The 288,358-nt window shown below is 33.9% G+C and overlaps 4 protein-coding genes and 1 pseudogene across 12 annotated transcripts; 2 read left to right on the top strand and 3 right to left on the bottom strand.

Annotated features, from left to right (window-relative positions):
* The first annotated feature begins 78,758 nt into the window (after positions 1-78,758).
* On the top strand, positions 78,759-116,120 carry CALB1 (calbindin 1). The gene is made up of 11 exons (XM_051970829.1): positions 78,759-79,161; positions 79,747-79,823; positions 84,421-84,495; positions 101,921-102,004; positions 102,354-102,410; positions 107,379-107,456; positions 112,510-112,565; positions 112,673-112,712; positions 112,826-112,879; positions 113,266-113,337; positions 113,855-116,120. The coding sequence occupies exons 1-11, from the start codon at positions 79,083-79,085 to the stop codon at positions 113,966-113,968; spliced, it is 786 nt and encodes a 261-aa protein (XP_051826789.1). The 5' UTR covers positions 78,759-79,082; the 3' UTR covers positions 113,969-116,120.
* An 8,062-nt stretch (positions 116,121-124,182) lies between these two features.
* Positions 124,183-185,750, bottom strand: DECR1 (2,4-dienoyl-CoA reductase 1). 2 transcript variants are annotated; one of them, XM_051970823.1, is made up of 11 exons: positions 185,594-185,750; positions 170,635-170,837; positions 169,981-170,040; positions 169,404-169,461; positions 168,939-169,025; positions 156,916-157,063; positions 136,085-136,184; positions 134,680-134,752; positions 125,285-125,431; positions 124,411-124,473; positions 124,183-124,311 (listed from the first exon to the last, which is right to left on the bottom strand). In XM_051970823.1, the coding sequence occupies exons 1-11, from the start codon at positions 185,660-185,662 to the stop codon at positions 124,252-124,254; spliced, it is 1,068 nt and encodes a 355-aa protein (XP_051826783.1). In that variant the 5' UTR covers positions 185,663-185,750; the 3' UTR covers positions 124,183-124,251. The 2 variants fall into 2 exon arrangements, with proteins under 2 accessions (XP_051826783.1, XP_051826784.1); XM_051970824.1 differs by lacking the exon at positions 169,981-170,040 and having other exon boundaries at positions 185,594-185,746.
* On the bottom strand, positions 166,913-168,093 carry LOC127545959 (bis(5'-adenosyl)-triphosphatase ENPP4-like; annotated as a pseudogene).
* Positions 185,751-192,232: 6,482 nt separating the features above from the next.
* Positions 192,233-231,590, top strand: NBN (nibrin). 5 transcript variants are annotated; one of them, XM_051970811.1, is made up of 17 exons: positions 192,319-192,411; positions 194,278-194,416; positions 198,516-198,649; positions 199,805-199,953; positions 201,003-201,162; positions 202,708-202,811; positions 206,075-206,192; positions 207,659-207,852; positions 208,621-208,706; positions 209,698-209,812; positions 211,184-211,456; positions 213,874-214,315; positions 219,021-219,086; positions 223,374-223,527; positions 224,708-224,817; positions 227,356-227,405; positions 228,985-231,590. In XM_051970811.1, exons 4-17 carry the CDS (start codon positions 199,880-199,882, stop codon positions 229,013-229,015), a joined length of 1,977 nt encoding a protein of 658 aa, XP_051826771.1. In that variant the 5' UTR covers positions 192,319-192,411; positions 194,278-194,416; positions 198,516-198,649; positions 199,805-199,879; the 3' UTR covers positions 229,016-231,590. The 5 variants fall into 5 exon arrangements, with proteins under 5 accessions (XP_051826770.1, XP_051826769.1, XP_051826772.1 ...); XM_051970809.1 differs by lacking the exon at positions 194,278-194,416 and having other exon boundaries at positions 192,291-192,411; XM_051970812.1 differs by lacking the exons at positions 194,278-194,416; positions 198,516-198,649 and having other exon boundaries at positions 192,315-192,411.
* A 4,751-nt stretch (positions 231,591-236,341) lies between these two features.
* Positions 236,342-268,846, bottom strand: OSGIN2 (oxidative stress induced growth inhibitor family member 2). Of its 4 annotated transcripts, none has more exons than XM_051970815.1 (6): positions 268,646-268,846; positions 260,626-260,780; positions 257,335-257,471; positions 256,865-257,056; positions 252,585-252,676; positions 236,342-238,452 (listed from the first exon to the last, which is right to left on the bottom strand). In XM_051970815.1, exons 1-6 carry the CDS (start codon positions 268,687-268,689, stop codon positions 237,423-237,425), a joined length of 1,650 nt encoding a protein of 549 aa, XP_051826775.1. In that variant the 5' UTR covers positions 268,690-268,846; the 3' UTR covers positions 236,342-237,422. The 4 variants fall into 4 exon arrangements, with proteins under 4 accessions (XP_051826775.1, XP_051826776.1, XP_051826777.1 ...); XM_051970816.1 differs by lacking the exon at positions 268,646-268,846 and adding an exon at positions 266,275-266,348; XM_051970817.1 differs by lacking the exon at positions 268,646-268,846 and having other exon boundaries at positions 257,335-259,852; positions 260,626-260,952.
* Positions 268,847-288,358: the final 19,512 nt, after the last annotated feature.

The raw sequence follows: 288,358 nt of genomic DNA, 5'->3' as shown, positions 1-288,358 counted from the left end.
CCATTGTTAATATTCTTTTTAATGTACTGAACATTTTCCTTTTCTTCTATGTGCCTGTGAAAACAGATACCAAAAGATTATTTCAGTAACGTGTGAAAGTCTTAAAGAACTTAGCACAGAGACCATCAGACTCAGGGACACTTTCCTTCCGAAATGAGGTGATCATACTTTCCACTTAGTAAGCTGCAATTTTTATCTTTATGTCATTAGTTCTCTAATCCTCTGATTAGATAACATCCTTTTCCCACTTTCTGTACCTTTCCTCATTCCTGAAATAGTTCTTTAAATAATTCCTGAACCCAAAATTATTTACAAAAATTTATTGATTTTCTTTCAGTGTCATTTTAATTGTATATGTTTCTCTCTTAAATATGCATCATTAACAGCTCTCCTTTTTTTCTTGCACACAGAATAGCTAAAGGGAATGACAATTTCTACCTGCCATTTTATTTTTTACCATCACCTTGCTGCCTTGTAAAGACTAATCTTATTCTTTCTGTAATTTTTCATTGTTTCCAGCTTTTCAATATTTTCTAAAAATTGTTTTTTCAAATAGTTATATAGTTTCCTATGTAAGGCTTCACCTTTTTACTTTTTCCTTGGGAGTTTTTCTTATGTATGTATGCATATATATATATATATATACATAGAAATGTATACTACAAATATACATGTAGATGTGTATGTTTATATACGTAAATATGTGTGTGTATGTGTGCTGTGTGTGTTACACACACACATATACATGTGTATGGAGAGAGAAAAAGGGAGACATATATGTACAGAGTAATCTAAAAGTCTTAGTGTAGATTGCACAGTGGATACAGAACCAGGCCTGAGTCAGGAGGACTCATCTTCATGATTAAATCTGGCCTCAGACACTTACTCCTGTGTGATAATGGGCAAAATCATTTAATCCTGTTTGCCTCCATTTCTTTATCTGTAAAATAAGCTGGAGAAGGAAATGGACAATTTTGTTATGAAAACCCAAAATAAGGTTTCTGATAGAACTGAAGTAAGTCAACAACAATAACATAACAGAAATGTAGGTAAATACAGATTTTTTTTCAAGATTCTATCAGTTAAAAAAAATACTGAGAGCCTACTATTACCTATTACTATTACAACCAGACACTGTGCAAAGCATGGGAAATACAAAAAAAGGCAAAAGATAGTGTTTGTTCTCCAGTAATTCACAATCCACATGGAGAGAGAGAGAGAGAGAGAGAGAGAGAGAGAGAGAGAGAGAGAGAGAGAGAGAGAGAGAGAGAGACTCCTTTTTTCATCATCATCCCTCACAAGAAGAGATTCCAGGTACTAGTGTCTGGATTCTGGAAACCACAAAAGCAGCAGGGAACAGGAAAAGGAAGATATTGGAAAGGTTGGGAAGTACTACATTATGATAAACTTTGAAAGTCAACAGAGAAAAGGTAAATATCCTAAACAGTCCCATCTCAGAAAAAGAAATAGAACAAACTATCAATCAACTCCCTAAGAAAAAATCCCCAGGACCAGATGGATTTACATGTGAATTCTACCAAACATTTAAAGAACAATTAACTCCAATGCTAAATAAACTATTTGAAAAAATAGGGATTGAAGGAGTCCTACCAAACTCCTTTTATGACACAGACATGGTACTGATACCTAAACCAGGTAGGCTGAAAACAGAGAAAGAAAATTATAGACCAATCTCCCTAATGAATATTGATGTTAAAATCTTAAATAAAATATTAGCAAAAAGATTACAGAAAATCATCCCCAGGATAATACACTATGACCAAATAGGATTTATACCAGGAATGCAGGGCTGGTTCAATATTAGGAAAACTATTAGCATAATTGACTATATCAATAACCAAACAAACAAAAACCATATGATCATCTCAATAGATGCAGAAAAAGCATTTGATAAAATCCAACATCCATTCCTAATAAAAACACTTGAGAGCATAGGAATAAATGGACTTTTCCTTAAAATAGTCAGGAGCATATATTTAAAACCATCAGTAAGCATCATATGCAATGGGGAAAAACTGGAACCTTTCCCAGTAAGATCTGGAGTGAAGCAAGGTTGCCCTCTATCACCATTATTATTTAATATCGTATTAGAAACACTAGCCTCGGCAATAAGAGTTGAGAAAGATATTAAAGGAATTAGAGTAGGCAATGAAGAAACCAAACTATCACTCTTTGCAGATGATATGATGGTATTACCTAGAGAACCCCAGAGATTCTACTAAAAAGCTATTAGAAATAATTCATAATTTTAGCAAAGTAGCTGGCTACAAAATAAATCCCCATAAATCATCAGCATTTTTATACATCACCAACAAAACCCAACAGCAAGAGATACAAAGAGAAATGCCATTCAGAATAACTGTTGATACCATAAAATATTTGGGAATCTATCTACCAAAGGAAAGTCAAGAATTATATGAGCAAAATTATAAAAAAAGTCTCCACACAAATAAAGTCAGACTTAAATAATTGGAAAAATATTAAGTGCTCTTGGATCGGCCGAGCGAACATAATAAAGATGACAATACTCCCTAAACTAATCTATTTATTTAGTGCTATACCAATCAGACTTCCAAGAAAATATTTTAATGATCTAGAAAAAATAACAACAAAATTCATATGGAACAATAAAAAGTCGAGAATCTCAAGGGAATTAATGAAAAAAAAAAATCAAATGAAGGTGGCCTAGCTGTACCTGATCTAAAATTATATTATAAAGCAGCAGTCACCAAAACCATTTGGTATTGGCTAAGAAATAGATTAGTGAATCAGTGGAAAAGGTTAGGTTCACAAGACAGAATAGTCAACTATAGCAATCTAGTGTTTAACAAACCCAAAGCCCCTAACTTCTGGGAAAAGAATTCATTATTTGATAAAAACTGCTGGGATAATTGGAAATTAGTATGGCAGAAATTAGGCATGGACCCACACTTAACACCATATACCAAGATAAGATCAAAATGGGTCCATGACCTAGGCATAAAGAACGAGATTATAAATAAATTAGAGGAACATAGAATAGTTTATCTCTCAGACTTGCGGAGGAGAAAGAAATTTGTGACCAAAGATGAACTAGAGACCATTACTGATCACAAAATAGAAAATTTTGATTACATCAAATTAAAAAGCCTCTGTACAAACAAAACTAATGCAAACAAGATTAGAAAGGAAGCAACAAACTGGGAAAACATCTTCACAGTTAAAGGTTCTGATAAAGGCCTCATTTCCAAAATATATAGAGAACTGACTCAAATTTATAAGAAATCAAGCCATTCTCCAATTGATAAATGGTCAAAGGATATGAACAGACAATTTTCAGAGGATGAAATTGAAACTATTACCACTCATATGAAAGAGTGTTCCAAATCATTATTGATCAGAGAAATGCAAATTAAGACAACTCTGAGATACCACTACACACCTGTCAGATTGGCTAAGATGACAGGAAAAAATAATGATGAATGTTGGAGGAGATGCGGGAAAATTGGGACACTAATGCATTGTTGGTGGAGTTGTGAACGAATCCAACCATTCTGGAGAGCAATCTGGAATTATGCCCAAAAAATTATCAAATTGTGCATACCCTTTGATCCAGCAGTGTTTCTATTGGGCTTATATCCCAAAGAAATACTAAAGAAGGGAAAGGGACCTGTATGTGCCAAAATGTTTGTGGCAGCCCTATTTGTAGTGGCTAGAAACTGGAAAATGAATGGATGCCCATCAATTGGAGAATGGCTGGGTAAATTGTGGTATATGAATGTTATGGAATATTATTGTTCTCTAAGAAATGACCAGCAGGATGAATACAGAGAGGACTGGCGAGACTTACATGAACAGATGCTAAGTGAAATGAGCAGAACCAGGAGATCATTATACACTTTGACAACGATATTGTATGATGACATATTTTGATGGAAGTGGATTTCTTTGACAAAGAGACCTAACTGAGTTTCAATTGATAAATGATGAACAGAAGCAGCTACACCCAAAGAAAGAACACTGGGAAACGAATGTGAACTATCTGCATTTTTGTTTTTCTTCCCGGGTTATTTATACCTTCTGAATCCAATTCTCCCTATGCAACAAGAGAACTGTTCGGTTCTGCAAACATATATTGTATCTAGGATATACTGCAACATATCCAACATATAAAGGACTGCTTGCCATCTAGGGGAGGGGGTGGAGGGAGGAAGGGGAAAAAAAATCGGAACAGAAACTAGTGCAAGGGATAATGTTGTAAAAAAAAAATTACCCTGGCATGGATTCTGTCAATATAAAGTAATTATTAAATAAAAATTAAAAAAAAAAAAAAAAGAAAGTCAACAGAGGATTTTGACCCCAGAGGTAATATGAAGCCCTGGCATTTATTAAGTAGGAAAATAACAGGATGAGATGGGTTCTTTAGGAAGATCACTTTGACAACTGAAAGGATGATGGTCTGGATGAGTAGGGAAATAAAGTAGCAACCTTTTGCAAAAAATCAGGAATGAGCCATGAGAACCTTCACCGAGGTGGTAACCTGTCAAAGGAGAAAAAATCATATCGGGTCTTAGCAACAGATTGGATATGTTGAGTGAGACAGATTGAGGAGACAAGAATGACACATAAGTTGTTAGTCTGATAACTGTTAAGGTAGTGGTACAATCAACAGTAATGATGAAATTAGCAGAAGGCAGGGCTTAGAAGAAGGGAAGATAATGAGTTCAGTGATAGACAAATTAAGTTTAACATGCCTAATGGAACTTTCATTTTGAAATATACAATAAGCTGAGGTGTGAGAATGGAGATGAGCAGAGAGTAAAGTTGGGATTTAAGAATAATTAGTATAAGTAGACTATAAATACATCAGTATAGATAATAAGCAAAACCATAGGGGCTGATGAGATCATTAATTAAAATAGTATAAAAAGAAAGGAGAAAAGAGCCCAGGATAGAGCACATGAAAGAAAAGCCAACAAAGGGCATCGAAGAAGAGTAATCAGATAGGGAGAAGGTGAGTCTGGAAATAACTAATGACCTGAAAACCTAAAGGGAAGAGATGATCAATATGGCCAGCAGTGCTCAAAGATATAGAGAGATCAAAATGGGTAAGGAATTGGGGGTGGAGGGAAAGGCCATTCATTAGATTTTACAGCTAAGAGATCATTAGTAACTTTGGAGAGGTAGTTTCAATTGAGTGAAGAGATTAGAGGTCAGACTAGAGAGAGTTGGGAAGTCTGTGAGAAGAAAGGAAGTGGAAATATCTATTGTAGATTCCTTTTTTGAGTAATTTAGCTTAAAAAGGGAAGGAAAGGAAATGATGGATAGGTCAAATGTTTTTGTTTTTGTATTTGTTTTTCTGAGGTTGGGGGGGGGGATACATAAGCACATTTATAGTGAGAAGGGAAACAGTTGAAAGCCTGGGATAGATTGAAAATATATGAGAAAATGGGAGACAATGCTAAGGGCAATTTGTTAGGAAGGTAGAATAGAATGGGATCATTTGGTTTGGAGTTTTCCTTGAGGATTTTCTTATTAAATGAGAAAGGGGTATAGGAGATAATATGACATAAAACATCTGGGTCATGTTAGGAGAAAAGAAGAGAATTTTCAGTGAATGGCCTCTTTTTTTTTTTTCCAGTAAAATATGAGGCGAGGTTCTCAACTGAGAAGATGAAGGAAGGATAGCCATGGGAGAATTAATGTGAGAGAGGGATGAGAAAAGAATTGGAAGAGTCACTATAGTGAAGGGAATACTATGAGTTCATGAACTTCTGTTTCTTTAACTGTAAAAAAAAAAGACCCCTGTTTCTCTAGCCCACCTTACAGTGTAGTGGATGAATTCAAATCTGACTTCATACAGTTACTACCTGTGTGACACTTAAGTCTCAGCCTCAATTTCCTCATTTGTTTTATATACACACACACATACACACACACACACACACATATAATGTGTGTGTATGTATAAAACATTTTGTAAACCTTAAGTGTTTTAAATGCTAATTATTAAGTGGATATAGCATCTATAGTTTCTACTTCACAGGGTTATTAGGAGGCTTACATTAGGTAATGCATGTGTAATTTGACACATGCCTGTGAGGCATATTTACAAAATAGGGTGTTCATTAATTGTAATTCTGCATTTAGAAGGATGGTCATTGAATGACTTCTGCTTGTGCCCCTAGTTAGACACTACAACTTTAAGAACTGGGACTCTCATCCCTTCTTTAGGAAAGATCCCTCTCTCCCAGCTGGCTCCCATTGTGCCCAAGTGCAGAAAAAAAAGGAACATCTTGCAATATAAGCAAAGGGTCCCCCATATGTCTTTATTAGAAATAATATTAAGAAGCAGCCAGGTGGTGCAATAAGTAGAGCACCAGCCCACAAATTAGGAGGACCTGAGTTTGGATCTGGTCTTAGATGCTTAACATTTCCTAGCTATGTGACCCTGGGCGAGTCACTTAACCCCAACTGCCTCAGCAAAACAAACAAAAAAGAAATAATATTAAATTCAGGGACCACTTGTTCCTCTCAGCTAGCTGTTTCTCTGATGTACTCCTGCCATCCCCCAATAAAATACACATCATCATATGCACCTCCTAGCTTGTGTATTTAGATAAAGGTCATCTGCCCTGGCCTTAAGGAAGGGAACAATGAAGGTATGTCAAACATTGGTTGATGCCCTGCTCTTGGTGCTGCCAGGATACAACTATCACTTCTCCATTCTCTCCTTGTTTTTATTGAGAGTCTCAAACCTCTTATAGTGGAAAAACCTTGTCCCATGCTATCCAAAGGTGAATTTTCAGTGAGTTTCCTCTTTTCCCTAATTGGAAAGAACTACAATTCCTAGTGAAGTTTGTAGCCATCTGACACCATGCTATGCATTATTATATATACAAAGAATGCTGCACACTTTTGAAAGTTTGGGGTTTTCTTAGCAAAGATCCTGGAGTGGTTTGCCACTTCCTTCTTCTGCTCATTTTATAGATGAAGAAATTGAAACAAACAGAGTTAAATGACTTGCCCAGGATCACACTGTAATGTTCCAGCTATTTTTCTGGAGGTCTCGATACCAGCCTTGGTCTCAGCAGAATAATAATCATGAGAATGGTCAGGAATAAAGTCCAAAGTCTTTATTGTCTCCCAGTCTGAACCAGTGTCCCTCAATGTGCAGGAGGTAGGAGAGCTACCACGAGGCTGATCAGATGCAATGTCTGGAGTTTAAATATCTTATTACAATTACATCAATTGTAGAACTATTACATCATCATGCTAAGTACATGTAAACTAAACAACCATTGTCTCATCAACAATTCCACTGAGTTAACACCTTGTTGTAGGATTAAATCAATCATACTGAGCCTTAAGTATACCCTTTCAGTGTTCCTGCCCTCTACATCACACAGCTTATGTTTGAGGTTACATTTCAAACTCATGAAGATGAGGCTTTCTGACTCTAGCCAACAGCCTACCACTAAATTACTTAGCAGCTCTTTTAAAGGGCTATCTACAGATATGATAATCCTTACTATATTTCTATGGCCAAAAAACATTCATTCCTAGTACGCAGTCAGTTTCTGAAAAATGGTTCCCCTCAATTTTATTGGCCATTCCTTGGATAACCAACATACTTCTTTACCAGAATGATATTCAGACTTCCCAGCTCAGTAAGATCTGCCACTTGGCAGACTTTTAGAATCCGTTTCTCTAGGACAATGAGGTAAAAGTACAGGATTTGAAAAGAGATCATAGAAATTTGTATAAAGTAGGTAAGCCCTTCTATTAAAAATGCACATTTTAAGGGTAAAAAAAGCAACCATGTCACTATATGTCTTTATTTAGTTTTTTTCACAATATTTGTTTACTCTTAAGAAGGCATCATTTTAAAGTAGACAAAGTTGAAACTGATTGATGCTTCGTCCTGATAAAATGTAGCCTTCTTGTATTTAAAACTTATTCAAATATATTGTAATATATAATAGTTAGCTTTAAGCTTTACAAAGTCCTTTACATACATCATCTCATTTGGTCTTCATAACAATCCTGTGAGGTAACTGTTATTGTTATCTTCATTTTACATATAAGGAAACTGAAGCACAAGAGAGCTTAACTGACTTACTTAGAATCTCAAAGCTAATAAGTGGCTAGTAAGTTAAGTATTTGAATTCAGATCTTCCTGAGTTCTAATTCAACACTCTATATATTGAACCCCTAAGCTGTCTCAAATATATTTATCAATAGAAAATGTTTATTCTGCTTATAACAGTTGCAAGGTTTTTATTTTTATTGAGTGTAAATGGCACCTAATTTTGTCTAGCCCACTGTTTTCATTCAAATGATTTGTTATTGTTGTTTTTAATAAACATTTGAGTTAATTATCTAGTAAATGGTTCAGTACTTCAAAGATCTATGATTTCACTGGTGTGAACTCAGCACAGGTCACAACCTGTCTACAACTTAGTAGATGATCTTTAGAGAGTATTTGTGACTAAAAAAAATTCATCACACCCTGTAGCCAAGCTGATGATGAGATTCTCTGAACTTAGCTAGACTAGTACTCAGATGACAAGCCTATGTCCATTGCCAGCCCATACTTGAAGCCCTTCCAGCCTGCTAGAAACTATCAGAGCTTGCCCTCCACTGGCACAGTCTTTAAGAATCCATGGTCATCTCACTACCACAAGAAGGCATTGGAGTAGGCTGCCTAAAAATATTTCAGAACTAAAATAAGTCCCAAGAAAGATTTTTACCCTAGCCCTATCTGCTGATCTATTTCTCTTCCAATAAGAATAAACTTAAAATAAAGCCTCTTTTATTATTCAAACTCATTTTAATTAAAAAACTAACTTTGACTTTGAGTTTAATTGTTGTCCTCCGTTCTTATTAACATTACACAGATAGGCAGTTTGTCTTTCAGTTCATGTTTTAAAAAACTTTGGATAATTTTCTTCCTTTTTTCTGAAATTTCATTTCTGAGTAGGAGAAAACAATTTTTAGCCACTTAATAATGAATAAACTAATTAACCTGGCTTTCTTTCTCATTTATCAAGAGATAATCAATATAAGAGCACATTTATCCAACCTGGGACTCAACTTTAACCAGAATCTTGTGATATCAAGCAAAATTGAAGAATAATTTTCTCTTTTTGGTTATATTTTCTAGGCAGAGTGGGATTTGGAGGCACATTTACACTGGGTATAATACTAAAGGGTGGGGGGTAAAGAGAAAAATGGAAACAGCTGCAAGCTTAACATCTGTTGACTAGACTGTTGCCTGAGAATATGGCTTGAGAAGCATGCCCTTTTTGCCAAAAGCATCTCCTCCATTGATTCTGCCATAATGCCTGCAATTTCCACCACTGCTCAATCCTCTAGATTAAGTAAGAAAAGGGCAGCTAGGTGGCATAGTGGATAGAGCCTGAAGTCAGGATGATCTGAGTTCCAATGTGATCTCATACTTAACGCTTCCTAGCTGTATGACTCTGGGCAAGTCACTTAACCCCAATTGCCTCAGCAAAAGAAAAAAAAAGTGTAGATTAAGTTAGTTAAAGCAATCATAGCATAATAACAAACCATTCTAGGGTTTTTTTTTTAGTAATTAAATTAGGGGAAAAAACCCTATCTCAATTTTCAGAAATCTTTCTTTTTCACTTTTTTCCTTTGTTTTTCTTGTTTTTCTGCTTTTGTTCAAGGGCATTAATTATTTAACTTGGCCAGTCATTTTAGGTAAATTAGACAGATTTTAAAAGCCTCAACTAAGAATGATTAGGAGTTAATATGCCAAAAATTTAAGATCCCAGACATGAGCCATAAAGGAAGGATTTAATTTTTTTTTCTTCCTTGGTAAATTTTTTTGTCTGTGCCACAAACAAACTCAGAACCTTAACTTGAGACACTTCATTTTTCAAGGTAAATAAAAATGTTACACAGAATCCCTCAAATAAACATTCCTTCTGCCCATCATCTCAAATTGTCAAACAGTAAATAATTGCAGCTTGAGGAATTTCAAGTCATTTTGATGTAAGTGTCATCAAGATTTGGAAATGCCATTTTCCTCCTTTGGCTTACCTATAATGATCCCTGCTTATATAAAACCTAATAGAATGGAATTACATCATCCTTAGCTTCAGTTAGATATTTCTTGACTTATATAATAAAAATACTGATGCCTTGCCCCCAGTTTAGGCAAGAAGGGTTCATTAAGTCTTTTTTTAAAACACTGAATTTTTTAATGACCACCCTTTGCCAAAATTATCAAGAAAAATTACTGTTTGTCACTTTTTTGAAACCCTGAATTTGTGTACCAGCATTCAGTGATGTCTAATGTGCAGAAGAAAAACAAAATCTATCATATAAGAATCTCAAGTTTATTCTGCCCTCCCCCTTAGATGTTTTAATTCATTATCCAAGCACTTTGGTCAATGAGATAAAGCTTCAGGAAAATTAAACCCAAGGTGAATTCTGAAACAGCTGTGTCACATTGAAACTGATGCTTCATTGATTGTTATCAGCCAAACTGCAGGATATTTGTTCCACTGAGAGTCTCAAGGATAGAATCTGTCTTATGTCTCATGTTACCTGTTGGCAGCAATGTAAGAGCATTGCACCTGAGAATGTTTTACTTTACTGGAAATCTGAGTAAACACCAAAAGATTAAAAAAAACCCTAAAAATCCTATCCTTTGGCACAAATGATGCCTAATAACCAGAATGGGAGGCCTTGGGGCCTACCAGTTCTACCAAACAAATATCCCAAGGAGAAAGAGGACTCCATGACTTTAAGACGCATGACTTTAAAGCACTGGGAACATCTGTATGAAATGAGAAGTAGCAGTAGTGTAGAATGTGGAAGATAGAAAAGAGTGATGATAGTGGACATAGGGCCTAGAAAGGGAGTCCAGTACTGAGAAGAAAGAGCGGGAGAGAGAGGTGAAAAAAGAAAGCAAAGCAAAAAAAAAAAAAAAAAAAAAAGAAGAAGAAGAAGAAGAAAGAAAAAGAAGAGAAGGTAAATGAGAAAAAAAAAGAGGAACAAACTGGAAGTTGTACAATTCATACATATGTAAAATGCCAAAAGTGAAATGAATCATAAGACAAAGAAGTATACATTGAGGAGCTTTTGTCTTTTGGGTATGCTTAATATACTCATATTTCTTTTTTTAATTAAATCTATTTAGTATTTTATTTTTCCCAGTTATATATAAAAACAATTTTAATATTAGTCTTTAAAAAAAGTTTTTTTGTTCCTCCCACCCTACCCCACCTCACTGAGAAAGCAAGCAATTCAATATAGATTATACCTTTGTAGTAATGCAAAATATTCCCATAATAGTCATGTTATGAAAGAAAATATAGACCAAAAAAAGACTCTCAAGAAAAATAAGAAAGTTTTAAAGTATCCTTCAATCTGTTTTAGACACCATCTTTCTCTTGGGATAGATAGCATTTTTTAATCATAAGTCCTTCAGCTGAAAATAGTTAAATCATTCACAGCTGATCCTTCTTACAATATTACTCTTACTTTGTACACAATACATTTAATTTTGCATCAGGACATGGAAGTCTTTCCAGATTGTTCTGATATCATCTTATGGCTCAACAGTATTCCTTCATAATCAATTTGTCCAATCATTCCCCAATTGATGGGCAATTTCCAATTCTTTTCCCTAAGAAAAGAACTGCTATGATTATTTTTGTACAAACAGGTCTTTTTATTTTTTTGTTTTTGTTTGGGTTTTGATTTTTTTAAGAATATAGACCTAGGAGTGGTATTGCTAGGTTAATGGATATTCGTGGTTTTATAGTCCTTTGGACATAGTTGCAAATAGCTCTACACAATGGTTAAATTAGTGTACAACTCTACCAAGTCCCATTCCCTCCATCATATGCCAGTTTCCCTTTCTGTTCTATTAGCCAATCTAATGAGCATTGGATAGTACCTAAAACAATTCTTTTAATTTGCATTTCTCCAGTAATAGTGAATTAGAGCATTTTTTCCTATGACTATGGGTAGTTTTTATTACTTCATCTGAAAATTTCGTACCTTTTGATTATTTATTTATTGGGAAATAGCTCTTATTTTTATAAATGTAACTCAGTTCTCTATGTTTAAGAAATGAGGTCTTTATCTGAAAAACTTGCTCCAAATTTTTTTCACTTACTTCTGCTAATTGTATTTCCTTCTATTCCAACCCCCTGTTTATTCCATTCTCTCTCCCTTTTCATCCTTAGCCTCCTCAATAGGAGGCTTCTATCCCATCTCCCAACTTTTCTTCCCTTCTATCACATCCCCCATTTCTTATCCCCTTTCCCTCCTATTTTGCTGTAGGATAAAATAGGTTCCTATATCCAAATGAGTATATATATTCTATCTACTATTTGATCCAATTCTGGTAAGATTCACTCACTTCTCTTTACCTCCCTTTTCTTCCCCTCCACTATAAAACTTTTTTTCTTGCTTCTTTTATGTGAGAAAATTTACTCCATTATGTTTTTTCCTTTCTCTCAAAATATTTTCCTCACACACTTTACTTTTATTTTTTTAGCTATTATCCCCTGTATTCAATTCACATCCATGCCCTGATTGTATATACTCCTAACTACTCTAATTATGAGAACGTTCTTATGAGTTACATGTATTATTTTCCCCTGTAGGAATATAAAATTTAATTTTGTTAAGTTCCTTATGATTTCCTTTTCCTTTTTATCCTTTTATGCTTCTCTTGAATCTTGTTTTTGAAAACTCAAATTTTCTATTCAGCTAGGGTCAGGAATCCCTAAAAGTCTTTTATTTCATTAAATATTCTTTTTTTTCACTGAAGGATTATATTCAGTATTATTAAATAAATGATTCTTGATTGTAACCCTAATTCCTTTGCTCCCCCCCTCAGAATATCATATTCTAAACCCTCTGATCTTTTAATATAGAAGCTACTAAATCTTGTGCTATCTTGACTGTGGTTCCATGATATTTGAAATACTTTTCTGACTGATTGCAATATTTTCTCCTTGACCCCCTGGGAGCTCTAGAATTTGATTATAATGTTCTTGAAATTTTTCATTTTGGGATCTCTTTCAGGATCAGTGAATCAGTGGATTCTTTCGATTTCTATTTTACCCTCTAGTTCTAGAATATTAGAACATTTTCCTTGATAATTTCTCAAAAGATGAAATATTGACTCTTCTTTAATCATTACTTTAATCTAGGCAGTCCAATAATTTTTTCTTTAAATTATCTCTCCGGGATCTATTTCCCAAGTCAGTTGTTTTTTCGGTGAGATAGTTTACATTGCCTTCTATTTTTTTCATTCTTTTGCTTTTGTTTCATTGGGTTTTAAATTTTTCTCATAAAGTCATTAGTTTCTACTTCCTCGATTCTAATTTTTAAGGAGTAATTCTCTTCAGTGAACTTTCATAGCTCCTTTTCCATTTGTCCAATTCTACTTTTAAAGAAGTTGTTTTCTGCAGTGGATTATTTTTTTCAAGTTGGCTAGTTCTGCTTTTTAAGGAATTCTTCTTTTTATTGCTTTTTTGTACTTTCATCATTTAACTTAATCCATTTTAAGATGTTATTTCCTTTAGTATTTTTTGTGTTTCTTTTACCAAGTTGTTGACTTGTTTTGCATGATTTTCTGGCATAACTCTCACTTCTCTTCCCAATTTTTCTTCTATGTTTCTAACTTGATTTTCAAAATTCTTTTTGAACTTTTTCATGGTCAGATATCAATTCATATTTTTCTTGGAGACTTTGGATGAAAGAGTTTTGACTGTTAGTTTCTTCTAAGTGTATCTTTTGATCTTCCTTGTCATCACAATAATTTGCTACGGTCAGAATTTTTTCTATTGTTTGCTTTTTTCCCAGCTATTTGGCTTTTAACTCTTTTTAAAAATAGAACTCTACTTCCAGGTCCCAAATTTCGGGAAAATTTTACATGTTACATGTGACAAATGTTTCTTGCTGACCTTCTAAGTTGTCTTTGGCATCCATGGTCTGTAAGCTCTGGAAGCAGCTACAACCACTACTAATTCTGTGACTCCTGGTTTGCTGGGTCCCTCTGCACTGGGATAGCCTGTGCTTGACTGCACTCCCCTCATTCCATCCCTCCCTCCCTCCCTCCCTTCCCCCCTCCCTCCCTCCCTCCTCCCTCCCTTTCTCCCTCCCTCCTCCCTCCCTTCCTTCCTTCCTCCCTCCCTTCCTTCCTTCCTTCCTCCCTCCCTTCCTTCCTTCCTCCCTCCCTTCCTTCCTTCCTTCCTCCCTCCCTTCCTTCCTTCCTCCCTCCCTTCCTTCCTTCCTCCCTCCCTTCCTTCCTTCCTTCCTCCCTCCCTCCCTCCCTTCCTTCCTTCCTCCCTCCCTTTCTTCCTTCCTTCCTCCCTTCCTTCTTCCCTTCCTCCCTCCCTCCCTTTTTTCTTCCCTTCCTCTCTCCCTTCTTTCTTCCCTTCCTCTCTCCCTTCCTTCCTTCCTCCCTCCCTTCCTTCTTCCCTTCCTCCCTTCCTTCCTTCCTCTCTCCCTCTTTCCCTCCCTCCCTTCCTTTTCTCCTTCCTGTAGTTTGCTTTAGGTTTGTATAGTATATACATAGTATATAGAAAATAACTAAAGCATTTATTATCAAATTGTTTACAGAGAGACTTCTACAAACCTGTAAATATTCAACATGGTGTTATCCAAGAAAAATTATTTATTGATCTCCTGGCCTGTGCTCTGTCTGGTCTATGAGTATCCACAGGTACTTTTTTATGTTCTGGAACAATGAGGAGGCTCCCTGCTCCAAAGTGGCTATAAGGTCTGCTGTGTTAATGCTCCTTCTCACTCTGCCACTATCACTCAAGATTGTGACCTAAATCTAAATATGGGAAAAGCAACAGTCCTGCCTCACTGCTAGCAAAAAGACCCCTATAATCTCCTTCTGACTAGTTGTTTGACTCCTTTACTATTTATGAACTGAGAGCTGCTGACATTCAGTGGCTCACAAGGTCTTCTCCTGGTTTCCTGGGACTGGACCTGTGCTAGTGTACTCTGTGTGCCTTTCTCACCCTAATGTGACAAATGTTTCCTGCTGACCTTCTAAGTTGTCTTTGGCATCCATGGTCTGTAAGCTCTGGAAGCAGCCACACCCACTACTAATTCAGTGACTCCTGGTTTGCTGGGTCCCTCTGCACTGGGATAGCCTGTGCTTGACTGCACTCCCCTCATTCCAATGCAATATACTTTTCTACCAACTTTCTAAGCTGTCTTGGACTGGAATTTTTTTTTCATTCTGCCTTTTGTGGGTTCTGCCTCTCTAGAATTTATTTAGAATTATTATTTAAAGGTATCTGAAAGATTTTTGTGGGAGAGCTCAGGTGAGTTCCTGCCTTTACTCTATCACCTTAGCTCTGCTCCTTACACTCATGTTTCTGAATCAGTATCCTGGTGTCATTTGTTGTTTAGAGCTGGAATAAGCAGAACTGACTCTACTGCTCAGTTGCAGTATGACTATGACTAGCAATTTTCTTTATCATGTTTTAATATCAAACTAGCAATAGTGGACAAATTGATCAATTAATCAATGAGTAAATATTTGAGTACCTTCCATGTGCTATGTATTATGGTAGCTACTAGACCAATAGAAATTCCTCCTCATCACTTCATTAAGTGCTGAATCATTATAAAACCTCTGTAAATACATATGCATGTATGTGTATGTGTATTTACTGTATCTGTACATATATACATATATTATATATACACATATATAATTTACTTATAATAAATACATAAATATATTTTGTATGCATTTTATATATTCATATACTGTCAACAAGAACTTAGTATGTGCTGACCACTGTGGTAAGCTTTAGGAGTATAAAGAAAAGCAAAATATGGTCCTTACTCCCAAGGAGCTCAGATTCTAAAGATGACATGCAATGATTAAATATGCACTATATATATATATGGTAAATGGATGATCATCTCAAAGAGGAAGCTCTAGCAGTAGGGAAGATTAGGAAAAATCTCCTTAAAAGGGGTAGGATTTAAGTTGTGTCATAGGAAGCTGCAGAAACAAAGAGGCCTGGGTGAGGAGGGAGATCAATGGAGGGATAGGGGACAGTCAGCTGAAAAGGCAAGGGGCCAGGAAACAGAATATATCATGTGTTGAAATGCAAGTAGGACAGTATGGCTGGATTATAGAACATGTGGAGGGAAGAAAAGTGCCAAAATACTAAAAAGATAGGAATCAGCCAGGCTGTAAAGGAAGGATTTTAAATGCCAGAATATTTTATATATGATCTTACATCTTAGAAGCCTATTTTTTTTGAGTAGAGAGATGATATGATCAGAGTATTGCTTTAGGATAATCAGTCAAGCAGCTGAGTGAAATTTGGATAGATTGGAGTGGGAAGAGACTAGAAGCAGGAAGATCAATAAGAAGTGTCTTATAGTAATCCATGTGAGAAATAATGAGGGCCTACACCAGCACTGGCAACTGTGTAGATAGAAAAAAGATAACATTCATTGGAGCTATTGTGAAGGTAAAAAACAAGATTAGCATCAAATTGTATATATGAAAGGAGGGAATATAAGACGTAAGAGATGATAGCAAGGTTATAAGTCCAGGTAATAGAAGATGATGGTGCCGTCTCAATAGTAATAGGAAAGTTATGAAGAAAGGAAGTTTTTGGGAAAGGTACATATACAAAAACATACTTAATCAAATAGATTTTTAAAGTGTTCTGGTGATTATCATCTTTTTTCCATTTTCTACGATTTATCTTTTTTCCAGTCAAATGAGTGACTTCCTAGCTACAAAGTTGATAAAAGCTTTGCCAAATGTCTTCTTTGTCTCCTTAATTTTTTAAAAGAGACGAGGTAGATAAATCACTGTACTTGGAGTCATGAAAATCTGACCTTGAATCCTGACTCAAACATTTATTAGCTCTGTTGGCCATCAATTAATATTTCTCAACCTCAGTTTCTTAATTTGTCAAATAAGGGAGGATAAATTAATGATATCTGCAATGCTTTTTTAAGCTCTAAATATAAGACCTTATGACCCTGTAATCACCAGTATTTTTATTTCTTTGAATATTGAACACTTGCTACCACAACTTTTTATTTTTAAGTAAATGTGAGTTTTTCATATTTTCATTCACATAGAGATCCAAATTAAATTCATCAAAGGAATTTATGCAATTCTAAAGGTGGAAACCTGCCCAGTGGCAGTATTATTGTGCATGTATTATCTGGATGCAATCTTTAGTTGGTTTATACTTTTTGGCATAATATGGATTTAGGAAGGCAAAAAGTTCAAAACTGCTGACTCATTCATCAGAAGTTCACTCACTTCGATATGCTATTGTATTTTAATTTTGTTATGTTTGTTCAGTTGTGACTGATTCTTTATGGCCTCATTTGAGGTTTTCCTGGCAAAAATATTGGAGTGGTTTGCCATTTTCTTCTTCAACTCATTTTACAGAGGAAAAAACTAAGGTAAGCCCGGCTCACTCAACTTGTATCTGAGCATGTATTTAAGCTCAGGTCTTCCTGGCTCTAGACCCGGTAATCTATCCACTGTGCCATTTACCTTCCCCTATTAATATTATACATCTATTAAATAAAGGCTCAAAAATGTACTAAAGTGCTTATACTACTTCTATGAAACTTCTCTTATGGAACTAAATTATTAGAGATATAAATGGAAAAATCATTTCTGTCCTTAATGTTAAATGCTGATGTAGGATAATCAATCAGACAGGTGAATGAAGGATGTCTGGGTTGATGTGGGGAGATTCTGAAAACAGGAAGGTGAACAAGACTGTATAATGCAAGCCTTTGTATCTATATGAAAGCCATCCAACTGGGTATGATAAAGAGTAAATCTGCTGTATGATAAGCTGAAAAAGAGAGACAGTGAGGAGACAACCCAGAAGAAAGGTTTTAAGGAATCACTGATGCAAGTCTGCATAGAATGTGTTTGAATTCTGAAATGCTATGCAATAATATTAGCTGAGTGGAAAAAAGCATACTGATGACCAGAAATCAGAGTAAAAAGATTCTCTGTGAGCAAGAATCATTTAATCTATAGGGAAATAGGAGTAATCCATGGGAATGACAAAAAAAAGTCCTAAAAGAGTAGCTTGTATTGATAAATCAAAAAAAGAGTCTTCATTTATTCAGAGAGAAAAGATAGCTAGATTTTCATTTATCTCTTCAGAGGTAACCAGCACAAAGATTATAATTTAACTGATGATGAAATGAATATAAGTAAAATACAAAGAAAACTATCTTTTATTACTTAACTTTAGCTAATACTGCTTAAATTTTATTTCTAGCCATTAAAATCAAGCTTCTCAATTCTGTCATAATCATTTATTGTGATGTCATACATGCCTCAACCATTCATTGAAATAGGCAGGCAATTCAGTATTCAAATCAATCATCATGACTTTTTTTGTTTGTGGTTGAACTAGGAGGGTAGGACATTATGAGCATTTGCACAAAGTAAATGGAAAAACTGAATGTTATTCCTTCTTGATATTTTTATCCTATAAAAAATAGCAAGAGAAGGAAATTGTAGTTAAATGAAAGGATGATTCATGGAGGAAGAAGAGGAGGAGAAGGAGGAGGAGGAGGAGGGCTTCACAAATAAGAAATGAAAGAGGCAAAGATTTTTATGCTTAACATCCCCCCCCAAATATGCTTATATGTTGTGAGTATTTTCTTCTAGAAATAATTTGGGAGGCAATGAACATATTAAACCTTAAATAATATCACAAGAGAAATTGACTATATTTTAAGAGATAGAAAATTATTCATTATTGATATGTAAGTTATTCCTGATCATTGATGATCAAAATTGATATAAAGATAGAAGAAAGAATAAAAATGAGAAAAAAGACACTCAAATATTCAAATGGATCAGTGATCTAATTGATTTGAGACCTTCCTCCAATGATAGAGACCAAAAAAAGTCACTTATCTCTGTCATATGCAGCTTTTCTCAAAGTTCTTCTAAAAGATCATTCTTCCCACAGGGAAATACTTCCATAATTGTTTCTAAACTGTCTTCACTGTCTCTAAACATCGTGAGGATAAAAGTAGAGCACTCTGGCTGTTGATCTTTTCTTCATTTAATTGACCCCAAGTGTTCCATGAAATCAAAAGTTTGTCTTTTCAGTATTAACATTTTATCAGTGCTGCTTTACAACAGTAAGAAATGGAATATCATTATCCCCAAAGAACCAAAGATGAATATCATCTAGAAAGTGATGGTGGATATAAGTAAGCTACATTTCACCAACAAAAAACATTGAAGAAGAACAAGAGTAAAGGACAATAGCAAGGAATTATATGACAAAAAAGATGGGGTGGTCATAAGATATGCTATACAATTAAAATAACTACAACTTGGCCCATTTAAACAAATTATTGATGCTAGAAGATGGAAACCTTAAAAATAATGATATTAGTTTTCCATGGGAGTTAATAATAATAGCTAGCATTTGTGGTTCCTACTACCTGCCAGGCACAGCAAAGTACTTTATAAGTATATTTTGTCTGATCCATAAAACCTTGGGAGATGGGTGTCATTATCTCCATTTTAGAGAGTAAGAATTTGAGAAAAACAGAAAAATGAGTGGATTATCCATGATCACTCAACTAGTGAGTGTTTGAAGCAGTCTTTATCCACTGTTCTACCTAAATCAAGTATCATAGTGAGGAAGCCAAATGAACTTAAAGACACTGAAGTTTAAAAAAAAAAAAAAGAAAAAACTCAAAACCTATTTGCCAAGGGAAGAGAAATAGCAGCCAAAAACAACAATAGTTTAAAATATAAAGTCACTTATAAAATCTTAGGAAGAATTATGTTGGGACATTATTAGCAGTGTCATTTCATGAAACAGAGGTGGTGCAAGGAAAAATCAGTTTAAAAAAAGTTTGATAGGATTCATCTAAGCGAAGTCAGCATCAAAGATATATATAAGATGGAACTAGAAGGAAAAAGACAAAAAATGAAAGTGAAAAAATCTTTAAGATCTACTTTTGCAACTCTTTTGATCAAAATAATACTAGAGCCATTGCATTTAGCCTAGCACCAAAATCCCAGATAGCTTATACAGGTAAAAATGGAATTAGAGCAGACAAAGATGGAAAAAGTAACTATACTAAATGAGATTCATCATGGAGGAAACACAATTTTGACAATGTGTCAATTCTCAAAAAAATTGGGAGAAGAAGATACCAAAGATGTGAAAGAAAAAAAAGCTTGCACTTCAGTATTACTTACCTATGTAGAACATTATCATTTATTTAAATTTTTGGAATAATGTATATAGGTACAATGGGCATCCCTGAGGATATCAGAAGGAAAGAGATAATCCTTTATCCTTTATGTTAGGAAAAAAATAAAACAGGGAGCTATATGGTCTTCAAAACTTTTGTTATGGAGGAAAATCAGCAAAAAAGATGATATGTAAGAATTCCTTAAAGATGGTGAAATTCTCTAGACACTCCTCTCTGAAAATGGCATCATACTAATTGAATCAAATCTAAGAAAATTGCAGAACTTCCCAAATGAGAGTTATAATCATTCTGAATATAAAACTGTGCCTATATCTATAGATAGACAGACAGACACATGTGAAGTGAAAAAGAGACAGAAAAGCAGATAGATCTTCAGTATTTAAGATGGGCAATAAACTGAGCCCAGAATTGAACAGAAATTGAAATATTTTTCTAAGAACTATAAATATATTCCTGAAACAAAAACCCATCTTTTGAATACCAATATGGTTCCAGTATTTTATGACTATGAATCATGAAAACTTAGTATCTCCAAGAAATTAAATCTAAGAATCACTAAAAGGGAAATTGTATGTTAGCCATGAACTAAGAAGCAATCAAAAAAATGTAGATGCAAAGCAATATAAAGGACATTATCAAGTATGTTACCAGAAAAAAGTAGCTGGTCATGTAGTCAGAGAAAACTCAGCAGACAGGATATGTACTCTATTGATATTCTTTTGATTTGAAAATAATTCACAGAAAGTCCTCAGTTCATTGTATATACCTCTGTACCAAATTTACAGAATGACATGGCAATAATTGTATCAGATGAACAGATGTAGATGAACTGTCACTTGCACCATAGATCTGGTAGAGGAATACAAATTGGGTCCTTATCTGCAATTTACAATTTCAGAGAGGTACTTAAGGCACTGACTTGTCCCAGCTTATCCCAAAGTCATGTTAGAGATGAGGCTTGAACCAAGACCTTAGGATCTAAGCTAAGTAAAGTTACATTGTCAATAATAGTAAGTACACTACAAGATTGTAAATAAGATACTACATAGTGCCAAATGATATTTTAAATGATAATAGTTTTTATTTTTCTAAAAACTCAGTTTTATAGGAAATGCTAATTTATTAATGAAAGATTCATTTCTTACATTACTAGGAATCACTGAAGGGAGAGAGAAATTCTGAAAGGTAGTTGTTAATCCTTACCTTATGATTACTTTCTAATGTGGTCTTAGCAACATTTTACTGTGATTTAATGTTTGCCTCTAGAATATGTTCCTAGTTATATTATATGAAGAATGGTTGATAGTAATTATTTCTAAAATGATGACATTAACAGATTAGATCTTTTGCATAGTTTTTCCACTTAAGAATATTTAGTTTAGATCATTCATTTGATAAAAGACATAAACTGGATAAGAACAAAACCTTCATTAGTTTGGCAGGAGAAAAGTACTATGATCATTGGATAAAACAGAAGGTACCACACGGGAAATTTATTGGGAATATTTAAAAGAATCAGATACACCTCTGGGTCCATACACATAATACAGAAAATCATTCCCAGAAGATGTTTCCAGACATAAATTAGTCTCTTGATGTTTAATAGATTTGCCCTTGAGGTAGGAAGATTTATATCTTTTCTATCTTCACTCTTAACCAATGTGAACATTTATGAATTTCTTATGGCTTCCTATCAATGCTGGTAGCAATATCCCCGGAAATAACAAGGGGCAAGGGATGAAGGGGAATGAGAAAGAAAGGAAGATACCTGAGCAGGTACATAGTAGCAAATTACAGAAAAGGGACTGGCATGGAAGAGGCATGTATCAGAGGGAGAAGGCAGCTGAGTTACAGTGGAATAAGTCTAGGAGGGTTTTAAACATAGGAGAGATAGGAACCATTCTAGATGAGGTCTCTTGAGCAACAGTAATAAAACTCCCAGGCCCTAAAGCTTATTCCTAGAATCCTGAGAGGGAGTCAACTGCCCTCTGGGAACCTAATCTATGGAAGTGAGTTGAGAGAAGGAGTCCAAAGATATTGTTACATTAGCTATATAACAAAGGATGAGCCACTCGACTGCTCTGAGAATAAATTCCCTTACTTTTAAAATGTTCTATCTCAGTGTTATAATGAGGAAAATACTTTATAAACCTTAGGGGACTAAGAACTAAAAGGGTGAGAGCTTCAAATGTTGAAGAAATTTGTTTAAAATTGTGTTTACTACATTAACATTCAACTGATTTAAAACTATTCAGAGTTTTTTTTTAAAGTCAAAATAATTGTTGTAATAGGGGTTTATTGAGTTCAATGACCTACCAGAAGGGATCTTGATTAATGCCCCTTCCACTACTTCTTAGATCTCACTGAATTTGCCTTTAGAATATCTCAAGCATAAAAAGGAAAGCTAAGAAAAGAAAAGAAAACTCAGTGTGTCTTGCCCTTTTCTCAGCCAACAAAACTATTGATTACTTCCATTCCCTGTAATAATCCCTATCATTGTTTTCTGTGACAACTCTTTCTTCTGCTTCTACTTTTCATATTGCCACTTCCCAGTTTCTGATGCATCTAAATTCACCATGTCTAAAATGGAAATCATTATCTTCTCTTAAACCTACCTCTGTTCTAACTTCCCTGTTTGTGTAGAGGATACCACCATTTTTCTAATAATTCAGATTTATAACTTCAGAATCATCTTTGAAATATTCATTCTTTCATAGCTTTTCTTTTGTTATCATCCATCAGGGTTCAACTAATATTAATTTCTCCATGAAACCTTCTCTGGCCCTTAGAGTTGTTGGAATTCTCTCCTTCTCTAAATTGGTCTCCTTTTTATGATCTTCATTCTTTTTTTTTTTCTTTTCATCAATGTATTCTGTTTTTACATCATATGAATTTGCCTTTTATTTTTGTTTTTCTCTTTCCATTTGTTTTCTTAGAAGAATGCAAGCTCCTTGAAGGTAGAGTCTGTTTTATTTTTGTCTTTGTATTCCTACTATCCAGCATAAAACTTAATACATAATAGGTGCTAAGAACTTGTTGAACTGAATCACAGAAGCCTACTGAGACAATGTGTCTGAAACGAAATCTGATTCCACAATAAAATTGCTTATCACTTCGGAAGGAATTAAATACAAATTTATAGAGAGGCTTTCAACTCTAGAGTAGCTTTAGATCCTCTCACAAATCATGCTCCTATTACTTTGCACAAACATGGATTATTGTTGGTTTTAAGAGACTAAGCAGGCTGACCCATAAAAGATAGGGCTCCCTGAATTTATTTTTCATGAGTCACCAAAGATGGGGGAGGGGAGAGACATGGTTCAGGGAGAGTTTTTGGTCCACAGAGAAGCACCGGGGAAATATGATAAACAGTTATGGATTCAAGCACAATGATTCAAATATTCAGGGGTCTTGGAATCAAGTTTGGGGATATCATTAAGACTGCTCTTTAAAATTAAGCCTTTAAAATACATCAATCTGATTGAAAACATAGTTTGAAATTAATTTATCCAATCAAATAAATTTGAGAACTAAGTGAATGTCAAGTGGTTTGGCCTGTGCATTAATGTAAGTTGTTTAAATAAAACCACTAGTGATTTACAGAACACCTTTCGTGCTGTTTTTTGTACTCACTGCTATTCCCAAGAAAGAGTATGTCTTTAATTCCTGGTAGCTACTTCCCAGGGATACTAATAGTGGCTTTCAGGACTGGTTTCTGCCTTAATTCAACTTGCTGTCTGCTTCATAGACTCTGTTGCTCAACTTGCATCTTAGCATAGTTTCACAGCATACAGACACAGCAAGAACATTGCCAAAGGGGCTTTATTTCGCTATCACCTAACAGATCATGCCAGATGATAGCAGGGGAGAACAAACTCCTGATAAGGCTGTCCTGCATCTTACAAAGACAGGGGATTTTATGTGTTCCTGAGTTACCACATACATCAGCTAAAGCTTGAGTTACAGGATCTATCTGGCCTTGGTGATATTAGTATAAGAAGATGGTAATATAAGATATCCCAAGCTGACTATCTGGGGGTTTTCTCTTATTAATATAAAGGGTAGGCTGCTGCCTGAATGGGTATTAGATCTGCTGCTGTTTTAAGTAATTTTTTCCTTCTTTGACATTGGGGGTCCTTTGAGAGCTGAGGTTTATTTGGCCTCTGGCCTATACTGTGACATTAGCCCACGGTATGATTCAGAAGAATATTGTGTGCTGTCTCCATGGACTAGGTGATTAGAGAGAGAAAATAAATCTGCAGCATTGCTCTACGGGGTGGCTCAATTTCTTATGACTTGAGCACAGCCACAAGATACAAAGACTCACAATCACAGTGAAATACTATATATTACTTTGTTCTGAAATGTTTTGAATAAACACTCTTCTATTTATGATTTACATTAAGATTATACAATAAGGAGGCTGATAGATCTTGAAAAACCTGGGCTTCTCCTGAAGCTTGCTTTTCTACTTTTAAAATCTTGACTTCTATCCCTTTATTTGTATCATCTACTCTTTATGTTTTTAATCATCAATCATTTCTTTTCTAAGAAAGAAGTACCTGGAAAATACTATATACAATGACTGACTACAAGAATTCAATAAACAAAACACAGACACACACACACACACACACACACACACACACACACACACCAATAAAAGGAAGTCCTACTCAAAGGGACTATTATAATGATCATTCTTGGCCTAGAGAAAAGATATTGAAACATATATAGAGAAAAAGGGGTAGGGAGAAAGAGTTTATAAGTGCAGAAGGCTGAATACTCTGCCAAATGCCATCAGTATATCAGCTAATTTTGCTCACCTGTTTTTCTTTGTTAGAAGGGAGAACATATTGAGGATGAGAAGAAGACATGGACCATTGTACATACAATCAAAGGCAGTTCCATTTATTTCAACCATTGACTTCCTATAAGACAATAGTTACCTCAGTGATGGTATCTAAAAAATAGAAATATTATTTACTTCTTAAGACTGTAAAGATAACAACAGTATAATAACAATTATACAATCATATTTTCATCAGTAGAAGGCTTCACTGGAATATCCATTGTTACATTTTTTTCTCAGTGTAATCGTCTAAGACAAAGGGCAAAAAAAAAAAAAAAGAATTTTTAGCCTCATTTTTGAAGTAGAATAAAGATCAGAGGTTCAGGTACTTAACTAGATTCATAAATCTCTCATTTCTGGGGCTTTTCATACTTTTCCTTTGTATATATTTTATATATTCTTAACTAGGTACACTTTTTCTTTGTAGTAATATACAAATTTCTTAAGGGCAAAAATTATTTTGTTTTGTTCCCGCAGCACCTAACTTGGCAAAGTGCCTGATACTTAGTAGATGATTAATATATGTTTATTGAATGAATAATAAGGTTTTATGCTTTATAGAATATTGCATAGCTAACAAATGGCAGTGTCAGTCTTCAAATCCACAAAATCCCTGAGTTTTTAAAGTCTTCTAATATTAAGGTCCTTGCTCTTTCTAATTCAGTAATTCTCTTTTCACTCCTCAGAAAAAATCATAAGCATAGGTTGTTGAAGAAAATGAATTTTATCTAATAATATATTAAATTTAAACTATTAATCTTTAACAAATATTTTTTACTATGTGTGCTGATTTGTAATATAAATGCACATGCTTCTTGTAATCTTCCCTTTTATATGACTTCCAAGAAGCAGCAAAGTATCAATCATGCATATCTTGTTTTATTACCAGTTTAAGTCTCAACATACAGGTTATTCTCATCAAACTAGTCCTAAAATAGTATGCAAAGTACTTAATGGGCTGCTGCTAAAAATCACTCATTTATCTTTTGTCTTCTTAGAGCTGTAATTCCCTGATTTGAGATTACTTTGCCTGTCAGAGTAAGAATAGCGCTCCCTGAAGAGATATCTGGGAAATATCTAGCTGTATCACCCTGGGCAAATAACTAGACCTCTGGACCTCAGCTAACTCATCTGTAACATGAAGGCTTAGACTACATGATGACTAAGCAGTCTTCCAGTCTATGGTCCTCTACAGAAGGAATATGTCATAGAAGATGATACAACTGGACTTAGAGTTAGGAATTATTGTTCAGTCATTTCAATCATGTTCAATTCTTTATGATTCCATTTGAGGTTTTCTTGACAAAGACATGAAGTGATTTTACCTTTTGTTCTCCAGCTCATTTTGCAAATGAGGAAACTGAGACAAATAGGGTTAAATAACTTGCCTAGGGTCACACAGCTAAGTGTTTGATGCCAGATTTAAGTAAGGAATTAGGAATACATGAGTTCAAATCCCATCTCAAACACTACAAGTTATAAGAATCTTGATGACTCATTCATAGAATGAATGAAAAAACATGTTTAGTACTAGGTACTATCCTAAAAACTGGGCCTACAAATATAAACAAGTGAAATAGCCTCTGTTTTCAAGGAGTTTACATTCTAACAGAAGACAACACATATAGGAGAGTTGGAAAGAGAAGTATTATATCATTATGGCATGGTAAATGGTATGGTTGGCCTAAGACCAAGGAAGATAAGATAAAAGTTCATTAATTAGAGCTCAGGGCCACAGAGGTAGAAACTTCAGCTGGAATACAGACAGAATAGCTTGGAGATGGCTAAGAAGAGAATCTCTTCTACTTTTAATTTTCTCATTTGTATACCATCTGTTAAAATCAGATAATAATAGTATTTACCACACAGGATTTTTGTGAAGTTCAGATTAAATAATATATGGAAAGCACCTTTCAATCATACAAGGTTGCATAAATGTAAATCATCATAAGGAGGCATTAGATTAGTCCTCAAAGTCCATATTTCCAAAGATGATTGTGGCAAGATTCAAGATAACAAGAATAAATAGAAGTTTGCATAGAGAATTCTACAAGTCAGTAAAGATTTACACAAAGAGAAATATTAGAGAGCTGAACTTTCTCACAGAAAATCATTGCCCAATGTTAAGCTTTTGAGTAAAGAAGTATAAAACTAAGGCAGGTATTAAAAATGGGGAGACTCCTCAAATCATCCCCCTAATTGTCAAATGTTCACTTGTACTTGTGCAGTATCTGATTCATCCATTCTTTCTTTTAATCAAGGAGTGCTTTCAGTGCTTCTTGCCAAATCATTCTTTCTTTCATTGGTGAGTTCTTTCTAAAGCCTTCATTTTCTGAAGAGGACCAGGTAAGTCTTTGTTCCTCTCACAATCCTGTTTCTGGCTTCCTAACTTCCAAAAACATACTATTTAATCCTAGAATTTTCCTCAATTTCTGGATTCTCTTGACTAAAATATCTAGCTATGCTTGTGAACTTCTCAACCTGGAACATACCTCTATAAGGTCTACCCCCTTTTCCTACTGACAGATTTTTCCTGGAGACTTCCTTCCTTCCTTTCTTATTTCCTTCTTTCCTGTCATCACAGATAGATCTCTTTACCTTCTATCTCTCTCTTTTTAATTCATCTTTGTTTTACCCAGCTACTAAATAAATTTAGTACTGAGTACTAAATAGTTAGGTCAAAAACCTACACTAATCAAAACCCTATAAAATAAAATATAAACTACTCAACCTAGTAGTATAACATAGGCAATAGTGGACTAGTATTAGTATCAAACATGTATGTGACCATGTATAAATCATTTAACTTCTCAGTGCCTTCAGGTGATTATTAAAACTATAAGTTACAGTTAGGTGCTGACCTGAATCTGTGGAAAGAGTTATCTCACTGGGATTTCCTCCATGGATAAAATAAAAAGTACACACACATACACACACACACACACACACACACACACACACACACACACACACACTGCAAAAACAAAAACAAAACAAAACACTCCAAAACAATTGGCATTTAAGGCCCCCTAAATCTCTATTTCTTATTTCACTCTTCTCTTTTCACAAACTCTTTGTTCCAAACCAAATTACCACTTCCTTGAGTACTCCCAGAATTCTTTGCTTCCTCCAAGGCCCACTTCATTTTCTACTGCCTCCATAAAATTTTCCAGTCAAAAATTATTTTTCCTTGTTCAAGTTACTTATAGCCCTTGTCTAAATATCTTCTTTACCCTTATCACATTTTCTTTATATTGTACTGATTTGAGTAAATATGTGCTCCTTCCGTCCTTCTTCTCCCTTCCTTCTCCGAGAATCCATTTGATTGCAAGATATCTAAAGACAGGGACCATGTGGGTTTTACCTCTGTAATCCTAAAACCCAGGACAGTGCCTCTTCTAGAACTGCTTAGTAGATACTTGTTGACTTGAATTATCAGATGTCTGGAGCAGGAGTTGGCAAATGACTTTTTTTTTAAATGTAAAAACTATTCTTAGCTCACTCTATTCATATAAAAAAAAATTACAGTGAGTTATATTTGGCCCATGGGCTAAACTATGTAGGTTGTGAAGCTATGCTCTAAACAAATGATTGAACTTATGGCTTCAAACTCGGAAAGCAAGTGTGTAATGAGTGTGGGTAGTCTACAATAGATTTCCATTTTATTCCCTGTTCCAGATTATGTATAGAAAGAATGGATGGCAACAGAATATTGGAGACTGCTGAAGGGGAAATAGAATTTATCTGAGATTAATCAGATTCAAGGATCCTGGATTCTAATCCTACTTCTATGAAATCTTGTCCACTTTGAAAAAAGTCACTTAGCCTCTTGATCTGTTTCTTTATAAATTGAGGCAGTGATCCTGGGTATGTCAATTAAGCCTGTTTGCCTCAGTTTTCTCATTTGTAAAATAAGCTGGAGAAGAAAATGACAAACCATCCCAGTATGTTGGAACCTGACTGAAATTACCAAGAGTTGGAAACAATTAAAGTCACTAAGCAACAAAAACTGAGGTAGTATAATAGACAGAGGAAAGTTGAATTTGAATTCAGGAAAATGGGAGTTCTATTCCTGCCACAAATATTAAATCTTTTTCAGCTTTAGTTTTTCATCTATAAAATATGGATAATAATATCACCTACCCACAGGGTTGTTGTGAGGATCAAATGAGATAACAGATGTAAAGCACTTTGCAATTCTTATGCACTATATAAATGCTTATTATTAATGTTTTTATCATTGTTCCAAAATTAGATCTATGATCCTATCGTCATATTCTGAAAATCCCTGAATGATGACAGGAAATCTCACTGACCATTCCTATATCATACCATTTTCTGATCCTAATTTCTCATCTGAAAATATTTATAATAGACTGACAGAAAGATAGATAAAAATAAGAAAGGAAGAAAAGAGAAAGGAAGGAAGGGAGGGAGAGAGGGAGAGAAAGAGGAAAAGAAAAGAAAAAAAGAAAAAATGAAATGAAATCAATGCTAAAAAATTACCCATGCATATATCTTGTAAATAAAAAGCTATAATAAAAAAAAAGAAAGTTCCACAATCAAAAAAAAATGGAGTTGATAATATGGAAACAATCTGATGTACAAGACAGGAAAGTACATGCAGAGGGGTTGCCCTTGGCAAGAAGAGTAATTACAAGGGTAAAGGTAGAGATAGTAATATGGAAACAATCTGATGTACAAGACAGGAAAGTACATGCAGAAGGGTTGGTCTTGGCAAGAAGAGTAATTATAAGGGTAAAGGAAGAGATAGTAAGTGTAAAGTCTTACAGATGAGAGAAGAGGAGAAAAGAGAAGAATTTTCAGAATGGTCTCAAATTTTTCAGTGAGTTATGAAGAAAGTTGAAATGGTAGATCAGCCATTTCTGAATTTATACTGAATTTATATACTGAAACACAAACTAAAACCACTTTGGGATGGGAGAGTGTTATGAGAAACTTTAAGATGAAAAGATTTGGAATAGCTTCACTGTGAATTGATCAGAAAGTAGATAAGTATATAAAATAAGGTCTTAGTTGTGGTTATGTAGCAAAAATTCATAGTTGATCCAATACACTTTTCTGTATTATTTCCCCATTTCTAAGAAATGGATGATGGCAATAAACAAAATATGAGATTTGCAAAGGCATGATCAGAGATAGGACAAGTGGAAAAGAGATTGCATGGGAAAAAAAGTGCAAAGTTATTCAACTTTCACCAAAAGGTCTGATTCACCAAAAGGTTAAGGTAAAGAAAGGCAAGTATATAGAGTGCTATACAGTGCAAGGGTAAAGCTCTGAAGAACTAAGGATTGGCAAAATTGGAGATCATAGTGAGGTCTACAAACAGGTTATATAAGATTATTATCACATCAGAATATACATGGAAGTGGAACACTTATGGTTGCTGGCAAGATTAAGGGTATGACCATCTTTGTATGTAGCTGAAGTGGAGTGGATGAATGTGTCATGGGAAAGGAATATATTAAAGAATTGGATAGGGAAGATATCTGAGGGATCATCAATATGTGTGAGAGAGAGAACTCTGTAATATGAAACAAATTAAATGATTTGCTCAGGATCCTACAGGCAGTGTGTAACAGAAGTAAACTCTAAACTCAGATCTTCCTAACTCAAAAAAGTCATCTGTCCATTATATTATATTGCCTCTTGGCATAAAACATGTTCAATAAGGAAGAGACTAGTACTCAGTTATATAACAAAAGCAAGGGATGATAGCACAGAAAAACTAAGTACAAGTTAAATATAACTATATATACATACATTTATGTTTATATGTATAATACATATGTGAATATCTAATGTGATAATTTCTAACATGAATATTTCATATGGTGTTTACATGTTATCTCATATGATCTTAGTAACTATGAGAAGTTAGCAATGCAACATTTAATCCTCATTTGACAGATGAGGAAATTGGACCTTATCAACATTAAATGTTAGGGCAAAACCTAACTTAACTAATAAATGACAAAGTCAAGATTCAAACTAAGATTCATACTCATCAGAACCAAAAGAGCCATCTTTTTCTGTTGAATTAAAAATGCTCTATTATGATAGATTAATAGTTTAATAATATTATCTGTTGCTTTGAAAATGTTTTTAATATATGAACTTATATCTTGCTTAAACTATGGATATAATTAATTCAATTCTATTTGATTCAGATATTCCTATAATTGATTTTTAAAATGTAAAACCTTTTAAACATATTTTTCAGTAAAGAATACTAAATGGTTAAGCAATTGGAAAAATGGATGACATGAAGTGGTGTAAGATCTACTCCTTAACTAAGGATTATATAGATACCAAGTCAATTATCACTATGTCACCAGCCTAATAAAGCTATTTATGTTCAGTGTATATCTCTCCTACTTTTTATTAGCTTGAAGACTTGTAGAATGAAGACTTTTATCTCAATTTCTCCATACAGTTGCTAAGAATGAACACTAAGTCAGATTCACAGATCTAATTGATTCATAGTTCCCTATACATTGCCAGCCTCAGAGTTGCTGTTTAAAGCCAGAACTCATAAAATATTAAGCAAATCAATTTTTCACATTAGTTATCCATCAAAGTTTATAAACTACTGTTCAGCACTCAATGGAAGAGTGAAACAATGGATCCATCCTAATACTTATCTACTTCACAATTAATGCATGCTTATGAAAACTGAAACATTTAATTATATTAAAAGAATTACAAGGTCAAATGTGTCACGGCAAATAGAAAGCCAATTTAAATTCAGGAAGACCTATGTTCAACCCTATACACACACACACACACACACACACACACACACACACACACACACCTACTGACAAGTAGTTTAAATTCTGTGCTTCATGTAATTCTCGAAAACTCAAAGTTACAAATGAATTGATTATCTCCATCAGTGGAGGTATTTTCCTTACTGAGAATTTTCCTATACTCTATTTATATACTATAAATGTTGAATCCTAAAGAAAAAGGTGAGGTGAAATATATATAAATATATTTATATGTATATATTGTTTTAGTTTATGTTTCTGTCAGCCATAATCTGTAATGAAACATAAACTAAAACTAGCAACTTGCATCCCTACCCTTCTACCACAACAAAAGAATGGATAGATAGCCTTTTCCCATCACATACAACAGCAAATAGTTTTAAAACTGTACCATATTTCCTTGTTCCATTTCCTTAGAGTTTCTGCCTTTAATTTGTCACATATCCAATACTGTTTGATACCAGTTCTAAAGAGTTTTATTTTCTCGTAGCTCTGCAAGGAGGATAAAACAAACATCCCTATATTATGAGTAAGAAAACTAAGAGAAGTGGTTTCCCATTCAAAATAAGTAGCAGAGCCAGAAATTAAAGCAGCCAAGTCTTCAAACCCTAAGTCCAATTCTCTTTCCAGTATGTCCTCTGCCTTTTTATGACATATCATGTAGTTATGCTTCAGGACACATCAAGCTACCGAATCCCATTAAAAGGCAGGACACATCAAGCTACCAAAACCCATTCAACAGCTAAATATTCTCCTTTGAGTACATAAAAATTTGGACACACAAATATCTTTTTCGAAAAACTCAAAGCCAGACCACTCCAAAAATTATTTGATTCAATAGGACAGGAATCACTTGGCTATGAAATCATGACAAAACCACAAGTTGTGGTATAAATATCTAGAGTGGTTTAAGAATTAAGATTATGAAGAAAGGTCAAGTTATTCAGCCTGTAGAATAAAAGGAAGAGAAATGAACTGAATTTATGTTTGTAAGCATTAAGATAAGAATTATTATTTATTATTATTATATAGTCAATAAAAAAGTACAATAGTAGGATTCATGAAATTTAGGTTCTAGTTTACAATAAGTAAATGAACAAACATTAATTAAGCAGGGCTAGTGTCACAAAGATAAAAATGTATTCCTGACCTAAAAGAGCTCACTTTCTTTCAAAGGGGGACAACAATTATACACAAAATTAATACAAGATAAATTTTTAGGGAATCAGATTCTTGTCTACTGAGTACTACAAGAGAGGACAAAAATTTGGCCATCAATATATTAAAATGTATCTCAAGTCACTATATCCAGTTAAATAACTTAATCATACACTAATGTCCATCCACAGCTATTCTATCATATGACTTTCTATTGGTCTTTGGGTTATTTGTATTTTTTTTTCTTCTTCTGAGATAATAATGTTCTATGATCCAGTGTGATCTGATAGCTCATTACTTGTCTATAACATCTAATCAAATCAATTGAATGCCAACATACATGTCATTGGGGGGGGGGGTTATTATTTTTGAGTCATTTTTTTCACTTTTGTCTGACTTCATGACCCTACCACCTTCTCCAGCTCATCTTACAGATGAAGAAACTGCGGCAAGCAGAATTAATTGACTTTTCCAGGAACCCACAACTAATAAATGTTTGAAACTGGATTTGAATTCACAAAGATGAGTCTTTCTGACTTTACTCTGGCATTCTATATACTTTACAATCTAGTTGTCCTGACATTAAGTATAATCTTTATATTTTATCCACTTTATTTTTTTCCAGGATGCATTAAACTGGTCTCTTAAATATTTATATTTCATTGGTGTCCCACGGCTTAATTCAATTGTTATATTCTGATTTCAAATACAAATCTTTTTGAAAAATATAACAATAAATTAGAAATCTTTCTTTATACTTTATTTGGGAGAAACATTGTGGGCATATCTTTTTGTTTTATATTTTACCCAATTTATTTATTTAACAAAATATGTAGCAAATTGTTGAGCAAGAGTACTACCTTTGTACTCATATTTTAAAATTAATGGCAGAATTTACTACAGAGTCAACTTTGTTCAACAATCAGGAGAGATTCTACAAATCAACAAGGTGCCATAAGGATAAGGAAATTAGGTTAAATCATGGAGCAAGAAAATCTCAGAAAAAAAAAAAAAACACAAAAGTCAATGGAAGAGCACTATGTTACCAATGGTGATTGTACATATATGAATAGGTGTAAAAGTCACTCTTAAGAACATATGATGGAGTAAAGCAAGAATTTGTCCAACTTCTCCCCCAAACTATAACAAATTTCTTTAATGATTCTAAACTATTTTTAGAGAATCAGAATACCCAAAAGATGGAGTGGAACATTTTCCAGTAAAATGCAACTTGGAAGGTGAACAGAAAAGGGCTGGGACACTAGGGTTAGAGTCCAGAATTTAGTTCTGGTGTACGCTCCGCCAATGCAGCCATGGCCCTGACCCCAACACTAGCAAAGAACTCTGTTGCCTTATTACAGTAGAACTTTCAGCTACAGTGGGGTAAAGATACTCCTAACAATTCCAGGGCATAAAAAAGTGCTTTTGGTCAGGTCCCTAGAAGGACCTCTGAAAACAGCTGCACAAAATCCCTGAAGCTTGGGACAGTGCACCCTCCATCTGGGAAACAGAGCCTTACTTTAACAAAAAGTTTTAAAAGCTGAGTAACGGGTTAAGAAAATGAGCAGACAACAGAAAAAGTTTCTCATAGTGTTCTTGGTTGGTTTTCTGGAGGTCTTGGAGCAGCCTTCGTTTCAGTTCAGTAACTACCACAAGAATATCCAGGTGTTAAAGTTCAAATCCTTTATTATCTCCTTCACAATCTAGTTTCCTTGCCTGGGGCCTGAGCTAGCTTTCTTAGAGGCCTTCCTGAGTTTTGGTTTCAGTGGTGAGAGTAGGAGGACGGCTAGCCACCACAAGGCTGATAAAGATGGAATGAATCTCTCTGAGTCAAAGGCCTCATGCTTCAGCCTCCAGCCACTACAAAGGTGAACAATGGAATGAATGTGTCTCTGAGTCCCTTCTGAGTCTGTGTCTGGCCCTTTTGAGTCTGTCTCTGGCTCTGACTCTGGCTGAGTTTGTTGCAGCTTTATATGCTCTGTTTTGAATATAAACCAATGATTATGTCACTAGGAAACCATTATTTGTTGTAAGATTAAATCAATCATACTGAACTAAAGAACTATTAAGCACCATGCTAAACTAGATAACCATTCTCTTATCAAATCCACTGACTTAACACCTTGTAAGAGTCCTTGTTACAAGTTCAGAGTTCTGGCCCATTACAGTTTCTGACTATAGAATGTTGTTATGGGGACAGAGGAGATCAAAACACATAGTCAGAAGAAGATAACAAAGTCAAAGCTTGTACATTTAAAACCTAAAAAAAAGAATTTGGTTCAGGCTCTGGAAGATTTCAAAAAATATTTTGAAAATGAAGTAAGAGGGACAGAGAAAAATTAGAAAAAGAATTGAGAGTGGTGCAAAAAAAATATAAAAAGCTATACATATATATATAGCTAATGAGGACAAGAATGCCTTAAAAGCCAAAATTGGCTAAATGGAAAAGGAAGTACAGAGCCTCACTGAGGAAAATTATTCCTTAAAAATTAGAGTTGAGCAAATGGAAACTAATGGTTTTATGAAAAGTCAAGATACAATAAAGTAAAACAAAAAAATGAAAAAATAGACAAAAATAAAATGCCTCATTGTAAAAACAACTGACCTGGAAAATAGATTCCAGAGAGATAATTTTAAAATTATTGGTCTATTGAAAGTCATGATCAAAAAAATATCCAGGACATCATCTTTCAAGAACTTATCAAAGAAAACTTCCCTGATATTCTAGAGCCAGAGGGTAAAATAGAAATTGAAAGAATCCACTGATCACCTCCTGAAAGAGAATCCAAAATGAAAACTCCCAGAATTATAGCCAAATTCTAGCACTCCTATGTCAAGGAGAAAGTATTTCAAGTATCCAGAAAGAAACAATTAAATTATCATGGAGCCACAGTTAGGATAACACAAGATTTAGCAGCTTCTACATTAAAGGAGTATGGGGGGTTGGAATATGATATTCCAGAAAACAATGGAGCTAGGATTACAAGCAAGATTCAGCTACCCAGAAAAACAGAGTATATTTCTTTAGGGGAAAAGGTGGAAAATGAATAGAGTATTTTCAAGCATTCATGATAAAAAGACCAGAGCTGAATGGAAAATTTGATTTTCAAATACAGGACTCAGGGGGAAGCATAGGAGCTAATCAGGAAAGTGATATCATAAGAGAGTGAATAAAATTTAACTCATTAACTCATTTTCATTATTATGGTAGTTTGAAGGAATATATATAGACAGAGAACACAGGCATGAGTTGAATATGAAAGGATAAAAAGTTTAAAAAGGAGAGGGAGAGGGGAGTAGAGAGGAGTGAATATTACTTTCATCAGAATTTGCTCAAAGAGAAAATAATACACATTGAATAAGGATATAGAAATCTATCTTACCTTGCAGAAAAATAGGAAAGGAATGGGATACTGGAAGGGGCAGGGTAATAAAAGAGAGAGCATATTGGCTGAGGTAGTGATCAGTACTAAAATACTTTTGAGAACAGGGTGAAAGGAGAGAGAGAATAGAATAAACAGGGGTAAAGGTAGATACAGTTAACAATAGTAATTGTAAAAAGAATTTTGAAGCAAATTTCTCTGATAGGGCCTCATTTCTCAAACATAAAGAGAACTGAGCAAAATGTATAAAAAATAAGAGCCTAATTTAAAATGTATGTTCTATGCCAAAAGGGCTATAAATTCATGTATATTCTTTAACGTAATGCCACTACTAGGTATGACTACAAAAAGAGATTTTTAAAAAAGGAAAAGGTGAACAACCAAACTAACAAAAATCATGTGATCATCTCAATAAATAATATTAGATAATAATAGATAATAATGCAGAAAAGGCATTTCACAAAATCTAACATCCATGCATATTAAAAACACTAGAGAGTATAAGAATAAATGGAGTTTTCCTTAAAATGATCAATAGCATCTATTTAAAACCATCAGCAAGTATCATGTGTAATGGGGACAAACTAGAACCATTCCCAAAAAGATCAGGAATGAAACAAGGTTGCCCAATATCACCATTACTATTCAACATTGGATTAGAAATATAAGCTTTGGCAATAAGAGAAGAAAAAGAGATTAAAGAAATTGGAGTAGGTAATGAGGAAACTAAATTATCACTCTTTGCAGATGATAGGATGGTATACTTAGAGAATCCTAGAGAATCAATTAAAAAACTACTAAAAACAATTTACAACTTCAGCAAAGTTGCAGGATACAAAATAAATCCACAGAAATCATCAGCATTTTTATATATTACCAACAAAGTCCAGCAGCAAGAGATATAAGAAAAATTTCATTTAAAATAATTGTAGATAATATAAAATAGGCAAAGTCAAGAACTATATGAACACAATTACAAAACACTTTCCACACAAATAAAGTCAAATTTAATCAATTGGAAAAATATTAAGTGCTCATGAATAGGCTGATTATACTATTTAAATTAATCTACTTATTCAGTACCATGCCAATCAAACTTCCAAGAAATTATCTTACAGATCTAGAAAAAATAATAATAAAGTTCACCTGGAAGAACAAAAAATTAAGAATTTTAAGGGAATTAATGAAAAAAATGCAAATGAAGGTGGCCCAGTTATATAGCTGAACTAAACAGAACTAAAACTATATTATAAAGCAATGGTCATCAAAACCATCTGGTACTGGCTAAGAAATAGAGTAATCAATCAGTGGAATAAGTTAGGTTCATAGGACAAAATAATCAATGACTATAATAATCTATTGTTTGATAAATCCAAAGACCTCAGTTTTTGGAATAAGAACTCATTACTTGACAAAAACTGCTGGGAAAATTGGAAACTAGTATGGCAAAAACTAGACATTGACCCACACCTAACCCATACCAACATAAGGTCATGATTTAGACATAAAGAATCACATTATACCAAATTAGAAGAGCAAAGGATAGTTTACCTCTCTGATCTTCAGAGAAGGAAGGAATTTGTGGCCAAAGAAGAGTATATTATTGGACACAAAATAGACAATTTTGATTACATTAGTTAAATTTTTTTTGTACAAATAAAGTCAATGCAGACAAGATTAGAATGTTAACAATAAACTGGGAAAAATTTTACATTCAATGGTTCTGATAAAGGCCTCATTCTAAAGTTTATAGAGAATTGACTCACATTTATAAGAATTCAAACCATTCTCCAATTGATAAATGGTCAAAGGATATGAACAGACAATTTTCAGATGAAGAAACTAAAACCATTTCTAGTCAAATGAAAAAGTGCTCTAAATCACTATTGATCAGAGAAATGCAAACTAAGACAACTCTGAGGTACCATTATACACAGCTCAAATTGACGAAGATGACAGGAAAAAATAATGACAAATGTTGGAGGGAATGTGGAAAAACTGGTACACATATATTGTTAGTGGAGTTGTGAACTGATTCAACCATTCTGGAGAGCAATTTGGAACTATGCCCAAAGAGCTTTAAAACTGTACATATCCTATGATCCAGAAGTATCTTCACTGGGTTTGTATCTTAAAGAGATCATAAAGGAGGGAAAAGGACCCACATGGCAGCCCTTTTTGTAGTGTCAAGATACTAAAAACTGAGTGGATGCCCATCAGTTGGAGAATGACTGTAAGTTATGGTATATGAATGTTATGGAATACTATTGTTCTATAAGAAATGGTCAGCAAGATGATTACAGAGAGGCCTGGAGAGACATGAACTGATGTTATGTGAAATGAGCAGAAGCAGATCACGGTACATGGCCACAACAAAAGTATACAATGATCAATTCTGATGGACGTGGCTCTTTTCAACAGTGAGATGATTGAGGCCTGTTCCAATGATCTTGTGATGAAGAGAATCATCTGCACCCAGAGAGAGGACTGTGAGAACTGAGTGTGGATCACAACATAGCATTTTCATTCTTTTTGTTATTGTTTGTTTGCATTTTTTTCTTTTTGATCTGATTTTTCTTGTCCAGCACAATAATTATATAAATATGTGTATATATGTTGGATTTAACATATTTTTAATGTATTTTATATATATTGGATTACTTGCTATCTAGGGGAGGGGGTTGGGGAAAGGGAAGAAAATTTGGAACACAAGGTTTTCCAAGGGTTAATGTTGAAAAATTCACCCATGCATGTTTTGAAAATAAAAAGTTTTAATAAAAAAAAGGAAAAGGACCTATATATACAAAAATATTAGTAGCAGCTCTCTTTTCAGGGAAAAAAATTGGAAATTGAGGAAATGACCGTGTGATTGTCATGAAACATTATTCTTCTATGGGAAATGATAAGCAGGATTCTCTCAGAAAAAAAAAATCTAAAGTCCTCCATAAATTCAAGCAAAGTGAAATGTACTGTATACAAAGTAATAGCCATGTTCTGGGATGACTAGCAAAAAATGATTTTGCTATTCTCAGCAATACAATGATCCACAACTACTCTGAAGGACTTAAGATGAAAAATCCTATCCATACCCAGAGAAGAAACTGGTTGTGTAATATACTAGATGTAATATACTAAACCTGTGAATTTTGCACCTCTGTAAGATAAAAGGCAAAATATTAAAAGAACAAGAGCAAGACCTTGGATGTATTGGATAAATCCTCGATGAGGGATTAATGAAAATAAATGGACAAAGGATGATAAGGTCAGATAGAAAGCATCAAAAATGTATGATCTATATGATTGGAAATAGCACCTAAATAAAAAATTATGAAATCTCAAAGTATATAATCAATAATTAAATGAGTAAGTCTTTATTCCATGTGAAGCAAATTTATAAGCACTCAATAAGTACACTTTAAGTGGGTAGTGAATGATCCTAATAAATTTGGAAAGAAATTCTAACTCATTGGTCTAGAAACAGAGAGAAGAATGACAACCCTACATAAACTATCAAGTTAATTGTTTCAGCTTTTTTACTTCCTATTGACTGTGAAACCTGGCCTGTTAGATCTTAGTTTCATGGAGACTTGATCAAAAAGAAACCAAAGGTTTAAAATTTCCAGAGAAACCATTCTGGATACTATTACTGCTTCTGGCTGACCTCTCGTTGGTACAATAAGTCAAAGATAAACATCCACATCACCAAATTAAAATAGATGGGTTTTAGTTTTTGCATTTAATCAACATCAGAAGAGTTTTCATATGGAACCCAACTCACTTCACAAGAAAATATATCAACCATCTACTATGTATTATTATACACTCTTGAGAATACAAAGATTGAAAAAAACAGTGCTTGGTGTAGTACACAGGACACTGGATTACAAGTCAGTTTTTTGACAGGAATTAATATTTCACCATTAAAACTTACTTATTATTTGTCTCTGAGAATGTCACTTCCATGCTTTTAGCCTCAGTTGCCTTTTCTATAAAACTATAAAAAGTTGCCTTGAATAATAATAGCAAGGACCTTATAGGGTTATTGTAAGGATAAAACTAAATAATATATGTGTATTTATGTGTATGCATGTGTTTAATGTAATTTGCAAGCATTGAAAAGCTATATAAATTTTACAAAGAAGGCAGTTCTTTTTTATTATTTTGCTTTTTGTCAAATGAACAAAAATATAATTTAGTGAAAAAAATAAAACTAGTAATCTGGTATCATCTGGATAAGAGAATTGAGTAAAGTTGTGAACTCATTCTATAGAGAAATTTGCAACTATGCCCAAAGAGCTATACCTTTTGACCTAACAATATCAGTACTAGGTCTGTATCTCAAAATATATTTAAAAACAAAAAAATAAAAATGAAAAGGATTTATATGTAAGAAAATATTTATAGCAACCCTTTTCTGAGGGGACAAGTAATTAGAAATTGAGGGGATGCCTATCAATTGGGAAAGGTCTAGAGTATATGATTATTATGGAATATTATAGTGACATAAGAAATGGTGAGCAGTATTCTCTCAGAAAAATCTGGAAACTTTTCCATGATCTGATGCAAAGTGAAATGTATAATGTACAAAGTAACAGTAATATTGTAAGATGATCACTATAAATGACTTAATTATTTCCAGTAAGTAGATGATCCAAGAGAACTCTGAAAGACTGATGACAAAAAAAAATGCTATCTATACCAGAGAAAGAATTGATGGTGTCTAAATACAGATTAAAGCATATTTTTTGCTATCTTTATTTTTCTGGAGGGTCTTTTTTGTTCCATGTTTTCTTTTACAATATGACTATCATGGAAATATTTTGCTTGACTACACAGGTATAACTTATAATTGTTTGTTTTCTCAATGAGAGAAGCTGGTGAGAGAGAAAAAGAGAAAATTTGTAACTCAAGGTTTTAAAGAAACTTTTTGTTTGTACATGTAACTGAGGAAAAAAGTTAAATAAAATTTTAAAATAGAATTAATTAAAAACCTCTGAGTTCTGTATCTCCACCTTCAAGTTCCCCCATTACAGAGATTACAAGCACATGCCACTAAATTCTATGCAAAAAAACAAAATTAGGATAATATCAGAAGATTTTTTTCCTAATTTTAGGGGACAGCTAGATGATGTAATGATTAGAGCACTGGACTTGGAAGTCATGAAGATCTCAATTCATATCTTATCTCAGATACTCTGTAACGCTATAAAATTCATTGAATTTTTTTAGGCTCAGTTTCCTCATGTGTAAAATAAGCAAAATAATAGGACCCACCTCCCAAATTTGTTGTAAGGATAAAATGAAAAAATATGTGTAAAGCATTTTGCAAACTTTAAGCTACATATCATATATATATATATACACATTTATGTATGTGTATATAACTATAGTATATATACATAGTGTATATCTATAGTGGTATGCATATATATGTATATGTGCGTGTGTGTATATATATGCTATATATACACTGCATACACTGCACATAGTACTACATGCATATAATATTTTATTTGTCTTTCATTTTTAAAAAGGACCGATAGCATCATGGGTAATGTCCTGATTTTATGTACATTGAATTTAAATGAGAGAGAGTTACACCAACTTGTCAGTCTCACTTTTTCTGAGTCATCAAAGTTCAATGGCAGGAGAAAAGTAAAGGCAACTGGCAAAGAATCTGCGTGCAGTGGATGCCCATGGCTCTTTGAATCAGAAGGACACTAAGAATAGATGAGCAGTGTTGAAAAAGAGATCAGCAAGCTTTCATCCTGGAAGGGGTAGTTCTGAATACCACATATATTGCACATGTAGTATATGGATATACTACATATTATATAGCCTTGCTATGTATACTATATTAAAAGCTATATATACTTTGCTACATATATTATGTATAGTACATATATAAAAGCATAAAGTAAATATTATATAATATACTTTATTCTATATGGTATACTTTATATTTAGTACACATATATATGCCTATTAAAGCCATATATCTTTATTATATATATAATATATATAAATTTAAATAATAGCATGTATATGTATATATATATCTATATCTTTAAAATTTACTGTATTTTACACATATTATCTCACTTGATCCTTAAAATAAACCTGTGGTGCTATTTTCCCCCATTTTACAGATAATAAGATATATTAAAATCTATATTTACATATTAATATAGATATGTTTGTATGATATATATTATATTTTATATATAATATATATCTTTAGATGATGGCAATAATGTAGTATATGTATATATGTATATAAATATATATGTAGCTTTTAAATTTGCTAAATGCTTTACACATACTATGTATATACTGTTATTGTTTGTAACTGCATGGTCTCCATCCCCTTCTAGACAAACTTCACTTCAATACTTCTGTTTTTATAGAACTTTCTTAGGCCATGCTTAAAACAAATAGTAATATATATATATATATATTTCCTCATGTGTAAAATAAGCAAAATAATAGGACCCACCTCCCAAATTTGTTGTAAGGATATATATATATATATACATATATATAAAACCTATTACCTATCAACACATGTATAATTTATATGTACTAAATATTATATATATTATTATTTAAAGCTATATGAATAAACAATATAATTGCTAGTTATTATTATTACCAATTAGAACTATCCTAAAGTAGAATGGGTTGTTCTAGAAATAGAATTTTCCTTTTCTGAAGGCTTCAACAAAAGACTAAATAAATACTTGTCAAATGTGCTGTAAATAATTTACTTTTTAGGTATCAGATAGATGGCACGGTCCCTGATTCCAACTTTATTACTCTGTGATCAACAAAATTCCTTCTTATTCTCTATATTGCCATTATTTTCTTCACTCTAATTCCCTCCATTATCTTCTCTTCTCTTCAAGTTAATGATAGTACTAGGTGCTGAATGATCTTTTAACATAAGGAATATAAATAAAGATTTTGCTGCTTTTTTAAGCATAGGTCTGCACATATTGGCATGGAGTTGCCAAATACTCGTAGTTCTCTTCTTTACTGTATTTCTATGAAGTACCAACTAGTGAGTATTTGTGAGCAAATATTATGTGCCTGATGTTATGAAAAAAAAATTTTTATTATGTTCCAAACACATGTTTATACCCCCAAACCCAACGGCCCAAAAAGACTTATTATAGTCTGCTGGATAACTAATGTGTTGAAAAGTGTGTAGTTATATAATTACCTCTTAAACCAATCTCACAGTAAATATGGTTAAGTTAATAACATAGGTCTCCACAAGAAGTATAAGCAATATATTACTATTTGTTTTAAGCATGGCCTAAGAAAGTTCTATAAAAACAGAAGTATTGAAGTGAAGTTTGTCTAGAAGGGGATGGAGACCATGCAGTTACAAACAATAAACTATGCTTTGTATAGTAAATCAAAGAGCAACTAAAGAAAAGTCATTTAATCAATTCTTTTCATTTTGTAAATGGCAATGATAATTGGTTCCTTGTTCTGGTAGGTCCATACACATATTAATCATGGAATTGTGATCTTATTTTCATAACCAGTACTTAAAACCTATAGGTTGCATTCACTCAAAGCTAAAACAATATGCCATTTCCATCAATGCAGTACAAAAATAGTAATTGATTCTGTGAAAATTAAATCCCAAAGTTTATTTGGCACTATACAGAAAAAACAAGATGAAGAAATGAATTTATAACTTTCAAGTTGTTACAACATTTGGTTAAAAATATCTTAAGTCTTTTGGATCTCAATTATGCCTTAAGTAGCACCCACTCAAAATCACTAAAATTCTCAAACGTAATGAATGAAGTCAATGGTAGCTAAGTAAGCTTCCATATCCAGCCAGCATATTGATACTTCGATTTAGCATTTTCCTTTCTTGACATAGATTCTTTATTGAGACTTTTCTTGCTAAAGGCCTATATTTTTCTCTTTAAGTCTCTTCCTCTCCTTGCAAAGACCCATTCCTTATCACAAAGAATTTTTCCTAAAGAAATTAACACATCAAAAAATCTTATGTATATGCAAAATTCCATATTTGAACATTCCCAGATTTTATAAAGAAGAAAGGGAAGGAGACTTCTCATATTTCATCTTTTGGGCTAGCTTGCTTTTTGTCCTTTCTAAAAATTCATTTACTTTTAAAAAATAAAATGATATTGATAGCTTTAGCTTTTATCCCCAAATCCCCCCCCCCCCAACTCTTCTTTCCTCTCCCGGAAAGCTGGCCTGTATAACAGAATTGTTTAAAGAAATAAAAGAAAAAATAAACAAAAACAGCCAATATGATTTAAAAAACTATAAATATGCAATGTTCCACATCTCTGCAAAGAATTGGGATAGAAGAATCTTCTAAAACCTCTTAAAGCTTGTTCTTTATAATTTTGCAACATTCACTTTAAATTGTTTTGTGGGGATGAATCTTTTTATTTAGATTGTTGTAGCTATAATTTTATTTGTTTTGAGATCTGAAAGAGCTTTCCCCCTTCATTCATTACGTTTTTTATTGTATCAATATTGGTAGGCCTTTTTTGACAACACAAGGTCCAAGATTTGTTTTTAAGTTTTTCTTGTATTGCCTTTCTCCATGTGTTATGAGAAATGATTTTTTAGTCCCACAAATTTTTATCTTCAGCAAAAATTAGCCTAGTTCAGCTGTATTTCTCCTATTTTTTTTCTTTAAAGCAGTATAACTTCCTCAGTGAAGAAAGAAACATATCATGGATTGTGATATGAGTATCCAAATGTATTAGTTCTACATAAGTAATAGAGAAACAGTAATTAAAATGTTAGCAGCCCTTTTCCATTTCTCTCTTATTTTTTTGATTCTCTGTACTTTTGGGATAGTCTTCTTAATTATATCTCTCACCAAGTTTTCTTTCAATTATTTTTTCTTACTATTGCTTCTCATTTTCATTATTGATCACAATCCTCCATCCTCCTCCCTCCATAAGATTTTATAAATAAGTTTATAGTTTAAATAAATATTGGCTTTGGCTGTAATATATCTCTGATTGATATAAAAAAAAAGTTCAATGGCTTGGTGACTGAGATCATTTCTAGGCTATTTTGGTCTTCTTGAAATAGCAGTTGATTTATTAGGAAATTATAGTGTTCTATAATAAGGTATTTTTATCAATCAAATATTTATACTATCACACATTGTCTTAAACACTGGGAATATAAAAAGAGGCAAAAGTCAATCCTCAAGAAGCTTGCAAGCTAATAGGGGAGACAATGTGCAAACAAATACACACACACACACACACACACACACACACACACACACACATACACACAGTAAGATATATAAAGGATAAATAGGAAGAAGGGATTTTTAGTTGGGACTTAAAGAAAGCCGGAAGAATCAGTAATTGGAGTAAAGGAGGTGAATAATTCCAGGCATGGGGGATAGGTAGAGAAAATTTCCAGAGTCAAGATATGGAAAGTATTGTCCGTGGAATAGTCGTCTAATTGACAAGTATATATTGGGGAATAAGGTATGGAAAGACTGGAAAAACAAGATGAGCCTAGATTATGAAGGACTCTGAATAACAAACAGAATAATTTGTGTTTGCATCTAGAGGCAATAGAATTAGAGTTTATGGAGAGTGAGGAGGAATATGTGTGTGTAACATGATCAGACCTGCATTTTAAGAAAATAACTTTAGTGGCTGAATGGAAAATGAATTGGAGTGGAGATTTGAAGCAGGCAAAATCATCATCAGATTATTGCAATAATCAAAGTGTGAGGTGATGAGAGCCTATACCAAAGTAGTAGGAGTGTCAGAGGAAAGAAGGGACATATTGGAAGACTTTATGATGTCAAAGAGGCAGTTGGAGATAAATAAAAAATGAAGATTATCAGAGATTGTGGTGAAAAAAGTGAATTCAAGAATCACGAACTCAAGGATAATAATTAAATCTGTAGGAGCTGCTGAAATCATCAAATGAAGTTATTATAAAGAGAGAAGAGAACAGAACAGAACCCTAAGCAATATCTGAAGTTAGAGAGTGTAAGGTGATCTGTAAAGTGATCCAGCAAAGGAGACAGAGAAGGAGCAGTTAGATAGGAAGCGCAGGAGAAAAATGATATCCTGAAAACCTGGAGAAAAGAAGAGTATGAAAGAAGAGAGAAGGACCAACAATGTCAAAACTACGGAAAGACTGAGGAGAATGAGGGTTGAGAAAAGATCATTGAATTTAGCAGCTAAAAGATCATTAGTAACTTTGGAGAGAACAATATTGGTGGAATAAGGTTAGAAGTTAGGTTAAGAAAATATTTTAAGAGGAAAGAAAGTGAAGGTACCTATTATAGATCATTTTTTTTTAGGATTTTACCTACAAAGGGCAGAAGAAGATATAGGGCAATAGTTAGCAGGCATGAAAGGATGAAGTGGATTTTTTTTCAGGATAGAGAAAGCAAGGACCTGTTTGTAGGCAGCAAGAAATGAATTGGGAGGAAGAGGGGAAGGAGCAGCAGGAGAGAGAGAGAAAGCCAGAGAGAGACAGAGAGACAGAGACAGAGACAGAAAGAAAGAGAGACAGAAAGAGACAAAGACACAGAGAAAGAGAGACAGAGACTGAAAATAGAGTGAAAGAATGGGTATGAGAGAGAGACTAATCTGTTGAAGGAGATGAGATTGAAGGGGATCTACTTACTGAACAAGTACAAGGGAAAGGAGTAAGGCCACTTCATTATAAGAAGTGGTATAGAAGGTACCTGAGTGATAGAAAATGAGGCAGAAGGGAGAAGAGAAAGTTCTTTGCTATTGGTCTCAATTCTTTCTGTAAATATCAGGCAAGGTTCTTATCTGAGAGAAGTGGATGAAGGGAAGGCATGGATGGTTAGAGGAGGGGTGAGAGGGTTTAGAAGAGCTATTATAGAAATTAGTATAGTGAGTTGATAAGGAAAGTAGAATAAAAATTCTCAACAGCAGAAAGGACCCAGCTGGGATCATGTAGCATAAATCCAGTCAAAGTGATTGTGTGATTTTTCTCCATTTCTGTTCAGCAGCACATATACTGGCAGGAAGACTATGAATGGTAAGAGTGATCCAAAGTTGACACTTGGGAACAGCTAGTTGGTGTAGTGGATAGAGCACCAGCTCCGAAGTCAGGAGGACCTGAGTTCAAAACTGGCCTCAGATACTTGATACTTTTTAGCTGTGTGATCTTAGGCAAGTCACTTAACCCCAATTGTCTCAGGAAAAAAAAAAAAGTTGAAACTTGGCTGTATATAATAGGCCATATGATAAAAGGACTAGGAATACAAGGCAAAAAGACAGTGTGGACTTGAAATGGCTTATTAAGAAGTCAAGATAGAAAGAAGAGGAGAGAGTGGTTATTACAGGACAGATGACTTGAGAATTTAGTGGTCACAGGATTGGAGGTCATAACACAAATTAAGAAGAGGGTTTTATAAAGGAAGACAAAGGAAGAAGTAAAAATCCACTAGATTGTGTTTGGATAAGCAGATTTAAGAATTCTTGAACATGGAGGAGGTATATGTGGGTACATGACAAGATCAAGTATATCACCATCTTTATGTATGGCTGAGATGGGACAAGAGTAACTCATAGGAGAAAAATAAATTGAAGAACTGAGTGGTTCAAGTAATTTGAGAGAAAATCCCCCAATATGAGAGCAGGAGTTGGGGAAGTGAAAAATTCTAAGCCTAATTCATTGAGAAAGGAAGGGGAATGACCTGAGAGTCTTTGGATAATAGTTATGAAGATTTTAATTGGGTGGTAGATATGAATAGCATTAACAATAATTTGTTTAAATGGGTCAGCTTGAAATTTTCTTAAACACATAATATGTCTTTTCTTTTACATTGTTTCTCATCATTTGGCATTGATTTTGACCTTTACCATACTTTTTACTATCTGCTTTTGGTGTATATGAACAACTAGTTTAAAAATGATTTCCACATCATTAACTAGACATTTTTTTTTCCATAGCAACATAGTGTCCCAATATTTTGTCAGCACTCTGACAGTTATATAAAACGTCACTGCCCTTTTTCTTCTCAGGATATAGCATTGGTAGAGCTAAAGTAAATGGGAGATACTAACAGAAAAAGAAGAAAGAAGAAAGAAGGAAGAAGAACAAGAAAAATAAGAAGAACAAGAAGAAAAACAGACTCAAAGCAGTTGCTATTCTTTATTTGTAGGCAAAGTGTTAATAGATAAGAGATTCAGGAGTACCCAGCACCAGAATTAATTTGGATAGAGAAGATTAAGGAAGGAATCAAGGTGAAAAAACTATACATTATTAGGACACTCTTACTAACTGAGCTCCTCTGGTGTCAACTTACCAATATTGAAGATCCTCCTCCTCTTTCTATCCTGCATGATGGTAGATTAAGAAGTAGGAACCAGAGATTTCCAAGGTCCCTCCTTGCCCCTTAGTGGAAGATGAATAATCTATCTAGGGAGTTCTAGAGATCATCTTGAATCTTAGTTCTGAGTCAAATACAATACACTCTAATCAGCAATTATGAAGTTTCTAGAAAGCACAGCAAGAAAGTAGAGGAGAGATTGGATTTCATCTTTTGCCCCTGGGGAATTGGGAGGAGATGAGTTGGCTTTCATAGACCACAAATATGAGGATAGCTCTGATAGTTCTGCTGACATATTTCCTTAATCTTGTAATGCATTGCTATTTTAAGTTAATTGTCTTTGCTCTTTACTAGTGAATGAAGTTTAAATGATTTTTAGCAATGGATGATTTTTTTTTAAATAAGATAAGCACTTCTGCCAGAGAGTGGGGGTGAAATCGAGCCAATGAGAGTATCTGAAGCTTGTAATAAATAAGGACAATAAATATTCATTGCATTTATTTTCCCTCTTTACTACAATATCAATTCCATTTTTTGGTGCTATTATTTGGTGCTTGCCATTTCAAGTACCTTTTGACTCTTGTCTTAAAGAAAATATTCATGATATATATGAGTAAGGCTTCTATATAGTCTGTAAGGCTTCTCTCATTTATGACTACTAAACCATGTTTTTTAGCATATTTTTCCATCATCTTTCCCTGCCTTTGCCTTAAAGTGATCAAATATTAACATATAAGTTGATTTAATAATGTGGACAGCCTTACTGAGTCTTTCATGAAATTTCTCTACCTCCTCATTATTTGCTACAAATGTTGGTTTATTGGCTACAACTATCTTAATTGATATATTTTAGGGGAAAAAAACTAACATGATCACCAGAGTATCAAGATGACTAAATGTCCCATGAAATAATGTCTTGTGTTGCCTTTGGAATTATTGTAAAACCAATACTAAGAATTGTTTTATTTGCCTCTCCAAGGAAAAACTACAACCATTTAACTTACATTTAGCTGAAACTTTCTTTTTTTTATTCTAGGGTCTTTTAATGAGAACATAATTGGACCTCACATTCAGAACATAATAGTTATGTTATGGTGTTTATGGTTTTAAAAGTACATGATTTAAAATGATTAAAAGTATATGATTTAAATGATGATATGACTTAAAAGTATATGGAGAAGAAAGGAAAACAAAAAAATGAGAGCTATTTTATAATTCTTTGTTTCATGGGGCTCCATGGGCAAAGAAATAATGTCTGAGTAATCAATCTACTGATGATTAGTTTCTCCATACAAAAAACAGATATGGTATCTACCATGTGTGAATTTGAAAAGCCAGACAATAATAATAGTTAGCATTTATACAATTTTAAGGTTCATAGAAGGTATCTCATTTTATCCTCCTAACAATCCAAGGAAACAAATTACTACTTTATGCTCATTTTACAGAAGAAGAAACAGAAACAGATTAAGTTATTTGTCCAGAGTTACACAGCTAGTAAGTATCTGAGATAAGATATGAAATGACTTCTTTCTAATTCCTGATCTAGCCCTCTATTCACTGTTCCATCTAGCTGACACCAAGATTACCTACAATCCGCCAGAAGGCCTAAGTATGATTATAAAAGTCACCTTATCAGTGAGATTCTTAAAATTTGATTCTTTCTATTTAATTTTATGCTCCCAAAGTGGTCTGGACCATTTTTTTTTCTTCTAAGGACAAAATGAAAGGGTTATAGAATCAGATGGATTTCAGTGAGACAGTGGCAAAGACAGAAAAGACAGAGAGAGTATTTTTAATTTTCCGTAGTGGTAATCTTAAAGAATAAGTGCAATTGTATTTTAGAATGGTTTCAATACCATCCTGTCCCAATGAAGATGAAATGTGGAAGGAAATAAGAGAAGTGAAGGGTAAACTAAATAAGCAAATTATCCTATCTTTGAGTTAGTACAAGGACTCATGCCCTAATCCCAAGTTTCTAGTGAAATACCTTGCCTAAGGAATTAATGAGTCTCCTAAAGTCTAAAGGAATGCTATATTCTCTTCAGAAACCATTATATAGTCATACAATTCTTATAGCATGAGCCCTATAGGTAAAAATGCTTTGATTTCCTTAAAGAAAGTCACTCCTACAATGTTCTAACTTCCCATCAGCTGTGGCAAGCTGCTTGGCTCCTTCCTATTAGAAACAGATTGAAATTTTCACTAATACCATACACCCAAAATCAAAGGTAGTAAAAATTCACTTTTTTGGTGAATTTTGTGAAATCTACTGCAAATTACTTTAGTTTGTAGTTTAGAGGATCTGTAAGCAAACATGATTAAAATCAAATATTGTATTTAACTCAATTTATTTCATTTATCCTGATAAGTAGTTTTTAGGTTGAACTATTTAAGAGAACTGAAGAAAGCATCTGACTGTTTTCATTTATTCATTTGTTCACTTATTCAAGAAATACTCACTAGGTGCCTACTCTGTTTAAGACACTATTCTTTTTGCTTTGAAGACTATAAAGGTCCCCTTCAAAGAACTACTAATCAAAAACAGGACCCAAAATGGAACACATGAATCCCATGTTTTCAATTCAACATTTTTTTTTATTTTTGAAACTTTTCCCCCTCATTGCTGTTCCTCATTAAAAAATAATTAAACAGTATTTTGGATTTTAAAAACATGGATGAGAGAACCCATTTTCAAAAGTCATTGATACACAATAAGAACGCCAGGGAAGCAAGCAGAAACTTCAGTCAATAATCCTGAGAACTATAATAACCCCACTTTTACATCAAACTGCCAGCAGGCAATAGATAAAAGCAGGGAGAAGCAAAATTTCTGAGCAGGAATTTATAATGCAGGTCCATTATACAATTGTTTTAAAGCTGATATCATTTTAAAAAAGAAGAAATAGACAGGAAGATGAGGTCTTAGTGTGACATAACAATCCCATTTCAGAAGTATGTTTTTCCTGAATGTCTTTCCCTATGTTTTTCTGGGCTCCCTTGCACTGTTTATTATCCTTAGGAATTCTTGTGTGTTGGGCTCTCCTTTGATCTATTCTAGGTTTTAAGCAGTAAAAATTAGGAAGGCTTTGGCTTTAATAAATCAATTGTGAAAGATCAGAGATAGACCACCCTTGACAATACCTTCTTAGCCCTCTCATATTCTCTCATTATAACTACATCATAAGGCCCTTGCAGTCAGAAGTTAGGGGATCTTGATAAATATAATATGCCCATGTTAAATCTTGAGGTTTCAACTCTATTTTGAACTTCATTATTTCTCATTCTTTATATTATCCCTATGTTTTGAATGCTACTTTTAGAATAACAATTTTCAAGTTGGATGGAATTTTATAGGTCGTACTTTCCTCAGCAGATGAGGACACTGCTATATCTGCCAAGAGGCACTGTGGTTATATATTAGTATTTTTATTCCTATAAAGATCCTGTAATTGTGTATATTCTTTCCAATAATACCATGAAAGCTGCCCTGATCATTACTCATCAGAGATTTGATTATACTTTAGATATACATAGTTGCTACATACCCTGCACAAATTTTAGTGTTTGCTTGGGGAAAAAAAAAGAATTGTGAACTCTGAGTTCCAGATATGCAGATAAATGGGGGAGGCACAAGTTTTCAAAACTGCACAGAATTCCTTATTGAAGAAAAAATGATGATAATTAGTAGAGCACAGATTGCAAACAGGGGGAGAGGGTGGAGGTGGAAGGAGGGTTGGTGGCTGCTTTTGGAATTAGCCTTAGTTGCCATCTGAAAGAAATAAATTTCTTCATAGACATTCAGATTTTGTGGAGGGGTTCCCTAAATGAATTAACAATTAGATTTATCTCATCCAAACTGGTGTCCATGCTGTTAATTGAAGTAAAAATAAATTGTAGAATCTCTGAGTTGGAAGGAATCTCAGACATCTTCTAATTCAATTCATAGCTGACCAAGTTGTTACCCAGCCTCTTTGAAAGAACCAGCAAAAATAAAAAAGTCCTCTTTCAGGTTGATAGACTATTATTCTGGGCTAGGGCTAACTCAGACCAATTCTCTCATAATTGTGTTCAATAGTGGAATGAAATGAGACACTCATAGATCCTTTAATAGTTAATAAAAGGAGATTCACTTGGGCATTGCAGAAGGGTATTCAAAAAGAATCTACACTGAGGACAACACAAGCTGATTCAGCTGAATGAAGCTCCCTTGCTGCTGAGTTACCCATCATGGTCAGCCAGCCAAGTATTACAGAGTGTCCAAAACTCCTGATGGTTGTTTGTACTCAGGTGACCAGGAATCAATAGCCTGAATCTTTAGTCTCCTGAGTCAAACACATTCAAAGGATGGTTTTTAAGGATAAAAACTAACCTAGCTTGGATGTGACAATAGAGAGTGGCAATGTTGTATTATTGCTCCCACTACAGCTATCTACTAAGAAATTTTTTAATTATGTAATTTACACACAAGAAAGCAACTTTGGCACCTAGACAAAAAACTATATTATCAGATGAAACTTGAGTGTTTTCCTTATGACAGTAGGGGATAAGCAAGGTGGGACAGAAAAAGTGCTGGCCCTAGAGTTAGAAGATTCGGATGCTAAAATCTTGTCATTGTTGCTTATTTCCATGTGTCACCTTGAGAAAGTAATTAGCTTCTCTGCAACTCATTTTCCTAATCTGTAAAATGAGAGGGATTAAATGACCTCTAAGGCCCTTTCTAACATTAAATCTATGATCTTGTGAACTACCTTCATTTCACCAAGAAACTGATTAGAGTTGAGATTATATCTAAGGATGGAAAAGACAGCTAAAACCAGTTCACTCCAGGTCCCAGAAAACCCTATTTCTTTTCCTTCCTCCAACTAGATCTCAAGTGTCTGCTTCATATGATCAAGTTATGATTGGCTAACTGGTCTTTTAAAGCAGACTGTACTTAATCTTTTCCTGAGTGATACATACCTCATACAAGTGAGTGAAGGTCAGCCACGTCAAAAAAGAAAAGTAGACTTGAATAACTACCTTTCTCTCAAACAAAAATTTTGAGGGGTCATTTCTCAAAAAAAGATAAGAAAAAAACAAAGAAAACAGTATAAAACACAATTATTTTCCTCATTTTGGAGAATGTGATAAATGCAAAAGGAAGTTTCTGTTCACTTGACACTTCACAGTCCCTGAAATTAATGAAATTGACACATAGAAAACAAATGCTGAGTTAGTTCTTGGTACTGGAGCCCTCTCTATGGATAAAAGAGAAGGAGAAAGGAGGGAGGTCAGAGATAATCACTGAGTGCAGAAATCTCTGATGGGTGTTTCCAAAGCTAAGCATCAAGTTTGCAGTGATGGATTCTAACCAAACAGGTCTGGTTTCATTATCATTTTGCTAAGCCCATGTCTGACACTAGTCCATGTTCATTGGTGTTGAAAGATGAAACTAGTTCACCCTTTCAGATCATGTACTTTAGTCACTATTTCCCCCCCACACCAGTATTACACTCCATTTCAACACCAGTCATATAATTTTGCTGCTTCTTAAGTCATGTGCATCTGACCTCTCTCTATAATAAAAGCATTTAAAATGATCTAACCCAACTTTTTCCCAGAGTTCATTTCAGGGCTGATACTACCTATTAAGAATCCTTCTTGCTCCACAAAACTGCTATAATGAATATTTTCTAAAGGACTAATTATGGACTGTTGGATACCTATAACTCATGGACTCTGCCTAGCAGAATTATATTAAACTATGTAAACAAGAAAATTTAAGAGTTTAGCAACTGAGATGTCAGTGTTCTTAAAGACTGAGTTTCTTAGTTGAAAATTAACACTAATATTTTACTGTACATTTTCTTTCAGGCCATGACCACTTTCAAGCAATCCGGATACAATCCAGTCTGCAGAAAAAAAAACTATTTGTACTAAATATTAATAACATTTCTTGTTATCTTTCAGCATGCTGAGCACAGTACAAAATATGCCCAAAGCACAGCAGTAGTCTGCAAGATTCTTGGGTGTTACCTAAATAGTAATTCACACTTAGTACTTAAAAGTTTGAAAAGATCTTTCCTCAGAGCAATACTGTGAGGTTCAGAGAGCAAATGCTATGATCCTTATTTTACAGAAGAGGAAACTGGGGTTCCGAATGGCTTGTCTATAGTCTCACATATAATAAATATCTGAAAAAGGATTTGAAACTAGTCTCTTGACTTTTAATATAAGCATTACATTTTTCAAATAAAACAAATATCTATATCTTATTTTTCTTTATTTCTTCTCCCCCTACCCTTTATTCTTAGAAGTATAGAGCAAGAGAGCATGATATCAAGCAAGTTCTTGGTTGTAGTCATGATTAAGGGTAGATATAAAGGTCTCACTTTATTTCATCAAAGAAAGTTTTTTTTAAAAGATTTTGAAATATTTTAAAGTCAATAAGTAATCAGATGAGAAATGTGAGGCTGGGCATAAAGAACATAAAAGTCACATAGCTAATACAAAAAGACCAAGGACTGCAATAGCATGTGAATTATATGACATAAACAATAATTTTCATATGATTCATTTTGTGACATCAATAATCATGTGTAGGTGCTTCTACTACCATTAGGCTATTTCAGAATGTCTAATCATAGCTAAATGGAACCAAAATGAAATATTTTCCTCACTTCCTTTTAGTTGTCTATTTCTTGAGTGCTGGATTTTGTACCATAACACATATATTTCATTACCATCCATTGCTATATTTCAAATTCCATAGTTTTTAAGAATAGTTGGGACTTCAAGAAAAAAAAAAAAGCAAAAGTGTAAGCTCTTAAAGAGTATACTTCAATACCTTTTAGAAATACTTTAATAGCTATTGGTGGATAAAAATCAAGCATTATCATTCAAGCTCACAATGAAATTCAGACTATCACTTGAAACTGCAAAATAAAGTATGGTAAACAATGAAAAATAAAGCTCCAAATTGACAAGCCATTACTGTCAGCTGGAAAGGTTTATGTATGGATTGACATAAATTTCTCAGAAGTTGGAAGAACAATAAAAAGACCATAAAAAAAATCAGTTAACTCTTGTTATGAAAGAATAATTCTGATGGGTGAGACAATATGAAGTAGAATATTGATGATTAGTAAAAGACCATTTGAAATAATTTAGTTTCTCATTTAAGGCATTCTAAAACCATTGTCAGAAATCCAGCTAAGCATCTTTATCAGATTATAAAATACCCATCTAAATATTTTGGAATTTTTTTTTAACTTCCAGTGAGTCTAGGAGTCTTGAACTCATTGAGAGACTGATGAACATTGATAAACATACAAAAATTCCCAAATAGAAATGAAATAATGAAAAACGGCTTTGAATCATTCTGTGTGTCACCAAAAATGTTAAAAATGTATTCAAGAGTTCAAAACAAATATGCTTCAATATCCTGGGAACTCATTTTACTGAAACCCCATTGATAATCTATGGGCCACAATCAAGACTAAATTTTGAGGAAAGGAACTGTTTATCAAAGGAACATTTAAAATTTGATATGAAAATAAAATTTCATAATGTAGAATTAAAGAACATGTCAAAATTTTATTAATTCAATGACAAATTATGTTAAAACAAGTGATTGCTGCAAAAGGAAAACATAATGCATACTGTTATGCAAAAAAAATTATAAGCTTTATTGGATGTCAATAAATTTAATTATTTTATTTTGTTCAAAGTAATTCCATTGTATCATTGAAGACTAAGAGTTTAGTTCAGGTGTTTGGTTTTTAGTACAATGTTTTATGTCTAGTTACTCAAAAAATGACTTGTTTAATGATTGAAAATTTTAAAAGGAAGCTAAGAGCAGTTTTATGATATTGGTACTAGAATGCTAGTTGGATAAACTCTGAACAAAAAAGTAACCTTATACTGTAGACCAAGAATATATCTATATAAAGAGTTCTACAAGTCTACATAAAGTTGATAAACACAACAAACTTAGAGAATTGATAAAGCAGGGATAGCTACGTGGTGCAGTTGATAGAGCTCTGGCCCTAAAGTCAAGACGACTTGAGATCAAATCTGATCTCAGACATCAACTGTGTGATCCTGGACAAACCACTAACTCAGATTACCAGAGAGAGAGACAAAGAGACAGAGATAGAAAGAGAATTGGTAGAGTTGAACAAATATGGTTTAAAGTATTTGAAGCACATAACTAAAGGAATTAAACATAATAGTGCAACTGAGTTATAATGTTATAGTTATAATGAACTAAGACAATTTTTATTCTATATTACTAATGACTGAAATTGTTATTGAGCAAGAAGTACATTTATGTGCCTAGGGGAAATATAGAGAAGCTCTAGAAAGGAAAGAGAACAGAATAAAATATCAGGAGACCCTAATACTAGCTTAGATTGTTAACTGTGCAACCTTGAGCAAATCACTTATGCTTTCTGGGCCCATATATATCATCAACAAAATAAGAAGATTATACTAGATAGTCTCCAGCACTAAGACTCTTAATCTCACAACTAAACATGTTTTTCAAAAGGATTAATAAATTCTACCAATGAAATACAGTACATATTATGGCACACATATAATCTCTTAACCAAAACTACACTATTCATTCTATACTCATTTCCTCTACTACCATGATGGAAATGCATTGCTGATTTTTAAATGAAAGTTGGTGGGAAAGCAGGGTTTATTTTGTAGATATTTTCTTTACAAACACAATTATAAGGTTCATTTCCAGTTCTAAATTTATGATTTATTATCCTTTTCTATCATTAGAATACATTAATTCCACAAAATGGCAGGCATCTGTTATATATTTGGTGTGTGTATATATATAGACAGATAGATAGATAGTTAGATACACATACGTATGTGTGTATATTTATATATACACACATACGTATGTGTATCTATCTATCTATCTATAGATATAGATATATACACATACACACACACATGCAGTATATATCTATAGCTATGGCTCTCTTTTTGTTATTTTCTCACAGATCAATTGCTAAACAAAGTTTGTCACCATTAACATGATTATCAGTGTCCTAGTTTATTTTCATATCCATGATACCATTCAATATAGGATCTGGTTCAATATTTCTTTTCTTTTTCTTTTTTGTTGAAGCAATTGGAATTAAGTGACTTGTCCAGGATCACACAGCTAGTAAGTGTTAAAGTGTCTGAGGTCAAGTTTGAACTCAGGTCCTCCTGACTTCAGGACTGGTGCTCTATCCACTGCACCAACTAGCTGCCCCTGGTTCAATATTTTTAAGCATATTTTAATTTCTTTCATCCAGGTAGTAAAACATTTATCTATCTTTCCTGGGAATGAGTATAGATGTTCAGGGTTTGGGTTTTTTTTTTTTTTAGCAATAATTATATCTTTTGATCTTTATAAGCAAACCAAAAACAGTTTTCCTAAAGGAAACAAAGGCATAATGAAAAATCTCTCAACTAATGCCAACATTAAGGGTATCAAGTTTCCATTAACTTCAATGGACAAAAAATAGGAAGTTCAGCTTTCAAGTTTTCTCCCAAAAATGTCAAAATTTTATTAATTCAATGACAAATTATGTTAAAACAAATGGGGTGTTCTTTTTCTTCTTTAAAATGATAATATATGATGAATGATTCTTCCTGGGGGAGAACAGGTTTCTCGGGGAGGTTTTCTGGAGGCAGCCTTAGTATCAGTTCAGATCAGTAATTACCCCAAATGCAGGCAGCTGGTAAAAATACAAATGTTTATTTCTCCTTCCAAGTCTTGTCTCTTTCCTTGGGCCCAGATAGCTAGATTCTTAGAGGCCTATCTCTCTGCTCGGTTCCAAGAAAACTTGTGCAGAAGCCCAGCCTCCACAGAGAGCCTTCTCAATCTTCCGCTCAACTCTCGACTGGTAGCTTCTTCCTCTCAAAACCCTCTTCTCCATGTAATTTGGCTGAATTCTCTCCCAGAGCTTCTGTCTGTATCTTATATATGAGAGAGAGGAATTGTGGGATACGAGAGAGAGGGATTATGGGTTTTCTCCCATAGTGCTCTCTGGCCCTAAGAGCTTCAAGGGAGGTGTGAATTCACAAAGTTACACAGTTAACTTTGTGAATCTCCCATACTTGTGAACTCCGATGAGTAAAGGTGTGAACACAAGCATTGTATCAATTAGTTCTACTTAGTATCTTGTTTCAGGTTCTGGCCCAAAACATCTTCTTGTAAGATCAGATCAATAATCTATCAACTCTAATGAGTTAGCAGTTTATAAAGATTCCAACATCAAAACACTGTTTAATGATTTAGTTCAAAATAAAATAGTAAAAAAAAAAAGTTATTGTGAAAACTTATTTAAAATCAGACACAGCATTTCTTTACTCTTCCTTCTTCCTTTTTTTCCCCCATTCTCAATGTGAAGACTGCCTTCCTTTATTATGGGGAAAAGGACTGGATCTGTGATTTCCTTGGTAGAAGAAACTCCTAAATCAGGCAATATCTTTACTTAAATTATTTTTTTAGAGAATTGCCTAGAGCACTAAATTTCCCAGAATTATATAGCAATATGCATTTAGTATTTGAGGCTAGATATTCCCAGCATCTAGTAGGGCTCTATTTACCATGCCAAGTTGCCTCACTTCATAGGAGGAGCCTCAACTCTTTCTCTCTTTACTCCTCTGTTTAGGGGCCCTCATGATTCTGTTACATGGCTTAACAGAAAAAGATATCCCAGGGTCACTTAAGTTAACACTTTCAATCTAACTAAAAAGCAGAAAAGATTTAACAAATGGAGAGGGAGAGGGAGAGACAGAGAGACAGAGAGAAAGAGAATGAGAGAAACAGAGAGAACCAAAGAGACAGAGACAGGGAGAGACAGAGAAACAGAGACACACAGAGAGACAGACACAGAGACAAGAGATACACCGACACAGAGACAGAAATAGACAGAGACAGAGAGTCAGAGACAAAGACAAAGACACAGAGAAAGACAGAGACACAGAGAGACAGAAACAGAGACACAGAGAGACAGAGACAGAGAAATTGAGAGAGAACAGATTCTAACCAAAAGAATAGAAAGAAAAAGCATATCTTTTGCTAAATGCCTTTTAGTCCTACTGTCTGACTTCCCTCTAGGTCCGGGTAGGAGGGAGGTGTTAGTTGGCATGGCAGCCTGCTCTGTTGCCTGATATTTCACCCTTACGAAGTCTGTGATCTTCATGTAAAAAATGACTGATGAGCTCTGATTGTTTTTCTGTTCCAATAAAAGACAACAAAAGAAAGGCTGGTTGTTCTGTCTCTGTTTCTTTTATTTACTCGAACAAACTCTCCCCCTTGCAAACAGGACTCTGTAGAGTAAGATAGAGGAAGCCAGTGTTCTACATTCAGTCGCTGTGCTGCCCAAAGGCATGATATTAAATACAGGATCAAAGTAATGGAATCGTTCAGGGGAGGATGGGGACATTGCCTTTGGCTGTACTTAGAGCCGCAGCTGTAGATTGGAAGTTGCAAAGTGCCTGCTCTAGAAACTTTGTATTCCCTGATATGTGAAATGCCCATCCACTTCCTTTAAATCCATAATTGAGATTCAACTCCCTTTGAAACTTCCACTGACCCATTCCCTTCAAATCCAGTCGTTTCTGTAAGCTAACAACCTCTGCTTTCTCCTTTATACAGCTTATGCTGTATAATAATTTGTACTATCTTAGTCTGCATTTGTTAGGTTTTTTCTTTTATTTTCTTTGTTCTCAGACTCATATGCTTTTTCCATGTAATTTTGTCCACTCTTTCCCAACTGATATTTAGTTCCTGGAGAGGAGGAAGTTTAATGAGTTGAATGTGAGGCAGGATGCTTAGATTCAAGATTCTTAACTCTGGTGCATACGCTTTCTTTCTCTCTCTCTCTCTCTCTCTCTCTCTCTCTCTCTCTCTCTCTCTCTCTCTCTCCTGGACTGGCAGTCAAGATTCATAGATTTAAATTTCATATGTGATATTTACTTACTATTTGTTTGAACCTAAGAGAGACATTTCACCCCCTGGGCCTCAGTTTCTTATTCATAAAGTGAGACAACTGGACTTCATGGCTTTTAAGCTCCTTCCAACTCCAAATTTCTCCTGTAATCTGTTTATAATACGGATGCAGGAATCTCTTTGACTTACTGGTTAAGCCAATCATTTTCCTTCTCTATCAAAATTCAAATTCAAGCTATCAGTATGATACAGTGAATGGTAATATTGAATTTGGAGTGAGGAAGAGCCAGGTTCAAATCCTGTCTGTGAGTTTTACTAGCTCTCCAGTCATTTAGCCTTTGTGAGTTTGGGGCAATTTTCTAGGACTTACTGATTTAATCATAGATTGATCAAATGATCATAGATTTGGAGCTCAAAACAATCCTAGAGGTCATCCAGTCCAACCCTCTAATTTAACACAAGAAGAAACTAAGGCACAAAGAAGTTAGCTGACAATTATGGGAATGCTTCTCAAACCTCTGCCATCTGAGGATTAGAGATACTCATCATGGATCAAATAATTTTCTTGCATTTTTAGAGGGAACAAAAGTTCCAATGAGAAAAATAGACATAATTCATAGATATGAGTGCTTAACACCTAAGCTTTCTTCTAGACCTATTATAATAATCTACATCTTATTAATATTTTGTCTTAAAAACACCTTACAAGCAACTTATATTTCCCTGATGGAAACAGAAAACAAGGTCCAGAAAGCTATTCAAGGTTATCTTGCAGACAGAGAAGGAACTAAGGGCTCCCTTTCAAGTCCAGGCCAGCTTTTCCCCTACCAGATAATAATACAATGAAGGTAAGAAAAGCACATGCTTTCACTTGCTAATATAAATAGTAAAGCCTTTGGCTATCGCCATCTGTCTTCTCAAACTCCCCAGGGCATCATCTCTGAAGAAGATCTATGGCACTTTGATGAACTACTAAGGGCACACCATAGGTATGAATGAAATAGTTCCATTATGAGACCTGAAGTCTCACAAGATTAGCTCTGAAATACCTTTGGATGATGTCAGTTCATTCTTAAATTCCCACATGTATATGACATAATTGAGTGCTATATGAGAAAATCAAAACAAACACAAGTCCTCACTTCTAGGCGTTTTCAGGGATTGCCATTAAATAAGATGCCAAAAGCAATCTGAGAAGATGGGTGACATAATCATCAGAGATGTGGGCCCAAAGAAAACAGTAGAGGAGAGGAAATATTGACACCTCAAACCTAGCATTGTATGTAATCATACCCATATCTGAGAGCTACACAGGATATTATCAGTCCACATAGGATTTAATTTGATCAATGCTTAATTTTTAAAATTGAGTTTATTGTGTTTCGTTGAGATCTCACCTCTTCCTGCCTTCAATTCCTAAATTTCCTTGGTTCATTTAAAAGACCACTGCCTCTGGAAGCAAAAGACCTGAGTTCAAATCTCTAATTTGCTTATTCCCTGTGCAAATTAAAGGCAAATTATTTAATATTCCTGGATCTCCATATCTTCATCAAAAAAAAAAAAAAAATCAGAGGAAATTGACCAAAGCTTTTTCATCTTGACCATTTTTTGTCCTTTTGCCTTAAGTACATGTACTTCTCTTCCATCATCTACATTACCTCCCTTCACACACACAGTTTCCACTTCTTACTCTAGGAAATTTAATCAAATTTATACTGGAAAAAGCATGTCAATTAACTGGCTTATTGTTTTATTTTCAGTGATTTCCTAGACCAAAAACCCTTCTCTGGTCATCACTTTCCTATATGCATCTTCTTCTTTTAGGACAGGGATTCCTTTGGTAATTGATGAAGCATTTGGAGCTCTTCTCATGATGTGGGAAAGATTCCTTTCTAGATTCCCACCCTCTCCTAGTTAATAATGTAAATTGCCTTTTAACTCACAAATCCTGGTTCCTTTGAATTCCAATAGAAGATCTGACCTGTTCCCAGCCCCACCCGGATATGAGCCAACTTTGGGGCTACACCCGAAAGCCCCTCGAGCTAAGTCTCCTATTATAAAAAGGCCATGCTGGGAACTCCTCTTTGCAGAGATTCAGACATGGCTACCATGTGAGGACCCTCTGTCCACTGGACCCTCTGTCCAGTGCCCTCCTTATCTCTACCTTCGCCTATACTTTAACTTTGCTTACCCAATAATAAACCTCTTTTATCAATCTAGCTCTCCGGGCCAATAAATGCTTTTATTGGGAACTCGCGCCGCTACTAGACCCCCTTGCACCGAATCTGTACTCCAAACCTGCCACTAGACCTTAACCCTAATTTCATTTAGGTATCCCAAAGCTAGACCTCAACACTCAGAATGACATTTTTAACATAAAATAAAATATATAAGATTACAAAGGAATCCAACTATATTAATAAATAATTATCAAAATATTTTCTTTAAAAAATCAACTTCATGGACCCCAAATTAAGAAACATTATTACTTAAAGGCTGGGACTATCTTATTTTTTCATTTGTTTCAGTGATATTTAGCATATTATCTGGAGTATATCAACAATACTTTTTCATTCCATTACTGATTCACTCATTTATTTAGAATATTATAAATAATTATCAAAATATTTTCTTTAAAAAACCAACTTCATGGACCCCAAGTTAAAAAACATTCTTACTTAAAGGCTGAGACTATCTTATTTTTTTTTCATTTGTTTTAGTGGTATTTAGCATTGTTATCTAGAAGTATTATCACCAATGCTTTTTCATTCCATCATTGATTGATTCACTCATTTATTCAGAATACAGCATAAGAAATGTATTAAAAATGTTCCTACTTTAAAAATGAGATAGGTGACATAGCAAAGAGATGTGTGACCCTTCAATCAGGTAAGACCCAGGGTTCAAATTCATTTTGTTACTCACTAAACATGGATAAGTCTCAATCTCTTCAACTTGGTTTTCTCCTCTGTAAAAAATAAAGATAATAATAGTACTTTTAATTCTTATCTTACAGAATCATCTTAAGATTTAAATAAGAATGTATTTAAGATGATTTGGGGGGGAAAGTAATACACAAATGTGAACTATTATGATTCCAATACCTTTGTTTAATTTTCAAAGGATATTGCCATGAGGGAAATATGAGTAAGATTTACAGCTGAAAAGAACATAGATATTAAAAAAAGGTTAATAAAGACAAAGGCAAGAGAATGCTTCCCAAATCAGCCACTTAATGTTGCCAAGAGAAAAAGCCTGTGCAAGGCATAAACCATAACCTAACCTCCATAAGTAAGACCCAATTCAGATATGATATTCCCCAATCAGTCAAAAAAATTTATTAAATACTTATTATGTGTCAGGTGCTGTACTAGCTCTCAGGCCACACACACACCCAATACACATAATCTCTGTCCTCAAGCTGTTCATAGTCTATAGAGGAGACAATAAACAAATAAGTACAAACAAGTTAAATACAGGATAACTAGGAAATAATTAAAAGAAAGAAAGGGACTGGAATTAAGAGGGGTTAGAAAAAGTTTCCTGGAAAAGATGAGATTTTTAGTTCAGATTTAAAAGAAGTCAGAGAAAACAGTCGTCCAAATAGAGTCGCCCAAGAGTCATGCAGAAAATATCCAGATACTGAGGAGGCCAGTATCACTGATTCAAAGAGTAAAGGAATAAAATATTAGAAGACCGGAAAGGCAGGAAGGAATTAGATTATAAAGAGTCTTGAATATCAAATAGAGCATTTGGGATGTGATCCTAGAGGTGATAGGAAACAGCTAAAGTTTATTGAATGGGGTGAGGAATAGTGGTTAAAGGGCAAGATATAATTAGGTTAATTCTGATCTTTAGGAAGATTAGTTTGGCAGTTGATTGCACAATGAATGGGGAGACACCTGAGGCAGGTAACCCCTCCAACAGGCTATTGCAATAATTTAGGCATGAAGTTATAAGGCCTGCCCCAAACTGGTGACAGTGTTACAGGAGAGGATGGGCGTGTACTGGAAAAATGTTGCAAAAGTAAAAATGTCAGTCTTTGATAATAGATTAGATAATAATGAATGAGAAATAGTGAGTAGAGTCCATAAAGTCTTCCTTGATTTCTTCATCTAGACAAAGTCTGTCCTCCAGTCTTATAACCTTCCCTATGTAACCTGCTCTATAAACTTAATATATATTCTTGTCTGTTAAAGTTATTTATGTGCATGTCTTAGATTCCCTCTTTACTTTATTGTAAATCCCTTGAAGATAAGGATTGTATTTTCCAAAATTATCACCATGGTCCAGCAGGGTTCACTGAACATACCTCAAAATATCAAAATTTCCATGTATTTATGACTGCATTATGTGTGCCCCCTCCACCAGTGCAAACCATTGCCTCTCTCTCTATTTCATTCTCTATAATTCTTTTCCCTGTCCTCAAATAAATTCTTTACTAAGGAAAAACATCCAAAGTGCTGAGAATCTTCCTCTATATTTTTTGATGTCATGTGAGTATCAATGGATTAGGCTATCTATTTCTGAGCCTTCACTCTCATTACAATCTTTCCCCCTTACTCACAGACTTTGAAAATTGTCAGGAGTCTCTATGGCCATGTGGCACAACCCATATATGAAAGGAATTCCCACTAGGTGGGAACAGGAGACTGTCCATCTTTTACTTGAAGATCTCCAGGGAGGAATCCACAACTTATCTTGGCAATAACTTTGATATAGCTCAAATTATGAAAGAATTTTTCCTGGCATTACGCTTAAATTTACCACTTTGCAACTTCAACCTATTGGTTCCAGTTCCCAAAATGATATTCCTCAAGCACAAGTCTGTCTGTGTCAATCACTATTCAAAAAGTAGTTCCCCATTTCCTCTAAGAGCAAATATAAACCTGTCTTTGAAATCTGAAGCATATCACAATCTGACGCCAATCATCTGACCTTTCAAGACTTAGAAGATATTATTCCCCTTTATAAAATCTGCAGTCTAATCAAATTGACCTTCTTGCTGTCCCTCACATATGACATTCTATCTCCTTTCTCCATAACTTTGTGTTAACTGTGCCCCATGCCAGTAGTGCACTCCTTTCCAATCTACACTTCTTAAAAAAACAGCTTTCTTCAAAGCATAGGTCACACACAACTTTCAACATGAGACTGTTCTGATTTCTCCGGCCTAGAGCCTTTCTCTTCTTTCCTCCCACATTGCCTGTTATTTATTTTGTATTTGTTCATGTATATGTTGTTTCCCCTGCTGCCACCATTACCCTCCAAAATAATTTCTTTGAAGGAAAGCATTATTTTGGGGGAGGGGGGTTTGTATTCCTAGAACCTAAACTCATGTCTGGCACATAGTGAATGCTTAATAAATGTTTTAGGGCAAGTAGGTAGCAAGGGTCTGAAGTCAAGAAGACCCTGAGTTCAAATCTGGCCTCAGATACTAGCTATATGACGCTGAGCAAGTCACTTAATCATGTTTGCCTCAGTTTCCTCAGGAGGAAATGGCAAACCATTGCCCAAATGAGATCGCAAAGGGTCAGACGTAATTATAATGAATGAACAACGACAATAGATTTAGGTAGTTTGCACATTTCCTCAAACATTCTAGTCCCTTATCATTGAGATAATAACAACTTTCTTTAGCAAGTAAAACTTTTCAAAGTGCTTTTACATATATGAGGAAAGCATGTTCCATTGGAGAAAAAATACCAGCTCTGGAATTTAAAAAAAAAAAAAAGAAAATGTTGGTTACATCTCATCTCTCATATTTACTGGAAGTTACATTGCACAGTAGATAGAACACTGGACCTGGAGTAAGGAAGACCCAAGTCAAATCCAGCCTTGGATATTTACTAGCTATATAACTCTGAGTAAGTCATTTTACCCCTGTATGCCTCAGCTTTCTCAACTGCAAAATGGAAATAATAAAAGCATCTATCTCACAAGGTTGTTCTAAGGGCAAAAGTAGATAAAATTGGCAAAACTCAGCACAGTGTCTAGCACCTAGTAGGCACTATATAAACATATATTCCCTTCCCCTTTCTCCTACTACCTGTGTGGCCTTGGTAAGTCCCTTACATTTCCTGATACTGTTTCATCTTATTTAAAGTGAAGGAATTTGACTGTATAACATATAAAGGTTTTTTTTAACCTATAAGCCTATTATCTCATTTGAACTTTTCACCTTTTGAGCTTATCAGGGTATATATTATTATCCCCATTACATGGATTACAAAATATAAATATTTTATTAGTTTTTCCAGATATGGGATACAGTCACCTCTGAAGACCTAAATAAACATGAGGACCATACCAAAGGCAGTGATGAGTGTGAGCTGGCTTCAACGTAGAACCCAGAAGGATTATGGGGAACAGGAGCAAGGAAAAAATGCCATCAAGAAATCTTATAATGTGATTGCTTTGGCTCTTTTCAACAAGACAGTGCTGGATTCAAGGCATCCACTAAACTTGGGATGAAACATGCCATCCCCATCCAGAAAGAGAACTATGGAAACTGAATGTAGATCAAAGCATAGTAATTTAAACCTTTTCTATTTGTTTGTATTCTTTTTCATGTTTTTTCTCTTTTGTTCTGATTTTTTTTTGCACATTTGCATGACAAATACAGAAATATATTTAAAAGAATTGCACATCTATATCAGATTGCTTGCTGTCTTGGGGAGGAGGGAAATAAAGAAAGGGGGAAGAAAAATTTGGAACACAAAGTCATCTAATAATAAATGTTGAAACAATCTTTACAAGAATTTGGGGAAAAAATACTATTGAAAATAAAAAATAAAAGAATTATAGTAGGAAGAAATGACCATGCTTTGTCATGTAGCAAAATTAAAGAATGACAGAGAAAAAGGAAAAATTTTCCTTGGTACCCTGGCAATATCAGGATAGATTAAGGAAAGTTTCCAGCATATCAGATGGCAAATTTCTGGAAGGCATAGACAAAATGGCAGGGGATGAACAGAAATGAATGAGTTATGATCTGCATCATTTGAAGGAATGCCCAATTCAAGATCATAAATTTCTTTGAAAACAGTACTGAACATTTCAGAGAAGAAAACAGAAGCTCAGAGACAACAGGGAACTTGACCAACAGTAAATTTAATATGTAGGCCTTGAATGAAGATCTTCTGATTTTAAGTCCAAAGTTCATTCCATTCAACTCCTATTTCCTTGTCCATTCCCCATCTAAAAACATGGCATGTGAAAATGAACACAATGCTTCACATGGATCTGACTAGTGCTTAAGGTGCAGTATGAATAAATCTGTGCACACCCCTCCCAACAAATGGAAAAACAATTCAAATAAAAAGCCTTTAATGATTATGGATCAGCACTATAATCTTCACAACTGAATGATACTAAATGGTCTTCCCATGGCAGAATCAGTGCACTTGCCTAAGCACTCCACCCTTGATGAAGGACCAATGCATTGAAGCTAGGCTGGGCCATTACTTTCTCTAGAAGTAATAACATTTAAAAACTTCTCTCAGAGATTTTTTTTCTGAATGGAAGGTGGATGTTCACTGAACCTAGGAAGTTTCCCTCCAGCTTTTCACTTAGCATAGCAAGTGGAAACATGGTAACTTAAATAGACATGGAAATTTGGTAATTGAGTTACAAGAAAATAAGAAATGAGGTTTAGTTACCCCACTGGGTTTTTTGCATATAAATGTCTTCTATTTTATGACATTGGAGCATGAACCTATTCACCTTAATGTTATAAGTCATACAAATGTTAGGATTCTAGGGCTGATTTTAGAAATGCCAATCTTACAGAAAATTTATTCTCATTCATTCTTATTCTCCTGCTATCTCTATCTGCTCTTTTTCTATCTGAATACTTGCCTAGAGATGGTAAATACAAATGGTTAGAATACAGTATATAGGACTGCTATAAAATTTTAATAATATTTGTATATTGCTTTTTTGGGACAATTCTGTAAAGAAAGACATAAAAATATTTGTATCCCCTTTTAATGGGTAAGGAAACAGGTACAAAAAATAAAAGTGTCTTGGTCAGAATCACATGCTTAATGGAAATCTAGAATGTTGAGTTAGATCATTAAAGTTGAAACCAGTGCTTTTTTCATCATCCCTTTAGACCCTCTTCTCAATAAAGTACTATTTAATAGGTTAAGAAAGATATGTTTTTTCCTAAAGCCATCACATATGCAAATGAATATGTCTTCATAGTATGTTCAAAATATTCACATTTTTACTGGACTCATAAAATAAGATGTGTTCTAAGAGTGACTCAGAACCAGCTTATTAGTAGAGAAATTATTTGAAATGTCACTCTGAAGCAATTAATTAGAGAGCAGAAACCAATATTGCTTTAAAGGAAATCATTTTAATCAAATATCAAATTTCAACAATCCTAAAGTACCTAATTTTTTTTTTATTCAGGAAAAGTAGGAGTTTAAGTAGATAAACATGCTAGACCTGGATCTAGGGCTTGCCTTAATAGTTTGTTGGGTTGTTGTTTTTTTTGCCTGGCAAATCTTTCAACCTTTCTTAGATTGTTACCACATATGAAAATGAAAGCAGGATGTCAGCCCTACAGAGTGTTCTGGATAGAATTCTATAACATCCATCATTATTGTCATTATTATTATTATTATTATTATTATTACTATGATTGGCTATAATAGATCATTTCACCAAAAAGTTATTGGAAATTATGGAAATGCATATTTTCTCTTCAGTAATTAGTATAACCCAAAGGTCCTTATTTTCTTCATAGATGTGTTACCCATATTTCTCCCAGAACAGCAGTAAACTAGACAATATTAGCTTTGTAGTACAGTGGAAAGATCACTGAGTACATTCAGAGGACCTGTATTCAAATCCAACATATAAGACTGATTATCTGTACAACCTTTGATAAATCATTTAACTTCAATTTGCTATAAAATATAGGAGATTAGACAAGAAAAATATTGAAATTTCTTTCATCTTTAGATCTATATTTTATTCATAATCATTTGCCTCTCATTCTTTTTTGGCATTCATATTAGATAAAATATATGTTTTCCTAGATTTATCAAGATTAGATTATTAGATCAGTAGAGTTGTTTTTTCCCCAGTAAAGTTAATGACTTTAGAATTTTCTGCTTATACTTTCTGATGACCAAAGTCATCTGTTTGTGAAATGGCTGATTGTTATATGGAATTTCATTGGTAATCATAAAGTTATTTTCTGCCAGAAGCTAATGAGCCTGTACAGACACAGAACCCACAACACTAGTTTTCTTTGCACTATATTCTTACCTTCTGAACTGGATAATTTTCTTTTGGTCTACTAAAGACTTGATCCTTTTGCTATTAAACAAAAGTATTCATTATCAATTTTGACTGATGTCAGAGAACTACCACAAAAATTATTTGGTCTATGTACTCATTGACAAAATGAACCCTCCTTTGCATCTGTGAGAAACAACTAAACATTAATAGCCTTTGTAGGTTATACAAGGAGGTGTCCTTTCCATATTTCAGATATGGACAATTGTGCCATTTGAAAGAGGACAGAAACAAGAACAAGTGGGGGAGAATACTGAAAAATTAGCCCCATATAAAAAAGATACTCAGGATAAAGATGGGTAAAATATCCTGCTCCCCCAACATCTAATTTACTTATAACTAACATGAGAAAAACCCATATCCCTAGAACTGTTTGGTGAATATAGAGAGTATGTTGCCTCACTATGACTTAGCTAGTAGTTGGTTTTGATTTCTTGCCAAAAGACAGAATTAAGGCACCTTACTGAAGAGACCCTGATTTGGAGTGGTGAAGTAACTTTGGCAAGATTTCAGAACTGAGAGGTTGGGATAATTCAAAAAAAACTTATCTTAAAAAAGATGTTATCTCAGAAGAGACCTTCCATCTGGTCTAGGAAGACATCCCAGAATCTTCCGCTCCACCAGCTTCTTGGAGGAATTAATTTAAAAAGGAAAGACTACCTTTTCCTACCCTACTATCTATTCTAAACTGAATAGTAGATTGAGAGTTGGAAAATCCCCAGAGCCAATCCAAAGATGTAAATTGTTATAGGAATGGATCTCTGAGAGGGAAGGGGGGAAAGATAAATGGGTGGAGGAGAAGTAGGTAAACTAGAAGTAGATGCTAGGTAAAAAACAAAAGTTATCAATAAAAACTTATTTGTAGTAGTTAATGGAGTTCTTGGCTGATTTGTCAAAGACTTAGGGGGACCTCAGAAGCTATAGCTTGTAAGTAGCCATCTCACCAAAATTCATATTAGAACCCTGAGAGTTAGTTGCTGCCCCTCTGGGAACTCCTGAACTACTAGAATATAAGTATATGTTAAATGAGGAAGCCAAACTAGAGAGATACTGAGGAGGGATCTGCTTCATACTACTACTATATACAATATAGTCTATACAATCTGAATTTTAGGAAGAAACGTACTAATCAGCAAATATAGTGTGTGTGATACAGTGAAAAAAAAGTTTTGGAATCAGAGAAACTGGGTTCAAATCTTACTTCTGTATGCTTAGAAAAGTCATTCAGCATTTCTTTGCCTCAATTTTCTTATCAGCAAAATGAAGGGTTTAGACCAGGGCTTAAACTTTTTCTACTTACAATCCCTTTTTGCCTGAGAAATTTTTATGTGATCCTGGTCATATAAGTATATAAAATAGGTATACAAATCAAATATTTACTGATAAGAAATCATAATTTTGCAACCCCTACCTACATTCAGTTACAAGATCCCATATGTGGTCATGAACCACAATCTAAGAAGTTGGCATTTTGGACTCTATTTCTCTTATGTCCCTTCTTGCTCTAAATTTATGATCCTTACACTATGTTAGTTAACATTTATACAGACCTAAAATTTACAAAGCAGTTTATATGCCTTCTGAGAGCTTCACAACAAATCTGTGGATTAGTTAGCCCTGGTATTATCACCATTTTGTAGATGAGGAAACTGAGAATCAGAAAGATTAATGTATTTATTACATTATTTATTTGTATTTATACAATAATATAAATTGAATTGTATTTATTGATACACAGCTAACAAAAGTCATTGTCCTGCTGATACCAAATCTACCTTTCTAACCACTAGGCAACCCAGATGGTTGAAGTAGGATTAATAGTCCCAAACTACTTGACTAAACATCAGTATTATTTTAAGAGTAATCTCTGCAACATTTTCCAAATCTAGGGAATGATATAATATATTTGATTATCCCAAGCTTACTGCTACTATAAAAGCCTGTATATTTTTACAATGATAGTCTCTTGCTCGTGCTATGTAGCTACAAATCATGGAATACTATGATCTAGGCAGAATTTTAATTTGCAATGATCCAAAGAGCAAGGGAAATATGCATGATGGATGGAAGTGAAGATGGGGCATATTACTAAAGATGACTTGACCAGAAGCTAAGTAAAATATATGGTCAAGTACGTATATGACTAGAAATAGAAACATTACATTGTATAATGAAAGCCAGGGATAATAGAGGGACAATATAAGTGTTGTTCCATAAAGAAGAACAAAATAGTTGTTTTTTAGGTGGTACAGAGGATAGAGGTCTGGAGTTGAAGTCATAAGGATCTGAATTCAAATCCTACCTCAGTCACTTAATTGGGCAATTATTTAACTCCTGGCAGCCTAAGTTTCCTCACCTGTAAAATAGGGCTACAATAACCTCTATTTCATAGGGTTGTTGTAAGGATCAAATGAAAAATATATGTAAAGCACTTTACAGACCTGAAAGGGTTATATAAATACTACCTATTCTAGCTATTATTTGACTAACTATCCTTTCATCTTTCCTTGCCTTTATCTACTCAGCCATTTGACCTCGAATAGGACTAGACACCTTCACCAATTAATTTTGGGTTTGTCCCCAAAGTATATGTTTCCAGTCTGAAGTTTGGAAAGTAAGTAAATCAATCATCACTTTATCCTCTATTATAAACCAGACCTCAGGCTAAGGTATTTTTCCATGTAAACTCTAGTCTTTGCCTCTGATTCTTACTCTAACTGGCCACCAGACCAAGCTAAGGGCCTCTAAGATACAGGCCTCATGAAAGGCAGTAAGACATGGTAGAGAGCTAGTCTATCTATAAGCCAAGATCAGCATCCAAATCCTGGCTTTAACATATATTATGTGTAACCCTGAGCTTCTCACTTAACTTTTCAGGGTTCTGGGTAACTATCCAAGAACAACAAAGAAGGTGCCAATTTGCATTGGTCAAAGGAGTTTCCTCACTTGGGAATTCTCTTTACTAATGAAATCATAGGTCCAAGTCCCAATTCAATTCATGTTTTTGGCTGTGAAGGATATGAAAATTTAATGGCCTATGATTAGCAAACTTACTACTTCACATATTGGCCTTGTGATTCAAAATAAAAGGTTTTCTAAGCAAAAGTTACCTTCTTGTGTTATCACTTCATTTCTCCTTCATACTTTTTCATTTCAGTCTTACCCCTCTCATCTGCTTGAGAACACTCACTTTTGTATGTATTTGCTTTATACTATTACCATTACCTTTAGGGATTTGCCCTTTCACTCATCCCCTATTCCTCATTAATTTCAAGTCACTCCTTATCATTGGTTCCTCTTTTACTGCTACAAACATACTTACATCCCTGTATTACTTTTAAAAAAACTTCACTTGATTCTACAGTCTCCTCAAACTGTCATCCTACTCCTTTTCAAAGCCAAACTTCTAAAGAAAAAAAAAAAAAACCACTTACACTAGTTGGTTCCACTTTATACCACTCACATGTCAAATCTCTTGAAACCAGGCTTCTAACTGCATTTACACACACACACATGCACACACAACTGAAACTGTTCTAAGATCACTAATGATCTCAATATTGCTAAATCTAATTATGTTTCCATCTTCTCATTCTAATTTCATTGCAGCATTTTACATTGTAAACTACCTCCTCTTTCTGAATACTTTCTCTTCCTTGGTTTTCATGACACTTTTGACATTGAAAGGCTTCTCTTCCTTCCTGGAAAACCAATTATTCTCAGACATTTTGTATGTGCATCAACCCTATAGTACCCCAATATGTGAATATACCTCAGGGCACTCTCTTTTTGGCTCTCTGTAAGAATGCCCTTCTCTATTTACACTCATTAATTATTAGGTCTCAAGGATTCAATTATCATTTCTACACAACTAACTACATATCAATCCTATACCTTTCTCCTGAATTCTAAGCTTCATCTCCAACTACCTGCAAAATGAAGATCTCAACTTGGAGGCCCCCAAAGCATTTCAAACTTTTCTAAGGTTTCTTTGTGGATAATTTGTGGAAATACATGGACAAAAATAGCACATGATGAGAAGTTGTAGAAGGTTTTAAGCTGCACCATGGAAGGCAGTACCCATGGAAATTACATAACAAATCTTTTAAAATACCAGTCTAAACTTAACCTCAATCACAATAACTATGCAAGTGTCAAGAAAGCTAGAAAGGATTCCTTCCAAATCAGAAATTATTAATCTTCATAGGATTTAGAGTGCATCCTATATGATGAAGCAAGTAGCAAAGATTTTTGTTAAGTTTTTGCATTCATACAAATTAGTTTTTCTATATTCAATCATTCATTCAACAAATAATTATCATGCATTATAATTTCAAGGAATTTTGTTTGGTACTATAAGGGATTAACAAATGAATAATATATACCCCCTGTCTTAAATGAGCCCCAGTGTATGAGAATAAACAAGCACACAAATACCATGAAAGATGCACACAAAAGTTCTACAAGGCATGGAAAGATTGTAACTAAATTATCACTGAGTTATCAAATGTAAAGAAAGAAGAGAATAGCTCCAAGAAGGAAGACATCACAGTAAAGTGGAGGAAGCAAGGAAAACTTCTTCAAGGTTGCGTTTAAGATTTAACAAGTGATGATGAGGAAAGATAAGGTTTATTATTAGTACAAGCAACAGGAATAAAAGCAGGAAGCTGCATGGGGTATGAACAGGAATAGAAAAGTTTAGTTTGGTGAAACTAAGATATAATATATACAGATAGATAGCTATGGACATAAGTATATATGTATGTATATATGTATGTATAATATGTGTATATATCATTGAAATATGAAAGAAATTTAATTCCAAGCCAAAGAATGGAACATTTTTAATAGATACTGGAAAACCCCTGAAGACTTTAAACAATGGAGTGACATAATCATATTGATGAGTTAGAAATATTATTGTGGCGATTCTATGTGTAATCTTGAATTGAGGAAAGTTGAATACCTTAAATGACTTTCAGAAATTGATAGGCGATATGTAATGGATAAATCCAGTGTTAGGCTTTATCTTTTAATCCTCAAGGACCGGCAACTATAGAGAGGAGAAACAGAGATCAAGACACTTCTCCAAAAACAAAAGAAAGGGGGAGCCATAGGCAATCCTAGAGAACTTTTAAATTTAGCTCTTTATACTATTAATTTTTTTAATTTTTGATCAAGATGCACTGGCTCCAGCAGAAAGGTTTTATAACCCACAGAAGGGCAGTATCCAGTGTAAGCAGCTCCACTATCTTTAGATAATCGCCAGGTGATATGGAGAGATCCAGAAAGTAGTGAATGGAAGGAATCAGATAGGTTAATTGCTTGGGGGAGAGGGTTTGCTTGTATCTCTATAGATGGAGAAGAAATCAGATGGGTGCCAACAAGCCATATTCACCTTGTCCATCGGAGAGAGATGGAGAAGATCTTTAAAATGAAGGCAAAGACACAAGAAACATCTGGTAGTTCCATCTCTGACAACATTATGCCACTGAAAGAACTTGACAGCTAACCCTATGTATATGGCAATTGAACACAAAAAATTGTTGGTGAGACTGCTGTAAGGCTTCAAAACCAGCGGGAATCATTAGATTCCCTGAGACGTGATAAGATTGTTGCAGAGCTTTAAAAACCAGCAGGAATCACTGGATTTCTTGAGACATGAGGAGACTGTTGTAGAACTTCAAAATCTGCAGGAATCATTGGATTCCCTGACATGTGAAGTAATGGAAAATAGATTGGTTTTGGACTATCTCTTGACTGCTGAAGGAGGTATATGTGTGATTTTTATTTATATACCCTCCTTCTAGGACTTACGGACATGTATATTCATATTGTTTGTTATCTCATTATGTTGATTAATGTTGTTTGTTACTCTACTAGTCTGAGTTATATTACTATGTACTTGTATAATACCTCCCATGATGATGAATTTATGTATAGCTGTTTAAATTTCAGCCCAGAGGAAACTTGATAACAATATGTTGTTTGACTCCCCATTTCCCTTTGGTGTTTCCATCTCCCTTCCTGAGAAGTCAGGGAGGGCATGATCACCTCCTTTTTGGTGTTTTCACCTCCCTTCCAGAGAAGTCAGGGAAGGCGTGACCACCTGTGTTCTAAAACAAAAGAAAGCAGGAGATGTAGAGAACTCTGAAAAGATGTACTTGAATCAAGGACAGCAGGGTGCTTATAGTTAAACATCTACTTATTGTGAGATAATGGTTCTCTAAACATATTCTTAATGTGATATGGTGATATAATGGTTGCACATGCTCAGTGTGTTGTAGTGATGTAATTATACTGAAGTATTTTTTTTTAATTTTTTTTAAGAAGGGAAAGGGACCTGTATGTGCCAAAATGTACTGAGGTATTTAAGAGAGTCTCAGACACAGAAGACTCTCTCAGCCACAGACACAGAGAAGACTCAAGATTCAAGATTCCAGATTCCAGACTCCAGACTCCATCTTTGACCAACCTCATGGTGGTTGTCCTGCCTTCATCACTTTTGCACCTAACGACCAAGGCCCATCCAGAGATCCTCCAGAAAGCTAGCCCAGACATTACATTGATCAAGGCAAAACATAGGAGCTTGGAGACGTCAGGGAAAGCATGGTTTTATATTTAAAATAAATAAACTTATTCTTGAAAGATGAGCAGAATTTCAATAGATGAAGACTAAGAAAGAGAAGTATTGTAAGTATAAACAATAGTATAATAAAAGAGTAGAAAGGTTGAAATACACTGGAATAGATTATCAGGAACTAGGGGTATAATATGAGGTAATGCTGGAGAAGCCATCATGACACTCCTTAGTTATTCCCAAACCATGTCATCTGCATACTGGCCATCCTCCTCCCCTTCCTACTTCAACCTAAGCTTAACCCTTACCAAGGGTCCTCAAACTTTTTAAATAGGGGGCCAGTTCACTGTCCCTCAGACTATTGGAGGGCCGGACTATAGTAAAAACAAAAACTTTGTTTTATGGGCATTTAAATAAAGGAATTTCATAGTCCTAGGTGAGGGGGATAATCGTCCTCAGCTGCCACATCTGGCCCACAGGCCGTAGTCTGACGATCTCTGCTAGACCCTTGGTTCCAGCACTAAGCAACCTGCTACTTCCAAAGTATATCCAATCTCCTTACCAGTTTTATTTTATGTGCTTTCTTGATAGTGCCTTGAAGGCATGGAATGTTTTGTTTTTGTTTTATACCACCCAAACTTAGCACAATATCTGGCACACAAACAATACTTAAATTTTTTTTTATTCAACAATTTGAATTGACATTAGATTGTGAAAGATGTTAAAGAATATATCAACCTGAGGAATTATCCTCTAATTAGGAAAGCATGACTTATACAAACCCTATAAGAAATCATAGGAAGCTCTGCCAATAGTGCTACTACTAATAATAACTGACATTGACATGGCTTTTATGATTTGTAAAGTTTATGTCCATTATCCCATTTTATCCTCACAACAACTCTATGAAGTAAGGACTGCAGATATTAATAACCTCATTTGACAGATGAAGAAGTGAATCTGAAAAAGATTAAATTATTTGCCCAGAGTCACACAAGTATCAGAAAGTATCTGGAGCAATTCTTGAACTAAAGTCTTCTTGACCTAGAGTCCAGTGATCTATCACAAAGAGAAGATCAGTAGTTCAGGCAAAAAGAAAAGGTCATCAACAATCTTTCAAATTACCTGATTTCCAAATCACAACTTCCTTTGTAAAGATAAAAATACAAAGAGAGATAACATGACTTAGTGGAAAAATAGCTCTAAACTTGGAATCAGTGGAATTGGATTTGTAATCTTCATTCTTACTCGTTATGTTACCCTGAATGCCATTTACCTATTTTGAGTCTATTCCTTCATCTGTCAAATGAGAATGCAATAATAGTTGCATTACCTATCTCACAGTATTTTATGAGAGAATTACATACATTTTAAAAAGTTCTAGTGAAATATGAGTCACTCCTAATAATGCATAGTCATGATTTAGTTACTTCTTTTGACCACTTCACCTTTTCCAGTTGAAATGTAATGAGGTTTTTTAAATGAAATTCTTATTATTATCATTATTTTAATATCAGAGCATACTAGTCTTAGAATAAGGAAGACTTAGGTTCAAGTCTGCATTTTCTATATATTAACTGTGTGGTTATGGCTTAGTTGTTTAAGCTCTCAGTGACATAAACATCTTTATAAGACAAAAAATTCAAGATGGAGTTTCCAATCAGTCAATAAATATTTATTAAGTACCAACTATGTGCCAGACTCTGGGATAAGTACTGGGGAGTTCTCTAGTCTACACTATTTGAATCACTGGTCTAGATCAAATAATCACCACCATCACAACAAAACTCCTAATCAACTTCCTTTTTATTTTAAATTTTTAAAAAATGAGTACTTTTATCAGGTATTTTTAGTTTGTATGCATCAATGAATTTTAGCCGTGGTTTTCTGGCAGAGAAAACTCAAGAAGAAGAAAACTCAAGTTCTCTGATCCTAATCTTCATACGGGGTCTCTCGCCACCTGATGATTCCTGCCACACCAAGCACGTAGCTTTGCTTCAATGCGAAGAAAAGGAAGCAAACTGTAGGGGAGGGGAGAGACAGGAGGGACTAAGAGGCGGGGACACGAGGGGAGAGGGATGGATGGAAAGCAAGAGGAGGCGTGGCTGGGCTTGAGGCTGTCCTGATAAATTCAGAGAGCTGTGAGCTGAGAGTGCTGGAGAGAATCTGGATCACCTACAGAACGACTTTGAGCAGCACCGTGGACAGCGCCCGGGACTTCCAGGCTTCACTTCTCTTACAGCTACTTGCTCTTTCACCCACCCACCCACACACACACACACACAGACACACACACACACACACACACAGAAACGCACAGAGACACTCACACACACAATCCATCTCTCATACATACTCGTTAACCACTCACACATATATACACTGGCACACACAGAGATCACAGATACAATGGCAGAGTCCCACCTGCAAGCATCCCTGATCACAGCTTCACAGTTTTTCGAGATCTGGCTCCATTTCGACGTTGATGGTGACTATCTTTTTCTGTTGACTTTTTACTATCTCAAGTTGCTCCCTCACGCCCTGTTTGCAGTTATCTTTTTTTTTTTTTTCCTAACTTCACCACCACCCCTAAGGACTGTACAAACAATCCAAAAGTTTGTACTGCTTTTGCCTGAGGGCTGAATGGATGTAGTTATTTTTGCTTTTAAAGTAATTGCAAAACTTTTATCGTCACAAGCTTTTTGCTTGGGGAATGAGAGTAGGAAAGAAGCTGCTCTGGAAGGAGACTTTATCTGGGGGTTGCTATGCTCTCTGCGAGCTCTATGGTTGCTCTCTGGGACTCAATGCATTTTGCCCCCCTTGTATGGATTAAAGTTTAAATATCTTCTACCTTAAGCCTGAGAAATACTCTGCTTATCTTTAACTATCTTTAAGAGCTATAATTGTGCCCTGATGTCTCTGTTGCTTATAAATATAGAGACTGAAAATGTTTTTTTCTGACCAGCACACGCCCGCACACCCCACCTCACCCGCGCGCATTCACACATAAAATTAACCCGAGAGTTGAAGGAAAAACTCAAGAGTACCAGCAAAATGTTTTTGTTGTTTGCAGGAAGTGGTTACCTGGAAGGTAAGGAGCTGCAGAACTTGATCCAGGAGCTGCAGCAGGCGCGGAAGAAGGCTGGATTGGTAGGTTCGGTTCTTTAAAGTCTGGGTGTTATTTTAGTTGTGTAGGGTTTTTTTTTCCCTTCGTTTATTTAAAAGTATATGACAAATCTTTTTTAAATAAATAAATACTTTCGCCACTGGGGGCAAAAATGCATCTGCAAGTTCTCGTGAAAGATCAAATGGCAGTAACTTAATTTTTCAATTAATTTTACATTTAAAGGTTTCTTCACTATTTTAAAACAGTTCGCCAAATATTTTTTTTCACTTCATTGAACGTAAAAAAACTACTAGCTCAAATGTGGCTGCTTTAAAATCATATAGTTTGAACTTGTGATACAAAAATCTCAATAGGAAGAGTTGCCGGTCTGATCCTTTTACACATCAGTACCTGTAACAGGGAATAAGCTGGTTAAGCTAATCTTTAACTCTGCTTTCTTAGTGGAAAGTGAAGGGGGCAGAAATCTGTTTCTGCCCCTTGGTGGTCAGGAAATAGATCTGCAGGTTTCCTATGTAGCAATATGTGCTGTTCTTGTGTTGAAAGGAGAAATGGGTGAGGAATTCGAGCCAAGGGGATGGGGGAAGGACGTGTTGCTCCACCATTTCCAGAAGCAAAAACTGAGCAAAATGCATTCTAACAGTGAAAAAAAAATTAGTTGAAAAGCTCTCAATATTTCTTTGTAAGAGAGTAATAAAAAAGTTAAAGCTGTGAGAAATGAGATGATTATAAGAATCAGAATGTAGCATTATGACTATTGGTGTCAATAATAGTACGTAGAAAATCACCATTGGATGTAAATGCTTAAAAATAGTTATTAAGCAAATGAGGAATTATTTTTGTTACCTAGACAACACTTAAAGGAGGGAGGGGGACATAGTACCAGAACCTAATGTGCCCTCCCATGTAAAGAAGTGCTCTTATGAGATAGTTATGTAAAGGAAAAAAATAGGTTATAATTTCATTTAATATATTGGGATTTATATAAGACTTCATTTCAGTAGGAAAAGCTTTTCGGAATAATTTATTTATTTTCATGTATGAATGACCCTTTCCAAATTCAATGTAGCTTTTTAATCTCCAATCCCTACTTTCTAACTGCAAACTTATGACTTAAATCTACATATGACATATATTACTTTACATCAGTCCTTTAGAGGTCTTCACCATAAAATGATGATTGTGGAAGTCATTGGTCAATTGTGTTCAAAACCAAATAATGCTATAAGGACTATGTTATACAGATATAATGTTACTCAAAACATTTTTTTTTTTACATCTTCGTCATCTTTCCAAAAAAAAAAAGGAGAGAGGAGATCTGATAAGTTTTTCATGTGAATAAATCCATCAAAATGCTCCACTGCAATTCAGTGGTATTTATTTCTACATTAATGAAAATTGTTTTAAATATATACTTAAAGTTAACTTATTTTTAAAATTCAGTTTTCCCATAACATCTAAGAATGAGAACATTTGAGTCAGTTATTCAAAAGGCTGATGGCTTTAAATATGAATACAAATAAATCTGCAGTTTTTACAAAGAAACCAGATTTTCTAGAAACAAACTTAATGCTTTAAAGCTCATTTTGCCTCCTGAAAATTAAAATATTCACCAAGTACTATAAAAAAAGTCTTGCATTCCTCCCACTATACCATTTATATCTTTTTATAGGTTGTGCCTGTATATTATGTTATATTTTGCAAGTGGTTAGTGCTTATTTTTCCCTCTTTGTCATGACTATGTTTCTGGATTATTCTACCAAAGCAACCAAACCCACAATAATAAATTTCAGTATTATCAAGGGATCGATCATCACAAATTTCCTGATATATTGATCCCTAAACTTTTTTTCTGGATTATGATTATACAATATTGGAGATTTCAGATATTAATAATATTTCTGGAAACACATTCATTAGAGGACTATTTGACATATCTTACCTCGTTAAATTCTCCTTTTGAAAATTTCATGTCCTTTTCTGGGATGGAAAGACTGGAAACCTCAACCCCAAAACTAGAATCCTATACCAATTCTGCTTTAGGACTTAAAACGTCACTAAGTCTGAAAATAGTCTTTTCTTAATACTCATGAACTCTTAGATGTTTTATTTATATTAAATATGACCTAAAGTCATATAAGAGTCATAAAGAGTCATATAAAGTCATAAGAGCTAAGTGAATATTTAAAATTTAGTATGTCATGCCAAAATTGGCACTTAGGTAACCAATTTTAACAAAATTTTGATTTAGTTATAATTTCCCTGTATTATTGCCCTGTACTGTACACTCAGTAAAACATTTATTTGGCTGTAATCCTTGTCCAATGAGTTCACATTCTTAATTACAAATCTGTTGCTAAAAATCATTGGTCCCTAATTCTGTTTTCCCAAATGCTAATTTAACATCTACTGCTCTGGGGAAATTAAATTTGCAAATTAGATTCTATCAAAAATTAAGAGTTTTATATTGTCAGTATTCCCACTCTGTGAGTTCTCTCATTTAATTTTTTGACATTTTTTTCTTTCATGTAAATTTAAATAATTGCAAATTGCTTCTTATTGGTAGTCTATAAAGCTGAAATAATGGATTTAGTTTCAAATTGCTTTGTTACCTCACTTTTACTGAAAGAGATATACACCAAATCAAAATTGACTTTGTGATACTACCAACCCTATAGTAATAATTAGCCTCAATATATAACTTTTAAAATTATATTAACTTATTGGTTTCTCTATCAATTTGGGTAAAAGGCAAGTCATACACATTCATCTCATTTATCAGGAAGCTGAGGCCTAATTGATTTTTCCAAGGCCAAAGAGTAAAATATTAGAACATGGTGGCCTATTTAAAATGGGCTTCAGTTGGTGAAATAAGGTTTATTTGGCCCTAGTTAAACACAGAAGTGGGCCATGTTATAGAACTATGTTGACAAAGTCAGCTTCTTGGATTTTAGCCTATATTCAGACGATAAAAAGCCTGTGTGTAATCTAAGTACTGGAAAGCTAACACAACTTAAGGTACAGATGGAAAGACCAAACCAAAGCATGACCAAATAAATTAGAGTTTTTATTCTTAAACCAACTGATAGGATTATAAATTTAAATTTAGAGCTGCAAGAGATTTAGAGATCAGCTATTCAAACTCACTTTATTTTACAGATAAGGAAACTGAGATTCACATAATTTACCAAAGATCACATATAGAAGAAATGGCAGAACTCTCTATGCTCGTATTTTTAATATATGTAAAATAGAAAATTTTGTAGAAAGTAAAGCTGAAAACACATGAACATTAGAAAACACTTCTTTAAGCTGATGCTTCTAGGCAAAACTCTGAGAGCCAACTGTTATCAGCAAGTTAAAAAAAAAAGTCACCCCAGATCTCAGCTGTGGTCTTTCTTAGATGAGCATAATGGTTAAGTATTTTTGGTTCAAGCATATATTGCTCTCATATAAAAATAAATAATTTGTCTTCTTCCTTGTTACAAACATTCCTAACTTTCTTTCACATAGGGGTTTTCAAAGGAATTTTACCTTCCAATTTGTAATTTCTTCCAAGTTTAAAAAAATTAGTGAGCTATGTTAACACATTCATATCTGATAAAATGACAAGATTACATAGTGGAGTTAAAGGTAGAAGTATTCATAGAAGAGTCAGTAATATAAAAATCATAAAGATTAAATTTAGAAGAGATCTTAAACATTATCTTGTCTAAACCCTTAATTTTATGGTTTACAAAGGTTGAGGCCCAAAGAGATTAAGTGATCTATCCAGTATTTAACAAGTAATATTTCTCATTCCAGGCTAATGGTTTCTGAGATACATTGTCTTTAAGTACATTACCAGTTTATATTTTCCATTTAAATGGGCTGAATATATTAGAATAGGTAGTGTTTGGTGGAAAGAATCTTGGACTTGAAACCAGTACAGACAGGAGTCCAATTCTCACCTCTGGCAATTATTAGCTATGTAAACATGAACAATTAACTCAATTCAGATTTCATGTCTGTATAATTATATTTGTAATAGGGTTGTTGTGAAGATCAAATGGAGATATATCAAAAACACTTTGTAAAACTTAAAGTGCTATGTAAAGTGTCAGCTAGTGTTGGATTCAATATTTCTAAATTCTCAAAACTAAGAATGGTAAAGAATATGAAAAATATATTTGAAACTGGTCATCATAACTGTAACATTTTTTGTTTGTTCATTTGGATTTGTAATTTTATCAGCATGGGAAAGTACTTATTCTGGTGCAGATTGCCAACTCATCTTTAACTTAACATTTGAGAATGTTGTCTCCAACCCTAAAGTTAAATGAATTTACCTAATTACACTTTTGAATTACTCTTGATAATAGCTAGGATGGGTCAGAACTTGAACCCAGGTATTCTTAACTTCATGGCCAGTCCTCTGACAATCACAATACACTGCCTTCACATATTACCTTTGAAATCTGTAACAATTCTGTATCAACCAAGTCTTCCACTTCCAAGAGCATGTTTAATAAGGCACATGCTAAATACTATCAATTTTGTGTATTTTGTGCCATATCATGAGCATTAAAGAATAAAATAGTTACAAATTTCTACTAAATAACTTATCTTTTTGACCATTTGTAGGATTTGTCACCTGAAATGAAAACTTTTGTGGATCAGTATGGGCAGAATGATGATGGAAAAATAGGAATGGTAGAGGTAAGCAAACTTCTTTATCTGTGCATTTCTCTGAAAAATAGTTGTAACAAATGTGTTTCATTAGGTAGCTAAGACTGTATGGTAATTCTCCCCGACTCCTAACCCACACTGAGTAAATTATCTTCCATTAAAAAAAAAAAAGATCTGGAATAGAATTGAAAAGTAACTATATAGTTTCTCTGATTCAACTCTTTCACTTTACAAATGAAGAATGAGTGACTCAGATTGGTTTAGATTATTGTCCAATTTCAAATAACCAGTTTGTAGATTTTATACTATGACCCATTTCTTGACACCCCAATGATCTTCCCATTAAACCATGCTACTTTATTTAATCTTTTATCCACAATGAAGCGTCATGTATAGGTTTCATTTCTTTCTCCTTGCATCAAATATGACAGATCTTTCCCTGTTGTAAAGAGAAAACCTTCTTAGATATTGTAACATTGTAACAGGGTTATACCATTGCTTCTAGAATTCAGGCAGCTGACTCAACTCCAAGGGAAAAAAAAGAGGTACCTTTTGTCAACTATCTGATTTTTTTAACATCAGATAGTAATAGTTTTTTCAGAATCTCTAAAAAATTAAAATTGTGAGAGGCAAATCTTACCTTCTGACTAGGAATTTTCTTATTAAGTGTGACTTTCTTTTGACAGTAAATGAGAACAAGACTTTGAAATCCCTTTTGCCTTCTTGGATTTAGGTAGCCGGCCTTTATTTTCTCTCTTCTTTGCCAGATTTTTATCCTATTTTCCTTCTTTCTTTCATGACTCTTCAAGAAATCCAGGGCATGATTTCTCGTTCAAGGGACAGACTTTAAAGTGTTCCAGTGAATCACAAGCATAATTACATTTTTCTTATTTTTAAACTTTAAGTTCACACACTTATTAGACTGTGAAATATCCTGGCTCCAAAGAATACTTAATAAGGGCACACCTTTGACTCGGTTAGTTGAAATAACTTTAAAGAGATCAATCATATATGAAATACACTTTTAAAAAAAAGGAAATCACCATAAATAGAATGTAGGTACAGAATACTATTATTATCAATGTAATTAAATTTTCCCCCAGGGCATATGCTTCTTTTTATGCCTACATGTAACTCATTACTAGATGAATAGATAAATTAATAGTAATGGGACTTACATTGACATCGAGACCAACTAATCTGGAAATGAAATGATCTCAGATAAGAAAATTACTTTAAAATGAACATAAATGAGATGGTAACATTGAATCATTCAAAATTAGCTGGAAATCTTGAAATTAGGAAAACTATAGATGTGGCTATTTCAGAGTTTGACATGCTTTATAATTCTAAAAGAGGAAGAAAGCCTGTCATGTTACACTTAATATATTCCATCCTGAAGAATTCCATGGTTCTGAACTATTATTTCTATCATTTAATTTAGTCAGTAGCACTCAGTTGAGTAGAATATGTAAAAATCATTTTCTTTGCTCCCCAAGATTATATTTGTATGGATATATATGTTTTTTCTATATTATCACATATCTGACTAGTATGTGTACGTGTATTTGTGCATGTAAAATTATAAGGTAAATAGGCCTGCATAAAAGCAAAATTTCAAATGTTTAATCTGATACATTGATCATATTCCCTGACCTTTAGCTTATTCACAGAATGGTTTAGGGTTTATATTAATTGTGTGGCAAGAATCACTTGGCAGGTGTGTCAAGCATTGCATCAAAGAAGGTGCAGTAACTAGAAAATGGAGCCATTTGAGCAAAGAGAAAATTTACCTGTTCATAGAAAAGAAATAGAAAGCAGGTGATAAGGTGGTTTGAGTGCTGAACTTGGAGTCAAAAGTCTTGCCCCAGATACTTACTGACTATATGACACTAAATAACTCATGTAACTCTTTCAATCTCAGTTTTCTTATCTGCAAAATGGGGATGATAACAGAATCTATCTCACAGAGTTATAGAGAGGATCAAAGGAGATAATACATGTGAAAATGTTGGCAGCTAGGTGATACAATGGATAGAGTATGGACCCTCTAGTCAGGAGGACTTGAGTTCAAATCTGCCCTCAGATACTTATTAGTTATACTAGTTTCAGTGCTAAATACTTTGCAAATATTTTTCTCATTTTATCCTCCCAACAACCCCTGCAGGGTAGATGTTATTCTTCTCACTTTATAGTTGAAGAAAATGAGGCAAAGATTAAGTGATTTGCCCAGAGTCAAATAGATAGTGCCTGAGGCCAAATTTGAATTCAGGTCTTCCTGATTCCATGTTGGAAGAATAGAGAAGTCTGCATAACTAACAGAAGACAACTATTGGAAAGTTGTAATAAATAAGAAGATTGAAAAGAAAAGGTGAGGTAAGATTTTAGAGGATCTTAAATGTCAAAATGGAGAATTTAACTTTTACCCTGTAGAAATTAGGCCATTTAAAGTTTTAAATGAAAGGACTGAGATCAAATTGTAGAATCATAGAGTTTAAGTTTCCTGATTGTTGGTAGTATTTTTCCCACTACAACTTGCAGAACTATAATTTTTGAAAACTAGTCTGGTAGTGGTGTGCAGAATAGATTGATGGTCATAAGACTAGAGTCAGAGAGAACAATTAGAATAATTGCAGTTGTCTAGAGGAGAGGTGATAAAGAACTGGTCATGAAAAGAGTTAGAGTGATTAGAGAGAAAGAGAAGAACTAGAGATGTAAAAAAAAAAAAAAGGAAGAATTGCAAGTTTGGGCACAGATCATATGTAGATATGAAGAAAGAAAAAAGTTAATAGAGTGATAAAATGAGAATTACTTCAAGTACTGTAGAAAAGGTTTAGTGAGAAGCTTGAAAGTTTAGAGGTGAGTCTTTGCCTTATTCGATCTGAAATATAATGTAAAAGTCAAGCTAGGAAGGATATAAATGTGTATAGTATATATAATATATATAAACTACATATATCTTACAAAGAAATGGAAGAAGAATGAGAAAGAAACAAAGAGACAAATGAGAGAGAGAGAGAGAAAGAGAGAGAGAGAGAGAGAAAGAGAGAGAGAGGAGGGGGGAGGGAGGAGAGATTCACATATTAAAAAAATGAGAGTCCTTCTCCCAAACTCCCACTCTCTGAAGCAAGGGGAAACAGATGCTTGCTCTTAAGATGAACCCCCTGTTTCCCCCAAAATCGTGATAAGCCATCTAATTATATTCCGTATAGCATTACTTTGATGTTTCTGTAGAGATGTGGAAGCTAAATCTGATGCTATTTAATGCTCATTGAGAACTGGTATTTAAGAGCTCTTCCAGAATTCAAAGTAAACTGAGCAATCATCCTCCTGTTTGCATTAGAAATGAGGACTGAGTCTTTTAGATTGGAATTGAATCTTGTCATTCAAAAGTGGCAAAGTTCCTATCAAAACAGAGGAAGCTGTGTGGTCCAAAGGACAAAGCACTGGCTCTCAAGTCCATTTGAATCCTACATCTGAGTCTTACTATCTATACAACCTTTAGATCTCATTTTTCAATTGTGTCCAATTCTTTGTGACCCCAGTTGTGTTTTCTTGGCAAAGATCTTGTAGTGATTTGCTATTTCCTTTTCCAACTCATTTTGTAGATGAGGAAACTGAGACAAATAGGGTTAAGTGACTCGACCAGGATCATTCAACTAGTAAATGTCTGAGGCTACATTTGAACTCAGCAAAATGAGTTTTCCTGACTCCAGACTGGGCATTCTGTGCACTATGGTGCCACCTAGCTACTACTCTAGAATACAACCTTGGACAACTGTCCATAGCCATGAGCCTTAGTTTCCTTACCAAGATTATTAGACTACTTGGGTTCTGAGATCCTTTTCTTCTTTACATTTATCACTGACATATTTATATAAATTAACAAGCATTTATTAAGAATTTACTATGGGTCGTCTTTGTGCCACGTATAGAGATATAAAGATAAAATGGTCCCTTCCTTTAAGGAGATTATATTCTATTAGTGGATACAACACCCACCCCACACACACACACACACACAATAAGTATGTGAATAATAAATACAAAGTCATTTCAGGAGGGAGACACCAGCAGCTGAGGGGATCAGAAAAGGTTTCATGTAAAAGTCAGCATTTGTAGAACTCCAGGAAATCTAAAGGGCAGAGGAAAAGAAGGAGAGTACACTTCAGGAACGGGAGACAGCAAATATATTGCCTAGAAACATAACTAGAGGGGAAACAATAGCCCAAACTTAAATACTTCTTTAAAAGTTAGCTACAAGAATGTTATACAGATCCTCTCAAAGGCAGCTAAGAAATATCGAGGTTCAGAAAATGATTGCAAAACGTGCACACCAAATCTCTGTGATAATTTAACAAATACCACGACAGTCAAAAATGTTCTAAATATATTCTGACTAATAGCTCTTCTGCAGAGGACGATTAAAATAATTAAAAATGAGGACTGAATGATTTAGCAGCAAAGTAATAGAAATTTCCTCTGTGGCACTCACATTAAAGCACAGAGATCTTTCCTAAGAGAGTGTTAAGTGTGCAAGCTTTTAACTTGGGCTTTTAGGCAGTATGTGGGAACCTAGTATTGTTTCCTGACAAAAGGTTTATGTTTTCCTCTTGATATAGATGCATCTTGTTGTTATTGATTAGTTTCAGTTGGGTCCAACTTTTCATGACTTCATTTGAGAGTTTTCTTAGCAAAGATACTAGTGGTTTGCCATTTCCTTCTTCATCTCATCTTACAGATGAGGAAACTATGGCAAGCTGGGTTAAGTGATTTGTTCAGGGTCTCACAAGTAGTAACTGTCTGAGGCTAGATTTGAACTCAGGAAGAAAAGGCTTCACAGAGATAGGCCCAGTACACAAACACGTAGATATAGGTATCAAGATTGAGATTGAGATAGATGTGTATGTGTTTGTGTTGTGTATAACTTGGATATAGGCAACCTAGCTTAACATATTCTATCTTGCACTTGTCCAGGAATCTAGTACCCAACTCCATTTACAATGGCCTACCATCTTTTTTCCAATTATTTTTATTTTTAATTTATAAAATAACACAAGTACTTTCATAACATAGTAGAATTTTTTAAAAGATGGTTGCAAAAATGCAATTCTCTTATGTCCAACTTGCTTTTCTTTTAAAATATATAATAGTTATCATGTAACTTTCTTTTTTGTTCCCTCTGCTCAAAATGGAGGCCCCAGAAAATTTCCCTCCACTAAGGAAATAGATCATGCTTTATTCTGAACAATTTGAGTTCAAGATGCCTATGTAACATCTAAGTAGAGATTTCCAATGGGTATTTTGAGATGTAGGAGTTCAGAACACTGTATGGAGGTGATAGTTGAATCCATAGCAACTACTAAGATTATTCAGAAAGAATTTATGGAAAAAGAGGGTCCAAGCCAAAGTCTATAGGGATGGAAACAATGACAATGACTAAACAAAAGAGACTGAAAACTGATCCAAAAAATAGGAAAAGAATAAAAAGAGTAATGTAATAAGAGAAAAAGTAGAAAAGGAATATTAAACAACATCAAAAACCACAGTCATAAAGATTAGCCCATCAGATCTAGCAACTAATACATCATTGGTATTATTGGAAAGAGTAGCTGCAGTTGAATGATGAGATTAGAAGTCCAAATGCACTCATCTGAGAAATCATAAATAAAAAGAAATTCCCAAAAAAGTATAATGGGCGATCTATAGTATAATGGAAAGAGCTCTCAATTTGGAGGAACTAGGCACAGATGCTGGCTTTGCTACTTACTCACTATGCAAACCTGAATAAATCATTTAATGTCTTCAGACCTCAGTCTCTTCATCTGTTAAATGAAGTCCCTTTCAACTAAAATTCCCATAACTCAAGAGCAGTTGTGAAATTCTTTTCTCTCTTTTTGGAAGCTCTGAAGTTAAGGCCTCTAGACATGATTTAAGCTGAAGACAGAACCACCTGGCTGTTCCATTCTCATAAGAATTAGGAATAGGAGTTAATAGGACTTAAGAATAGGAGAACCAACTTTTTTTACAGGAATACACAAATATATGTCCATTATATGCTCAGGGACCTTTTGTTAAGGAATTCAAAAAAGTTTTTAACAATTCCACCCCCTTTCTGTACTTCAAAGATGAGTGAGTTGAGGGCCCTAAGGAAGAAGGGACTGGCTGGTCTCAGTTTCTAAAATGGAGATAATCATATTAATATAATCTTAAAAGTTATTAATTTGTGTGCTTTTATATGTGAAGATAGATAAGAGATAGATGCTTATTATTAAAATAATCACAGTAATAATTTATGAGATAACACATCTCAAGCTCTTTATAAACCTTCAAGTATTGTATAAATTATTATATAAATGCTAGCTATTATCACTCTTGTGGAATGCACTTAAAATTGATTTTCTTGGATCATGTTAGTAATTTTTTTTTAGAATCATAGATTGTCAAGTATGAAAAAGGCCTTAAATGTCATCTAGTTCAATTAATATGACATTTAGTAACTGTGAGTTTTCTTTCTATTTTTTTAAAGATATGATTTTTGTGATTACATATGTATGGATAAAGCACCAGCCCTGAAGTCAGGAGGACCTGAGTCACTTAACTCCAATTGCCTCAGCAAAAAAAAAAAAAAAAAAAAAAAATTACATGACATTACATTTAATATACATATTTCAATGAGACCAAAAGAAAAAAAGATTTAGTAATTTGATTTAATGAACTGAACGAGTGTGGTTAATAGATAATATGACAAAATTGCAGTGAAGATCTGAATTCAAATCCTGATTCTGATACGTAACTAATTGTATGTGATCAAGCAAGTCACTTAACCTGGCTGACTTTTGGTGTCCTCACCTACAAAATGGACATAAACAAAATATGTCCTAGCTGCCTTACAGGGTTGTCATAGCATTTATATGTGATAATGTTTCAACAATGCTTTACAAACTTTAGAGTGCTTCTCAAATGTTATAATTATTACTGTTATTCTACAACTCTTATTGTTGTTATTGAATAAATGGCATGTACAAAGAAACACATTTGTCCAATATCACATTTACTATCTTCAGCAAGAACAGACAGAAGATCACAATTCTTTTGATCCAATTGAGCCAATCAAAGTACTTCTATATCATCCATGCATTTATTAACATAATTACATCAACACATTTCCTTTTGCCCATCCTTTCACCCTACAAGAGCCATCCCTTATACCAAAGAATAAAAAGGAAGGGAAAAAATTTCAGCAAAATTAACCAACACATTAAAAGTAGCCGGAATGTCCCAAACCTATAGTCCCCTATCTCTTCAAAGAAGAGGAAAAAAAAGTTTCCTCATATCTTTTGGGGACCAAATGTGACTATTTATTTCAACTTTTTGGTTGTTCTTTCCTTTTACGTTGTTGGAATCATTATGTATATTGCTTTCCTGGTTTGTATTATTTACATTGTTTTTTATAGCAATATTAATTATATTCATTTTCAACTTGTTTAATTATTCCTTAATTGATGTATTATTTCCAGTTCTTGAACACAGATTTTTGCTCCAAATATTGTGGTATATATGAAATATGTCTTTTTATGCTGACCATCTTGAAGTATGTGCCTAGCATTGGGCTCTCTGCATTAAAGAGTTTAGACATAATTTCAAATTGCTTTCCATAATGGTTGGATCAATTTATCATCTATACTCCCATAACTTCTCCAATATCAAAGATTCTCATCTTCTGCCAGTTTGCTAGATATAATATGAAACCTCAGAGCTATTTGGATTTTCATTTCTCTTATTGTTAGTAATTTGGAGCAGTCTTTCTTATGGTTGTTAATAGTAAGCAATTACTTTTTTGGTCATATTCTTTTTTGTTGTTGTTGAGGCAATTGTGGTTAAGTGACTTGCCCAGGGTCACACAGCTAGAAAATGTTAAGTGTCTGAGACAAGATTTGAACTCAGGTTCTCCTGACTTCAGAGCTGGTACTCTATCCACTGCAACACCTAACTGCCCCTTGTTCATGTTCTTTCAACATTTATCTATTAATAAATGGGTTATGTTCTTTTATCTATTATTTGGCTCATTATCTTAGATATCATATTCTTATGAGAGATAATAGATTTATATTTCCTTTTCTCAGTCAAGCTTCTTATTCCTAATCCCACTAATTTGGTTGCCATAATTTTTTCCAGTCATCTCCTTCTTGTTTTGAGCAATGATCTCCAAAATGGACACTCTGTGGCTCAATCTCAAGTAGCACGATACTAACCAAAGAGTAGAAAAACGGATTACATGCAACACATTCCTCTTTTATCAAATGATAGGTCTGTCTTCAACATAAATATTCATCTACTTTGCTTTCTTCTAATCTTGCTAGTCTTCTATGGCTACATTGGGCAAAGGTCCCTTAAGGTAGTCATATCCTAATCTGACTGGGCACCTATAGTAGCTGCAGTAAATTTCCATGACCCACCCTACACAATTTCCATGTTCCAAGGCCACCAAATTAACTTAGTATCAGGCTCTTTGCTTCAGGAAATGACCGGTGAGTAAGCCATCCCAAAAAGCATTCGCACATATGTGCGCACACACATGCACTATATATACATATACACACATATATGTATATTTACATATATGTTCCCCATAAATATTTGGAGGTTTTGGTGGGAAAGAGTGAGTGGCATAGGATAAGAAGCCAGAAATATATTGTATTATAATATCAGAATATATAATCTTTTCCCTAAAGTTGACCCTTCTAAATTTCTATTTCTGCAGAGAGCACAATCATCTTTCCAATATTATAGGTTTTCCTTTAGTCTTGGATCCTCATTTAACTGAAGCTATTTTCTTTAAACTACTAATTGCCAAAATCAATTTTTTTTGCTCCATCTTCATCCTTCTTGTCCTCTTTGTAGCATTTGATACTACTATCCAAATAATTTCTTCTCTGAATTGTCATGACACGCTTAGTTCTCCTTCTATCTGTGGGATCACCCTTTCTCAGTCTTCTTTGCTTTATCATCATCAACATCAGGCCATGCAACTATGGGTTTCCCACAGGTTTCCATGGCCTTTTTCATTATACTTTCTCCCTTGATGATTTAATCAGTTTTCATGAATTTAATTATCTCTGTACAAACAATTCCCAGTTCTACATGTACATTTTTAATCTTTATCTTGAGCTCTAGTCCAACTTTACAAACTGCCTATTAGACATTTCAACTAAATTGTCCCTTAGACAAATAAATTTAGCATGTCCAAAATAGAATTCATTACTTTTGTCCCAAACCCATTCTTTTTATAAGTAGCATATATACATTATATATGCATATAATCAGGTGTGTATGTTTAAATGCATAAATATATACATATGTAGGCATTGGGTTATGTATATGTGTTTACAGGCATGCATATATGTACATACACACATGTTTTATGTATGTTTATATACATGAGATGCATGCACAAAAATATTGTTAAAGTCATGTGATCAAAAAGTTTGGAGACTATTGCACTAAAGAGTTAGGAAAAAGGAGTCCGTGACTCTTTTGCTCCACATTCCTATATAACATAAGAGAAAGTCTTTGGGGAACTATAAAAAGAGTATTGGACACTTATAAAAAAGCATACTTAGTTGGACATAATAGCTACCTTCAAATGTTTGAAGAGCTATCATTTGGAAGAGAGACTTGACATTCTCTGCAGCTCCAGAAGGTACAATTACTGCACAATCTATGACAAAACATAGGAAAGCAGGCCTGAGATTCATATAAGGGATGATTTTTCTAAAAGCTCTGTCTAAAAATGAAATAGAAAGCCTGGTGAAAACCATGATTTATCTGTTCCTAGAAGTGCTTAAGCAGAGAGTATATGACCATCTGTCAAGTCGACAAATTAAATATTTATTAAACACCTATTATGTGCCAGGTATTGAGAATATAAAGACAAAAACAAAAATAGCCTATTAAAGAGTTTACACTCTACTAAAAGAAATGGAACAAGAAAAATAAACTAAACACAAAACACATACAAAGTAAATACCAAATAATTTTAGGAAGGAGTCTTAACAAGTGAGAGGATCAGGATGGACCTCAGATAAAAGGTGGTACTTGAACTGAGCCTTGAATGGAGAAAGCAATTATAAGAGACAGAGGTGAGGAGGAAGAACATTCCAGAGATGGGGGATGACTTTTGAAAGGCATTTGAAATATAATATCACATATTGAAAATAACTAGCAGGTCAGTGTAGTGGGAAGAGAATGTGCCCAATTAGACATTATATTGAACAGGCTTATTCCTTGGGTAATATATTGGATTATCAAAAATCTGGTTTCTTTAAAGTTGAAAATCAGCAATAGCCTCTTTTCATTGGCAGATCAAATTATAGTATGAAATGGAGTAAGCTAACAGGTCAAAAATCTATGATCTCAGCAGCATGGAAATTCAGTATACTCCTTGAGTCCAGATGAAAACTATATCTTAATAGATATGTCCTAGAGAATCTGTAAACTAATAGGTCAAGGATCTGTGATCTCAGTGATGTGGGAACTCAATCTCCCACTTGAAACCAGATGACATAGTTTAATAGATATATCCTAGGGAATCAGACTTGCTCAATGTCACTCAGCTAATAAATGTCACAAGTCTTCCCAAATTCATGTCTAGCACACTATTTTGCTACTCTGAAATTGAAATGAGTTGTTTTATGTAAAATTAGAGTAGTTTTATTTAATGAACAAAAATCTAATTTGGCCTTGTTGATACTATTTTACACTGCCAGTTTAAAATCAATAATTCAATACATCCAAATTTCTTTGCAATATAGTTTGGAGAAAATTAATATGAAAGGTACTTCAGTCAAGTTCTGGGTCTATAAGTCTGTAATTATCAAAAAATGTGTTTCTGCATTAACTTATCACCATTAACATTAATATTAGTAATTAATAGTCATTAGATTGAGACTTGTATCAATGAAATAAGGATACTACAGGCATAAAAGTGCTTTATTTTATGTTATTTTTAATTTATGGGGAAAAACTAAGTATTTCTATAACATAATACAATAAAAAGATGATTATATACGACTTGAAACTGTAAATCTACTATGCACAACTTGCTATTCCTTTCAAATAGACAATAACATTATCATGTAAATTTTTTTCCTATCTCCCCCAGTTATTAGAAATTCATATGCATGTAAAATTATTCTATAATAACAGTTCATATATATATATATATATATATATATATATATATACATATACACATACACATATATATGTACTTCTACTTTAAAAATTACATAATCCCAAGTAAATGTGAAATCGTCTTTTATTTAAAGAACTTCCAATTAGTGGAGTTCTGGGCTTACCTCACATAGAAGTCAGAAGTTGTTTGTAAGAGATGAATGGCAAACTCTACATCATCATTCCCAGAATTCTGTAATTTGAATATTATGTCTAGCAGGCACATTTTTGGAATTACTTCAGAAAATGTTGGAGAAAAGTTTAAACTAAATTTTTCCAAGTTGATATTTGAATAATTCAACAAGAATATAATAAATTTATGACTATGTAAGTATTAAAATAATTAACTGCATAATTCTTAATTAGAACATGACTTCTATAGTTGTTTTGTGTGTACTTCACAATATGTAACATCTCCCTGTCTTAAAAATATCCATTGACCCAAATCCTTCTCATCAAGGATCCTATTAGTCATTCATTCTCCTAATCCACCCAACACTATCATATAAAACATACATATTTCACGTATACATGTGTACACCCAAAATTCTACTTGCTTTTTTGGAATATATCTTACTTTTTCTGTCTTTAAGATTTAGTGATATCTTTATTTTTGTTCCTTCCATTATTTACTAAAGTGATAATACAGACAAAAGGGAAAAGATGTCACTTGGTCAGACCTACATTTTAGGAAAATGATTGTGTCAGTTTTATTTTTTAAATAATTTTTTAATTTTTAAAATAATTACATTTATATTAAACTTTAACACTGATCTTCAATGTTGAACTTGGCTTTGTTCATAGATACATTTAATTTAATTTGTAGTAACAAAGTAGCATTATAATTTAATAGTCACTTCCGTTAAAGTCTCATCAGAATTCTTTGTCAATTCATTCTTATTTATTTCCATATATATGATTGTAATTAGTGAAGACTTCATTCCTTTATGAGTCTTTTTTTTTTGCTTCACATCTTTTTATAAAGGTCATTACATATTTCATTGTATTCCTCACACTTATCATTCTTCACTGTATTATAATACTCCATTATATTCATGCATCATATTGTATTACCCATTTCCTTATTGGATACTTAGGTTATCACAATCTTTTGCCATTATATTTTATGCTGCTGTGAAAATATTTGAACATGCTAGCTTTTTTATGGCTGTTCTTTATGTTTCCAGGGTAAATTTCCAACAAAGGAACTGTTAGCTAAAGAGTATAACTATTTTTTGATAACTTTTACTTTCTACTGCCATATTATTCTCCTAAAAGAATCTACAAGTCTGCAATTCTACTAGAAGTGAATGAATATATCCATTTATCTTATATTCCAGTATCGAATTTCATTCCTTTTAGTTGTTTTTGCCAATTTGGCACATAATCACATCTTAATTGATATGAAAAGCATGCCAAAAAACAAAACAGCCTTGAATTCTTAGGTACTTAGATAAGTACTTGCACTCTCTTATCTGACTTTTCTGTTTCTCCCATCTTCCCTTTGGAAAGGAAGTCCTCATTCTTCCTTCAAGATCAATACTAGATTTGTCATTTGGCAATCACATTACTTCAGACCCTCATTCCCTCTCTTTCAGGCTATTAGAACAGTGTTCTAAAAAGGATCCCAGTCTACACAATTGCCATAATTACTTTCCTAAAATAAAGGTCTTCTTGTATTCCTCCCTTTTTAATTCTATAGCAAAATGCAAATACCTCAACCTTCATTTAACCTTCATAGTGTGGCTTCAGCCTATCTTCCTGATTTATTTCATATTATTCTCCCAATTTGCTCTATTCTAGACAAATTTACTCTTATTAGCTGTTTTTCATATACAGCATTCCATCTATTGCCCTTAGAGTCTTTCTTCCTTAATTGGAATGCCTTTTTTCATCAATTCCACCTCTTAGAGTTCTTTGCTTCATTCAAGAATCAATTCAAGTGTTATGTTCTCCAGGAAGCTTTCCTGACCCCCTTAGTTCTTAGTGAATTTCCTTTCTCCAGACTACTCTGGACATAAATATACATATTTATATGTATATATGTCCTATCACCCCTCGTAGAAAGTCAACTCCTTAAGAGCGAGAGTCATTTTTCATTTTTCCTTCATATTACTATGGTGCCCAACAGAATCATGCAAATAGTAGGTGCTTAATTTATACTTGTTGAATTCAATCTAACTTCCATTGGATCTCAAGGAATTTAAGAGTTTAATCAAAGAAAAAAAATGCAGATAACTCATAATATCCAATATTTGTCATTTAGTCATCAAGGATTTAATTTGTGCTTGCTATCTAATAATAGGAATTATAAAACAAAGTATTATGAGAAATCTGAGAGGAAATATTGCTTATTTCATGATAATCCTTCCTTTAGGAGGGGGATTTGGGTCAGACTTTAAAGGATAGGGATTCAGTGGTAAAAGATAACAGAACATTTCAGACCAAAGAAACAAATGAAGCAAAGTCATAAAAGAATAATTTTGCAGATTACAGGGAGGAAAAATTGTTCATTTCAGGTGAACTGATACAGAGTATCTGACAAGTTAGGCTAACATTAGTTTGTATATGGCTTATGACAAGCAAAGGACTTGGAACTTTACTGAAGAGTTAATAGGGAGTTATGAAAGACTTTTGAGCAGGAATGGTAGTCTGAACAGACTTTTACAACTCTTTCTAGTGACTTAACTCATCTCTATGTGTTTTTATTATATCAGCATATTCTTTCTCCTCCCCTCCCTGTCCCTTTACCCCCCAACCCATTTTGTTTTTCAGGGCTTTGAGATTTTCTTTTTCCTAATTTAATGAACTCTTACTAAAATAATGAGAAACTGGGCCAAGAATATATTCAGTGGTATCATATTCACATTTTTCCATGCTTCAGTTAAGATACTTCTTTCCACAATAAAAATCACAATGTATCGATGCTTTCCCAACCTGCACAACTTTTTTCTCTGTACTCCTCCAAATCCTTCATAAAGAGTTCCATTCACTATTCTGGATATTTTTCTCTAGATCTGCTCAAATAGTATTGATATAAATGGAATGGAATGTCTATTAATTATCCCTCATTTTCATTACATAATCAACCTGCCTTACATTATACGAGTCTCTAATGAAATATTTTATTATACTGCTTTACCTATATCACTGTTCATTCATAGGACATTATAACTTACTCATACCCACCATGCATCTCTCCATTGCCCTTTGGATGCCACTAAACCTTAACTTTTCAAACGCTGGGGTGATAAAATTGTTTCGCCTTTAATATGATCAAGGAGGTACTGGAGACAGGGGAAAGTCTGGTTAATTAGACATTTTGGGTAAAAAAGACTAGCAATAATACAATATTACCAGAATTATGATGTCAAAAAGATAAACCTTTGTTTCAAGAAGCTCAGGATTATTAAAAGCACTGAACAAATTCCCCCTCCAACCTACTCTTCTTCTGTTCATTTCTGGACCAAATAATTTTCTGTCTACAATGTCTGACCGAGATATATAATGAACGAGAACTATGGGTTATCTATTGATCTGATGATCAGTGAAAATAATATTCATTTTTCATTCACTTGGCTTCTTAAGTACATATACATAATTATATATATAATTGTGCATGTATTTGCACAGATGAACAATGGCTCTATTTTGTCATATATGCATGCACATATACATATGAGTATTTCTCACAAACATTCATGTATACATATATATGTGTTTGTGCATGTTTGTGGCATATATGTACATGTAAGCATGTATTATATGAATGAATATGTGTATATGTGACAAACTCTTTTGAGTAATTGTTCATCTTATTTAAGATTATTTATGAAATTTCATGTCTCACGCAGACTCCAAATAGGAGGAAAGTTTTTAGTAGATGCTGAATTGTTGTTGATGCTCTGCAAACAGATCTGAAGAATAATTTACTTTATTTATTAGGAATCCCTCATATTTGGATTCTGAAATATATGTCCTTTTCTTCAGAGCTGTTTACTAAATGCTACTCTGTATATATCTTTATGTACATAGTTGCTCACATTTTGTTTTCCCCATCTGAATGTTAATTTCTTGAGGTCAGGAATCATGTTTTTTGCCTTTCTTTGTACCCCTACTGGTACATACTGCGTTTAAGTGCTTAAATGAGTGACATATTTTTCATAATTGTGGCAAGCATACATCTCTGTTTTGATACTCATTTAATATTAATTATCAGGATAGTTTTTAAAATGTTTATGAGTTTTATATCTTCATGTCTCATGAGTATTTAAGGCAGCATTTTACTCTATCAAATCAAATTTCTTTTCAAAACTAACAAATCATAAGCACAGTGGGATTCTGTGTTCCCTATACCTTTCATTCAGCTATATGACTATAAGTTATTTTAAACTATGGAATACTATCTGAAAAAGCCTGCCTCTTTCCTTTCCATACCTCATCAAGGATATTTTCAATGTATGTGTGTTGATTATCCTAAATAAAATGGATATATGGATGAGTAGTTGTTGATATTTTCTTGGTCTCCTTCCCCCCTCAAAAACTCTATTATTTATTATTTTTTATTTTTCCCATAAATTTAGTATTTGTTCTTCTTACAAATAACTTGAGAATTAACATTTCAGTGCCTTCAAAATTAGGTCACTACTCCTTCCAGCTTGACCTAGCTCTACCCACTATATCTTATTGATTGCTTTTGGCTACTTTTACCATTTTTATTATCTTTAGGACCAATTCTCCTTCCTCAGGCAACATGTTAGGGATTGTGATGCTAGAGTCCCCACCATCATGGAGAATGAAGAAAAGAGTTAATTAAAGAAATCTTTATATATCTTCCCATTTTGGATACACTCATTGCCGCCTTCTAGTTTCATCTTTTTCTGGATAATCTAGTTTAATTAATCAGAGATCAGATTTCTCAACAATTTTTCTGTAAACTTGTTTTTCCCCTCTATTGATTTCACTGTTTCACGAGGTAATACTGCTTATAATCGGCTATTGCTCTATCTATGACTTTAGAAGAGTTTTTATTATGAACCAGTATTGCCATGTCTTCACAAAGAAACCAAGTCTGTTCCAATTCTGTTCTTTTATCCATTTACTATTTTTGTTTTTAACAACTTGCTTAAATAGGTTAAGTTGAAGTTACTTCACTCATACCTTCCTCTTTAATCTTAATCCATTTTTCCAACGTGACATTTTTTTACTTTGTCCTAGCAAGTCAATGGTTTAATGGTATACATGTGAGTGATTTGGAAATGACTATGAAATTAAGTAAATGGTCATTTCTGGTTTATTAAAATATAATTGATTTCTTTTTGCCCCTTGGTGTCTTTTTACTTGTCATGTTCAATGACTCTTAATTTTCTTCTTGAAGAACATATTCAACAACTTTAGGTGTGTGATTTTGGCTCACATCTTTACACAAGAAAGAAAATTATTTCATTATCTTATTCTGTCTCTTGACTTGTCAGAAAAAAAGTGCATGGCTCAGATTATGTTGGGAGAAATAGGGAAAAAAAAAGGATGATGTTAGCAACATAATCATTCTGGCATAAAAGATATAGAATATCTCTGATGGTATCTATTCTTTTGTGTAGCCTATAATTATTAGCAAAATACATCAAGGTAGAAAGCTTATCTATTCCAGTTTTCTCTTTAGCTTTGTCTCTTTCTGTCTCTCTTTTCCCACTCCTCCTCCTATCATAATTTAAAAGAATGAGGAGAAAGCATATAGTATGTATGGCTAGGCAGAAAAACAATTTTTGCAAAGGCTACTTTTAAACCATTGGAAAAAAAAGATTGGGAATAAATTGCTAGTCACATGGGCAAACATTCCGAACAATACCAATAATTCCTAGAGTAAGACACCAAAAAAGATATAACTATTAATAATTTTTTTACCTTGTGTATTTCGAGCTAGGAAGACTAATTCTGGAAAGAAAAATGCCAGGTCTATTGGAAAGAATATTTAATTTAAAAAGAGGACCTTGGTTATGATACTGACTCTGAACCATTTTAGCTGTGTGTATCCCAAGAAAGTTTCCTTATCTATAAAATAGGAATAATGTTTGTATCATCTACTTCATAAGTTGCAGTGAAAGCATGCTTTACACATCTTGCAATGCTATATAAGTGCAAGTCATCCTAGCAACTCAAATGAGAATCTTACTCTTAAGTTTCTCAAAACAACCATAATTTTTTTTTTAATCTTTTACAGTTAGCTCACGTATTACCAACGGAAGAGAACTTCCTGCTTCTCTTTAGATGTCAGCAGCTCAAGTCATGTGAGGAATTCATGCAGGTAACTATGAGGCTAGAAAAGCTCTTTTAGAAGAAATTGCCAAGATCAAGAATCAGCAAACATTTTAGTAACCTACTATATGGCTAAGTACAAGCAATTTCTGCTTCATACTAAATGTGTGACCTTGGGAATGCCACTTAACTTCTCTGAATCTCTGTAAATTAGAGGAGTTGGAGCTCTAAGTTTTCTTCCAGTTCTTAATTTTAATGACCCAATGGTTGATTATTCTAAGGAACAATGGAAATGGCACATGAATGAGCCCACTTTGTAAATCGTAAAGCATGATATAAATGTCAAGCATTATGATTATAATTATTTTACTCAAATGATTGTACATCACTGTTTTCAGACTTGGAGAAAGTATGACACTGATCATAGTGGCTTCATAGAAACTGAGGAACTGAAGGTAAGTGAATGAAAATGTAAACAAGTTTTCCTTTCTAAGAAAATTCTGAAAAGCTAAGGACTGAATTGGGGCAGGGGTTAATCCTTATAACTATAACTATATTTTAGGATTTCTAACTTGAGGTCTGGGAATTTATTTTTAAAAATTTTATAATTGCTTCCCTTTGTAATCCTATGCACTTTGCCTTATGCATTTAAAAACATTACTTTGAGAAGATGTTCAAAGACTTCAGCATTCTGACAAAGCATGTCAGCCAAGGACACAAAAATGGTGAAGAACCCTTATTTGTTAATATTTATTTAAAAGTTAAATACAATATAGAAAAAATAATCACTTCCATGTACATAGTAGAACATGAAAGGGTTTAAAATATGAAACAATACATTTCCATTTCAAGAAGCTTATTTAATAAATACTATACATTGTGTTCAGAGCTGTCAATCTTTTCTTTGGTTCTTTGTAGGTTTCCTTTAGTTCTCTTTATTCTTTTCTCCCTTCCCTCACTCCCAATCAAGAAGGCTATAATTAAGCAAGATACATTTATATATACTTGTATATGTATATATAATATACATTCATATATACATATATGTGCATAAATATACATAGATAACTATAATTATACACATATACATTTATATAAATATATCGATGTAAGACCATACTATACTTATTTGTTCATTGTTTCTCTGAAGATGAATAACATTTTTTCAAAAATTCAAGTTTTTCCATATTTTTTTAAATCCATCAAATCATCATTTCTTACACCATAACAATATGCCAACCTTATACTATCTGGTTACTTTAAATAGTCTAAAATAATGTTGATCCATATGGTTGATATGTAATCTAGTTTCTCTAATTTTTCTCTTTCTATTTTAGCTTTAGTTTTGAGATCAATGATTTCTGCCCCTGTTTATTTATGTAATAAACTCTATTCCTGATCTTTATTATGTTTATATCTCTTATTTTATATCCCCCCTGAATCCTTTGCTTTACTCTACCTGCTACCTTGCCCTCCTATTACTTAATCTAGGATCTCTCCTTTATCCCCCCCTCCAGTCTTTCCCCTTGCTCTCTTGTTTCTATCTGAATTTAGAAGACTTTTATATCCTTCCAAATGTACATATTGCCCTCTCTTTATCCCATTCCTGTAAATCAAAATACCTTTCTATACTCTTACCTCCCCTTAGCCTATTCTTTCTCCCTCTTATTTCTTTTTAAATTTAGAATATTTTTATTCCCTTCTAAATATATATATCTGTATGTTGTTCTCTCTTTAACCCAGATCTGATGATGTGAGTAGGGTTCCTTCTAAAAATTATTCTTATTCTCTCCCCCTTCTTAATCTCTTTACCCTTTTATTTCTTTTTGAATTTAGAAAAGTTTTACATAGAGATTGGGGGAGAGAGGGATAATTAGATAGAAATATAGATAGATAGATAGATAGATAAATAGATGGATGGATGGATGGATGGAAGATAATTTTTCTCTTTAACCTATTCCTAAAGAGAATAGAGTTCTAGAACTACCAGCCCTACTCTCCCAGCATCCCCTGTGTCATTTCTTCCTCTTGCACCTTGATGAACCCTTATTTTAACCTTTATTTTCACATCTGCAATAAGTGCTAGAAAATAGACATGAAAAAAAAAAAAAAAAAAGAAAATAGAAATGAAAATTTTTTGCTAAAGTCCCCCTTCCCTCTTACTGGGATGATGAAAACTTCTTTTAAGGTGTTGCTTCTTATACTAACTTAAAGAAATATAAGAATTGAATGTTTTGCACAAGTACTAGCAATACATCTAAATCATATATGTGTACCCACTAGGCCACATTTATTAATATTTTATGCTGTAATTCTAGAACTTATATTATTACATACTTAACATTTTTTTCTGGAAATACTTTTCCCTCAGAAAAGAAATCTCTAAAATTTGTATCAAACTTTAGGAAGTTTGTACCCTTAAATAAATTTATTAACATAAATCTTATAGTTATACAAAATGCAAATATTTATTAATAATTGAAAGGATTATTCTTCTAGTTATATGGATATCAAGAGTCTTTAGTCTAGACAACCATGTTTTCTTTATCTTCAGACTAACAACAACTAAAAAAAAATTTCCAGAATCATTAATGACAATTTTTGCCAAGAAAACCCTAAATGGGGTAGGACAAGACTGAAAAACAACTCAACTGAATCTATACCTCAGGATACCTAGGATCACATACTGACTTAGTTTTCAAATAAAATGTTACCTATGTTGTTAAAATAAAAAAAAAAAAAGAATCACTAATGATGGTCTATTTCTATTATGAATGGAAAGTGTGTGATCATCCAACGTTGTTTTTTTCTATGTTCACTGTGGTTTAGGAATCTTAGAATCATAAGAACTTAACATAATGACAAACCATGATTCTAGAGGATTGATGATGAACTATTTGACCCACCTCCTGACACAGAGATCATGAATTCAAGATGCAGAACAAGGATGTTTCTGAAAGTTGTCAGTGAGGGACTTGACTATATTTGTTACAAGGATTTTGTATTTCTTTTCTTTTCAAAGGAGTTTGTAGAGAGAGGTGGAAGAAAAAATAACATTAAAATCAAATTTTTAAAAAAGGAATCAGAATCAAAAAGGGATTTCTTTGTATTTGAAAAGTTGTGATAATATAGTGAACTTTTCTTATGAAGAAATGTAGTAATTATTCATTTTAAATGATTTAAGAGAAATAGATTTTAGGCTTTCTGCCCCATATAGATTTGTAGGTTTTAAGTTGAAAGGAACTTTAGAAATAGGATTCTCCTTTCACCTCTCTATCTTTGTACAGACATCTCATGCCCAGGACACAGTTCTTTCTCACATCTTCCTCTTAGAATCACTAGATTCCTTCAAAGCTTAACTTATGCCACCTTTTTCAAGAAACTTTTTCTGATTTCTATGTAATTAGGGTCTTTGTTCCCACCACCACTTCTCTAAGACATATATTTTAGGGTATACTTTACATGAAATTAATTTTGTACATATTCTCCATCTCTCTGTTCTCATTGGAGGTTGGAACTATTTTTGTTTTGACTTTTGTATTCTTAGCATCCAAAGACTAGGTGACTACTTAGTGAATATGTTAAGTTTCTTTTTGAGTGGTATGAGTTAAACTGTGTGAATCTATGAAATTCATATGAGAGAGAGAAAAAGGAGGAAAGAAGAGAGAGAAGGAAAGAGAGGTGGAAGAAGGGAGGGAGAGAGGAGGAAAGAAAGGAAAAAAGGAAGGAGGGAAGGAGAGAAGGAGAGGAAAGAGAGAGATTTAGAAAGTTCATTTTAAGTTCCGCAATTCCCAGGGTTTTATCTTTATCTATCTTTTACAAGATATTTCATAGTCCCACGTTTTCTCCCAAGCTATTCTTGGGACAACTATATTAGCTCTAATGAGGCTCCTTAACCCAATTAATCTTGCACCAAAGCTCCACTGAGTAAAATACACATTTATTTCCAGCAGACGCCTTTGAGTTTTCATGCCTTAGTCGGTTTCTGAAGTCTAATTTTAAAATAAGAATGAACTTCTGAAACTAGGTGAAGTGGCTTTCTGCCCTGACAGAATAAAATCAATATGACCAACAATAGTGAGTACACAATTAATTGTGTACATATTAATGAAGACAATAAATAATTTCATAAATGCATATGACAACTGGAACAATTATTTGCATGTGCAATAAATGCTCAGTTCACCTAAACTTGTATTTGATTCATTAATTTTTAAGAAAATAAAGTTGATTGATTTTTTTCATCATTAAGAGGAATGGGAGCTTATTATATCTTTAACATTTGCCTTGTCATGACTATGGCTATAAAGCTTCTATATCCCACTTTCAAAAAAAATAGATACTCCCTCGCTCCAACTGCCAATTTAATAATCATGTTCTTTCATCTTTCCCACATTAATATCTATTTGATTGTGATTCATATATCCTTCAGGCAAAAAGCTTCCTCATGTGTAATGAATTCTGTTGAACATTCTGCTCTATCCTATTGCCAAGGAGGGGCTTGTGTCATTATAACTTGACTTTACCTCTTGTGAAATTTGCAATTATGCTGGTAGTAAGTGACATGGTGAGTACAAGCTGATGTTCAAGGTGAGGGCCTTTGTAGGATTAGCTAAACAGGCAATTCTGGGGATATTTGTTTATACCTGCTGTTCCCTATAAATATTAAAAATTGTTCCCTCAGGGAAAAACGGGTACTCAGCTCTGACACTGAGTTATCTTTGTGTCTCACTCAGAAGAGAAACACAAATATTTATAGAGTTTTCACCATGTAGCACTACAATTAGTAGACAAGTTCAAAAGATTTCTCTCCTCAGACTTCAAAATAAAATACTGATTTCATTCAAGTAATTATTTAGAGAAAATAGGAAAAATGCAAGAATACTTGATCTAGATTTCATAGAATTTATATATATATGTGTGTGTGTGTGTGTATATATATATGTATACACACACACACACATAAATATATATATATATATATATTAGATATAACATATAGATATATATAGATAGACTAGAAAGGACCTGAGAGAGTATTTCTCCATTTTACAGATAAGGAAATTGAAGCCATGCGAGAATGATTTTTCCAAGGTCACACAGGAAGAGCCAAATTGGAATTTGGACATTAATCCTCTAAGCTCAAAACCAATATTCTTTCCATTATTCCATAATAATGCTCATGCTATAGATAAAGCAAGTCTTGAACTTCATTCAAGTATGATAGTCTATATTGAAATTTAAAAAAAAAAAACACTTTAATGAGTTGGTTTCAAGCTATGAAATGCCTCACTCTTCCTCTTTTTCTTCACCTGTCCTACCCCCATCCTACAGCAGCTTCACTATGTTCAACTTTCTGAAATATAGACATGTAAGATATTTGTTACTGGCCTGCTTTACCTGGATCTCTTTTTTCTTAACAGAACTTTCTAAAGGACTTGCTAGAGAAAGCAAACAAGACTTTTGATGACACAAAATTAGCTGAATATACAGACTTGATGGTAAGATGGGCTTCCAAAACATTACATTGCAAAGATATGAAATATCATTAATGTTTGCATTATTTGTTTTGAGTGAATTAACAGTCACAGTCAAAGCAGTCAGTAATGCACATATCAGGATGTAATTGTACTTCATAAGTAGTAGCCTGGATATTCAATTCTTCTGTCTCATTTGATTCCAAGTAAACCAGAGAAGAACAGTGTTGGTGCTAAAACAGGAGTTCTTATCCTGGGATATGTGGATCTCTAAATATTTCAGGGTGTCCATGAATTTATATGGAAAAAAATGTCATTTTTATTTCAATGTAATTGGCTTCTTTTCCAAGCATATATTTTATCCTATGTGTTTAAAAACATTATTCAGCTTTACTAGATAGTCAGAGGGGTCTATAATTCCCCCCCAAAAAAAGGTATAAAACTCCTATTCTAAAAGAACTTTCTTTTTCTGAAGACTAAAAAGATAAATTGTTATTTTTAAATCACTTTAACTATTTCAGCCAAATTTTGTAATTATTTACAAACTACTCAGATTTTAGCTTAGGAATACTAGAATTTTAGAGTCAGAAAAGCCATTCTAGGTACCTTCTTTTATAAAAATTAAGTAAGATTGGATATGCTCTCCATCTTTCCTTTTCCCTTATTCTATACTATTAGCCTTGTATGGCTATGCAATGATTCTAAAGGATTACCTAGAAATGGCTGCTTTTCAATTCTGGGTAAAAAGATCCAAAGATAAACTGATCCAAGTAAGTAGCCAATGGAAGATCTATCAACTCATCTATTAAACAAGACATTGTTTTTGGACCTCTGAAAAATGCAATTTACTAGTAGGCATTTGGTACAGAAGATAATTCAATTCATTCTAACAATTCACAAGCTTTGAGTTCTCCATATACATTGAATTTGCTTATTTATGTAATTAACAGAAGTATGATTAGCTATCACAATACACATCTTCCTTCTTCCTCTCTATCCCATCTTTAGTAGCATGTAATCTCTTTAAAGGTAGAGGTGGTTGTTCTTTTTTTATCTCTAGGAACTTGCATATAGTAGGTACCTAATAAATATTTGTTAATTTAAATTTTCATCCTCTTCACAATAGCTACTTTTCCAAATGCTGTCCCAAAGTTTTGATTTATCAAAGAGTTCTTGTATAAATATTTAAAATTTAAAATTGGTAACTGAGTTACATCATATTGTTAGACCTCCAATAATAATAGCAGCAAATAATAATATCATTAGGGCTCTAATAATAGCTAATAATAACATAGCACCGATTATGTGCCAGGCACTATGCTTTATAACTATTATTACATTTGATCCTCACAACGACTTTGGTTGATAGGTGCTATTATTATTCCCATTTTAGAGTTGAGGAAATGGAGGCAGAGATTAAATAACTTGCCTATAGTCATGTAACTAAGAAATGTTTGAGGCTAGATTTGAATTCATATCTTCCTAACTCCAGATACAGTATTCTATCCATTCTGCTGCCTGGCTATCCCTAAAATATGACTCTTAACTACATAAATCTCAATATATTTCCCCAAAAACATAAAAAAGTATAGATTAGCTGCCATTTATAAGATACTTTATGATTCACAAAGTACTTTCTATACATTATTCATCACAATGCTTCTGTGATCTAGGTGGTGCACCCTATTTTACATATGAGAAAGCTGAGGTCAAGAAAGGTTAAAGCATTTATCCAAGTGTACATGGCACTTAGTGGCAGAGGCAAGAAACAAATACAGTTCATCACACTATATATTCTTCACTATACCTCGACTCTCTACTACAATAGTTAGCCTTTTAGGTAGTTGTTACTCCTGTTGCTCTTTATAGGTCCCTAACAGTTGTCTTTTAAATGGGGTTCCACTTATATCTCCTGTAAGTAAAGTCCTATTTTGAATTCTCTAACAACAAGGAAAATACAACTAGGTCCCAATTAGTTCTAATAATGACTCTTCCATAGTAAAATTATTCCAATTTACTCAGCATAATTTCATTGGACTGGAACCTTTACCATATTTGACATAATTATAATTTGAATAGTGCATATTTTAACACATGGAATTAGTTTGGGTGAGTAATTATTTGCACTTTTTTGGGAACTTATCTTATATTGTTCATCATGAAATTATTCATAAAGTAGGTTCATGCATTTAAAAGAAAAATGTATTTCTTAATACAAGAAAGTTTCACTGAACCCAAAGCAAGGTAGGGGGGGAATAAATCTTTTTCTACCTTCATTAAGTATGACCCACTCAACTTCAAATATGGAAAAATTATCTTTTTTTGGTGTAATGATGGGTAAATTTACTCTATGGGTAAGAGCTAATATCACATACCTAAAATTATTAATTTCCTATTTTGTTCCAGTTTTAAGTAGTCTATTTAAAGTAAGGACTTCTTTCCAGATAGAGTCTGAGGCTGGCCTTTAAAAAAAAAGAAAGAATCATTCAAATGGGATTTTTTTCCCTGCTGTAATGGCCTGGCATATCTTATTTAGTGTCATAAACCAGTTCAGATTCAGTAAGCAAAATTAATCAAGAACTAATTAAAACAAATGCATATTTTGGGAAATATTTCCCTATGGACAGTAAATTCTGATCTACTTGCCTAATGTAGGAGACTGTGACCGTTATTAGAAATCTTTCAGGGAACTGTAAAAAATAGAAGTTAAAAAAAAAAAAAAGGTAGTTAGTCTGACATTCATTCTGGGGGCTGGCCTACATTTTATGCTCTGTTCACATCTCACTTCCCTTCACATTGATACATTCAAACCAAATCAGATTAGAGGACTTGTCTTTTCTTATTTCTGTGGCTTTGGTGGAACTTTCCCATGACCAGAATGGTCTTCCTTCACATCTTTACCTGTTGATATCTCTTCCTTCAAGGGCAAGTTCAGGAACAATCTCGTCCAAGAAACCTCCCCAAATTCCCCCCAGCAATAACTTTTCCCTTCCTTACATCTCCAAGGCAAGTTGTATACTTTCCTGTATACATAGCATATTATAATTTGTCTAATCTTTTCCTTCTACTAAATTATATACTCCTTACAGGCAGAGACCATGCGTGTATGATATCATATTTGCATTCCAGGCATCAAGTATAGCATACTGCAGGTAGAATACATTTAATAAGTGTGAATTGGATGGAAGTTTTTCTTTAAAAAAAGTTTCTCATTGGAGTTCTGTGCTAGGAAGATAGAAATAGGAGGAAGAAAACTCCAAAGACAGAAAAAACATCCAGATTGTATCATGTGCATATGATCCATATTTGAGGTAAGATAATTATGAGGCTTATAAAACACTGATATATAAAATATTAAAGAAATGGAAGATACAAAAAACATACAAAAAATGTCGCTAAAACTAAATCAATTACTGATCAATTTGCCAACTCTCTCATGTTATATAAAGTCTTTATGAGTATCTTCTATCCATGAAATCAAGGCTATCCCTAAAGAAGTTAGTAGGGAATGAGTAGTCTTTCTCAAGGTTCCATGTACACATTCACAGCACTTATTTGTAGTGCAAAGAACTAGACACAAAAGTAGGTGTCCATTATATGATGGAATAATTAGAGAAACTGTGGTTCATGAATGTAAGAGAATAAAAAACAAAATGAAAAGTCTATCTCCCTCTACACATATACCCCAAGACACTTTGGGGAAACTTTAGCGCACAAAACTCCTAAGTGTGAATTAAGCCAAATTAGATTGTAATTGGGAAGTCTTTAACAAAATTAATAAAAATACAATGAAGATAATGCTTTTGAAAAAGTTTCTTAAAAGTCAGGTATATTAATTACAATAATTCTTAACATGGGGTCCATGAAACTTTTTAAAAATATGCTCTAATAACTTTCAATTCAAGTGATTTCCTCTGTAATTCTATGTATTTTATTCATTTAAAAACATTATTCTGAGAAAGGATCAATATGTTCACTGGATCTCCAAAGGGAGCCATAATACAAAAAACAAACAAACAGCAACAAAATCAAAATGGTTAAAATCCCCTGCTACAGAAATATGACACCACTCAAAGATCTCTGCTCCTGGCTCAGTTACACTTATAAATACCCCAGTTTAATTACACTTTGACCTTTCTTCTCTCCCTTAAATGTGGTGACAGAGTTGATTGTCCAAGTCTAAGCCTTAATATTTCCCTTCCCTTCAAAACAAATACAGCAATACCTTTTGCATAATGTTCCGATCTATAAATATATTTATACATATTCATAATTCATGTTGTTCCTTTTACTGCTATTTTCACTCCTCTTCATGAAAGGGTAAATCAATATTTACTGGCATTATTTTGGAAAGCCCTGAGGAAAAACATCTAACTCTTCTCTCATTTGTCTTTGCCTTCCTATCCCCCTCCCACAAAAAAAAATTCTACACATCAGAATAGCAAGAATATTAAAATAGTAAATCCAAGATTTAGATATGTAAGGCACTTTAGAAAGCACCTAAACCCCAAAGGTTTTTAACCTAGGGGAGAGAGGAGGGAAGGAGATTAATTTGTGTTTTCAAAAACAAACCAAACAAAAACAAACAAAAAAAAGAGGCATTCTTTTCATTAGCCTCTAAATGAAATGTAACATTTCTTTCAATTATGCATGTAAGTAATGAACATTCTGAGAAGGGATCCATAAGCTCTGCCAGACTGCCAAAGGTTAAATCTCTGACCTAAACCATTCTCATTTTATAGGAAAATGAGGCTCAGAAAAAAAGACGACTTATTCAAGGTCAAATAGATTTTTTAAAAAGTGGTCAAGCTGAGATTGAAATCCAGACCTCTTCTACCCTTAAATCAGGATACTCTCTATATATGATACTGTACTATTTATTCGTTTAGTCTCTTTTAGCTAGCTTCACATCCATGCCAATGTATAAAATGTTTGTACTGGAAGATTTCAGAAATGCTGATTTCTAGAACTTTGGTAGCCAATGAAGGCCTGCAACTCATCTTTTATGTTACTTTGAATTTTTTTCTCAATGCAACAAATGTGCTTTAATAACTATAATCATGACATTGTCTTTCAGCTGAAAATGTTTGACTCAAACAATGATGGAAAGCTGGAATTAACTGAAATGGCCAGGTAAGTTTAAGAACTCTGCTAATGTAGTTTCATATCAACTATCACTTAAAAAGAGAAAAAACAAAAACAAAAATAAATACCTAATGCTACAATTTTTTAATCCAAAGGTTGCTACCAGTACAAGAAAATTTCCTGCTTAAATTTCAGGTAAAGTAAAATCTGTAGAGTTTTCAAATTAAAGATATTAACATGTACAGCAGTATTGTAATAATCTGACTTCTTAATGTAATACTCAATCTAATATTTTCCATATTCTCTAGGGAATCAAAATGTGTGGGAAAGAGTTCAATAAAGCTTTTGAGTTATATGATCAGGTAACTTGTCTTCACTGTCTATTTCTCTGTTGGGAACATTTTAAAAATATGTTAGGAAACAATGATTCGCAGATTAAAAGGTATAAAGATTAAAAAATATATGTAGCCTGTTCTATGTAATTCAAGGGTTTCTTATCCTGGTTCTTCATTTTTTTTTCCTGATTACTTTCCTTCCCCTTTATCAATACTTTCTGGGTTGTACTGCTAGCTCTTTCATTTTAACATTGAGACACAGCAAATCACTTAATATCCATGTCAGTTTTGTAACTATTCTACCAACCATATTGACCTCATAGGCTTATAGATTTAAATTGTTTTGGTAAATCTTAGCTCATATTATTGTGAGTTATCTAAGGTTGACTATTTTTGATTTTCTCTCTTTTCAGGATGGCAATGGATACATAGATGAACATGAATTAGATGCTTTATTGAAAGATCTTTGTGAAAAGAATAAGCAGGTAATTTACAATTATTATCGTGGATGTTTAAATAATAGACTTGTTCAAGTCCAATCAAAATAAAGCACTAAGGTACAATTGTTAGATAAACATCATTACTAGTAATATATTTACACATAAAAAGAAGAGTTGTTGTAGGTATATTGAGCTGTTTCTCTGAAACAACATAGGAATTCATTAATAGCTTAATTCAGTGTCTTCCAAGAACCTCACCTTACTGTCTTTGTCCCTCAAACACTTTCAGAGGATTACAAAGTCAAAACTATTTCCATCTGATATGATCATTGATACAACCCAGAAAACAAAAGCTCAATAACAGAGATCTCAATATTTTTTTAAATGTAAAAGAGAATTGAGATGAAAAAGTTTAGAGAAATAATTCTTGTTCTATTTACCTAAGGATGGAGTGTAACTTCCCTTTAAATAGATTGACATAAAAAATAAATAAAAAGATTGTCTTCACTTTTTATTAACTTCATGGGCTTTGGGATTAAAGAAGTATGTCTTCCCTGAACAGGAGCTGGACGTTAACAACATTTCAGCATACAAAAAAAGCATCATGGCTTTGTCGGATGGTGGCAAGCTGTACCGAACAGATTTGGCTCTTATCCTCTGTGCTGGTGATAATTAAAGACCCAAGATTATATCCACTCACTAGTGATACATTGTATCTATACAATAACTGTGCACTATAAGGGAGTAGGCTGTACTTTCTTTTATATCTGTAAATTTACCTGCATATAGATGATTATCCAGGATGTGTGGCACATTCTTTTCAGTTTGTTTCTATACTGTTTGTAATGTACAGTTTTTGTAACTCTATGATCAATCGATAAGAAGAATGTCTCAGTCTGGGTCAGTCTGTAAATTCAATAAAACCACCTAAAATTGCTCTTGCTTCTGATATAGCTGGACAAGATTTCAAAAAGAAAAAAAAAAGCTGCTTAGGGCTATTCTGTAAAAATTATCCTTTGCCATTTCAATTCATGTTTCTCCCCAATTAGAAGCACTGCATGCAATGGACCAGGCAGCCAAATTTTAGGAAGAATCACAGGTCTAACACCCAAAGCATTTATAAACCATATCTACAGTCATAGGGAGGAGAATGCTCTTAGAGTTAACTCATTCATTGAAACATAGATATCTAGGAAAACTAATTATTTAATGACTTATACCTCTACACAACCACAGTGAGAAAAAGGGTTTAATCAACACATCTATTCTGTAGAATGGAGTCCATGACAGCACTACATTTATTCAATTCAATTAGCCCTAATGAAAATTAATAAAAACCAATGAATCAATACATATTTACTAAATACTTACCATATGCCAGGCACTGTGCCAAGTGCTGGGAATACAAAAAGAGATAAAAGATGTCCTCAAGTCGCTTATAGTATATTGGGGAAGCTTGTACCAGGAAGTTAGGTACTAGTGATATAAATATGAAGTGAAAAAGCGGTCCTTGCCTCAATGAGTTTTCAATCTATAAGAATGTATACTCTAATTACATTATTCTCAAATACCCACCCATATAAAGTTTCATCAAACTCTTTATCCCAATTGATTTGGTAATGAGGTGAAAAAAGTTGGCACTTGGGTAGAAACATTGATCTGTCTTATTCTTTAAATGTATTTCTCACCAAGTCTGCCATCAAAGATGAATTTAATTCATTTTCTAAACTATTTTCACATGTTGCAGATTATAATTATTCTAGTAAATTGCTGTTTTTACATCATAATCTGTGTAACTTGTAATTAAAGTTAATATACTAAGTACCCTGGTGTCTAGTTTTCCATACTTCCTGTATTTTCTTCATCTAAAAGTGGTATCATCTTCAACAAATGTCTCTGTTGCTTCTGAAAATATTTCCTAGCTCTAACAATTATTTTACTAAGTAATTGAATTTTAACTAAAGATTCATGTTATAAAAAAAGATGGCTAAATGTTAACTTGTCAATAGTCTAGTTTATGCCATAGGCTCTATATCCCATCTTGTGAAATCAGTATTCAAAATAGTCTGAGTTCTATTTGTATATTGTGCTTAAAAGCGAGTTAAAAATACTGTCATCTGAGGGGAAGATCTATTTCCTTTCAATTACCTTATTAACAAGATAAACTTTACTAACATATTCTTTTATCCATAACTGGTTTACAATATCACATAACACTAGCTGGACCAATCTCTGGTAGTCACTGTTGGACCTTAACAGCATCTGCCTTTTGGTTCTCTAATCATGAGACAGATCTAATGAAAGGCTAAAGAGAGCTATTTGTGGAGTAAACATAAAGGGGTATATGCAGAGAAAACAGTCAGTGATGGCTATAGATTCCATACATTTCAAGTGATTATTTTTTATCCTTTATCTAAATGAAACAAAAATGGTTATGCTATTAACTCGGTGAAAGGTAAAAAGATCTACCAAGAGATATCATATATCAAATTGTGTAAATGAATTGTAGATAAGCTTTGTTCTTAGTGTGTATGTGAACACACAGAATTTAGGCTGAGTTTAATTATTAAGAGCAAATAAAGGGGGGAAATGTCTTCACCTTGTAGTTTTTGTTCCTTCTATAAAGTGTATGACTTTCTATGACCAATCCAGACTAATGTTTTACTACTGTAGCCCAAAGGATTTAAATGAACTACAATCTCTACTATGTATTCATAGAGTGAATGGATACTACAAAGATTTACAAGAAAGAAATTTCAACAATCAAAACTGGAAATGTCATTTCAAAATGATATATTAAAGTAGTATCTTCTCCAAAGTACTACAAATGGACTGTTTTTATTTCAGTCTTCAATCAAAACATTCTTGTTAAAAGCCTCAGGTATTATAACTATTAAGAAAAGGTTCTATGGGGATACTAGCTGGGCAATATGGTAAAGTGGAAAGAGCAATGAACCCAGATTAAAATCCCTCTTTGCAATTTAACAATTCTGTAAATGCAGGCAAATCAACAAACAATTATTAAGTGTCAGGTACTGTGCTAAGGATTGGGGCCAGAAAGGCAAAACAGTCCCTGGCTTTATGGAGCTCATATTCTAATAGGGAATACAATATGAAAACAACTATTTACAGTAACGTTTATCATCTGTAAAATGAGAATGAAACTTTTCTAGATGGCTTTTGAGGTACCTTATAATGCTACTGAAATAAATCTATGGTATTTATCCATTATAGCAGAATTCTTAAGCAATAGACTTTTCAGAATATTTTTTTAAAAAATTTAATTGAATTTCCGTCAAAATTTAGTGAAAACAAGGATGTAGTTCCCCATCTAAGTTCACAAATCCTCTGATATCTATGTATAGATCTGGGGTAGGGGAAGGTGGATGGGTGGGGTTAATGGCCCCAGATTAAGAACATCTGTATCGAGGAGGAAGTAAATTGCTTAAATAGTCCCATTTCAGAAAAAGAAATGGAAGAAGCTATTAATCAACTCCCTAAAAAAAAAATCCCCGGGACCAGATGGATTTACATGTGAATTCTACCAAACATTCAAAGAACAATTAGTTCCAATGCTATATAAACTATTTGAAAAAATAGGGAATGAAAGAGTCCTACCAAATTCCTTTTATGACACAGACATGGTACTGATACCTAAACCAGGTAGGTTGAAAACAGAGAAAGAAAATTATAGACCAATCTCCCTAATGAATATTGATGGTAAAATCTTAAATAAGATTAGCAAAAAGACTTCAGAAAATCATCCCCAGGAAAATACACCACAATCAAGTAGGATTTATACCAGGAATGCAGGGCTGGTTCAATATTAGGAAAACTATCAGTATAATTGGCCATATTAATAGTCAAATTAACAAAAACCATATGATCATCTCAGTAGATGCAGAAAAAGCATTTGATAAAATCCAACATCCATTCCTATTAAAAAGTCTTGAGAGTATAGGAATAAAGGGACTTTTCCTTAAAATAATCAGGAACATCTATTTAAAACCAGCAGTAAGCATCATATGTAATGGGGACAAACTGCAACCATTCCCAATAAGATCAGGAGTGAAACAAGGTTGCCCACTATCACTGTTACTATTTAATATTGTATTAGAAATGCTAGCTTTGGCAATAAGAGTTGAGAAAGAGATTAAAGGAATAAGAATAGGCAATGAGGAAACTAAATTATCACTCTTTGCTGATGATATGATAGTATACTTAGAGAACCCCAGTGACTCTACTAAAAAGTTATTAGAAACAATCCACACCTCTAGCAAAGTTGCAGGATACAAAATAAACCCACATAAGTCATCAGCATTCTTATACATCACTAACAAAACCCAACAGAGTTACAAAGAGAAATTCCATTTAAAGTAACTACTGATTGTATAAAATATTGAGGAATCTATCTGCCAAGGGAAAATCAGAAACTTTATGAGCAACACTACAAAACACTTTCCACACAAATTAAGTCTGATCTAACCAACTGGAAAAATATTAAATGCTCTTGGATTGGGCGAGCAAATATAATAAAGATGACCACACTACCTAAACTAATCTATTTATTTAGCACTATACCAATCAGACTCCCAAAAAACTATTTTGATGACCTAGAAAAAAACCAACAAAGTTCATATGGAAAAATAAAAGGTCAAGAATTTCAAGGGAATTAATTAAAAAAAAATCAAATGAAGGTGGCCAATTGTACCAGATCTAAAATTATATTATAAAGCAGCAGTTACTAAAACCATCTGGTATTGGCTAAGAAATAGACTAATTGATCAATGGAATAGGTTAGGTTCAAAGGACAAAACAGCCAATAACTTTAATAATCTAGTGTTTGACAAACCCAAAGACCCCAGTTTTTGGGATAAGAACGCAGTATTTGACAAAAATTGCTGGGAAGATTGGAAATTAGTATGGCAGAAACTAGGCACTGACCCACATTTAACACCATTTCTGTTTTTCTTCTTAGGTTATTTATACCTTCTGAATCCAATTCTCCCTGTGCAATAAGAGAACTGTTCGGTTCTGCACACATATATTGTATCTAGGATATACTGTAACCTATTTATATACTGTAACCTATATAAAGGACTGCTTGCCATCTGGGGGAGGGGGTAGAGGGAGGGAGGGGAAAAATCAGAACAGAAGTGAGTGCAAGGGATAATGCTGTAAAAAATTACCCTGGCATGGGTTCTGTCAATAAAAAGTTTTAAAAAATTAAAAAAATTTTTAAAAAAAGAACATCTGTATCATAGATTACTATAACTTTGGCCTATATTGTCAATTTTAAGTAATTCAGTATTCCAAATGGTCCAACATAGACAAGTGTGATGTCAACATCAGCCAGTTAATATAAGACAATCATTTTTCTATTAATGAATTTATAAACTTTTCAGATTAGCCACAGCTTCCTCCCCTCCACTGCAAACTTGATCCAAACTACTAACAGCACCAAAGCTAAGGCTTTAGAGTTTAGGACAGACACAAAGGAGATTAAGATCTAAATATACATGCTCATGTCTCCATGTCTATCTCACTGCCTTTATTATCTCTGACTTGTATTCCAAAAATACAAAAAGAAAAATTTTGTTTTGGTTTTTGTTGAGGTAATTGGGTTAAGTGACTTGCCCAGGGTCACACAGCCAGAAGTGTTAAGTGTCTGAGCCCAGATTTGGACTTAGTCCTCTTGACTTCAGGGCTGGTGTTCTATCCACTACACCAACTAGCTGCCCCCAATTTATATGTTTTTTAAATCTCTGCTACTATTTTATATTAAATTCAAATCTCTGTCCCTACTGTAAGCAGGGAAAATAAAAATTTAAGTATATATTTGATATAAAAGATTGCCATACATGTGTGTAAATATATGTGCGCACATACATACACACATATAAACACATACAATTCATTTATAGTAGCCTGAAATGAAATGAAATTAGTTATAAGTAATGTCCTAGTAATCTTATTTTTCTACTTATCTTTTCCTTTAAAAAACAACTATTAGTTTAATTAAACAACTACTAGTATATATTTTTTTAAAAATATGGTAAAATGTAGATGTTCTGCACATTTATTTCCTGTACATATTAGGAAGATGTAATAGTAACCAAATCACGTCCAGAAATGAGATAATGGATGTATTGCCTTGCCAGGGTCTATTGTTTGCTACTATCTAGCAAGGAATACCTAAATGATATCCTTTCATCTAATAAAAACAAGAGGAACAAGGTAATAAGGTATCTAGAAATGGAATTTTTTCCAGTTTAACCCCCAAACACTAAACTCTGATATATAACTTTAAAATTCAAGATAAATTCATTGGATATTTGCATTTGAAGAGTAAAAATAAAAGTAGCCATGTTTTAATGGGTTTTTTTAAAAATTTTTCTCTGAATGAATCAGATGGAATTTGGAATCTACTAGAAAATTCATCATTTTCATGGTTTTATGAGGACCATGAAAAATAAGAATGCAAATTTCTCAGCCCTTTTGAATGGAATCATTTTCTACCTAATCTATTTCTACCTGTGGAATTCCTAGAGTTTATTTGATAGGACTTAAGTTCAGTGATTTTTTTTCATATTCTTCATGACCCTATTTGAGGTTTTCTTGGCAAAGAAACTAGAGTAGTTTACCTTTTTTTCCCTAGCTTATTCTGCAGATGAGGAAATTGAGGCAAACTGACTTGTTCAGGGTCTCACAGCTAGTAAGTGTCTGAGGTCAAATTTGAACTTAGGTTTCCCTGACTCCAGCTCTGGTGCTCTGTCTACTGAATCACCAAGTTAACATTATAAATCAAGATAAAACTGGTTTCTGGAATTAATTGAATAAATCAAAATTTAAAAAATTAATTGAATAAATAAAAATTTATTCAATTAATCACACAGTTGAGTCATATGGATAAAATTCAACCTGTTTATAAAGAATCCAAGAGTATTCAATAACAGTGACATCCAGAAAGCACATTGGGTCAACCACATAAGATTAATTTTTCTGAGCAGTGTTTTGCCAAAAAAAAAAAAAAAAAAGACAGGAAAAGGCACTCTTCACATGTAAACATAAATGGAATTTCAGGATTAGCAAAGAGAACTAGCACATTAAAGGAATGAGAAAGCGGTGTTAGAATACAATGAGTACTATACATAAAAGTGACAATGGCAGCATTCCAGTGAACTGACCACCAGACTCAAGATGACACAAGTTCAGGCTCTCCCCATCCTAACATCTCCTGGCCATGTGACCATAAACAAGCTAATGAACTTTATGTTATGAACCCCAATGGCAGAGTCTGGTGAAGCCTGCAGACCCTTCCTCAGAATAATTATTTCTAATTAATTTAAGTAAATTAAAATAAAATGCAACAGATTGTAAAGGAAATCAATTATATTCAATGACAAATGTAACTTTTTCATGCAAGTCCATGATCCTCCCAAAACTCTCCATGAACTCCAGGTCAAGAACTCCTGCTCTAAACCAAGTTAAAAACTATATGTCAATCTGCATTAGTAAAATGGAAATTTCTTATCTGGGCACTGAATGTAATGATGAAATTTAAGATACAGATTAAAAACAGAGCTCCATCCTAGAAAGCATTTGGATCTCATTCTAATTGTGTGTTGTATTTCTCTTGCTAATGAAGATTATTTTGAATAAAAGCCTATGACCTTGCAAATGGAGCTAGTGCAAATGGAAAAATGATTTATATAGCAATAATTACTATCCGTCTTATCATACTCATGGCCTATGTTACCTTTTCCCAAGATTCTAGTGACCCCCAAATTCAAGGTAAAAACTCAGTATAGATGAAAAGTTTGCTCACTAGCACTATAATGCTTATGGTTCAGGAAACCATAAGATAACATTATAGTAGAACAATGAAAAAGTAAAAATATTATAGACCAAGATATTTGTAAATACATAATTATCACTTTAAAATACTATCAAGTACAAATAGAGAGAATATATGTCTGTGTGTATATATAGATATGCATGCTTATGTATATGTATGTGTCTATGTATATAACAATACGTATGTGTTTATACATACATGAGTACATGTGTGTATATATATATCATAATATCTATGGATCAATATGAATACTATCTTTCAGTCATTTTAATAGTGTCCAACTCTCCAATTCCTATTTGGAATTTTTTAACACAGATGCTGGAATAGTTTGCCATTTCTTTTTCCAGTTTATTTTACAGAAGAGAAAACTGGTTTGAGTGTCTTACTCGGGGTCACATAGTTTGTAGGTATCTAAGGCCATATTTGAACTTAGAAAGAAGAGTTTTCCTAACTTCAAGTTGGCCATTCTATCCCCTAAATCATCTAATTGCCTGATGTGAATATGCTATGAATATAAATAGCATATATATGCATCACATTTTGTGATAATTAACATTACAGAATTTACTATAATCAAAGTACTTTCAAAACTCATTTTATGACCCACAATAATAATGCTCAATAATGATATCATTAGAAAACATGATATTAAAAATACTTTAATACTGTCAATATTTTGTCAACATCTCTCACCTCTCCCCAATTTGCAATCTTCCCCAATGCCTAATTTAAATGTTTTGATCACAGGAACCTAAATTCTCATTGGCTTACACCAAGAAATTAGGAAATTTTGCAACAACTCACATATAAATGGAGAAGAGATTTGGACTCTAATACCAGTCTACCATTAATTAATTAGGAAGTCTTGGAGGTCATTGAACTTCTCTGAATCTGCTGCATCATCTTTATAATGAAACTATGAGCTACAAAAATTCCAGTGGTATAGTAGTGCTAGCATTATTAATTGTAATTCCTACTTGTCAAAGAACTATATTTTACTGTTTTAAATTAGCTAAAACCACATGTTTAGAAGATCTATATAATACCTTCTTAAAAAAAAATTAGACCTGTGGTTTTTGTTGGTATTGGGAGTCCTAGTGAGAAAACTCCTTCTATTAATGCAGACCAATATGATTTATTACCTTAGAGAGTTGCTATGGATGCTGAGTGATTTTCCCAATATCATAAAACTAATATGTGTCAGAACAGGGACTTGAACCCAGATCTTCCCAGGCCTTTTGATTCTAAGACCAGTCCTAGATGCTTTGCTATGATGCCTTTCATTTAGAACTTTCCCAATATAAATAAAAGCTATAAATAATAAATAATGAGGGCAAAGTTTTCATATCAACCTAACCAGAATTGCTTGTCATAAAGTAGAATGAAGAAAATATTCCTAGAGCAATTTGAAACTATGCCCAAATGTCTATCAAACTGTGCATACTCTTTGATCCAACAGTGTCTCTACTGATTCTGTATCCCAAAGAGGTCATAAAAAAGGGAAAAGGACACAAAAATGTTTGTAGCAGCCCTTTTTGTAGTGACAAGAAACTAGATACTGAGTGGGTACCCATCAATTGGAGAATGGCTGAATAAGTTGTAGTATTTGGATGCAATGGAATATTCTTGGTCTATAAGAAACAATAAGCAGGCTGATTTCAGAAAAGCCTGAAAATACTTATATGCATTGATGCTGAGTGAAGTGATTAGCCCCAGGAGAACACTGTACGCAGTAATAGCAATATTGTGTGATGATTATGAGTGACTTAGCTCTTTTCAATAACACAATGATTCACAACAATTCCAATAGATTTGAGATGGGAAATGCCATCCACCTCCAGGGAAGGAACCATGGAGACTGAATACAGATTAAACTATTTTCACTTTTTTGTTGCTTTCCTCGTTCTCATGGTTTTTCCCTTTTGTTCTTTCACGACATAACTAATAAGTAAATATGTTTAAAATGATTGTACATATATATATAATCTATATCAAATTGCTTGCTATCCTAAGGAAAAGGGAGGTGAGAAGAGAGAGGGAAAATGTGGAACTCAAAATCTTATAAAAGTGAATGTTGAAAACTATCTTTACAGGTAATTGGAAAAAATAAAATACTATTAAGTGAAAAGAAAAATATGCTCCAAATTTCATTCCAGGCAGAATAACCCATGGAGTGTCTTTGATACTGATTTTGAGCTGCCATTTTTCCAAACTTTGTTTCCTAATCCAATATTTTTCTAATATATGATGATGAAAAAATCTGAGAGACTAAGCAAAACAGAAAGAAAAGAGGATTTGATGTTCAATTATGGGAGTTACAAAACAAAGTTTAAAACAAAGTGACGTAGTTTGTAGCTAAAGACAGCCAATCTGTAGGTAAACACAGTTTGTATGTAGATGAGGAAACTGAGGCAAAGTGTGCATAAACATTCAGAGAAATGACAAAATAAAAATGGACTAAGAGGTTCAAACAAAAACTAATTGTTCCTAAAGCACACAAATATCTATTCATAAATTTATAAACCTATGTAAAGATGGAACTTTAGTATGCACTCTAATGCATACAAAATTTAAGGATGGAAGATCTGAACCAACAGGAAATCTATGCACAGCAATATGAAAATGGAAAGTATTCATATAGAAATGACCAATGGAAATAGGCCACATATTAAATATAGGGATTCCATCAGTTTAGGAACTCCCTCCATTGCCACAGATTGCAATTCACCTGTATCTTATTAAGACAGTAAATATGAGTAATTTCAGCCCCCCAACTTTCAGCCACCACACTACTTCAATTATGTGGATAATTTCCACAAAAGTATAATTGTGCATTCTACCCAAATTATCTAGAAAGCTAAAGCTATGATTCTTGGCTTCCCATAATCACATATAAAACCATTTCAGTCTCAGGATAACAGGGACATAATATTCAAAGAACACAGACTGGAATTAAACTTGACATTTAAACACCAATCTCTCATGACAAGATTTTTTTTATTGGATGTGTTACATAAAATGATTAAAGAAAATGTAACTAAAATTACTGTTTATTTTGCTCCAATGTTTTCTGCTACCAAAGGATTAAGATGAGGGTACATTTAGGAATCTGTTGTTTTCCTGATTAGTTGTTCTAACACATCCCACTGTTGTGTGGTTACCTAGCATAAAAAGAAAAATACAAATATATGTGATCCATAAAGATTTACTAAGATTTAGTAACAGCATATATGAATATCAGACCTGGGAAATAACATTACCTTCATTAAGCTGTTGAATTCTCCTGACAAAAATACATATTCTCCTCCATCAAATCTAATGATCTAGAAAAATATAATGGAATAAAGTGAGAAGAAACTTGGCATTTCCTAATTTTTTTCTGTTTAGAAAACCCAAATGAGTCTACTCACTCAAAGCCTAAATTTAAAAAATTTGTTTCTTTTAAGTGGTAATGGTGGTAGTAGTCAAAGTAACAATAAAAATGTTAATAATAATAACTGATACTTTACAATTTGCAAAGTACTTTATAAATATTATCTCATCAATAATAATGATGATTACAATAATGATAATATGGATGATATTTCTACTAATGTTTTACTCTACAACCTAACCTGGGATATAGAGGTAACCCCAGGCACTTGAAGGCTCCCACAGCAACTCATAAAGATGGTTTACAAAGGTAAAATGGGAATGTGATCTGCGATGATAGAGTAAAATACTCAGAAAGTCCAGATCACAGACATCACCATGCTATCATTATTATCATCATCCTAGTTAACTTTCATATAACACTTCACATACTACTAGTAGGAATCACAATTGCCTACATTTATACAGCACTTAATTTAATAAATTAAGATGTTTTCATAAATATCTAACTATGAATTGTAGAGACTGAAAAGAGAATATATCAAAACATTTAAATATTTTAAATAAAGTGAATTCTTAAGTTTATGTATGTATATCTATATCTCTATATATATGTATAAAGATGTGTGTATATTTATATAAAGATGTGTGTGTTCATACATATATGTATATGTGTGTATGTAAAAATCTTACATGGCATATTCAGGATCAAATCTCAGCTATTTTTTAAAATAATAAAAAAATAAGAAAAATCAAGCTTACAGATCCATTAATCCAAGAGGCATAATCACTGCACAGGAAAGCAGCAAGATTTGAAATTTCTTCTATAGTCCCTAGTCTGCCACAGGGAAGTCTCTCAATCATTTCCTGTTCAAATTCTCCAGTTGGGTCAAGGCGGCTAAAAGCACCCTTAGGAATTAAGAAAAATAAAGTTAGGTGGGGAAAAGAAAAAGAGAACAAACAAATAAGTCAACTTGTCATTCCCTTTTCAAGTGGGTCAATTAAAAATAAAAATATAAGAGACAGAGAGAGAGAGCATTACACACATACATACAAACACAAATAAATGAATGAATAGCAAGTAAATAAATGGATAAAGACTAAAGAAAGTTTCAAGAATAGATTATTCATTCTTTGAAGCTCTAGAGAAAGAATCAAAGGGTAACTCTTTTGTTAGTCTTTGACTAGAAAGCATATATGCCCTCTATCTGTTTTCCTACTTATTATAGATTTGTTATGACTCAAATGACAGCAGGTACACGAAGTATTCTGAAAACTATAAATTGATCTACAGACACATATAACAGCATTACATAGCAAGAGAGAGAGAGAGAGAGAGAGAGAAGAGGAAGAAGAGAGAAAGAAAGACAGAAAGAAAGACAAAAAGCGATTCAATTCAAATGTGGAAGATTTGCAAGAAAATTTCTTTTCTTCTTTTACTTTAAAGTATAAGAGCAGAAATGAGCCAACCATAAAAGAAAAAAAATATCACCTAGATCCTGGGAAATGGGGGAAAAAATAAAACAGACACTTAAAGAACAATTTCTGATTTAAGTTATGTGGGGGAATTGGCCAAGATGAAAAATGGTTTCATCTCAATCAATAAAAGGCAATAGGTCTTTAGTATACTGGATCCCTAATGTGTGGGTAATGGTCAATGATAATAATAATGATGCAATGAAAAAAAATAGAAAATATCAAGAAATACATCATGTGTTAAGAGTTCTTCTTAAATAAATAATCATTTTGGGATGTGATAATAAGAGCAGTAATAATAATGTTATTTAGTACTTTAAAATCTACAAATTACCCTATGAGGAAGATAGTACATGTATTATTCTTCCCAACTCAAAGATTAGGAAATTTGAGGCTCAGAAAGTTTAAGACATGTAGGAACATGGTTATGCTGGTAGATATTTAACAACCACCTATCTGAAAAAAAAAAGTATGAACTATACAATTTTAAGTTTAATCTACATTACCGACACTCTACCCATTACCTTCTTAATTCTAGATTACCAACGATGCTATAAATCAGCTGTACAATTTGCCAGTTTCCAAGTATATATGCTCAAATTGAAAATTAAATAATTCTCTCTCAAGAGGTCATTTAAGCTGACTCTAGAACTCCCATGTTTAGGACTACAGTTATAAGAGCTTAAAGAAACCTTAGAAATTAAATGGTCCAATCATCCCATTTTATAGATGAAGAAACTAAAGAAAAAACTTAACCTTAAATTTAACCTTAACTAAAGTCAAGAAATTTGCCCAAATTCATATACCTAGTAAGTGCACAGATCTAAACACAATTCTGAATATAATTAGGTATTTAATAGATTCTTTAATGCCATTTCCTCCTATGTAGTTAGGAAATCAATCAGACTAAATATAGTCCATCAGATTCTTATTCAATGAATATAATTAGCTAAAAAGATGGGGAATTAAATGTGTTCCTAGTTGAGTATGGGGTGCATTTAACAATATTCAGTTAAAAAACACCTTGCCCGGAGAATAGCAGATCTAATCTAGAGGTTTTTGAATTGACAAGGAAGGGAAAGACAAAACACTGTCCATACAAATTTGAGAAAGAGGTACAGCACAGGTAAAAAAAAAAAAAAAAAAGCAGAAAAAAAATTACCAAAGCCTAATAAAACACAAGGGAATTGGAAAGAAAAGGGAATAAGCATTTCTATAGCACCTACCATACATGTACAAGACACTATGCATGGTGCTTTACAATGAATAATAATAGTGAACATTTTTATAGCAGCTACTGTGTGTCAGGCACTGTTAAGCACTTTGCAATGAATAATACGATGAAGATGATAGCTAACATTTCCATAACAACCTACCATGTGCCAAACACTGTGCTAAGAGCTTTACAAGTATTATCGTATTTGATCATTACAAGACAGTTGCTGCTGAGGAAATTGAAGTAAACAGAGATTAAGTGACTTGTCCAGGATCATACAACTAATAAATATATGAAGCCAGATTTGAACTCAGCTTTTCCTAAATACACACTCAGTACTCAATTCACTGAACAACCTGGATGCTTTAATATATAAAAAACACAAGAATAGTAAAACTAATGGCACAATGGATAATAAAAAGTGATAGTCCATAAGTGACATGGTTTCAAGTCCCCTCAACATCCTTCATCCCCATGTGGATGCAATCCAGTTTACCAATGTCTCTTTTGAAAGGTGACTTGTATATAATCTTCAATATAATCTAACAGTAGATAGGCTTTTATCAACTCTAGATATTATTCTTCTGCTGAAAGAGTCTAAGTTTGTATTCAATTTTTTGAGAGTCAAAAGAATATTGAACTCATACTGAATTTGCCCACTCGGCTAAAGTCTCCAAATTTTTTTCTTTTAGTTTCCTTTTTTTAACTGAGTTGCTTTCTCTTCATCATTCTGTACTGGTACAATTATTTTTTTTAAACACCCATGAATTATTTTAAGTATATTCTTATTTAATCTCATTTTATTAAAACATTTTATTAAATTACAATTCAAACTTAGTAAGATATTTATTTTAGTACATTATGCTTTGGGACTCTAATTGCCCAATCTATTGACTATCTCTCTTTTTTGTCTTCTGAAAATTTGACAACCATACCATCTATGCCTTCATCTAAGTTACTGATAAAATTCCAATGCAAGGAGACAAATTTGACTTTTGTCAATATCATTAAGCCTAAATGAAAAACAGGGCTCCTGACTAGAAGGTAACATATGAAGAGTAAAACAACAAGAAGTAAGAAATTAAGAGCAGAGCTTCTCCATAATACAATATTTTTTGTATTATGGAACCTGATGGGAACAGAGTGAAGCCTAAACAGGATGATATTTTTAAATGCATAAAACAAAATAAAATAACATAAGATTACAAAGGAAACCAATCATTTTGAAACATGAGTATCAAGGTTTTTTTGAAGTTAACAGATCCCAGGTTAAAAACTCCTGTTTTTGATTAAAGGAGGGAGTAGCAACATCATAGATAAAAAAAAATATATACACATTCATTCATGGGGAGAAAAACATGACAGAGGTCATTTAGATAAGAATCGACTGAAATAGAAAGAAAAATAGCATCGTTTCAGGACTAGTATATACCATTGAAACTGAAGGTGATCTTCATTGAAGACTGTGAAACAGAGCACAGATTTAAGATGGAAAAAGGATATTGTAGTAATGAGAAGATTATAATCACATAGCCGTCTCTTGCTGTTCTTTCTTTGGAAAGATCAGAATAGCTATTCAATTTGTAATTTGTTTTAATGATTACTTCATCCCTCAAAAATTGGAAGTTCTTAATAAGGGGAATTGCAATTATAAAGCTAATTTTGACCAACAAGGAGCAATAGTGTACTACCAGGAACCTTGGAAGACAAGTAAACACTCCTTCATAGATTTTGTGACAGAGAAGAAAGAGTTAATCTGTGAATAGCTTGACATCCCTAGATTTTGGGAGAACAGATATCAAAGTGTTCAGAGTGAAGCTATGTAAAATTCAGGGGCCCATTATTTTGAAAGTAAAGGAAGCCCAAGAGGGATGACAGGAATCTCTTTTAAAAAAAATTACAAAGACATAAACATAAATTATTCCAATAAGGAAGAAAAAGACTGATGTGAATGCACAGAAAACTCGTCAGCAAACTCAGATTTTAAAAAGAGATGTGGAGAAGCTGAATTCCACATGACTATATTGATGAATCTTGCTTTTGGAGAAGATATGAAGAAGAAATGTTACTCCTTTCTCCTTTTGCTGGAGAAATGTTAGGAGGCGGCACTATGGAGATAGAATGTAGCATATTCTATCAGATACGACTGTTCTGCAAAAAAGTTTCCACACAAATAAAGTCAGACTTAAATAATTGGAAAAATATTAAGTGCTCTTGGATAGGCCAAGCAAATATAATAAAGATGACAATACTCCCTAAACTAATCTATCTATTTAGTGCTATACCAATCAGACTTCCAAGAAAATATTTTAATGATTTAGAAAAAATAACAACAAAATTCATATGGAACAATAAAAAGTCAAGAATCTCAAGGGAATTAATGAAAAAAAAATCAAATGAAGGTGGCCTAGCTGTACCTGATCTAAAATTATATTATAAAGCAGCAGTCACCAAAACCATTTGGTATTGGCTAAGAAATAGATTAGTGGATCAGTGGAAAAGGCTAGGTTCACAAGACAGAATAGTCAACTATAGCAATCTAGTGTTTGACAAACCCAAAGCCCCTAACTTCTGGGAAAAGAATTCATTATTTGATAAAAACTGCTGGGATAATTGGAAATTAGTATGGCAGAAATTAGGCAAGGACCCACACTTAACACCATATACCAAGATAAGATCAAAATGGGTCCATGATCTAGGCATAAAGAACGAGATTATAAATAAATTAGAGGAACATAGGATAGTTTATCTCTCAGACTTGTGGAGGAGAAAGAAATTTGTGACCAAAGATGAACTAGAGACCATTACTGATCACAAAATAGAAAATTTTGATTATATCAAATTAAAAAGCCTTTGTACAAACAGAACGAATGCAAACAAGATTAGTAGGGAAGCAACAAACTGGGAAAACATCTTTACAATTAAAGGTTCTGATAAAGGCCTCATTTCCAAAATATATAGAGAACTGACTCAAATTTTTAAAAAATCAAGCCATTCTCCAATTGATAAATGGTCAAAGGATATGAACAGACAATTTTCAGATGATGAAATTGAAACTATTACCACTCACATGAAAGAGTGTTCCAAATCACTATTGATCAAAGAAATGCAAATTAAGACAACTCTGAGATATCACTACACACCTGTCAGATTGGCTAAGATGACAGGAAAAAATAATGATGAATGTTGGAGGGGATGCGGGAAAACGGGGACACTGATGCATTGTTGGTAGAGTTGTGAACGAATCCAACCATTCTGGAGAGCAATCTGGAATTATGCCCAAAAAGTTATCAAACTGTGCATACCCTTTGATCCAGCAGTGTTTCTATTGGGCTTATACCCCAAAGAGATACTAAAAAAAGGAAAGGGACCTGTATGTGCCAAAATGTTTGTGGCAGCCCTGTTTGTAGTGGCTAGAAACTGGAAAATGAATGGATGCCCATCAATTGGAGAATGACTGGGTAAATTGTGGTATATGAATGTTATGGAATATTATTGTTCTGTAAGAAATGACCAACAGGATGAATATAGAGAGGCTTGGAGAGACCTACATGGACTGATGCTAAGTGAGATGAGCAGAACCAGGAGATCATCATACACTTCGACAATGATATTGTATGAGGATGTATTCTGATGGAAGTGGATTTCTATGACAAAGAGACCTAACTGAGTTCCAATGGATAAATGTTGGACAGAAACAGCTACACCCAAAGAAGGAACACTGGGAAACGAATGTGAATTATTTGCATTTTTGATTTTCTTCCCGAGTTATTTTTATCTTCTGAATCCAATTCTCCCTGTGCAACAGGAGAACTGTTTGGTTCTGCAAATATGTGTTATATCTAGGATATACTGCAACATATTTAACATATATAGGACTGCTTGCCATCTTGGGGGGGGGGGTGTGAGGGGGTGGAGGGAGGGAGGGAGAAAAACGAAACATAAGCGAGTGCAAGGGATAATGTTGTAAAAAATTACCCTGGCATGGATTCTGTCAATACAAAGTTATTATTAAATAAAATAAAATTAAAAAAAAAAAAGATACGACTGTTCTAGTTTTGCTTAATTTTTGTCAGAAGGAAAAAGCTCATGATTAAGGTAAAGATGATCATAACAATAAATGTTTGTGATGTATCTCACCCCTATATACTCTGTGATCAGACATTTGTTTCCTTTCTGTTTCTCATACAAAACACTCTTATCTCTCAACTGATCATTTTTACTGGCAGTCCTCTATACCTGGAATCGTCCCCTTCATCTCTGTCTCTTAGCTCCTCTAGCTTCTTTCAAGTATCTGCTAATATCTCATCTTCTGTAAAAAGACAGTGGGCTTAGTGGTATTGAAAAAGATTAAATCAGTACCTTAGATGAAGACATGGATAATAGGATTATCAAATTTGCAAAAGTCATAAAACTGAGAGAGACAATCAGTAGGTTGGGTAACAGAATTAGAGTTCCAAGACATCTCACCAGGTTTGATCACAGAACAGATCTAATAAAATGAGATTAGTAGGGATAAATGTAAATGAGCCATTATTGAGTCCACCTTAATGCTAATGTTTTCCCTCTGTTTCATCTCCAATTGAGCCTAAATGTATATAATTGTTTGTACATTATCTTCTTCCTTGCCCTCATTAGATTGTGAAATCTCTGAGAGCCGACACTGGTTTTACTTTCCCCCAGGTTTACTTAGCTCATTAAGTGACATTTGGTAGGAATTTAATAAACGCTGGTTGACTTGACTAGACTTGATACAAAAAAAGGCATCAACTTAAAAAAAAAGTTTTAAACACATGTTTAGAAGATAGAAACAAAGTAACTGAGGAATAATCTCCCATATAAATCCACTTTATACTTTGTATAAACATGCTTTGTATGTACATAAATGTTAGCACATTGTGTCCTGGCATTAGAATTTGCTTTTCCCTGTATCTCTAGCACTACACAAGGTGATTCACATACTACATATCTATTGGTTGACAGGTTAAATACAAATATGCAGCATAGTCCAAAATGAAAATAGGATAACCAAATCTCAAATGAGCTGAAGGGAGCAAAGAATACTAACATAAACAAAATGAGCTTTTTTATTTTTGTCAAGTACAAAATCAGAATCAAAGAAAGAACAAGGACAGTATTTTGAGTCATCCAAGCTCACAACCTAGATATCACCCTTTACCCCACCATCACTCATTCTCCAATATCAATCAGTTGCTAAGTCCTTTCATTTCTAGCTTTGAAACATCTTTCTTGCACCATCCCTCCTCTCGTCTGGCACTGAGGTGCGAGCTCTTTTTTACCGCATGCCTGAACTTCTTCAATAACTGCTGGTTGGTCTCCTTGCCTCAAGTTCTCTCCCCTTTCAGTCTTTCCTCTAGTCAGTCATAAGACATTCTTGAACACCTTCTATGTGGCAGGCATTGTGCTAACAGTTGGTGATACAATGAAATGTAAAAACAAAACAAAATAAGACAAAACAGTCTGTTCACTCAAGGAGCTCCCAGTCTAATGGAAGAGACTGCACACATCTCTTGTAGATTAATGTAGATTAATTACACCAGGGAAGACTGCAGAGCACTGGGAAAGGCTTTTTGCAGAAGGTGGGACCTTCAATGAGACTTGAAGCAAGGCAGGGAAGCCAAGAAAACAGAGGGAGTAAGAAGAGAAATTACAGGCACAGAACACTATAAATAAAAATACTTGGATTCAGGAGATGGATGTGTCTTGCTAAAAGAATAAGCAAGATCAGTGTCACTGAATTACAAAGTATGTGGGCTAGAGACCATATCATAATCACTGACAAATATGTTAGGACTAGCTGAAGTCTATCAGTCAACAGTAAATATTTATTAAGTGCCCACTATGTGTCTGACACCTTGCTAAGTACTGTGGATGCCAAGAAAGGCCAAAAAAAAAAAAAAAAAGTCCTTGTCCTCAAGAATGCACAGTCCGATGAACTGAAATAACTGAAAGTGAGAACCAAGGGTAAAAACTGAGGATGATTAGCCTGGAGAAATGAAGACTTAGGACAAGATGATTAATCAAGAGCAATAAGAAGAAGCTACAGAAAAGATTTCAACTTGAGAATTAGAGCTACAAAAGAGTGGGCAAATAAATGCAATGGAATATTATTGTTCTATAAAAAACGATAAGCAGGATGGTTTCAGAGAGGTCTGGAGAAACTTGATGTTAAGTGAACTGATGCTAAGTGAAATGAATAGAATCAAGAGAACATCATACACAGCAACAATATTACATGACAATCAATTCTGATGGATATGGCTCTTTTCAATAGCAAGGCGATTTAAGCAAGTTTTGATAGACTTATGATGGAGAGAGCCATCAGCATTCACAAAGAGGGCTACAAATTCTGAATGCGGATCAAAACATAGTATTTTCACCTTTTGTTGTTGTTTGCTTGCTTGATTTTTCTTTCTCATTTTTTCCCTTTTGATCTGATTTTTCTTGTGCAGCATGATAAATGTGGAAATACATTTTGAAGAATTGCTTATGTTTAGCATATATTGGATTACTTGCTCTCTAGGGGAGAGGGCAGAGTGATGAAGAAAAATTTGAACACAAGATTTTGCAAGGGTGAATGCTGAAAACTATCTTTGCATATATTTTGAAAAATAAAAAGCTATTATTTAAAAAAAAAAATAAGAGTGGGCAAGACTGATAGAAGGAACAAGATTCTCCCTCACTAAAGGGCTTCAAACAAAGGCCAGAAAAAATTCTCATTTGGTGTATTATGTAAAGTGTTAAATTTTAGCTGTGGGCTGATATCATTTCCAGTAGAGACACATCTTTTGCCAGTTAGATTCTATGAAGTACCTAATGTTCTCAGCATCCAAGATTCAAATCTGAAAGGAATCATAAAAGAAATCTAAGCATAATGGATGTATTGCTTGCCTCTCAGTGGACAAGGGAAGGCAACAAGGAAAGAGAGAAATTGGGAGTCAACAATTTTTTAAATAAATGTTAAAAATAAACACATATTAAAAAAAAAGAGAGAGAGCATTTAGTTCAAAACTTCACATTTTATAGATAAATAGTCTCAAGCATAGCAAGATTAATTGACTTGCTAGGTTACAAAGAGAGTAGGAAGCACAGGTAGAACTGAAACCTACACTCTCCTGACTCTAAATCCAGCGCTTTTTCCACTAAACCACACTCTTTCCTAAATAATGATAATTACGTCAGCTTTACTTTGAAATTACTACTAAAATGCATGAAATATATATGCATGTAATATAAATTTTGTTGATTCTTCACCTTTCTTTTCATTTGTTCTTACTTTAAAATTCTAGATAACTGAATGTAGCCATTTCAATATTAATATATTTCAATATTACAAGGCAATCAATTGCCCAATGGTCATTTCTATATATCTTAAATAAAAGGGCAGTTATTCAATATTCTTACATTCCATATGCATCATGATGTTACATTAACTAAGACTTACTTTAGTTTTGATAGGTCCTGGTTGTATCACATTGAATCGCATGCCATATCTACTCCATTCAGCTGCAAGAGACCTAGAAATTATCATAGAGAATAGGAAATCAATAAAGAAATTGTCCTTAAAAAGGGCACCGACCTTCCATGGACTAAGCCTACTATCAAGTTATTCTCTTTCCCTCCTCATAGTGCCTTCCCTTTAATAGCATCTTTCTTCTTACTACAGCTAAATCTGATTAGTCTGCTAAACTCCTGTATGGATCTAGCATGTTTAGGCCTCATGACACATTCCTTTAATGGATTCTTCCAAATGCCTTTCTTTGGTACTGCTCTCCCAACTTTATTTCATATTTGCCACTTCTGGTGCCCATTTTATCTCTCATTTTATCTGAAACTTCTTTTCTTAAATAAACCTATCTTTAGGCAAAGGGGAAAAAAGGTACTGATTTCTCAATTGGTGTGAGAGGGTTGAGAGAAAAAGAATTTGGAACTGAAAATTTTAAAAATAAATGTAAAATGCATAGATTAAGTCTTCCTATCTTGCCCAGGCTAGAAATATGGGGACTCACTCACAGACCCAACCCCACTCTAATCAGCACAATGCTCTCTAATTGACCTACCAATTTACCCCTCTTCTCTCCTGAGGGATCACCAAGTAAATGCCAAATTTGTTTTACTGAATCTCAGAACTCCCAAGCACAAGAGACCTTCTTAACATCAGGAAACACAGGCACACAACACCACACCTAGCAAATCTGTTTTCCAAGGATGCACAGTACCTACTGCCACCAAGACAATGGAAGTTAGTACTTTGCAGACTAATTTTCACCAATTTAACAAATTGCTCACCATATGCATAACACTAAAACACTTTGAACTTCAGTCATTTTTTTCAGTCGTGTCTTGACTCTTTTTGTGACCCTATTTAGGTTTTCTTGGCAAAGATACCAGAGTGCTTACCATTTTCTTCTCCAGCTCATTTGACAAATGAGAAAACTAAGGCAGACAGGATTAAGTAACTTGCTTACAGTCACACAGCTACTAAGAGTCTGAGGCTAGATTTGAATTCAGAAAGATGAACTTTTCTGACTTCAGGCCTTGTACTCTACTGTGTTACCTAGCTGCCTCAGTTGATAGTGTACCTTTTCTATAACTACCTTGAAATGCTAAATGCCTGCTTTCTTAATCTCTGTTTGGCCAATGTGTGAAAGTAGATTAGCTCTACAATATGCAGTAAATACATTAAAATTCACTTAGGGCTGCTGTTTAGTATCTATAGAGGTGTCTTGCATCTATAAGATGGTCAAAATGCAAGTAAAAGGAGTTTTAAAAAAGGCTACTAGTACAGCAGGTGCTACTAAATTGCATCAATCAACTTAAGTTGCAGGATAAAAATGATTATTACTTACAGGCTCATTATTTCCACACCTGCTTTGGCAGAAGCACTTGGCACTACAAATGCTGATCCACTCTTAGCATAGATAGTTGTGATAGCCAGGAATGCAGCCCCTGAAATTGTATAAGACAATAAAGCTGATTATTAATAAAGCTATTTCTAATGAGACCAGAAAAACGGTAGAATGAGAAGAAACCTAGCTCTTTTTCACAACTTTCAGCAAAGACTGAGAAAGAGCAACAAACCATGGAAAAGCCAAGAAAAAATAATAGTAGGTATCTTCCAGTCCAGGATAGCCAGAGACAGAAACCTTTCAATATGGGAATAGGGTTGGGGCCTGTAGTTGTGAAACTGAGACAAAAACAATGACCTAAAAAAAAAAAAGCCTAGAAATCACATCTCAAGTAATCATCAATAAAAATTGCCTGGATCTAACAGAACCACTCAGTCAATAAGCATTTATTTAGCACCTTCTAGATATCTGGCACTGTGCTAAGTGCTGGGGATAAAAGAAGGCAAAAGACAATTCTTATCCTAAAAAAAAAAAACCTCACAATTTAATGGGAAAGACATGAAAAAAATTATGCAAAAACAAATGATATACAGGATAAATAATCCACAAGAGGAAAATACTAGAAGTAACAGGAATTAGAAAAGGTGTCCATTTTGCAACCCCTTTTCACCCAAAAAATTTTTACATATTATATAGGTATACAAATAGAAAAATTTACTGATAATAATTCAAAATTTGACAACTCTCACATTCAGTTACAAGACTCAATATGAGGTTGCAACCCACAGTTTAAGAAGGTGGGCTGTAGAAGACAAAATTCAGGGGAAAGAAATTAGAGGGGCAAGCAAAGTGAATGTAGAAAGAATTTACCAATTCTTGAAAAAAACTTTAAAATAAACACCTAAACAAGTAAAAGACAAAATCCAGAGCTTCCAAAACAAAGAAAAAATTAATATAAGCTATCAGAAAGAAAGAGTTCAAGGACCAAAGAGCTGCAATCATTATCACATGAGGTTTGGCAGCTAAAGCTTATAAGATAATATTCTAAAAAGCAAAAGTTAAACATCTGAAATCAATTTTAACTGGCAAAATTAAATCTGATCCTAATGGAAGGGAATGGACCTTTAATGAAATAAGAGGATTTCTAATCATTTCAAATGAAAAGACCAGAGTTGACTAGAAATATAAAAATACAAATAAAAAATATAAAAAAGATAAATATATTTGAGCAATTGGAAGAAATTATCACAAGGGTGAAATAAAGGAATAAATGTCCTTCCAGGACCAAATATCATCAAGGATCCAAAAAAAGGAGTTAAATAAAACAGAAGACCTGGGAAACTGAATTGTATTTTGGTGATCTTAAGAAATAAAAGGAAGGGTAAAAATAATAAATCAGGGAAGAAAAGGAGATAGGGCTTGCTACCTCCCATAATCAACATACATAATAAGGGTTGAAGGCAGAACACACACACATACATAAAGATATTTGTTGTAGGAATACATTGAGCTGAAAAGGGAAACAAAAGAACTAGGAAAGACTATGTAGAAAATGAGAAAAAGGATAAATTCAAGAAAGGACTGATCATAAACAAATAAACTTCAACCTTGGAATATGGATTATGAAGAGGTGTTAAAAAAGAAAGAAAGAGTAAGAAACTGATGTGGGTGAGAGAAAGATAAGAGGGGATACAGAAGAGGAAATAGTATTAATATAGATCAGTGGTCCTGAGCATGTCTCCTCTTTCATCACTTGTATCCTAATAAAGAGACTGGGAGCTAAGAAAGTATAGTCTTAGCATAATCATACAGAGGTAAATACACAATTAATAACAATCATAATGTGAATGTAAATGGGACAAACCCATCCATAAAATGGAAGAGAACAGCAGAATGGATCAGAAAGCAAAAGCTAACACAAGTTGTTTATAAGACATAAAATATAAAAATTAACATAGTTAAAATAATGAACTAGAGAAAAACCTTTCATTTAGGTGAACACAAAAAAGGAAGTAGTAGCTATTATGCTATAAGATGAGGCAATAGTAAAATTAAGTTTTATTAAAAGAAATAAGTAAGCTACATAATGCTTAATGGAATCATAAATAATGAATTAATGTCCAATTCTTCATATATACACACACCAAATGCCATTGAATCTAATTACCCAAAGAAATTTTTTTTAATGTATAGGGAAGAAATAGTAAAACTCTTAATAGTTTTAAGATTTAATGTATCCCTTCTTAGACATAAAGAAATCTAACAAAAAATAAAGAAGAAAAAAAATAAATTTTTTCCAAATGAAATTTTAGAAAGTTAGATATGATAGACTTCGGTAACTGTCTATGTATGTATGTGTGTATAACATACTTGCATATATTATCTATATATACACGTGTGTGTATGTGTGTGTATCTCAGAAGTACATGAAACTACAAAAATTGACCACTGCGCATGTTTTAGGGCATAAAAAGCTCACAAAAAGAGAAAAACAGAACATTAACATAAATAATATTAATATATCTTTACATAGAAAATTATATTCAATCACAGACATTTTGAATAAAGTATTAAAATTTAGCAGAAAAAATCCTAAAGAATTGATGGGAATAAAGAATAAACCATAAAATAATAATAGCTGCCATTTACATAACACCTACAATAGAACTTTACAATTATTATCTCATTTGATTTTCACAACCCTAGAAGGTAGGTGTACTTATTATCCCCATTTTCTGAATGAGAAAATTAAGGCAAACATAGGAATTTACATAGAATTTGAAAAAAGAAAATAATAATATTGTGACAACATACCAAAACTTTAAGGATATTGTCAAAGTAATCCTTAGGAGAAAGTTTGTATTTGTAAGTACTTTCATCAGCCAAATAGAGAAAAAAAAACCCAAATCAATAAATTAGGCATGAAATTTTTAAAACTATCTGAAAAACAAAATATCAATATAGAAACTCTGAAAATTTCTGAAAGTGATGAGCAAAATTAAAAATAAAAATACTGAATTTATATATCAAAATACAATTATATATAATGCATTTCTTAAAATTAAATATCAAGCATTAACTGATTTTTTAAAAAGAGAACAAAATTATTAGCATTAAAAATAAAAAGAGCAATGCACACAAAAAATGAAGAAACACAAAAAAAATTATTTGAAATTATTTTGCCAACAAGAATAAATTCTATGGATAAATATATTTGAAAATATAAAATATCCAAGTTAACAGGACAAGAAAAAACAAGAACATGAAAATTTAAATGATCCAATCTCAAAAAAAGAAACTAAATAAATCTTAAATCAATTGAAACAACAAAATAATTCTATCAAATAATGAAATTGACATGGACTAGATTAGAAATTCAAGTTTCAGAAGCAAATGGATACAGTTAAATATTTAATAAAACCAAAGATCCCAGCTACGGAGAATTCAATGTCAATCTTTTTTTTTAATTCAGGGAAGATTTAATAACATTTTGAAAGAAATTAAGTATAAACTGACATCTCACATAATGTGCTAAGAAAAGCTTCAAATGAATATTTGACTTAAAGGGTGACATCAAAAACAAATTGGAAAAACAAGGAAGAAATTACTTTTCATATTTATGGATAAGGGGAAGAGTTCATGAACAAACAAGAGTTAAAGAAGTTCACAGAAGATAAAATGAACAATTATGATTATATAAAATTAAAAAGGTTTTGCATAAACAAAACCAGTATAGTTAAAAACTAGCCAAGGGGGGGGGGGGGGGGCGGGGAGGAGGATTTACAGCAAGTGTCTCTGATAAAGGTCTTCTATTCAAGATATAGTATAGAACAGATTCAAAATTTTAAGAATAAGAACCATTAAAAAGAAGAAATTCAAACTATCAACAATAACATAAAAAAAAGTCCAAATCATTAATAATTAGAGAAATGAAAATTAAGGCAACCCAGAGGTTCTATCTCAGACTAAACAGATTAGCAAAGTCAATTTTTTTTTAAAGGAAAATTATAATTGTTGGAAGGACTGCAAGAAAACAGATACACTAAGGAGAATTTTGCTGTGTCTATGACCTAGTCAACCTGTTCAGGAAAGCAATTTAAAATTTTGTGTGAAATATTGGCTTATACCTAAATTCTGTCACACTATTGTCCATTTTCCCCCAAGAGTCCCAAACTGTGCATACTTTCTGAACAGTAGCATCCCTAAGATCATGTTCAAAGATATCAAAACAAGAGGAAAATGATTCATGTACAAATAATATATAACAGCTCTTTTTGTAGTAACAAAGAATTGGAAATCAAAAGGATACCTGTCTACTGAGGAATGGATAAAGAAACCATGATTTATAAATGCAATGGAATATTATTATTATTATTAAAGAAATAGATTTGGAGAATGCTGGGAAAATTTCTATGAACTGATTCAGAAAAAACTGAGTAGAACCAACAGAACAATTTATACATTAACAAGTTATTTTAAAAAATTTGAGAACTGAGCAAGGCAATGAGCAACTATGATTGCTAAGGACTGATAACAAAGCACACTATCCATCACTTGACCAATAAATAATTGCCTCAAGATATAGAATAAAGTAAACATCTTCAGACACAACCAGGTTAGAGATTTGTTTTGATTGACTATAAATATCTGTTATGAGGGTTTAATTTTTCTTTTTTCTTTTTCAAAGCAGGGAGGAACTGGGAAAATGTAGAGGAGAATAGGGATAGGGTAGGAGAAAGAAAGATGGATGATGGAGTTATCTTTTTTAAAAAAATGGAAGTGAGAAAACAAAAAAAGCTAAAAGAAGCACAGACAAGCAAGAGAAATTTGAAAACTATAAGTTAAATTTAACATACTTAAATAGAAAAGCAAGTTGCATATAAAAGGGATCTGCAATGTCATGTACAATCTTATGTTCTACTATATAGATATACATATACACATATATATACATACATACATATATATGGAAATGCTCATTTTACTAAATTCAGAATAAATATAAATTTTAAAATAAATAAGATTATCTTATATTTATGTCTCTGTTCAATAGAATAAGATCTCCTTGAGGGCAAAGACTTTTTTATTTTGGTCATCATATCCTCAATGCCTAATAGTGCCATACACAGAGCAGTTTCTGAAAAAACTAGAATATTCTTTCAGTGGTGCAGTGGGAGACAGATTTGGTAGCAGACCAGGCAAGTACTATGCACAAATGCTGACAAGTTCCCCAAGAAGACTAACCTTCATAGTAAGCTGAAAGAAGTTTGTAAAAGGTTTTTCCTCCCAAATGGAGCCCTGTGGCTCTCTTTCAGGCCCAAGTAATGCATATCAAATCATAAAAATCATGAGAATCCAATATCTAATTTGCTTTTTAACATGATTGAGGGAGCCAGGACTTCTCTACTCTAGGGAAAGACTCTTTTAGTTGCTGACTTTAGATTAAAAATATTTAGTTCTCACTTTTCAAGTTAACGTCTTGATTATAAGAGGAGAGCTTTTCTGTTGGTCAGTTCATAAACATTCATTAAGCTGAACGCTATGCTAGATAAAAAGACAAAAACATGGTCTATTGGAAGAGGAATAAAAAGAAAAAACTATGCATGCAAGATCTACATAGTGTTATCTCAACTCTCAAAGGAGAAGGTAATCTCAAAGGAAAAGCCCAAGGGATGGGAGAATAGAAAACACGAGGAAAGATTGCCTTTTAAAAATAGGATTTCAGTTGAGTCTTAAGGGAAGCTAGCTATGTTACATGAACATGAATCACTTCCATGTTTGCCTACACAATTCTCTTAAGAATTCTTTCTCATAAATCTCCTCACTATGAACTTTAACTACAGTTCTCTTTTCATATTTCTCAGAATGCTTAGGTTTTGTTCTCTTAATTTAGAATTCTGACCAGGTTGACAAGTATTTTTGAGTGTTTAATAAAGACTAGGAAGCATTCTCTTAGAAACAACTTTTTTTTAGAGAAGAAAGAATAAGACTCCCTTTATCATACCATACCAGTATTAACTTCTTTGGGTGAAAATGGCTGTTTTTCCTTGTTTTTTGTTTATTTCATGCCATTGCAATATAAACTTACTGACCAACAGGTTTGCTCCAAGGCAAAGCACCCCTAGTCCTCCAATCTTGGGTCAGATGATTGATCACTATCTGGCTCAATAAGAATAAAGACGGATCCAAGAGGAAAAATGGGCAATAGAAAGAGCATCCAAGCCAGTTCACATAATATTACTGGGCCCTTATGGCAAGGAAAGCAAAAATGTTTAGACTGTGTCAGCAGAAACATCACTTCCTTCAATCCCAGCTTGGCAAGAGAACTAAGTGAATCACTCTGCTTCTTTTGTCAACGTAGTGCTGGACAGAAAGAAGGGAAGGCAACTAGCATTTATGATTTCTTCAACTACTATGTCACAGGCCCCATGTCAAGCATTTTAAAATTAACTTACTGGATCCATACAACAATCTGGTGAAGTAAGTGCATTAATATCTCTATATAGATGAGGAAATTGAGATATAAACAATGGCTAAATGACTTAATATAAGGTCATAAATCCAGTTAAGTATCTAAGGCCAAATTTGAATTCAGAGATTCAAGTACTATATCTATAGCTTCAGGAATTTTGCTGGAATCCCTATAGAGGCTGGTCTTAATGGGTAATTATGTTAAATCAAGGATATGAGCCTAACTAATATAGACAAATTCAAATTTAATCAATCTGAGCCAAGAGTACTTTAATAATAGTATCATTTAAGATGCAAACTAATGTTATAATATAAATGCAAAAAAAAAAAAATGTGCTCTATGGATGCCGAGATATATAAATTTCATACTTTTATTCACTCCCCTCAGACTGGGTAAGTAAAATATATTTTGCTTTTGTTTATACAGGGTGTCCCAAAAGTCTCAGTCCTGTTTTATACTAGTAAAAAAATTTTTTTAAGTTTATTTAAGCTTTAATAGCTTAAAATAACAATAGCTAACAACATTTATAGAGCACTTACTAAAGTGCCAGGCACTGTGCTAAGCACTTTACATTATTATCTCATTTTATCCTCACAGCAATCCTGTAGAGATGTCCCAAACCTTTAAGGTTTACATTCCCTGAAGGAATCCAATGGGGTGAGGAGTCTAAAATTCTATTATCCCTCTTTTACAAGAAGGAAAATGTGGCTTACAACGGTTAAACAACTTGCCAAGTTTAGATAATGCATGCAGCTATGGAGCAGAAAAGTATTAAAGTAAAAAAGTGGTGACTTTAGTCTTATCTCATTCACTCAATCCCTGTATAACCTTAAACAATCCCTTCATCTCTGGGTCTCAATTTCCTCATCTATAAGATAAAAATGGGATTATGTGACTTTTAAGGACATTTCTAGCTCTAATAGTGTTCATTTAAGACCTTAAGTTCTTTACATTATATTACAATGCCTTCTCTGACTTGCTAATATGTACTCACAAATAAAGCACTATAATGTCTAAATCATCATCAGAGGATTCCTATGCATTGTTTTTGTGAACATTATATCATAAAGATCCTATGTAATGTTAGATGCTACATATACTCCAAAAGGTATAGACTTCTGCCCCTAGACACACAGATTGCTCATTGGATAGAACACTGGGCTTAGATTGAGGAAGTTCAAATCTGGCCTCAGACACTTACTAGCTGATGTGATCCTGGGCAAGTGATTTAACCTCTGTCTGCCTGTTTCCTCAATTGTAAAATGAGGATAATAATAACTCCCACTCCCAAGGTTGTTAGAAGGAACAAGCTGGAATTTATAAAGGACTTAGCACAATGCCTGGCACATAGTAAGTGCTTAATGTTTGTTTCTTTCCTTCACAAAGATCCAAGATACTATGGTCATGTCTCTTCTATCTAATTGTATCTAGATGTAATGCAAGAGGTTTAAAAAATACTACTAGTAGTTGCTGTAATATAATCACCATTAAAGTCTGCCTCCCTTGATTAAATCTACTCTAGCTAAGGCAAGTGAAGATCCAAGTACCTTCATAAGAATTATTACTGAGTCCAACACCCATCACTGTCTCTACTTTATCCATGTGTTTTATTTTTATTATTGTATAACTTCTTTTTTTCATGTTTTATACTTTGCACAATTTTCCAAAAAGCACAAAAGATCATGTCTAAAGTCATCAAAGTGTTTATCTGATTTCACATATAGTTGAGAAGAATGTATATCTTGAGATCATAAGCACTTGCAGACAAAATATAAATCTTTTCCTTTCTCATTCTTTCATCTTTTGGCTCCCTTTTGATGACACTGCCTCATAGGCCACTCATTTTAACACTGATTATACATTCGCTCATTCCCCCACCTCAATGGGGAGTCAGGGGAATATTCCTTGCTCCCCAGTACCACCTCCAGGTTCCCCCTCTACTACCATGACTCAATAACCTCTCCTTTTTTGAGGTTCACTTAATCCATATCCCCCACCAAACAAGTCTTTTTTCTACTGAATTCCAAGTCTACTCATCTTCCTTCCTCAATGAGATCAGTGAGTGGATTGTAGTCTTTCTCTCCTTCCTAAATCCTTCTTTCATACTGATGGGGCATTGTCTAACATATTAATTTTGTAGATAAGTAAACTGAGGTACTCAAAACTTAAGTGATGTCCTCAAGATCACACTCAAAAGCATTTGTTCTTCAAGCCCAAATCCAATGTACTTTTCACTCCTCAGGGATCTGTTAATATTCCTTTCACTGACAATTCTTATTATGGAATATTTTAAATTTCTTTTTTCAATTTTCTTTTTCCTACATTTAAGGAATAATGTCTCTAAATTTTTTCTATTTCACTGATTTTTTTTTGTTTCTTCCCTTTCCCCTAGCTCTCAATTCTTTGAGCTCTTCTCTCCTGTTCCCCAATACAAAGCCTCCGAATATGTTCTTGTCATTGTAGACAGTAAGTCAATCCTCCAGATTATGTAGGCAATTAAATGCCTACGTGGATGCATAATGATAATATTAATAATAAGACTGTATTTTTAAAGTAATTTTTTGGCTTTTCCAAGTACTTTCACATCCATCATAGATTTTTATTTGTGGCAACCTTATGTGGTAAGTAAGAGGATTATTATTATCACTCCTACTTTGTAGATGAAGGAACAAAAGTAGAGAAAGTTTAAGAGATTTGTCCAGAAGTTTAAGACATTTGTCCAGTAAAGCTTGGGTAAAGGCATGGAAGGTATGCTTATCTAATTTGCAGATAATAAAAAGCTTGGAGAGATGACAAAATTAAGATCCAAAAGGATTTCAACAGACTGGAAAAAAGTCAAAGTTACGCCACTGTGACAGCATGATAATTTCAAAGCAAGAACGAGTAAGTGGTAATCTAGTCCAACTCACACTCAAAAGAACCCACAGTACAAGGCTTTGTTTTGCAAGGCAAAACAAAGACCAATGTGGGGAAACTTTTGTGGTGCAAGGGGCCCTAGGAAGATATGTTCAAAATTGAAACATGACCAGGCTGGGTATTACATATATGGAATCTCTGTTACTGGAGAGTCTGAGGCTAGTCAATTGCTTAATTCTGGTTTAGTGCTCCGGAGCATAAATCAGCTTTATGGATTTAAGCTGGCTCACTTGTATCTCTTTATTCTGACTCTGGCTGTGTTCTGAACTATTTATTTTGGTAATTTTACTCAACTTGTCTGGCATCCTGACTCAGATGTCTGCTCTTGGCCTCTGCATTAGCCTTTGGTGTCGGATACCAGCCACTTTACTCCCCAACCATTACTTTTTTGTTCTCAATGAATAAGATGAAACCATGGTAACAACGACCTCAGAAATCTAAACTAATTTTAATTGCAGACTTTTGTAGTGTAAGAGCGAATAGGCAATAAGAAGATCATAGGTTTAGAGCTCATAGGGACCTTAGAAGCAATCTACTCCAAGCCCCTCATTTTATAAGTGAGTAAACTAGGGGCCAAAGAAGTATAGTAATTAGACTACTTTGAATAGAAGAGCCATGTCTCAAAACCCAATTCTCTGATTCCAAATCTAGCTTTTTTTCTTCCTAACACCTACTTGTTATTGTTGCTCAATTGTGTCTGACTCTTCATGTGCCCATTTGGGGTTTTCTTAGCAAAGACACTGAAGAAATTTGCTATTTTCTTCTCCAGTGCATTTTATTTAAAAAAAAAAAAAAAAAACTGAGGCAAACAGAGTTAAATCACTTGCTCAGAGTCATACAACTACTAAGTGTCTAAGTAGGTGAATTCAGAAAGATAACTATTCATGATACTAGGGCCTGTGCTCTATCCACTGAGCCACCTAGCTTCTACTTGCTGTTATACAATTGAAAACTATAAAAATGAATTGAGGAATAAATGAATGGTGAAAAAATTATTTTAGGCCACTACATGAAAAATAACCTCAATGAAACATATAGTCATATTGCATATTGTTAAACTGGTTAAGAAATATATATATATACTTTTATCAAATATCTTTGATTAGGTTCTAGTGTCTTACTAACACAGAGTGTACTGCTAATAGGAATTTAACTTGAAGATGTGATCAACAAAAACAAAAGGCTTATGTCGATAAGCAATATTCATAGCAAAAACATTATTCTTAGTAGCAAAAAAATCTATGAAAACCTAGTTTTTCAGTAACTGAGAAATGGTTAAACATGGAAGTAGTTTCAAAAGAAATGATAAATATGAATACTATAAAGAAATATGGGGAATAAAAGACAAGAAGCCGAAAGGCTAATACAAAACCAGCTTCAGACCTAAAATATGGTCCACCTTTTAGATGTCTGAACAAGTTCCGTTCAATGAATGTAATAGGATACAACTGTGCTATAAGAACTGATAAAAGAGATGTTGTCAGAGAAACCTGAGAAGATATATATGTGTGTGTGTGTGTGTGTGTGTGTGTGTGTGTGTGTGTGTGTGTGTATATACACACACTGATGAAAATGAATTGAACAGAACCAGGAGAATGATTTATACAGTAACAATATTGTAAACAGACTCAGAAACTTTGACAGACTCAGGAACTCTGATCAATACAATAACCAACCAAGTTCCAGAAGACCATGATGAAACGTATTATCTACTTCCACAGAGAAAAATGATCGACATTGAGCAATTTGATATTTATGTGTATGTTTGGTTTTTTTTGGATGTGGTCAATAAAGGAATTGGTTTTGCTTGATCTTATGTATTTGATTCAGGTTTGGTTTTTTTTTTGTTTGTTTGTTTTTTCAAAGGGAGCAGTTGTGAAGAGAGATGAGAGGGAGAGAATTCAAACCTGAAAATTAAATAAAATTGTACTTTTACAATAATAAATGACCTTTAAAAATATTATGTGATAAAATTATATTCCCTGATACTTTAGCCTTTTAAAAATATGCCTCAATCAATCAGAAATAGGCTTGTTTCCTTAAGCTATGAGGCATGTATAAAACTACAAAATCCTTCAGAACCCAAGAGACTAAAAAATAAATGGAAAACAATGACCTTTCCACCAAAACTCTTTGAGAGGAAAGATCATCTTAATTTTCTGTGTATCCTCAGTACTTTATACACAATAAGGTTTTAATACATGCTTTATCATTCCTTTTCATTAATTCTGATCATAGTAAATAGAACTATGGAAACCTATGTATAACAATGTAAATAGAAAGAACAAAAAATGATGAAACAGAACACTATGTAATAATAAAAATCAAGTTTGGCTTGGAAAAGAGTTAAGAAAAAATACTTTCCTCTCTCTCCTGCAGAGATGAGAGACTACAATTATGAAATTTTGCATATACTGTCAAACATAGTAGATGAAGGGGCTAGGTAGTTAGTTACTTTGTTTTCTGGGTTAATATATATGGTACAGGAAATGATTTAATGGTATGGGATGGAGAGGAAAGAAGATATTCAAAGGAGATGCATTGTGAAAACAAAAAGCATCCATTAAAAATAAATAAGACTTATCCTTGTAAGAACATGCCTCAATCTATTTATCAATCCCAAGCTTTAGACTAAATGAAATTTTTATATAAGTTGATACAGCATTGTGTTTCTTGTAATAATTAGTAAATATACAATTATAACAATAATTGCTTTTTGTTATTATTTAGTTTTAAGTTCTTGTTTCTCTTATTTGCTTTATTTTCAGCTACTTGACAGTTTATCTTGGTTGTTAGAAATTAGAATTTAAAAAGAAAAAGAAAAATATGTGAAGACATATGAGGTAATGCAGAATGATAACAACATACACAAAGTGGAACTATGTTACATTTTTTATTCTGGTTGGTATATTTAAATGTTATGGTAAAATTTTCAAAGAAGATTCATTGCTAACTTGATATTAACAACTTCTCTGCAAACAAATATGCTTTTTCAGAATAAATAGGCTTCAATGATGCAAAATTCTATATAGATTGCAAGGCACTTATGCTTCAGAATTATACTGAAAACATACTGATTTTTTCAATAGTAGAGTTTTTGTCTTTGAAACAAATTGCTGTATAAAGGGAAAGAAATATAATTAGAATTAGTTCTTTAGTAAAGAGGGAAGAAGCACTAAAACAGATTGGTTCTAGATTTAACTCTAGTACTTACTTTGTGACACATGTTCAACTCTCAGGGCCTCAGTTTTGCAATCTATAAAATGAGGAGTTGAAATAGAAAATCTCTACAACCCCTTCCTGAATGTAGGGTCATGAAAATATTCTAGACCAGAAAAAAACAAAACCAAAATAAAATAAATTACACCAAGGAAAACTGCCCTAGTATTCTAGAATCAGAAATTAAAATAGAAATTGAAAGAAATAATTCATTGATCACTTCCTAAAAGAGATCCAAAATTGAAAATTCTAAGGAATATTATAGACAAATTCCAGAAGTCCCAGATCAAGGAGAAAATAGTGGAAGCAGTCAGAAAAAAATAATTCAAATATTATAGAGCAACAGTCAACATAACATAAAATTTAGCAGCCTCTAACTTAAAGGAATAGAAGACTTAGAAATATGATGTTCCAGAAGGCAAAGGAGCTAGGACTATAACCAAAAATCATCTACCAACAAAACTGAGTATAATCCATCAGAGGAAAAAACAAATAAAATAGATATTTAATGAAACAGAGAACTTTCAAGCATTCCTGATGAAAAGACCTGAGATGAATAGAAAATGGGACTTTCAAATACAAACTCAAGAGAAACATAAAGAGGTAAACAGGAAAGAAATCAGGAGAGATACAATAAGGTTAAACTGTTAACCTTCCTATGTGGGAAGATAATACTCATAACTCCAAGAACTTTATCATTATTAGGGCAGTTATAAGAAGTATACAAAGACAAAAAGTCAAGGAGGTTAAATAGGAATAAAATTAAGGGATAAAAAAGAAAGCAATTGAAAGAAAGGGAAAGAAAGGAGAAGAAAAGGTAGAATAGGGTAAATTATCTAACATAAAAGAAATATGAAAGAGCTTTTACAGTAACAGGGAAGATGGGGTTGAACCTTTATCTCATCAAAATTGGATTAAAGCGGAAACAATATACAATAAACAATATACATGCAGTTAGGTACAGAAATTCCACTCTATAGGAAAGTAGGAGAGAAAGGGAATAAGAGAAAGTAAAGGGAAGGATGATAAAAGGGAGGGTAGATTCAGGAAAGTGGTCGCCAAAAGCAAAACACTTTTGAGGATGAATCAGGTAAAAAGAAAGAGAATAGGAAAAATAGAGGGGAAAACAGGATAGAGGGAAATATACAATTAGTAATCATAGCTATGAAAAAACAACCTATGGAACACGTATAAAACTAGAAAATCCTTCAGAACCCAAGAACTAAAGAATAAATGGAAAGCAATGACCTTTCCACCAAACCTTTTGAGAGGAAAGATCATCTTAATTTTCTGTTTCGGCATCAAGTTTCTTTTACAAAGCCCTTATTTTTCTAAATACAGAGATCTGAGTCAAATTTATAAAAATAAGAATCATTCCTCAATTGATAAATGGTCAAAGGATATGAAGAGGCAGCTTTCAGACAAAGAAATCAAAATTAGCTATAGTCATGTGATAAAATGCTCAAATAATACTACTGATTAGAAAAAACATATTAAACAACTCTGAGGTACTATCTCACACCTATCAGATTGGATAATTTGACAGAAAAGGAAAATGACAAATTTTGGAGGAGATGTGGAAAAATTGAGACACTAATTCACTACTGGTAGAGTTGTAAAGTGATTCAACCATTTTAGAGAACAATTTGAAATGAAATGAAAAAGGCTATGAAACCATGCACACCCTTTGTCCCAGCAAAATGCTAGATTTGTATCCCAAAGTGATTTTTAAAAAATGGAAAAGGATCTATATGTATAAATATTTATAGTAGCTCTTTTTTGTAGTGTTCTCTTCTTTTTATAATATATAAAGGTTCTCTCTGAGAACAGGTTTCTTGGGGAGGTTTTCTGGAGGTAGCCTTAGTTTCAGTTCAAAGTAATAATCACTCCAAATGCAGCCAGGTGATAAAATCCAAATGTTTATTTTCTCCTTCCTTGGGCCCGGGTAGCTTTCTTAGGAGCCTCAGTTTTCCTCAGTTCCGAGAGCTCTCATTGATAGTCTTTTGCCTCTAGCTCAACTCCAAATGTCTCCAGCCAGCACCAAGGTAAAAGTTGGAATGAATCTGACTTCACCGCCGAGAGTGGGCTTGTGGGCTTCCTCCCAGAGTGTTCTGTTGCCCTAAGAGCTTCTTGCTTATGTGAGCTCTCTAAAGGTGTGAACACAAGCACTGTTTCTATCAGTTCCACTTAGTACCTCGTTGCAAGTTCTGGCCCATAACATCTCCTTGTAAGATCAGATCAATCATATTGAACCATACTAAATTAGATAATTATTGTCTCTATCAACTCTAATGAGTTAACACTTTGTAAGGATTCCAACATCTCCCGCTTTCTTTTGATTTAGAACATAAGTGGTCATGACCTCCCTGACTTCTCAAGGAGGTGAGAACCCCCCAAAAAGAAGATGATCACGCCTTCCCTGACTGCTCAAAAAAAAGTGAAAATACCATAAAAAGAAGGTAGTCGCACCCCCCCTGACATCTCAGGAAGAGAGATGAAAACACCAAAGGAAATGGGAAATCAAATCAGATGAGCAGGTTTCTGAAGGTGCTCACTTGAAACAGGTATACATAAATCCATCAATATGGGAGGCATTACACATAATTACATAAGCACATAGCAATATAACACAGGCTAGTAGTAATGTAACAAATAACATGGATCAACCTGAGACTTTTGTACATGTCCATAAGTCCTAGAAATAGTCCAAAAGGAATCCATTGTCCACTAGTTCATGTACCAGGAATCCAATAATTCCTGTAAGCTTTTGAAGTTCTGCAATAGTCTCAATTTTTCATCTCAAGGAATCCAATGATTGTTGCTGGTTTTTCAGAACTGAAAGCTGAAGATTTTAAAGTTCTTTTAACAGTCTCACTGTCAGCCATGCTCTTTCAGTGTCAGATGTTTCTTAAATCTTCTCCTTTGTTTTGAGGTTTTTTTCTTTTTCTGTTTCTCTCTAAGGGACAAGGCAAATGCGGCTCGTTGGCACCCATCTGATTCCTTCTCCACCTGTTTCCTTCTCTGTCTGTAAAAATACAAGCAAACCCTCTCTCCCAGGCAGTTAACCTATCTAATTCTCTTCTATTTACCACTTTTGGGATTTCTCCTCATCTGACAATTATATTGGAGCTGTTTGCACTGGACACTGCCTTGCTGGGTTAAAAAGCCTGTATTCTCCCCAACTGTAATCCCTTGATGCTATCTCATTGCTTTTCTGTTGGTTGATCATGTAATCTCTTTATGCCATGTGATTACTTTTAGGCTGATTGATCACATCAGAATCCTGAACTTCTAAAGACTCTCTGGGTAACCTCGGCTGCCATCACGCCCCATCTGTCTTTTGATTGATACCTTGGAGCTGGGCTCCACCTCTCATTTCCCTGTGTCAATCTATATTCAGAGGCCCAGTGAAAGTCTCGGTTGCATTATTCTCTCACCCTGTCCTCTCACTCTATCTCTGTATCTGCATTGGGCTCTCAAATGTCCAACTTTTCCACACTGAAAACATTGACGAGTTTCTCTAGAATTCCTTTGCCAAGAAGGACTCTGTCTTACCACATTCATCATAGTTTGGGCATAATAAGCATTTGTGCCCACTGTGGCACAGTGTCTTATGATCTCCTCTAAAGGAGCATCTTTGTCTAGCCCCCATATAATTCTTTTGCAAACTTCATTGGCATTTTCCTTAGCCAGATGTTCTGGTCATTATTTCTGTAGCAGCATTATCTCCAATGGTTCTTGTTACAGCTGTTTGCAAATGTCCCACAAAATCTGCAAAAGATTGATTGAGACCTTGTTCTATTTTTGTGAAAGCTTCCCCTCGATCTATTCCTGGGAGGGAACCTCGAGCTTTTATTGCAGCCTTAGAAATTTGCTCATACGCTGGTATGGGATAATAAATCTGTTCTGAATTCTTTCCATACTGACCTTCACCAGCTAGTTGGTCAAAAGCTATTTGTACATTAGCTCCTGTTTACCTGTTGCGTTGGGCTTGCATCCTACATAATTCATGAAACTCTGAAAGCCACAATAAATTTTGTCCAGGTTCTAAACATGTTCTAGATATGGATTTCCAATCATTCGGGATTAAGATTTTATAAGACAAATTATCTAGTAACATTTTAACATAAGAGGATGTAGCCCCATAAAGAGTGTAACCCTTTTTCAAATCCTTAATTTTTTCCAAATTAAAAGGAGTGTATCTTCTTCCTTTTTGACCTTAAGAGTCAAGCTCTTCAATCACAGGATATGCATTTATAAAATCAAATATAGCTTCTCCTCCATTTTTTGCCTTAATTAATGCTTTTTCTAATCTTGTCACAGGCTCCTCAATAGGTGGTTCTGATTGCATTACTGCCTCTCTCCCTTTTCGTTCTCCCTCCATGCATGAAGGGTTAATTGAGAGGGGAGGGTCATGAGATGAGGAATGATCTAATTTCTCCTGCTATGAAGTATCACACTCCAAATTGTACTTAACTCCATTCTTATCTAATTCTTCCTTCTTTTCACCTAGTTTAGTGGCACCTCCTCCTCCTGCTCTTTCTTTTTTTTCCCCTTATTTTAACACTTATACAATTTCCTAAAGCCAGTTGTATTAAATTATATGTATTAAGTATGTCTTTGGAAATTGAGTCAGGTCCATTTTTATTATAGAATTGACAAAGATCCTCTCCTACTAATTTCCACTCCTCTAGATCCAATTCTTTTTCCATAGAGAACCAAGGACATATGTGCTTTCCAGTTTCTAAAAGTTCAGTGATCTGCTCAAAAATTATAATCAAACCTTGGCTTTCCATAATTTTGACAATGCTCTCTAAACATTTTCCCTGAACAGAAACAGAAAGCTGTTTTCTAAACATCTGTCCCATCTTAGCTGAAATTCTACTTTAGCTCTTTTAACAAAATTTCTTTGTTGTACTCACCCTAATTTCTGGATTGAGGAGACTTTTCCACTGGATCAGGATCAGAGGTTTTTCCACTGGAATCAGGGTAGGAACTTTTCCACTGGAATCAGGATTTTGCCCCATGTTCGGACACCAAAATGTGGTATTCTCTTCTTTTTTATAATATATGAAGGTTCCCTCTGAGAACAGGTTTATTGGGGAGGTTTTCTGGAGGCAGCCTTAATTTCCTTTCCAGCTGATAAAATCCAAATGTTTATTTTCTCCTTCCTTGGGCCCGGGTAGCTTTCTTAGAGGCCTCAGCTTTCCTCGGTTCCGAGACCTCTCGTTGCTAGTCTTTTGCTTCTAGCTCAACTCCAAATGTCTCCAGTCAGCACCAAGGTGAAAGTTGGAATGAATCTGACTTCACCTCCGAGAGTGGGCTTATGGGCTTCCTCCCAGAGCGCTCTGTTGCCCTAAGAACTTCTTGCTTATATGAGCTCTCTAAAGGTGTGAACACAAGCATTGTTTCTATCAGTTCCACTTAGTACTTCATTTCAAGTTCTGGCCCACAACATCTCTTTGTAAGATCACATCAATCAAACTGAACTATGCTAAATTAGATAATTATTGTCTTTATCAACTCTAATGAATTAACACTTTGTAAGGATTCTAACACTTTTTGTGGTGGCAAAGAATTAGATATTTAAAGGCTACTCATCAATTGGGGGAATGGCTGAACAAATATGATCGTGATGGAATACTATTGTGTTATAATAAATAACGAGCAGGGTGCACTGTAAAAATCCTAGAAAGGCTTACATTAAATGATGCATTAGAATATAAGCATAAACAGAACACTGTACAGAGAAACAATATTGTGTGATGATCAAATGACATGACTTAGCTATTGTCAGTAATATCATGATCCAGGACAATTCTGTCTTAAGATGAAAAATGCTATCTGTCTCCAAATCTCCAGAATCTGAATGCAAATCAAAGCATACTTTTTTCCTTGAGTTTTTTATTTGGTCTATGTTTTCTTAACAAAAGGACAAATAAGGAAATATGTTTTGTATGACTACATGTGTATAATCTATTATCGTACTGTTTGTTTTTTGAAGTTGTGGAGACAGTAAAAGAATTTAGAATTCAAAAAATTTTTAAACTAATGCTAAAATTTGTTTTTTACATGTAATTGGGAAAAATAAAATAAACTGAAAAAAGTAAGTTGTATAATATGCCCAAACAAAATAATGAAATTGTTCATAAAATGAAATGAAATATGTAGACAGAATTCATCTTTGAGAAATAAATTAGTAGCAGAAAATGAGAAGGACAATTCAAGCTAGTTTGACAATGCACCAAATTAACAGCTACCAAATTCTAACAGAAAACCTTTAAGATCAAGCAAGAGGTCATACTTTATAGTATTCTTAATATTAGTGATATGAGACAAAAAAGGAAACTATGAGTCTTGTTTTATTAAAACGTTAAACCATAAAGCTTAATTTTAAAGATACCCAATAGGTCAATTGTAATGGGCTGAGGCTTGAGTTGATGCACTGAGGTCCCAAGCACATGAGGCTAAATAGTAATTGGACCATATTCTATTAATATATTAGCTTGGAGAAAGAATGGCCCCCGCCCACTCTTTGTACAAGTCTTGATGTGTTGTATAGGAAATGACGATTTTGGTGGGTGGAGGCAGGGGAGTGGCAAAGGAAGGGGAAGGAGAGACTTTTGGCATTGCCATTGCCACGGTTTGCTCAGCTCAGATCTCTCTCTGTTAGCTGGCTTCCTGTCGCAACTGCCCATATTGCTATCACAATCTTTCTTGCCTATATTTGCTATCGCAATCTTTATTCACCTCTTCACTTCAATAAATATTGAAGATTTTTCCCTTAACCTGAATTCTTGACTCCAGCTGATTTTAAATACACGGTCATTACAGTCAATGGCATGTTTTCATTTAAATGTCAAATAATCTGAAGATCCAGAATAAGACAAAAATAAAAAAGATGACATACTTGGTCAACCCAACAATTCAGCTCAATATTATATCTTTGATGGTGATGCAAAGAGCTATTTTTAAAGAATATAGCTGAATATGATTTGTAAGAAGAGATAGGCACAAGAATGCAAAACGAGTGTAAATTTTACCATGATAATTGAAGGATGAAATAAAACATTGAAGCACAAATACAATTAGACTATAATCAGGACAATGAATGAATGTTTTTATAAAATATGAGATCCTGTTTCCAAAAAGAAATGAGACTTTGATTATACATGAAGGAAAGAATGAAGGGATAGAGAGAGGGAGGAAGAGAGGAAAGGAAGCAAGGTGAGGAGGAAAAAAGAAAGAAGAGAAATAAGAAAAGAAGCAGGGAAAGAAGGGAGGGAGGAAGAAGAAGAGAGGCAGAAATAAAACAATGAAGAAAGTGAGGAAGGTAAGGCAAAGGAGGAACATTTAAGAAAGTGAGAGAGGGAAGAAGGAGGATAAGAATGGAGAGAAAAAGGAGGGGAAAGAAGCACAAGGGAAGGAGGGAGCAAAGGAGTAAAGGAAAAAAGGGGAGACAAAAAGGGAGGGGAGAGAGGAAAGAAAAAAGAAAGACAGAATATGAAGGGAAAGGGAATTAATATTCATAATCTTGATCTCAAAAGGTAAGGAATGTCCCCCCCACCAATATCAATAATAACAGAATCACCTAATAACCTTTCATATCTTTGTATCATGAATATATCTAAATATTTTCTTGAACATTTTTTTAGACTGTACCCCTTTGTTGAAGTAATCCACTCAAGTTCAAATCTGGTCCCAGACCTTAGGCAAGTCACTTAACCCCAATTGCCCCAGCAAAAAAAAAAAAAAAAAAAGAAAAAAAAAAAAAAAAAAAGAAAAAAGAAAAAAGAAAAGAAAAGAAAAAGAAACACTTGAAAAAGAAACTCTTTAGAACTATAAAACTTTTTTTAAAATTTAAAAATACAAATCATAGAGGAAAGATTGTTATATGATAAGAAGAAAAGATAGTCTTGATCACTTGGTAGAACAAAGGAATGATAGGTAGACAACCAATGTGTTACGATGGTACACTCATAATGTTGGGGGAAAATGAAGAAGACCTCCAAACTCTTTGGCAGAATCCTTGTAGAAAAAATTTTGGGGAATACAGACAAGAGTCATTTAAATTGGGCAGGAATGATTGGGTTGGGACTCACATTCCTGAATGACAGGACTGAGATGGCAAATTCATTTGCGTAAACTGAGTATATGCACATCTTAAGAATTACGTTACTCATTCTATTAGACTAGTTAAAATGTTTATAGTGATTAAAAATACCTTTCCCTGCTTTAATCAGCTCCTTTCCAATTTCCAGGGTGACAAAGGCAGTACCATTCAGAACTATATCAGTTACGGTTTTCCACGCATTAGGAGAGAGACGTTCAGAAAGAGAGATAAAGTTCCCTGCTGCATTGTTTATTACAACCTAACAAATCAAAAATACAAAAAAAAAAGTTACAAACATTTGGGGGAGAGCAGATAAAAATATTTTCTTTCAAGTGCTTTAGCTTTTCATGTAATTTTCTAGATGATTCAATCAATTTGAAGTTTACTGTCTGATAAGAAACAATGTAGTTACATTCTTTGCTAAAAATCTTTAAAAAATTTTTTAAATTATGAAATACTTTTTATTTCCCCAAAGGCTCTGAATCATAATCCCTGGTTCAGTATTAGAGTGGAGACTGGAAGTAAAGGAACAAACATGGATTAAAGATGTTTAAATTTTACTTCAAGGACCCTCAAGAGACGTCTCATGAATCTCTTGAGTTTCCATGAAAGGACACTGGAAAATTACTGCCTGAAACTGCATTTTATAGTCTATTCTGTTTTATTTATCTTGATGATCTCAGCTGGTAAAATGCTATTCTCCTAACTTAGTGAAACATTCTATCCACAATGTCTATAGGTTTCAGTTTATAACCCTTTACCTCTGACAAACCAAGGTATATTTATGAGAAATAGGGTGTGAGGGTAGTGCAGAGAATAGGGAAGGTGGAGAAGAGGGAAGCTCTCCTCCTTTTCATGAGCTAAACCAAGGACCTTCCTTGGCCTCATAAAGACCGTGAATTATCTAAGATGGCTAATATATGCTATTCTTGTTTCACGATCGTATTAAACAAAAGGTAATCAAGTTGTCTGATTTACAAATGAATTTTTTTTTGGTTAAAAATACACATAATGGGATAACTAGATGGCACAATGGATAGAGCACCAGCCCTGAAGTCAGGAGGACCTGAGTTCAAATCTGTTCTCAGACACTTAACACTTCCTAGCTGTGTGACCTTAGGCAAGTCACTTAACCACAATTGTCTCAGCAAAAATAAATAAATAAAATAAAAATATACATAAAAGTACTTATTCATAATTTCAATCTTCTCTAGATATTTTAACATTATTCATAAAATGTATGTTATGAGATAATACTATTAATATTAGTATTAACAATAGCAATAACACATTTACTGATCTTGTCTATTCTTCAAGCCTGCTTAATCATTTTGACTATACTACCCATTTATCTAACCTGGTTCTCAGCACCTAATTAGCTATGAAATTTTAACTAAATTAAATTAAACTGGACTGGGAATGATACCTATTATTCCTAATACAAGGGATGCTGAGGCTGGTGGATCACTTAAGCTCAGGAGTCGGAAGCTTCATTAGGCTACATCAATTGAATTTCCACATAAATCTGGTGAGTCCCTGACAAACAAGGGCCCTGATCCTATGACCACTTGGTATTGTATGACTAATGCAACTAACTGAGTACTGCATACAAAGAAAGCTAGCACTAGCTAGCTTCCTGGGAAAGAAAACTAACTACTTGGAAAGACGGCCCAGAAATTTTCCCTTAGTTCCCTACTACATAAAGAATACAATTTTCCCCTGGACCACTATGGCTTCCCAGCAGTTCAGCCCAGTTCAAAAACTCAGTAGGTTAAAGCTCCCATGCCAATCAGGCATAAGAATGGGTTAAATATAACATTAAATTTTCAGCCCAAGAAAGAAAGGAAGAGCTAGTATTAAAAATAAATAATTATAACTAAGTTGATTATCCAATTCAAATGAAAAAGATTAAATTTAGGGTTACATATAAAAATCTCCCTGCATGAGAATCAAATACAGTTGCTTTTTCAGAGGATTCACAATTCAATAAAAACTTATAAAACATTAATAAAACAATTCTAAGTGCCAAAAATAGAGACAAAATGAAATCTTGATCTCAGGAAGGTTATAACCTATCAAAATGCCCATGTAAATACATACATACACACACACACACACACACACACACACACAATACACATAAATAAATAAAAAGTCATTGAGGAAGGAAGGACAAAATAGTAACATCTATTATATAAGTAAATTAGGGAGGGTTTCACAGAGCAGGTGTCCCCTGAACTGAATCTTGAAGTAAGACAAAGGTTTAGAGATGAAATTGCAGACATTTGCTTGTAGGAAATTCTAGTTTGAATAATAATAGTCCAGACTGATTAGACTTTCGATTATATGATAGGAATTAATATGAAACAAATATAGAAAGGCACATTGGAGCTAGGTTTTATTATAGGCCTTTAGGTTGAAGAGTTTGTATTGAGAAAATTTAATTGATTTTATAGAGATTTTACTGATCCTACTAACAATTAATTGATCTTGTCCTATAACTGTTATGGTTCTTTGTCTTCAATTAGTTCAGAAATTTAGCTGAAGTAATAAGTTTAGAAATCTATTTTTCCTGCTAATCACTGTTCTATTCTTGATTCAAGGAAATCCATCATCCTTGGGGAATTTGGGTACATACTAGGGAGTCTTGTGTAGTATCTTTACATTACCAAAGAATTCTCCAAGGATTTCTGGTTTGTTATCCAAAAAAGTCTGGTCTGCTATCTCTAACCTGACAGGTAGGCTCAAACAAGGAATACTTCTCAGTAACAGAACAGAAGTTGCTGTTGCTAATCCCTTATTCTCAACTTCCAAACAATCATATTGTTCCTCACACCTCAATTATGTAATCAATCATGTCCTCATCCCAGGAATGATGCCAACCCCGTAACTAATTGTTATATACCCTGTCCTTGTTTTATTCTTTAAGTTTATAAAAGGGAGCTGTGACTCAATTTAAAATCTTTGGGCATCCACAGACCCATTTTATTCACAGGTTTATATCTTACTATTATATGTACAACCCATGTACAACCCATATCAGATTGATTGCCACTGTAGGGAGGGGTAAAGGGAAAAAGGGAGAAAAAATGGAAATCAAAATCTTATAAAATTAAATATTGAAAATAATTTTTAAATTTAAAATAATTTTTAAATGTCCCATTGCTTAGAGAAAACTTGCCTCAGTTTACATCTATTTTTGTTGAATTGTACTCATGACCGTATTTTACCATAAAGGTAAGAGGATATCACTAATGTTTTTTGAGCAATGGAGTGATATGATAAAACTTCTAGCTTGGGGAAATTATTTGGGCAGATTACATAGAGAACAAATTGAAGATGGGATAGTCTGGAAGGCAAGGAGATCACCAAGCTAATCCAGGGAAAACTTGGTGGAGACCTGAACTTAAATAGTGGCTAGATGAGTGGAGAAGAGAATGGATAAAAATAGATGTTTAAGGGCAGACTTGATAAGGCTGTAGCAAATCCTTGGATGTGTGGGATAACAAAAAGAGGATGTGATACTTAAATTCAGCAACTTATTTGAATAAATAAACTATAGTCATAATGTTATAATGTAGGAATAGTTAATAAATTTTGTAAAAGTTCATTAGGCATTTTTGTTAGATTTCCAAATTCCAAATCAAGGCCTTCATTAGAAAAATATGACAAACTGTACCCTAGTTGCTATTTAACAGTAAGTTGATGCTTAAAATTAGACAAAAAAGGAAGGTTGTATGTTTTGGTTTTTATTTTTTTCAACTGGAAAAATGAAGAAATAGATTGTCATAACTAGGGCCCAAGGGGCACAATGGGATAAGTCAGACCCAAAATAGCCAGGGTCTGAATGCCAGGCAGTCTTCATTAGAATGGTATCAGTGATGAGTAGAAAGTACAAGTAGACAATAAAAAGTACAAGGGAGGTCCAGTATCAAGTGGTGAAGTCTCAGCCATGGGTTCTGTCATTCAGAGGAAGAACTTAAAAGGATTAGAGGTGAGAGAAGAAATAAGAAACTCAGTCCTATGAAAACTACATTACCCTGCTGAGAACTAAAGTGTGAATTCAGGCATGAAGGGATCAGATGATGACCCAGTTACTGTACTGAATATAAGGCTTGACTGCAAGGATGACAATGTTGAATTAGTAAGCTTCTGGCTTAGGACTAATTATATTTCCCCTACCTTGAAACATAGCTGGTCTCAGAGACTGACTGATGGATACACCCATGTTGTAAAGTAGATTATTTTGGCAGATATGAAGAGAATGAGTAGACTATCAAGAAGGAAACCCACAAAGATAGTCTAGGATCTGAACTTGAATGGTGGCTAGATAAGTGGAAAAGAGAAGATAGATATAAGAGATGCTATAAGGTTAGACTTCATAAGATGTAGCAAATAATTGGATATAAGGGATGACAAATTGAGAAGCTAAGAATGAAAACAAAAAGAGATGAGTATAAATATGGATGACTGAGATAATTGCACTAAGTATGCTTAAGAGAAACAGAGACGCCTCAAGAACAGGTAAGTTTAGGGAAAAGAACTAATTTTAGGAGGAGTCAAGATGGTGGCAAAAAAGCAAGGACTTACCTGAGCTCTTCTCCAAATCTCTTTAAATACCTTTAAATAATGACGGTAAACAAATTCTAGGGAGTCAGAACCCACAAAAAGATGGAAAGAAACAGTTTATTTTCCAGCTCAAGACAATTTAGAAGTTTTATAGGAAAGGTCTTTGCAACAAGCTAAGAGGGGAGTGCAGGCCTGTGCGGCTTCAGCAAACCAAGAGCCATTCCTGGGAGCCATTACATCAGAAGCTGTAGCAGCTGCTTTTGAGGTTCTCAGCCCACAGAGGCAAAGAGTTAACAACTTGTCAGGAGGAGATTACTAAAGGCCTCTTTGCTAGCACTAAAGCAGGACACTATTCTGCCCATACTTGGATCTGGGATCCAGTCCTGGATGGCAGTCCTAAGGCAAAGAGAAGAATTAGCACACCGGAGCTTGTGGCCATAAATAGTAAGAATCCTTATCACAGTTCCAGGACAGAAAAGAGTATTTGAGGTAACTCACAGACCACAGAACAAGTCAGGAAAATAGTAAACATCTCTCCTTAGATCATACCTTGGAAGAACTGAAAATTCTAGAAGTATCTTCAAAAACAGATATAAAAAATCCCTGAAGCCCTGAATCCCACTTCAGCAAAGTTAAAAATCAATTAAAAGATAAGGAAAATGAACAAACAGAAAAAAGATTCTGACCATAGAACAATACTATGGTGATAAGAAAGGTCAAAACGCATACTGAGAAGAAGATAACAAAGTCAAAGCTCTGATATCCAAAGTCTCCAAAAAAATATAGATAAATCTTAGGCCATGAAAGATCTCAAAATGGATTTTTAAAATCAAGTAAAAGAGGTAGAGGAAAAATAGGAAGATAAATGAGAGATTTGCAGGAAAATCATGAAAAACAAGCTAACAGTTTGGTAAAACAGACACAAAAAAGTACTGAATAAAATAACACCTTAAAAAACAACCTAAGCCAAATGGTAAAGCAGTGACAAAAAACCAATGAGGAGAAGAATACCTTTAAAAGCAGAAATTGGCCAAATGGAAAGAGAGGGATAAAAAATCACTGAAGGAAAAAACCATAAAAAGTAGAACTGAACAAAGGAGAAAGGAGGTTCAAAAGCTCAGTGAAGAAAAAATTCCTTAAAAATTATGATTAAGCAAATTTCTTTATGAGAAATCAAGAAAAAATAAAACATAACCCAAAAGAACAAAAAAATAGAAAACAAAGTGAAATATGACCTAGAAAGTAGTCCAGGACAGATAATTTTACAATTCTTGAATTATCTAAAAGTCATGATAAAAAAAAAAAAGCCTACATATCATAATTTCAAATAAATTGTCAAGGAAAATTGTCCTGATACTCTAGAATCAGAGGATAAAATGGAAATTGAAATAATCTACTGATCATCTCCTAAAAGAGATTCCAAAATGAAAACTTCCAAGAATATTAGAGTTAAAATTCCAGATCTCCCAAATCAAAGAGAACAATATCGCAAGCAACTAAAAAGCAACAATTCAAATATCATGGAAGCCATAATCAGGATAACACAGGACTTAGCAGCTTCTACATTAAAAGATATCCTGGAAGGCAAAGGAGTAGAATTATGACCAAGAATTATGACCAAGAATTATTTACCAAGCAAGACTGAGTACATAATCCTTCAGGGGAAAAATGGATAATTAATGAAATAAAGGACTTCCAGGGATTAAAGTCTTTTGACTTTAAAATACAAGATCCAAGAGAAGCATAAAAGGATAAACAGGAAAGGGAAATCATAAGGAACTTAATAAACAAGCTGCTTAAGTTCCTACAAGGAAACTCATGTAACTCCTAAGAACTTTCTCATATATTGACAGAGGGAACAAATATGAGTTGGATATTAGAGGATAAAAGCCAAAAAATAAAATTAAGGGATAAGACAGGAATGTAATGAGAGAAAGGGAAAGAGAGAGAGAATGGGATAAATTATCTCATAAAAGAGACAAATACAAGTTTCTATAGTGGAGGGGAAGGAGGAGTTAAGAGAAAGTGAATGATTGTTATTCTTATCAGAATTGGCTAAGCAAAAGTAAATAATAGTGTAGGACATACATTCTCAATTGGTTATAGAATGAGGTAAATTACTTCAAATAAAACAGGTAAGTAGGAAGAGAAAGAGATAAGAGAGAGATAAGAGATGTGGAGTGGAATAATAGAAAGGAGAGCAGACTAGAGGGTGGAGTAGTCAAAAATAAAACACGTTAGTAGGGACAGGGTAAAAGGAGAATAAGAACAGAATAAACAGGGAAGGGAATATAGTTAGCAAAAGAAATTGTAAAAAAAAATTTGAAACAAGTTTCTCTAACAAAGGCCTCCTTTCTCAAACATTTAGAGAACTAATTCAAATTTATAAAAATAAAAGCCATTTCTCAACTGATAAATAATCAAAAGATACCAACAGTTTTTAGATAAAGTGATGAAAGCTACTTACAATCATAAGAAAAAAATGATCTAGCTCCCTATTGATTAGAGAAATAAAAATTAAAACAATTCTAAGATCCTAACTCATACCTATTAGATTGGCTAAATGGACAGAAAAAGGAAACGACACACATAGGTCCCTCTATGAAGAGCATAACTCTTAGACAATCGAATAGAATATCTGAGAGTTGCAGTAGCCAAAATCAATTCCATCATTATGTAGTAAAATTGGTAATGAACTTCTCTGAGTTTAATTCCACGTGTCCTAGGGCAGCAGTTACAGACAAACTCTTGTCCATACATAGGGCCTTCCCAGATTGGTTATACCACCCTGAAAGCATTTTCAATGACAATTAGTAATTGAGAAATGTCTACTAACACAGCACCCAAGGGCAATAAGTTATACAACAATATGGACAGGTAGAAGACTAGATTTGCTGCCTAATGTTTTCATTAATTTCATTAAAGAAAGATTTTTTGATAAAAATCTCTTGTGTACCGTATCCTGAAACTGGAGATAAAATTATACTCCATGTGGTGGAGGGGAAGTAAGGGAAATGAGATATTAATGAACTGTTGGTAGAATTGTGAACTGAACCACTCATTCTGTAAAGCAATTTGGAACTATGCCCAAACGGATATGAAACCCATGCATACTCTATGACATAGCAATACCCCTACTAGGTCTGTACCTCAAAAGAGATCAAAAACAAAAAAGAAAAAGACCTATATGTACAAAAATATTTTTACAGCTATTTTCTGTGGGCAAAGAACTGAAAATTAGGAGGGTGTCCATCAATTGTGGAATGGCTGAACAAATCGTAGTATATGATTATGATGGAATATTATTGTGCCATAAGAAATGATGAGAAAAACCTGGAAAGACTTCCATGAGGTAATGCAAAGTGATAAGTTCTTTGTACAAAGTAACAGTGATATCATAAGATTTTCAGCTGTGGATGATGTAGCTATTCTCAGCAATCTATTAATCCAAAACCACTCTGAAAGTCTCATAATGAAAAATGCTATCCATCCCCAGAGAAAAAACTGATGGCATCTGAATACAGACTGAAGCATGATATTTTTACTTTCTTTTTTTTTTTTTTTTTGGTCTGTTTTCTTTTACAACATGACTGTAATGGAAATGTTTTGCATGATTATACATATACAATCTATACAGAATTACTTGCCTTCTCAATGGAGGTAAAGAAGGAAGGGAAAGAATATAGGACTCAAAGTTTTAAAAATTAATGTTAAAAATTATTTTTACATGTAATTTTGGAAAAATAAAATATTAAATAATTGGAAAGAATTCTTAATTGTAGGTATAATGAATTTGAGATACAACATTAGGGTGGACTAGATGGCTTCTGAAGTGGTAAAAGTATTAATATTAATAATCTATAGAATATTCACACACTTTAAGGTTGATAAAGCAATTTACAAATATTATCTCATTTTATCCTTAACAAATCTGAATAATAGGCACTATTATTATCCCCATTTTGCAGAAGAGGAAACTGAGGAATATAGGGTTTAAATGACTTGACCAAGATCACATAGTGTAAGTATCTCAGATTAGATGTCAATTCAAGTCTTCCTGAATCCAAATCCAGCATTCTATTCAGTGAGCCATCTAGCTGCCTGTCTCTTCTACCTAGGAAATTATGTGATACCTATGGGATTTAAGTGATCATAGCTTTGAAGATTTAATGCCCAGGCATTCACCACATGGAGTAAAATTTCATCTCTGGTTTCAGGATACAGCCTATTAGAGATTTATATATATATATTTAATCAAATTAATGAAAACATTAAGCAGGAGTCTAGCCTTCTACCTGCCCATATTGTAGTATAACCTACAGCCTCAGGGTGATATGTTAGCAGACATTTCTCCATTACTATTTGTCACTAAAAGTGCTTCCAAGGAATACAACCAATCTGGGAAGGCCTTAAGCATGGACAAAAAATGTTGTCTGTGACTGCTCTCTGAGGACACAAGGAACTAAGCTCAGAGAGGTTAATTACCAGGTTTGCTACAGTGATGGAATTGTTTTAGGCTACTGCAACTCTCCAAAGTCTACTTGGATGTCTAAGAGTTATGTTTAGGAGAACCCACATCTATAGAACTGCAGCTCCTTTAACTACGAAAGTCAAACATTAAATATGATTAATTATGTAACAAAACTCGTGCCACCTAATTCAGAGATTTCTATATATCATGGCCCCTTACTGTTGGAAATGCCCCAGATTTAAAGGACTTCTACTAAGGAAGAGAAACATGGAGATCTTTAGTAAGATAAGCACCTTCAGCAAGAGTCAGAGAGCCTGGGTTCAAGTGTAACTGCTAAAGCTGTATGCCTAGACAAGTCATTTAAGCACTTTGGACCTCAGTTTCCTCATATGAAAATTGAGGGAACTGTACTGGATGGCCTTGGATACCCTTCTGGCTATAGTTCTATCATTCTATGATTATTGATTTCCATGTCTGCACCGCCAAAGTCTAACACAATCAAAAAATTTAATTCGCATTGTTACCTTCTCTAAGAATCATTACTTCTTAAATTGGATCTTTGCTTTCCTACTTCCTAACTTTATGTCAAAGACAGTAATTTACCATATGTATATACTATTTGAGGAGAATGGTCTTATTAAAGGTTAATACAAAAAGATAGAAACTTTTTTCTCTCTGATACATGTGAAGGAATTGAATTAAGAATTTTGTTTAACTTATAAATGTAAGAATTTACTAAAGACCTAGATATTTGCTAAGATTTTGCTATTTGGAGGTATAATAGTTGCAAAAATTAAAAAGTGGCAAAATAATTCTGCATAACAAACTTTTCTTTATTATGGAAAAGAGATCACTTTTTGGCTTGTCTAGTGAATGTATCTATAGTCAGAGTAGGTCATATTTGCTAACACACCAAAATATGTATAAAAACAATTGCTAGCATGTTTGATCTAACTTCTTTGTAATTCTTTCAAAGTGTACCTTTTGCTGATGTATCATCCAGCATTCTATATTTGATGACTAACTCAAATGAATACTTCAAAACATAAAGTCAAAATTCTACACAAACTATTCAATCAAAGGATCATCATCTTCTTGTAATTGAAGATGGGAAAACAAACAAAGAATAGTCTGTTTTTCATGATAATTATGAGGCAGATCAAAGTAATTAACACCAGAAGGACATCAATCACTATTCCAATAGTTTTTGGAAGATTTATACTGATCAGCTAATAAACATTTAATGTTACTAAAGGTTCTATTGTTTGGATGTGGATTTAAGCTCAGGATAGGAATAAACAGCTACAAATGTTAATTGTATTGTGCTTATGTTTTTTGTGGAAGGCAAGGCCATGGGTAGCCAGAAGTGGATACATGCTTGACAAAGCATTATCACAACCATGTTTACATTAATTAATTCATTAAGCATCATCAACAAAAAAAATTAGCTGAATTTGTCCATTATGTTGGTAATGAAACCTTCCTGGAATATCATTTTTAAAATAAGCTTTCATGTGAGGGCTGTGATGTTCTAGCTTTTTAAAAGCATAGATTTAATTTTCTTTAGGCAGTATTGCAGCAACTAGGGTCATTTCTATTATACTCTAGTTTGAGTGATCATTGTAGGTATCCAATTTTATCAATTTATCCTTAGAACACTGAGTCATTCCATGATCACTTATAATGAGCACATCAAGGCTTTTCCCACAATCAGAATGTCTTGAGTTTATGAACAAAGTTATCTATTTCTTTCAATATAGCATTCATTTTCTCCTTATCTTCAGCTCCAAAATTGTGTCCATATGCATCTGGCTCTTTCCAATAGAATTTTGCAAAGATAATCTAAGAATCTCAGCTGTTTCACCATTTGGTAACATTGCCTAATCTCTCTTCAAATATTATTAAATGATTATAGTTCATAAAATAGGAAGGAGTTGTATTGTGGATAACCACATCAGTACCAGGCCACAAAACTGCAGCACTTGTTCCATTTTCCTCAAGCTCACTGGTTACCCAAATGGGGATCATTTCATTCCACCAAAAAGGATCTTTGTCTTTAAATTCTGAAAAACTTTTCTGTATGTCTGTATTGAGTTAGCCATGATACCATGGTTTTTTTCATATAGGCTTATCATTATGCTCTAGTGATTAGGAAAAGTTTTTGTGATAAAAATTTTTACATGTTCTGCCAAAATATCTTTTTTGATAAAATTACATAGATGAAGTTCAGGAGTAAGATAATAGTCCATCTTCCCATTGCCACTGGCCTGCACATAATTTTATGAGAGCATAAAAGTTAATGAATAAAACGCTGGATGTATAGTTGAGAAGGGCAGCTACATAGCACAAGTGAATAGAGTGACAATCTTAGAGTCATAAAGAAGGGCTCAAATCCAGTCTCAGAAACTTGCTAACTGTATAACTGGGCAAGTCACTTAACCTGATTGCCTCAGTTTCCTTATCTATAAAAATAGATAAGAGTGCCTACTTTCCAAGTTTGTTGTAAAGATCAAATGAGATAACCCTAAAGTACTTGGCACAGTGCCTGGCACATAATAAACTCTATCTAAATGTTAGTTATTATTATTATTTGAATCTTGCTTTAGATGCTTATTAGGTATGTGACTATAGATAGTTCACTAAGTCTGAGTTCAACTTTCCTCTTTTGTAAAATAGGTAAAACAAAAGTATCTCCCTTCAAGGCTATCCTAAGCATGAGAAGTGAAAATTAATAAAAAAAAAAAAATCTTTGAAATGCTAACGTGGTACATATGATTACAAGAAGGATTACAGTTAGACAGGATGCCACAGTGGATAGTGAGCTTCAGAGTTAGGAAGTCTAAAAAATAAATATGACAAACAATCAGTAAATGTTGAACTCAAATAGATGATAAATTACAGGGATGGTTTCATGCCTCCATGAAAAAGGCCAAGATATCCTCTCACTTTATCACTCCTCATTTCATAGTTGGCTCCTACAAAAAAAGTTTTTCAGAGCTTCAGAAAGTAAGATTTATATTACAATATCATTTTGTGGATATCCTCACCATCTAATACACTAAAAGTTTTAGGAAACTGCTACTCTTGTACTTACATCTGGATGACCTGCTACTTTGATTAATTCAGAGACAGCATTTTTAACCAAGCCAGGATCTCTCACATCACATTGGATTGCATGAACCTGAAAAATCACAAAAGAAAAGAAAAAAATGGAAAGCTTCTCACTTTTTATATGTTGGTAACATGACACCATCCTAAACTAGTAAAGGGGGAAAAAAGAGTAGTATAGTGAACAGAAGGCCTTTGGTTCAAGATCTGTTTTTGATACACTGGCTATGTGTCTTTTGGCAAGTCACATCTTGGTTACCTTATAAGATTGTCCCCAAGGAATCTTCTAAAAATTATAACTTTCAGAATTGCTGTTCATTTGTAGTATAGAGTATTTCCTACATTGAATAGACCATAGAACTAGACCAAAAACCAAACAATAAGGCTTAAAATATCATTTAAAATAAATTTCTACTATACAATTTTATATAAAAACAAAGCTGAAAAATACCTTATTTCCTGTTTGAGAAGATATTTCTTCTGCAGTAGCTTTCAAAACATCAATTTTCCTACAAACAAATTAAATGATATTCTGTATGAGCCCTAAAAATTTTTATATATTTCAAAGCTTTCTTTTCATTTGGACAAAATTCTTTATATTTCTTTTCTAAAAATACAGACTTTTAGGGTAAGGAAAAGAATAAGGAAAACAATATAACTATGCTGAAACAGCTTAATTTGACTGATTCATTAAAAATGTCAAATTTAAAGTTTAAAGACCTTTTGTGCTTTCCTTGGTCTATAAGTACTAATGGGTTGAATATTTCCATTTTTAACCAAATAATATTGTTATTACATAATAAATTATTTAATTTATTTGTACCTATCTCATTCTCAAGATGAAATTTAATAGGAAACAATTAATCATAGAAGCAATTTAGGGACCAAAGTTTATAGACATAAAGCAAAGGAAACTAAACAATTCACAACCTTAAGGCTATAAGTACAGCTTCTAAGTCTTAATGCCCTCAAGATTAGCATAAGAATTTACATATGGTTTTTTTGAACTCAAGAATGATTTAACCTACCTAAAAAGCTGAGCTCCCACATCATCCTGTGCACTGAAACCTTCCTCAAACTTAAAGACACTAAAAAAGTGTATTATAATTTTTATTTTATTCATGACATATCAGTAATAAATATACATGTTCTGGTATATATTTACTCTTCATTATTATTATTGCCATCCCAGCCATTTATCAAGACAAATATTATTACAATAGTTGTCAATCTCACTGAAAATAGTATGTATAATCTACATAACCCTGGATAGAAGATTAATTATCTCCTTGAGGAGAATTAATTACCAGCACTGAAAGGAGGATAGTTGATTAAAGCAACTTTGTTACTTCATCTGAACTAATTTTTTTTCCAACCTCTCAGTTAAATAGGATGTGTGCTGGATTATTGTTGGGGCAAGTTCTTTGCCAACTCTAAACCACACAAATGTTGACCTATTACATGTTCCAAATTCCATACACATCATTCTCTCCATCTCAAATATCTCAGAATTTTCCTTCAAAGTGATTTTGTACAAATAATCTAATAAAATTCCAAATTTCAGTGTAATCAGGCAAGATTTAAAATATTATTTAACTTCTCATCCACTAACAATGTATTGATATTACAATAATAAGAGAAAGTAAATTTTCATTAAGGACATTTTTACATAAATTATTTACCGACTCGCTATCACGCAGGTTGCACCCAGACTGGAGAAAATAGTGGTCAATCCTTTTCCAATACCAGTACCTCCACCTGTGATGAAAACTACTTTTCCTTTAAAACTATTAGGTGGTAACATCACTTTTTTAAGAGGCTTATAGAATTTAGATCGTTCTGCATCTTGGCTTTTGTATAATCCTTTTGTTCCACAACTGAAAAACTTAAAGAGAAAAATACAACAAAGATGGATAAAAGAATAATTGAATGACAAATGATGTCTATATTCAAAGAACTATGTAAATACACAAAAGTATAAACTACTTACCTTTAAAATTAAAGCAAACTTAGCTAGCAAAGTTTTACGATAAACATAAATTTCATCCTAAATATCTTTTGTTTTTTCAGTAACTATGTAAAATATTACTTATTTCTATCATTGTATGATTCAATAAAATTATAAAATAGAAATATTAATTTTCCTTATAACAATTTGGTGCTAAAACTGGTTTGAATAACTTGGGAATCAGACAATCCAGATGTGTACCATAGCTTGATAAATAATAATAGCTAGAATTTAAATAGCATTTGAAAGGTTGTAGAATGCTTTACATGGATTATATCACTTGATCCTCATAACTACTTTTATCCCCATTTAATAGATGAGGGAATTGTGATGCAGAGAGTGTTAAGGGACTTGTCTAGGATCACACACATAGTAAGTGCCAAGAGAAGGATTTGAACTTCTCTTCCTTACTCTAAGTCTAGCATTCTCTCTATTATACCTCTCTGGACTACAGTGTATTCCTCTGGGTAAAAAAAAAAACAGGGTAGACTATATAATCTCTAATGTACTTTCCAGCTCCATATTCTGTGATTCTATAATTCCATATATATATGGAATATATTTATACATATATATACATATATATATAAAAATTTCCAGCTCTAAAATTATGTGATTTAACAACTCACTCTTTTCTTCCCTTGCTGTTCAATTGTGTGACTCTGTGTGATCCATTTGTGGATTTTTGTGGTTCCTTTTGACAAAGGTACTGGAGTGATCTGCCACTTCCTTCTCCATTCCATTTTACAAAAGAGGAAACTGAGGCAAATAAGATTAAATGACTTGCCCGGGGTCACACTGCTGCTGGTAAGTGTCTGAGATAAGGTTTTAACTTGGAAGAGAAGTTCCTGATTCCAGGCCCCGAGATCTGCCCATCACATCTTTTTAGTACCCTTTTTCTTAACTTCTTCATTACAGTGAAATAATCAAAAGTAGGTAATATCAATATAGATGATAAATTTTCAAATAGATATTTAAAATAAATAAATTTGTCTAACCCTATTTGATCCTTTGGCAAATAAATTCATAATATGTGACAATCTCTACTATGTTCAAAATAAAAAAAAAAAAAAAATCCAGAAAGCCTTAATCAGAAAAAGGAATTGTGTTGGCAATCTTATGGTATTTGTGATAACATAAGATCCTTATAATTTTCAGGAGACTGTAATTAGTAAGAGTTGTAGTTCAGAGCACACCAAAGCTTCCTTTTGGAGTCACGATTTTAAAAGTTTACATTTCTCTCAAATCTCAGGAGACATCCGGTACAGTAGTCCTCTAGCTTCTCTTCTGCATTCACTGTGGATGCTGAATTCCCACCAGGAATTTTGTGGATCCCCTACATCAATCCTAAGAAAGGGTTTCAGGTCACTGAAGACAGTGGTGGTATCCTTACTAGGAATAGGGATAGGAGGAGAACTTGAAGAAAGTGATAAAACAATGTGGGAAATTATCCATGTGTATAGTTTGAAAACAAAACTTTAATTAAAAAAAAAAAAGGTCATTACAAGATTAGAAGGGAAGCAATAAACTGGGAAAACATTTTTATAGTCAAAGGTTCTGATAAAGGCCTCATTTCCAAAAAATATAGAGAATTGACTCTAATTTATAAGAAATCAAGCCATTCTCCAATTGATAAATGGTCAAAGGATATGAACAGACAATTCTCAGATGAAGAAATTGAAACTATTTCTAGCCATATGAAAAGATGCTCCAAGTCATTATTAATCAGAGAAATGCAAATTAAGACAACTCTGAGATACCACTACACACCTGTCAGATTGGCTAGAATGACAGGGAAAGATAATGCAGAATGTTGAAGGGGATGTGGGAAAACAGGGACACTGATACATTGTTGGTGGAATTGTGAATACATCCAGCCATTCTGGAGAGCAATTTGGAACTATGTTCAAAAAGTTATCAAACTGTGCATACCCTTTGACCCAGCAGTGTTTCTACTGGGCTTATACCCCAAAGAGATACTAAAGAAGGGAAAGGGACCTGTATGTGCCAAAATGTTTGTGGCAGCCCTGTTTGTAGTGGCTAGAAGCTGGAAAATGAATGGATGCCCATCAATTGGAGAATGGTTGGGTAAATTGTGGTATATGAATGTTATGGAATATTATTGTTCGGTAAGAAATGACCAGCAGGATGATTTCAGAAAGGCTTGGAGAGACTTACATGAACTGATGCTGAGTGAAAAAAGCAGGACCAGGAGATCATTATATACTCAACAATAATACTATATGATGATCAATTCTGATGGACGTGGCCATCTCCAGCAGTGAGATGAACCATATCTGTTCCAATGGAGCAGTAATGAACTGAACCAGCTACACCCAGCGAAAGAACTCTGGGAGATGACTATGAACCACTACATAGAATTCCCAATCCCTCTATTCTTGTCCACCTGCATTTTTTTATTTCTTTCACAGGTTAATTGTATACTATTTCAAAGTCCAACTCTTTTTATACAGCAAAATAACTGTTTGGACATATATACATATATTGTATTTAACTTATACTCTAACATATTTAACATGTATTGGTTAACCTGCCATCTGGGGAAGGAGTGGGAGGAAGGAGGGAAAAAGTTGGAACAAAAGGATTTGCAACTGTCAATACTGAAAAATTACTCATGCATATAACTTGTAAATACTATAATTTAAAAAAAAAAAAAAAAGGTCATTAGACTTGACCATTAAGAAATCATTAATGGTAGTGGTCTTGAGGCCACCATGACAGTCTCCCCATAATTTTATAAAACTTAGGCATAGAAAAATAATGACAGCAATATTTTTAAGGTGAATATCACCATGTATCCAAAAATAAAATCTTTCTAACCACCAGTGAGCCTTTCCTCTGGTACCTGTTTACCTTAAATCTCCCTCTCCCTCCCAACTTTGATATGCAAATCAGACAGCTCCAGATGGCCACTAAAATCAGGGCTTAAGCATCCCACTCTGGAAGGATAATTTGAAGCACACTTTTCCTTCCTAGGAGCATAATATTTCCATGGGAACAAGCCTTCTCAGCTGGTTCCATGCTTCTGTGCCTCTCAATGCAGTGCTGCCCTTACATGAGTTTTATTTTATTAGCTTGAAGTCTGAGTTGTATTTTAAATTTCTTCCTTTTTTTTAATCTGCTCTTCCTTTGAACTGCTCTAAATTGACAATACATATTGTGAAAACAATAAAAAGTTATGTTCCCACAGCAGAGGAAAAGTGAAAGTCTGGAATCAGAAGTAGTCTAGAGAGGGGAAGCAGGGGGGAGCTCCTAAAACCAGGTGAAACTAGGTAAAACTGGGGAAAATTAGTTGTGTAGTTTAAAAAAAAAAAAAGCAATAGGACCAAGGCCATAGTTTTGCTAGACTGTGTATGCTTAATTGCTTCATAAATATCAATTTCTCCTCTCCAGGAGGAGTAAGGCCCATTTTAATGGTCATGCAATGTTTGTAGCAGAAAGGAAGACATATTAAGGAGTGTATGTTGTAGAAGGATGGGAAAGAATGTTTAACATCACCTCCCCAGCCAATGGGGAGATGGGAGATGTATATCATTGCTGGGATCAAAGATAAAAAGGCTATGTTCTGGCTTCTGTAAAGTGCATAAGCTCATTGTGAGTTTTCACACTCACTCCTGCAGGAATGTATTAAAAGTTTAAATTGTTTCACTCATTTTGAGATTGTTCATTTATTGAGCCCTAACTTGGGATTTAGATTTTGTTTCCAACAATATTACTCACAACATTTGAATTCATTAAAGGATTTGATTTTCCCCTAATGCCTCAAATTTTGCAGAGACCTTTCCTTAGACATAAACTAGGTCCCTAGACAAGAATTTTTACTTATTGTCAGGCCTCAATAATAGAACTCAAAGATCAGTAGGAGAACTCAATGTCCTCCCAAAAGCAACTCACTTATGCTGGAAGCCTAACTCAAAAAAATTCTGGAAAGAGCATTTTGATTGAATGACAAGGTCAGAAGGCAAATTGTAGAGAATTAAAGAGAGAGAAAGGAAAGGAAGTGGAGGTACCCAATGTATACAGCCTTCTTAATGAATTTAGGCATGAAAAGAAAAAAATAAATAGTTTTTAGGGATCATGTGGATTTTTTGAGGATGGCGGCAGACATAAACATGTTTGTAGTGTGGGGAATGGAGAGATAAGGTTAAGAACTTACAGGAATGTTTAAATCTTTTTCTGTATTTTTTATTATTTCTATGTCTCTGTGACCTACATAAGTACAGTGTGTGCAAGCCAATATTTGCTTAAAACTTTAGATATATTTACTTAACCAGAAATGATGACATTTATCCTTGTTCAATGTTATCAATGTTTAGACTATTAGTTTAAATGATGTTAGCTCAGTAATCTGAAGTTTGAAGGTGTAATTGATGATTCCTCTCAGAATTAGGAAAATAAAGCATTCCCTTCTAATCTGCCTTTGGCACCAATGTTTAACATTCAATTAGGAGAGAGGGCACCTATTTCTCAATGCTCCCCAATTTATGATGTAATCCTTTATAACAGAAACTTTCCATTCCAATCTCTCCAAATAGCAACAACCAATTAGATGCCTTCCCCTCCCCTTCTCAATGCTCTCTTACTTGTGATGTAATCTCTTGTATAAAAGCTATGTATCTTTACAACTTCTTTAGCCCTCCTACCGTGAGCTTTCTCTTTCTTATCTCATGATGGGACGACTCATCCTCTGGAGGTTTTCAATAAACAACTTTTCTGCTTTTTACTGAATGATCTCTGAGTAGTCATTTTGGATAAGGGTCTTCTACATCCCTCACAGTTGGCAGTAAGGAAACTGCTAGTAAACAAAGAGATTCAAAATAAATCAAAGAGTGGAGATAACAGAGATATCAATATGGTAGAGGAAAAAGGATGGAATGGTAGGTATCCCTAGCAGAGGAAGAATGGTTTGTCTTGCATGGAGGATGAAAGGGAAAGGGAGGAGGAATTATGTGAATCATATCTAGGAATATAGTTCTCATCATAAAATGGTTTCCTGGGTAGATACATCTGCATACTTAAAAAAAAAAAAAAAAAAAAAAAGGGTGCTAAAGTTAGAGACTGAGTACTTGTGTTCACTTTTCATCATAGCATTTAGAGTCATTTACATATTTAGTTCCCTTACAAGGAGTCATAATTTTCTATTAGTGCTATTCACTAGCCACTTAAGACAGGAAGAAAAAAGGAAAAAAGCAAAAGTTTTTTGAAATTATGATTCTATGGCAGGAGGATCAATCTGATAAATTCTCAATAAACTTGATGAAATTATATGACACAAATGAGCCTTTGTTTACAGGTCTTTTCCAGTTCGTGCCTACTTTAGTGCCTACTTTTCAACTATTCTGCATATACCTTGTTTTACTAGATCCTGAGTAGTACAAATAATGAATCAAGTCAAGTGGGACTACACTGAGAAGTTATGTAAAAATATGGTAATTTTTCAGATCAATATAAAATATGCAATGAGAATCTGAATAATAATACCACTTATGATATTAATTATTTTTACTAATAGGCACCTATCTGTATATGCAAAGTTATTTAATGGTATTGATTCCATTAAAATGTGAAATTCCTTTTATATTCTAGTCTTTCCTTTGTTTCCCAATCCTCAGCTAAAGGCTTGATATATAACAAATTTTTAACTTATGTTTGTTGACTGACTAGAAAGTTTGGGCTTGCCCAAACATACTTAGCTGAGAGTGTTGTGCCACAGTTCTCTTTTATTGTCCTGACTCAGTTTCCCTAAATTGTCCTGACTTAGTTTCCCTGAATTGTTCTGCCTCAGTTTCTAATTGTTCTGCTCAATCCTGCAAAACCACCCCTCCCTCTTAATCATCAGAATATTTGATAAGAATAAAAGATGTTTTATTTTAGAATATCAGAATGCCAGCTGCCCATCCCAATCTATCAGAATATCAAATACTGTTTTATCAGGGGCCTCTCCCCATTATGTCATCCCTATCTCCTGTGCCTCCTCCATCCTGTCAGCGTCCTGTTCTGCTCTCAGCACCCTGACTCCACCCCTGTCTCATTGTACCCCCCGAGTCTGAGCCATGTGTACATATGTTATTGAGAATTCTCATTGTTTGCTGGATTCTTGGAGACGATAGTTGCATTCAGCTCTGGGACCAAACCATGGATCCATTTGGTCCCAGTAAATATCTCCCTTTCAAATAAAATATTAAGTATTCTCTAATCTCTATCTTGCCTCAGTTTCTCTGGCATTACAGAATGAGTATATAGAATTCTCTAGAATGTCAAATGTCCAAGCTCATTTCCCTTTCTAGGGAAGCCAAAAGATTGTCTGAATACTTGGGTGTAACTATAATTGTTCATGGACTTTCTATGTTGAAATAAAGGCTATCCTTTCCAGGGGCTACTTTGGTTGCATGTTTAGGAGCTACATCTCTGTCTCCCACATTTTGTGAAATGTAGACATAAAAATATTATAATTAGAGTGTTTCCAAGCATAATTCTAGCTGGGAGCAATGAACTAAATAAAGAAAATTAATTTTTGAGAGTCAGCCTGACAAGACCTGATCTTGTAGTATGTCCCTATAAAAAAATCTCTATACCCCACATTCAATACTGGATACTTAGAGACAAGAGTCCGATCCAGTCAATTGATTTACTCTCCAATAAATTAAATTATTATAACTCTCTAACCTCTATCTTGCCTCAGTTTCTCCAAGATTTTTTTCCAGGGTGGGGAAGGAAGAGTGAGGGGAGAAGAGTGGAGAAGGGGACAAAGCCAACAAAATCACAGAGTTAATAGTTGAAAGGGACCTTAAAGATTATATATTCTTATTCCCTCATTTCACATAACAAGAAACTGAGGCACAAAAATATGAACTGATTTGTCCAAGGTCAAGAATACTGTCAAGCAAATTACATGATGAGATTCAGTCTTTTAACTCCAAATCCAGTCTGTACTTAGTTTTCATTAACAAGCCAGAGTCTATGCATTCAGTGAATGCAAGGTGTATATCTTAATAACAATGCAATCATAAACTTTGTCTCCCCACTCCCCTCCTCCCCCCTCCCCTCGGTTTGCAAAGCAATTAGAGTGTGGAATAGATGGAGCCTGATCCTATTAAGAAAATGATAAAAGTCAGGGAAAGAAGAAACAAAAATACAATGAATAAAAGCACAGAAAAATCCATTGCCTAGCAATGTTGAAATGAAATAAAGGCACCCTGCTTTTTATACAAAGCAATTTTGGCCTCCGAGGCTAGAAACAGAGAAAAAAAAAAAAAATTCAAAGGAGAAAGGGGAGAGCTGGCACTTCTTAACTTCACATCCCCACCTCCATCCCAAGGTAAAGACACTATGAAAGAGTTTTAATCACAAATATTTCTGTGTCATTATAAGATTTCAAATTTGCTTGACATGTATAATTTCATACAAGTATCTACTATAACATGGCCTATGAGAGGCAGTTCTTAAAGCATATGCAAATATTCTCAACTTTGACAGGTCATGATGAGTCTGGGGTTGGTACTGTGTGATGGTATAAAACCCTTTGACTGTTCTTGAAACAAGAAGAATCAGTGACTTGGAGGTATTGAGCTGGAACTGATTATGACACAAAAGGGGTGCCTGACAGGCCCAACTCTGTCTTTCTCCTTGGGAGCTTCTATAAGGCCACAGCCTTCTTGAATTACCTACCTCAGTTATTCTGCCTCAAACCTCAGGCTATCATACCATCCTTTCCTCTTGATCATCAGAATAATTGATAAGGATAAAAGATCTTATATTTTAGAATATCAGATGCCAGCTCCCCATCTTAATCTATTAGAATATCAGATACTGTAAAAGAGCTGAAACTCTGAATAGGTGTACTTGAATCAAACAACAGAGCACTTAAGGCTAATAACTTATTTGAAATAAGACAAAGACTATTAGCATATGTTTGGATGGCCCTTCTCACCATTGATGCTGGCTCAATGTTTGGTGTAAAGATAATGGTAGGCAAGGATTAGAGGGTGGGGTGACAAAGGCCAGATTTCACTTGGCAGCAGGAAGAGGAGGAAAAAGGTGGAGATTCTGGACTCTAGAATTGAGGAGAGATCCTTGGCAAAACTCCAGGCAATTTGTCTGTCTCCTTCACTTCTCCTCTTAAAGACCAAGGACTTTTACTTATCCTGACTCTGGCTGATCCTGAGGCCTCCAGGGAGCTAGCCTGGACTTTAACAAGATACTTTATCAAGATACTTTATCTTACTAGAATATCAGATAACTTTCCCATCTCAGGTGCCTCCCAATAAGGTGTTTCTGTCACCCTATTAAAAATCTCTATACCCCACATTCAGTACTGGATACTTGGAGACAAGAGTCTGATCCAGTCAATTGATTAAATTATATGACATAAATGAGCCTTTGTTTACAGGTCTTTTCCAGTTCGTGTCTACTTTAGTGCCTACTGTTCAACTATTCTCCAAATATTATTAATGTAATTATTATAATTAAAATAAATAATTAACTATTAATAAATCAATAACTAATTGTTATAATTAAATAAATTGATGTAAATGATTGAATTATTATAAATTAAAATTAATAATAAATTAAATTATTATAACTCTCTAACCTCTATCTTGCCTGTTTCTCCAGCATTACACTTCAAGTGAAAAAGACAACTGGAATGATTAAATAACAATGTGAATCGGAAAATATGAATTCAAATCCTGTGTCTAATGTTAACAGGGAGATCCTTGTGAAAATCCCCAATAAGCTCTATAAAATGCCAAGGGGAGGATGGCAGGACTTGCCCTGGTTCCTGATGAGCACTAGTGATATAAATTGTGTGAGGGGTCCTTGAAACTGTGTCCCCTTTAATCTGTAAAAGAAGGGTGATTGGGGTCTCAAATTCTCCCCTGGGGAAAGCATACCTTTTTCAGACAAAACCCAGTTAAGTGATCTTATTCAGTTGGAGATCTTCACCTGATAGTCCTATTGAGTAGCTCAAACTTCCAAAATAAGTAATCAATCTCTTTTCAATTGGAGATCTAGACCCTGAGACAACTTTGAGTGCAATCTCATTCAATTTCGAATGGAAGCCCAAGCCTCAGACTGCTAATAAAAGACAACTCTGAACCCTGAATCTCTGCAGAAGTCCTGAACAGCATTATGCTTGCCATAGAAGCTCTCTTCTTGGCAAGCTGCCCTGCCAGGACTTTTGCCCACTGTGCAGATATTCTCTTCTCAGCGTTAACCTTTACTATCTTCCTAACAGGACCTTTTGCCCACTAAGAAGTCTGTCTTCCTAGCAAGGCTGGCTTCTCAGTGCAAATAAATCCCTTTTTGCCACACAGACTTCTGATTTGCGAATTCATTTCTCATAGGACCTATGCCTCTGACCAGAGGGGATCTTCCATCCCAATTCTTGCACCTCATCACAACTATCACTAACCTCATCATTTGCATCTCATCATTAGCACAGATGGATTATGATAATCAATCATCTGCTAGGCATTTCTTCAGATGCTATATTGCTCTGGATTCATTTATTTCTTGGCTGCTGTTGGGCAGCCTTCTAATTGCTGTGACTATGACTACTACCTCTGGTGTATTCTGCTAGCACTTTTTAGAAATTATTATTAAAGCTTTTTATTTTCAAAACATATGCATAGATAATTTTTTCAACACTAACCCTTGCAAAACTTTGTGTTCCAAATTTCTTCTTCTTTTCCCCCATTCCCTCCCCCAGATGGCAAGTAATCCAATATATGAATAGATGCAGCCTGATCCTATTAAGAAAGTGATAAAGTCAGGAAAAGAAGAAACAAAAATATTAAAATGTTAAATCCAATATATGTATACATATTTATACAATTATCTTGCTGCACAAGAAAAATTGAATCAAAAAGGAAAAAAATGAGAAAGAAAGGGGGAAAAAAAGTAAGCAAACAACAAAAAAAAGTGAAAATTACTATGTTGTGTTCCACATTCAATTCTCACAGTCTTCTCTCTGGATACAGATGGCTCTCTCCATCACAAGACCATTGGAACTGACCTGAATCATCTCATTGTTGAAGAGTCACATCCATCAGAATTGATCATCATATGATCTTGTTGTTGCTGTACAATGATCTCCTGGTTCTATTCATTTCACTTAGGATCAGTTCATGTAAGTCTCTCCAGGCCTCTCTGAAATTGTCCTGTTGGTTGTTTCTTATACAACAATAATATTCCATAATATTCATATGCCATAACTTGTTCAACCATTCTCCAATTGATGGGCATCCATTCAGTTTTCATTTTCTAGCCACCACAAAAAGGGCTGCCACAAACATTTTGCACATGTGGGGCCCTTTCCCTTTAAGATCTCTTTGGGGTATAAGCCCAATAGAAACACTGCTGGATCAAAGAGTATGCACAGTTTGATAACTTTTTGAGCATAGTTCCAAATTGCTCTCCAGAATGATTGGATCTGGTCACAGTTCCAACAACAATGTATCAGTATACCAGTTTTCCCACATCCCCTCCAACATTCATCATCATTTTAGCCAATCTGAGAGGTGTGTAATGATACCTCAGAGTTCTCCTAAGTTGCATTTCTCTGATCAATAGTGATTTAGAGCACCTTCTCACGTGAATAGAAATGGTTTCAATTTCTTCATCTGAAAATTATCTGTTCATATCCTTTGACCATTTATCAATTGGAGAATGGCTTGAATTTTTATCAATTTGAGTCAATTCTCTATATATTTTAGAAATGAGACTTTTATCAGAACCCTTAAATGTAAAAAAAAAAAAAAAAAATTCCCAGTTTATTGCTTCCCTTCTAATCTTGTCTACATCCGTTTGGGTTGTACAAAAACTTTTTAACTTAATATAATCAAAATTATTTATTTTGTTCTGTTACTACTTCTAATTGCCAGTAAGACCTGTGATGACACCCCAGGTTTTCCAGAACTCAGTTTCCTGGATACGCCTCTACTAACCTTTAAAATAAGGCTGAACAATCTAAGAGGGCTGTTGTGAGAAAAAACTATATAAACATTAATTATTATAGTTACTTTAGTGAAGAAGGCAGAAGTCCAATTGTAATATTTTAATGCATTAACTATTAGGCCTTAAAACTCTTTTATAGACAAAAAATAAGAAATTCTCTCTGTAGCAACCAATTTTTCCTCAGGTTGGAAACCTATCACTATGTTTTCCCATAAAGTAGTACATTTATTTTCCCCCAAGCAAAATATAATCTTTCTGAATACCCTGAAAACTAAGCTGAGAACTCGATAAAATTTAAGACATGAATTTGCCAATATATAATGCAAAAGCATAAGGGTACTATTACTTCTAGTTTTCTGCTGACAAATTTATTCCTCTCTCCCATTTTTGCCTAGGCATGATAAGCAGAGCAACCTACAATAAACTACTTCTACAGAAATGGCAATTTTGCTTAAAAACTGCAACCTGCTTGTCCAGAACTATGACATTAAGATGATGAATCAGTGAGTTTGTGTGTAGGCTGGCGACTGTCATTACTTAGCAAAAATGGAAAATCCTGTTCTATTACACCAATAGCCCTGAATTTCTATTTGTGTGATATACTTTTTGATGGATTGTGGAGGGGGGAAGAGTAGGAGGGGAATAAGAGAAAATTGTTAGCAATGATAACATATTGATGTAACACTGAAAAGTTTAAAAAGTGCTTTTGTATGCATTTTACTTATTTATTTGACACCTTCTGTTCTGTCAGTCCTCATTCATTAAGTGCCTGCAATATGCTAGACACTGTGCTAAGGGTTGGGGATACTGGCCCTCAAGGAGCTTACAAATCTAATCAGAGAGACCATAAGCAAACAAATGCACACAAATAAAAGTATAAACAGGATACAGGATAAACAGGAAACAATTAAGAGGGAAGATTCTAGAATTGAGTCTTAAAAGAAAATCAGGGAAAGCAATAGGCTGGGATAAGGAAGAAGAATATTCCAGACATGGGAGACAGGTAGAGAACATGCCCAGAGCTATGAGATGGAGTTTTTAGTTCCTGGAACAGCAGCAAGGTGGACAGTATCACTGAACTGGGTGGGGAGTATAAACATGAGAAAATGGTAAAGTTCTACAAAGATTATTTGTTATAATTTATTTCAATCTTCAAATGGATTATATTATCAGAATCCCAGATGTGCTTCTGGAACAAGTAGGAATGGTACAGAATAAAGACAGAAACATCTGGATTGGAGCAAGTGCACATAGAGAAGATCTCTGTTGGGCATGATAAAATTATGGGACATTGAGGGACATATACATATACATATAGTACCATAAGTAGGTAAAGACAACAAAGCCATGGGAAAAAAATCTTGCACCTTATAAATACTGGGGAAAAGGATCAAGAGACCATCAACAATTACTGAGCTATTTACCTACTTTCTCATTTATGTAAAATATTTATGAGTCATCTGCACTAAAACTGAAGAAGGCATTTTCGATGAGGATTATTAGTAAAAATAAGCAGGCTTTTACAAGCGATATTCTAAAATGGACAAGTTCACAAACCTCAGGTTAAAAACCCCTACCTAATTTATGAGATCCTGAAGAGTGGGTATGTTGGGTAGAGAAAAAAGAAGAATTGATAAAATTGATACTGGGGCAGGCAGAGAAAAGCCTCTGATAGAGATCTGTTTAGCTCTGTGATGCCATTCTCTGGGCAGGTCCAGTCAGAAATCCAAGTTATGTTCAAACACATCCTCTTTAGAGGTCTTGAGTAATCTCACCTTGCCATGTCCTGTGAGAAATCCCAGTCATGTTCCTGAAGTAAAATTTTCCCTATAAAACCTACATCCCATGGCTGCTACATTCGTTTGGGTCAGCCCACCACAGCATTTTGCCTTGTGGTATCTTTTCCCTTCCCCCATACCTCATGGCATCTTTCCTAATTCCACTATGCTTCCCAAGCCCACTTCTCCTTATAGCTAACTCTTTTAGGGTGTTAAGTCCCTTTTAGGATTTAGCCTGCTAGCTAAGAGTTGCCCCAACCTTATGGCATGTTTCCTTTCTCTCTTTCCATCATTAATTATTAAAAACCCCTTTCTATGGTCTCCTACCTCTATTTCATACTTACCATTCCAAGTGTCTATCATACCTTTTATTTTGTCTGTAACCTCTTCTAAACAAACCTATCTTTTGCCAAAGAGAATGACCATTATGAATTCTTCATGATTGAACCCCAACTTTTGGTGCCCACCATCATCTGGTGTCTACATCGGCCACATTATAACTATGTCTGACACATAGAAAGAATTTAATAAAATAAATTAATTAAATAAAAAAATTTATTGAACTGAAACTACAATGCAATTTTGCCAACACTCATCCCTCCACCTGTCCTCCTCCACTCCTTTCCAATCAATAACCTCAGGCACTGAGAAAGGCAGAATGGGAAAAAAATCTGCCTGACCTCCCTCCCCTGACATCTCAGTCCTCTCCCACTAGGGAAAAGGGCTACAGCAGCAAACCTCTGAGCTTTGGGCCTGAGTCAATAGAGCCGATCCCTATCTCAAAGTTAGGGATCCCACTTGCCAATTATCTTTATCTATATTTTTCTAATTTGCAAGAGACAGTTTACCTTGATAAAATACTACAGAGAAGGGGTGATTTTTAATTAGTCAGTCAGGGATTTTTAGTTTATAATACTAACTTTAGAAACTATCTCCCTCTCCCCCCACAGAACATGTACTTCACTTTCTACCACTATAGTGACTTTAGTAGAGTCAAAAAACACTACTCTTAGAACCTAGAAAATTTTAGCCCTTTGTATTGTTTCCAGCTTGATCAAACTTTTTAAATTCTATACAATTGAGAAAAAATTCTCTTCCCCCTCTCTCTTTTCTGTCAGTCTCTGTGTCTGTATGATTACATGGAAGTTACATCTGAGAATTATGCAATTTACCTCACAAGGCTGTTTTTTAATGAAGTACTAAGTAAATTTAAATTGCCAACATAAATGAATAATTATGCCCCTATGTGTTTCGCATAGAGTAAGCACTTAATAAATGCTTGGTGTTTAGGTCACTCTTTGAACAGTAGCCCAAATACCTCAAAGACAAGATGAGTTTATTCTCGCGTTCACCCAGCAGTATTTTTCTGTTTCCTTCAACTTTTTCCGAGTTCTTAGGGACTTTAGAACCAGAAGGTGAGGAGGGGGAGAGGGGAAGAGGGAAGAGGGACAGAATGAAGTAGGAGAGCGTATTGGGGGTAGAATTGGGAAAGAATGGGGGAAGGGCACACTCATTATCGACACCCACGGGAGAGGGGAGCAGGCGCTCTCAGGGCTTTAAGTTGTTCTAATATTAAATCGGAACACCATAGCCCGTAGGTATATACCTTTCAATAAGAAATTCTCCCCCTTTTCGGCTAATACACGCAGGTCGGCGAAATTAGGGGATAAGGGGCGAAGGCAGGGACTAATGTTCAAGTTCAAGATCAGGAAAATTTCCTTCCCCACCCCCAGCAGAGCTCGCCAGTCCGGCATGCCAACCCTCTCCCCGCCCATCCTGGGGGCCCTCGTGCCCCCGGGCCTCGCTCGAAGCTGCAACGCCAGCTCGGTCTTCTCCTCCCGGCCCTGCCGCGGCCCGGGAGAAGGAGGCCAACCTTACCCGCTGTGGAGGAAAGTCGAAAGCCCGCAGGGCCCAAGGCGCGAAAAAGCGCCCGGTTCGCAACGCCATTTCTTTGCGTTTCAGAACTTGACCGCGGACTATAAGCGAGCGGGGTGAGGGAGACGCGGAGGCCGGTTAAAAGCGGAGAGGCGGAGCCGCAGCTGGCGGAGGTTGCCCCGCCTGGGGCCTTCTCAACTTTGCCCTAGTTCCTTTGGACCAATTTTGTCCCAGAGCTTTTGACTCCTGCTCCCTTAAACGTTTCCTTCCAGTGTTTTATTTTTCCTCCCTAACTTTCAGTTTTCTCTTTCTGGGTTCCCCCAACTCAAGGAGTACATCTCTCGGTCCGTGACTCCCTCCGCAGTTAAAAAGATTCATCTGTTTTCACTTGCATGTGTGATGCTAATAGCTAAAGAACAAAAGATACCCGGTTCGGAGTTGTGTTTGTCTTCTGGTGCCTCTCAAAAACAATGTTAGTACACTTTGCCAATGAAGTAGTGTTGTAGATTTAGTGCTGGAAGAGTCCTTACTTCAACTAGTCAGTTAAACCTTTAAATTTTAAGAGAAGGAAGGTAACTTTCCTGGAGATTGTTGTGCCACAGTTCTCAACCAGATGAAGGGACTTGCTCTGACTCCTTACCTAGAATTTTTCCCACTGCATCCCACTACATACCAAGACATTAGTATTGAAGGAAACTTAACAGGTCTTTCAATATAATAAACATTTATGAAGGACACAAACTAAATGATGTCTGTTGTCAAGGTGCTTCCGCTGGGAATGGGAAGCAAACTTGTGCAAAAGAATCAGGAGGGAGAAAGTGTGAATAACTGAAGACAGCAGGAAAGATATCCTGTCAGAGATGGAACTTCAGCTATGCTTTGTAGGAAGCTCTGGATTTGTGGAATATCGACTTTTCATAGAATACCCAGTCCACCATCACTGAAATGAACGACTGGTTTCCAATGAATTCAGGCTTTGTTGCTTTTAATTGTGGCTTTGCTTTTTCTTTTAAAGAACAAAGCACAAGTAATGACTTCAGTAGCTCCCAGTTACCTCCAGGATCAAAACCAAAATTCTCAGTTTGGCATTCAAAATCCTTTATAATCCTTCTACTTTTCTAGTCTTGTTACACCTTATTCCCCATCCAGTACTGTTATGTTCCAATGATACTGGCCTCTCTGTTCCTGGAATAAGACACTACAATCTCTCTGCTCTTGGAATCTTTGAATTGTTTCTTCTTCCTGGAATGCTTTCCCTCCTCACTTCCCTACTGCTTTTCCTGTCTTTCCTTTAAGACCCAATTAAAATCCCATCTTCTACAGGAAGCCTTTCCCAAACCTTCTTAATTCTGGTGCCTTTCCCCTCTTAATTATTTCTCATTTGTCCAATATAGTTTGTATATTCATTCAACAAAATGCCTAGCAGATTGTAGGCACTTAATGTTTGCTGTTTGATTGATGACCACTTTTTATTTAACCATCCAAGCTACTTGTCTCTCAATGATATATATATATACAAATTAAATCATAAGTATATGCAGCAGTAAAGTCAAAATGATGCATCAAAAAGAGGATTAAAACTAAATCTGGGATTCTACTGATACTATTACAGGTTTTCAACTTTCCTGAAATTTAAAAATTATAGGGAATAGTCTGGAACCCTTAAAATTTGATATAAGTGAATTATCCAGGATTAAAGAGCTAGGATTGGTCAGAGGTAGACTTCAAGCAATTCTTCTTAGCTTTAAACTTGTTATTCTTTCCACTAAATGAAGCTCCCTTATGGCAGACACATTCAGTTTAATACCTAGCCTGTTTACAAAATTTTTCTAATTTGGTTATGGAAATCTTCCAGATTCTGTGCTGGGATTACAGCCTCAGAATCCAGGATAATTTTCCATGAAGATTTGGATGACAACTTTAGCAGAGATTATTTATTCCGATTTTCCCAATATTTCTGAAGGTAGTGATTCTGGCATAATTAGTTCTTCATCAACAGGTTCTAGGGCATAAAATTTCTTCAGGTTTCTTCTAGTGGCTGCAAAATATACTAGATACAAATCACTCATAAGAAAACTTGTCTTGAGTTATAACATTAAATAGTTTTAAACACTAAAAAAACCCTACAATGATCATTAAACTAGATATGGTAATAAAAAGATTCTAAATATCATACCATATTGTAGAGCTAGTACAATTAGGATCAAAGATTTAAAGTTTTAAAAAGCTTAGAGGCCATTTTAATTCAATCCCTTTGTTTGTTAGATGAAGATCTTAAAGCTCAGAGTCAGTCATGCAACTATTAATATGAAAGATCTGGGGTTTAAATTCAAAAGTGATATAATTTTAATTTATGGTTCAGCAGGTTTATTTATTGAAATGGAATTTCACTTTAAACATAAATAACTTCGTTTGGTTTTAAGTAATTACAATACTGCTGTAGCTTGCTAAATTAATCCACTATAATCATGTGTATCTAAAGAAATATCACATACTTTTTAGTTTTTCCAATAGATCTTATGATGATCATTATACTATATGTACGGATGGGACTTTCCTCGTTTATCCCATCTCAAATAAAGCCACTTTTGTCAGCCTGATAGAATCAAACAAATGAAAAGATGGCTTCTACCTCCCAGAAACAATCAAAGCTCTTATGAGAAACTGGATCATGACCTAAATTTCCTTCGAACCACAGAAAGAAAGGGTTTAAGAGTCCTTTCCAAAGCTTGAAGGAAACATGGCATTCTAACACATTGCTTTTTAAAACAAAACTGTAAGCATTTATCTTTCCCAGTGTTTATTCCTTTCTTTCCCACCAAGTTGCATTCATTTGTTTTTGGACACAAAAAACAAAAACATTCCTACTGGATGCCCTCTCTTACCATTCTTTTTAGCTTCCTTTTGTGTGTTTTCTTCCCCCAAAAGATTATAAACTTCTTAAGGCAGAGACTAACTTTCTTTTGTGTGGTTGTACCTCCAGTTTTGATTAATTGACATTATTTAACAATTAACTCATTTTAAGCCTAGAAAGCAATACAGTGACTCCTAAGCTCTACAAAGCTCCCAATTCTTTGATTTTTAGAGTTTTTTTTTTTTTTTTTTTTTTTTTTTAAGACAGGCTAAGAAGGCAACAAATCTTTGTTAAGCATTTGTTATGTGCTAAGCACTGAAAATACAAATAGAAGCAAAAAGACAGTTCCTGCACTAATGGAACTTTATTCTAATAGAGGAACAAACACATTAATGGAACTGAAAAGATGGAAAGATGAGGGAAAGTACCAGTTGGGGCAAGGTTGCTAAGTTCAGAGACCCAGAGGCATAGCTGAAAGGGGACAAATAGTAGGAATTCAGCCAAATTGATGTGAGCTTCCAGTTAAGAATTCCCAACATTTTTGCAGGACTATTTTAATACCTGGCCTCTTCATTATTGAGGCAAAATATGTAATATATATTTTATGTAATTGCAAGAATCATTGGATTTCTTGAGATGAAAAATTGTTGATGAGACTATTGCAGTACTTCAGAGCTTACAGGAACTATTGAATTCCTGGCACATGAACTAATGGACAATGGATTCCTTTTGGACTATTTCTAGGACTTATGGACATGTGTAAATTCTCAGGTTGATTCATGTTATTTGTTACGTTACTACTAGCCTGTGTTATATTCTATGTGCTTATGTATTTTATGTAATTGCCAGGATCATTGGATTTCTTGAGATGAAAAATTGTTGATGAGACTATTGCAACACTTAAATTTTCATGTTGACTCATGTTATTTGTTACATTACTACTAGCCTGTGTTATATTGCTATGTGCTTATGTAATTATGTGTAATGCCTCCCATATTGATGGATTTATGTGTACCTGTTTCAAGTGAGCCCCTTCAGAAACCCGCTAATCTGATTTGATTTCCCATTTCCTTTGGTGTTTTCATCTCCCTTCCTGAGATGTCAGGGAAGGCATGATCAATTTTTTTGGGGGGGTTTCTCACCTCCTTGATAAGTCAGGGAGGTCATGACCACTCTATGTTTTAAAACAAAAGAAAGGGGGAGATGTTGGAATCCTAGTGTTAACTCAACTTGAAACAAGGTGATAACTCAAGCGAGATGTTAGAATCCTAGTGTTACCTCAATGTAATTGATACAATGCTTGTGTTCACACCTTTACTCATTGGAGTTCACACGTTTGGGAGATTTCAGGGTTTAGTATGAGATATCCAAATTCATACCTTCCTTGAAGCTCTTAGGGCCAGAGAGCACTCTGGGAGAAAACCCATAATCCCATTCTCTCAGAAGAGGCATATATAAGCCCAGTTGAGAGAATTCAACTGAATTATATGGAGAGTAGAACAGAAGTGGAGGCTGAAGAAGGCAGAGATAGAAACAAAGGACAAAGCTGCAAGAACTCTTAGAACCAAGGAGAGAGAGAGGCCTCTAAGAAAAGCTAACTGGGCTATATTGGAGATTGAGAGCCAGAAGCCTTCTCTCCGAGGCAAGAGAGATCCATTCCATTTTCTACTTGGCTGGCTGGAGGACTGAAGGACAAACCTTTGGATTTGGAGACATTCAGAGGGAGCTCTTGGAACCAAGCAGAGAGATAGATCTCTAAGCTAACCAGGCTATATTGGAGACTATAAAAGATCTGAACTTTTATCACCTGGCTGCATTTGGGGTAATTATTGATCTGAATACGAAGGCTGCCTCCAGAAAATCTCCCTGAGAAACCTGCTTTCTCCCAGAGAGAACTATTCACATATTATATTTTAAAGAAGAAAAAGATCACAACATTAGTAGAAATATCTGAGTGTAGTAGTATCTGTGTATGGGCAGGTATTGGGAGAAGATGGGGAGAAATAGAAAGATAAAACATTCATTAAACATTTACCATATGCCAAGGCCTAAATACTGAGAAAACAAAATGGTGTCTGTTCTTTAAAAATCTATATTCTAAGGGAGAAAAAAAAACCATAAAAGAGGGAGGGAAACCCTGAAGCTGAAAAATTAGGGTTCTCTAAATGTACCATCAGATCATCTGCAAAGAATTATGTTTACCTATTTACCTCTTTTTATTCCTTCAATTTCTTTGCCTTATTGCTATAGCTAGTATTTCTAGTACACTATTGAATAATAATGGTGATAATGAACATCCTTACTTCATTCCTGATTTTATTAGTCTTTTTTATGTTTATCTCCACTAGAGATGTTGGCTCTTGATTTTAGTCTACTGGGGCACTCAGCATTTTAAGTATTTATCCCTATACTTGCTAGCATTTTTAATGGAAAGGGATGTTGTGTTTTCTCAGAAGCTTCTGCATCTATTGCTTATAATCATATGATTTTTGTCATTTTTGTTACTAATATCAATTATACTAACAGTTTTTCTATGTAACCAGCCCTGCATAACCGGCATAAAATTCTACCTAATCAATGCTTTCAAGAGTTTACTTTCCTTCCTTCCTTCCTTCCTTCCTTCCTTCCTTCCTTCCTTCCTTCCTTCTCTCTCTCTCTTTTTCTCTCTCTCTCTCTCTTTCTTTCTCTCTCTCTCTCTCTCTCTCTCTCTCTCTCTCTCTCTCTGTCTCTCTGTCTCTGTCTCTGTCTCTTTCTCTCTCTCTTCTCTGAGCTTCAGAGCAGCAGAGGGCTCCACAGTTGCTAAGCAATAGACAGAAATAATTTCACTCTTCATCTCAACTTTGCCATAGTATCCTGTACTGTTGTTGGTCACACATATCACTCCTCTAGGATTTATCCCAATATAAAAAACAGAGGTAGCAACATTGACTCTTTTTTGGAGTCATTTATCATAGGACTAGAGATCTACAGCAGGGATTGTCCTCAGAAAAGAGAATATGGCAGCATTCAACAATGTAAGCCAAAGTTTAGGGTTCTATGGCCTATTTTTCCTTTCTTCTTCATGTTCATTTTCTGGGTCCAAATCAGAATCTCCATTTCTTTCTTTTTTCAAGAGCCATGCCTTTCTCCTCACCATTATCTGTGTCCTTATCTATTTCTTGTTCATTACCATAATCATCTTTCATCTTCAACTTCATACTTCTCACTTTCTTTCTCTTCTTCATTCTTCTCCCAATTTTCATCTGAATTTTTATTTGCCATTAATTCATCATCAGACTCCTCTTCAGAAGATAGTAAGCATATAATTCAATTGCTGAATTAAATTGAACTTCACTAGATCTTAGTTGTAGCTTCAGTTCAATTCAAAACATATTTAGGGGCATACTATGTGTCAGGCACTGTGCTAAAGTGCTCCTTAGTGAAGAAGTAACTACTGTAGCATGTAATAGATTTCTGTATATGATTGGTATGCCCTATTACTGTGTGATCTTTGAAAAGTTACTCTCCCTCGCTGGGCACCATGATTCTAATGTGTAAATTGAAGAGATATTGGGAAGTGGCCTTTTAAAGTCTCTTCTGGTTCTAAATCCTATGAAGTAATACTAAACAAAATAAAAACAGCTCTCGCAGTGTAGGCTATTTTCCTTTCTCTAACCACGAGGTGGCAGAGCAATCCTCAACCTTTTCTTTCCCTCACTCCCATTTCTTCCCTTCTCTCCAGGCTCCCGCCCTTCCCGGCTCATTTTCATTCACTCTCTGGACCCATAGGGGGCCTCGTTCTCGGGAGCGCGCACGCCATAGCAATGCGCAAGCAATGCGCACACGTCAGCAGCTGGGAGCAACGTCACTCGCTGGTCGTCCTCGTAGTTCCCGCGCGTGAAGTGGCTCTCCGGGAGCTCGGCTCCCGGAGTCTGGGGAGCGACCGGGCTCATGTGGACGCTGCTCTCCGCCGCGAGCCCGGCTCGAGGTAAGGACGGCGGAAGCATGGCGTTAAACATGCCTAAGTTGTAGTCCACACGTAGGCCCACAGTTCTGCCCCCACTAGCCAAAGGGGAGAACTGGGGAAGCTGGAAGTTAGGGGAGCGGCTGCGATTGTAGGTTGTGAAATATGATCCAAACGCCTCCCCAGTCCTTAGGAAAATTTTTTCTCCAAAAAGTCTCAGTCGCTCTTTTCAGATCCTGTCCTCCTGACTTATCCGATTGGCCAGGTGGCCGGAAGCTCAACCCCTGGGAGAATGGGCGTGGTGTGGTGACTTGACTGTAACCTTCCTTAGTGCTCCTGAAAACTCTTGTGAGCGGGAGGCGTGGTCCACTCTAGGGAAATCCCTGATTCGCTTAGTGTGTGAGCTTGTAGCTTTACTGGGGACAATTTTTTCCTAGAGAGAACAATAATAAATTAGATAGGTTTTATATGGAGCTTTATGGTTTGCAAAACACTTTACAATGATCACATCTTGACAACAACCCTAGGAGGTAGGTGCTATTAGTATTCCTATTTTACAAATGGGAAAACTGAGAATAAGTCTTTTTTACTTCAGGTCTTGTAAGAAGTGTTTTAGAGGAAAGAGAAACTATATAGTTTATCATATCTTACTTGCTTAGGCAACTATACGGTGCAATGAATGGAGAGAGCTGGACTTGAAATTAAGGAAGATCTGAGTTGGAACATCTACAATCAGTGTCCTCCCTATCTCGAACTCCTAAATTAGTGGATTGGACTCATTGGTCTTTAAGGGCCTTCCCAGCTCTAAATCTATTTTTCTGTCTCCTCCAAAAGTGATTTTGTACTCTATGACAGCAGTGTAATTAAGAGCATTCAGGTGTATATATTCTGATATTGGGATGGATTATTTGTGATCTCATCACTGTTGGTCCTCCACTGGTGCAGATCACAGTGCATTCTTACCTTTTCATCCTGGGATTGTTCTTCAAGACTTTCTATTTTTTTATGGATACTTGCTTAGCAAATTCTGTTGTTCCTTCTGTTATTCTTCTGTCAGCCTATCTTCTATTGATAAATTGTTTAAAAATAACAAAGTAGCTTTCCACTCTAAAAACAAAAGAATAATCTTTATTCATACAACATTGTATATTTTATTAGGCCTAATGCTAATTTTTAATTAATTTCTATCAAATCAGTGATAATCTTTGCATTTAACTAAGGTGTTGTGAGGGCATATCTCATTCTGACTCCAGGGCTTATTACAGCTTTATTCTAATCAGTATGGTAAAAGATAATTGTACTTTCATCATTTAGAGTTTGGCCACATAGCCAGAACTTTTAGCTTATTAGATTCTAATTAACCTGATAGTTCATGTGTACTAGTTAAAGCACAAATTAATTTTGCTAAATATTTCAGATAGTTTGCATTTCACTATCAAGTAGGTTAAGACTCATCTTGGGTATTTAGGACTTAGTCTTATCCCTTTAGTTTCACACTTGAGAAAACAGTAGCTGTTGGCAATTTTACTTAAATTTAGGTCATACCTCAAATTTATAGCATTTGAGATTAGAACTCAGTACCTCTGATGCCCTATCCCATTGTGTGTTAATCTGAATTTTAATTAGTTCAGTACTTCATCCTGTCTCCAGGACTAAATTAATGAAGATATTGGTGTTTAAATAGTGAAAATGAAAGTTTAAATAGTGAAATGATTGATTCAAGAGCTCTTCCATGTTCATTTTTTACATTAATTTTTCTTCAAAGTGGCAACACCAAGCATAAATTTCCTTGACTAGCCCCTTGGTCTTTTTAGCTCTTCTGGTGCAACTTGTTTGTTGTCAGTTGTTTGATGTCTTATTTGCTTTAACTTGTTTTCTGCCTATATTAAGGACTGGCTTGATACTGGATACCAGCATATACCAAATATGTCTTTAAAAAGTAGTTTTCTGTGTATTACAATAACATAACCATTTCCACAACTGACCACAAGGTGGCAACAGAAGATCATCTACAAGAAAACTTTAGCAGGTATTTATTCCATCCACTGCCAATTTGGGGGTGAGGGCAGTTATTTCATGTCTTTGTTTAAACAGCTTTTATGAGAATAGCTTTTAATATGTGTCCACCACATTTGTGATTTTAGTTATTGTGAGAAGCTCTCACCCCACAAAGTAGATCTCCCCATTGATTTTTTAATTGCCTGTGTTCATAGAAGTTTGAAGCCTAGTCTTTCTAACTTAAAGGTTAGGCCTTAGGTTATGCTGCTGTGATAATCACTTAACTGAGTTCCTTAAGACCTAAGACTTTGTCTTATCTTTTTATCTCCCGGCCCAGTAGACATTTGGAGCTTTGAATGAAGTTGCATAAAAATGTTGGATATGCCATTGAATAGTTAAGGCAATAGAAGGTCTTTGCATTTGGATTTATATAAAGAAAAGATTTAGATATACTAGAAGGCTGGATATAGTAACGGAAAAGCTACAACCTGAGTCTTCAACACTCCAATACTGAAACCATCAGTTCTAAGGAAGGGAAATACCAGGACAGCCAGAAGGCATAAGCATTAGTTTTTTTTGATTGGAAGTTTAAGCAGCAGTTAAATGATGAAGTTGTCATTAAAGAGTTGTTGAAGGAACTGTGACTTGAGTTGGACCTTGAAGAATGAATAGTTTTAGAGTCATGAGTTTAGAGTCATGCAACCTAACACTATAGGTTGCACACCCACCTTAGAAGTACTTAGGAAGTACTTTAAGAAGGGTTTTTGATTTTTTTGATAAGCATATTCCTTCCACTTGCTTTCTTCTTATAAGTATTAATTAAGCTCCTGTATGAAGCCTTATATAAATGACGCATTGATTGTGCTAAGCACTGTAGGTGCAAATCAGAAAAAGAAAGAGTCCCTGACCTCTTGGAGGTACTAACTAGGGAAAAGATTACATGTAAGGAAGTGAAAACAATTGTCTTTACCTGATATGTGATGGTAGTGTAGTAGAAATCAAGCAGAGCATTGGAAAATACTGGGAAATGAGTACACTTCTATATTAAATATGAGATGGTGTTTCTTTGGCTAAAAAAAAAAAAAAAATCTCCCTGTGACCAGCCTGGTAATGTTTCTTCAAACCAAATAGACTGAAATTTTGACTTAAGGTATCTAAATGTTGCATACTATCATTGGGAAGAAGTTTGAAACATTTGCAACTTTGTAAGAGGGATGCCAAAGTTTGGTCTTGTGACATCCTACTCTCACCTCCATGTTATAATGAAGAATCTATATAGGATTTCAACGGGTAAATGGAAGGTTGGAAAAATAGAGAAGTACCAGGTTCTAACAGGTATAGGTCCTTGAATTTGAACTAACATAAGGAAATCAGTGTTTTAGGAGAATTAATCTGATGTGACAGATGATCTAATTGTGAGGGAGACCATTTTGATAATGTTTCCAAGTCATACAAGATCTCATAATTCTCCTTTTACATATACACATTCTTACCCTAAATGATTCTCTCTCACATTGCTCTAGATCTAACTTGGAAATAGGAAGGTAGGAAAGGTCTTTGGTAGTATAGAAAGAAGAGAAAAGGAATGATGACAACTAAGCTACTATTTTTCAGTTCTTTAATTTAAGAGTTTTGGTATGCTATGGTTCCTGGGGCTTGGCATTGTCAAGTATTTATAATTGGGAATTTCATATAATTCAATAATAGATGTAAAAGTGCTTTAGAAAGTTAAAAACATGAGGTAATGTTTGAAGACCAAGGTGCTTAGTTGAGTTCTAATCTTCCTTCAGACATTTACTTTAGGCTAGTAAGTCACTTGACCTCTCAGATCCTCAGTTTTCTCCTCTTTAAAATGTAGGTAATACAAAAACATACATCATTTAGTTGCTGAATATTAAATATAGCTTATTATGTACATGTATATGTATCCCCTATAAATGTGCATTCACACACACATATATATAGTACTTTAAGACAACTAAGTATAGTGTAGGGTAGAGTGCTAGGCTTAGAATCAGAAAGAAACTGAATAAGTCTGCAGAGTGCAAATTTGGCTTCAGACACTTAATTTTTATGTTGCCCTAGGCAAATCATTTATTAACCCTGTTTGCTTCAGTTTCCTTATTTGTAAAATGAGTTGGAGTAAGAAATGACAAATTACTCCAGTATCTTTACCAAGAAAATCCCATTGAAGATATGAAGAGAAGACAGGACTGAAAAATAACTGAACAACAATAAAAGACTGTTTTGTAAAACTTAAAGCATTATATAAAAGTTTATTATTATTCATTTTATTGTATTTACAGGAAAATGTTAGTGGCAGTCAGATTGTAGTTAATTAGCTAAACACAGTTAGCAAATGGTTTAGTTTTTTCCGTAATCTACACAAAGAAGGGTTCATGCTGAATCTTCCCACTCCAAGTTACTATTTTATAAACCAAATGTTACCAGTCAATAATACTAACATTTTAATATTCATTTTGAGGTGTTAATTTAGTCTGTGTTTTTCTTTAAAAAAAATTACTTGTATTAACTGTATACTTGATTGACAATAGCTAAAATTTGCCAACATTTGAAAGAATATTTTATACCATATTTGAGAAACTGGTTTATAAGTTGAATCATTTAAACTCAACAAAGCTGGATTTTTTTTTCCTAATTACATTCTTTTTTAATGGTTATATATCTACATTTTTAAAAAACATTTCCTTATGAATCATGTTGGGAGAGAAAAATCAGGAAAAAGAAAAATCACAAGAGAAAAAAAAAAAACAAGGAAAAAAGTGAATAGAGCATGTGTTGGTTTACATTCATTCAGTCTCTATAGTTGTCTTTCTGGATGAAAGTGGTTTCCATCTGAAGTTTATTTGTATTGCCTTGGATCACTGAGAGAAGAACCAAGTCTGTCATAGTTGATCATCTAACAGTCTTGTTGCTGTGTACGTTTTCCTAGTTCTGCTTGTCTTTTTCAGCATTAGTTTATGTACATCTTTCCAAGCCTTTCTAAAAATCAGCCTGTTTATCATTTTTTATAGAGCAGTTATATTCCATTATTTTCATAAACCATAACTTATATAGCCATTCCCCAATTGATGAGTTATTTAGTCATCTTCTAATTCTTTGCTATCAGGGAAACAGGTGCTGCAATTTTGCACATTTAGGTTCTTTTCCCTCTTTTATGATTTCTTTGAGATGTTGACCCAGTACTGACATTGCTGGATCAAAGGATATGCATAGTTTTATAGCCCTTTGGGCCGAGTTCCAAATTGCTTTCCAGAATAGTTGGATTGTTTCACAGTTCCACCAACTGTATTAGTGTCCCAATTTTCCTATATCCCTTCAACATTTATCTTTTTTTTTTTTTTTTCATCTTAGCCAATCTGAGAGGTATGAGGTAGAATCTCAGGGTTGTTTTTACATTTCTTTAATTAGTAACGAATTAGAGCATTTTTTTGTATAACTAAAGATAGCTTTAATTTCTGAGAAGGCTATTTAAGAGAACTTTGTAATGGAAGTAGAAAAAAAATTTTTAGTGTAAATAACTTCTTTCCTTCCTATATTTAAATTTTATAAATTAGCTTTTTTTTGGTATAATGAATTTTTTTAGAATAGAGTATATATTTTTATTGATCAAAGAAAATGACTTGAAGTACTAAAGGATGACAGTTGGACAGTCTTAGTACTCCAGGGATGTTCTCTTCATGTCAAAATGTTGAATGTATGGACAGAATTGTCACCACATTAGATGTGCATGGATTATGATCCTCATCTTTGGAAGAAACATCCATATTGATAAGATCACAGATTGATTGGAGTATTTGATAAAGAAATGCTACTTAGCAGTATATATTCTTATTAATTTTTAATTGATCACTTTTTTTATTATTAACTTCTTAACCTCTCAATGATTTTTTGATTATTAATTTTTTAACCTCTCAATCACCTAATCAGATTCTCTTTATCTGAAGTTCCCTACAGGTCCTGACCAAAAATCCCAATACCTGAAAAAACTGATTTGAGTAGAGAATTTTAGTAGTTTTAGCTAGCAAAAATAAAGTTGTTTCTTTAAAATCATTGCACTAGAGGGACAAATCTTTGTCATTAAATCAATGTGTTTATGATTTCCTTAGGAGACCCTTATCGACTTTTAGTTGATGTTGATTATATCGTTGGAAGAAAAAATTGTGGAATTCTAATTGAAGATGATCAGTCAATCAGTAGAAATCATGCTTTGTTGACTGTGAGACATTCTGTGACAAACCTGGTATGCTTCTTCCTTTATTATCATAGTTTTTGTTAGTTGAGCCATTTGTTTGTGAATACATAAGACTGTTTTGAAATTGGAAGAAAAGATTTTGTGGGGCTTTTTTAAGGCAAAGTGGTCTCCTTAATGATAGAAATAATTATGCCTTGTCAGAAGTGACTAATTATATTCTACTCCATATCTTTATTAAGCTTTCAGAAATTATACAAATAAACAACGTATATATATACTGAAATTATTATAATTTTGCAAAAAGTGTAGTATCTGTCAAAGCAGTTTAAGGATTTTTTTTTGTTTTTATATTCCATCATGACATCAATCACTTTGTGTACCTTCCTTCATAGGGATTAAAATGCTGAGTCAGTGGACAATTACAGAATTATCCTTAAGATTCAAGATTTATATTGTTTTGGTTTCTTTGTATTTAAAAAAAAAAAAAAAACCATAAATCCAGTTCTGTGATAGCTTAGAACTGCATGAAGTAGAGCACAGTATTGTGGGAAAATATAAACATAGGAACATAGATTTAGAGATAATTATTGTCTTGAGAGAAAAAGAGCATCCAACACTTAAATAGTGGGAGTGAGGTGAGGAGATAACAGAACATGGACAAATTAGAGCTACTTGTAAAGTAAAGCAAATGTGTTTGGGGAAATGGTGATTGATAAAGATTGGAGAGTGGGTATAGAAAGTATTGAAAAACTTGGAAGGGTAGAAAAGATAACATACTAGAATTACAAAGCACTAAGATCTGAGACTATAAAGTCAAGGAATGCTGAAAATTTTTCTGATTAAAGAAGAGCCAAAGCTGATGGAGAGGAGGTAGTCTGAGAATTGATGGTTGGGTGGGAGAGAGTTATAAAAGTGCTCGGAAGAAAAAGTAAATTGCTGACTAAGGACGGTATTTCCCGAGAAGAATTAGTAATGATGACTACACTGTCTGGTTTGTCGTGAGGTTGGCTATCATCTTAGCATCTTCCTCAGCAAAGTTTATTTGATATCCCTTTTCATGAAAATTAATCTTTGTTTTCATAGTATTTTAGCTATTGATATTACAGATATGTATTTATAACTTCATATGTTAAAAAATTTAGTAATATTTTAAAACGCATTTTCTTAGGGGCAAGAAACATTAATGCATGTGTTCATTTCTAGAGTCAAGCTTCTGAAATCCCTACATTGACAATAAAAGATAATTCTAAATATGGCACGTTTATTAATGAAGAAAAAATGCAGAATGGGATTCCACTGCTTTTAAAGACAGGCGACAGAATTACCTTTGGAGTCTTTGAAAGCAAATTTAAGTGAGTCTTTTGGATGAATATTTAAGTGGACAAATTTTCTCCCTGTAACCAAGTTTTGTTGTTTTCTTTTAAACCTGAGTTGCTGTTTATTTTATTTTTGATCCCCAGAGCCTGTAGGAACGTACACACAGTTTGTCAAAACAGAGCAGAATTGTACAATGCAATACGAATCAGAATCATAGAATCTCATTTTGAAGGGATCTTTGAATCCATCTCTAACTCAAAGACAATGCTAACAGTCAGAGAGCTAAAACAAGCAAATCATAAGGATTGTGTTTGTATTCCACCAATAGGAAAAAAAAAAGATGAGGACTTTTCAAAATGTCTATTTTCAAAATGTCTCTTAGAAGGGATCATTGCTCTCAAATTTTAAAGGTAGTATGGTATATTCAAGGATGAAAAATTGGAGGATAAGTTGTTTGTTTGAAGTAGCATTGATATTGAAGTGTATTTTTTAAGCTGTTGAAGTATCACTTCCTATATTGTTTTATGTTTTGGGTTTTTTCTTTTTTGTTTAAATTTAATGGATTTTCCCCCCAATGAACAAAACTCTATTTTATCTCCTTCCTATCTTCTCCTTCCTTCTTTCCCTCCCCCCCATACATTCCCACACTGATCATGACCATTGTATCCTACCCCCCATAATCTCCTTTTATACCCTCAGTCCTACACATCTATGTCAAGATGTAGGGAGCATGCTTCCTTACTGATCCTCTGGAGTCATTGTTCATCATTGATTGCACTAATCCAAGTTCTCAAGTCTCAAGAGTTGATAAAAATAAAAGTGGATCATTAAGGCTGTTGATTGTAGTGGTTTTTGGTTTTATACATGGTGAGATTTAAAATAACTTGACTCTCTTTGAATTGTAATTAATACATTTGAATTAAATAAGAGGGAAAGAGCTTTTCTTGGAATTAATCAGTTTCCTGGTTGATTAGAAATAGATCTTGTTTAGTCTTTATTAAACAAACAACCATATTTTCCAGTTGGTCTATTATATCCTTATTAAGTCCATAATAAAACTTGTGTAACTTTTTACTCCCTACAGAGTGGAATATGAACCATTGGTTGTATGTCCCTCTTGTCTAGATGTGTCTGGAAAAACCGTTTTAAATCAAACTGTTTTACAACTTGGAGGACTTGTTGTAAACAACTGGAGGGAAGAATGTACTCACCTTGTCATGATGTCAGTTAAAGTTACTATTAAAGTAAGTTGAATATACTCTAGTGTTAAAAATTCAGTGAAGCTTAAATTTCTAGTTTCCAACATTTTTATTTGCTGTGCAAAGTCAAAGTCATCATGAAGTTTTCTGATGTGACTTTGGAGTTTGAAAGTTTGTCCAAATAAAGTACTGTTTTAGGGTATCACTTTTTTTTTGAAAATTTTATCAAGCTCTGGATTATAGAGAAGAATTAAAATTACATTGACCTATAAGAATTGTACTAGTATCCTGACTAGGATATCGTATAAACAATAAATTGTTTCAGAAACAAGGAGACATCAAAGGAAGAAAAGCCATGAGTGAAGCAGTGATGACCTTCATAATTGCTAGATGATACCCACATGCTTATGTTTTTAGGTAGAAAAAAATCTCTGGGAATATCACTCACTATATATTCTTTTACCTCCTAGAAATTTTATTTGGAGACAGATAAGGCTGTTTGGAAGAGTGGGGGTCTTTTGTATAGGTTTTGTGAAAGACAGGTTGCAGGGTCTCTTTAATTCTGATCTTAGAATTGCAGTATCATAGATTTAGCAAGCTGGAAGGATCCTCCTAGGTTACCTAGACATCAGTAGACATCGGAGCTTCTAAACCTTTTCCACTCATCACTTCTTTTTGCTCAAGAAATTTTTACATGATCTTAGGCATATAGTTATGTAAAATAGGTATACAAATCAACTATTTACTGATAGCAAAACATAATTTCGTGACCCCCTCATTCAGTTACGAGACCCCATATGATATCTTGAACCACAGGTTAAGAAGCTGGTAAGAAGACCAATCCCATTATTTTATTTTGTTTTGTTTCTTTTTTTGTAAGGCAGTCAGGATTGACTTAATTTGTCCAGGGTGATACAGTTCCTACTTTAAAAATTGAAACTCAGAGACTAATTGACTTGGCCAAGGTTACATAGATAAGTAGTATCACAGTGCTGGGAGTTGAACTGAAGTTTTTAACATCAATTCTAATTTTCTTTTCACTGCACCATATCTTTGCAGTCAAATTATACATGGAATTTTCCACAGTATGAATACTGGAAATAAACAGCAGAAATTGATTCCAGTTAAGTTGATTTTCTTCTTTCCCCTCTAAATAATCTAAAGGAGCCATACAATTAAGCCTTTTTTCATATTTGATGCTTTCTAAAATTATCTAAATAAAGTTACATATGCATTATTTCAAATAGAAGTTAGAGCCCTTCTTTTCTGTGATATCTTGAAGCCTTTACAGATAGTAAATTAAGTGTTAGTATATTTATTAAAAATATTCTAATAAAAAAATTATATCCTAAAATGTGACATGTCATTGGCTTTTACTACTCTCATTAATGAAGAAAAGTAGGCTATATGGTTATCTTGGGAATAGCCTGTTCTCTATTGTTGCTATTGAGGAACATGAAATTGAAGATCTTTTTCCTCAGATAAATCTTATCTCTGTCATATACAAATTTGGTATGCATTAATGCTCACTAGCCACCATTATTTTTTTGTGTGTGATTATAGCTAATAAATTTATTTCTTTCATTTTAGACAATATGTGCATTGATTTGTGGTTGTCCCATTGTAAAACCAGATTATTTTACTGAATTTCTTAAAGCCATTCAGACAAAGAAACAGCCTCCGAAACTTGAAAGGTAAAGTATATTTTCATCATCACATTCAAGGAAAGGTTGACCTAAAATATAATCTCAGATTTAATTCTTAATGAATGAAGATATAAAACTACTAAGTGACAATTAAGATTTGAGCCCAGGCTCTTTAACTCTGAAACCTATACTCTGCCATATAGCAGAACCATGTTTACCACAATATAAAGGAGTTTCTTATCTTGTTTTTCTTGTGGTTTTAAAACATTTCCATAAAACAAATAAGTGAGTACTTGGTAAGTTGGAAAAAATAAGTTAAGGGATGCATAAGGAGATATGTTAATTACAAAAGTATTACCTAAGACAGTTACATGGGCTTTTTCAAAACCCTACACTTTTAACAGAATTTGGATGGGATTTGTATAGTGAGGTGGTAAAACAGTAGATAGTACAGTGAACAGAGAGTCCAATTTGGACTTGGATTCTAGTCTTATTTGGCTAAATGTTTAAACGTTTGTTGACTGATTCAATTCCAATTATCTTAGAGGAAAGACAGCTTTGAAATACTATAGGTTCTATTCTGGGAATCTCAAGATCTTATTTGGTAGCAGATTGCTTGAGAAAATATAGGAGAACTAGGAATTATTTTCTTGAACTAACAAATGATCAACTTAGTTTAATTTCATGTTTGTATTCTACAAAGCAATTTGTAGCGCTTCATAATTTGTTTCTGGCCTAGGCAGGCTTATGAACTATAATTTTAATTTTTTAGTTGTTCTCCCACCTAAATCCCAGGAGGCAGGGTGCATCCTATATAAATAAATCTGCATGTATGTGTGCTCTTGATACTCGTGTGATGCATGTATATGTGTATGTACACATGTAAATGTAATACACATACGTATAGATGTCTTTAAAAATTTGTCTACAAATTAAATTTCAGCCTATCAGATGAAATAGCCACATTTATTATAAAGAAAATTTTATCTCCAGTGTGCTGTTTTTTAGTATAAAATAGCGATTATTCCAATTTGCTCCTTAATTCTCAACTAAAATCTATTCTACAGGAAGTCTTTACTAATCTTAATTCTAGAATCTTCCTTTGCTTGTTTATTTCCTGTTTATCCTTTGTGTAGATAGTTTGAATATATTTGCTTGCTTTTTGTCTTCCCATTTTTGAGAGCAAGAACTGTGTTTTTTTCCTTTGTTGTTTTTTTTTTCAGCATTCAGCACAGTACCCAACTCATAGTAAATACTTTAAAATGTTTATTTACTGATTGCCAAATAGAAAACAGGATTTGATTCTTTGATAGGGAGATGAACATTTTTTTGATAGGTAGCTTAGTATAATAGAATAGTTTCTGGGTTTGGAATCAGAGCACTTGGATTTGTATCCAGGTGATATCACTTATTGTTTTTATAGTCTTCAGAAAGTCATTTAACCATTCTGAGCCACAATTTCCTCATCTGTAAAATGAGCAAGTTGAGATACTCCATTAAAGCTCTAATATGTATTATACATATTCTCCTCCTCTCCCCCAGATCAGTGAATAAGTAAACTAAATGCCTGCTATGATTAGTCACTGTGCTGAATGTTGGGGATACAAATACAAAAAAACAAAGAGAGTTCCTGCTCCCCTTAAAGAGCTTATAGTCTAATAGGGAAGATAATGCCCAGAAGAAAGATGAAAAAAAAAATGGGGGTTAAGAGAAGGGGACCAAGGGAAAAATGGTAGAATAGTTCCAGCAGATGATAAATGAGATTTTTCTGGCCTGGGTTTCATCCTTAAATAGAGATTTTGGAGTTCATGGCTCTACCCTCCAAACTGAGGGATAAGAAGTTACTGATGAAGTTGAATTCTAAAGTTAAAGCAGTCTTACAAGATGATGAAGTTTTTTCTAGTCATGAGCTTCCTCAGACAGTGAAAAATTCAGTTCAATTCATTAAACATTTATTAAGCACCCACTAGATACCAGGCACTGTGCTTAGAGCTGAAGATACAAATATATGAAAGAAAAAAAGTCCTTGCCTTGTAGGAGCTTACAATCTAAAGTGTGTGAGGAGGAGGGGGAGAAAATGAAATACAAAAGGCTGCTGATAGGGATATGTGGGGTGGGAGTCCTATTTGATTCCTAGAACATCATTTTCCCTGGATTTGGAATTAAGCAGAGCTGCAGATAGAGAGTGAGCTGAGAAGTCCCAGAATAGTGCAGCCTGGAGATAAATGAGGGGGTATCTAGACAAGCTAATAAAAAATTCCATTTTGATAGATTGAAAGGCAAACAGCAGGATTCATGATTGATTCAGTAATGGTAGTTGCTAAGCAACTACCAAGCATTAATAGAATTTGCTCATTATATACTGAGTCAATGTTAAACATTAAATACTTTCACATACTCCAGATAATTTGCTTAGTGTTTATACTTCTTTAAAAAGGTGTGAGCTTGTTGGCAGGGCCCTTGCTTTTCTTATTCTTATATTCCCTCCCCTTCAAACATATGGAACAATGTATTGCTCCTTTTTACTTACAAGTACTTATTGAATGAGTAAATGAATGTATATTTTTAACATGTATTTTGTTTATTGTAGACAATAAGCTTCTTGGGCAGTTTTTTAACTTTTAAACTTCAGTAACTTAGGTTGCATATATCCTGTCAGGACATGATTAAAAATACTGTAACGGCATTTAAAAACAAACTGAAACCTCTTTACACCTCAACTTAGAAAAGCCATTAAGACATTCTCTGAATTCAAAGAAATAGGAGAAGAGATTTATGTGGTTTTAAAAATACTGATTTTGCTACTTTTCCTATTCTGGGAAGAAAAGTACAAGTTATTGGGAAAGTGGAAGTTTGCAGAAATGATGATAGAATGGGGAAAACGAATACAAAGAAAGATTGCAGAGGCAAGAAGAAATCCAGGGGACAGCATAAAGAAACAAACAAATTGGTAAAAAGGCAGCTCATTTATGTGTTTCCCGTTGTCTTGGTTTACTATTTTTCCTTAATATTTTCTGATCATTTTTCTTTTAGTTCAAACTTATATCTCCTCGGAGGAAGTATTTTTACTTACATCTATCACATGATATGCAAAATCTATATCTAGCATCTATCATACATATGTAAGTTATTATGCTGGGTTTTTTTACACAGTGTTCTTGGTGATCATGGCCCTATTAGAAGTAAAACCATCTTATTGTTTAGATAGTCATAATTATTTAGCAGTAACAGTGTATTATTTAATATACTAATTTAATTAATTTAATATAATAACAATATATTATTTTAATACAGTTTTCTTTTTCTTACAGTTTTTATCCGCCCATTGATGAACCTGCTATTAATAATGAAAATCTTGATCTATCAGCACGTAAGGAAAGAAAACATATATTCAGTGGGAAAACTTTTATATTCTTAAATGCCAAACAGGTAATACCAATGAATTTTTGAGCAAAAGGTCTGGCCTTTGATTTTAGTGGCATAGGAAACTTCCTTCACTGAGATAGCTGGGGAGTTGTTCGACAACTTGGAATCATCTGAGTCATTAATAGGTTAAGTGACTTGCCCAGGCTTATGATATGGGGGAAACAGGACTTGAACCCTGGTATTTCTGTCCCAGGGATTGTATAATAGTATCCCCCATGCTATGTTGCCTATATCTGTTAGCTTATTAGGGGAATAAAAACAAAGTAATAAGATTCATTTCCATATATTGGTAATAATAATTTTTATGCATGTTATAAATGAATTTGACATTTTATAAGACTTGATAAGAATTGTTTTTGGCCTCATCACTAAATCAAATTTTTGATAATTATTAGTGCTGCTCCATTTTGAGCCTTTATACAGTATAGTCATGTTTATTAATACCTGTTTTTAAACAGACTCTATAAAAGAAAAATATTGATAATGGGAGCTTTATGGTATAGAAAAAAAATAACAACTAGATGTCAGGAAATTTGAGTTCTCATCATTTTAGTTACTAAGGGAAGTCACTGAATTTCTTTTAATCTTATTTTCCTCATCTGTAAAATAGAAATGAAAATAGTATTTGGCAGACTGTGTAGCTAATGAAGTGGGGGGTGGGAGGGAGAGGTAGGTAGCCAAAATATTTATTTTAATAAGTAATTATTTGTTGTACCAACTTTGAAAGGTTATTGTGAGGTCAGATTAGGTAATGGATATAATATGTTTAATAGTATTATGAAATTCTATACCAGTACAAAATACTACTTAACTCTTAATTAAGCTTCTCTAATTTTTTTTTTTTTTAAGATTATCATTAAGGGTTGCCAGATAGTTTTTCAGAATTCTGCAAAAATTATAATTATAGTTTGGGGCCCTAAGAGAAATTGCAATTTTCTAAAAGCCTTTTTGTTGGTGGTATTTTTTCTTTGGGTTTTTTTAGTCTAAACCTGTGGTAGAAGCTCTCTTCACCACTGCAAATTTATTTTTTTAAGGCAACTCTAAAATTTGCCTTAAATACTGAGAAGTTACGTGACTTGCCTAAGGTTAGAACAGCTAAAACTAATCAAAGAAAACACTTTCAGGTCTCCTGAGCATTTAAGGCCAGCCTTCAAACCTTTAGGTCATGTTGGTCTTATTGTTCTTGATGAGAGCTGTAAGAATAATATATACCCTAAAGTAAAATACAAATGCAACAGAAAGTACCTTTAATTAAATTTAGAGGTAACTATAACTGAAGTGATAGTCACATCAATTGAACAGTGGTTATCAGATGAATATTGGCCACATTTCTAAAAAAAAGAGCAGAATAAAGATTTCCTATTAGAATGTCATTATTTTAATGCCAAAAATAGATATAATGTAAAAATATTGAACAGGAATGAACTAAAATTAGCTTATTTTTTTTCCTCAAAAAATATAAATTTCAGCATAAGAAATTGAGCCCAGCAATTCTTCTTGGAGGTGGAGAAGCTAAATTGTCAACAGAGGAAGATAACGAAGCAGTTACTTCTTTTCTAACTCCTGGAACATGTATTGTTGATGTAGGAGTAACAAATTCACAGATTTTAATTCCTGATTCTGTGAAAAAATGGATTCATTCAGTTATGGATATGCTTCAAAGGTATAAAAAATGCTCTTTGATAATAGAACAATAGACATATATGAGATCATTGCAATTTTGCTTTAATTCTCAGTAGAAATTTAGAAAGAAACATGGGATTCAATGAAAGGCCTTAGAACTAGCAATTTAAGCAGTTATTCTGCAAACATTGGCATATTTTAATATCACAAACATTTTTTCTTTTGTATTGTAATGTTCTTTATAAACTCTGGCATGAATCCAAAAAGTAGATGAATTTTAGAGGAACTTAAAACTTTTTAAGTTTTAGGGTAGAATATATAACAATCAAGGAAAATTATTCTATTGAAAGCCCCAAATTGGAGGCAAAATTTTACTTGAATTTCCTTATTAATAATGTACATTTGTTTCTCAGTTGTCATTATTCATTGGGAAAAAAATTCTTAACTTATAATCAGTACAGGCAGAAATGAGAAGCATGATGAATAATGAAGTTGATATCTTGAAATAGTGTTTATCATCACTGTGAGGAAAAGTAAGTTGTAGACACTAGGTGGTTAGTGATGTTGGAAATTGTGGGAGATCCTATCAGAATGGAGAGAGGATCCCCCATGATAAATCTCTCTCTTTAAGTTTTAGAAAGCTCTTTCCTCAGAACTACCTGAGATAGTACAGGTGTAACCTCCTTTTTTGTCAAATGAGGCAATTGAAAGTTTAGGGAGATCAATCCACTTCCATAGTCATACACCTTAATTAAAATCACTGATACTTATAAAATATCATTACTATTATTATTCTTATCTTTAATAGCCAGCATCTTAGAGCCATCCCTGAAGCAGAAATTGGATTAGCAGTTATTTTCATGTCCACAGAGACTTATTGTAATCCTGGTACAGGTAATTGAATCATTATTTAAATTTTTTAAAAATCTTGTTTGTGAAGTAAATTCTTTTGAGTTTGATACATTATTCCTCTACTTATAATGAGATATACCAGAAAAATCTCATAAAATTGTACTAAATGAAGGGGATATACCAGCCTAAATAATTGAACAAGTTCATTGTAGACTATATTTTTAAATATTGTTTTATTACTTAGGATCATGTTAGTAATTTGAACAGGTTAATAGTGCTTTTACCAGAATATTTTGCTAAGCAGATATTTGGATCTGTTTTTAATGAGTATATGAAACTTGCTAATCAATAATTTATCTACTTGTAAATGGTATATTACAAAAGGGGAGACTCTTTCATTAACTGTTTGTTGCTCTACTTAAAGCAAATTCTTACCAAAGTCTGGATTACAACTGTCCCCCGCCCCAATGTCCTATTAGTTTCCCCCTTTTTTCTTTTGCCTTTTTCTCCTATTTTGTCCATTGCAGCCCAGCAAATACTGTTTATTGAAATGCAAATGAACTTCACTATATTTAAGAAAGAATACCAGGATATACATTATAAGTATAATCTCAGGTTAGCTTTATATAGATTTAAATTATTAAACATTCCCTTCTCTATAATGCCTTTGCTTATTTCTTCTGTTTTTGAGTTCTTCCCAAAACTTACTGTCACTCTGGGCAATCTGGCCTATTTTCACCAAGTTTTAGGATAGAATCCACCAAGAAACTAGTTAACCATGTTAAACAGATTATTACTGGAATGAACTAAGTATTGATTTGTTTTCTTTTATTTGGTTAAAATAAATCCATTCTTATTACCAACCAGTAAGAAGCAAAACCAATGTCATTAGCTTATGCATTTGTCTGTACCTGGGGTATTAACTCCATGAGTGTGTTGTCTGTCAGCTTGTTAAAATAAAGGAACTATGAAGTTATGAAGAAATGAGGTAGAGGTATTCATTATTCTATTTCTTTTCACATGTAATTTATAGGATTGACTCCAACTCCAAGACCAAGTCTTTCTCAGAACAAAATGGTAAATGAAACCTTGATGCCGGGTGCCACAGTATATATACCTGACACAGAATTAGAAAATGCAGATACTTGGTAAAGTTTCTTTGTAAATGTTCTAGATTTCCCCTCCCTGCCTTCTCTGAGTTGCTATTTTATTATCAAATTAATGTCATATGCAAGAATTTTCTAACCACCCAGAATAACTAAGTTGCTAATACTACTATGTAAATATTCTAATCTCTTTTAACCTGGTAACTTTGTCTTTCAGAAAATAAACTCTAGGAACACACACAACAGATAGAGAAACTGATGAAGAGAAAATTTTTTTTTATTATTTGAAAATATGTGTATTTCATTAAGGCTATAAAGTGATAAAATTGTTTTTTATGAATAACTTGTAGAATGTTTCTTTATATATCTGTATATAGTGTTGAATATCTTAATGCCAGATTTATAACTGCACTTTTATTTTTGCAATTAATATTTTCTTTATTAGATACTAATGCATTTTATTTTAAAATATTCAGAAAGAGGGAATTTGTGATTAAAACTAATTCTGAAACTGTGGATGGGCAAATTTTAATTCTTGCTAGTTAATTTTATTTCCATTAAATTTTGTTTTAATTTTTTTCTTTCATCCATTGATTTGATATTTTGACAGATACTGATTTGACAGCTTTAGCATTTGGATGGAATAGTGTTTTAGGTACTATCTGAACTTTGAAAATCCTGAAATAGAGAAGCAGTATGAAATAATGGATTGAAAACCAGCCTTAGAGTCAGGAAAAACTGGGTTCAGGGCTTGCCTGTCTGCATGATTCAGGGCAAATCATTAATTTTTCAGTGCTACCTGCACCTCAAAGACAAGTTGCAGCATAATTACTTAATTATATTGGAAGAGAGAGTTTTTCTCACCATGAGTTCCCAAACAAAGGTCCCATGTTTGCATCAGACTTCCTTCTGCTGTTCCCATTCTAAACTTGCCCATGTGAAGTTTTGTCACATGAATTAATATTTTATACTATTTATACCTTAAAATTGATTCCTATTAGCCAGTGTATATCTGGCAAATCCTAATGCCATATATTTCTGAAGAAAAGTATTTATTATGATTTATATATTTATTAAGTACCTAATATGTGTTTAGCTCCACAGAGTGCAACCACATAGCAAAAGTATATGTAAAAAATAGGAAAGAAATTTATTTTTAAAATTTCCTGTTAGACACAATGTATGTTATCAAAGAGCATTGATGAACAAGAGTAATACATTTTTGTGATGTTGAATTGATAGTGTCCTTTGAAATCGAAAAATTATTTTGTATTATTGGATTATTACCTGCTCAAAGCTTTTAACAATTTCTGGAGAGAAATGACATACACAATTCTGTTTAAAGCTCATTTTCTCTGTATTGAGTTATTCCTGTTAAATTCATCCTAATCTAGGGTGTCTTTTTTTTTTCAGCATGGATTTAACTCAAAGTCCAAAAGAGAATGAAACTCCCCAGATGGAACAAAGATCCAAAGTGTCTTCACAAGAAATATTCACTATAAAAGAAACTCCTAACATGAATTGCAGTGTTAGTTTGGGGACAAATCCACTTAATCATACTTCAGTAAAAATTTCAAAGAATCAACTTTCCCCAACTCAGATTTCATGTAGAAGGAAAGAACAAGCTTCTCAACAACAACAAACTAACTCCATTAAAAACTATTTCCAATCAGTTACAAAGAAAAGGTACATTTCCAATAATTCTGCTTATGAGACTCAACATGATTTTTTAGTCATTATTTGGAATAAATATATGTTGATCTGTTATAGTTAATGTGTTGTGCTTGTTCACCATTAAGATTTAAGGTGTCTTTGCCAGCTATTTGCCTGAAAAAATAAAAGACAATTCTATTTTCTTCCACCTCAGAGAAAGAGGTGTTTCTATTCTGAGCTAACCCTTCAATTTGTACCCTTGAAGTCATTTACTCTCACCTTTTCTCTAAGTCATTTTTACTTAATGTACTCATTCTCCAGTAACTTTAGTCTCTCCCTACCATTTTGATTACCTTTTGCTTTTAGTTACTATCTTTCCTTCTATTCACTGTTAAACTCAAATGAATAAAGAATTGGTGATTAGAATAGAGTGCATAGAGCATTGGAATTGAAGTCTCTGTACCTTTAAATACTTTTCCAATAGTGGTCTCTCTTGAATGAATTTAAAAAGTACTTACTGTGAGTAAAACACTGTGTGCAAAGGACTAGGGAATTCAAATAGAAGAATTAGATTGGCTACCCCCTCAAGCAATTCACATTCTAACAGGAGAGACAACACATATGGAAGGTTTTAGTTTTAAGTCAGGTGAAAAGATCCATTAGCCCTTGGGGGTTGCAGAGAAGCAAATGATAATGTCTCTTTAAAGTCATAACAATTTCTTATGTTGAGCCATTTTACAATGTTGAAGACTTCACTGGCAAGTATTTTTCTGAGTCTTCAGTAATTATAGTTGGCAGGCTATATCTGCAAATGAATTGTTTCCCAGGATGATGACAATGGGAGTTTTTTCTAATGGAGTCTTTAGATAAATGGTAGTCAAAGTAGTGGTGGTTTTTATTGGTTTGACATATCTGGCATACATTGCCTCCTATCTCTTCTTCATAGTGTCTGCCCTGTGGGTGACAGTTGGCAGTTGGTAAGAAAAGCTAGCCTCTATTCACAGTGTTGCTTTCTCAGATTATGTATATGAGAGCTGGGCTGGAAGCAGGACCCCTGGTCTTTGGTGGGGAGGGATGCTGCTGTGCCCAGGGTTCTTGTGCTTCTCTGCTGTTGATGAAGAGTTGCTCAACAATTGTTGCCAGTACTTATTAAAAAGGTAGATTCCCTCATTCACAATGATTTCTCCCTTCCATGATAGCTTCACAAGGATTGGGCTTTAAGTAAGACTATTTTTTCCTTTTAGAAGGGAAGGGGGGAGTTGACATATTCTTTGTTTTCCAGTATTGCCTCCAAATTCTTTCTCTGCTATGGTTAATCAAGGACTTCTTTTTAAATTCATGCTTTCAAATTGTCATACAACCTAGATCCTGATTCATTCATCTATTAAACTCCAGGATACACTTCTTCCTTCTTCAGTTTCTACCACACCTGTTTCATAGTCTTTCATCTTCCTCGAAATCAAATTCATCTGTTGATAATTCTATCCCATTGTCCTCTCAATTCATCCACTGCTTCAGTTATTGTTACTTATCTTCACTTTATCTCAACTGTCCCTTTAGCCTGGTATGCAGCTACCTCACCATTAGTAAAAGTTATTCTAACTCCTGTATCCATTATCTTGTAGTTCCTTTCCATGATGGTCAAAGCAAAATGAAACGAAAATGTTTTCTGGGTTTGGAAGATTCTTTCAGAGATCTTGTAAAAGGAATTTCTTCTTTGAGGAGGAAGTCAGACAAAATGTCCTCAAAGGTTCCTCATGTGCAACAATATTATTTAAAAGGAAATGGCTATGGATTATATATAGTGTATAATTTACCTAAAAGAAACCAATTGGCATTGTGAATAAAGTACTAGATTTATAGATAGACATAAATTTACATTCTGCCTCACAACTTAACCATCTGTGACATGATGAGCAAATCACTTCATATCTGGTACTCCATATCCATAAAATGAAGGCTGTGATGCTTCTAATAACTACCTTAGGGTTGTGAGAGTCACATTAGATAAAAGTATATAACACACTTGGAAAACTTTAATCCTTTAACATAAAAATGCCAATTTTTATCTGCTATTTCACAATCTTTTTTTTTTTCCATTCTAAATCTGTCTTGTTTTTAAGCCCTTTGGCTATTCTTCTCACTATGTCTTACTACATTGAAGATATTTGCTTCTGCCTCTTTCCTCTGCTGATTTCACCTTTTCACCTTGATAGGAAAAAGAAAGTGACTTTGATGCTGAGTTTCTACAGGATTATTCACTCCTATGCAGGAATTGATAATATATGAAAGATCTATAGTGTTATATATCTGAGTAAGTGAATTACCTGTGCAGTTTTTACCTTAAGTATAAAAATCTACTTTGCTATTGTTTAAAATGTTTTTAACTGTTAAAAGTACGTTGAGATGTGGCAAATTCAAGATTATATTTTTTTTTCTTTTTATCTCAGGGAAAGGAAAGAAGAAGAGCAAGAGGAATCTGTTTCCAAATCTGCAAGGATAGAACTGTCTTGTTCTCTTTTAGATCAAACAGAACCTACTACTTCCTCAGTGTGGAGAAACCAAGAACAGCACCAATCTCAGAAAGGACCATGTACTTTGGACAGAAAAACAGATGAAGCATATAGAAATGTTCATCTAAAGCCTAATGTAAACAATCTTGTTGATGAACTTCTTAAGCCCAACCTGAGAAAGAGGAAAGAAATGGATGATTTAATTATGGAAAAAGAGGTTTTAGAACATTCATGTCAAGGGACAGAACAAGAACAAGAGGTTGAAATTGGAGTTCAAGAACCAATGACTGAATTCAGTTTACCAAAAAAATTGAAAATGGATATTAAAAAAAATGGTTCTGAGGATAATGAATCAATTCAAAACAGTTGCAAAGTAGCTGTAAGTAATATTTGTTTGATATTTATCTTAAATTTCTTAGGAAAAAAGAATTTAGGAACATCCCAGTAATGATGAAGTTTTGTGTCTATTTAAAGAGAATCTTGCCCACTACCTCTTTTCTAGGACTAGTGAATTCCAGTCCATTCATTTTATAATCTAAGAAAAGCTGAAAGTCCATAGGAAAAGTAAGTTGCCCAACTGGGGCCATATAGCTAATAAAGTGCCAAAGCTGGAATTGAAATCCAGGTCTTATAAGGTTAAATCTGGGGCTGTTTCCATTGGGTCCCATTGTTCATCTTAAGCAGCTATTAACCAAGGAATAAACAAAGTAAAGATGGGTTAAACAGCGAGTTGTATTATGTTACCTTTAAAGAAAAAGACATGGTTTCATTTGGTTTCTCAGAAGCTCCCTACACTTTCATTTAGTTAAAATAGCAAATGGTCTTTGTTCAAATTCCGTATTAAGGAATGGATTATCAAGGATTCCAAGAGACCATGTTATGCTTAGGATGGGAATGAGTCTGTCACATGCAGAAATCTGGCTTTTTATCTTAGTTAATTCTGGCAAAGCTAAGATGAATAATTCTGTTCTTCATAGGAGTAACTAGTATTCTTTTTTGCAAAGCTCAAGACTGTCTATCATATATGGGTCTCTTATTTACTCCAAGGCCCAATCTGTCCCCACTGTACCATGCCCTCTCCTTTAATATATATGAATGATGAAAATGATTTGTTTTGCTCTGTTCTCTTTAGGAATAATTACTGAAGCCAGCTTCTTCAAAGAGAAGGCAGAATCTCAGGGTTAAAATGGATCTCAGTAACCATCTAATCTATCTTGGACCTGAAAGACAGTATTTCTTCTATTCTGCCAAATTGACTCATAATAGTAGAACCACAGGAGTTAACTTAAAGTGGATGAATCCGAATGACTAATCAGCTAAAAATAATTATTTTGGGGTCTTGAACTACTGCTTGAAAAATGCTGCAAAGGGTATCCTTGTAAAAAAGCAGCACATTATTTTAACATGTAGCACTTTTGATATGGAGATTTGGATTTCTACAGTTTTACAGAAGAAGGGTAATGGGAACCAGTTATTTTAATTAAATTGTTTTTTGTATGGTCCCAGAACAAAGAATGGAGATCAGTGATTTAAAATTGACGAGAGGAAGATTTTAGCTCTACATTAGTAGAATATTCCTTAATAAAACTTCAGAGAGGCAGCTAGGTGGCACAGTGGATAGAGCATTGGTCCTGGAGTGAGGAATACCAGAATTCAATTCCAACTCAGACAAATTACAAGCTACATGACCCTGGGCAAGTCGTCTAATCCAATTTCCCTTTCCTCTCTCTCTCCAATAAATAGAGCTTTATAGAAATGGAGTGTGGATTGCCTTGGAATAGAGTTGACTCTTTGTGGAGACTTTTTAAATGAAGTCTATATAACCAATATCTAAGAATACCTAATGAGGTATTCTGTCAATGAGTAGTTGCATCAGAAGATTCTAAGAGCTTTCCCTGCTCTGAGATTCTGTGACTTTTGCCTTCTCTTTGAAGCTTTGGTAATAACTCCCCCTAAGTGAACAAAACAAAACTATGTTTCTGTGTACTTGAGATATGGAAGGGTACAGTGGATTAAGTACTGCCCTTTTAGTCAGAGATCTGAGTTTTGTGACCTTTGTTAAGTCATTTAACCCAGGGCAACCATTGCCCTGAGAAATGCTGAAAATTGCAGAAGCTGTTGATCATCTTTACTGAGGTTTTCCCAGTTGGAGTTACCTATGCATAGGATGTGCGAGGTCTCAATATTCTGTATCCCACCAATGAAAAAAGAAACAAATATACTTAATATTTCGATGGAAATTACTGAAGTTTTGTTAAGTTTTTATTTGACAAGGATCCTATTTGCCTTGCATTACAAGGGATTAAGAATGTTAGGTCCATTTTTGAATTTGATATTTTCTAGGAGTGAAACTGGTTAATCAGTTGTCATCAATGTCTTAGGAGTGGGTCACAATATGGAAAATGTTATGTTATCAGAACTAGGTCTTTCGTAACAGATTTGAATTTGTTTCTTTTATTCCTTCTATATTCTTATTCTGCTTTCTTTAATTTTTTTTTTAACTTATTTCCTACCTTCCTCACCTGTGATACTTTATTTTTCTTCCTTTTGCTTTTCAGAACTAGGTCTTTTGAAATAGGTTTAAATTTTTCTTCTGTTCTTTCTATGTTCATATTCTGCTTTCTCTAAATTTTTTTTTTGGTACTGCTCTCCTACCTTCCTCTCTCATGATACTTTATTTTTCTTCCTTTAATTTTTCCCTGACTTTTCCTTATCTTAAAGCATCTAATAAGAAACCACTGTTCTGCGGGCAACAGATACTTGAATCTTAAATAGTTGAAAAACCATTCAATAATCTGTATTCCTTAACTAAGACTTTGCCTTACATTTAGCAATTCCTAGGATTAAAGCATAACAAACAACTTGTGGAACTTTGGGACTGGTTTGTTTGGATATAGGAGAGTAGAGAAGAGAGCCTTAAACATAGATTTGGGGAACACTAATACATATTATTTCCATAAGGCTGGAAAACTGAGAAAAAAACATAAAGTAGGCAATCGTGGGCTTTCTTCCTCCTCAAGTTATTTAGTTTTCACTTATCTTTATAAATGTTATTGCTATTCTAGTTGCAACTCCCTTCCCTACCTGCCTGAGAATATAAGCTTTTTGAAGGACAGGACTGTTTCATTTTTGTCTTTATTGTCCCTGAGATTTAACCAATGCTTTGTACACTGTCCACTCAGATATTTCTCAGTGCCTTTTAAGTGAAGGAGTAAATGGAATGATACTCCCTGGAAGAAAAGACTAACATAAAGGACAGGTGATGGTAACATTGAGGTGGTATCAGCTATAGTAGTTAGGAAAGAACATTTTTGATAGATTGGTAGGCAAATTACAAGGAGATGGTAAAAAGTAAATGATCAGTGAGTATGCAGAGAACAGGAACAAGGCTGAGAAAGCAGCATATAAACTATTCTAAGATGTTTCATGGAACAAATGAGGACACCAGTTATAAATCTTAGTCATTTAAAATTCTTTTAAAAAACTCTTACATTATGATTTCTGTGATTCTTAACTTTTTTTTCTAACTTCACTTTTCTATTTCAGCACTCATAATCTCTTCAGCAATGTAACTGAAAGCAAAACTAGTATGCCTTTGGAGAGAATGCTCACTTTGATTATGAATTAGTAACATTACTATAGGAGAGTGTTTATTATATATTGAATTGAATTGATTTGTCTTAAGATGGCAAATCTTAAAATCAAAAAAGATTTATTGTCATTTTTGTTCATTCTTGTCCCAAGAAGGGAATCTGATATAGTGCTAAGAAATTAGAGTTAGGATTCTTAGATTTGAAATTTTGTGTCCTTGGGTACATTACATAACCTCTCTACAGCTCTTTATCACTATTTTATAGAATAATAATTTTTGTACTACAGTATCACAAAGTTATTTGGAAGATAAAATGAGATAAAATCAGTTTTTAAACTTTAAAGGGTTAGTTGAAATTTTTAATTAATTTTAAATTCTTATTTTCCAAAAATAATTTGTGAAGTCAAAACCCTAGTCAGTTTATACAACCAGTAGAATCACACTCAGTTTCACAAATTGAAGTGTTATGAAGGTGCTTTCTTATGTCTATGAGCAAATAAAATTTCTCCTTTAAAAAAATTAAATTGCAGTTTTACCTTAATGAAAATGATTTCCTGCTTTTCATGCTATGGTCCCTAAAATACACTTTTTTGGAAAGGCAGTACATAGAATAGATGAAGATGTATCTTCATGTATTTTGGGAACTAAAAAATTAGTTTATTCTGCTTATATTTATTTTTCATGTTAAAACTAACTAAATGGTTACTTTTCAGTCTCCAAATGACTACTGGTAAGTGACAATGATCCTCTAATTAATGCTTGAGCAGCCTGTTTCTCTTCATATCTCACTTAATGAAGTAAATACTGGGTAACACTCTCATTTCCCTTTGCAATCAGTGCTACACTCCCTGTGATATGCCCCAGTGATACTGAATCCTCATAGTTGGCTTTCCTTTCTATTTTTACCTTTTCTCATTTTTTCATTCTTTGTGGGTGTAGGCAACTTCCATCAGCTTTTCTACTGCCTATACTGAATCTTATGTGCTTGAAGCAGATACCAAAAAATAAAAACTATTTACTCATGCTCCTCTTTCTCTATTCAGGATTGCTTCTGAATTCCATTTTAGGTATATAAATTCATTGGGATCTTTATTGTAATGTCACCATTAATTCAGTTTTTATGGAACATTTATAAAGGAATTTAATATTCCTATAAGTTCCTTGAGAGCAGGGACTGTTGTTTGTTTCTGTATTTCCAACACGTAGTACAGTAGTTGGCATGCAATAAGATGCTTATGCTTGTCAAATTGAATCAAAGGGCCAGAAGGAAATTAACATTCTTTTGGATAGAATATGATGAAGAGGTCTGGGCATTAAGGCTAGTATTATAAGGAGGCTTTAGTTTAAAAGGATAGCTAAGGCAATGTTCCACTTTGTTAGGCAGAGTTGTTTAAAAAAGTGTATGGATTAGAGCTACTTTTCCATGTATTAAGTGCAAAAAGATAAAATGTTTTGTGTAAAATAACATGCAAACCTGCTTTTGTTTTAACAGCAAGAAAATAATCTGGGGGAAAAATGGGAAATAAAGCAAGAAACACTGTCTTCTGTAAAAGAACAGGTAACTAAAGGAAATATCCAAGAATTTCAGTTAATTTTATAAAATAAAATTAATATTTGATAACTTCTGGTGCCAAGAATAACAACAAAAAGACAGTTTCCTAAATCTTCCAAGTCGTGATTTTAAAGTTATGCATATGATAGCTTTTGAATATTTTATTAAATAACTTAACAGTATTGTAGTGCTCATGCAATCAGATATATAAAACTTCCCAAAATTTTTCATAGTTTTTTATGGTTTTGGGGTTGATTTGTAACTAGATGCTTATTACTTAATCTTTCTCAGGGCTAATTGTTGAGAAAGAAATGAAACAATTCATTTTGCAAACTTTAACATACTTTATAAATGTCAGTAATTATTCATGTATGCACCACCACAATTTGTTTAGCCATTCCCCAATAAATTTACACCTACTTTTTTCCAGTTTTTTGCTACCACAAAAATGCTGCTTATAAATATTTTTAATAAATTTCTGGTACCATTTTGGAGTACTTGCTCAACATTGAGCTAGATTTCTAGTTAGAGGGAATGGACAATTGAATGATTTTTTTCTTGCATAGTTTCATGTTGCTTCCCAGAAGGTTTGATCAATTCACAGTTCTGATAATTATTACTCTCTAATTGTAGCTATATCAACATTATCTCTGTATTCTATCAATCTTTGCCAAAGTTATACATGTTAGGTTATACCTCAGAATTGTTTTAATTCTGTCTCATTTCTTTTTTGTTTGATCCTTTTTTTTTTTTTTTTACATATTTATTGATAGTTTACATTTAAAATTTGAGCCCATGTATAAGACTATTTATCTCTGATAAAATATCTTTTTCCACCCATGGAAAATAGACAATTTTTTTTTTTAATTAAGGCTTTTTATTTTCAAAATATTTTCATGGATAATTCTCAACATTCACCTTTGCAAAACCTTGTATTCTAAATGTTTTCTTTCCCTTATCCCCACCTCCTCCCCTAGATGGCAAGTAATCCAATATATGTTAAACATGTGCAATTCTTCTGTATATATTTCTACAAATTTCATGATGCACAAGAAAAATCAGATCAAAAAGGGGAAAAAATGAGAAAAAAAAACAAAATTCAAGTAAATAACAACAAAAAGAGTGAAAATACTAGTTGTGATCCACATTCAGTTGTCACAGTCCTCTCTCTGAGTGCAGATGGCTCTCTTCATCACAAGACCATTGGAACTAGCCTGAATCATCTCATTGTTGAAGAGAGCCACGTCCATCATAATTGATCATCATATGATCTTGCTGTTGCCATGTATAATGATCTCCTGAGTCTGCTCATTTCACTTAGCATCAGTTTATGTAAGTCTCTCCAGGCCTCTCTGAAATCATTCTGCTGATCATTTCTTACAGAATGATAATATTCCATAACATTCATATACCATAATTTATTCTGCCATTCTCCAACTGATGGGCATCAATTCAGTTTCTAGGATCTGCCACAAACATTTTTGTACATGTGGGTCCCTTTCCCTCCTTTATGATCTCTTTGGGATACAGGTCCATTAAAAACATTGCTGAATCAAAGATTATGCACAGTTTGATAGCCCTTTGGGAGTAGTTGCAAATTGCTCTCCAGAATGGTTCAATCAGTTCACAACTCCACCAGTAACATTCATCATTTTCTTTTCCTATCATCTTAATCAATCTAAGAGGTGTGTAGTGGTACTTCAGAATTGTCTTAATTTGCATTTCTCTGATCAATAGTGATTTAGAGCATCTTTTCATATGACTAGAAATGGTTTCAATTTCTTCATCTGAAAATTATTCATATTCTTCACCATTTATCAACTGGAGAATGGCTTGAATTCTTATAAATTTGAGTCGATTCTCTATATATTTTAGAAATGAGACTTTTATCAGAACTCTTGAATGTAAAAATTTTTCCCACTTTATTACTTCCACTCTAATCTTATCTGCATTGGTTTATATAAAACCTCTTTAACTTAATGTAATGAAAATTACCTATTTTTTATTCAGTAATGTACTCCAGTCCTTCTTTGGCCACAAATTCCTTCCTTCTCCACAGATCTGAGAGATAGACTATCCTTTGTTCTTATAATTTACTTATACTATCACTATGTCTAAATCATGAACTCCTTGTGACCTTATGTTTTATTAGGGTCATTAGGTATAGGTTAGTGCCTAGTTTCTGCCATACTAATTTCCAATTTTCCCAAAAGTTTTTGTCAAATAGTGAATTCTTATCCCCAAAGCTGGTGTCTTTGGGTTTGTCAAACACTAGATTACTATAGTCATTGACTATTTTGTCCTGTGAACCTAACCTATTCCACTGATTGAATACTGTATTTCTTAGCCAGTACCAAAGGGTTTTGATGATTGCTCCTTTATAATATAGTTTTAGATCTGATACAGCTAGGCCACCTTCATTTGCATTTCTTTTTCATTAATTCCTTTGAAATCTTTTGCTTTTTTGTTCTTCTAGATGAACTTTGTTATTATTTTTTTCTGGTTCTGTAATTTCTTGGGAGTTTGATTGGGATGGCACTGAATAAATAGATTAATTTAGGTAGTATTGTCATTTTTATTTTATTAGCTTGGTCTGTCCATGAGCACTTGATATGATTAGATCTGATTTTATTTATGTGGAAAGTGTTTTGCAATTATGTCCATATAATTCCTGACTTTGTCTTGGCAAATAGACTCCCAAATATTTTATATTATCTACATTTATTTTAAATTGAATTTCTTTTTTGTATCTCTTGCTGCTGGACTTTGGTGGTAATATATAAAAATGCCGATGATTTATATGGATTTATTTTGTATCCTGCAACTTTGCTGAAGTTGTAAATTGTTTTTAGTAGTTTTTAGTGGATTCTCTAGGGTTCTCTAAGTATACCATCATATCATCTTTGATTTCCTCATTATCTACTTAATTCCTTTAATTTCTTTTTCTTATTGCCAAAGCTAACATTCAACAATATTGAATTGTAATGATGACAGTGGGCAACTTTTTTTCACCCCTGATCTTATTGGGAATGGTTCTAGTTTATCCCCATTACATATGATGCTTTGCTGATGGTTTTAAATAGATGCCATTTATAATTTTAAGGAAAACTACATTTATTTCTATACTCTGTAGTGTTTTTAATAGGAATGAGTGTTGGATTTTGTCAAATGTTTTCTTGCATCTATTGAGATACTCATGAGTTTTGTTAGTTTGGTTATTGATATAGTCAGTTACACTAATAGTTTCCTAATATTGAACCAGCCCTGCATTTCAGATATAAATCCTACTTTTTTTATGATTTGCTTCCTTTAATTATTTGCCTAACTATACAATCTCTGGTCCAGAGAGTTTCCTCTTCCTTTTCCACTTTTTCATTACTTTTGATTAAGTTATACATTTTTTCTTTGCTTTTACATTGAAGTTTTTCTTCCACATTTAAGGAATATTTCAATCTTTCTAAATAATTTGAATTTTTCAAGCATCTTCAACCAGGGAGACACAGCTACACTTTGAATTTAGATAGCAGTTACTTAGCCATGGCAGAAAAATAAACATTGTGTGCTCTATGGTAATCACTGGAAGAGGCATAGTATAGTGGGTTTAAAGCCAGGAAGATCTGAGTACAACTTTTGCCCCTAATATATCTTGGATATTAGACTGTAGGTCTGCGTTGATAGAAGAGAGCAGTCGCTCTCTCTGAGATAGTCACTGAAAGTTTTTTCTCTGTCTTCTAGAAGCATAATCCCTAGTCACTAACTTTCCAGTTATTCAAGTAGATATTTAGTAGTGATTAGTTAGACTAATAATTCAAATTAATGTTAGGTTTTTTAAGCTATTGAAGATAAGGAATTTGTTTTATTTATCCTTTGTGTGTTATCTATCAGAACTTAACCTGAATAGTAGATGTTTAAATAATCAGTTTCTTAGTAACCATGGGTATTACTAATAGGCCTGTGATATAATAAGGAAAGGAGAACATACTCACAAAAGGGGAAAATGAGAAGAATTTTGTTAAAGTTAAAAACCTTCTAGCTCCTGAACTGAGTGTCATTCTCTGTCCTCATCCATGCATTTCTAAAGTAATGCCAAATAAGTAAAAAGGCATGAATAATTGGTTCTTAAATCTAATGAAAAATTGAATTCTGCTGATTTTAATTTGTAGTTACATATTTAGATATTTCTCCACATACTTATTAAACACCCCTAAGTTTATGTTTTCATGTCTAAAAGAAACTTTAAAAATAATTACATAAATTCTTTCTTTATATGTCTTTTTTTTAACCCCACTTAAGAATGATAAACTTCAAGATGGTTGTGAGATACTTCCCAAGAAGCTTTTATTGACTGAATTTAGATCACTGGTGGTTAGTCATTCTAGATCCAGAAATACATCCATTATAAGAAATGATTATGGACAGCCAAACTTTAAAAAATTTAAAAAGGTAGGTACTTAGTTTAATTTTATCACGAGAGGGCACTATTTGAAATGCCTTAGTAAGCCGTTGCTAATGAGTAAAAGCAATGTTATGCTTTAACATTGATCTGCATTGTAATTTAATGTCTAACTTGTTCTATATATCTACTGCTAATTTGAGTGTTTCGGAATTACTACTTATGATTGATTACAACTTTTCTTCTTCCAGTCAGCCAATCCATAAGCTCAATGTTTGGATGGGATTTTTTTTTTTTTTGGGGGGGGGGGGTGAAGATAGAGGAGTTGGATATAGAATAGATGTTTTATAAGCATTATGGATTTATGTGTTATTGCTTAGTTATGCTCTCAGTTGTATGCTTGAATTGTATTTCTTTCTATTTTGCTTATAATAGCATCTGTTTTAGTATGTAAAATACTAAAAGTCACTTACTTTTTTGGAGTTACTTATAACTTTATGAAATATTATTCTCGTAGTACTCATTTCAGGGAATACGAACATTTTGAGAATCAAGGCTGAAATGTTTTAGCCTTTAGAGTAGAATCAGCACTTGAAATTTCATCTTCAAGTGAATATATTTTTATTCTTGAATGCTTCATGTTTCATCATGTAATCTCTGAAGGTACCTTTAAAGAGTAATTGCAAATCAAGTTTAAACAAATGAAAACACTGAAAAAAATTTTAATTGAAAATCACATATTTAGTTGTATCACATATCATATATCACAGATTAAAAACATCTAGTAATACTAATTTAATCAAAATGAACAGATGATATAAATTTTTACAATAGTAGATGCACAAGAAAAAAATTGTTTCTCCCTAAGCTTATCAGAAACTATATGTTCTGAATTGCTCTACAAAAATCCCACATTGATTGTCAGTAGTTGTAAAATTAGCAGCAATTTGAAACCACTAATAGAAAAATTCATTCTATAAACTTTACAGATATCAGTGTTATAAAATATTCAAGAACTTTTTTGACTACTGGAGATTTAGTATTTTGCCATTGATTTCAAATGTTCTATAGAATCTTAATCTACAGTTTTTCAGAATAACTGAAATAACTTCATGTACATGGCTCTTTGTAAATAATATCTGGTTCTTTTGAAAATATCGATCTCACTTTGATAATGCATATTATTATTATAAAAATATTGAATATTTTTGAACCTTTTCTACCTAATAGGTAGCTTATCCTGGGGCAGGAAAACTTCCATGCATCATTGGAGGCTCTGACCTAATAGCTCATCATGCTAAAAAGAATGCAGAATTAGAAGAATGGTTAAGACAAGAAATAGAGGTCAGTAGTCAATCATGTTATATATATATTTATTTTCATTTTGTTCCTGAGGTATTCTTTGAGATTAAAAAAAAAACCTAAAATTAAGTGATCTATATTATTTTCAGGAAAATGACGTAAATTTTAGTGCAATGAAATTAATGCATGTGCTGGAGTGGTGGCACACATTTATAATCCCAACTCTTGAGCTGTCAGATCTCTCCTGAGTTACAGTGGGCTGTGCCAATCAAGGGGGTTGGTTGGCATCAGTATAGTGATCCTTGAGAAGTAAGGGGCCACTAGGTTGCCTCAGGGACACAGACCATTGTAGGTAGAAACCACCTCCCATGGTGATCATTGGTAGAATCGAGCCCTATCAGTAGCCCCCAGTTACAGGCTGGGTGAGATTGGGAAACCTTTAAAAGTATTTATTAATGCTCACCAGATAAAAAATGTCAAAACTATGATCCGTCATTTTATTTAGACAATATTTACAGCTGTAAGCCATTTAGGTTAAGAAAACTACAGCAAAACAAGTAAACAAAAGCTAATATTGCCTGAAGTATAAAGATACCAAACATGCTTATCCTAGCACTTAAGCTGATTTTCATAACAACTTTTCATCAGTATTTATTACATGTAAGGAACATGATATAAAAGCAAGTCAGTAGCATCCTGTTACTGATTATCAAGTCATTCTGTTAATTTACAGATTTTGATGTAGTGTGATATAGTCTAAGAACTGTTAGACCAAACATATAGGGCACAATATCCTATATCCTCTTAGCAGTCTGATCTACCAAGTTCTGACTTTCCTTGGCATCCCTAACAACCATCTTTTCTCCTCTGTTCTCCTTGCTGTTATTTATCTCTCTTATATCTTCTGAAGTGGTATTTTGACATGTTTTATTCCTATGTTTACAAGCTCTATTTTTCTGAGTCATTATTTCCCAATTTTGGAGTGGCATTTCCTGTGATGATTGTGCTGGGAGCTGTTTTGTATACTTAAATTCCTGCTAATTTGCTTCACTTATTTAGTTTTTATGATTAAAAAGTTATCTTGTAGCATAAAGTCTAAGCTTTCTTTATATTCAGAGGAAGTTACAGTTTAATTGTTTAAATAAAACTATGCAACTTCCAGCCCTATTGAGTCAAGCAAGTTAATGTCACACCTTTGAAACAGAGAAGAAGCAATGTTATATTTTTTTATCTACAGCATTAACAAGTGTAAACAATTTTTATTCTTCTTAAATTGAGGGGCATTTTATTCCTGCCTATTTAGAATAAAACTTGACATTATTGACAAAATAAATGTTTTATGATTATATTTCCTAAAAATACATTAAACTGCTTTACAGCTTTGTGATTAAGCATTTGTCTTTTCACCACTCACTTGCCATTCTTCAATTTATAATGAAAAGATTCCATTCTTTAGAAAATATATAACCATATTATTACCCTATTAGGGGATAGAGAGATGAATGATGGCAAGATTGGAAGATCTGGAAGTGGCATTGTGGAGAAAGAAGTATATGTACTGTTTCTGGCCCCAGTGTTTCAGGAAGCATAAGAGAATAGAATTTATTTCCATTAAAATAAGATCACATTTATATTTTGACAAATGAGCTGACATCAAAGATTCTTTTATGATCCATATTCACTCTTTGTACCCCTTTGTACCTCTGACTGAAATACATTATTTTAAAATAAATATTGGTGCTCTGATATAGCTGTTTAGTTCTTGTTTAGAAGTTTTTAAAATAAAAACTAGCCATCTATTTAAGCCAGTTATCCTTTCTGAATCTTAATACCATATATATTGATGAACTAGTATTTTATTCTTTCATTAGAACATCAGATCCTTGTCTTTTTCCATTAAATATATATAAATACAAATTTCTCAAATGTTATACAACTGTATTATAATTTTCTTTTTGTTTCTCATTGTAGATATTTTGGATGCTATAGAACTACAGAGTTGACATACCTAATATATCTAGCATCCTTCTGCCATTTTTTCTTTAATTTTGAATATAGTATAATTATCTTAATATCTTACCACCTTTCTCAGTTTGTGTCAGTTATTCCCAGCTATTCTTGCTGTTGTATATCCTATTATGGTTTATCTGTTCCCCACTTCTCATCTCCTTCCATTGATCTAGACTTTTTAGCTACTTGATTGGTTCACAACTTTAATGAATTTTAGGGCCATTTTATTCTCTACACAATCAAGTGTAATAATTCTTGTTACTTACATAATGATCGATTTCAGTTTTGAATATTTCGGGTAGCCAAAGCACTAGCATTTCTCTTCCCCCTAAAATAAAAAGCAGTTTCTAGAGAATTGCCATTACATGAGTTCTGTTGTAGTATATAAAAATAAAACATTTCTGGTGATGTTTGTGTTCAGTACATTATGAAATAATTTATTAATGTTCTTTTGAATGTACATTAGGAAATAGTGGAAAGATATGATAAACTGGAAGGAATATTGATCAGAATTAATAAATTGAATATTCACCATAGGGCAAAATTTTTTATTTTTTATTTTTTTGATAGGTACAGAACAAACATGCAAAAGAAGAATCACTTGCTGATGATCTCTTTAGGTAAAATTTTATTTCAAATTTCTAGTGCTTTCTTATGTTATTTTAAAGCAAATACTTAATGCATATGAGCCTCCAATTAGTAACCTTTAAGTAAAGTGTTGTGTGCAGATCACAAAAGTAATAATGGTTTACAAATATGTGTGTGTATGTATGTGTATGTAGAAACATATACATACACAAATTTTCTCTTAACTATCATTAAAATAGAATTGTAAAAGAATATGCAGAGGGAGTATTATTTTACAAGGTTTTCTAAACTATATACACATACATTTCACATATGTACATATGCTTATGCATTTTTTACATTATACATTTATAAAATATATTCACATATATTTTCTAAAATACATATCCAATATCTTATACACAAGCTCTTTTTTGAGAAGATATTTTTGTGCACAGTTTCAAGAATTCACCAGTGTGGTCTGTTTTCCCTTTCTGAAATTGTGGATAAATTTATCCATTCTTCTCTTTTTCTGCTTAGCCCAAGTTTAAAATAAAAGCAAGCATCTTTTAGATTTTGGAGCTTGGTATATGTCACATCTTAGATATATCTCAACTTGAGATATATAAATTATTATCTCTGCCACGACATACTTTAAATCTTTGTGTAGTGTAGCGCCCCCAAAAAATAAAATAAATGTCACAAGCTAACACATTTAGTCTACTAGTAATGTAATTTGGCTGATGAGTTGTGACATTTTCAAGCCTAAGCAAAACCATTAATGAATGAGTTTTGACTTAAGGCAAGTTAAATGCCAGATCCTTTGTTTAGTCTTAAGTTGCTCATGCATGAAAAGAAAAGGCTATATTAGCTTTTGGTGGGGAGGGATTTAAGGTTGAATGTGATTTAATTCCTATTCAACACATTTCAATGGGCATAGTACAAATTTAAAGTAGACAATGATAGACTGTGCAGGGAGAGTATGAAAAATATAGAAAAAAATAAATACTTTTATTTAAAAAGTATGTAAAACTTGAAAAAAGAAAACATACTTCTGATTTTAATTCATTTCCATGTAAATTATTTGTGGAGATTTTGTGGATTTTTTTTTTTAACCTAAAGGAATGTATAAAGGGGTATGGGGCGGGGGGGGGGGGGGGGGGGGGGGGGAGGTGAGGAGGTGTTAATAGTGATTGTTAAAATTTACAAGCAGTGGAAACACAGAAAAGTGGACAGATAGATGACTATGTTTAGTTAGTAGGGAAGGCATAGGAATAGGGAGTGGTCCTGGGATTTGATTTATATTGAGAACTCTCAGAAAAGAGAATCTTTCTTTACTAGTTCAGGTTAGTGATTCTAACTTAGACTGGCCTCTCTCTCCCTCGCCCCTCTTCTTCCTCTTCGCCCTCTTTCCCTCTCCTTCTCTCTCTCTCTCTCTCTTTTTCTCTCCCCCCCCCCATTCTTCTGCCTTTCTCTTTTTCTCTTTCCCTCCCTCTTCCTCCCCCTCCTTATCTCTCTCCCTCCTTCTCTCCCTCCATGACAAAAGCAAAATTAGAACTCCTTCCTTGCTTACCTATTGAAAAACTTCACTTGTAATAGATTTTTAAGTTATTTTGACTTCTTTTTTTACAGATACAATCCTAATGTAAAAAAGAGAAGATAACTGAAGAGTTAAATAATGAAGCAATTATATGGCAAGCATTTACTTGAATGTTTACAAGGTTATCGTATAATATACAGAAGAGATTGCAATATAATTTGATAATTTACCTTCATCATTAAATAAAATACAAAAAATGTAATTTTTTTATTCATGTGAAATAGTTTTAGTTTCAAATCTTCCAAGAACTTCTTCCCCCCTCCCCCCCCCAAAAAAAAAATGGTTACAGATATAAATTCATCAGTTATGGTGATCTCTTTGATCAACTATGGGGGCCAGCCTTAGAAAGTTAAGCTTTTCACAGATTCCTGTCTTAAAGATGTAAGCTCTCCTACTTTGCCTATCTTATTAAATTTCTTGCATGCCAAAACTGAGGAAGATAAAATTCATATTAGTGGCATATTATGTGTTCCATTTAAATTGAATAAGAAGCTTATTTTAGAACAATTTTAGAACAAAGGAATTACATACATTTTGTAATCAGGTCTCTTAATTTTAAAAATGAAGAAACTGACAGAATTAGTTACACAATTCAGGGATCCTAACTTCAAGTCCATTGTTCTTTACTAATTTTTTTAAAACTTTAATTCAGTTAACTCCCCTAGTTAATGATTTAGTCATGTACTCTCCACATTTAACCTTTTATTATACCACTTCTATCTAGTTAGCTTTCCCAGATACTTAAGACTTATTTGTTGTGAATCTTTGTTTTTATTGTCTCTAATCAGTTACCACTTCCTTATAAAATCCCCTGGAGGAAGCAAAAAAGAATGTGGTGTGTATGTGTTTAGGGTATTTTGTAACTGGGAGTCTGCTTGTGAATTGACTTATTAAAGTCTAAGTATGGCCGTACTATAATGATCATTTCATGTTTATAGAGATGTTTAGAATTTGGTTTCCTTTACAAATAATTCTCTAATGTTTGACTGGATATTTGATCTTATTACTGTGAGTTTTTCTCTAGTGATATGATTTATGCCTCTTCATCTTCTGTAGCTCTTATCCATGACTTTCGATAAATTCACACTACAGTGAATTTTTTACCCAGTGTGCTAGAGATCTTCCTAAGGTTCTTTTGACATGGCAAGAATATTAGCAGAGCATGTATATATTCTATTGGATATCCAATTCTCCTTAGGGAAATGGCTCATTTTTTAAACTCAATACTTTGATAACATCCTTTACATCATTCCTTTGCAATTATTTGCTAGTTAGGTAGTACCAGTTTATAAACTTTGAGGATCTTTGCCTTTATCAAATTACATATCAGCAAATCAATTCTGGTTAAGTGCATCATTTTTCATTCATAAAATTTAAATCTGTCCTCAGAGAAACAATTTAAGATACTTTATAGTTTCTCTAATAGATCATCTAAATTCAAGAAGTTAGCCTGAAATAAAACAATACTAGCTTTTGTGTTGAAGGTTTTTTTTTTTTTTTTTTTTTTAATGCTATTCTATTTTTCCCCCAGTTACATGTCAAGGAAATTTTTAGCATTCATTTTTACAAGATTTTGAGTTACAAATTTTTTTTTCCAATTTTCAGCATCAACTTATAATTAAGGGGCCCACTGCCTTGTGATTTCTATAATGGGCCCTAGAAAAGACTGAAAGTTATACTAGAAAAGAGAAGGAAGAATGAGACTTTTTTTAAAAATTTTTTTTAATTAATAAATTTATTATTATATATATATATAAATAAAAATAAATTTAAAATGTTTCAGCTCCAAGAAAGTGCAGGAAGGATGGAGATTGTTAACCATAGGGATTACATTCAAATAGAATTGATGCTAATTGCAGTCTTGATACTCTAGTGTCTTCATTAATGGCCATTGTGCATCACAGTTTTAGAGGTAAAATAGCTGTACACAAATAAATTGGTTTAATTTTAATTTTTTTTAAAGCTGATTATCATTATATACAGAGTCATTTATTTATGACTATTAGGAAAATCAGATTCTGCACATGAATGCAGAAAGTAAAAAGATTTGAGTGGGCTTTTAGAATGTCCCTTTTTAAGTTGTCTTATAATAGTAACCAGAATTTACTTAGTTGAACATTGAAGTCATTTCCCAAAACTCAACATTCACAGATTTAAACCTGTATTTTATAATCTTAACTATCATTACAATCATTTATTTGAAACTTAAGTTTTGGCTGATCTAAGTGGGGATTGAAAAAATACACCAAACTTTGGCCTATGGTAAATTAGCCAGAGAAAAATTCTAACGTGGAAGGGCATAAGTAAATTTATTGTAATTTATTTACCCTATTTAATAGGGTAAAAAAAAATTTTTACCCTATTAATAAGGGTAAGTTATTTACCCTTAACTTTTCTTCTGAAACTTCAACTTTTATCTCTTGTGTTCACCATAGGGGGGGCTTGTTACATGATTTTGTGACAAATTTACATTTGTCTGAATAGTGTTAAAAAGCATATACTGTAATTGCTTAAATTGGATCCTGTTGGGGAAAAAGAAACCTATTATAACATGCAGTTTGTTATTAATAACTTTTTAAAACATGTTTTTTCACATATCTTTGCAAATGTAATAAAAAATCCCATCTTACATCACAAACCTTTTTGTTTTATATTTTTCACTGGGGAAGTGGAGGAGGGGGGGTTTAATTGTAGGGAAGACAGATATTTTTCCTTTTTGTATCAAACTTCCCTTGTTTTCAGTCAGCTTCCTATATAACTGAAAGTTTTATATCTTTTGAGAAATTGAGGGCTAGTTGTGTCTCACTAGGCTGACTTTTGATATTGGCATCCTTAAGAAATAATCCAGTTAAATACTGTTTGGATCATTAAAAATTATCTTTGTATCAGGAATAGGTATGGATGGGTCTGCACTGTTCAAAGTAATGCTCACATCAGATCACAGATCTGTTTGCATGTGTAATAGCTTACAAACATTTAGTATTTTGCTACTTACAAAATAAGCTAGTGTAAACTGTAGGATACCTAATTTACAGATGATGAAGATAAACCTCAAAACTTAAGTGAATTATTTAGTTTCATTGCTAGTTAGTGGCAGAGTTGGGAGTCAAACATTGTCAGATTGTAAATACAACACTGTCAATATTTTATTCAATAACATATTAGGTTCTGGCATTCTACTATACAAATATAACAAAGGTCCTCTTAAGCAGATGTGTCAAACACAGGAACAAGATTAAAATGTAATTTGGAAGTAAAATACAGACATTACAAATGTGACAGCTTTGCTTTTAAGGAGCATATAAATTCATGGGAATGAGGGAAAGTAAAGACAGGTCCACAAGAAGGTATGATAACAGGTTTGAAGAAAGTGCCATAAGAAATTTGAAAAAAAAAATCTGAAATATAAAGTGAGGGAATGCTTTGGAGAGAAGATTCATTGTTTGAACCTTAAAGTAATGTCAATATAATAAAGATATAACAGGTGAGAAGTCTGTTCCATATATGGGTAATTTCATGAGCATAGACAGAATAACAGGCATTAAAATGGGTCCCAATGTAGAAAATGTGAGTGGGGAGTACTGTTAGATAAGACTAAAATTAGGTGAGAGCAGTTACGAGTTTTGGAATCCACTGAAGGGTTCTAAATACAGAAGTGACATCATGGTGGTGATGAAACAATTATATAGGCAGCAAGTGTGAAGAAGATAGAAAAGGCAAAAACAATTTAGTGGTTGTCATTTTTGCTCCATTTAGGTTTTTCTTGGCAAAGATACTTTAGTGGTTTGCCATTTCATCTGCAGCTTCTTTTACAGATGAAGAAATTGAGGCAAACAGGGTTAAGTGACTTCTGCAGGATTAAACTACTAGTATCTGAAGCCAGATTTGGACTAAAGATGAGTTTTCCTGACTCAAAGACTGACATGCTATCTGCTGTTCCGCTTTCCTGCATAGGATTTGAACTCTGGTGATTGTAGTGTAGTAGACAAGAGGTTCCTGATGTGAGAGAAAAGTGATAGGAATTCACATCTGATTGGGTGATATATACAAGATGACACCAAAGTTTTTATCCTAAGATGTTGATCTCATTGAAAGAAGTGAGGGTGAAAAACAGAAAAGATGAGTTTCATTTTAAACATAGACTGTCATTAAGTATATAGGCTTAGAGTTCATGGAAGTCGGAAGCGAAGATAGTAAATTTAGGAGTGATTTGTATAGTTACAAAAGTCAGAAGAACAAATGAAATAGAGAAACACATACAACACATATGCATATAGAGAATATTAAGGTATTTAGGACAGAACACTGGTAATTAAAAGCTGAAAATGAAGAGCCAGAAAAAGAGTAGATTGAAAAGTCCTCCACATGGAATGGTTACAGAAGCATGGGAACCTAGGATATTAAGAATGAGGATGTGTTCCAGGATGTTGTGTCAGAATAATGTACCATGAAAGAATGACCATTAGATGTGCTAAAGAAATTAAAGTATTTGTGAAGAGCATGGTTTAGGTAAATTGACAGGAAGGAAAGTCAACTTGCAAAGGGCTTTAAAAATGAATGGAAAGTTTGTCCCTAGGTTAACAAGATGATTGCCTGAAGGAATTAGGTTTTATTTTAGTTTTGAGACAGGAGCCTATCTGTAGGGTGATAAGAACTAATGAGTTTGCCAATACCTTGAGGAGGGAGTGGCAGTGTGGTCTACAGGATAGACTACTAGGCAAATCTTGTGTCAGCTGTGTAGACATGGACAAATCACTAAAATTCTCTGCATTTTAGAATCCCCATTCTAAAATGGGACCTACCTCACAGATTTGTTGTAAATATCCTTTAAAATAAAGTAAAGAAAATGTTTTGGAAACTTTAAAGTGTCATGTAAATCAATTATTATACATCAAATTTACAGAAGAAACCTCCTCAAAGTCCAATATTATGTTCTATTGGGAGAACAATTTCAGAGAGACTCTTGATATAAGTTCAACACATCAGCAGCTGTTAAGGTGGTTCTAAAATTGATCTTAACTACAGTTTCTAGAATTCCAGTTCCATATTTTCGCTGATTAAAGTTCGATTTCATGTAAGATTTATTTTACATCAATAAACATATTTTAAGGAATTGTACCTACCAGAGTAGTACAATCAGATGACTTCAGTACTAATTGAATCACCAAAACCAAAAGTAGTTTTTAGTTTCCTATAAACTTGGAAGGTCCTAACATTCTGTTCTTGACTCTATGCTGGTGAGTGCTTTTTTATGGGTGACGTAGGTAAAGGCAAAGGTGGCTTTCTTGTCCAATTTTCAGGGGACTGAAAGCTAAAGAAATAGCTACTAGGTTAAGTGACAGTCCAGCCCCCAAAAGTTCTTGCAAGAGGAGAATGTTGGACTAAAACTAGTAAGAATAAATTGAATAGGAAAACTGTAAGGTCTTTGATTTCAATTAAAAAAAAAAAAGCTTCAAGGATAAAATTAGAGAAGCATGGAAATACTTAAAAACAAAATCCTGGCGATCTAATATATAACATGTAATATGAATCAGTGGTATGATTCAGCAGGCAAAAAGTTAATACCATTTTAGGCTACAGCCAGAAACATGGTATCCATTACTAAGAAAAAGCTCTGCCCAAAGGAATATAAATTTATTCATTAGATTACTGAAACCTCCCAAGATCCCTTGGGGTGTACTAACTAAATCCCTTTCTTAAAGAGCATGCCTTAAACCCAAATCACTTTCTCATTGATTGATCAACTATAGGTCCCTGGCAAACCCCCATGTGGTCAATAGTTTGGACCCAATTCTGAGTGAATGTAAATAGCAATTGTTTTTGTTTTGGGCAGGAACCCTAAGGATTTCCCCCCTCCCAGATTGGACTTTTTTTTGGGGGGGGAAGAGGGATTTGGTAAGAGAGACCACTTTTTGCCTCCTCCTATCTTAGCTAGCATTAATCACTTGTTAAAGACCTTAGCTTAAAAATAAGGCCAAGGTTTCACACAGCAGTCATAGCCATCTCTAGTTCTCTATCTTCCTATTAGTCTTGCCTCTGGAGGAGAAAGGAAGCTGGTAACTTTGCATAGCCCACCTTCACTTAAATCCAACTCACTTGTTTGTCACAATATCACCTCCCGGCTATCATGATCCTCTTCTAGAAGGCAGGATAAACTACAACAGAACATTTAAATGCTTGTCTTGTCTCTTATTCCCTCCCCCTTTTACTCTCCCATTAAAGTAGGAGGCAAAGTCCTCTACTGAAAGAATTACTTTGAGGTAAGTTTAAGGAGAGAAAGTATAATTTGAAATAATTTCTTGGTGTAAAGAGGAGTAAATAGATTCTTCAATAGACTGAATTTGATTCAGGCCCCTTATAGTTTGTCTAATATTGGAACAAAGTGAGACACTCCCAAGTTCATCCCAACTATTAACAAAAGATTTACTTAGCCACAGCACATCTCCCCAATAAAAAGTGGAAATGAGATGTCAAGATTATAATATACGGTAACGTTTGGAGGAAGTTTAGAATAAGTAAAATTGAATGCTATGCTATACTCCAAAAAAGTAACTCAGAGCTAGTGTGTGAAGGGTTTTAAATGCCAGAGAAATTTGTGTTTTATCTTAAGAGGCAATGGGGAGTTATTGAAGCTCCCTGAACAACAGTAATGGTCAGATCAGAACCTTAGTGTTATTAATATGGCAATGATGCAGATGACCAATTTTGGGGGAGGGGATGACTAGAAAACTTATCAACAGAAAACTGATCAAGTTTCTAGTAATTAAGAGACTAAAATAGATGTAAAAGGGCTGTGAGCCTATTTGCCAGATTATCAGAGCATGTTTTTCTATGTCAACATGTAGCTGCAGGGATTTGTTAACATTAGATTGGGGCAGGAGCTGTCTTATCTCTTTTTGTATTCCTACTACTTAGCACAGTGACTAGTATGTAGCAAGTACTTAACAGTTTATTTGGAATTAAATTAACAAGAAAAAAATTTCTTAACAAGTAAAGCTGTCCAAAGTTTTTTAGGTTGCTGATGGAAGACAATACTGCCTAAAGTTTTTTAAATAACATGACTGGATTATCACTTAGGAGAAGGGAAAGGAGATTTTTTCTGGGAAAAACCTAGTCTTTGAGCTCCTTTCTCAACTCCAAAATTTTAATTGTTTTCCATGGCATTTCTAATTATTACCCATCATTGAAAATATTAGGCCAGTTAACAAATTTAAATGATTTTAAGAATTTAACATATTTGAAGATCTCTCAAGTGGAAAAAGGTAAGGACTGGATATTTGATATGAAGTTACCTTGGAAATGGGAAAGCTCTTACATCTTTCCATCTAGCAATTATAATTTCTTAAATATGTTTAGCAGACCAAAAGCCAAAAATGATTTATAACAAGGTTATTAAAAACAGCTTTATTACACAGGCTTGTAGAAAGCATTTTTGTCCCAAGTTCCCTGTCTCAGCATAATTCAGTTACTGTAAGACACCACTGTGTAGTGGGGTGTACACTGGACTAAAAGTCAGGGAAACCAAAGTTGAAGGGCTATATACTATTGACACTATGTGACCACGTTACAACTTCAAAGTTTTGTGTACTCACCTGTAATATTTTATGTATTATTACGTATTTCACAGTATTGTACGGTTCAAATGAAATAAATAATGTATTTATAGCACTTTGTAAACTTTGCTTAAAAAAGTATATTATATAAATGTGAGCTATTAAAATTATTAACTATTCACACGGTAATAAGAGCACTTTTATAAGCAATTTATTGTTGTACTTCCATCAAAGTATTACTGGAAAGCTTTATAGAAGTCTGGTAGAGAGCAAACCTCCACAAAATACTTTGATTTGTCTTGAAATGGCCAAATTTTCAAATATTCCAACATTAATCAGCTGTCAGATTATTATTAGAATCTAAGATTAAGAAGTCATAAGAATTAAACAAAGATTATTTGTTTAAAGACCATCTTAATCTTAAGTGACAAATAAGATTTACAAACTGATGATGTGACAAAATAAATAAAACCTTTTTTAAGAAGTGTTTTTTCCACATAACATTCTCCTTGAGACTTGAAATTATATAAAGTCAACTTCCTGGGTTAATCATCTAATTTTATAGCTTCAAAGCAGTAACATTTTGAAAATTATACATAAGCAACAGAAAAAAAAAATTAATTGAAACCAAGTCTTATTGAAATGACATTACAGTGCTTCAGTTAAAATGAAGGTCTCAAGCTGGCCAGACAAACTGACAAGTGGTTTCTATTCATCTGAAAATTACCTGGTGGTATAAGGTAGTATTAAATAAAGAAAACAAGTTCTTACAACATTTCAAAAATGAGTACAATTGTATACCTCCTTGTCAAGCAATATAACCCCAACAAAATGGGACTGCAGATCGCTATAAAAATGCTGATGGCAAGCTGTCCACATGAATTAGTTATAAATCATTACTTGTAAACACAAAGGCTTTATGCTACACCATCCCCACCTCCTCTTTCAACAATTAAATGTTGTTTCCTCTTCTGTCTAGTAACTAGGCAGCGAACAACACCCAGTGCTCCACCTTTTAAAAACCGTACAAAATTGTCTCCAACCAAAGGCCCCAAAGCAAAAAGGTTAGCTTCTTTAGTACACTCATATGTGTATGGATCAATTTCCACAGGATTACCTTTACATGTAATTGGCTGGTTTGAATTATGGCCCAAGTCATACCCTTGTTCCTTCAAAAAGGATAGATTAGGATGGGAACCTATTAATACCACTGCTGCAGATAATTTGAAGATTTTCTTCAATCCAGAGACACTCTGAAGAACACATTTCATGTCAGTCTTAAATGAAAGCACATGGTGCTCAGGAAAACTGGTATAAGCTGATGAAAGATTAGAGTCAATAGAGTATGACTGAGTACACATCATATGGTAGACTTTATGGTATTCAGGATAAAGCTTTTTGGGAAGTTGTTTGAAAATTAAACTTGGGTCAGTAACCCGTTTCCGAAACACATGGATTACAGGAATATTATTATTGTAAGCACATAGCACAGCATCAGCTGCAGTAAGTCCAGAACCTACAATTAAAACTGGGTCCACTTTGCCATGTAACTTTCCTTTGCTAATGGCAGCTCCAAATTCTGGCATTGAATGGAATACAAAGGGAAAATCTTCCCCTTCAACTTGCAAATAAGTAGGAGAATCCAGAGTTCCAGTTGCTAAAGCTACATTCTCAGCAAAGAGACAAAAAGGAACATGTGAGCCATCACCTATTCTTTGATAGCCTCTTATCTCCCAGTTTCTTTTGATAAATGTTGACTTCTCCATTTGTAATTGTTGTGTTGAAATATTATCACTGTCCTGATCATCATCCTGACCTCTGTAAAGTCTTGATATAGAGGTTATATAAGTATTTTCTCGGAAATTCTTCTGAAGACCCATAACTTTGACATAGTGCTTGTAGTAGCAAGCTATCTCCTCTGGTGTAACTCGATCACTCTTTATGTTCCTGTAAGAAAGGGGGGATAGAGAATGAATCTTTATATTTAATAGGGCCTAAACATGCTGCTTCCATATGGTGTAATTTTCAATTATTCTTGAATTTAGCTAATACTGTTTATATATCATTCTAGCATTATAGTATGTTAAGAAAAAATTACTTCAGGAAAAGTCCTTCAAACAACTATAATCACTAATATTTTGGTTTAAAAAAAAAAGGCAACCTGAAAACAAAAACCAAAACCATTTTTTTAATGACTGCTGACTCCTCAAAAATAATGAAATCACACAATCTTACAATGATTTATTTCAGAAGCCCTTTCTAACTCTTAGCTCCCTGAAGCATTAAATTCCCTAAAAAAATTAAGAGAATATTCACATCATTCCCATGAGAATATAATATATAACATATATATATATACATAAATATAAAATCATCTGTTAATGCATACTTCTGTGTATGCCATTTAAAGCCCTTTCACAACCTGATCACCTGATCGCAACAATTATGCATATACGTGAAAACTATTAGCCTCTATTGGCTGTATGACATGACTTACAGACTTTCAGCTATCCTGGGCACTCCCTCTCTCCCCACTATAACAATTTCACTGACTCTCTTGAAAGGTGATGTCTAAGAACTAACTGTATCCCAGGTGGGATGTGACAAATTCTGCAACATGGTATTAAAGAAACACTTAATAAGCATCTAAAAAAATAAAGATAAATAACCACAATGACAGCATGAAGAACAAGTCATCTTAGAAAAATTCACTTCAAAAAACAAAAACCTTACTAGACTGACAGAGCAAGAGCTTAAAACTTATCCAGATTTCAAGAAAGATTCTTTCAAGCCATCCTTGTGACATATGAGCTATATAGTTTTGAATGGGAGGCACAGTCAAGATGGCAGAGTAAAGGCAAAGACTTGCTGAACTCTCTCACCCAACACAAATGACAGGAGTGGAATATCTTCCAGTTTTAAGACAACTCAGAAGGTCAACAGGAGAGGTCTGTGGCATCCAGGTGGTAGTCTGTGCAGTCCCATTGCAGGTCATGCCAGTGTGGGCTAGCCCTGACCCCAACCTTGGCCCTGGTGCCAGCAAAGCAGAAATGAGCCTTGGATCTTTAAATCAGCAGCAGTACTGTTGGTTTCTAGTCTTCTCAAGCCCAGAGACACCAAAGACAACTTGAAAGGTCAGCAGAAAAGGTTTATCAGTAGGATGAGAAAGGCCTTAAGAAACTAGAAAACCTGGAGTGAGTGTGGGCAGCAGTGGTAGTGGCACCTCTAAAGGCCTCAGCTAACAGGAAATCTCTAACACTAGGAAGGACTCTGTTACTTTAGCGCACTAGAAGTTACAGTCACAGTAGAGCAGGGACAATCCTCATAGTTCCAGGGCAGAAAAGAGTGCCAAGTCCCTAGAAGGATCTATGAAAACAGCTTGGGACAGCACACCCTCCACCATGGAAACAGAACCCTACTTAACAAAGAATTAAAAGCCAAGTAATAGACTGGGAAAATAAGCAGACAGCAGATAAAGATTCTGACCATAGAAAATTGCTACAGTTAAAAAGGAAGATCAAAACACAGAAGATAAGTCAAAGCTTCTATATCCAAAGTCTTCAAGAAAAATAAGAATTAGTCTCAAACCACTGACAAACTCAAAAGGATTTTGAAAACCAAAAAAAAGAGAGAGAAGAAAAAGTGGGAAGAGAATTGATAGTAGTACAAAAGGAAACACAAAAAGCTAATGAAGAAAAGAATGCCTTAAAAATCAAAGTTGGCAAGGAGTTACAAAAACTGAGGAAAATAATTTTCTACTTGAAAATCATGGTCAAAAAAAGAGCCTACACATAATCTTTCAAGAAATTATCAAGGAAAACTGTCCTGATAGTTTAGAGCCAGAGGATAAAATAGAAATTCAAAGAATCCACCAATCACCTCCTAAAAGAGATTCTAAAACTCCTAGAAATATTAAACCAAATTCCAGAACTCCCATGTCAAGGAGAAAATATCACAAGTATCCAAAAAGAAACAATTCAAGTATAGTAGAACCACAGACAGAATAACACATTACATTAAAGGACTGGAGGGCTGGGAATATTTTACTCCAGAGAACAATGGAATTAAGATTACAACCAAGAGTCACCCAAAACTGAGCATACTCTTTCAGGGTAAAAGGTAGACATTCAATGAAATTGAGGATTTTCAAGCATTCATGATGAAAAAACTAGAGCTGAACAGAAAACCTGATTTTCAAATACAGGACTATGAGGATTGTCCCTGCTCTACTGTGACTGTAACTTCTAGTGCACTAAAGTAACAGAGTCCTTCCTAGTGTTAGAGATTTCCTGTTAGCTGAGGCCTTTAGAGGTGCCACTACCACTGCTGCCCACACTCACTCCAGGTTTTCTAGTTTCTTAAGGCCTTTCTCATCCTACTGATACACCTTTTCTGCTGGAGATACAAGGAGATAATCAGGAAAGGAATATATCATAAGGGGCTTAAGGTTTATCTATTTACATTCCTACATGGGAGGATGACACTTGTAATTCATAGTAACTTTCTCATTATTATGGCAATTAGAAGTATATATAGATGAAGGGCACAGATAGGAGTTGAATATAACCATTAATGGATAGTAGCTAAAAAAAAATAAAATTAAGGGGTGACTGAGGAATGTAATGGGAGAATAGGAAAGGAAGAGGTAGAATGGTAAAAACCATTTGCCATAAAAGAGGCAAGATAAAGCTTTTATAGTAAAAGGGAGGAAGGGAGAAGAGAGTGAGGTAACTCCCCTAAGAATTGGCTCAAAGAGGAAATAACATTTATACTCAATATGTGTTTAGAACTCTATCTTACAAAGCAACTAAGTGGCGCAGTGGTTAGAGCACCAGCCCTGAAGTCAGGAGGACCTGAGTTCAAATATGGCCTCGTACACTTAACAATTCCTAGCTGTGTGATCCTAGGCAAGTCACTTAATCCCAATTGCCTCAGTAAAAAAGAAAAAGAAGAAATCTATCTTACCCTGCAAGAAAGAAGGATAGGAAAGGGGGAAGACTGTAGAGGGCTGCGAAATTCTGGATAAGTATACTTGAAATAAGGATACTTATAACAAGGTGTTAACTCAGTGGAATTGATGAGATGATAGTTCTTTGGTATACATATACTTAGTACTTAATATAGTAATGTAATGGTTCTCTAGTTCACACATAATCAGTATGCTGTAATGATGTAATTGTAATAAGGTATATAATGACTGGGAGGACTGGAAATGAGATTCCATTTTTGACCATCCTCCTGGTGCCTCTCCTGCCTTCCTCACTTCAACTAAAGACCAAAGCCCGTCTGCAGGTCCTCCAGAAAGCTAGCCCAAACAATACAGAAGATAACGAGGCATGTTGGGGTAGAAGGTGCCAGTAGCAAAATGCTTTTAAAGAAAATCAGTGTAAAAGGAGAGACAGAGAGAATAGAATAAATGGGAAAATACAATTAGCGATTCTAACTGGGAAAAGAATTTTGAAGCAAGTTTCCCTGATGAAAGTCTCATTCCTCAAATATAATGGGAACTGAGTTAAATTTGTAAGAAAAAAAGCCAATGATTAAAAGATATGAACTATACCCAAAAAGTTATAAAATCATGTATATCCTTTGACCTAACAATATCACTACAAGGCATAAATTCCTAAAGAGATTTTTAAAAATAAAAGGAAAAGAACCTATATGTACAAAAATATTGATAAGAGCTCTCTTCTCAGGGCAAAGAATTGGAAATCGAGGGGATGCTCATCAATTTTGATATATGATTATAATGGGATGTTATTTTCTGTGAGAAATGATGAGCAGAATATTCTCAGAAAAGCCCAGGAAGTCCTTCATGAATTCAAGCAAAGTGAAATAGCAATGTCATAGGGATGACTGACTATTCTGAAAGACTTATGATGAAAAATGTTATCCATACCCAGAAAAAGAACTGATTATGTGTAAATATAAACTGAAGCATACTATTTTTTTTTTCTTGAAGGTTTTTTTTTGGGGGGAAGGGGGATTCTGTTTTCTCTAGGTTAATGTTTCTCTATGTTTTCTCTATAATTCTTATGAAAATATTTTGCATAAAAGTTATCAAACTGTGCATATTCTTTGATCCAGCAGTGTTATTACTAGACCTATATCCCAAAGAGATATTAAAGAAGGGAAAGGGACCCACATGGGCAAAAATGTTTGTGACAACCCTTCTCGCAGTAGCTCGGAACTGGAAATTGAAGGGATGTCCACCAATTGGAGAATGACTGAATAAATTGGGGTATATGAATGTTATGGAATATTATTGTTCTTTAAGAAATGACCATCTAGATAATACAGAGAGGTTTTGAGAGACTTACATGAACTGATGCTAAGTGAAATGAGCAGAACTAGGAGATCATTATACACTTCAACAACAATACTTCATGATGATCAATTCTGATGGACATGGCTCTCTTCAACAATGAGAGGATCCAAATCGGTTCCAACTGATCTGTAATGAACAGAACCAGCTACACCCAGAGAAAGAACACTGGGAAATGAGTATGGACCACAACATAACATTTCCACTCTTTCTGTTATTGTTTGCTTGCATTTTTGTTTTTTTTTCTCTCAGGTTATTTTTATCTTCTTTCTAAATCCAATCTTTCTTGTGCAACAAGATAACTGCATAAATATGTATACATATATTGTATTTAATAATTTAACATATACTTTAACATATTTAACATGTATGGGACTACCTGGCATCTAGGGAAGGGGGTGGAGGGAAGGAGGGGAAAAGTTGAAACAGAAGTTTTTGCAAGGGTCAATGTTGAAAAATTACCCATGCATATATTTTGTATATAAAAAGCTATAATAATAATTTTTAAAATCAACAAAAAAAAAGAAAAGAAAAATATTTTGCATAACTTCACATGTGTTGTAAATGGAGAGAAAGGGAGAGAATCTGGAACTTAAAAGTTTTAAAAATAAATGTAAAAAATTATTTTATGTGTAAGTGGGGAAAATAAAATATAAATATTAAAAAAAAAAACTATTTGAATGGCTGGATCCCAAAATAAGTCAATCTCTCAAAGCAGACTCAATGCCGATTTACAGAAAGGGTTACAACAAAATATCCTAGGGATCTGCCCTTGGCTCTGTACAATTGGACATTTTTATCATTTATCTAGATCAATAAACATTTATTGAGCTTTAGATGCCAATTTAAAGCACTGGGAATACAAGGTTTAAAGTAAAACAGTCCTGGGTCCTCAAGGAAATTATATCCTACTGGAGGAAACAACATAAATATGCATACATATATACATATACATACACATATATATGTACATATATATATTTAATCCATACAAATGAATACAAGGTAGTTTTTAACAGAAGTTCACTAAGAATTAGAGGAAATCAAAGGAAGGCTTCAAGGGGTGCTTCAACAGAAGACCAAGGATTCTAAGAAGCAAAGGGAAGGGGAAGAGAGAAATTCCAGTACAAAGGAAGTTTGACTGTCTTGATTAGATCACAGGGCTCAAGAAAGAAAGAAATGTGGACGAAAATAGGAAGGTTGGAAGGGACCAGCTGTGAAGAGATTTAAATGTCAAAGGGAAAAATTTATATTTGATCCTAGTATCAATAAAAAAATCACTGGATTTTACTGAGCTGGATGAAGGTCTATGTGTATCTCATGAACAGATCTTCACTTTAGGAAAAATTGTTCTGATAACTCTATAGAAGATGGAACCAAACAGCAAGCTACTGAAGTAAACCAGGCAAGAGATGAAGAAGGCATGGTCTAGTGCAGGGCCTTCTTAAACTTTTTTCCACTCGCAATACCTTTTCACCCGAGATATTTTAATACAATCCCGGGATTATAAGTATATGAAATAGGTACACAAATCAAACATTTTCCAATTAATAAATGATAATTTTGTGACCTCTCACATTCAGTTACATAGCCCCATATGTGTTATAACACATAGTTAAAGAAGCTTTTGTCTAGAGTGATGGCTGTGAAAGTGGAGAAGACCTGATGATAATGCTGAAAGAATATGGAGACAAAAGAGAAGTCACAGACCCAAGCGTTGGTATATAACTACAATTAGTGGATGCTGAATATGCAAAGGGGATTGAGAACATATGGTCAATAGGTAAGAAGAGCCCAGGAGAGAAGAGGATCTTGAAAACTTAGACAGGAGAGGATATCCAGCACGAGGGTGTGGTCAACAGTATCAAATATTACAGTGTGGTCAAAAATTATGAGGATTTGGAAGAAGTCATAAAATTTGGTCACTGAGGGATCACGGGTATCTTTGGAGGGGACAATTTCAAATATGAGGCTGAAAGTCAAATTCAGGAAGAAGTGAATAAAAAGAAATTAAGACATTAAGTAAAGATAAGAGTTTGCTTTGAGAAAGTGAGGAGAGATATAGTGAAGAGAGAATATAAAGCTAAGTGTGTACAAGGCTATAATGGCAAAGTTGGGGAAGAATTTGGAAGTCATGATAGGTTAAGAGTTATAAGGCAGAAGGATAGATGGAAAGAAAAGATTATGATCAGGTATAGGAGTTTTGGAATTCATGAACATAAAAGTGAAACAACGATGATGGCAACATCAAGGATATGATCATCTCTGTGTTTAGCTAAGAGTGAAGAAGTAGGTCATGTGAGCTAAGTATATTTAAGGCATAGGAAAAAAGTGGGTTTGAGAGAAGATGGATGTATATGTAAAAATCCTCTAGGATAAGAGTAACATTAAATCAGAAAGACTGGGAGCTAGGCTTTGAATTCACTGAAAAAGAAAGAAAAGTATCCTGGAGGGATCGAGAAACAAAAGCTCCAGACTGGATGTTGTATATGAACCTCAAAACCCTACAGTTTTTCTGTACAGTATATGCTGTGGTCATACTATCAATCAGACTATAGAATATACATGAATTTCCTTTTTCAACCTTCCTAACTGTGATTTTTGAAGACCAAAAGAGTTTTTCTGCCCAACAAGGGCACTCATTTACTCAGTAGAAGCAGGATCTAAAGAATGCTGTAATTAACCGAACAGGACAGGTCTCAATCAGAGTAAGCAGAAGGAAAGAGTAAGAAATAAAAAGGTTTAAGATCATCTAAATCTGGAAGGGATTTCTCAAGAGGCAAGCAAGTCAAGCTCCCTTTATTTTATACTTGAGGTCACAGGCAGTAAGGATCTGCAATAGGATTTGAACCCAATTCCTATGACTCCACAATTATATTTTTTCCACTTTAATATGTTTTGTCCTTTGGAAATTAGTCTAAAAAATCCTTGGGTTTACTGGACTAAAAGTTTCACAGGAATCAACATTCTAATATGACAGCCCCCTTATCCAAGACTTATGCCTTTGAGAAGAGAGGCCTCCAGAGGGCTCTTGTTTAATGGAAATGAGAATTTCACTAGTCAGACCACACCTGGAGAATGGAATTTAGGGCACATTTATAAGAACACTGATAAGGTGGAAAGCATCCTGAGTAAGATGAATGGAAATGATCAAGAGCCTCAAGATCAAGTTATTGAAAATTCAACTAAAGGCAGTCCATATTTAGGAAGAACTTGATTGTATTCAAATATTTCAAAGGTATTTATATGAAAAGAGATTGAGATTTGTTCCACTATGATCCAAAGGGAGAGTCAAGGACTTAAAGAAAGAAATTTAGTCTTGAAATTTAATAATAAGCAAGTAAAAATTATAGGTGCTTTCTAAAGGCAGAATAAGGGAGGTTGATTAATTTTTTTTCTTCACTTGAGATCTTTACATGAAGGCTGGATAGCTTTTTGTTGGGTCTATTGAAGAGGGGATTGCTCATTGAGAGACAGTTTAGATTAGATAGTATAAAAATAGTTCTCAAGTGTTTTCTGAAGATCCCTGGAAGTTCACAAGATACTTTCAAGGGGTCCATAAAGTCAAAACTATTTTCATAACAATATTAAGATAATGTTATTTGCCTTTTTCCACCACATATCTGAAGCCTAATTTTCTTTTAACCAAAACAACATATAACAGATTGAATGCAAAAGATATGAGATCTACTAAACCAGATATTAAAGAGATTTGCAAATATATAAAGTAATGCCATTCTTATGATTTGGGGGGAGCAGAAATATTTTTCATATATGTATGCCTTTCTGCAGTTGATTGTAAGATTTTATATCCTAATATATGATCAATATTTTGTATAAGAACCATGTAACAGTGAGAAAGTGTATTCCTTTCTGTAACGACCGCGTATTTAAAATCAGCTGGAGTCAGGAATTCAGGTTAAGGGAAAAATCTTCAATATTTATTGAAGTGAAGAGATGAATAAGGATTGCGATAGCAAATATAGGCAAGAAAGATTGTGATAGCAATATGGGCAGTTGCGACAGGAAGCCAGCTAACAGAGAGAGATCTGAGCTGAGCAAACCATCGCAATGGCAATCCCAAAAGTCTCTCCTTCCCCTTTCTTTTCCACTCCCCTGCCTCCACCCAACAAAATCATCATTTCCTATACAAACACATCAGGACTTGCACAAAGAGTGGGGCGGGGGCCAAGCTTATATATTAATAGAGTATGGTCCAATTACTATTTAGCCTCATGTGCTTGGGACCTCAGTGCATCAACTCAAGCCTCAGCCCATTAGACTTTTCGATCTCCATTCAATTTTTCTCCAGAAGTCTTCTCATATCTCTTCTAAAATTCTATTTACCTCTTAAACTTTTCTTATTTATTTTCTGATTATTTATCTAATTCTGAGAGGGAAAGGTTGAGGTCCCCCATAGTTTAATGCTATCTAATTCTTCTATTAACTCACTTAATTTCCTATTAACTCACTTATCTAAGAATTCTCTTAGAATGCCTTGATGCATATATTTAGTATTGCTATTACTTCAATGTCAATGGTACCTTATAGTAAGATGTAATTTCCTTTCTTATCTCTTAATTAGATCAATTTTTACTTATGATTTGTCTGAGATCAGGATTGCTACTTCTGCTTTTTTTTTTTTTACTTCAGCTGAAGCATAATGTATTTTGTAGTTGTGTACCTTTTTCTGTGTGTATCTCTCTGCTTCAAATGTGTTTCTTGTAAAAAACATATTGTAGGATTCTGTTTTTTAATCCACTCTGCTATCTGCTTCTGTTTTATGGAAGTTTGTCTCACTCACATTTACAGTTATGATTACTATGCATTTCCATACATCCTATTTTTCCTCATTATTTATACTTTCCTTTCTCCTTTTACCCTGTCTCTCCTTACCAATTATTTTACTTCTGACCCCAACTTCCCTCAATCTGGCCTCCCTTCTATCAGTCTTTCTCCTTTTACTTTGGCCTTTTCTTCTAACAGTCCCCTCTCAATTCTCAAGAACAATTCTCAAGAGTTATAGTGATGTTCTTCCCTTATAGGGACGTAAAATAATTTAATTTTATTGTAAAACATGTTTTTATTTTTTCTTCTGTTTACCTTTTTGTGCTTCTCTTGAGTCTTATATTTGAAGATCAAAATTTCTGTTCAGATATGGTCTTTCCATCAGGAAAGTTTGAGAATCTCTTATTTCATTGAATGTTCATCGCTTCTTCAATTATGCTAAATTTCTTGGGTAGTTGATTCTTGGTTGTAAACCTAAGCACCTTTGTCTTCTAAAATAGCATATTCCAAGCCTGCTGATCATTTAATGCAGAAGCTGCTAAGTCCTATGTGTTTCTTTTTAGCTGCTTGCAGTATTTTCTCTTTGACCTGCTAATTCCAGAATTTGTCTACAACATTCCTTGGAATGTTCATTTTCAAAATCTCAGGAAGTGATTGATAAGATTCTTTCAATGAACCATAGGATAAAAGTTATGTAGTTTTCTTCAGTCCAATGTGTGTGTTTCCTTTTCCAAGCTGACTCTTTTTTCATAATTATGTACAACTCATTTCTTTTCCCAGTTTTTCTTCTACTCTTAGTTAATTTAAAAAAATTTTTTTGAACTCTTCCAAGAGAACTTTTTGGCTTGAAACTAATTCACATTCCTCTTTGAAGTCTCACATGTAGGCATTTGACAGTGGTATACTCTTTTGAATTTGTGTTTTGAGCTTCCCTGATGCCAGAGTAGTTTTCTATGATTGGAGCTCTTTTGTTGTTTTTTGCTCATTTTTACAAGTTGAGCTCTGCTCCTAGGATACAGGGAGCACTAACCCAAACTTCTTATGCTGTGGGGTCAGGAGCCTGATCACTAGCTTTCCATGGTGGGACTTCAGTTGCTGTCTGTTTGCTCACTACACTGGAATGGCCCGGCCTAATTGCACCTGTTGTGTGCTGGGTTCCAATACTGACAGTATGTCTTATTGCTGGGGCTGGAGGGCTCACAGTTGGCCTGCTATGCTAAAAGACTTACCTGTAGAGGGCCTGAACTCTGGAGAAGTATAGTTGAAATAAGGTGTTAACTCAGTAGAACTGATGAGATGATGGTTCTTTAGTTCACATATATACTTAATACTTAGCATGGTGATGTAATGGTTCTCTAATTCACATATATTCAGTATGCTGTAATGATGTAATTGTAATACGATATATAAGAGCTGACAAGAACTGGAAATGAGACATTCCATCTTTGACTAGCCTCTGGTGGCTCTCCTACCTTCATCACTTCTCCACTAAGACTAAGGATACTGCTGTGGGTGCCTCTTTTTTTTAAGGGTTTCTGAGTAACTCTTTCAACATAAAGCCAATTCAACCTCTCTCAAAGCCTCTTGAGCTTCTGTGCTGGGGGTAAGAACTGGGTTCCCACCAGCTTTCCCCTTTCTTTTCAGAAAGACAGCTTTACACTAAGCTGGGGTTGTGCTCCTATATTACCCAAGTAAAATAGACCTTTCCTGAAGTTCTTCTAACTTAACATATGCTAGAAAATTGTTTCACTCCTATTTTGCGGCGTCTGTCAAATCCATTTAAAAGCTTGAATGAATGTTGTTTCTGAGAGAAACTGGGGAGAGCTCAGGCAACTTCTTGGCTACTCTGCCATCTTGGCTCCACCTCCAATTCATCAATGTCTCATTGCTATAAAATCTAACATTTTTTGCCCTGAAATTTCATTCATAAATCTTAAGCAAAAGCACCTTACAATATGCTCCTCTGAAACAAAAAAGTATTTTCTTTTATTTACCACAAACATTCAAAGTAAAAGAAACATTTTATTTTCTACTTTGGAAACATAAATATCTCTAATTTGCAGTAATAACCTGACATTTTTGTGGTCTTTTAAAAGTTTGTGTGAAGCACTTTTCATTTAATGTTCAGCCAGATCCTTACAACTATCCTGTAAAATAAAACTCTCTTTATATATACACACACACACACACACACACACTCTCCCATTTTACAGATTTAAAAAAAAAACAACAAAAGCTCAAAAATGTGTCTTGCCTGTTAAATATCTAATATAGAAATTCAAACATATATCACTTCTTTATTTCTATCATTTCTTAGCCATGTTATAATCCACTGGAGCAAATAGCAATGAAAATATCTTAAATGACTTTATGACATTATATTAATATACTTTTATGACATTAGCCTAATGTATATTTTAAATAGGGACCTATTTACATCTAAAATGTCATCTGATTTAAGTTTAGAAATCTAGTATTGGAACTTAAAATTCAAAAGACTAAGTTAAAAATCTACTTGCTACCTAGAAAATAATAATTTTCTTAAATTATTCTAGATCCATAAATATGAGGATGAAAACTTCTAAAATTCAACTTTAAGCTCTTTTATTCTTACATCTCAGGCAACAAAGAAAATCAATATAATGTACAATTTCACTGACTTAAAGCTACTTACATAACAAATTTCTGGATTTTCAAAAGGACAATATTTTTAAAGCTTATGTCATAAATTACCCTATATTTTCATAAATCATTAAAACAAAATACTTAGACTCAAGGTGAAATAAACCTCATAAAGACAGGGATTAAATATTATTCATATTTGCATCTAGTACAGTGCGTATACCTATTAAGGACACACCATTATTTTCCAAAGTAGCTAATTTTCCAAACTAGCCAAACATTTGCTGCTAATGTGATGACAGTACTAGAAACAGCATTTTTGTAAACTTAAATATTAGGTGATCAACCTTCTTCTTCATGGATTACTATTGCTATTGTTTCTGCATTTACAATCTCAAATTACAAATTTCTAGGCGTTAGGAATTTATATGCACCCAAGCATTCACTATCCTAAAAACGGTCCCTAATGGTTTCCTATATTTCTTCTCTGATCATATTTTGTTTTTTTTCTGCACCCTCCCAAGTATGGATTCTAACCTTTCACTATTTTAATTTAAAATTTCAGCTTTTCAGCATCTCCTCTTATCTTTCCTGCCTAGGTATTTAACTCAGTTAAAGGCTTACTATCATTTGTCCTGAGCATTCTGCCAGCATTCTCATTTGGCCAATTATATTTCCTTCTTTCCTCAGATCACATTCCTGTTCTACACTTCTCAGTCATAAACTATTTACACACTTCCTTCTTAGCCAGAGAGATACCCATATTCTCACAGCCAGATACACACATATAGTAATCCAAGTAAATAGAAAGGTGAAGGTAGCTATTGGGGAAGGGATGAGTCTCGCCAGATAGATGGAAAAAATAAGGTTTTAGAAGAATCAATACACAGATGCAGAGAAAACTGGAAGGAAAGATATTATCAGTGATCAATAAAAAAACCCACATAATCCCCTGTATCATTTTGTTATGCTATTCAAGTTTTCATAACATCATGTAATATAAATCAGCCTATATGAATTAATTCTATAAAGATATCTTTTTAGTTGCAAATAATAATGACTGCAATAAGTCTTGGAGCATTTACATAGCTTCCTAAATGAGAATTAAAAAAAAAAATTTACTCAGTAAATTTCCACCCAGGAAAGACTCTATACAGTACCTATTATCTACATTATGATATGCAGATGGATGGACAGCCCAGAAGGTTATCCATTAGCTTATATATCATGTCAGATACAGTAGATAAACACGAAACAGCCTATATTAGTTAAGGAGGAAAAGAATAGGAGAAATTACATATGAAAAACTGTGTCTTACTTCCAAAAAAAACCAAGTTTGGCCCTGAAGTAAAATTCTGTCTTTTCAGTATTATGTTTCCAGGAATATATGTCAAGTACCAAATTCTTCAATGAATCAAAAATGTTGAATCCTTCTAAGAACAGTGGAGAGACGATGGGCATCAGAAGACTTGAGTATATTACTAGTGATAAACTATATTCAAGAAGCATAATAAAAGTTATCAAGAGGCAGCTGGTGGCACAGTGGATAGAGCCCTATGATTAGAGGAAGGAAGACCTGAGTTCAAATCCAATCTCAGATACTTACTAGCTGTGTGACCCTGGCAAATCACTAAACTCTGCCTCAATTTTCTGGATTATAAAATTGAAAGAGAAGAATCTACATCTCAGAATTCCTGTGAAGCTCAAAATTAGATAATATTGTAAAGTACTTTGCAAACCTTCAAACACTATATAAATACTAACTATTCTTATAATGTCTGAAAAAAAAAGGGATTAGTCATGTAATGAGAATGAGATGACAAATGGGCAGGCACATATTGCACTGCTACCTATGCAACAGCAAAAAATCTAGAGCAAGCTCCGCCTCCTTTCTCCCATACCCTCTCAAGATTTACAGGAAGATATGGACAAAGAATAGCATGGAATGAAATGTAGTTTATGATTTGCATGACTGAAGAAGGACCTACAAAAGAGATTACCTGAAGTATTTCAGTACACAATTAAAGTACTTTCTCTAAGAGTACATATAAAGTGTCATGTTGATTTAGAACTTAGAAGAATTCCTAGAGGATCACGTAAGGCTCCTTAAAGGAACAGTATCCCTGAAGGAGAGGCAGAAAGAAGTTGGACAAGTGAGAAAAAGTGTCTCCCACAGAAAAACTTCTAACAAAGGCATGGCTGTGTGACTTTGGGCATGTCACCCAATAGCTTTGAGTCTGTTTTTTTCATGCATCAAATGATATGGCTAGACAATATGATCTCAAAAGTCGCTTCTACCTATAAGATGCCATGAAGTATTGAGCAACTTCAAATGAAGCCTTACCTTCGCTTGGTAGCCACCCAATCCTTAAACTTCAGTCCAGGCAACTCCATCCAATTTCCAAAGCTGATTGTCAACATAGAACCTTCCATATGCTATTTGGGAAAAAAAAAAAAAAAAAGTGAGACTATGTATTTGAACAACTACCTTACCTTTCTTTAGACTGATTAAACACCTTGAACTGACTATTTTAGACTCAAAAGTCTTCCAATATGTACGAAAAATTCCTAGTTTGCCTAGTAAAATTTTATATGCATAGCACCATATGATACGACCCACATATGTCCCTAAATTACACATTTTAAAAAATTATGTAACTGTTAATATTCCAGACAATGTTTTGATCTCAATTATAAGTTGTTCCTGATCAATATATAATTCTTATACTCATTTTTGGGAAATAAGAAAAATATATTTTTTCTTTTAAATAAAAGAAGTTTAATAACTGTTTAATACCTTATGACTTAAATCGATCTTAGTATCAAGTTATCTGAAAAGTTTAATAAAAAATAATTTCCTGTACAGTTATAATACAATATTCATTCCAAAGGCTGGGCTAATTTGCAGGCAACATCTTCTCCAGGAGCAAAGAAATAGACCATGATCCTATAAATAATAGTGATCTGCAACTAGAAGCAGAATGGAAGAGATAATACTGAGCCCTTCACAATCCCACATCCTAATTGTAATCTATCCTGCCTTAACTTAACACAGAATCAGTCTAAAAACAGGGTTATCATGCCCACAATTTCTGTGCTGTCTTTATAGCCATTACCTCCCCTTGGTAAATCAAGAACTGCAACTTCTTGCCTTTCAAATCACTCCACCATGGTCCTCAAAATGGCTCAATAGTGGGAGCACAACTGATGAAATTCATGACTGAAAAATAGTGGAGGGAGGGTCTATCAAAGTAGTAGTCACATTTGCTGTTTTGGTATAATCTTCTAGACCTACTAAAACTGAAGCCAGAACCAAGAGGCTGGAATATTGGATTTGCCAGATTTGGAGCTGCTATAATTTTTTAAGCATTTCATAGAATAATAGAGTCTTTCATAGCTTGGAGTCAGGCTTTATGCAATGTTTGAATTCCTAGTCTAGTATACAATGTAGTTGCCTGAAAGTCAAAGTTTGTGAAACAAAATAAATTCTACCAATGATCCATAAGTTTGTTCAGTACAATTAAAGCATAGCCATATTTTAACCTCAATATGAAAGTGGGAAATTAATTTGTACGTAAAATATAAGATCTGACCAATTATTGCCTACAGAGTTTTAGGTTCTCAACAGAAAAAATAAGACTACATAAACTACATAAAACTTAAGAAATTTCTGGGCTAGAGTAATATCAGTATGATAATGAAAAGTACAAACTCTAAAAAAGTTTTCAATAAATATTATACTATATATAAGATAATATTCCCTCTGATATGGCTGATCACCCTCTTCTTGATATATTCTTCTTTTTTGTGACATTGCTCTTCTCTTGAGTCATATTCAACACTGTCTTGATCTCTTTTGTTAAAGTTCCATCTGGGTTATGCCCATTAACAATGGGGATCTCCCAAGGCTCTGTCCTGACCCTCTTCTCTATTTTACTTGGTAATCTATTAAGCTTTCATGGATATTATCATCAACCCCATGCAGATGATTTTTGGAACTATTTGTCCAGTCTTAACCTCTCTTCTGATCTTCACTTATATCTTCAAATGCCTCATGAATAGTCTGAGCTAGTTGTAAAGTGAACATGTCCAAAACTGAACTCATTATCTGTTCCCCTAAATCCTTCTCTTTTCTTTCTAGTTACTCAGCCCTGCAATTTAGGTGTCATCATTAACATTTCAATTTACACACACCACACACACACACACCCCTCCATCCAATCAGTTGCCATATGCAGCCAATTCTTCATTAACTTTTCTTATATCTGGTCCTTGTTTTCCTCTCACACTACAATCTAGTACAAGCTTTCATCACTTTACCCCCAGACTACTACAAAAGTCTTCCAATTGGTCTGTTTCAAGTCTTTCCCCACTCTAGTATATCTTCCACTCAGCTGTCAAATTCATCTTTCCATTAAATAAAATGTAGTAGCTCATATTATCTCTGGGATTATATATGAAATTTTTTGTTTCTTTTAAGTACTTCAAAATCTGACTCCTTTTACACATTCTCTATGGTCCAGGGATACTGACCTCTTGGCTATTTGTACTCCCTGTACAAGACACTTCATCTCCCGACCCTGTTCATTTTCACTATCCCCAAAAACTGGAATTCTCTCATTCTTCACTTCTATCTCAAGAATTCCTTCAGACTCCATCTAAAATGCCACCTTCTCCAAGAAGCAGGTCTCAAGATTATCTTCAAAATATTCTGTACATCTTGTTTGTACAGTTTTTTGCATGTATTGTCTTTCCCTTGCCAGACTATGAGATCCCTGAGAATATGAGATGTTTGCCTTTCTTTGAATCTCCATAATTAGTACAGTAAAAGGTATTAAGTAGAGACTAATAAATGCCTATCCACTTGACTTGTTAAGTGACTTGTCCATTGTTACAAAGCTAGTATGTATCAAAAATACAAGCTGAAGCCAGGTTTTGCTTAAGTAAAAGCACTGCATCTCAGAAACACTGATATATACCAAAAAAAAAAAGACATTACTAAAACTATATATAAAATAGATTAATATTCAAATGGCTAAAGTAATGAAAATAATTCACATTCCAAAAGAATTTTTTTAACAACAGTCAAAAATTTGTTAGATTATTTTAGACCTAGAAAAACTCTGGAATAGTGCTTTACAAATAAAATGCCAATGATTATTATTTTTGATCATTACTATTAGTTCTATAAATATTTATCAATAAACAGATTCAGTTCAATTAAAAATAAAAGCTCTGGGAGGAAGAAAGCATTTCTAAATGCACTAAAAGTAAAAATCATTATATAGAGTATATGTACTCTATAATTCCCAATTTTCATTGTTATATTGGCTTCCCTTTCCCACTAATCTTTTAAACTTGTAAGATTTTAGCTATATTTATATATGCTGTCTTTTTCTAAGAACTACCATATTCACAGGCAATAAGTGACACAATGCTATCCAAAAAGATAAACTCAGGTACAGATTTTAAGCTGGATTCTTCTTACTTGCAAAAACAGAACAAGAAATTATCCCAACTTTGGTTTTATTTGATAAATATATATTTATCTGATTTGTGACAAAATCAAAAATTAAAATTTAAATGTTTTACTATGAAACAAATTTCTGAAATATTATTCATTTAATTCTCACCTAATAGGCCAGACTGAATATATTTGATTGCATTAGTAATCAAATTAGAATTTATCACTATTATGATTAATTAGGTCATTTGAAATTATGAAAATGCCAAACATTAAGTGTTATTTTAGTATTACTGTGTCAGTGGTGGTATAAATTATAGATATAGGAAATTTTAGCTGTGTAGCATTTAACATAAAAAATAGATTATCTAGGACTATGCAAATGTCTTGTAAATACCTAAAGGTTTTCTTCTTTTAGGATGGCTGTGTCTTGACTCTACTACTTCAATGTTTGAGTTAGAGTTTATCACATTCCAGATGCCAAAATGAGTGCAAAAAGTGTAAAATTTCTGAAAAAACAGAGATAAAAGAGGGGCAAGGTATCTTGTATATTTCTAAAAATAGACTTCTTTGTTGTTATCAGAATTGAGTTTTGAAATTATTGTTCACTGAAATCATGGGGGCTCATTTAAGGAATGACTTTGACTATCCAGAGGTTATAATAAAGAGGGTAACGAGGATGGTGAAGGAATGGAGACCATGATAAGAATCAGCAGAGAGGAAAAAAGGATGTTTGTTTGAGGGAAGACTCAGACTTTTTTGACTGTCTTTATATAGTTGAAAGGTTTTCATGCTGTTTTTTTGTTGTCTTTGGTCTCAGAGGACAGAATCAAGTAGAGAAACTTAGATTCACTGTAAGTAAAAACTATTTAACAATGAGAGACATACAAAAATGAATAAGGCTGACTCAGGAGAGAGTCTACTTGTTCTTCATTAGAGGGCTTCAAGCAAAAAGACTTGCTGACCTCTCGTCAAGGATACTGTAGAAGAGATTCCTATTCAGATATGGGTTGAAAGATGGCCACTGAGATTTCCAATTTTGAGATTTTGTGTTTCAGTTTTAAAAGTCAAGCAGGTATATCCACAGCAAGATCACATGCAAAAAACTAGATATTCATTTAAGACATTTAAGACATTATATAAAGTAAAATATTACTTACATGCCAAGCCCCACCAGGTGGTCCTTTACCAAGAACCAAGTGAGGAATATAATGATGCTGTTCTAATTTCCAATGCAAAACTGATGGATAATCATATCCAAAGTCAGCATCTGGATGAAGAAGTGTGTCAAGTAGTATTGCAACTGGATTAGAGGATCGGCCTTCAAGACCTTCAGACAAGTACTCTAAATCCTAAATGAGGTTTTTTTTTTTTTTTAAAAAAGAAAGACAGCAGAGTTGAACTGAAAGAATCACTATTCATTTTCTTTTGAGAATACAGACAATGTATAGGAAATACTTAGCATTTAATATAGAAAGTTAATATAAAAAAATTATTCACTGTGATGCCCTTCTATACAATGGATCTTCAACTTAGAAATAATATACTAATAAAATAATCCAAAACTAGAATGTGAATCATGTCACTTGCACATTTTAATGAAAAATTATTTATGCTTAGGAAACCATACCTGATCAATAATGGAGAGATGCCTTGCTTCTTCTAATTTACTATGCAAAATTGGATTTGGATGTACAGCTTCTGAAGATAAATATGGTCTGTATCCTGACAACATGTAAGAAAGGCAAATGCCTGAGGGTCCATTTCCTATAAAAAGCAATAGTTCATTATACTGTATATTAACAATGGAAGTCTCATTAGAAGTCAAATCCTAGCCCTTCAAAGAGCTGTTCCAAAATATTTTGTTAGTTAACAGTCATTGAATACCAATTTTATGAAATGAAATTTAGCTGTAACTTGGAAATACATTCAGAATATGAAGACATAATTGTTTGCTCAGAAATAGGACGTGACCCATGTCGATATAAAAAGCATAGATTATTCAGTCAAATTGACTGAAGATATTATGACAGTATAAACAAGTTTAAAAAATAAAATATTTCTTCTCAAACCAATTTTATTCTAAAACTTTCAATCTAAATATGGAACAAATCTTAAATAGCTCCAGGATACACAAATACTCAAACTGTACTTGAAACACCTCAGTATTATTAATGACAACTTGAAGAATACCAAGGTCAGCGGAGTGGTACAGTAGATAATGCATAGAGCTTTGAGTGAGAAAGACCAGATTTCAAACCCAATCTCAAATTTCTATCTGTGTCTGCCTCAGTTTCCTTGACTATAAAATGAGAAGGATCAAATGAGATATTTGAAAAAATGCTTGGCTCAGTTAAGGAGGCACTTACTAAACCCTTATTTCTTTCCATTCCCCCATCTAAGAGAGAAAAGTCAAAATAATTCCATTAACTTGTTCTGTCCTTCCTTTATAAAGTTTTCAGCTGGAGAGGTATTTATTGCTGGAAATTTAATACATTAATCATATTTTATTACACGGAAGATTCTCTTGGTATTGTTAGTAAGAAGCAAAATGGTGAAGTAGTCTTTTAACCCCAATTTTCAAATACCCCTAAGCATATGTTGTCAAACTATCTCTGAAAGAATAAGCTACACAAAATTCAGCAAGTTCAGACTCACAGAGTATTCATTGGAAAATATTATGGCACTACTTAAGTTAGTATAATCTGAAGGCATGAAACAACAGGATAAAGGCAGGATTTTGATTGACCATACTATATACTGTACTATATTCTAATGTAGCTATCAAAATAAAAAGGAAGCTAGAAAGAAACATCTGCTATATATAGTAGGCACCGTGTTACATGCTGGGGGGGAAATAATACATTATATGACCCTGAAATATAAAAATAGTGAGGGAAGGCAATATGATGCATCAAAGTACTTAAATCCATATTAATAGATATATACTACCTGGAACATAGGCACTTGATAATTGAGTGATTGATATTAAACCAAATTTTATCTATATTAGCATTGAAATTTTAGAAGAATCACAGAATCACCACTTCATTTGGAAAGGATCTCAGAAACCATATGGTCTCACCTGTACATAAAAAAAATTACTTCAATTACACCATCAGAAATAGTCATCCAATATACTGTAACATATTTAACATATATAGGACTGCTTGCCATCTAGGGGAGGGGGTAGAGGGAGGGGAAAAATCGGAACAGAAATGAGTGCAAGGGATAATGTTGTAAAAAAATTACCCTGGCATGGATTCTGTCAATATAAAGTTATTATTAAATAAAATAAAATACAAAAAAAAGAAATAGTCATCCAATCTAGGGCTAGAGTGCCTCCAACCAAACTTTTGAGGGAACATATTCTTTCCAAGATAATCTATTCCTTTCTGGGGTAGTACTTATTGTTAGACTTTGGGGTATTTGTTTTTACATCAAGCCTACATGTGTTATTTTAAAACTTCAAACAAGCTCAAAGAATATAATATGGGATAACAGTAAATCAAAGCACAGAACTGCAATGTATATTTACTAGAAAACCTACCATATATCCCAGAATCTAAAATCACACTCAAATTATCATAGTGGTATTGGATTATAGCTCTTAAACTGGCAAATGGTCTTCACATGCAAAGAGTATCTTTTTAAGATCTCCAATTTCTATAATGGAATGATAATATTAGAATAAGCCACAGCCTTCAGCTTAAGGGCAATGTAAAAATGTCACCCACATTTTGGCTGGCACAGAAGAGTTCTTAAGTGGTAAAAAAGAAAAAAAAAGGATACTTCCTGCTGAATTTCTATTGAACTACACAGCCTTAAGACTACATTCCTTCTGTCCTCTGACAAGAATAAAATAATAAGTAATAGCTTTGCATTTCACCCACCTCTGTAATCAAAAGTTAGGACCTGCCTGTGTAGAAGTAGAAATCAGAAGGAAATTTTTTGAGTTAGATTCTACCACTGCTAACTCCATGACTACTATAGTTGGCAGAGATTGCCAGAGTAGGTTTATAAACTCACTTTTTCTTCTTCTTTAATAATCACCCACATCCAGCTCTAAAGAGCAGGCAGATATTCCCTTCTTCTTTATAATATCCTCTGCCAGCCCAGGGAATGCAAAGGTCCTTAAGCTGTTTGACCTTGAGACCAAAAGACAGTTTATTCACCTCACCAAACCTTCCTGTCCCTGTCTAATTCTATATCCAGTTTCACTAGATATGTGCCACAAAAAGAGAGGATTAAATCTCAAACTGGCAGCCAAGTTATTAAATCCATGCATTTAAGGAAAGACTATCATACAGAAAATGTACTCAGTGAAAACTGAAAATAGTAGATTAAAACTATAAGCATAAGGTAGAGAAGAATGGTTTCATTCACTGTTATTTGTATTCCCAGTACCTAGCATACAGTAAGTGCTTAATAAATACTTCTTAATTGCTATGTTTAATATCATTAAATATGGTTGGCATATATATTATTTACATGGCTTTTTTGCTTAATTGAGGGTGCAGTCCAGATAGCTTTGAGGTTACATTAACTGTCTATATTCCAACAGTTACACAATCACTCCACAAATTTACTAGTTTATATCTGGCAAGAAGTTTTTTAAAGAAGAGTACTTCTTTTTATATCATGATACTAATACTTTTTTTTATATATGATTCCTTAACTAAAACATTATAAAAGTCAATCATAATTTCTCACCTACTTAATTATAATTTCACAAATATTAAATATATTAAGGGAATAGTATTTTAGACTAAGAAACTTAAGTTTCCAGTTTAAATTTCATATAATGCCCTCTAGTCAACAGGAGCTTGAGCTACCTTTAAACAGATGAGGGGTTTTACCAAAAAAAAAAAAAAAAAAAAAAAGCCAGTGGCTTTAAAACACGAAAATTGAAATAACTTACCTACTATCACCACAGGCAAAGTCAGTGATGAGTCTTCAGGTAAAGAAATTTCTTCAACTAATGGCATCGCTTTAACTTTTCTGCTGAAACTTTCACCAAAATATTGTACTAAGGAATTCAAAATCTGCCCTTCAGTTTCAGGATCACTATAGTTTCTTTAAGAAGAAAAAAAAAAGAATAAAAGTTGCAATTAATACAATCTTCATGCAATTACTTATACTCTGAGAAACTCTCAGGTTTTTCTATCATTTATTCTATCACTGTTAAATTAACTAGGATAGGAGGTTGTCCTATGATTTCAACAATCATAGACTCTCTACTGAGCAAACTTCTAATAACAGCTCAACACTTTCTCTACAATTTATACTCTTAGAGAACTGTCTAGAGCACTGAGCAGTAAAGTAACTTTCATTAGGTTATACAAATATGTCTCAGAGGCAAGACATTTTTGATTATTCTGAAATGCAAATATATCTGTATCATATTTTAAAATAACTTAGAAACATACAACTTAAAAATTATGCAATAAGATAATTTGCTAACTTTGTACAGGTATGCACAAAACCTGGTTGAGTTTAAAATATTCATTGTACTCCTTGCTAATATACTAATGTAGGCAACTAATCCCTGTTGAACACACAACTCAAGAGCTAATCTAACATCTTGTATTTTGGTTCTAGCAGATGTCACTGTACCCAGGGATCATCATCTAAAACAGGGAGGGTCTCCTGAAATTTAAAACCTAGATTCATATATAAAATGGAAGTAAAGGAATCTTAAGATCAACCAAAAGAATTTATTAACCATTCATTATGTATTAAGCACTAAGGTTACAAAGACAGAAACCAGTGTGTGACATATCAAGAAGCTTACACAGTACAGTGGGAAGACAACATGTACACAAAGAATTATATACAAAGTAATGTTTGAGGAGGAAGGCACTAGTAGCTGAGAGGAAATAGGAAAGGCCTCATGGAGAAGATGCTGTTTTGAGTTGAGTTTTGAGGGGAATTTAAGGTTCTAAAAGAAGGTAGTGAGGAGATAAGCTAAACAAAGACACAAATAAAGGAAATGGAGTATCATGTGTGAGAATAGTAAGAAGGCTTGTTTGGATTGACAGCAGAATGTGTTAAAGAGTATATAATGAGACTGGAAAGACAGACTGGGGCCTCTGTGAAAGATTACCCAGTCAGACCTTGGATTTAGAAGAGATGAAGCAGAAGCAAAGTAGGAGACTACTAAGCAATATTTGATGAACTTAATGTAGTGACTGTGTGAGTAAAGAGATTAGGACAAAAATGAGAGATGCTACAGAAGTAGAATCAACGTGTGCTAAATGACTGGTTATATGGAATAAAGGAGATAAGGAGATGTCAACAATGGCACTGAGGCCAACTGAGGTTGGAAAAATGATGGTGTCCTCAACAGAAATGGGGAAGTTCAGAAAGGGAGTGTTTTAGGAAGGAAAAAAATAAAGAAGTTAAATTTCATAACAGTTAGGTAATCTCCCAAGGCTTTCCTGGGCCTCTTCTCTTTGTTGTCTCCTTCCAATTGTTATTTGTTCTTCATTCTCATGAGGACTTCATTCTTCTTCATTTTCAAAAGGACAATAACATCAAAGAGGTGATATCATGATTTTTTTTCCTGAAAAAAACTGGGCCCATTAACTCTTCTATTCCATGTAGTTTCCTTTATGATTTCTTAAAATGCAGAGACTCTTTCCAGTATATATTACCCATTACTATGGTTTCAATGTATCACCTGAACAGAGATGACTTCTATATCTTTAAATATCCAAACCTATCTCTCCTCTATCTGTTGAACATTCCCACTTGTACCTAAGCTTACATATCCAAAGTAGAATCCATGAAAAATCTATCCACCAAAATCTGACCCTCTTTAAATGTTCTATTTTTCTGTCGATTTTATCAATGTATATATATTGTACATTACCAAAGCTCAAAACCTCTGGAGTCATTTTAACTTTTCCTCTCCTTAGTTCTCACTTCTGTTCATTTAAAGTCTTATCAACCTTTATGTAAAGTATCTCTTTTGTTCCATCCCTGTTCTTTTCTACCCTCATTCTTGTAACTTGACCAATTACAATAGCATATGACCAGTATCCTTTCAGTCCTCACTTTCTCTAATCCATCCTTTAAATATATGCTATGATTTTCCTAAAGAGTAGATGTGACCATGTCATTCTCCTGCAAGAAGCTTTCCTACTGTTTATGGGATAAAAGACAAATGCCTTAAACTGACATGTCAGGCCCTCCACATCCAAATTTCTTCCACACTGCTCTTCTTTGCTCACTTGAATTGGCTGTTTCCCAATTTATCTCCTCCCCACCTTGCCTCTATACACAGAAATCTCTCTTCCTTCAAGCCTACATTCAGATTCTGGCTCATTTCATGAAGTCTCCTCTAATTTTCCACAAGTAAAATGTGGAATCTCTCCTCAAATTTTCTTACAACACTGGATTTCCTTGTTGAATTCTACCTTATTTGTTATTTATGTGTGTTATTCTTCCTATTGGATTTAAGCTTCTTGAGGGTCAGAGATTATATTTTCTTTTCCATCCTTATATACTGAGCACTTGACAGGGTGCCTACACACAATTAATAAATGTTTGCTGATTTAAGTGACTTTTCCAGAGCTAAGTTGAAGAGTCAAAACTAGAAACCTCTCACTCTAAGTCCTTCTTAGGACTACTATTCTTTCAATAACAACCCCCGCCTCAGCCCCCTCCCCCACCACACATACACACACCTTGAGTCTGAACTTGAGACTTCCTCATTGGAAAGAAACCAGTGTAGAAATGACCTCTACCAACATAGAGTTACAGCACATCTGTAACTGAAAAGTCTTGGAGCCATAATGGTGCTCAAAGTGTGGTCAGGGGACCTGGTAATTCTTAAAGAATCTTTCAGAGTATTTGTAAGATCAAAAATATTTTCCTTAAGACACAAAGACATTTTAATTTCTTATGCTAAATATCAATAGATATAAGCTATAATAACTTTTAAAAGTATAGAGAACAAGAAGTTTGAGAAGTGACATCTGAGAGAGTTGCTAGAACAACGAGAGGTTAAAAGTGGTTTTTTGCCCATGGTCAAACAACCAGTATGTTCCAAAGCCAGGACTTAAAACCAGGTCATTCTGACTCCAAGGTCAGTTCCAGCCAAGTCATATAGCTATAACAACACTCCCTTCTAAATTTGTTTTATTAACAATTAGTTAAATGTTCAACTATAGTAAGCAGTATTCTAAAGGACAGAATACTTCTTTGTACTGCTAATATTTTTGGATAATAGCTTTATATAATCAATTGGTACTTTTGTTATTTCTGCTTTGTAGACAGGAAATAAATGTTATTGCCTTGTTAACACAATGCTTATTTGTTGTCTATACCATTTTTTATCTCTATTCCCTGATTTATTTTAAAAATCACTTGCTAAAAGAAATACATTTAGGGAAAGAAAAGGGTACAAACATTTATAAAGTGCCTACTATGTGTCAGGAACTCTATGCTAAGTACTTTACAATTATTATTTCATTTGTTTTTCACAATGCTACAAGGTAAGTACTAATCATGAACACCATCTACAGTTGAGGAAATTGAGGCAAAGGTAAAATATCTTACACCTAGGATCAAATAGCTAATTTTCAACTAAGGTCTTCTAAACTCCAAGCCTGGTCCTTTATCACTTGCCATCTAGCTGTCTTTACATTTACATAAAAGCAATATTAAAACATTTATTAATATATACCTTTACAAAGTTGATCATACTTTTTTACACGGTCCTTCTGCACACTTAAAGTGTATCAAACTCTCTCTCGGCTTAACAGAGAGGGAGGGAATTTGGAACTCAAAATTTTAAAAAATGGATTTTGAAATTTGCTTTTATACATATTTAGGGGAGGAAGTAAAATGTTAAATAATGTTATTTTGTTTTATTTTGCTGAGGCAAATGGAGTTAAGTGACTTGCCCAGGGTCACACAGTTAAGTGTCTGAGGGCAGATTTGAACCCAGGTCCTCCTGACTTTAGGGCTGGTGCTCTATCCATGGAGCCATCTAGCTGCCCCTAAATAATTTTTTAAAAAACATTTTAAATGGCCCTTATTTTCTGCCAGATGTGGAAGTACAACAGGAAAATTATTTTTTTCTTGTTTACACATAACTATCACTAGTGGGGGAGGAGGGGGTAAAAGACAAAATTTAAGATATTTAATAAATCGTTGGATGAATTCATGGATATTTTGAATAGTATCAAAAAACTAAAAATATTAACAGGAAAACAATTAGAGTGAATATAAATGAGTATCTGACATCTTTTAAAAATAATTAATTCTGTTTAAAGACCAACAATATTCAAAACTCTTGGAATGTTCCAACATTGGAAAAATCTAAAGGTATAAGCCATGAAATATTTAAGATATTCATCTTTTAAGTGCACTGCAGAACCCCAACATGACAGATATTCAAATATATCATATCTTTGAAAATGGTGAATCATAAGATTGTTTTCTAGTTAAAGCCATTCTTAGATTTGTTTCTAACAGAATACAAGAGTAAAGTTCTAATATAAGTATTACCTTTTTCATGAGAATTCTGTCCCTGCAAACATTAAAGGCTGAGAACACAACTTATGCTTTTAAGCCTAAGGTTATAATCTGCTTGATCATGCTAATATTCTAACAAGTTCGAAAGCAGTCTAGTTACCAGCAAAAATGTTTCTCCCTCGTGGCTGATCAGTGTAAATAAAAATTCTTCAAAATACTTTCCTTTCATTCAAAGTCAAATATATTGAAGTACTGAGAGCAGCTCAAAGTTTTTACTTTCCATTTTTAAATAAAAATTTTGCCTTACCTAACTACAAATTAAACTTGGTTACAGAACATCATGAAGGTCATCTAATTCTGAATTTCAAGCAGAGTTGAAATATTCTGAAATCAGAAGTATTGTTGACTGTTATTAGTTTTGTAGTACCATATAAAATACCAGGATTCTGTTCAATTTAAGTGGGATGCTTGCTAAATATACAGAGATCTATAAATTTGACTGGAGACAAGAAAAGAACAAAATAAAACATGAATAAAACAGTACTGCTTGATTATTCTTTATAAATTAACAAACAAGAGTTAATTTTTCAACATAAAAATGTTCCTAAATATCCTATTATAATAGTAAACAAGATAGGAAAAAGCAGAAGCAGGAAAACAATGTGTACAATGGCAACAATGTAAATAACAAGAAAGAACAGTAAGAGGAAAGAAACCTAAAGCTGGTTACAATGACCCATAAAGACCAAACTTGAAACTGGAGAAGATATTAAAAAATATTTTTAATGCTTTCACTACAGAGGTTGAAAACTGGGTATATAGGAAACTGCCTATTCCAATCTAGCCCATAGATATGTTGTTTGATTTTATTGTACTGTCTTTTCCTCCCTTTTCTCTTAATCTTTGTAACAAAGAATGTCTCTCATGAGTAGAAGAAAAAAAGTATATTATCTAGAAATGAATGTGATGTAAAAGCAAAAGACATCAAAAATGTTAATTTTAAAAAATAGAAGATTACTTTCCATTTTGTATCTGGGTTAACTATGCTTTCTCTATTTAAGATAAAGGGCTACATTTGACTTACCAATATTAAATCAATTCTTCTCTTTCAGTCAACTTTGGGAATTTGCTAATTTACAATCATGTATATCATACCCTAAGAATATTGACAGAAAAAAGAACACATCTTTATTAAAAAGTCAACTTTGGTAGCAAATATAGATGTACTAGCTTTTGAAAAAGTAATCACAATTATATATTGTTGCCTGTATTATTATGTGAGGCAATCCTCCGACTTCAGCATATATATATAGAGAGACCCTTTCAGTAAAATGAAAAATAATAATTTCTCATTTTCAGGATAAGAGTTTTTCTCCTTTGAAAAATCAATATATAAAGAAGTATTCCTCTTCCAAAGTGCCATGCACATCTAAACTTTTTATTTTTTATTTTTTTGCTGAGGCAATTGGGGTTAAATGACTTGCCCAGGGTTACACAGCTAGAAAGAGGTAAGTGTCTGAGATCAAATTTGAACTCGGGTCCTCCTGACTTCAGGGCTGGTGCTCTATTTACTGTGCCATCTAGCTGCCCCCCTCATCCAAACTTTTAAGAGAAATGAATCCTTTCATTCTTAAAACAATCCAAAAAAACCTTTGAAATTTTTTACCCAGGTTTCGAAACTAGAACTGATTTCACAAAAAAGCAGTGTTTTTCCCCAAAATTATAGGAAGAAAAGGGTTTAGTTTATGTTCACTCCCCTTTCCTTCCCACTTGGTCTAGCGATAAAAATATATATATATATATTTTTGGGGGGGGGGGTAGTTCCATGTTCTTTTTTTCTGCTTTCTCTAACAAAACTGCAGTAAAAAGTCAAGGAATTTCCTGACAGTTTGATTTTCAAATATTTCTAATTTCTTTGAAAAGAATGTTTATCCTGAAAAATGGAATTAAATGGGTTTAAGTTTCAAGTTATGAGGTATGCAGAATGTAATGACTGAAGAAAGCAAGTTTTATCTGAAAGCTGTCCGGGTGTTCAGGAAGTTTCAAAGTTAAGTTTCAAAGTTTTTGATATGACTTACAAGTTGCTTTCTAGGCCTCCCTGGAACAGACTATGTCCTCAAATATACTACTATTCTCTCAATAATAGCCTGGAGTTATCTGTAGATAGATCTGTTGAGTTTCTGAAAATAAAACACTATTTTTATTTGACACAAATGGTGTTTATATCTCACTTATATGGAAGGCAAATGGTAGGAAAGCAGATATCTACAACCAAAGGACCTGGGTTAGTATCTTTAAACCAAAGCTAGTGGTGTAGTGGATTTACTGTCAAAGGATCTGGGTTTGAATCTCTCTCTGCCTGAGATTACTAACAGCCCTACTACTTAATGCCTATGTGATATGACTATGACCAAATCGGTTAACTTTTCTGGGTCTCAGTTTCAAGTATAGAATGAGGGAGTTGGTGGAGTGACTATTACCTAACGCCCAAGTGATTAGCCAAGTCATTTAACAGCTCTAAGCTTCAGTTTCCTCATTTGTAAAATAAGATGGGTGAGAGGCTTTAATCACCTTTTCTAAATCTCTGGGCAATGGGAATAATACTTATACTACCTCCTTACAGGTTGTGGGTTTGAAAAATGCACAAAATATATATAAGGTTGAATTATTATTACTGGAAAATATGAAGAGCTACAAAATTCACCTGAAGATAGATTCTTAGTTTAAATATAAACTTTGCCTTTACAAAGTTAAAATTATTGCACTTCTAAAGTCATTTTTTTTTCGTGCTAACTAGCCGAATTCTTTTCAAGTTTACTATCAAATTTAAAGGTGTCCTTTTTTCTTCCTAAAGGTAACTGTTTACTAAATTTTTAATGGGTTTAAATTTCAAGTTGCAAAGCAAGCAGAGATATCAAAAAGGGCTGTTTTTAGAATAAAAAATCGCTTGTTTGAAAATAAAAGTCTTCTATAAGAATAAAATCTATAAACTCTAAAATTTCCTTCCAAAAGTAATTTCTAAGATTAAAGAGGATTCCGGGGAGCAGAGTTAGTGTTTCAAGTTAACTAATCATATTTTTAATTAGGGGGCTTATAAAGCGGTTGGAAGCTAACCCTGTGCCCTTTCACAGATGGCAAAGTTGCCTTCGGAACATCTGAAATCATTCAAAGGGAGAAGAGGGCCTGGAAAGGGCCCTGCCTCCGCCCCCTCTGCCCTCGCCTTTAAAACTTTATCCTGAAACTCCAAGGGCAGGACGACCCCCCCTACGCGGCCTTCCCGTTCTCCGACCCATCTCTGGCCCCACGCAGCGACTGCCACGGGAGTCCCCGCCCAAAGAGCCGCACCGGAGGTGGAAGAGCCTCGTCCTGCGGCCCCGGGATGGGGACCATGGCTCTCCGCTTCCTTGGGCTTCTCTTCCGTATCTCTCACATCTCTGCCTCACCCTCACGCTCACCTGAAGTGACCGGCCAAGGAGCACCGGCAGCACCACACCGGCATCGAGCGGCTCTGGAGCGGGGACACGCCGCCGCTCCTCCGCCGGCCCTATCTTTACCGCTGCCCGCTACCTCGCAGCCCCGGCTCTCTTCCCCGGCGCTGCGGCAGTTGCGTCCCTCGTGCCAGCCGGCTGACTCAAGCCGCTGCGGCGCCGTCTCCACTGGAGCTGGAGCAGGCGCTTCCGCTCCCGCCGCCGTTTAGGGACAGTGCAGCCGAGACTGAGACGGCAGCAGCGGGTGAGGTGACGACGGGGGCGGGGATGATCTCGGGGCGCCGGGGTTGCGGGGGGCGGGAGGAGGACGCCGACAAGACGGCTGGGCCGCCGGGGCTCCTCCTCGCAGGTGCGGTGTTGGCGGCACTAGATGGGGATTGGCGGAGAAGAGACCGGCTGGTGGGGGCGGGGACTGACGGAAGAAGAAGGCCGTGACGGGTGGAGGGCCGAGGAGTCGCCTAGCGGAGGGGCTCAGCAGGAGGCGACTTCCGCCCTCCACACCTCCCGGGTCCGGTACCCGGGATCGTGAGGAGGCGCGAACCGCGACGTCTGGGCTCGTGCTGCTGTGGCTGAGGGCAGCGAGGGCTGGGCGCACGCCTTTGCGGCTGAGTTCATGCTGCGCTGCTGGGGGCCGCGAGGTGCGGGTGGGGAGTGGTTTAGGTTCGGGTCGCACTGCTTCTGTGAGCCGCGGGAGAAAAGGTGGAAAAGGAAGAACTGTGTAAGGGCTGGAGAAAAAAAGGGAAGGTAGGAAAGGAGCTACTTTCTCCCCTGGATTGAATGAGAGGTGCTGGGAAAACCGCCTTGCTCCTTGGTTGCACTGTGGCAGCTCCTTCTACATTATCCCATTGAAATCTCCCTTTGAGGATCTGGTTCTTTAGGGACCTACCCAGCTAGTGATGGGGCATCAAAGTGAGCAAGAGGAGCTTGCTTCGCCGGTATACACTGTGAGCTGAAGTTATTAAATAAGTAATTCAACAAGTACCTAACCAGGACCATCCTGCTGCTGTTCCACTTGTTTCGATTTGTGAAACCAATGCTGACCCCACACAACATCCAAAAAGTACTTAATAAATAATCTTAAACAACGACATTTAAAACTATTGCTTTACACTTCCTGCCCAAAATGGGCCTCGAAATCTTTTTGGCCTAAAAATGAGGCAAGTGTGGTCTTGTAGAGCACAACACTGAATGAGATGTGAGTTTTAATCTGGCCTTTGCCACCAACCTTATCTGAGTACATGTTAATTTCTTCCCCATTTCATTTGTCTCCCTGTGAAATGAAAAGGTTAGACTTAATATTAATAGCCTCATCTCTTTCAGATTTATAATTCTGTGACTTCAAACAAACTATTAAGTGCCAGGTTTTTATTTTATGGTTAGAAGATAATCACAGGAAGTTTTACAATATAATTTTAAAATACACCAAATTGTTTTCACTTTTAGGCCTCTCTCGAATCTTGACAGCTTATGTTTGTTTTCATTTGCTCCAGAAACGTGTGTGGTTCAGAAATGGTGAGGGGTCACCAAATAACAAAAAAAAAAGCTGGAGAGATCTCTATAAGCAAAGTAAAGTTTATTATATATTCTCACAAGAAGGGCATCCCAACCTTCCAAGCAGACAAATGGAAGAGAGGAAACACAGTCAGGGGCAGGGTCAACACTTTTAATCCCTAAAGCAAAGACCCCCTCCCACCACTGACCCTCATCCTTATTGGCTGAGGATCTTGCATTCTAACTTGAGGAACTAACCAAGAAATTGAACTTGACCGATAGGTACAGAGTTGCCCATATTTGACTGAAATAGGGAGACACTGATGTCATGGGAAGATAGCAGGAAGGCAACTTAGGTATGCCCTTGACTCAATCTTCAAAAGTCCTTCAGGCCTACTCAAACTCTGAAGTAGATGAAGCCTTACTCAATTTTCACAACTGTCTTGAAAGATCTCACCTCATCTCATTCACATGTTTGATATTCAAATTTAGTTACCTTTAAGTAGCCAAATTCAGGAAACTTAAGGCCACTTCACAAGAGTGTGTATTTTAAAAATCTAGTAAGGTAGGATAACTTTATTTGTGGGAATTTTGTATGTACTTTTATTTTTGTGGTTTTCAAGTGTCATTGTGCAATGGAAAGAGCTATGAACTTGGAGTTTTTGGAACCAGAACTCATTAGCTCTTGCCAATTGCTATATGACTAGGCAAGTAACCGCTTCTCTTCACTGAATTTTCAATTGTAAAATGAAGGAATTAGATTCAATGATTTCTAAATTTTCTTCCAGCTCTAGTTCTAATATATTTAAGTTTCATTTAAAAAAAAAAATTCAAATGATACCTCTTTTCCCCCAAAAAAGGAAGTACTTCTAGAGTCATATCACAGACTTTTGAATTTACTCAGGTGTGAATTAAAATCTCACTTGATTAATCCTGTGGAAATGAAATCTAATTCACAAAGCTGCTGAGGTTGGGAAGATCATCCCCTTTGCTAAATATTTCTCCCAGAAGAACCTTGATTTCCCTGATTGAAAATTAATTCAGTAGGGTTTTTCCTTTGTGTTAACCCAGATACCCATAGAAGGGCAGAAGATTTAAGTCAGTAAGGAGTAGACTGGAGATTGGGATACTTCAGTTCAAGTCCTATTTAGCAAACCATTTAACCCCTCAGACAAATCTTTAAAACTAAATATTACAGATAAGTAACAGCTACTGGATTTCTGAGAGAGTTTCTACCCAAAGAATTGGATAGATGGAATCACAGGTTCAGGAGGGGAAAAAATGTCTCAGTAACTATCCAAGTCAACTAAGAGAAGGCCCTGGGGAGCCCCTAGGAGAACTAAAATGACTTCTATTCTATTAGTGTTGGACTTTGAATAAGGTAGACCTGGGTTCAAGTTTGGATTTAGACACTAGCTCAAGAATTCTAGAAAAGTCTTTTTGCCTCTGTTCATTTTCTCATCTTTAAAATAGGGGTAATAAAAATTGCTAAATAGTATTTAATTCCCCAGGTAATTGTGGTAATCCATTGAGATAATGTAAATAAATAAATTCCTTTGCAAACAAAACCCTCTATTAATGTATTATTTCTGTTCAAAATCATATGACCCTCAGAGGTAACAAGCTCACAATGAAGAGTTCTCTGAAGGAACAAAATGTTTCTTTTAGTGTTTATGTCACATTTATAATTGGGGTCCCCATTTTTGTTTATATAAACTGAGTATTTCATGATTTACGCTTATTCTCTGGCCATACTGGAATGCAGCAATGAATGCCATTAAAAACACTATTTATCAAGGGATACAATAGTGAAAATAATCTGTTTTGTTCACTCTGTGTGTACATATATGCATATACAAAAATGACAGAGTTAATAGAGTTGGCAAGAGCGCTATCATTTTTGTCTTGAGAGGTGTTTGCTTGCATGTCATAACGATACTCTGCCCAATCCTGATACATTAAGTTTCTTATATAAAATTTATTCATCCTAACAGTATATTTATATTAAATACAGTTCCTTTGTGTAGACATAGTAAATATATAAATTTAATGGTTTATCAAATAGAGATTTTAATTAGAGGAACATAAAAAAGTTACATGTAGAATTTCCTAACTTCAATTTCCTTAATTTATATTATTATAATTATAAAGTTGGATTTCAAAACAAATCAAAACAAAATACTATTTATTATGCCAAATTGATTTCTTTCAATTAATAGAATTCTAATTATGTGCTTTTCTTATCCATTTGAGTTAAGCAAAGTAAATAAATGTGTAACCCTAAGCAATGTTCATGAAGAAACATGATCAAATGAAAAGTATTGAATGTCAAGTAAGGAATAGATCAGATTTCCTTTCTTTTTCTATAACTATCCTAACTCTTTTTGGGTCTACTCCATGATGATTACATTGTCTCCTAATGAGAACAAAGCATCTCCAGTGCAAAGCATCACAATTAGTAAAAGGGAGAGAGAGATAGAAAACCATTTTCCCTCCTTCTCTTCCCTACCTCTCCCCTCTCCCCCAAGCCAAAGTGCCTTCTAGAAATTCATTCTCAAGAGCTACGCCTTCTCGAAATTGCTAGAGATCACATTCTTTGAAGCTGCTTCTTGACTCAATGCTATTTCCAGAGTTTAGGGGTTAAAGACTATCAGGAAAAATGTCAATGGTAAGAGTCTTGCTTATTCTGTTATGCCACAGTTCTCTTTAACTGTCAGTTTCCCTGCACTAATTTCCCTTGTCTCAGTTTCCTTAACTGTTCTGTCTCAATCCCCTAAGTTGTAACCCCCACTCTGGCCATTAAGACTGAGGACCATTTGCTCTAAGGTTATAAATTGTTAGCAAGATAAACAAGAGAATAGACCTCCTGACTCTTTTCTGTCCTCAAGAATTTACAATATCCCTCTAAAATATTCCAAGATATCTCTGTGTATTCAGACATCCTGTCTCTGGGTTTTTTTTTAGGATTTATGGCCTCTCCCATCCTGACAGCTTCTTACCCCTTCCTTTGTTTAGAGAAAAGGTATTAAAGAAGTTGGGGTTCCTCCATTCATAGCTGGAGGCTGGCAGCTGGCGGCTGTATGCTAGACGCTGGATTCTTTGGGATGACAGTCTCCTCCAGCCCTGGGACCAACATGGATTCCTTGGTTCCAGTATATCTTTATCTCTGTCTGACTGGATAATTTGAGACGAGAGTCCTGTCCAGTCAATTTTACTCTCCCATTAATAAAATATTAAAAACTCTCTAATCTCTCTCCTGCCTCAGTTTTTCCACCATTACAATTCCTTCAGGGGAAACATGTTCATATTCCATTAAAGGGAGAAAAAATATTTGTCCTTGTTTTAATATATTAACATTTTTGTTACTTTGATCATTACTTTCTGTGGTTACATCAAGTGGGCTTGAAGAGATTTAATTTGTCAGGGGTCTCCTAACTCAATTCCCCTATGTAAAATATGCAAATATGTATGTATGTAAAATAAGAGGGCTTAACTTAATGTCCTTCCCACCTATAAATCACTGAATTTCCTGAGCCATATAATCCAATGTAAATAAGGAATAAAAATTCCCTATCCAACATATTCAGCTAGTTATCATCTAAGTAGACTACTAGGATTGTATGGCAAAGAGATCATAAGAAGGGAAAACAATTTAAATACTCAAAAATATTTATGGCAATTCTTTTTGTGGTGACAAAAAATTGGAAATTAATTAAAAATTAGGAGATGTTCATCAGTTGATGAATAACTGAACAGGTTATAATATATGAACATAATAGAATACTATTGTGCTATAAGAAATGATGAGCAGGAAGATTTTTTAAAAACCTGGAAAGACTTTCATGAACTGATGCTGAATAAAGTGAGCAGAAACAGGAGAACATTGTACATAGTAACAACAACATTCTATGATGATCAATTATGAATAACTTAGCTTTCTTCAGTAATACATTGATACAAGACAATTCCACAGAACTCATGATGGAAGATGCTAACCAAATCCAGGGAAAGAACTGATGTAATCTGAATGCAAATGGAAGTATATTATTTTTATTTTTCTATTTTTTTTCCTGTTGGTTTGTTTCTTCTCTCACAACATGACAGATATGGAAATTATCTTTACGTGATTATACATATATAACCTATATCAAATTGCTTACAGTTTTAGGAAAGGTATCTTTATTTCATAATCCCATTAGGTAGCATTGTTTTTAAATTATTTTGTGTGATATGGAGTTAAAATTCATTCATATTACATTGTTACAGAAACTTTTCATGAATTACTCATGAAACTAATAGACTCAAATCCAATATACCATTTAGTCATTTAGTCAATATTTTCCTCAAAATTTTAATAAAATTTAAAATTGATTTCATACTAATACACCATTTTATCTACAGATTTGGAAAAATAAAATGTTCACATAACAGCATGAAAATCAATGAAATTTAAACATCACCTTAAATATTTAGGATGAGCATTTAAGCAGGGACAGTTAGGTGACATAATGGATAAAACAGTAGGCTTTGAATCAGGCAAACTCATCTTCATTAGTTCAACTCCAGCCTAACATACTAGCTATGTGACTTACGTCACTTACTCCTCTTTGCATCAGTTTCCTCATTTGTAAAATAAGCTAAAGAAGGAAATGGAAAATCACTCCAATATCCTTGCCAAAAAAAACCTCAAATGACAGTCACAAAGAGTCAAAACTGACTAAACAACAACAAATTTAGGCAACAATGTAGTGAATAGAGTGCTGGATTTCTGATTCAAAAACAAACAGTACAAATCCTGTACTCTGTGACTCTGAGCAAGTCACTTAACCTTTATTACTTTTGGCAATTTAATAGGGCTTTCTACATCTTAGATTTATTGTAAAAAAAATCATCTATCCTTTGTACATTTGTGTACCTAAAATTCTCAAATTGTGGAGAAATAAGAAGGAGGATAATACAGGGTTCCTCTCCTTCAGGGTTATATAATAAAGTAAGGTAGTTCTCTACCTTAGCACTCAAGGAACTAAGATAAAATTGTTGTTGTTATTGTTTTATAAATTTCAGTCTTGTCTGACTTCCTTCATGGTCCCTTTTAGAGTTTTCTTGGCAAAGATACTATATTGGTTTACCATTTCCTCCTTCAGCTTATTTTACAGATAAAGAAATTGAGGCAATAGTAATTTGCCCAGGATGACATAATAAGTGTCTGAGGCTAGATTTGAATTCCAGAATATGGTAAACGCATAAGATGATTACAAAGTTCTGCTCAATAATCTTCAACATAGCATTTGGTTGAAATGTTGAACAGACTGTATACAACAGGAGGATAGGGTCAGGATGTAGAAAGTCTAGAATGGAAGTTTAACATTTATTCACCAGGCATTGGTGATCCATTGAAGTTTTTTGAGCAGAAATGTTACATTGTCAGATCTATGCATTTAGAAGAATCATCTAACAGTGGTGTATAGGATAGAACAGAAAAGGAAAAAACAGAAGGTGGGTAGTAGACCTGTATCCCAGAGAAATCAAATAAAAGGGGTAAAGACCTATATGTATAAAAACATTTATAACAATTCTTTTTTAAATAGTGGCAAATAATTTAGAAATTGAGAGGATGTCTATAAGTTGAAGAATGACAGAAGAACTGCAATATATGATTGTGATGGAATACTTTTATGCTATAAGAAATGATAATGGGTTGATTTCATAAAAACCAGGAAGGCTTATATGAACTTAGTAAAATGAAGTTAGTAGAACTAGAAGAATATTGTACAAAATATCAGCAATTTTGTAATGATGACCAACTGTGGAAGACTTAGCTGCTTTGATTAATAAAATTACCCAAGACCGTTCCATAGGATGCATGATGAAATGTAATCCAGAGGAAAAAAGTGATGAATTCTCAGTGCACAATGAACTTTTTCCACTTTCTTTTTCTTGCTTTTTTTGGCAACAGGGCTAATATGGAAATAAATTTTGTGTGATTTTACATGTATAACTGATATCATATTACTTCTCAATGAATAAAGGAAAGATGGGAAGGAGGGAGAAAATTAAGAAATCAAAACAACTTTAAATGAATGCTAAAAATGAGCAAATAAATATTGGAAATGGGAAGATTGGTTAGAAGGCTATTTTATGAGGATCTAAGGAAATGAAAAAGTGAAGGGGCAAAGGAGAAAGATATTTTTTGGAGGAATTGACAGAATAAGAACAGAGCTACTAACTGTTAGATATGGGGATAGGAAGAGTTCAAAAATATTTTTGAAATATAAGTGACTTGGTGTAATGTCCTCTTCTTTTTTTATAATATATGATGGTTCTCTGGGAGCAGGTTTCTTGGGAAGGCTTCTGGAGGCAGTCTTAGTTTCCGTTCAAAGTAATAATCACTCCAAATACAGCCAGCTGATAAAAGTTCAAATCTTTTATTGTCTCATCCAAAATAGCACAGTTAGCTTTCTTTGGTTCCAAGAACTCTCGTTGCTAGTCTTTTGCCTCTGCTAGCTTCTGCCTCTAGCTCAACTCTGACTCCTGGCAATCTTCCGAACTGACTGACTGACTGACTGAAGCTCTCTTTATGCTCTTTTAGAGGTGTAAACTTAAAGGTTGACTCCTCCTCTGAGAGTGGGATTATAGGAAGTGTAATTTTGTGAATCTCCTGGACTTGAGAACACTTGTGAATCTCCCAAACTTGTGAACTAATGTATGAGCTAATGTGTGGACTTTCAAAGGTGTGGAAATAATCGTTGTTTCTTTTAATTCTATTGACTTAACACCTTATTTAAAGTTCTGGCTCATAACAACTTGGAAATAGATGGCAATATTAAGATAGGAAGGAAGTCAAGAAGAGGAGCAAGTCAGGAGAGTAAAGATGATGAGTTTGCTTTTCATTTCTAGTATCTGGAGTCTGAATATTAAATTAAAGTACTATTGAGGTAATAGCACACATCAGTTTTTAATGGGGTTATCATAGTATGGTATCAGGAAAGTCTATGGTAAGACCCGCTTATGACACATACTGATTGTAAGGATCTGGCAAGTCTACTAGCCTTTCAATATCCTGATCAACTTTCTGAGACTATAAATTTCAGAAGAGTTGCTAGTCTCCTTTTTCCCCCCTCTCTCTTTTACTCCAGTCTTCACAATTCAGAAACTGTCCAACACAACCCTAACTCCTTAGCCACTTCATACACTCTACTCTTGAGGTTTTGCAATTCTTCATAAAGTACTTTACAGATGACAGAAAAAATATATAACTAAAGGATCTCAAAAAACTCCCATTCTTTTTTAGACTATCATTTATTTTTATACCTGAATAGAGATTCCCTCTACAACAGTCCTGGCAAGTGGCCCACCAACCTTTGCTTGAAAACCTGTAGGAACTAGAAGGTCACTGCTAGTCCATATTAAGTTCTGATCACCTTCCCCATCCTCTTTTTTTTTAATGTGTTATAACTTTTTCACAATACTAAATGTGCCTCCATTGGTCTTTGAGTTACTCTTGATTTCAGTTCTTTGGAGTCTACTGTATTTTATGATTTGAAGCTAAATAATATTCCTGTAAGAATATCAATATTAAAGAAGATGGGTCTTTGTTTTGGAGAGAAGCTTTGAGTCATGAAATAACTGCAATTTCCTCAAAAACATTACGATAAGAAAACTTATCTTATTAAATGAATCCTCAATTATATTTTGATGCTTGGCATTTAAATCCTTTTGTATACCTATAGTATTAACAGGAACTGTTGATCATAGCAGTGTAATTATGTTGCTATGGACATGGAGTTTCCAGGTATAGTTGCTAGATCCATTAGAAAATGTAGAAATAATGCTATAATCACCAAGACTGAGATAGAAACTTGTTAGAAATAGTTCAAACATGACTGATATTAATGAATAAACAGAATACCCTTCAGAAGCCTTGATATTCCAATTTAATTTTAAATTTAACTTCACAAAAGAGAAGCATTTCCATGTTTTTATAGAACTTTTAACATCTGGTATTCAGTTTTTAAAAAAACAAGAACTGAGAGAATATTTTGCAGAATTTCTTATGGCATTAGAATATCACCATTTGAAAGGGTCAAGGGACTTTTATTTCATAATGATTATGATTTTATCTATTTACCTACTTATCCACCTATCTTTCAAAATATTTTTGAAATTATTTTCAAAATTATTTTTGGCATCACTTTTGCTAATAGTTTCCAACTGACTGCTCCTCCAATTGCACTAACTTTCTTTAGTATCCCTCCTTTCAGAAAAGGACACAAACTTCTTATGCTTTTATTTCTATTACTAAACTGTACTTAGAAACACAAATAGATTTCCCATAATGCTGTACCTCTGGAACTATTGTATGAGTTCTAAATATCTTTATAGCTCAAGTCTTCTCTCAATTAATTCTGTAGCCTGACTCAATTGACTTTTGAATTTCTCTTTTGTTGGGGCTATGTTATTTTCTTTCTGTTAGTTATAATTAATTTTAAAATAATTTTAATAAATTTTCTTATTTAATTTTCTGAAATATAAGAGCCTCAGAAAACCAAGTTTCAGAAAAATTTGCATTGGTAGAAGGGATTTTCTTATTTGGGAATTCTTTATATTAATGAAATCACAGATCTCTGAGCCTATCAAATTCTCATTCTGTCTCTGTCTCCCTGTCTCTCTCTGTCTCTGTCTCTGTCTCTCTCTCTTTCTCTTTCTTCTTCTCTCCTTCCCTCCCTCCTTTTCTTTTTCTGTCTGTCTTTGTCTTGGTAGGTATGGTTTTTTTTTTCAGTTATCAAGCATTTCCCCCTCCTACTTCTATTTTTTGTGTTCCATTAAGGATAAGGAAAACTCAAACTTTTATATAAAATATGCCTAATCAAGCTAAACAAATTTTCTTATTGGTCAAAAATGTGTGTACCATTTATCATATTTAGTCCATTATATCTTTGTCAGGAGATAGGTAGCATTTTTTCATCATTGGTCTTCTATAATCATTGATTACTTCATTTAGGGAGTTCTTGAGATGTTCATTTTTATAATGCTGTTATAAACATACATTTAAATAGAAATATACTAATATACATACAATAACTATACAATATATAATATACAATGCTATTATAATATGAATTTTTCTCCTTGTTCTGTTCACTTTGCTTGGCATCAGTTCATATAAATCTTCCCACAGAGAAAGAATAAAAAAATCATTCCAAAGAAGCTATTAGTCATTTCTTATGTAACAATAGCATTCTATTGTATTCATGTACCACAATTTGTTCAGATATGAATGCCTGATGAACATGATGAGAATCTCATTAATTTCTAGTTCTTGGTCATTACAAAAAGAGATATTATAGATGTTTTTGTACACACAGGACCTTTTCGTTTTTCTTTGAACTCTTTAGGGTGTAGGCTTAGTGGTGGTTCAAAAGGTATATATGGTTTAATTAGTTGAGGACGTAGTTCTAAATTACTATACAAAATGATTAGACCATTTTATAGCTCCACAAATAATACATTACTATGCCTGTTTTCCCACAGCCCTCCCATCCGGTTGTCCTCTTTTGTAAACTTTTCTAAGCTGATGGATATGTAATGGAACCTCAGATTTACTTTTAATTTGCATTTCTCTAATTATTAATTTCCCTAATTATTAGTTGCAACTTTTTTACATGGCTATAGAGAGTCTGGATTTCTTCCATTGAGAACTACTTCATATTCTCTGACTATCAATTGAGGAATAATTTTTTTCTAATAAATTTGCATCATTTCTTGTGTAATTTGGAAAGAGACCTTCACCAGAGAACCTTGTTGCAAAAATTTTTCCCGTTTAACTATATCCCTTCTAATCTTTGCAAAATTTGTTTGTGAAAACCTTTAAAAATTTTTATGTAATTAAAATTGACCATTTTATCTTTTGTGATCCTATCACTTGTTTGGTCATGAATTGTTTCTTTATGCAAAGATTTCTTGATCTTTGTTTATTTTGTGACCTCTTTCTCTAGGTGATGTATCTATTTGGGGCTTTTCCTGGTATGTGATGGTGTGAAGTGTTGATCTAAGCCTTTTTCTGTCCTACTGTTATCTAGTTTTTCCATAAGTTTTTATCATATAGTGCACCCTTGTAAGTAGGATCTTTAGGTTTATTGAACACTAAGCTCCTAAATTAGTTTAATCCTACATACCATATACCTCATCTGTTCCACTGATCAAGTTCTTTAATTTTTGAGAAGTAACAAATCTTTTTGATGATTACTCTTTTGTAGTATTGTTTAAGATTTGTACTAGAAAACCTCTTTCTTCCCATTATTTTTCTTGAAATTCTTGACCTTTTTTTCTTTCCAGATCAATTTTCTCATTTCCTTGAGATAATTTACCTTTTCCCTTCCAAATCAATTACCTTCTTATCATTTTGTGATACTTATAAATACTTTTAATAGTACACCTAATAAAGGCTTATAAAAATGCATGTATTCGGAATCTTACAAATTTAAACAAAAGGATTTTTGCTTTTTGTAGTTAAACTACAAAGGATTGTGGGAGGGAGATTACCTATATAAATCCCCTAACATGGAGAATAGCTGCTGTGAAGGAAGGAAAATAGCAGTTAAAACACCTAGTTCAAATTGGATAAAACCCAAGTAAGTAGCTGGTTGTAAAAACAAACAAACAAACAAACAAACAAAAAACACCTGACTTTGAATTCCTCAAATTGAGACATCAAACAAAGTCCTAATTCAAGATCACATATGTATCATTCAAACTTGACAGAATGAAACTCATGACTAGATTATGATTCTCAATGGGTATGCCTTATTCCTAAGAAGTGGTCATTAAAAGGAGTTATTGTATATTAAAGCGTTATTACATATTAAGAAAGTGTACTTAAATGAAAAAATTCAGGAGCGAGGAATGGAACATAAATGTAAAGACTAGTGGAGGGAAAAAAGAAAAGTAACTTTGTTGCTTCACATATACCATAAACCAGTTGGATAGAAAGAACTAGGTGAATTTAGGAAACAAACCATAAATATGACATAGAGACATGATATAGAAGTATGAGAAAACTCAGTTATCTAAACATCTCTTGGAACTCTCTGTCAAAAGCAGAGTATCTAATAACTTCTTGACTTACTTATTCTTCAAAAAATGAAGGAATTGAACAAAAGGGAGTTTTTTCTAGATGATACTCTCCATAATAAAGAATTATTTTGTTGGACTTTATTCTGTCACCAGTTTTCTAATGTTCCATAGACAACTTAAACTCAACATATATAAATTTAAACTCATTATTTTCTGCCCTAAATCTTCCCTTCGTCTAAACTTCTCCATTTCAGTTGAAATCATCTCTCCTTTGACACTGATACATTGTTGGTGGAATTGTGAACACATCCAGCCATTCTGGAGAGCAATTTGGAATGATGCTCAAAAAGTTATCAAACTATGCATACCCTCTGATCCAGCAGTGTTTCTACTGGGCTTATACCCCAAAGAGATACTAAAGAAGGGAAAGGGACCTGTATGTGCCAAAATGTTTGTGGTAGCCCTGTTTGTAGTGGCTAGAAGCTGGAAAATGAATGAATGCCTATCAACTGGAGAATGGTTGAGTAAATTGTGGTATATGGATGTTATGGAATATTATTGTTCTGTAAGAAAAGACCAGCAGAATGAATACAGAGAGGACTGGTGAGACTTATATGAACTGATGCTAAATAAAATGAGCAGAACCAGGAGATCATTATATACCTCAACAATGATGCTGTATGAGGATGTATTCTGATGGAAGTGGATTTCTTCAACAAAGAGATCTAATTCAGTTTCAATTGATCAAGGATGGACAGAAGCAGCTACACCCAAAGAAAGAATACTGGGAAATGAATATAAACTGCTTACATTTTTGTTTTTCTTCCCAGGTTATTTATACCTTCGGAATCCAATTCTCCCTGCGCAACAAGAGAACTGTTCGGTTCTGCACACATATATTGTATCTAGCATATACTGTAACCTATTTAACATGTATAGCACCACCTGCCATCTTGGGGAGAGGGTGGAGGGAGGGAGGGGAAAAATTGGAACAGAAGTGAGTGCAAGGGATAATGTTGTAAAAAAAAAAAAAATTACCCTGGCATGGATTCTGTCAATAAAAAGTTATTTAAAAAAAAAAAAAAAGAAATCATCTCTCCTTTGCCTGAAGTTCATAATCTTAGCTTCATGAGTAGAAGGAGAAAGAAATTTTCCCAGCCTTGTCTAATACCACTCCCTTCCACATTCCTAACTTATGCTATTTCTTATTCCTTAAAATGTTTTCTGTCCTACTAATATCTTTTTTATTTCATTTTTATTATTATAACTTTTTATTTACAAGATATATGCATAGGTAATTTTTCAGCATTGACAGTTGCAAATACTTTTGTTCCAATTTTTTCTGTCCTTTCCCCCACCCTTCCCCCAGATGGCAGGTTGACCAATACATGTTAAATATGTTAAAGTATAAGTTAAATACAATATATGTATTGTCCAAACAATTATTTTACTGTACAAAAAGAGTTGGACTTTGAAATAGTGTACAATTAGTCTGTGAAGGAAATCAAAAATGCAGGTGGACAAAAATAGAGGGATTGGGAATTCTATGTAGTGGTTCATAGTCATCTCCCAGAGTTCTTTCCCTGTGTGTAGCTGGTTCAGTTCATTATTGTTCTATTGGAACTGATTTGGTTCATCTCACTGTTGAAGATGGCCACGTCCATCAGAATTTAACATTATATAGTATTGTTGTTGAAGTATATAATGATCTTCTGGTCCTGCTCATTTCACTCAGCATCAAGTTCATGTAAGTCTCTCCAGGCCTTTCTGAAATCATCCTGCTGGTCATTTCTTACAGAATAATAATATTCCATAATATTCATACACCACAATTTATTCAGCCATTCTACAATTGATGGGCATCTGCTCAGTTTTCAGTTTCTGGCCACTATAGAGAAGGCTGCCCCAAACATTCTTGCATATACAGGTCCCTTTCCCTTCTTTAAGATCTCTTTGGGATATAAGCCCAGTAGTAACACTGCTGGATCAAAGGGTATGCACAGTTTGATAACTTTTTGAGCATAGTTCCAAATTGCTCTCCAGAATGGTTGGATGTGTTCACAATTTCACCAACAATGTATCAGTGTCCCAGTTTTCCCACATCCCCTCCAACATTCCGCATTATTTTTCCCTGTTATTCCAGCCAATCTGAAACGTGTGTCGTGGTATCTCAGAGTTGTCTTAATTTGCCTACTAATACCTTTTAAGACTCTGTCCATATTTTAAGACCAAATTAAAGGCTACCTCTTGCATGAAGTTTCATGAAGCTTTATCTTACTCCCAGTCAGAAATTGTCTTTCCTTTCTCCTTTTTCATAAGAACCACAACAAAGCACTTCATATATGTCTTATACTCACACGTATATATATATATATATATATATATATATACACACACACACACATATGTATTACATCACTATAATACTATTTATTTGTGTGTACCATATTCTTGCTTATAAACTTTTTGAGGGTAGAAATAAAGTCTTTATTTTTGTATCACCTGAAATACCACCTGAAATACCTAACTTGAGTGCTTTGTCTTTAAAACACATCAAAAAATGACTATTAAAAAATGAATAAATGTTTGCTTTCCCTTGTACGAAAATGAAACATTTGGAGAATAGTAAAAGTTGAGAATAGGAGGAGGAATGGTAGCATGAATATAGAGAAAACCATGGAAATTAAGAGAAACTAGGTTCAAGTCTTGATTCAATAATAATAGTCGCAATACTTACAAAGCACTTACTATGTGCCATGCACTGTGCTAAGGACTTTACAATTACTATCTCATTTGATCTTTACAACAACCCTAAGAAATAGATACTGTCAATGATCCTCATTTTGTAAATAATGAAACTGAGGGAAACACAATTTAAATGATTTCCCTGGGGTCACCCAGCCAGGAAAATGTTTGAAGCTGGATTTGAATACAAGTTTTCCTGACTCTGGATGTAACCCTGTGTGTATCACTTAGTTTCTCAGTGCTCAGACAAATCTCTGAAACTACAAGCAAAGGTTATATTGCAAAGCAAATGCAGGATCTGCAGTGATAGGAGTTTCCTCCCTGGGAGCTACTTATGTCCATCAATCAAGCCTGCTTAAAAGAGGGGGAGATAGGAGTTAGAATATATGAAGTTTGTAGTATGAAAAATTTTGAGAACATCTGTTCTCATACTGCTTAATATTGTTCCAAGCAAGTGCCAATATTATAAAAACAAAAACAAAGCTAATACACAACAGAATGTAAATGATAAATTTAGAAATGCTCTTTTCTTTCTAAAGCTCACAAATGTTAATATTATTACATGTAAGTCAGACTCAACTCTGAAACAAACAAATTTTTTTTGGCCATTGGGGATGGGATAGAATGAAGAGAAGAATATCTTCTGGGAATTACTTTCCACCCTGAGTTGAGTCAAGCTTAGTGACTCATTGTAACTGCTTTCAACAAAATCTGCAATTAGGTAGCCATAAATAAACAAATGAAGAATTGAAATAAAGAGAAGGTCATTGCTAAAGAAATTCTCAATTTTAGTTTTGTAATCATTGATGAAATTCTCTTTTATAAAAGGGAAATCAGTTGTTCATATAAAGTTCAAATAAATGTTTAGAATTATATGGCAATCATGCTAACTTTAGAGGATAACTGCATAGAGGGTAGCCTATATTATCTGAAAGAACTCATAATGACACATTCCTCTGTTTACATAGTCTGACACCAGTTTGTGAAGATGTTTCAAATGTTCATTTGTCAGCTAATTAGAAATTAAAAGACATTTTCTTGTAGAAAATAGAGTTTCAAGTGGTAGGTCCCCAATATAATTTAGTTCATAAATTCATACAATATATCAAATTGTATGAATATAGAGTACCAACTCTATATAAAACCCATATAAAGCTCTGGGCAAACAAAGATAAAACAAGCAAAATAATCTCTTTCTCAAAGATCTAATATTCTATATTGTGGTGAAGCAGGGGGAAGGCATGGGATATAACATGTATGTATGCATGCATGTATGCAGTAACAAAAATCAGCATTTTCTCAATAAACATTTATTAGAAAGATATGCTTTGTGATAGACATAATCCTAGACCTTTAGAATTGATTGTATGACATGAAACAGTCATAGAATCTCCCACTATGGCATGCCTTTATCAGAGAAGAGGCTATGTTCTATAAGCAAAGCAGAATTGAATTAGTCCAAAGGAAGCACAAAATGTACAAAATTAGAGAAGCTATCCCGAATGTTGATATGGACTATTTGTGCCCAACCTGTGACAGAACATTCTGAACTCATATTGGTCAGATACGTTGTAACTCAACTCTAACATAATGATGTCTTTTTGGTTCTCTTTGAAAACAAAGGACAACAACCAGGTGCTAGAAATGTGAAGGAAAAAAAGTTCCCAAAGAGATCATAAAAAGGTAAAAGGACTCACATTTACAAAAATATTTGTAGCAGCCCTTTTTGTAGTGGCAAGAAACTGGAAATTAAGTGGATGCCTATCAGTTGGGGCATGACTGAATAAATTATAGTACATCAATGTAATGGAATATTATTGTTCTATAAGAAATATTGAGTAGACTGATTTCAGAAAAGTGTGGAAAGACATTCATGAACTGATGCTGAGTGAAATGAGCAGAACCAAGAGAACATCATACACAGTAAAAGAATATTATGTAATGATCATCTGTGATAGACTTGTTTTTTTTTTCAACAATGAGGTGATTCAAAGGCAAGTTCAACAGACTTATGTGATGGAACATTTCATCTGCATCCAAAGAGAGAAATATAGAGATTGAATGTGTATCAAAGCATAATATTTTTATCTTTTTGTTGTTTGCTGGCTTTTTTCTTGTTTTCCCTCTTTTGTTATGTTTTTTTCTTGTACAGCATGACGAATATGGAAATATGTTTAGAAAAATTGCATATATATTTAAGCTATATCGAATTGTTTGCTGTCTTGAGGAGGGTAGGAGGGGGAAAGAGGGGAGAAAAATTTGGAACAGAAAGTTTTGCAAAGGTGAATGTTGAAAAACTATCTTTGCAGGTATTTGGAAAAAAATAAAATACTATTTAAAAAAATTTTAAAGTACCTACTAAGGGTTTTATAAATATTAAGTGATTTCATCTTCACAACAATCATCTATGGTAGATACTATTATTATCCTCACTTTAAAGTTAAGGAAACTGAAATAGATTGAAATTGAGAGATTTAGCCTTGTCAGGGTCACAAAGCTAATAAATGTTTGAGACTGGATTTGATTTCAGATCTTCCTGACCCAGTACTCTATCTATTATGTCACTTGGGTACTTTTGTACATGGAAACAGAAAAATTAGTGCAAAGTATATTCAGAGTAAATACAAAGTAATTTCCAGGGGCATATGGTCAGATATGAATTGGGGAGTGTAATGGCAACTATGAGGATCTAAGGTTAAGCCTTTTTGTAGGAGGCAGTGTTCAAACTGTCTTATCCTTGAAAGAAGTTAAGGACTTTATGATGGTAAAGAAAGATTATATTTCAGATATAGGGAGGGAGGTAGGCACCAAAATAGGGGTTGGATAGTTATGTCTGAGAAATAACTAAATTAGGGGAGTTTGGCTGGAATTGAGAGGATTTATATCAAATCCTAGAGGGAGCCACTGAAGTTTACTGAACAGAAGAGTGATAGGGACACACCAAAGCTTTCAGAATATTAACATGACATTTATGTGGAGGATGGATTGGAGAGAGAAAGAGATATGAGACAATTGTTTTCAAGTATTCTAAAGATAGTGACACTGGCTATCCTGCTGTTGTAGTTTCCATCTTCTAATTTCAAGCTTTTTTAATTGGTCAAAAATGCCATGTTCTCTCACCTCTGCCTCCTAGACTTTCTTGAAGACTCAAACCAAATCTTGCCTTCTGTAGAAAGTCTTTCTAATTCTACCCCTTTCCCTCCCTGCTTGTGACTTCCTTCTGAGAATACTTTCCTCTTGTATATTGTATATGTCTCGTATGTAAAGTTTTTTTTTTTTCCCATTTTATCTTTCTCTTTATAATAGCAGTTCTTTGAAATAAGGGATCTTGCTTTTACCTTCCTTGTTGAATTTTGAGATGCCTTTGGGACTATAGAAAGATAGGACTGGATAAATAAATAGATAGATTGAGGAGTCATCTTTAGAGAGATAGTTAATTATGATGGCTTATGCAGAGAGGAACAAGAAAAATTTCCAGCAAAGGAGGTTGAGGAATGGTTATAAGGGAGAATCACCAGGAGAAATTGTATTCCAAAAACCCAGGGGAAAAAGTATTTAGTAGGATATGTTGTTGTATTTCTTTAGTGACTTCAAACATGTTTAATCTTTCAAAAAACCTTCCCTAGACCCTTTCATCCTTTCATACTGTTAATCTATAGATCTTTCTCCTTCCCTTATTAGCCAAACTCTTAGTAAAAGCTGATGTGGACTGAGATGTTTTGGGGAGAAATGATCTTTGGGATGAGTCTTGGGGCTGTCCGCCTTCTCGGGGGAGGTTCCTGGATCTCAGACTCTCCTCTGGGGAAGGCTCCGTCCTTCAGGGAGCCCAGTTGAGTGATCTCATTCAGTTGCAGAGCAGGGCCAGGGATTTGGTCGCATCCTCTATTGAGTTGAAGATTAGTCTGGAACTACTCCCAGTAGCTCAAATTCCCAAGAATCTCTTTTCAATTGGAGATCTAGGCCTGGGACATTGTCAATATTGAGTGAATCTCATTCAATTTTGAATGAAGCCCCAAGCCTCTGATGGCTAATAAAAGACAACTCTGAACCCCAATTTGTAGATGTCCTAAACAGGACCTTGCCCACTGTTGAAGATATCTTCTCCTGTAACCAATCTTTGCTATATTCCTTGCCCACTCAGAAGTCTGTCTTCCTAGAAAGCTGACTTCTCAGTGTCAATAAATCCCTTTTTGCTACACAGATTTTGCTTTTGCAAATTCTTTTGCATAGGACCTGCTTGCTCCCACAGGGGATCTTCCACCCCAATTCTCCTACCTCATCATTTGTACATCCCTCATTCTACATTCTATTTACATTTATTACCTCCATTTCCTCTCTGCTCATTTACTTGGTTACTTTTTGCCATCTGAC

Source organism: Antechinus flavipes, chromosome 1, assembly GCF_016432865.1.
Source record: "Antechinus flavipes isolate AdamAnt ecotype Samford, QLD, Australia chromosome 1, AdamAnt_v2, whole genome shotgun sequence".
Taxonomy (NCBI): domain Eukaryota; kingdom Metazoa; phylum Chordata; class Mammalia; order Dasyuromorphia; family Dasyuridae; genus Antechinus; species Antechinus flavipes.
The sequence above is the reverse complement of the archived record's forward strand: the minus strand, read 5'-3'. Positions and strand labels throughout refer to the sequence as shown.

Bases quoted from the DNA above. Each gene is read 5' to 3' on its own strand.
- DECR1 (XM_051970823.1), bottom strand. From the start codon at position 185,662: ATGGCGTTGCGAACCGGGCGCTTTTTCGCGCCTTGGGCCCTGCGGGCT. The intron at 170,041-170,634 runs GTAAATAATTTA...ACACTTTTTTAG, and splicing joins ACCTGCGTGATAGCGAGTCG to TGTCTTTAAGTTTGAGGAAG. The intron at 124,312-124,410 runs GTAATGTTATTT...TTTTTATGCTAG, and splicing joins AATTCAACAGCTTAATGAAG to GTAACCACACAACAGTGGGA.
- OSGIN2 (XM_051970815.1), bottom strand. From the start codon at position 268,689: ATGCCGGTGTGGTGCTGCCGGTGCTCCTTGGCCGGTCACTTCAG. The intron at 260,781-268,645 runs GTGAGCGTGAGG...TTCTTCTTAAAG, and splicing joins TCCTTGGCCGGTCACTTCAG to AAACTATAGTGATCCTGAAA. The intron at 252,677-256,864 runs GTAAGTAATATT...TTTCCCAAATAG, and splicing joins CACCTGGTGGGGCTTGGCAT to CATATGGAAGGTTCTATGTT.
- CALB1 (XM_051970829.1), top strand. From the start codon at position 79,083: ATGGCAGAGTCCCACCTGCAAGCATCCCTGATCACAGCTTCACAGTTT. The intron at 84,496-101,920 runs GTAAGCAAACTT...AATCTTTTACAG, and splicing joins GAAAAATAGGAATGGTAGAG to TTAGCTCACGTATTACCAAC. The intron at 112,880-113,265 runs GTAACTTGTCTT...CTCTCTTTTCAG, and splicing joins CTTTTGAGTTATATGATCAG to GATGGCAATGGATACATAGA.
- NBN (XM_051970809.1), top strand. From the start codon at position 192,375: ATGTGGACGCTGCTCTCCGCCGCGAGCCCGGCTCGAG. The intron at 202,812-206,074 runs GTAAAGTATATT...TTTTTCTTACAG, and splicing joins CAGCCTCCGAAACTTGAAAG to TTTTTATCCGCCCATTGATG. The intron at 207,853-208,620 runs GTATAAAAAATG...TATCTTTAATAG, and splicing joins GTTATGGATATGCTTCAAAG to CCAGCATCTTAGAGCCATCC.